This window comes from Heterodontus francisci, unplaced genomic scaffold (genome assembly GCF_036365525.1).
Source record: "Heterodontus francisci isolate sHetFra1 unplaced genomic scaffold, sHetFra1.hap1 HAP1_SCAFFOLD_57, whole genome shotgun sequence".
Taxonomy (NCBI): Eukaryota; Metazoa; Chordata; class Chondrichthyes; order Heterodontiformes; family Heterodontidae; genus Heterodontus; species Heterodontus francisci.
Genome location: NW_027142024.1, coordinates 10868215 through 11156572, shown reverse-complemented (window position 1 = coordinate 11156572; position 288358 = coordinate 10868215).

Here is a 288358-nt window from a genome sequence, read left to right as displayed (position 1 = left end):
CACAGACACACACGGACACCAATTAAAAAAGACACACACTTACACCAAGTAACACAGACACACACTGACACCCAGTAACACAGACAATCACTTACACCAAGTAACACAGACATACACTGATAGCCAGTAACACAGACACGCACTTACACCAAGTAACACAGACATACACTGACACCAAGTAACAAAGGCATGCAATGATACCCAGGAACACAGACACACACTGACACCAAGTAACACAGACACACACTTACACCAAGTAACAAAGACATACAATTACACCAAGTAACACAGACATACACTGACACCAAGTAACAAAGACAGACACTGACACTCAGTAACACAGACACAAACTTACACCAAGTAACAAAGACATACACCGACACCCAGTAACACAGACAAACACACACTGACACCCAGTAACAGAGAGAAACACTAATAAACAGTAACAAAGACATACACAGACACCAAGTAACACAGACACACACGGACACCCAGTAACAAAGACATACACTGACACTAAGTCACAAAGACACACACTGACACCCAGTAACAAACACTTACACTGACACCAAGTCACAAAGACATACACTGATACCCATTAACACAGACACACACTTACACCAAGTAACACAGACATACACTGACACCAAGTAACAAATACATACACCGATACCCAGTAACACAGACACACTCTTACACGAAGTAACAAAGCAAGACACTGATACCCAGTAACACAGACACACACTTACACCAAGTAACAAAGACATACACTGACACCCAGTAACAAAGACATACACTGACACCAAGTAACAAAGACATACACTGATACCCATTAACACAGACACACACTTATACCAAGTAACAAAGACATACACTGACACTAAGTCACAAAGACACACACTGACACACAGTCACAAAGACATACACTGACACCAAGTCACAAAGACATACACTGATACCCAGTAACACAGACACACACTTACACCAAGTAACACAGACAGACACTGACACCAAGTAACAAAGACATACACCGATACCCAGTAACACAGACACACTCTTACACCAAGTAACAAAGAAAGACACTGATACCCAGTAACACAGACACACACTTACACCAAGTAACAAAGACATACACTGACACAAAGTAACAAAGACATACACTGACAACCAGTAACACAGACACACACGGATACCAAATAACGAAGACACACACTTACACCAAGTAACACAGACACACACTGACACCCAGTAACACAGACACACACTTACACCAAGTAACACAGACATACACTGACACCAAGTAACAAAGACAAACACTGATACCCAGTAACACAGACACACACTTAGATCAAGTAACACAGACATAGACTGACACCAAGTAACAAAGACATACACTGATAACCAGGAACACAGACACACACTTACACCAAGTAACACAGTCACACACTTACACCAAGTAACAAAGACATACACTTACACCAAGTAACACAGACATACACTGACACCAAGTAACAAAGACATACAATTACACCAAGTCACAAAGACATTCACTGATAACCAGTAAAACAGACACAAACTTAATCTAAGTAACACAGACTTACACTGACACCAAGTAACAAAGACATACACTGATACCCAGTAACACAGACACACACTTACACCAAGTAACAAAGACAGACACTGATACCCTGTAACACAGACACACACTTACACCAAGTAACAAAGACACACACTGACACCCAGTAACACAGACACACATTTACACCAAGTAACACAGACATACACTGACACCCAGTAACGCTGACACACATGGACACCAAGTAACAAAGACACACACTTACACCAAGTAGCACAGACACACACTGACACCCAGTAACACAGACACACATTTACACCAAGTAACACAGACATACACTGACACCAAGTAACAAAGACATACATTGATACCCAGTAACACAGACACACACTTACACCAAGTAACACAGGCATGCACTGATACCCAGGAATACAGACACACACTTACACCAAGTAGCAAAGACATACACTTACACCAAGTAACACAGACATACACTGACACCAAGTAACAAAGACATACAATTACACCAAGTAACAAAGACACACACTTACACCAAGTAACACAGTTATACACTGGCACCAAGTAACAAAGACATGCAATGACACCCAGTAACACAGACACACACGGACACCAAGTAACCAAGACACACACTTACACCAAGTAACACAGACACACACTGACACCAAGTAACACAGACATTCACTGACACCAAGTAACAAATACATACACTGATACCAAGTCACAAAGACATACACTGACACCAAGTAACAAAGACATACACTTACACCAAGTCACAAAGACATGCACTTGCACCAAGTTAAGAAAGACACACACTTACACCAAGTAACAGAGTCCTACACTGACACCAAGTAACAAAGACATACACTGATACCCTGCAACACAGACACACTCTTACACCAAGTAACAAAGACAGACACTGATACCCAGTAACACAGACACACACTTACACCAAGTATCAAAGACATACACTGACAGCAAGTAACAAAGACATGCACTGATACCAACTCACAAAGACATACACTTACACCAAGTAACAAAGACATACACTGACACCAAGTAACAAAGACATACACTGATATCCAGTAACACAGACACACACTTACACCAAGTAACAAAGACATACACTGACACCAAGTAGCAAAGACATACACCGACAAAAAGTAACAAAGACATACACTGATACCCAGTAACACAGGCACGCACCTACACCAAGTAACAAAGGCACACACTTACACCAAGTAACACAGACATACACTGACACCAACTAACAAAGATATATACTGACACCCAGGAACACAGATACACACTGACACCCAGTAACAAAGAGAAACACTGACACCAAGTAACAAAGACACACACTGAAACCAAGTAACACAGACATACACTGACACCAATTAACAAAGACATACACTTACACCAAGTACAAAGACATACACTGACACCAAGTAACAAAGACATGCACTTACACCAAGTAACAAAGACATACACTGATACCAAGTAACACAGAAACACACTTTCAACAAGTAACAAAGACAGACACTGATGCCCAGTAACACAGACACACACTTACCCCAAGTATCAAAGACGTACACTGACACCAAGTAACAAAGACATACACTTACACCAAGTCACAAAGACATGCACTGACACCAAGGAACAAAGACATACACTTACACCAAGTAACACAGACATACACTTACACCAAGTAACAAAGACACACACTTACATCAAGAAACACAGACATACACTGACACCAAGTAACAAAGACATACATTGAAAACCAGTAACACAGACACACACTTCCACCAAGTAACAAAGACAGAAACTGATTGCCAGTAACACAGACACACACTTACACCAAGTAACACAGACATACACTGACACCAAGTAACAATGACATACACTGATACACAGGAACACAGACACACACTTACACCAAGTAACACAGACACACACTTACACCAAGTAACAAAGACATACACTTACACCAAGTAACACAGACACACACTGACACCAAGTAACAAAGACATACAATTACACCAAGTAACAAAGACAAACACTTACACCAAGTAACACAGATATACACTGGCAACAAGTAACAAAGACATGCACTGACACCCAGTAACACAGACACACACGGACACCAATTAAAAAAGACACACACTTACACCAAGTAACACAGACACACACTGACACCCAGTAACACAGACAATCACTTACACCAAGTAACACAGACATACACTGATAGCCAGTAACACAGACACGCACTTACACCAAGTAACACAGACATACACTGACACCAAGTAACAAAGGCATGCAATGATACCCAGGAACACAGACACACACTGACACCAAGTAACACAGACACACACTTACACCAAGTAACAAAGACATACAATTACACCAAGTAACACAGACATACACTGACACCAAGTAACAAAGACAGACACTGACACTCAGTAACACAGACACAAACTTACACCAAGTAACAAAGACATACACCGACACCCAGTAACACAGACAAACACACACTGACACCCAGTAACAGAGAGAAACACTAATAAACAGTAACAAAGACATACACAGACACCAAGTAACACAGACACACACGGACACCCAGTAACAAAGACATACACTGACACTAAGTCACAAAGACACACACTGACACCCAGTAACAAACACTTACACAGACACCAAGTCACAAAGACATACACTGATACCCATTAACACAGACACACACTTACACCAAGTAACACAGACATACACTGACACCAAGTAACAAATACATACACCGATACCCAGTAACACAGACACACTCTTACACGAAGTAACAAAGCAAGACACTGATACCCAGTAACACAGACACACACTTACACCAAGTAACAAAGACATACACTGACACCCAGTAACAAAGACATACACTGACACCAAGTAACAAAGACATACACTGATACCCATTAACACAGACACACACTTATACCAAGTAACAAAGACATACACTGACACTAAGTCACAAAGACATACACTGACACCAAGTCACAAAGACATACACTGATACCCAGTAACACAGACACACACTTACACCAAGTAACACAGACAGACACTGACACCAAGTAACAAAGACATACACTGATACCCAGTAACACAGACACACTCTTACACCAAGTAACAAAGAAAGACACTGATACCCAGTAACACAGACACACACTTACACCAAGTAACAAAGACATACACTGACACAAAGTAACAAAGACATACACTGACAACCAGTAACACAGACACACACGGATACCAAATAACGAAGACACACACTTACACCAAGTAACACAGACACACACTGACATCCAGTAACACAGACACACACTTACACCAAGTAACACAGACATACACTGACACCAAGTAACAAAGACAAACACTGATACCCAGTAACACAGACACACACTTAGATCAAGTAACACAGACATAGACTGACACCAAGTAACAAAGACATACACTGATAACCAGGAACACAGACACACACTTACACCAAGTAACACAGTCACACACTTACACCAAGTAACAAAGACATACACTTACACCAAGTAACACAGACATACACTGACACCAAGTAACAAAGACATACAATTACACCAAGTCACAAAGACATTCACTGATAACCAGTAAAACAGACAAAAACTTAATCTAAGTAACACAGACTTACACTGACACCAAGTAACAAAGACATACACTGATACCCAGTAACACAGACACACACTTACACCAAGTAACAAAGACAGACACTGACACCCAGTAACACAGACACACATTTACACCAAGTAACACAGACATACACTGACACCCAGTAACGCTGACACACATGGACACCAAGTAACAAAGACACACACTTACACCAAGTAGCACAGACACACACTGACACCCAGTAACACAGACACACATTTACACCAAGTAACACAGACATACACTGACACCAAGAAACAAAGACATACATTGATACCCAGTAACACAGACACACACTTACACCAAGTAACACAGGCATGCACTGATACCCAGGAATACAGACACACACTTACACCAAGTAGCAAAGACATACACTTACACCAAGTAACACAGACATACACTGACACCAAGTAACAAAGACATACAATTACACCAAGTAACAAAGACACACACTTACACCAAGTAACACAGTTATACACTGGCACCAAGTAACAAAGACATGCAATGACACCCAGTAACACAGACACACACGGACACCAAGTAACCAAGACACACACTTACACCAAGTAACACAGACACACACTGACACCCAGTAACACAGACACACACTTACACCAAGTAACACAGACATACACTGACACCAAGTAACAAAGACATACACTGATACCCAGTAACACAGACACACACTTACACCAAGTAACACAGACATACACTGACACCAAGTCACAAAGACATACACTGATACCCAGTAACACAGACACACACTTACACCAAGTAACACAGACATACACTGACACCAAGTAACAAAGACATACACTGATACCCAGTATCACAGACACACACTTACACCAAGTAACAAAGACATACAGTGACACCAAGTCACAAAGACACACACTGACACCATTCACAAATACATACACTGATACCCAGGAACACAGACACACACTGACAACCAGTAACAAAGACATACACTGATACCAAGTCACCAAGACATACACTGATACCCAGTAACACAGACACACACTGACACCCAGTAACACAGACACACACTGACACCAAGTAACAAAGACACGCACTGACACCAAGTAACAAAGACATAAACTTACACCAAGTAACAAAGACACACACTTACACCAAGTAACACAGACATACACTGACACCAAGTCACAAAGACATACACTGACACCAAGTAACAAAGTCAAACACTTACACCAAGTAACAAAGACAGACAATTACACCAAGTAACAAAGATATACACTTACACCAAGTATTTTGACATACACTGACACCAAGTAACAAAGACATACACTGATACCCAGTAACACAGACACACACTTACACCAAGTAACACAGACATACACTGACACCAAGACACAAAGACATACACTGATACCCAGGAATACAGACACACACTTACACCAAGTAACACAGACACACACTTACACCAAGTAACAAAGACATACACTTACACCAGGTAACACAGACATACACTGACACCAAGTAACAAAGACATACAATTACACCAAGTAACAAAGACACGCACTTTAACCAAGTAACACAGATATACACTGGCAACAAGTAACAAAGACATGCACTGACACCCAGTAACACAGACACACAAGGACACCAAGTAACAAAGACACACACTTACACCAAGTAACACAGACACACACTGACACCCAGTAACACAGACACACACTTACACCAAGTAAGACAGACATACACTGACACCATGTAACAAAGACATACACTGATACCCAGTTACACAGACACACACGTACACCAAGTAACACAGACATGCACTGACACCAAGTAACTAAGACATACAATGATACCCAGGAACACAGACACACACTTACACCAAGTAACAAAGACATACACTGACACCAAGTAACGACGACATACAATTACACCAAGTAACAAAGACTCACACTTACACCAAGGAACAAAGGCATACACTTACACCAAGTAACACAGACATACACTGACACCAAGTAACGACGACATACAATTACACCAAGTAACAAAGACTCACACTTACACCAAGGAACAAAGGCAGACACTGATACCCAGTAAAACAGACACAAACTTACACCAAGTAACAAAGACATACACTGACACCCAGTAACACAAACAAACACACACTGACACGCAGTAACACAGAGAAACACTAATAAACAGTAACAAAGACATGCACAGACACCAAGTAACAAAGACACACACTGACACCCAGTAACAAAGACATACACTAACACAAAGTAACAAAGACATACACTGATAACCAGGAACACAGACACACACTTACACCAAGTAACAAAGACACACACTGACACCCAGTAACACAGACACACATTTACACCAAGTAACACAGACATACACTGACACCCAGTAACGCTGACACACATGGACACCAAGTAACAAAGACACACACTTACACCAAGTAGCACAGACACACACTGACACCCAGTAACACAGACACACATTTACACCAAGTAACACAGACATACACTGACACCAAGTAACAAAGACATACATTGATACCCAGTAACACAGACACACACTTACACCAAGTAACACAGGCATGCACTGATACCCAGGAATACAGACACACACTTACACCAAGTAGCAAAGACATACACTTACACCAAGTAACACAGACATACACTGACACCAAGTAACAAAGACATACAATTACACCAAGTAACAAAGACACACACTTACTCCAAGTAACACAGTTATACAATGGCACCAAGTAACAAAGACATGCAATGACACCCAGTAACACAGACACACACGGACACCAAGTAACCAAGACACACACTTACACCAAGTAACACAGACACACACTGACACCCAGTAACACAGACACACACTTACACCAAGTAACACAGACATACACTGACACCAAGTAACAAAGACATACACTGATACCCAGTAACACAGACACACACTTACACCAAGTAACACAGACATACACTGACACCAAGTCACAAAGACATACACTGATACCCAGTAACACAGACACACACTTACACCAAGTAACACAGACATACACTGACACCAAGTAACAAAGACATACACTGATACCCAGTATCACAGACACACACTTACACCAAGTAACAAAGACATACAGTGACACCAAGTCACAAAGACACACACTGACACCATTCACAAATACATACACTGATACCCAGGAACACAGACACACACTGACAACCAGTAACAAAGACATACACTGATACCAAGTCACCAAGACATACACTGATACCCAGTAACACAGACACACACTGACACCCAGTAACACAGACACACACTGACACCAAGTAACAAAGACACGCACTGACACCAAGTAACAAAGACATAAACTTACACCAAGTAACAAAGACACACACTTACACCAAGTAACACAGACATACACTGACACCAAGTCACAAAGCCATACACTGACACCAAGTAACAAAGACAAACACTTACACCAAGTAACAAAGACAGACAATTACACCAAGTAACAAAGATATACACTTACACCAAGTATTTTGACATACACTGACACCAAGTAACAAAGACATACACTGATACCCAGTAACACAGACACACACTTACACCAAGTAACACAGACATACACTGACACCAAGTCACAAAGACATACACTGATACCCAGGAATACAGACACACACTTACACCAAGTAACACAGACACACACTTACACCAAGTAACAAAGACATACACTTACACCAGGTAACACAGACATACACTGACACCAAGTAACAAAGACATACAATTACACCAAGTAACAAAGACACGCACTTTAACCAAGTAACACAGATATACACTGGCAACAAGTAACAAAGACATGCACTGACACCCAGTAACACAGACACACAAGGACACCAAGTAACAAAGACACACACTTACACCAAGTAACACAGACACACACTGACACCCAGTAACACAGACACACACTTACACCAAGTAAGACAGACATACACTGACACCATGTAACAAAGACATACACTGATACGCAGTTACACAGACACACACTTACACCAAGTAACACAGACATGCACTGACACCAAGTAACTAAGACATACAATGATACCCAGGAACAAAGACACACACTTACACCAAGTAACAAAGACATACACTGACACCAAGTAACGACGACATACAATTACACCAAGTAACAAAGACTCACACTTACACCAAGGAACAAAGGCATACACTTACACCAAGTAACACAGACATACACTGACACCAAGTAACGACGACATACAATTACACCAAGTAACAAAGACTCACACTTACACCAAGGAACAAAGGCAGACACTGATACCCAGTAAAACAGACACAAACTTACACCAAGTAACAAAGACATACACTGACACCCAGTAACACAAACAAACACACACTGACACGCAGTAACACAGAGAAACACTAATAAACAGTAACAAAGACATGCACAGACACCAAGTAACACAGACACACACTGACACCCAGTAACAAAGACATATAATGACACCAAGTCGCAAAGACATACACTGATACCCAGGAACACAGACACACACTGACACCAAGTCTCAAAGACATACACTGATACCAAGTCACAAAGACATACACTGATACCCAGTAACACAGACACACACTGACACCAAGTAACAAAGATATACACTGACACCAAGTAAAAAAGACATACACTTGCACCAAGTAACAAAGACAGACAATTACACCAAGTAACAAAGACATACACTTACACCAAGTATTTTGACATACACTGACACCAAGTAACAAAGACATACACCGACACCAAGTCACAAAGACATACACTGATAAGCAGTAACACAGACAGACACTTACTCCAAGTAACACAGACACACACTTACAACAAGTAACAAAGACATACACTGACACCCAGTAACAAAGACATACACTGACACCAAGTAACAAAGACATACACTGATACCCAGTAACACAGACACACACTTACACCAAGTAACAAAGAAACACTGATACCCAGTAACATAGACACACACATACACCAAGTAACATAGACACACACTGACCCCCAGTAACAAAGACATTCACTGACACCAAGTAACAAAGACACACACTTACACCAAGTAACACAGACATACACTAACACAAAGTAACAAAGACATACACTGATAACCAGGAACACAGACACACACTTACACCAAGTAACACAGACACACACTTACACCAAGTAACAAAGACATACACTTACACCAAGTAACACAGACAAACACTGACACCAAGTAACGACGACATGCAATTACACCAAGTAACAAAGACTCACACTTACACCAAGGAACAAAGGCATACACTTACACCAAGTAACACAGACATACACTGACACCAAGTAACGACGAAATACAATTACACCAAGTAACAAAGACTCACACTTACACCAAGGAACAAAGGCAGGCACTGATACCCAGTAAAACAGACACAAACTTACACCAAGTAACAAAGACATACACTGACACCCAGTAACACAAGCAAACACACACTGACACGCAGTAACACAGAGAAACACTAATAAACAGTAACAAAGACATGCACAGACACCAAGTAACACAGACACACACTGACATCCAGTAACAAAGACATATAATGACACCAAGTCGCAAAGACATACACTGATACCCAGGAACACAGACACACACTGACAGCAAGTCTCAAAGACATACACTGATACCAAGTCACAAAGACATACACTGGTACCCAGTAACACAGACACACACTGACACCAAGTAGCAAAGATATACACTGACACCAAGTAAAAAAGACATACACTTGCACCAAGTAACAAAGACAGACAATTACACCAAGTAACAAAGACATACACTTACACCAAGTATTTTGACATACACTGACACCAAGTAACAAAGACATACACCGACACCAAGTCACAAAGACATACACTGATAAGCAGCAACACAGACAGACACTTCCTCCAAGTAACACAGACACACACTTACAACAAGTAACAAAGACATACACTGACACCCAGTAACAAAGACATACACTGACACCAAGTAACAAAGACATACACTGATACCCAGTAACACAGACACACACTTACACCAAGTAACAAAGAAACACTGATACCCAGTAACATAGACACACACATACACCAAGTAACATAGACACACACTGACACCCAGTAACAAAGACATTCACTGACACCAAGTCACAAAGACATACACTGATACCCTGTAACACAGACACACACTTACACCAAGTAACACAGACATGCACTGACACCAAGTAACAAAGACATACACTGATACCCAGTAACACAGACACTCTCTTACACCAAGTAACAAAGAAAGACACTGATACCCAGTAGCACAGACACACACTTACACCAAGTAACAAAGACATACACTGACACCCAGTAACAAAGACATACACTGACAACCAGTAACACAGACACACATGGACACCAAGTAACGAAGACACACACTTACACCAAGTAACACAGACACACACTGACACCCAGTAACAAAGGCACACACTTACACCAAGTGACACAGACATACACTGACACCAAGTAACAAAGACAAACAATGATACCCAGTGACACAGACACACACTGACATCAAGTAACAAAGACATACACTGACACAAATTAACAAAGACATACACTGATAACCAGGAACACAGACACACACTTACACCAAGTAACACAGACACACACTTACACCAAGTAACAAAGACATACACTTACACCAAGTAACACAGACAAACACTGATACCAAGTAACAAAGACATACAATTACACCAAGTCACAAAGACATACACTGATACCCAGTAACACAGACACACACTTACACCAAGTAACAAAGACAGACACTGATACCCTGTAACACAGACACACACTTACACCAAGTAACAAAGACATACACTGACACCCAGTAACAAAGACATACACTGACACCCAGTAACGCAGACACACATGGACACCAGGTAACAAAGACACACACTAACACCAAGTAACACAGACACACACTGACACCCAGTAACACAGACACACATTTACACCAAGTAACACAGACATACAATGACACCAAGTAACACAGACATACACTGATACCCAGGAATACAGACACACACTTACACCAAGTAACAAAGACATACAATTACACCAAGTAACAAAGACACACACTTACACCAAGTAACACAGTTATACACTGGCACCAAGTAACAAAGACATGCACTGACAACCAGTAACACAGACACACAGGGACACCAAGTAACCAAGACACACAATTACACCAAGTAACAAAGACATACACTGACACCAAGTAACGACGACATACAATTACACCAAGTAACAAAGACTCACACTTACACCAAGGAACAAAGGCATACACTTACACCAAGTAACACAGACATACACTGACACCAAGTAACGACGACATACAATTACACCAAGTAACAAAGACTCACACTTACACCAAGGAACAAAGGCAGACACTGATACCCAGTAAAACAGACACAAACTTACACCAAGTAACAAAGACATACACTGACACCCAGTAACACAAACAAACACACACTGACACGCAGTAACACAGAGAAACACTAATAAACAGTAACAAAGACATGCACAGACACCAAGTAACACAGACACACACTGACACCCAGTAACAAAGACATATAATGACACCAAGTCGCAAAGACATACACTGATACCCAGGAACACAGACACACACTGACACCAAGTCTCAAAGACATACACTGATACCAAGTCACAAAGACATACACTGATACCCAGTAACACAGACACACACTGACACCAAGTAACAAAGATATACACTGACACCAAGTAAAAAAGACATACACTTGCACCAAGTAACAAAGACAGACAATTACACCAAGTAACAAAGACATACACTTACACCAAGTATTTTGACATACACTGACACCAAGTAACAAAGACATACACCGACACCAAGTCACAAAGACATACACTGATAAGCAGTAACACAGACAGACACTTACTCCAAGTAACACAGACACACACTTACAACAAGTAACAAAGACATACACTGACACCCAGTAACAAAGACATACACTGACACCAAGTAACAAAGACATACACTGATACCCAGTAACACAGACACACACTTACACCAAGTAACAAAGAAACACTGATACCCAGTAACATAGACACACACATACACCAAGTAACATAGACACACACTGACCCCCAGTAACAAAGACATTCACTGACACCAAGTAACAAAGACACACACTTACACCAAGTAACACAGACATACACTAACACAAAGTAACAAAGACATACACTGATAACCAGGAACACAGACACACACTTACACCAAGTAACACAGACACACACTTACACCAAGTAACAAAGACATACACTTACACCAAGTAACACAGACAAACACTGACACCAAGTAACGACGACATGCAATTACACCAAGTAACAAAGACTCACACTTACACCAAGGAACAAAGGCATACACTTACACCAAGTAACACAGACATACACTGACACCAAGTAACGACGAAATACAATTACACCAAGTAACAAAGACTCACACTTACACCAAGGAACAAAGGCAGGCACTGATACCCAGTAAAACAGACACAAACTTACACCAAGTAACAAAGACATACACTGACACCCAGTAACACAAGCAAACACACACTGACACGCAGTAACACAGAGAAACACTAATAAACAGTAACAAAGACATGCACAGACACCAAGTAACACAGACACACACTGACATCCAGTAACAAAGACATATAATGACACCAAGTCGCAAAGACATACACTGATACCCAGGAACACAGACACACACTGACAGCAAGTCTCAAAGACATACACTGATACCAAGTCACAAAGACATACACTGGTACCCAGTAACACAGACACACACTGACACCAAGTAGCAAAGATATACACTGACACCAAGTAAAAAAGACATACACTTGCACCAAGTAACAAAGACAGACAATTACACCAAGTAACAAAGACATACACTTACACCAAGTATTTTGACATACACTGACACCAAGTAACAAAGACATACACCGACACCAAGTCACAAAGACATACACTGATAAGCAGCAACACAGACAGACACTTCCTCCAAGTAACACAGACACACACTTACAACAAGTAACAAAGACATACACTGACACCCAGTAACAAAGACATACACTGACACCAAGTAACAAAGACATACACTGATACCCAGTAACACAGACACACACTTACACCAAGTAACAAAGAAACACTGATACCCAGTAACATAGACACACACATACACCAAGTAACATAGACACACACTGACACCCAGTAACAAAGACATTCACTGACACCAAGTCACAAAGACATACACTGATACCCTGTAACACAGACACACACTTACACCAAGTAACACAGACATGCACTGACACCAAGTAACAAAGACATACACTGATACCCAGTAACACAGACACTCTCTTACACCAAGTAACAAAGAAAGACACTGATACCCAGTAGCACAGACACACACTTACACCAAGTAACAAAGACATACACTGACACCCAGTAACAAAGACATACACTGACAACCAGTAACACAGACACACATGGACACCAAGTAACGAAGACACACACTTACACCAAGTAACACAGACACACACTGACACCCAGTAACAAAGGCACACACTTACACCAAGTGACACAGACATACACTGACACCAAGTAACAAAGACAAACAATGATACCCAGTGACACAGACACACACTGACATCAAGTAACAAAGACATACACTGACACAAATTAACAAAGACATACACTGATAACCAGGAACACAGACACACACTTACACCAAGTAACACAGACACACACTTACACCAAGTAACAAAGACATACACTTACACCAAGTAACACAGACAAACACTGATACCAAGTAACAAAGACATACAATTACACCAAGTCACAAAGACATACACTGATACCCAGTAACACAGACACACACTTACACCAAGTAACAAAGACAGACACTGATACCCTGTAACACAGACACACACTTACACCAAGTAACAAAGACATACACTGACACCCAGTAACAAAGACATACACTGACACCCAGTAACGCAGACACACATGGACACCAGGTAACAAAGACACACACTAACACCAAGTAACACAGACACACACTGACACCCAGTAACACAGACACACATTTACACCAAGTAACACAGACATACAATGACACCAAGTAACACAGACATACACTGATACCCAGGAATACAGACACACACTTACACCAAGTAACAAAGACATACAATTACACCAAGTAACAAAGACACACACTTACACCAAGTAACACAGTTATACACTGGCACCAAGTAACAAAGACATGCACTGACAACCAGTAACACAGACACACAGGGACACCAAGTAACCAAGACACACAATTACACCAAGTAACACAGACACACATTGACACCCAGTAACACAGACACACACTTACACCAAGTAACACAGACATACACTGACACCAAGTGACAAAGATATACACTGATACCCAGTAACACAGACACACACTTACACCAAGTAACACAGACATACACTGACACCAAGTAACAAAGACATACACTGATACCCAGTATCACAGACACACACTTACACCAAGTAACAAAGACATACAGTGACACCAAGTCACAAAGACACACACTGACACCCAGTAACAAAGACATACACTGACACCAAGTCACCAAGACATACACTGATACCCAGTAACACAGAGACACACTGACACCCAGTAACAAAGGCATACACTGATAACAAGTCACAAAGACATACACTGATACCCAGTAACACAGACACACACTGGCAACAAGTAACAAAGACATGCACTGACACCCAGTAACACAGACACACACGGACACCAAGTAACAAAGACACACACTTACACCAAGTAACACAGACACACACTGACACCCAGTAACACAGACACTCACTTACACCAAGTAAGACATACATACACTGACTCCAAGTAACAAAGACATACACTGATACCCAGTAACACAGACACACACTTACACCAAGTAACACAGACATGCACTGACACCAAGTAACAAAGACAAACAATGATACCCATGAACACAGACACACAGTTACACCAAGTAACACAGACACACACTTACACCAAGTAACAAAGACATACACTTACACCAAGTAACACAGACATAGACTGACACCAAGTAACGAAGACATACAATTACACCAAGTAACAAAGACTCACACTTACACCAAGTAACAAAGACAGACACTGATACCCAGTAACACAGACACAAACTTACACCAAGTAACTAAGACATACACTGACACCCAGTAACACAAACAAACACACACTGACACGCAGTAACACAGAGAAACACTAATAATCAGTAACAAAGACATACACTGACACCAAGTAACACAGACACACACTGACACACAGTAACAAAGACATACAGTGACACCAAGTCACAAAGACGTACACTGATACCAAGTCACAAAGACATACACTGTTACCCAGTAACACAGACACTCACTGACACCTAGTAACAAAGACAGACAATTACACCAAGTCACAAAGACAGACACTTACACCAAGTATTTTGACATACACTGACACCAAGTAACAAAGACATACACTGATACCCAGTAACACAGACACGCACTTACACCAAGTAACAAAGACATACACTGACACCCAGTAACAAAGACATACACTGACACCCAGTAACGCAGACACACATGGACACCAAGTAACAAAGACACACACTTACACCAAGTAACACAGACACACACTGACACCCAGTAACACAGACACACATTTACACCAAGTAACGCAGACATACACTGACACCAAGTAACAAAGACATACACTGATACCCAGTAACACAGACACACACTTACACCAAGTAACACAGACATACACTGATACCCAGGAATACAGACACACACTTACACCAAGTAACAAAGACATACAATTACACCAAGTAACAAAGACACACACTGACACCAAGTAACACAGTTATACACTGGCACCAAGTAACAAAGACATAGACTGACACCAAGTAACGAAGACATACAATTACACCAAGTAACACAGTTATACACTGGCACCAAGTAACAAAGACATAGACTGACACCCAGTAACACAGACACACACGGACACCAAGTAACCAAGACACACACTTACACCAAATAACAAAGACACACACTGACACCCAGTAACACAGACACACACTTACACCAAGTAACACAGACATACACTGACACCAAGTAACAAAGACACACACTTACACCAAGTAACACAGACACACACTGACACCCAGTAACACAGACACACATTTACACCAAGTAACGCAGACATACACTGACACCAAGTAACAAAGACATACACTGATACCCAGTAACACAGACACACACTTACACCAAGTCACACAGACATACACTGATACCCAGGAATACAGACACACACTTACACCTAGTAACAAAGACAGACAATTACACCAAGTAACAAAGACATACACTTACAACAAGTATTTTGACATACACTGACACCAAGTAACAAAGACATACACTGATACCCAGTAACACAGACACGCACTTACACCAAGTAACAAAGACATACACTGACACCCAGTAATAAAGACATACACTGACACCCAGTAACGCAGACACACATGGACACCAAGTAACAAAGACACACACTTACACCAAGTAACACAGACACACACTGACACCCAGTAACACAGACACACATTTACACCAAGTAACGCAGACATACACTGACACCAAGTAACAAAGGCATACACTGATACCCAGTAACACAGACACACACTTACACCAAGTAACACAGACATACACTGATACCCAGGAATACAGACACACACTTACACCAAGTAACAAAGACATACAATTACACCAAGTAACAAAGACACACACTGACACCAAGTAACACAGTTATACACTGGCACCAAGTAACAAAGACATAGACTGACACCAAGTAACGAAGACATACAATTACACCAAGTAACACAGTTATACACTGGCACCAAGTAACAAAGACATAGACTGACACCCAGTAACACAGACACACACGGACACCAAGTAACCAAGACACACACTTACACCAAGTAACACAGACACACACTGACACCCAGTAACACAGACACACACTTACACTAAGTAACTCAGACACACACTGACACCAAGTAACAAAGACACACACTTACACCAAGTAACACAGACACACACTGACACCCAGTAACACAGACACACATTTACACCAAGTAACGCAGACATACACTGACACCAAGTAACAAAGACATACACTGATACCCAGTAACACAGAAACACACTTACACCAAGTCACACAGACATACACTGATACCCAGGAATACAGACACACACTTACACCTAGTAACAAAGACAGACAATTACACCAAGTAACAAAGACATACACTTACACCAAGTATTTTGACATACACTGACACCAAGTAACAAAGACATACACTGATACCCAGTAACACAGACACGCACTTACACCAAGTAACAAAGACATACACTGACACCCAGTAACAAAGACATACACTGACACCCAGTAACGCAGACACACATGGACACCAAGTAACAAAGACACACACTTACACCAAGTAACACAGACACACACTGACACCCAGTAACACAGACACACATTTACACCAAGTAACAAAGACATACACTGACACCAAGTAACAAAGACATACACTGATACGCAGTAACACAGACACACACTTACACCAAGTAACACAGACATACACTGATACCCAGGAATACAGACACACACTTACACCAAGTAACAAAGACATACAATTACACCAAGTAACAAAGACACACACTGACACCAAGTAACACAGTTATACACTGGCACCAAGTAACAAAGACATAGACTGACACCAAGTAACGAAGACATACAATTACACCAAGTAACACAGTTATACACTGGCACCAAGTAACAAAGACATAGACTGACACCCAGTAACACAGACACACACGGACACCAAGTAACCAAGACACACACTTACACCAAGTAACACAGACACACACTGACACCCAGTAACACAGACACACACTTACACCAAGTAACACAGACATACACTGACACCAAGTAACAACGACACACACTTACACCAAGTAACACAGACACACACTGACACCCAGTAACACAGACACACATTTACACCAAGTAACGCAGACATACACTGACACCAAGTAACAAAGACATACACTGATACCCAGTAACACAGACACACACTTACACCAAGTCACACAGACATACACTGATACCCAGGAATACAGACACACACTTACACCAAGTAACAAAGACATACAATTACACCAAGTAACAAAGACACACACTGACACCAAGTAACACAGTTATACACTGGCACCAAGTAACAAAGACATAGACTGACACCAAGTAACGAAGACATACAATTACACCAAGTAACACAGTTATACACTGGCACCAAGTAACAAAGACATAGACTGACACCCAGTAACACAGACACACACGGACACCAAGTAACCAAGACACACACTTACACCAAGTAACACAGACACACACTGACACCCAGTAACACAGACACACACTTACACCAAGTAAAACAGACATACACTGACACCAAGTAACAAAGACATACACTGATACCCAGTAACACAGACACACACTTACACCAAGTAACACAGAAATACACTGAAACCAAGTGACAAAGATATACACTGATACCCAGTAACATAGACACACACTTACACCAAGTAACACAGACATACACTGACACCAAGTAACAAAGACATACACTGATACCCTGTGTCACAGACACACACTTACACCAAGTAACAAAGACATACAGTGACACCAAGTCACAAAGACACACACTGACACCCAGTAACAAAGTCATACACTGACACCAAATCACAAAGACATACACTGATACCCAGGAACACAGACACACACTGACAACCAGTAACAAAGACATACACTGATACCAAGTCACAAAGACATACACTGATACCCAGTAACACAGACACACACTGACACCGAGTAACAAAGGCATACACTGATAACAAGTCACAAAGACATACACTGATACCCAGTAACACAGACACACACAGACACCAAGAAACAAAGACACGCACTGACACCAAGTAACAACGACATACACTTACACCAAGTAACAAAGACACACACTTACACCAAGTAATACAGACATACACTGACACCAAGTAACAAAGACATGCACTGACACCAAGTAACAAAGACATACACTTGCACCTGGTAACAAAGACAGACAATTACACCAAGTAACAAAGACATACACTTACACCAAGTATTTTGACATACACTGACACCAAGTAACAAAGACATACACTGATACCCAGTAACACAGACACACAATTACACCAAGTAACACAGACATACACTGACACCAAGTAACAAAGACATACACTGATACCCAGGCATACAGACACACACTTACACTAAGTAACACAGACACACACTTACACCAGGTAACAAAGACATACACTTACACCAAGTAACACAGACATACACTGACACCAAGTAACAAAGACATACAATTACACCAAGTAACAAAGACACACAATTAAACCAAGTAACACAGATATACACTGGCAACAATTAACAAAGACATGCACTGACACCCAGTAACACAGACACACACGGACACCAAGTAACAAAGACACACACTTACACCAAGTAACACAGACACACACTGACACCCAGTAACACAGACACACACTTACACCAAGTAAGACAGACATACACTGACACCAAGTAACAAAGACATACCCGGATACCCAGTAACACAGACACACACTTACACCAAGTAACACAGACATGCACTGACACCAAGTAACAAAGACATACAATGATACCCAGGAACACAGACACACACTTACTCCAAGTAACAAAGACATACACTTACACCAAGTAACACAGACATAGACTGACACCAAGTAACGAAGACATACAATTACACCAAATAACAAAGACTCACACTTACACCAAGTAACAAAGACAGACACTGATACCCAGTAACACAGACACAAACTTACACCAAGTAACAAAGACATACACTGACAGACAGTAACACAAACAAACACACACTGACACGCAGTAACACATTGAAACACAAATAATCAGTAACAAAGACATACACTGACACGACGTAACACAGTCACACACTGACACACAGTAACAAAGACATACACTGACACCAATTCACAAAGACGTACACTGATACCAAGTCACAAAGACATACACTGATACCCAGTAACACAGACACACACTGACACCAAGTAACAAACACAGACAATTACACCAAGTAACAAAGACATACACTTACACCAAGTATTTTGACATACACTGACACCAAGTAACAAAGACATACACTGACACCAAGTCACAAAGACACACACTGACACCCTGTAACAAAGACATACACTGACACCAAGTCACAAAGACATACACTGATAAGCAGTAACACAGACAGACTCTTACTGCAAGTAACACAGACACACACTTACAACAAGTAACAAAGACATACACTGACACCCAGTAACAAAGACATACACTGACACCAAGTAACAAAGACATACACTGATACCCAGTAACACAGACACACACTTACACCAAGTAACTCAGACATACACTGACACCAAGTCACAAAGACATACACTGATACCCAGGAATACAGACACACACTTACACCAAGTAACACAGACACACACTTACACCAAGTAACAAAGACATACACTTACACCAGGTAACAAAGACATACACTGACACCAAGTAACAAAGACATACAATTACACCAAGTAACAAAGACACGCACTTTAACCAAGTAACACAGATATACACTGGCAACAAGTAACAAAGACATGCACTGACACCCAGTAACACAGACACACAAGGACACCAAGTAACAAAGACACACACTTACACCAAGTAACACAGACACACACTGACTCCCAGTAACACAGACACACACTTACACCAAGTAAGACAGACATACAATGACACCATGTAACAAAGACATACACTGATACCCAGTTACACAGACACACACTTACACCAAGTAACACAGACATGCACTGACACCAAGTAACTAATACATACAATGATACCCAGGAACACAGACACACACTTACACCAAGTAACACAGACACACATTTACACCAAGTAACAAAGACATACACTTACACCAAGTAACACAGACATACACTGACACCAAGTAACGACGACATACAATTACACCAAGTAACAAAGACTCACACTTACACCAAGGAACAAAGGCAGGCACTGATACCCAGTAACACAAACAAACACACACTGACACGCAGTAACACAGAGAAACACTAATAAACAGTAACAAAGACATGCACAGACACCAAGTAACACAGACACACACTGACACCCATTAACAAAGACATATAATGACACCAAGTCGCATAGACATACACTGATACCCAGGAACACAGACACACACTGACACCAAGTCTCAAAGACATACACTGATACCAAGTCACAAAGACATACACTGATACCCAGTAACACAGACACACACTGACACCAAGTAACAAAGATATACACTGACACCAAGTAAAAAAGACATACACTTGCACCAAGTAACAAAGACAGACAATTACACCAAGTAACAAAGACATACACCTACACCAAGTATTTTGACATACACTGACACCAAGTAAAAAAGACATACACCGACACCAAGTCACAAAGACATACACTGATAAGCAGTAACACAGACAGACACTTACTCCAAGTAACACAGACACACACTTACAACAAGTAACAAAGACATACACTGACACCCAGTAACAAAGACATACACTGACACCAAGTAACAAAGACATACACTGATACCCAGTAACACAGACACATACTTACACCAAGTAACAAAGAAGCACTGATACCCAGTAACATAGACACACACATACACCAAGTAACATAGACACACACTGACACCCAGTAACAAAGACATTCACTGACACCAAGTCACAAAGACATACACTGATACCCTGTAACACAGACACACACCTACACCAAGTAACACAGACATACACTGACACCAAGTAACAAAGACATACACTGATACCCAGTAACACAGACACTCTCTTACACCAAGTAACAAAGAAAGACACTGATCCCCAGTAACACAGACACACACTTACACCAAGTAACAAAGACATACACTGACACCCAGTAACAAAGGCATACAATGACAACCAGTAACACAGACACACATGGACACCAAGTAACGAAGACACACACTTACACCAAGTAACACAGACACACACTGACACCCAGTAACACAGGCACACACTTACACCAAGTGACACAGACATACACTGACACCAAGTAACAAAGACAAACACATATACCCAGTGACACAGACACACACTTACATCAAGTAACACAGACATACACTGACACAAAGTAACAAAGACATACACTGATAACCAGGAACACAGACACACACTTACACCAAGTAACACAGACACACACTTACACCAAGTAACAAAGACATACACTTACACCAAGTAACACAGACAAACACTGACACCAAGTAACAAAGACATACAATTAAACCAAGTCACAAAGACATACACTGACACCCAGTAACGCAGACACACACTTACACCAAGTAACAAAGACAGACCCTGATACCCTGTAACAGACACACACTTACACCAAGTAACAAAGACACACACTGACACCCAGTAACAAAGACATACACTGACACCCAGTAACGCAGACACACATGGAGACCAAGTAACAAAGACACACACTAACACCAAGTAACACAGACACACACTGACACCCAGTAACACAGACACACATTTACACCAAGTAACACAGACATACACTGACACCAAGTAACACAGACATACACTGATACCCAGGAATACAGACACACACTTACACCAAGTAACAAAGACATACAATTACACCAAGTAACAAAGACACACACTTACACCAAGTAACACAGTTATACACTGGCACCAAGTATCAAAGACATGCACTGACACCCAGTAACACAGAAACACACGGACACCAAGTAACCAAGACACACAATTACACCAAGTAACACAGACACACACTGACACCCAGTAACACAGACACACACTTACACCAAGTAACACAGACATACATTGACACCAAGTGACAAAGATATACACTGATACCCAGTAACACAGACACACACTTACACCAAGTAACACAGACATACACTGACACCAAGTAACAAAGACATACACTGATACCCAGTATCACAGACACACACTTACACCAAGTAACAAAGACATACAGTCACACCAAGTCACAAAGACACACACTGACACCCAGTAACAAAGACATACACTGATAACAAGTCACAAACACATACACTGATACCCAGTAACACAGACACACACTGGCAACAAGTAACAAAGACATGCACTGACACCCAGTAACACAAACACACACGGACACCAAGTAACAAAGACACACACTTACACCAAGTAACACAGACATTCACTGACACCCAGTAACACAGACACTCACTTACACCAAGTAAGACATACATACACTGACACCAAGTAACAAAGACATACCCTGATACCCAGTAACACAGACACACACTTACACCAAGTAACACAGACATGCACTGACACCAAGTAAGAAAGACACACAATGATACCCATGAACACAGACACACAGTTACACCAAGTAACACAGACACACACTTACACCAAGTAACAAAGACATACACTTACACCAAGTAACACAGACATAGACTGACACCAAGTAACGAAGACATACAATTACACCAAGTAACAAAGACTCACACTTACACCAAGTAACAAAGACAGACACTGATACCCAGTAACACAGACACAAACTTACACCAATTAACAAAGACATACACTGACACCCAGTAACACAAACAAACACACACTGACACGCAGTAACACAGAGAAACACTAATAATCAGTCACAAAGACATACACTGACACCAAGTAACACAGACACACACTGACACACAGCAACAAAGACATTCAGTGACACCAAGTCACAAAGACGTACACTGATACCAAGTCACAAAGACATACACTGTTACCCAGTAACACAGACACTCACTGACACCAAGTAACAAAGACAGACAATTACACCAAGTAACAAAGACATACACTTACACCAAGTATTTTGACATACACTGACACCAAGTAACAAAGACATACACTGATACCCAGTAACACAGACACGCACTTACACCAAGTAACAAAGACATACACTGACACCCAGTAACAAAGACATACACTGCCACCCAGTAACGCAGACACACATGGACACCAAGTAACAAAGACACACACTTACACCAAGTAACACAGACACACACTGACACCCAGTAACACAGACACACATTTACACCAAGTAACGCAGACATACACTGACACCAAGTAACAAAGACATACACTGATACCCAGTAACACAGACACACACTTACACCAAGTAACACAGACATACACTGATACCCATGGAATACAGACACACACTGACACCAAGTAACAAAGACATACAATTACACCAAGTAACAAAGACACACACTGACACCAAGTAACACAGTTATACACTGGCACCAAGTAACAAAGACATAGACTGACACCAAGTAAGGAAGACATACAATTACACCAAGTAACACAGTTATACACTGGCACGAAGTAACAAAGACATAGACTGACACCCAGTAACACAGACACACACGGACACCAAGTAACCAAGACACACACTTACACCAAGTAACACAGACACACACTGACACCCAGTAACACAGACACACATTTACACCAAGTAACACAGACATACACTGACACCAAGTAACAAAGACACACACTTACACAAAGTAACACAGACACACACTGACACCCAGTAACACAGACACACATTTACACCAAGTAACGCAGACATACACTGACACCAAGTAACAAAGACATACACTGATACCCAGTAACACAGACACACACTTACACCAAGTAACACAGACATACACTGATACCCAGGAATACAGACACACACTTACACCAAGTAACAAAGACATACAATTACACCAAGTAACAAAGACACACACTGACACCAAGTAACACAGTTATACACTGGCACCAAGTAACAAAGACATAGACTGACACCAAGTAACGAAGACATACAATTACACCAAGTAACACAGTTATACACTGGCACCAAGTAACAAAGACATAGACTGACACCCAGTAACACAGACACACACGGACACCAAGTAACCATGACACACACTTACACCAAGTAACACAGACACACACTGACACCCAGTAACACAGACACACACTTACACCAAGTAACACAGACATACACTGACACCAAGTAACAAAGACATACACTGATACCCAGTAACACAGACACACACTTACACCAAGTAACACAAACATACACTGAAACCAAGTGACAAAGATATACACTGATACCCAGTAACACAGACACACACTTACACCAAGTAACACAGACATACACTGACACCAAGTAACAAAGACATACACTGATACCCAGTGTCACAGACACACACTTACACCAAGTAACAAAGACATACAGTGACACCAAGTCACAAAGACACACACTGACACCCAGTAACAAAGACATACACTGACACCAAGTCACAAAGACATACACTGATACCCAGGAACACAGACACACACTGACAACCAGTAACAAAGACATACACTGATACCAAGTCTCAAAGACATACACTGATACCCAGTAACACAGAAACACACTGACACCCAGTAACAAAGACATACACTGATACCAAGTCACCAAGACATACACTGATACCCAGTAACACAGACACACACTGACACCGAGTAACAAAGGCATACACTGATAACAAGTCACAAAGACATACACTGATACCCAGTAACACAGACACAAACAGACACCAAGAAACAAAGACACGCACTGACACCAAGTAACAACGACATACACTTACACCAAGTAACAAAGACACACACTTACACCAAGTAATACAGACATACACTGACACCAAGTAACAAAGACATGCACTGACACCAAGTAACAAAGACATACACTTGCACCTGGTAACAAAGACAGACAATTACACCAAGTAACAAAGACTTACACTTACACCAAGTATTTTGACATACACTGACACCAAGTAACAAAGACATACACTGATACCCAGTAACACAGACACACAATTACACCAAGTAACACAGACATACACTGACACCAAGTAACAAAGACATACACTGATACCCAGGCATACAGACACACACTTGCACCAAGTAACGCAGACACACATTTACACCAGGTAACAAAGACATACACTTACACCAAGTAACACAGACATACACTGACACCAAGTAACAAAGACATACAATTACACCAAGTAACAAAGACATACACTGATACCCAGGAATACAGACACACAATGACACCAAGTAACAAAGACATACAATTACACCAAGTAACAAAGACACACACTGACACCAAGTAACACAGTTATACACTGGCACCAAGTAACAAAGACATAGACTGACACCAAGTAACGAAGACATACAATTACACCAAGTAACACAGTTATACACTGGCACGAAGTAACAAAGACATAGACTGACACCCAGTAACACAGACACACACGGACACCAAGTAACCAAGACACACACTTACACCAAGTAACACAGACACACACTGACACCCAGTAACACAGACACACACTTACACCAAGTAACACAGACATACACTGACACCAAGTAACAAAGACACACACTTACACCAAGTAACACAGACACACACTGACACCCAGTAACACAGACACACTTTTACACCAAGTAACAAAGACATACACTGATACCCAGTAACACAGACACACACTTAGACCAAGTAACACAGACATACACTGATACCCAGGAATACAGACACACACTTACACCAAGTAACAAAGACATACAATTACACCAAGTAACAAAGACACACACTGACACCAAGTAAAACAGTTATACACTGGCACCAAGTAACAAAGACATAGACTGACACCAAGTAACGAAGACATACAATTACACCAAGTAACACAGTTATACACTGGCACCAAGTAACAAAGACATAGACTGACACCCAGTAACACAGACACACACGGACACCAAGTAACCAAGACACACACTTACACCAAGTAACACAGACACACACTGACACCCAGTAACACAGACACACACTTACACCAAGTAACACAGACATACACTGACACCAAGTAACAAAGACATACACTGATACCCAGTAACACAGACACACACTTACACCAAGTAACACAGACATACACTGAAACCAAGTGACAAAGATATACACTGATACCCAGTTACACAGACACACACTTACACCAATTAACACAGACATACACTGACACCAAGTAACAAAGACATACACTGATACCCAGTGTCACAGACACACACTTACACCAAGTAACAAAGACATACAGTGACACCAAGTCACAAAGACACACACTGACACCCAGTAACAAAGACATACACTGACACCAAGTCACAAAGACATACACTCATACCCAGGAACACAGACACACACTGACAACCAGTAACAAAGACATACACTGATACCAAGTCACAAAGACATACACTGATACCCAGTAACACAGAAACACACTGACACCCAGTAACAAAGACATACACTGATACCAAGTCACCAAGACATACACTGATACCCAGTAACACAGACACACACTGACACCGAGTAACAAAGGCATACACTGATAACAAGTCACAAAGACATACACTGATACCCAGTAACACAGACACACACAGACACCAAGAAACAAAGACACGCACTGACACCAAGTAACAACGACATACACTTGCACCAAGTAACAAAGACACACACTTACACCAAGTAATACAGACATACACTGACACCAAGTAACAAAGACATGCAGTGACACCAAGTAACAAAGACATACACTTGCACCTGGTAACAAAGACAGACAATTACACCAAGTAACAAAGACATACACTTACACCAAGTATTTTGACATACACTGACACCTAGTAACAAAGACATACACTGATACCCAGTAACACAGACACACAATTACACCAAGTAACACAGACATACACTGACACCAAGTAACAAAGACATACACTGATACCCAGGCATACAGACACACACTTACACCAAGTAACGCAGACACATATTTACACCAGGTAACAAAGACATACACTTACACCAAGTAACACAGACATACACTGACACCAAGTAACAAAGACATACAATTACACCAAGTAACAAAGACACACACTTAAACCAAGTAACACAGATATACACTGGCAACAAGTAACAAAGACATGCACTGACACCCAGTAACACAGACACACACGGACACCAAGTAACAAAGACACACACTTACACCAAGTAACACAGACACACACTGACACCCAGTAACACAGACACACACTTACACCAAGTAACACAGACATGCACTGACACCAAGTAACAAAGACATACAATGATACCCAGGAACACAGACACACACTTACACCAAGTAACAAAGACATACACTTACACCAAGTAACACAGACACAGACTGACACCAAGTAACGAAGACATACAATTACACCAAGTAACAAAGACTCACACTTACACCAAGTAACAAAGACAGACACTGATACCCAGTAACACAGACACAAACTTACACCAAGTAACAAAGACATACACTGACAGACAGTAACACAAACAAACACACACTGACACGCAGTAACACAGAGAAACACTAATAATCAGTAACAAAGACATACACTGACACGACGTAACGCAGACACACACTGACACACAGTAACAAAGACATACAATGACACCAATTCACAAAGACGTACACTGACACCAAGTCACAAAGACATACACTGATACCCAGTAACACAGACACACACTGACACCAAGTAACAAACACAGACAATTACACCAAGTAACAAAGACATACACTTACACCAAGTATTTTGACATACACTGACACCAAGTAACAAAGACATACACTGACACCAAGTCACAAAGACACACACTGACACCCTGTAACAAAGACATACACTGACACCAAGTCACAAAGACATACACTGATAAGCAGTAACACAGACAGACTCTTACTGCAAGTAACACAGACACACACTTACAACAAGTAACAAAGACATACACTGACACCCAGTAACAAAGACATACACTGACACCAAGTAACAAAGACATACACTGATACCCAGTAACGCAGACACACACTTACACCAAGTAACAAAGACATATACTGACACTATGTCACATAGACACACACTGACACCCAGTAACAAAGACATACACTGATACCCAGTAACACAGACACACACTTCCACCAAGTAACACAGACATACACTGACACCAAGTAACAAAGACATACACTGATAGCCAGTCACACAGACACTCTCTTACACCAAGTAACAAAGAAAGACACTGATACCCAGTAACACAGACACACACTAACACCAAGCAACACAGACATACACTGACACCCAGTAACAAAGACATACACTGACAACCAGTAACACAGACACACATGGACACCAAGTAACAAAGACACACACTTACACCAAGAAACACAGACACACACTGACACCCAGTAACAAAGACATACGCTGATACCCAGTAACACAGACACACACTTACACCAAGTAACACAGACACACAATTACACCAGGTAACAAAGACATACACTTACACCAAGTAACACAGACATACACTGACACCAAGTAACAAAGACATACAATTACACCAAGTAACAAAGACACACACTTAAACCAAGCAACACAGATGTACACTGGCAACAAGTAACAAAGACATGCACTGACACCCAGTAACACAGACACACACGGACACCAAGTAACAAAGACACACACTTACACCAAGTAACACAGACACACACTGACACCCAGTAACTCAGACACACACATACACCAAGTAAGACAGACATACACTGACACCAAGTAACAAAGACATACCCGGTTACCCAGTAACACAGACACACACTTACACCAAGTAACACAGACATGCACTGACACCAAGTGACAAAGACATACAATGATACCCAGTAACACAGACACACACTTACACCAAGTAACAAAGACATACACTTACACCAAGTAACACAGACATAGACTGACACCAAGTAACGAAGACATACAATTACACCAAGTAACAAGGACTCACACTTACACCAAGTAACAAAGGATGACCCTGATACCCAGTAACACAGACACACACTTACACCAAGTAATACAGACATACACTGACACCAAGTAACAAAGACATGCACTGACACCAAGTAACAAAGACATACACTTGCACCTGGTAACAAAGACAGACAATTACACCAAGTAACAAAGACATACACTTACACCAAGTATTTTGACATACACTGACACCAAGTAACAAAGACAGACACTGATACCCAGTAACGCAGACACACATGGACATCAAGTAACAAAGACACACACTTACACCAAGTAACACAGACACACACTGACACCCAATAACACAGACACACATTTACCCCAAGTAACGCAGACATACACTGACACCAAGTAACAAAGACATACACTGATACCCAGTAACACAGACACACACTTACACCAAGTAACACAGACATACACTGATACCCAGGAATACAGACACACACTTACACCAAGTAACAAAGACATACAATTACACCAAGTAACAAAGACACACACTGACACCAAGTAACACAGTTATACACTGGCACCAAGTAACAAAGACATACACTGACACCAAGTAACGAAGACATACAATTACACCAAGTAACACAGTTATACACTGGCACCAAGTAACAAAGACATGGACTGACACCCAGTAACACAGACACACACGGACACCAAGTAACCAAGACACACACTTACACCAAGTAACACAGACACACACTGACACCCAGTAACACAGACACACACTTACACCAAGTAACACAGACATACACTGACACCAAGTAACAAAGACACACACTGACACCAAGTAACACAGACACACACTTACTCCAAGTAACACAGACACACATTTACACCAAGTAACGCAGACATACACTGACACCAAGTAACAAAGACATACACTGATACCCAGTAACACAGACACACACTTACACCAAGTAACACAGACATACACTGATACCCAGTAACACAGACACACACTTACACCAAGTAACACAGACATACACTGACACCAAGTAACAAAGACATACACTGATACCCAGTAACACAGACACACACTTACACCAAGTAACACAGACATACACTGAAACCAAGCGACAAAGATATACACTGATACCCAGTAACACAGACACACACTTACACCAAGTAACACAGACATACACTGACACCAAGTAACAAAGACATACACTGATACCCAGTGTCACAGACAAACACTTACACCAAGTAACAAAGACATACAGTGACACCAAGTCACAAAGACACACACTGACACCCAGTAACAAAGACATACACTGACACCAAGTCACAAAGACATACACTGATACCCAGGAACACAGACACACACTGACAACCAGTAACAAAGACATACACTGATACCAAGTCACAAAGACATACACTGATACCCAGTAACACAGAAACACACTGACACCAAGTAACAAAGACATACACTGATACCAAGTCACCAAGACATACACTGATACCCAGTAACACAGACACACACTGACACCGAGTAACAAAGGCATACACTGATAACAAGTCACAAAGACATACACTGATACCCAGTAACACAGACACACACAGACACCAAGAAACAAAGACACGCACTGACACCAAGTAACAACGACATACACTTACACCAAGTAACAAAGACACACACTTACACCAAGTAATACAGACATACACTGACACCAAGTAACAAAGACATGCACTGACACCAAGTAACAAAGACATACACTTGCACCTGGTAACAAAGACAGACAATTACACCAAGTAACAAAGACATACACTTACACCAAGTATTTTGACATACACTGACACCAAGTAACAAAGACATACACTGATACCCAGTAACACAGACACACAATTACACCAAGTAACACAGACATACACTGACACCAAGTAACAAAGACATACACTGATACCCAGGCATACAGACACACACTTACACCAAGTAACACAGACACACATTTACACCAGGTAACAAAGACATACACTTACACCAAGTAACACAGACATACACTGACACCAAGTAACAAAGACATACAATTACACCAAGTAACAAAGACACACACTTAAACCAAGTAACACAGATATACACTGGCAACAAGTAACAAAGACATGCACTGACACCCAGTAACACAGACACACACGGACACCAAGTAACAAAGACACACACTTACACCAAGTAACACAGACACACACTGACACCCAGTAACACAGACACACACTTACACCAAGTAACACAGACATACACTGACACCAAGTAACAAAGACATACCCGGATACCCAGTAACACAGACACACACTTACACCAAGTAACACAGACATGCAATGACACCAAGTAACAAAGACATACAATGATACCCAGGAACACAGACACACACTTACACCAAGTAACAAAGACATACACTTACACCAAGTAACACAGACATAGACTGACACCAAGTAACGAAGACATACAATTACACCAAGTAACAAAGACTCACACTTACACCAAGTAACAAAGACAGACACTGATACCCAGTAACACAGACACAAACTTACACCAAGTAACAAAGACATACACTGACAGACAGTAACACAAACAAACACACACTGACACGCAGTAACACAGAGAAACACTAATAATCAGTAACAAAGACATACACTGACACGGCGTAACGCAGACACACATTGACACACAGTAACAAAGACAGACATTGACACCAATTCACAAAGACGTACACTGATACCAAGTCACAAAGACATACACTGATAACCAGTAACACAGACACACACTGACACCAAGTAACAAACACAGACAATTACACCAAGTCACAAAGACATACACTTACACCAAGTATTTTGACATACACTTGCACCAAGTAACAAAGACATACACTTACACCCAGTAACAAAGACATACACTGATACCCAGTAACACAGACACACACTTCCACCAAGTAACACAGACATACACTGACACCAAGTAACAAAGACATACACTGATAGCCAGTCACACAGACACTCTCTTACACCAAGTAACAAAGAAAGACACTGATACCCAGTAACACAGACACACACTAACACCAAGTAACACAGACATACACTGACACCCAGTAACAAAGACATACACTGACAACCAGTAACACAGACACACATGGACACCAAGTAACAAAGACACACACTTACACCAAGTAACACAGACACACACTGACACCCAGTAACAAAGACATACACTGATACCCAGTAACACAGACACACACTTACACCAAGTAACACAGACACACAATTACACCAGGTAACAAAGACATACACTTACACCAAGTAACACAGACATACACTGACACCAAGTAACAAAGACATACAATTACACCAAGTAACAAAGACACACACTTAAACCAAGTAACACAGATATACACTGGCAACAAGTAACAAAGACATGCACTGACACCCAGTAACACAGACACACACGGACACCAAGTAACAAAGACACACACTTACACCAAGTAACACAGACACACACTGACACCCAGTAACACAGACACACACTTACACCAAGTAAGACAGACATACACTGACACCAAGTAACAAAGACATACCCGGATACCCAGTAACACAGACACACACTTACACCAAGTAACACAGACATGCACTGACACCAAGTAACAAAGACATACAATGATACCCAGTAACACAGACACACACTTACACCAAGTAACGAAGACATACAATTACACCAAGTAACAAAGACTCACACTTACACCAAGTAACAAAGGCAGACACTGATACCCAGTAACACAGACACAAACTTACACCAAGTAACAAAGACATACACTGACAGACAGTAACACAAACAAACACACACTGACACGCAGTAACAAAGAGAAACTTTAATAATCAGTAACAAAGACATACACTGACACGACGTAACACAGACACACACTGACACACAGTAACAAAGACATACACTGACACCATTCACAAAGACGTACACTGATACCAAGTCACAAAGTCATACACTGATACCCAGTAACACAGACACACACTGACACCAAGTAACAAACACAGACAATTACACGAAGTAACAAAGACATACACTGACACCAAGTATTTTGACATACACTGACACCAAGTAACAAAGACATACACTGACACCAAGTCACAAAGACACACACTGACACCCAGTAACAAAGACATACACTGACACCAAGTCACAAAGACATACACTGATAAGCAGTAACACAGACACTCACTTACACCAAGTAACAAAGACATATACTGACACTATGTCACATAGACACACACTGACACCCAGTAACAAAGACATACACTGATACCCAGTAACACAGACACACACTTCCACCAAGTAACACAGACATACACTGACACCAAGTAACAAAGACATACACTGATAGCCAGTAACACAGACACTCTCTTACACCAAGTAACAAAGAAAGACACTGATACCCAGTAACACAGACACACACTTACACCAGGTAACACAGACATACACTGACACCCAGTAACAAAGACATACACTGACAACCAGGAACACAGACACACATGGACACCAAGTAACAAAGACACACACTTACACCAAGTAACACAGACACACACTGACACCCAGTAACAAAGACATACACTGATACCCAGTAACACAGACACACACTTACACCAAGTAACAAATACATACACTTACACCAAGTAACAAATACATACACTTACACCAAGTAACACAGACATACACTGACACCAAGTAACAAAGACATACAATTACACCAAGTCACAAAGACATACACTGACAACCAGTAACACAGACACATGCTTACTCCAAGTAACACAGACATACACTGACACCAAGTAACAAAGACATACACTGATACCCAGTAACACAGACACACACTTACACCAAGTAACAAAGACAGACACTGATACCCAGTAACACAGACACACACTTACACCATGTAACAAAGACATACACTGACACCCAGTAACAATGACATACACTGACACCCAGTAACACAGACACACATGGACACCAAGTAACAAAGACACACACTTACACCAAGTAACACAGACACACACTGACACCCAGTAACACAGACACACATTTACCCCAAGTAACACAGACATACACTGACACCAAGTAACAAAGACATACACTGATACCCAGTCACACAGACACACGCTTACACCAGGTAACACAGACATACACTGATACCCAGGAATACAGACACACGCTTACACCAAGTAACAAAGATATACACTTACATCAAGTAACACAGACATACACTGACACCAAGTAACATAGACATACAATTACACCAAGTAACAAAGACACACACTTACACCAAGTAACACAGTAATACACTGGCACAAAGTAACAAAGACATGCACTGACACCCAGTAACACAGACACACAGGGACACCAAGTAACAAAGACACACACTTACACCAAGTAACCCAGACACACACAGACACCCAGTAACACAGACACACAATTACACCAAGTAACACAGACATACACTGACACAAAGTAACAAAGACATACACTGATACCCAGTAACACAGACACACACTTACACCAAGTCACACAGACATACACTGACACCAAGTAACAAAGACATACAATGATACCCAGGAACACAGACACACAATTACACCAAGTAACACAGACACACACTTACACCAAGTAACACAGACATACACTGACACCAAGTAACAAAGACATACAATTGCACCAAGTAACAAAGACACACACTTACACCAAGTAACACAGTTATACACTGGCACCAAGTAACAAAGACATGCACTGACACCCAGTCACACATACACACACGGACACCAAGTAACAAAGACACACACTTACACCAAGTAACACAGACACACACTGACACCCAGTAACACAGACACACACTTACACCAAGTAACACAGACATACACTGACACCAAGTAACAAAGACATACACTGATACCCAGTAACACAGACACACACTTACACCAAGTAACACAGACATACACTGACACCAAGTAACAAAGACATACAATGATACCCAGGAACACAGACGCACACTTACACCAAGTAACACAGACATACACTGACACCAAGTAACAAAGACATACACTGATACCCAGTAACACAGACAGTCTCTTACACCAAGTAACAAAGAAAGACACTGATACCCAGTAACACAGACACACACTTACACCAAGTAACAAAGACTTACACTGACACCCAGTAACAAAGACATACACTGACAACCAGTAACACAGACACACATGGACACCAAGTAACGAAGACACACACTTACACCAAGTAACACAGACACACACTGACACCCAGTAACACAGGCACACACTTACACCAAGTGACACAGACATACACTGACACCAAGTAACAAAGACAAACACATATACCCAGTGACACAGACACACACTTACATCAAGTAACACAGACATACACTGACACAAAGTAACAAAGAGATACACTGATAACCAGGAACACAGAATCACACTTACACCAAGTAACACAGACACACACTTACACCAAGTAACAAAGACATACACTTCACCAAGTAACACAGACAAACACTGACACCAAGTAACAAAGACATACAATTACACCAAGTCACAAAGACATACACTGATACCCAGTAACACAGACACACACTTACACCAAGTAACAAAGACAGACCCTGATACCCTGTAACACAGACACACACTTACACCAAGTAACAAAGACATACACTGACACCCAGTAACAAAGACATACACTGACACCCAGTAACGCAGACACACATGGACACCAAGTAACAAAGACACACACTAACACCAAGTAACACAGACACACACTGACACCCAGTAACACAGACACACATTTACACCAAGTAACACAGACATACACTGACACCAAGTAACACAGACATACACTGATACCCAGGAATACAGACACACACTTACACCAAGTAACAAAGACATACAATTACACCAAGTAACAAAGACACACACTTACACCAAGTAACACAGTTATACACTGGCACCAAGTAACAAAGACATGCACTGACACCCAGTAACACAGACACACACGGACACCAAGTAACCAAGACACACAATTACACCAAGTAACACAGACACACACTGACACCCAGTAACACAGACATACACTGACACCAAGTGACAAAGATATACACTGATACCCAGTAACACAGACACACACTTACACCAAGTAACACAGACATACACTGACACCAAGTAACAAAGACATACACTGATACCCAGTATCACAGACACACACTTACACCAAGTAACAAAGACATACAGTGACACCAAGTCACAAAGACACACACTAACACCCAGTAACAAAGACATACACTGACACCAAGTCACCAAGACATACACTGATACCCAGTAACACAGAGACACACTGACACCCAGTAACAAAGGCATACACTGATAACAAGTCACAAAGACATACACTGATACCCAGTAACACAGACACACACGGACACCAAGTAACAAAGACACACACTTACACCAAGTAACACAGACACACACTGACACCCAGTAACACAGACACTCACTTACACCAAGTAAGACATACATACACTGACACCAAGTAACAAAGACATACACTGATACCCAGTAACACAGACACACACTTACACCAAGTAACACAGACATGCACTGACACAAAGTAACAAAGACACACAATGATACCCATGAACACAGACACACAGTTACACCAAGTAACACAGACACACACTTACACCAAGTAACAAAGACATACACTTACACCAAGTAACACAGACATAGACTGACACCAAGTAACGAAGACATACAATTACACCAAGTAACAAAGACTCACACTTACACCAAGTAACAAAGACAGACACTGATACCCAGTAACACAGACACAAACTAACACCAAGTAACAAAGACATACACTGACACCCAGTAACACAAACAAACACACACTGACACGCAGTAACACAGAGAAACACTAATAATCAGTAACAAAGACATACACTGACACCAAGTAACACAGACACACACTGACACACAGTAACAAAGACATACAGTGACACCAAGTCACAAAGACGTACACTGATACCAAGTCACAAAGACATACACTGTTACCCAGTAACACAGACACTCACTGACACCAAGTAACAAAGACAGATAATTACACCAAGTAACAAAGACATACACTTACACCAAGTATTTTGACATACACTGACACCAAGTAACAAAGACATACACTGACACCCAGTAACAAAGACATACACTGACACCCAGTAACGCAGACACACATGGACACCAAGTAACAAAGACACACACTTACACCAAGTAACACAGACACACACTGACACCCAGTAACACAGACACACATTTACACCAAGTAACGCAGACATACACTGACACCAAGTAACAAAGACATACACTGATACCCAGTAACACAGACACACACTTACACCAAGTAACACAGACATACACTGATACCCAGGAATACAGACACACACTTACACCAAGTAACAAAGACATACAATTACACCAAGTAACAAAGACACACACTGACACCAAGTAACACAGTTATACACTGGCACCAAGTAACAAAGACATAGACTGACACCAAGTAACGAAGACATACAATTACACCAAGTAACACAGTTATACACTGGCACCAAGTAACAAAGACATAGACTGACACCCAGTAACACAGACACACACGGACACCAAGTAACCAAGACACACACTTACACCAAGTAACACAGACACACACTGACACCCAGTAACACAGACACACACTTACACCAAGTAACACAGACATACACTGACACCAAGTAACAAAGACATACACTGATACCCAGTAACACAGACACACACTTACACCAAGTAACACAGACATACACTGAAACCAAGTGACAAAGATATACACTGATACCCAGTAACACAGACACACACTTACACCAAGTAACACAGACATACACTGACACCAAGTAACAAAGACATACACTGATACCCAGTGTCACAGACACACACTTACACCAAGTAACAAAGACATACAGTGACACCAAGTCACAAAGACACACACTGACACCCAGAAACAAAGACATACACTGACACCAAGTCACAAAGACATACACTGATACCCAGGAACACAGACACACACTGACAACCAGTAACAAAGACATACACTGACACCAAGTCACAAAGACATACACTGATACCCAGTGTCACAGACACACACTTACACCAAGTAACACAGACATACACTGACACCAAGTAACAAAGACATACACTGATACCCAGTGTCACAGACACACACTTACACCAAGTAACAAAGACATACAGTGACACCAAGTCACAAAGACACACACTGACACCCAGTAACAAAGACATACACTGACACCAAGTCACAAAGACATACACTGATACCCAGGAACACAGACACACACTGACAACCAGCAACAAAGACATACACTGATACCAAGTCACAATGACATACACTGATACCCAGTAACACAGACACACACTGACACCGTGTAACAAAGGCATACACTGATAACAAGTCACAAAGACATACACTGATACCCAGTAACACAGACACACACAAACACCAAGAAACAAAGACACGCACTGACACCAAGTAACAACGACATACACTTACACCAAGTAACAAAGACACACACTTACACCAAGTAATACAGACATACACTGACACCAAGTAACAAAGACATGCACTGACACCAAGTAACAAAGACATACACTTGCACCTGGTAACAAAGACAGACAATTACACCAAGTAACAAAGACATACACTTACACCAAGTATTTTGACATACACTGACACCAAGTAACAAAGACATACACTGATACCCAGTAACACAGACACACACTTACACCAAGTAACAAAGACTTACACTGACACCCAGTAACAAAGACATACACTGACAACCAGTAACACAGACACACATGGACACCAAGTAACGAAGACACACACTTACACCAAGTAACACAGACACACACTGACACCCAGTAACACAGGCACACACTTACACCAAGTGACACAGACATACACTGACACCAAGTAACAAAGACAAACACATATACCCAGTGACACAGACACACACTTACATCAAGTAACACAGGCATACACTGACACAAAGTAACAAAGACATACACTGATAACCAGGAACACAGACACACACTTACACCAAGTAACACAGACACACACTTACACCAAGTAACAAAGACATACACTTACACCAAGTAACACAGACAAACACTGACACCAAGTAACAAAGACATACAATTACACCAAGTCACAAAGACATACACTGATACCCAGTAACACAGACACACACTTACACCAATTAACAAAGACAGACCCTGATACCCTGTAACACAGACACACACTTACACCAAGTAACAAAGACATACACTGACACCCAGTAACAAAGACATACACTGACACCCAGTAACGCAGACACACATGGACACCAAGTAACAAAGACACACACTAACACCAAGTAACACAGACACACACTGACACCCAGTAACACAGACACACATTTACACCAAGTAACACAGACATACACTGACACCAAGTAACACAGACATACACTGATACCCAGGAATACAGACACACACTTACACCAAGTAACAAAGACATACAATTACACCAAGTAACAAAGACACACACTTACACCAAGTAACACAGTTATACATTGGCACCAAGTAACAAAGACATGCACTGACACCCAGTAACACAGACACACACGGACACCAAGTAACCAAGACACACAATTACACCAAGTAACACAGACACACACTGACACCCAGTAACACAGACATACACTGACACCAAGTGACAAAGACATACACTGATACCCAGTATCACAGACACACACTTACACCAAGTAACAAAGACATACAGTGACACCAAGTCACAAAGACACACACTGACACCCAGTAACAAAGACATACACTGACACCAAGTCACCAAGACATACACTGATACCCAGTAACACAGAGACACACTGACACCCAGTAACAAAGGCATACACTGATAACAAGTCACAAAGACATACACTGATACCCAGTAACACAGACACACACGGACACCAAGTAACAAAGACACACACTTACACCAAGTAACACAGACACACACTGACACCCAGTAACACAGACACTCACTTACACCAAGTAAGACATACATACACTGACACCAAGTAACAAAGACATACACTGATACCCAGTAACACAGACACACACTTACACCAAGTAACACAGACATGCACTGACACAAAGTAACAAAGACACACAATGATACCCATGAACACAGACACACAGTTACACCAAGTAACACAGACACACACTTACACCAAGTAACAAAGACATACACTTACACCAAGTAACACAGACATAGACTGACACCAAGTAACGAAGACATACAATTACACCAAGTAACAAAGACTCACAGTTACACCAAGTAACAAAGACAGACACTGATACCCAGTAACACAGACACAAACTTACACCAAGTAACAAAGACATACGCTGACACCCAGTAACACAAACAAACACACACTGACACGCAGTAACACAGAGAAACACTAATAATCAGTAACAAAGACATACACTGACACCAAGTAACACAGACACACACTGACACACAGTAACAAAGACATACAGTGACACCAAGTCACAAAGACGTACACTGATACCAAGTCACAAAGACATACACTGTTACCCAGTAACACAGACACTCACTGACACCAAGTAACAAAGACAGACAATTACACCAAGTAACAAAGACATACACTTACACCAAGTATTTTGACATACACTGACACGAAGTAACAAAGACATACACTGACACCCAGTAACAAAGACATACACTGACACCCAGTAACGCAGACACACATGGACACCAAGTAACAAAGACACACACTTACACCAAGTAACACAGACACACACTGACACCCAGTAACACAGACAAACATTTACACCAAGTAACGCAGACATACACTGACACCAAGTAACAAAGACATACACTGATACCCAGTAACACAGACACACACTTACACCAAGTAACACAGACATACACTGATACCCAGGAATACAGACACACACTTACACCAAGTAACAAAGACATACAATTACACCAAGTAACAAAAACACACACTGACACCAAGTAACACAGTTATACACTGGCACCAAGTAACAAAGACATAGACTGACACCAAGTAACGAAGACATACAATTACACCAAGTAACACAGTTATACACTGGCACCAAGTAACAAAGAAATAGACTGACACCCAGTAACACAGACACACACGGACACCAAGTAACCAAGACACACACTTACACCAAGTAACACAGACACACACTGACACCCAGTAACACAGACACACACTTACACCAAGTAACACAGACATACACTGACACCAAGTAACAAAGACATACACTGATACCCAGTAACACAGACACACATTTACACCAAGTAACACAGACATACACTGAAACCAAGTGACAAAGATATACACTGATACCCAGTAACACAGACACACACTTACACCAAGTAACACAGACATACACTGACACCAAGTAACAAAGACATACACTGATACCCAGTGTCACAGACACACACTTACACCAAGTAACAAAGACATACAGTGACACCAAGTCACAAAGACACACACTGACACCCAGAAACAAAGACATACACTGACACCAAGTCACAAAGACATACACTGATACCCAGGAACACAGACACACACTGACAACCAGTAACAAAGACATACACTGACACCAAGTCACAAAGACATACACTGATACCCAGTGTCACAGACACACACTTACACCAAGTAACACAGACATACACTGACACCAAGTAACAAAGACATACACTGATACCCAGTGTCACAGACACACACTTACACCAAGTAACAAGACATACAGTGACACCAAGTCACAAAGACACACACTGACACCCAGTAACAAAGACATACACTGACACCAAGTCACAAAGACATACACTGATACCCAGGAACACAGACACACACTGACAACCAGCAACAAAGACATACACTGATACCAAGTCACAATGACATACACTGATACCCAGTAACACAGACACACACTGACACCGTGTAACAAAGGCATACACTGATAACAAGTCACAAAGACATACACTGATACCCAGTAACACAGACACACACACACACCAAGAAACAAAGACACGCACTGACACCAAGTAACAACGACATACACTTACACCAAGTAACAAAGACAGACACTTACACCAAGTAATACAGACATACACTGACACCAAGTAACAAAGACATGCACTGACACCAAGTAACAAAGACATACACTTGCACCTGGTAACAAAGACAGACAATTACACCAAGTAACAAAGACATACACTTACACCAAGTATTTTGACATACACTGACACCAAGTAACAAAGACATACACTGATACCCAGTAACACAGACACACAATTACACCAAGTAACACAGACATACACTGACACCAAGTAACAAAGAAATACACTGATACCCAGGCATACAGACACACACTTACACCAAGTAACACAGACACACACTTACACCAGGTAACAAAGACATACACTTACACCAAGTAACACAGACATACACTGACACCAAGTAACAAAGACATACAATTACACCAAGTAACAAAGACACACACTTAAACCAAGTAACACAGATATACACTGGCAACAAGTAACAAAGACATGCACTGACACCCAGTAACACAGACACACACGGACACCAAGTAACAAAGACACACACTTACACCAAGTAACACAGACACACACTGACACCCAGTAACACAGACACACACTTACACCAAGTAAGACAGACATACACTGACACCAAGTAACAAAGACATTCCCGGATACCCAGTAACACAGACACACACTTACACCAAGTAACACAGACATGCACTGACACCAAGTAACAAAGACATACAATGATACCCAGGAACACAGACACACACTTACAACAAGTAACAAAGACATACACTTACACCAAGGAACACAGACATAGACTGACACCAAGTAACGAAGACATACAATTACACCAAGTAACAAAGACTCACACTTACACCAAGTAACAAAGACAGACACTGATACCCAGTAACACAGACACAAACTTACACCAAGTAACAAAGACATACACTGACAGACAGTAACACAAACAAACACACACTGACACGCAGTAACACAGAGAAACACTAATAATCAGTAACAAAGACATACACTGACACGACGTAACACAGACACACACTGACACACAGTAACAAAGACATACAATGACACCAATTCACAAAGACGAACACTGATACCAAGTTACAAAGACATACACTGATACCCAGTAACACAGACACACACTGACACCAAGTAACAAACCCAGACAATTACACCAAGTAACAAAGACATACACTTACACCAAGTATTTTGACATACACTGACACCAAGTAACAAAGACATACACTGACACCAAGTCACAAAGACACACACAGACACCCTGTAACAAAGACATACACTGACACCAAGTCACAAAGACATACACTGATAAGCAGTAACACAGACAGACTCTTACTGCAAGTAACACAGACACACACTTACAACAAGTAACAAAGACATACACTGACACCCAGTAACAAAGACATACACTGACACCAAGTAACAAAGACATACACTGATACCCAGTAACACAGACACACACTTACACCAAGTAACAAAGACATATACTGACACTATGTCACATAGACACACACTGACACCCAGTAACAAAGACATACACTGATACCCAGTAACACAGACACACACTTCCACCAAGTAACACAGACATACACTGACACCAAGTAACAAAGACATACACTGATAGCCAGTCACACAGACACTCTCTTACACCAAGTAACAAAGAAAGACACTGATACCCAGTAACACAGACACACACTTACACCAAGTAACACAGACATACACTGACACCCAGTAACAAAGACATACACTGACAACCAGTAACACAGACACACATGGACACCAAGTAACAAAGACACACACTTACACCAAGTAACACAGACACACACTGACACCCAGTAACAAAGACATACACTGATACCCAGTAACACAGACACACACTTACACCAAGTAACACAGACACACAATTACACCAGGTAACAAAGCCATACACTTACACCAAGTAACACAGACATACACTGACAACAAGTAACAAAGACATACAATTACACCAAGTAACAAAGACACACACTTAAACCAAGTAACACAGATATACACTGGCAACAAGTAACAAAGACATGCACTGACACCCAGTAACACAGACACACACGGACACCAAGTAACAAAGGCACACACTTACACCAAGTAACACAGACACACACTGACACCCAGTAACACAGACACACACTTACACCAAGTAAGACAGACATACACTGACACCAAGTAACAAAGACATACCCGGATACCCAGTAACACAGACACACACTTACACCAAGTAACACAGACATGCACTGACACCAAGTAACAAAGACATACAATGATACCCAGTAACACAGACACACACTTACACCATGTAACAAAGACATACACTTACACCAAGTAACACAGACATAGACTGACACCAAGAAACGAAGACATACAATTACACCAAGTAACAAAGACTCACACTTACAACAAGTAACAAAGACAGACACTGATACCCAGTAACACAGACACAAACTTACACCAAATAACAAACACAGACAATTACACGAACTAACAAAGGCATACACTTACACCAAGTATTTTGACATACACTGACACCAAGTAACAAAGACATATACTGACACCAAGTCACAAAGACACACACTGACACCCTGTAACAAAGACATACACTGACACCAAGTCACAAAGACATACACTGATAAGCAGTAACACAGACAGACTCTTACTCCAAGTAACACAGACACACACTTACAACAAGTAACAAAGACATACACTGACACCCAGTAACAAAGACATACACTGACACCAAGTAACAAAGACATACACTGATACCCAGTAACACAGACACACACTTACACCAAGTAACAAAGACATATACTGACACTATGTCACATAGACACACACTGACACCCAGTAACAAAGACATACACTGATACCCAGTAACACAGACACACACTTCCACCAAGTAACACAGACATACACTGACACCAAGTAACAAAGACATACACTGATAGCCAGTAACACAGACACTCTCTTACACCAAGTAACAAAGAAAGACACTGATACCCAGTAACACAGACACACACTTACACCAAGTAACACAGACATACACTGACACACAGTAACAAAGACATACACTGACAACCAGGAACACAGACACACATGGACACCAAGTAACAAAGACACACACTTACACCAAGTAACACAGACACACACTGACACCCAGTAACAAAGACATACACTGATACCCAGTAACACAGACACACACTTACACCAAGTAACAAAGACATACACTTACACCAAGTAACAAATACATACACTTACACCAAGTAACACAGACATACACTGACACCAAGTAACAAAGACATACAATTACACCAAGTCACAAAGACATACACTGACAACCAGTAACACAGACACATGCTTACACCAAGTAACACAGACATACACTGACACCAAGTAACAAAGACATACACTGATACCCAGTAACACAGACACACACTTACACCAAGTAACAAAGACAGACACTGATACCCAGTAACACAGACACACACTTACACCAAGTAACAAAGATATACACTGACACCCAGTAACAATGACAATCACTGACACCCAGTAACACAGACACACATGGACACCAAGTAACAAAGACACACACTTACACCAAGTAACACAGACACACACTGACACCCAGTAACACAGACACACATTTACCCCAAGTAACACAGACATACACTGACACCAAGTAACAAAGACATACACTGATACCCAGTAACACAGACACACGCTTACACCAAGTAACACAGACATACACTGATACCCAGGAATACACACACACGCTTACACCAAGTAACAAAGACATACACTTACATCAAGTAACACAGACATACACTGACACCAAGTAACATAGACATACAATTACACCAAGTAACAAAGACACACACTTACACCAAGTAACACAGTTATACACTGGCACAAAGTAACAAAGACATGCACTGACACCCAGTAAGACAGACACACAGGGACACCAAGTAACAAAGACACACACTTACACCAAGTAACACAGACACACACTGACACCCAGTAACACAGACACACAATTACACCAAGTAACACAGACATACACTGACACAAAGTAACAAAGACATACACTGATACCCAGTAACACAGACACACACTTACACCAAGTCACACAGACATACACTGACACCCAGTAACAAAGACATACACTGATACCCAGTAACACAGAAACACACTTACACCAAGTAACAAAGACATACACTTACACCAAGTAACAAATACATACACTTACACCAAGTAACACAGACATACAATGACACCAAGTAACAAAGACAAACAATTACACCAAGTCACAAAGACATACACTGACAACCAGTAACACAGACACATGCTTACTCCAAGTAACACAGACATACACTGACACCAAGTAACAAAGACATACACTGATACCCAGTAACACAGACACACACTTACAGCAAGTAACAAAGACAGACACTGATACCCAGTAACACAGACACACACTTACACCAAGTAACAAAGACATACACTGACTCCCAGTAACAATGACAATCACTGACACCCAGTAACACAGACACACATGGACACCAAGTAACAAAGACACACACTTACACCAAGTAACACAGACACACACTGACACCCAGTAACACAGACACACATTTACCCCAAGTAACACAGACATACACTGACACCAAGTAACAAAGACATACACTGATACCCAGTAACACAGACACACGCTTACACCAAGTAACACAGACATACACTGATACCCAGGAATACAGACAAACGCTTACACCAAGTAACAAAGACATACACTGACACCAAGTAACATAGACATACAATTACACCAAGTGACAAAGACACACACTTACACCAAGTAACACAGTTATACACTGGCACAAAGTAACAAAGACATGCACTGACACCCAGTAACACAGACACACAGGGACACCAAGTAACAAAGACACATACTTACACCAAGTAACACAGACACACACTGACACCCAGTAACACAGACACACAATTACACCAAGTAACACAGACATACACTGACACAAAGTAACAAAGACATACACTGATACCCAGTAACACAGACACACACTTACACCAAGTCACACAGACATACACTGACACCAAGTAACAAAGACATACAATGATACCCAGGAACACAGACAAACAATTACACCAAGTAACACAGACACACACTTACACCAAGTAACACAGACATACACTGACACCAAGTAACAAATACATACAATTGCACCAAGTAACAAAGACACACACTTACACCAAGTAACACAGTTATACACTGGCACCAAGTAACAAAGACAAGCACTGACACCCAGTCACACAGACACACACGGACACCAAGTAACAAAGACACACACTTACACCAAGTAACACAGACACACACTGACACCCAGTAACACAGACACACACTTACACCATGTAACACAGACATACACTGACACCAAGTAACAAAGACATACACTGATACCCAGTAACGCAGACACACACTTACACCAAGTAACACAGACATACACTGACACCAAGTAACAAAGACATACAATGATACCCCGGAACACAGACGCACACTTACACCAAGTAACAGAGACAAACACTTACACCAAGTAACACAGACATACACTGACACCAAGTAACACAGACACACACTGACACCCAGTTCGAAATATACTCTGTACCCCCGTAACACAGACACACACTGACCCCCAGTAACACCGCAGACACTGACACCAAGTCACAAAGACACACACTGACACCCAGTAACAATGACATACACTGAAATCAAGTCACAAAGACATACACTGATACACAGACACACACTTACACCAAGTAACACAGACATACACTGACACCAAGTAACAAAGACATACACTGATACCCAGTATCACAGACACACACTTACACCAAGTAACAAAGACATACACTGACACCAAGTCACAAAGACACATCCTGACACCCAGAAACAAAGACATACACTGACACCAAGTCACAAAGACATACACTGATACCCAGGAACACAGACACACACTGACACCCAGTAACAAAGACATACACTGATACCAAGTCACAAAGACATACACTGACACCCAGTAACACAGAAACACACTGACACCCAGTAACAAAGACATGCACTGATACCAAGTCACAAAGACATACAATGATACCAAGTAACACAGACACACACTGACACCCAGTAACAAAGGCACACTCAGATACCAAGTCACAAAGACATACACTGATACCCAGTAACACAGACATACACTGACACCAAGTAACAAAGACACGCACTGACACCAAGTAACAAAGACACACACTTACACCAAGTAACAAAGACACACACATACACCAAGTAACACAGAAATACACTGACACCAAGTAACAAAGACATACACTGACACCAAGTAACAAAGACATACACTTACACCAAGTAACACAGACAGACAATTACACCAAGTAACAAAGACATACACTTACACCAAGTATTTTGTCATACACTGACACCAGGTAACAAAGACATACTCTGATACCCAGTAACACAGACACACACTTACAACAAGTAACAAAGACATACACTGACACTAAGTCACAAAGACACAAACTGACACCCAGTAACAAAGACATACACTGACACCAAGTCACAAAGACATACACTGATACCCAGTAACACAGACACACACTTACACCAAGTAACACAGACATACACTGACACCAAGTAACAAAGACATACACTGATACCCAGTAACACAGACACACTCTTACACCAAGTCACAAAGAAAGACACTGATACCCAGTAACACAGACACACACGGACACCAAGTAACAAAGACACACACTTACACCAAGTAACACAGACACACACTGACACCCAGTAACACAGACACACAATTACACCAAGTAACACAGACATACACTGACACAAAGTAACAAAGACATACACTGATACCCAGTAACACAGACACACACTTACACCAAGTCACACAGACATACACTGACACCCAGTAACAAAGACATACACTGATACCCAGTAACACAGAAACACACTTACACCAAGTAACAAAGACATACACTTACACCAAGTAACAAATACATACACTTACACCAAGTAACACAGACATACACTGACACCAAGTAACAAAGACATACAATTACACCAAGTCACAAAGACATACACTGACAACCAGTAACACAGACACATGCTTACTCCAAGTAACACAGACATACACTGACACCAAGTAACAAAGACATACACTGATACCCAGTAACACAGACACACACTTACAGCAAGTAACAAAGACAGACACTGATACCCAGTAACACAGACACACACTTACACCAAGTAACAAAGACATACACTGACACCCAGTAACAATGACAATCACTGACACCCAGTAACACAGACACACATGGACACCAAGTAACAAAGACACACACTTACACCAAGTAACACAGACACACACTGACACCCAGTAACACAGACACACATTTACCCCAAGTAACACAGACATACACTGACACCAAGTAACAAAGACATACACTGATACCCAGTAACACAGACACACGCTTACACCAAGTAACACAGACATACACTGATACCCAGGAATACAGACAAACGCTTACACCAAGTAACAAAGACATACACTTACATCAAGTAACACAGACATACACTGACACCAAGTAACATAGACATACAATTACACCAAGTAACAAAGACACACACTTACACCAAGTAACACAGTTATACACTGGCACAAAGTAACAAAGACATGCACTGACACCCAGTAACACAGACACACAGGGACACCAAGTAACAAAGACACATACTTACACCAAGTAACACAGACACACACTGACACCCAGTAACACAGACACACAATTACACCAAGTAACACAGACATACACTGACACAAAGTAACAAAGACATACACTGATACCCAGTAACACAGACACACACTTACACCAAGTCACACAGACATACACTGACACCAAGTAACAAAGACATACAATGATACCCAGGAACACAGACAAACAATTACACCAAGTAACACAGACACACACTTACACCAAGTAACACAGACATACACTGACACCAAGTAACAAAGACATACAATTGCACCAAGTAACAAAGACACACACTTACACCAAGTAACACAGTTATACACTGGCACCAAGTAACAAAGACAAGCACTGACACCCAGTCACACAGACACACACGGACACCAAGTAACAAAGACACACACTTACACCAAGTAACACAGACACACACTGACACCCAGTAACACAGACACACACTTACACCATGTAACACAGACATACACTGACACCAAGTAACAAAGACATACACTGATACCCAGTAACACAGACACACACTTACACCAAGTAACACAGACATACACTGACACCAAGTAACAAAGACATACAATGATACCCCGGAACACAGACGCACACTTACACCAAGTAACAGAGACAAACACTTACACCAAGTAACACAGACATACACTGACACCAAGTAACACAGACACACACTGACACCCAGTTCGAAATATACTCTGTACCCCCGTAACACAGACACACACTGACCCCCAGTAACACAGACAGACACTGACACCAAGTCACAAAGACACACACTGACACCCAGTAACAATGACATACACTGAAATCAAGTCACAAAGACATACACTGATACACAGACACACACTTACACCAAGTAACACAGACATACACTGACACCAAGTAACAAAGACATACACTGATACCCAGTATCACAGACACACACTTACACCAAGTAACAAAGACATACACTGACACCAAGTCACAAAGACACATCCTGACACCCAGAAACAAAGACATACACTGACACCAAGTCACAAAGACATACACTGATACCCAGGAACACAGACACACACTGACACCCAGTAACAAAGACATACACTGATACCAAGTCACAAAGACATACACTGACACCCAGTAACACAGAAACACACTGACACCCAGTAACAAAGACATGCACTGATACCAAGTCACAAAGACATACAATGATACCAAGTAACACAGACACACACTGACACCCAGTAACAAAGGCACACTCAGATACCAAGTCACAAAGACATACACTGATACCCAGTAACACAGACATACACTGACACCAAGTAACAAAGACACGCACTGACACCAAGTAACAAAGACACACACTTACACCAAGTAACAAAGACACACACATACACCAAGTAACACAGAAATACACTGACACCAAGTAACAAAGACATACACTGACACCAAGTAACAAAGACATACACTTACACCAAGTAACACAGACAGACAATTACACCAAGTAACAAAGACATACACTTACACCAAGTATTTTGTCATACACTGACACCAGGTAACAAAGACATACTCTGATACCCAGTAACACAGACACACACTTACAACAAGTAACAAAGACATACACTGACACTAAGTCACAAAGACACAAACTGACACCCAGTAACAAAGACATACACTGACACCAAGTCACAAAGACATACACTGATACCCAGTAACACAGACACACACTTACACCAAGTAACACAGACATACACTGACACCAAGTAACAAAGACATACACTGATACCCAGTAACACAGACACACTCTTACACCAAGTCACAAAGAAAGACACTGATACCCAGTAACACAGACACACACTTACACCAAGTAACAAAGACATGCAATGACACCCGGTTACAAAGACATACACTGACACCCAGTAACACAGACACACACGGACACCAAGTAACAAAGACACACACTGACACCCAGGAACACAGACATACACTGACACCAAGTAACAAAGACATACACTGATACCCAGTAAGACAGACACACACTGACACCAAGTGACAAAGAAATACACTGACACCAAGTAACAAAGACATACACTTACACCAAGTAACAAAGACAGACAATTACACCAAGTAACAAAGACATACACTTAAACCAAGTATTTGGACACACACTGACACCAAGTAACAAAGACATACACTGATAACCAGTAACACAGACACACACTTACATCAAGTAACAAAGACATACATTGACACCAAGTCACAAAGACACACACTGACACCCAGTAACAAAGACATAGACTGACACCAAGTCACAAAGACATGCACTGATAACCAGTAACACAGACAGACACTTACTCCAAGTAACACAGACATACACTGACACCAAGTAACAAAGACATACACTGATACCCTGTAACACAGACACACACTTCCACCAAGTAACAAAGAAAGATACTGATACCCAGTAACACAGACACACACTTACACCAAGTAACAAAGACATACACTGACACCCAGTAACAAAGACATACACTGACACCCAGTAACACAGACACACATGGACACCAAGTAACAAAGACACACACTTACACCAAGTAACACAGACACACACTGACACCCAGTAACACAGACACACACTTACACCAAGTAACACAGACATACACTGACACCAAGAAACAAAGACATACACTGACACCCAGTAACACAGACACACACTTCCACCAAGTAACACAGACATACACTGATACCCAGGAACACAGACACACACTTACACCAAGTAACACAGACACACACTGACACCCAGTAACACAGACACACACTGACACCAAGTAACACAGACATACACTGACACCAAGTAACAAAGACAGACACTGATACCCAGTAACACAGACACACATGGACACCAAGTAACATAGACACACACTGACACCCAGTAACAAAGACATACACTGACACCAAGTCACAAAGACATACACTGATAACCAGTAACACAGACAGACACTTACTCCAAGTAACACAGACATACACTGACACCAAGTAACAAAGACATACACTGATACCCTGTAACACAGACACACACTTACACCAAGTAACAAAGAAAGATACTGATACCCAGTAACACAGACACACACTTACACCAAGTAACAAAGACATACACTGACACCGAGTAACAAAGACATACACTGACACCCAGTAACACAGACACACATGGACACCAAGTAACAAAGACACACACTTACACCAAGTAACACAGACACACACTGACACCCAGTAACACAGACACACACTTACACCAAATAACACAGACATACACTGACACCAAGTAACAAAGACATACACTGACACCCAGTAACACAGACACACACTTCCACCAAGTAACACAGACATACACTGATACCCAGGAACACAGACACACACTTACACCAAGTAACACAGACACACACTGACACCCAGTAACACAGACACACACTGACACCAAGTAACACAGACATACACTGACACCAAGTAACAAAGACAGACACTGATACCCAGTAACACAGACACACATGGACGCCAGGTAACATAGACACACACTGACACCCAGTAACAAAGACATACACTGACACCAAGTCACAAAGTCATACACTGATACCCAGTAACACAGACACACACTTACACCAAGTAACACAGACATACACTGACACCAAGTAACAAAGACATACACTGATACCCAGTAACACAGACATTCTCTTACACCAATTAACAAAGAAAGACACTGTTACCCAGTAACACAGACGCACACTTACACCAAGTAACAAAGACATACACTGAAAACCAGTAACACAGACACACATGGACAACAAGAAACAAAGACACACACTTACACCAAGTAACACAGACACACACTGACACCCAGTAACACAGACACACACTTACACCAAGTAACACAGACATACACTGACACCAAGTAACAAAGAAAAACACTGATACCCAGTAACACAGACACACACTTACATCAAGTAACTCAGACATACACTGACACCAAGTAACAAAGACTTACACTGATAACCAGGGACACAGACACACACTTACACCACGTATCACAGACACACACTTACACCAAGTAACAAAGACATACACTTACACCAAGTAACACAGACATACACTGACACCAAGTAACAAAGACAAACAATTACACCAAGTCACAAAGACATTCACTGATAACCAGTAAAACAGACACACACTTAATCTAAGTAACACAGACATACACTGACACCAAGTAACAAAGACATACACTGACACCAAGTCACACAGACACACACTGACACCCAGTAACAAAGACATACACTGACACCAAGTCACAAAGACATACACTGATAACCAGTAAACACAGACAGACACTTACTTCAAGTAACACAGACATACACTGACACCAAGTAACAAAGACATACACTGATACCCTGTAACACAGACACACACTTACACCAAGTAACAAAGAAAGATACTGATACCCAGTAACACAGAGACACACTTACACCAAGTAACAAAGACAGACACTGATACCCAGTAACACAGACACACATGGACACCAAGTAACATAGACACACACTGACACCCAGTAACAAAGACATACACTGACACCAAGTCACAAAGACATACACTGATACCCAGTAACACAGACACACACTTACACCAAGTAACACAGACATACACTGACACCAAGTAACAAAGTCATACACTGATACCCAGTAACACAGACACACACTTACACCAAGTAACAAAGACATACAATTACACCAAGTCACAAAGACATTCACTGATAACCAGTAAAACAGACACACACTTAATCTAAGTAACACAGACATACACTGACACCAAGTAACAAAGACATACACTGATACCCAGTAACACAGACACACACTTACACCAAGTAACAAAGACAGACACTGATACCCTGTAACAAAGACACACACTTACACCAAGTAACAAAGACATACACTGACACCCAGTAACACAAACAAACACCCACCGACACTCAGTAACATAGAGAAACACTAATAAACAGTAACAAAGACATACACTGACACCAAGTCACACTGACACACACTGACACCAACTAACAAAGACATACACTGACACCAAGTCACAAAGACATACACTGATAACCAGTAACACAGACAGACACTTCCTTCAAGTAACACAGACATACAACGACACCAAGTAACAAAGACATACACTGATACCCTGTAACACAGACACACACTTACATCAAGTAACAAAGAAAGATACTGATACCCAGTAACACAGACACACACTTACACCAAGTAACAGAGACATACACTGACACCCAGTAACAAAGACATACACTGACACCCAGTAACACAGACACACATGGACACCAAGTAACAAAGACACACACTGACACCAAGTAACAAAGACATACACTGACACCCAGTAACACAGACACACACTGACACCAAGTAACACAGACATACACTGACACCAAGTAACAAAGACAGACACTGATACCCAGTAACACAGAAACACACTTACACCAAGTAACATAGACACACACTGACACCCAGTAACAAAGACATACACTGACACCAAGTCACAAAGACATACACTGATACCCAGTAACACAGACACACACTTACACCAAGTAACACAGACATACACTGACACCAAGTTACAAAGACATACCCTGATACCCAGTAACACAGACACTCTCGTACACCAATTAACAAAGAAAGACACTGATACCCAGTAACACAGACACACACTTAGACCAAGTAACAAAGACATACACTGACACCCAGTAACAAATACATACACTGACAACCAGTAACACAGACATACATGGACACCAAGTAACAAAGACACACACTTACACCAAGTAACACAGACACACACTTACACCAAGTAACACAGACATACACTGACACCAAGTAACAAAGTCAAACACTGATACCCAGTAACACAGACACACACTTACATCATGTAACACAGACATAAACTGACACCAAGTAACAAAGACATACACTGATAACCAGGGACACAGACACACACTTACACCAAGTAACACAGACACACACTTACACCAAGTAACAAAGACATACACTGACACCAAGTAACACAGAAGTACACTGACACCAAGTAACAAATACATACAATTACACCAAGTCACAAAGACATTCACTGATAACCAGTAAAACAGACACACACTTAATCTAAGTAACAGAGACATACACTGACACCAAGTAACAAAGAAATACACTGATACCCAGTAACACAGACACACACTTACAACAAGTAACAAAGACAGACACTGTTACCCTGTAACACAGACACACACTTACACCAAGTAACAAAGACATACACTGACACCCAGTAACACAGACACACACTGACACCCAGTAACAAAGACATACACTGACACCAAGTCACAAAGACATACACTGATACCAAGTAACAAAGACACACACTTACACCAAGTAACACAGACACACACTGACACCCAGTAACACAGACAGACATTTACACCAAGTAACACAGACATACACTGACACCAAGTAACACAGACACACACTGACACCCAGTAACAAAGACATACACTGACACCAAGTCACATAGACATACACTGATACCAAGTCACAAAGACACACACTGATACCCAGTAACACAGACACACACTGACACCAAGTAACAAAGACAGACAATTACACCAAGTAACAAAGACATACACTTACACCAAGTATTTTGACATACACTGACACCAAGTAACAAAGTCATACACTGATACCCAGTAACACAGACACACACTTACACCAAGTAACAAAGACATACACTGACACCAAGTCACAAAGACACTCACTGACACCCAGTAATAAAGACATACACTGACACCAAGTCACAAAGACATACACTGATAAGCAGTAACACAGACAGACACTTACTCCAAGTAACACAGACACACACTTACAACAAGTAACAAAGACATACACTGACACCCAGTAACACAGACATACACTGACACCCAGTAACACAGACACACATGGACACCAAGTAACAAAAACACACTTACACCAAGTAACACAGACACACACTGTCACCCAGTAACACAGACAGACATTTACACCAAGTAACACAGACATACACTGACACCAAGTAACAAAGACATACACTGATACCCAGTAACACAGACACACACGTACACCAAGTAACACAGACATACACTGATACCCAGGAATAAATACACACACTTACACCAAGTAACAAAGACATACAATTACACCAAGTAACAAAGACACACACTTACACCAAGTAATACAGTTATACACTGGCACCAAGTAACAAAGACATGCACTGACACCCAGTAACACAGACACACACGGACATCAAGTAACACAGACACACACTGACACCAAGTAACACAGACATACACTGACACCAAGTAACAAAGACATACACTGATACCCAGTAACACAGACACACACTTACACCAAGTCACACATACATACACTGACACCAAGAAACAAAGACATACAATGATACCCAGGAACACAGACACACACTTACACCAAGTAACACAGACACACACTTACACCAAGTAACACAGACATACACTGACACCAAGTAACAAAGACATACAATTACACCAAGTAACAAAGGCACACACTTACACCATGTAACACAGTTATACACTGGCACCAAGTAACAAAGACATGCACTGACACCCAGTAACACAGACACACACGGACACCAAGTAACAAAGACACACACTTGCACCAAGTAACACAGACACACACTGACACCCAGTAACACAGACACACACTTAAACCAATTAACACAGACATACACTGACACCAAGTAACAAAGACATACGCTGATACCCAGTAACACAGACACACACTTACACCAAGTAACACAGACATACACTGACACCAAGTAACAAAGACATACAATTACACCAAGTCACAAAGACATTCACTGATAACCAGTAAAACAGACACACACTTAATCTAAGTAACACAGACACACACTTACACCAAGTAACAAAGAAAGACACTGATACCCTGTAACACAGACACACAATTACACCAAGTAACAAAGACGTACACTGACACCCAGTAACACAAACAAACACACACTGACACGCAGTAACACAGAGAAACACTAATAAACAGTAACAAAGACATACACTGACACCAAGTAACACAGACACACACTGACACCCAGTAACAAAGACATACACTGACACCAAGTCACAAAGACATACACTGATACCAAGTCACCAAGACATACACTGATACCCAGTAACACAGACACACACTGACACCAAGTAACAAAGACATACACTGACACCAAGTAAAAAAGACATACACTTACACCAAGTAACGCAGACACTCTCTTACACCAATTACCAAAGTAAGACACTGATACCCAGTAACACAGACACACACTTAGACCAAGTAACAAAGACATACACTGACACCCAGTAACAAAGACATACACTGACAACCAGTAACACAGACACACATGGACACCAAGTAACAAAGACACACACTTACACCAAGTAACACAGACACACACTGACACCCAGTAATACAGACACACACTTACACCAAGTAACACAGACATACACTGACACCAAGTAACAAAGACAAACACTGATACCCAGTAACACAGACACACACTTACATCAAGTAACACAGACATACACTGACACCAAGTAACAAAGACATACACTGATAACCAGGGACACAGACACACACTTACACCAAGTAACACAGACACATACTTACACCAAGTAACAAAGACATACACTGACACCAAGTAACACAGAAGTACACTGACACCAAGTAACAAAGACATACAATTACACCAAGTCACAAAGACATTCACTGATAACCAGTAAAACAGACACACACTTAATCTAAGTAACACAGACATACACTGACACCAAGTAACAAAGACATACACTGATACCCAGTAACACAGACACACACTTACACCAAGTAACAAAGACAGACACTGTTACCCTGTAGCACAGACACACACTTACACCAAGTAACAAAGACATACACTGACACCCAGTAACACAGACACACACTGACACCCAGTAACAAAGACATACACTGACACCAAGTCACAAAGACATACACTGATACCAAGTAACAAAGACACACACTTACACCAAGTAACACAGACACACACTGACACCCAGTAACACAGACAGACAATTACACCAAGTAACACAGACATACACTGACACCAAGTAACACAGACACACACTGACACCCAGTAACAAAGACATACACTGACACCAAGTCACAAAGACATGCACTGATACCCAGTAACACAGACACACACTGACACCAAGTAACAAAGACAGACAATTACACCAAGTAACAAAGACATACACTTACACCAAGTATTTTGACATACACTGACACCAAGTAACAAAGACATACACTGATACCCAGTAACACAGACAAACACTTACACCAAGTAACAAAGACATACACTGACACCAAGTCACAAAGACACACACTGACACCCAGTAATAAAGACATACACTGACACCAAGTCACAAAGACATACACTGATAAGCAGTAACACAGACAGACACTTACTCCAAGTAACACAGACACACACTTACAACAAGTAACAAAGACACACACTGACACCCAGTAACAAAGACATACACTGACACCCAGTAACACAGACACACATGGACACCAAGTAACAAAGACACACACTTACACCAAGTGACACAGACACACACTGACACCCAGTAACACAGACAGACATTTACACCAAGTAACACAGACATACACTGACACCAAGTAACAAAGACATACACTGATACCCAGTAACACAGACACACACGTACACCAAGTAACACAGACATACACTGATACCCAGGAATACATACACACACTTACACCAAGTAACAAAGACATACAATTACACCAAGTAACAAAGACACACACTTACACCAAGTAACACAGTTATACACTGGCACCAAGTAACAAAGACATGCACTGACACCCAGTAACACAGACACACACGGACACCAAGTAACACAGACACACACTGACACCCAGTAACACAGACACACACTTACACCAAGTAACACAGACATACACTGACACCAAGTAACAAAGACATGCACTGATACACAGTAACACAGACACACACTTACACCAAGTCACACAGACATACACTGACACCAAGTAACAAAGACATACAATGATACCCAGGAACACAGACACACACTTACACCAAGTAACACAGACACACACTGACACCAAGTAACAAAGACATACAATTACACCAAGTAACACAGACACACAATTACACCAAGTAACACAGACACACACTTAAACCAATTAACACAGACATACACTGACACCAAGTAACAAAGACATACGCTGATACCCAGTAACGCAGACACACACTTACACCAAGTAACACAGACATACACTGACACCAAGTAACAAAGACATACAATTACACCAAGTCACAAAGACATTCACTGATAACCAGTAAAACAGACGCACACTTAATCTAAGTAACACAGACATACACTGACACCAAGTAACAAAGACATACACTGATACCCAGTAACACAGACACACACTTACACCAAGTAACAAAGAAAGGCACTGATACCATGTAACACAGACACACACTTACACCAAGTAACAAAGACATACACTGACACCCAGTAATACAAACAAACACACACTGACACGCAGTAACAAAGACATACACTGACAACAAGTCACAAAGACATACACTGATACCAAGTCACCAAGACATACACTGATACCCAGTAACACAGACACACACTGACACCAAGTAACAAAGACATACACTGACACCAAGTAAAAAAGACATACACTGACACCCAGTAACAAAGACATACACTGACACCAAGTCACAAAGACATACACTGATACCAAGTCACCAAGACATACACTGATACCCAGTAACACAGACACACACTGACACCAAGTAACAAAGACATACACTGACACCAAGTAAAAAAGACATACACTTTCACCAAGTAACAAAGACAGACAATTACACCAAGTAACAAAGACATACACTTCCACCAAGTATTTTGACATACACTGACACCAAGAAACAAAGACATACACTGACACCCAGTAACACAGACACACACTTACACCAAGTAACAAAGACATACACTGACACCAAGTCACAAAGACACATACTGACACCCAGTAACAAAGACATACACTGACACCAAGTCACAAAGACATACACTGATAAGCAGTAACACAGACAGACACTTACTCCAAGTAACACAGACACACACTTACAACAAGAAACAAAGACATACACTGACACCCAGTAACAAAGACATACACTGACACCAAGTAACAAAGACATGCACTGATACCCAGTAACACAGACACACACTTACACCAAGTAACAAAGACATACACTGACACTATGTCACATAGACACACACTGACACCCAGTAACAAAGACATACACTGACACCAAGTCACAAAGACATACACTGATACCCAGTAACACAGACACAAACTTACACCATGTAGCACAGACACACACTTACACCAAGTAACACAGACATACACTTGCACCAAGTAACACAGACATACACTGACACCAAGTAACAAAGACATACAATTACACCAAGTAACAAAGTCATACACTGATACCCAGTAACACAAACACACACTTACACCAAGTAACAAAGACAGACACTGATACCCTGTAACACAGACACACACTTACACCAAGTAACAAAGACATACACTGATACCCAGTAACACAGACACTCTCTTACACCAATTAGCAAAGAAAGACACTAATACCCAGTAACACAGACACACACTTACACCAAGTAACAAAGACATACACTGACACCCAGTAACAAAGACATACACTGACAACCAGTAACACAGACACACATGTACACCAAGTAACAAAGACACACACTTACACCAAGTAACACAGACACACACTGACACCCAGTAACACAGACACACACTTACACCAAGTAACACAGACATACACTGACACCATGTAACAAAGAAAAAAACTGATACCCAGTAACACAGACACACACTTACATCAAGTAACACAGACATACACTGACACCAAGTAACAAAGACATACACTGAGAACCAGGGACACAGACACACACTTACACCAAGTAACACAGACACACACTTACACCAAGTAACAAAGACATACACTTACACCAAGTAACACAGAAGTACACTGACACCAAGTAACAAAGACATACAATTACACCAAGTCACAAAGACATTCACTGATAACCAGTAAAACAGACACACACTTAATCTAAGTAACACAGACATACACTGACACCAAGTAACAAAGACATACACTGATACCCAGTAACACAGACACACACTTACACCAAGTAACAAAGACAGACACTGTTACCCTGTAACACAGACACACACTTACACCAAGTAACAAAGACATACACTGACACCCAGTAACACAAACAAACACACACTGACACGCAGTAACACAGAGGAACACTAATAAACAGTAACAAAGACATACACTGATACCCAGTAACACAGACACACACTGACACCAAGTAACAAAGACATACACTGACACCAAGTAAAAAAGACATACACTTACACCAAGTAACAAAGACAGACAATTACACCAAGTAACAAAGACACACACTTACACCAATTATTTTGACATACACTGACACCAATTAACAAAGACATACACTGATACCCAGTAACACAGACACACACTTACACCAAGTAACAAAGACATACACTGACACCAAGTCACAAAGACACACACTGACACCCAGTAATAAAGACATACACTGACACCAAGTCACAAAGACATACACTGATAAGCAGTAACACAGACAGACACTTACTCCAAAAACACAGACACACACTTACAACAAGTAACAAAGACATACACTAACACCCAGTAACAAAGACATACACTGACACCCAGTAACACAGACACACATGGACACCAAGTAACAAAGACACACACTTACACCAAGTAACACAGACACACACTGACACCCAGTAACACAGACAGACATTTCCACCAAGTAACACAGACATACACTGACACCAAGTAACAAAGACATACACTGATACCCAGTAACACAGACACACACGTACACCAAGTAACACAGACATACACTGATACCCAGGAATACATACACACACTTACACCAAGTAACAAAGACATACACTTACACCAAGTAACACAGACATAAACTGACACCAAGTAACAAAGACACACACTTACACCAAGTAACACAGTTATACACTGGCACCAAGTAACAAAGACATGCACTGAAACCCAGTAACACAGACACACACGGACACCAAGTGACACAGACACACACTGACACCCAGTAACACAGACACACACTTACACCAAGTAACACAGACATACACTGACACCAAGTAACAAAGACATACACTGATACCCAGTAACACAGACACACACTTACACCAAGTCACACAGACATACACTGACACCAAGTAACAAAGACATACAATGATACCCAGGAACACAGACACACACTTACACCAAGTAACACAGACACACACTTACACCAAGTAACACAGACATACACTGACACCAAGAAACAAAGACATACAATTACACCAAGTAACAAAGGCACACACTTACACCAAGTAACACAGTTATACACTGGCACCAAGAAACAAAGACATGCACTGACACCCAGTAACACAGACACACACGGACACCAAGTAACAAAGACACACACTTCCACCAGTTAACACAGACACACACTGACACCCAGTAACACAGACACACACTTACACCAAGTAACACAGACATACACTGACACCAAGTAACAAAGACAAACACTGATACCCAGTAACACAGACACACACTTACATCAAGTAACACAGACATACACTGACACCAAGTAACAAAGACATACAATGAGAACCAGGGACACAGACACACACTTACACCAAGTAACACAGACACACACTTACACCAATTAACAAAGACATACACTTACACCAAGTAACACAGAAGTACACTGACACCAAGTAACAAAGACATACAATTACACCAAGTCACAAAGACATTAACTGATAACCAGTAAAACAGACACACACTTAATCTAAGTAACACAGACATACACTGACACCAAGTAACAAAGACATACACTGATACCCAGTAACACAGACACACACTTACACCAAGTAACAAAGACAGACACTGTTACCCTGTAACACAGACACACACTTACTCCAAGTAACAAAGACATACACTGACACCCAGTAACACAAACAAACACACACTGACACGCAGTAACACAGAGAAACACTAATAAACAGTAACAAAGACATACACTGACATCAAGTAACACAGACACACACTGACACCCAGGAACAAAGTCATACACTGACACCAAGTCACAAAGACATACACTGATACCAAGTCACAAAGACATACACTGATACCCAGTAACACAGACACACACGGACACCAAATAACAAAGACATACACTGACACCAAGTTAAAAAGACATACACTTACACCAAGTAACAAAGACAGACAATTACACCAAGTAACAAAGACATACACTTACACCAAGTATTTTGACATACACTGACACCAATTAACAAAGACATACACTGATACCCAGTAACACAGACACACACTTACACCAAGTAACAAAGACATACACTGACACCAAGTCACAAAGACACACACTGACACCCAGTAATAAAGACATACACTGACACCAAGTCACAAAGACATACACTGATAAGCAGTAACACAGACAGACACTTACTCCAAGTAACACAGACACACACTTACAACAAGTAACAAAGACATACACTGACACCCAGTAACAAAGACATACACTGACACCCAGTAACACAGACACACATGGACACCAAGTAACAAAGACACACACTTACACCAAGTAACACAGACACACACTGACACCCAGTAACACAGACAGACATTTACACCAAGTAACACAGACATACACTGACACCAAGTAACAAAGACATACACTGATACCCAGTAACACAGACATACACTTACACCAAGTAACAAAGACATACACTTACACCAAGTAACAAAGACATACAATTACACCAAGTAACAAAGTCACACACTTACACCAAGTAACACAGTTATACACTGGCACCAAGTAACAAAGACATGCACTGACACCCAGTAACACAGACACACACGGACACCAAGTAACACAGACACACACTGACACCCAGTAACACAGACACACACTTACACCAAGTAACACAGACATACACTGACACCAAGTAACAAAGACATACACTGATACCCAGTAACACAGACACACACTTACACCAAGTCACACAGACATACACTGACACCAAGTAACAAAGACATACAATGATACCCAGGAACACAGACACACACTTACACCAAGTAACACAGACACACACTTACACCAAGTAACACAGACATACACTGACACCAAGTAACAAAGACATACAATTACACCAAGTAACAAAGGCACACACTTACACCAAGTAACACAGTTATACACTGGCACCAGGAAACAAAGACATGCACTGACACCCAGTAACACAGACACACACGGACACCAAGTAACAAAGACACACACTTACACCAAGTAACACAGACACACACTGACACCCAGTAACACAGACACACACTTAAACCAATTAACACAGACATACACTGACACCAAGTAACAAAGACATACGCTGATACCCAGTAACACAGACACACACTTACACCAAGTAACACAGACATACACTGACACCAAGTAACAAAGACATACAATTACACCAAGTCACAAAGACATTCACTGATAACCAGTAAAACAGACACACACTTAATCTAAGTAACACAGACATACACTGACACCAAGTAACAAAGACATACACTGATCCCCAGTAACACAGACACACACTTACACCAAGTAACAAAGACAGACACTGTTACCCTGTAACACAGACACACACTTACACCAAGTAACAAAGACATACACTGACTCCCAGTAACACAAACAAACACACACTGACACGCAGTAACACAGAGAAACACTAATAAACAGTAACAAAGACATACACTGACATCAAGTAACACAGACACACACTGACACCCAGTAACAAAGACATACACTGACACCAAGTCACAAAGACATACACTGATACCAAGTCACAAAGACATACACTGATACCCAGTAACACAGACACACACTGACACCAAGTAACAAAGACATACACTGACACCAAGTAAAAAAGACATACACTTACACCAAGTAACAAAGACAGACAATTACACCAAGTAACAAAGACATACACTTACACCAAGTATTTTGACATACACTGACACCAATTAACAAAGACATACACTGATACCAAGTAACACAGACACACACTTACACCAAGTAACAAAGACATACACTGACACCAAGTCACAAAGACACACACTGACACCCAGTAATAAAGACATACACTGACACCAAGTCACAAAGCCATACACTGATAAGCAGTAACACAGACAGACACTTACTCCAAGTAACACAGACACTCACTTACAACAAGTAACAAAGACATACACTGACACCCAATAACAAAGACATACACTGACACCCAGTAACACAGACACACATGGACACCAAGTAACAAAGACACACACTTACACCAAGTAACACAGACACACACTGACACCCAGTAACAAAGACAGACATTTACACCAAGTAACACAGACATACACTGACACCAAGTAACAAAGACATACACTGATACCCAGTAACACAGACACACACTTACACCAAGTAACAAAGACATACACTTACACCAAGTAACAAAGACATACAATTACAACAAGTAACAAAGACACACACTTACACCAAGTCACAAAGACGTACACTGATAAGCAGTAACACAGACAGACACTTACTCCAAGTAACACAGACACACACTTACAACAAGTAACAAAGACATACACTGACACCCAGTAACAAAGACATACACTGACACCCAGTAACACAGACACACAAGGACACCCAGTAACACAGACACACACGGACACCAAGTAACGCAGACACACACTGACACCAAGTAACACAGACACACACTTACACCAAGTAACACAGACATACACTGACACCAAGTAACAAAGACATACACTGATACCAGGTAACACAGACACACACTTACACCAAGTCACACAGACATACACTGACACCAAGTAACAAAGACATACAATGATACCCAGGAACACAGACACACACTTACACCAAGTAACACAGACACACACATACACCAAGTAACACAGACATACACTGACACCAAGTAACAAAGACATACAATTACACGAAGTAACAAAGGCACACACTTACACCAAGTAACACAGTTATACACTGGCACCAAGAAACAAAGACATGCACTGACACCCAGTAACACAGACACACACGGACACCAAGTAACAAAGACACACACTTACACCAAGTAACAAAGACATACGCTGATACCCAGTAACACAGACACACACTTACACCAATTAACACAGACATACACTGACACCAAGTAACAAAGACATACAATTACACCAAGTCACAAAGACATTCACTGATAACCAGTAAAACAGACACACACTTAATCTAAGTAACACAGACATACACTGACACCAAGTAACAAAGACATACACTGATACCCAGTAACACAGACACACACTTACACCAAGTAACAAAGAAAGACACTGATACCCTGTAACACAGACACACACTTATACCAAGTAACAAAGACATACACTAACACCCAGTAACACAAACAAACACACTCTGACTCGCAGTAACACAGAGAAACACTAATAAACAGTAACAAAGACATACACTGACACCAAGTAACACAGACACACACTGACGCCCAGTAACAAAGACATACACTGACACCAAGTCACAAAGACATACACTGATACCAAGTCACCAAGACATACACTGATACCCAGTAACACAGACACACACTGACACCAAGTAACAAAGACATACACTGACACCAAGTAAAAAAGACATACACTTACACCAAGTAACAAAGACAGACAATTACACCAAGTAACAAAGACATACACTTCCACCAAGTATTTTGACATACACTGACACCAAGTAACAAAGACTTACACTGATACCCAGTAACACAGACACACACTTACACCAAGTAACAAAGACATACACTGACACCAAGTCACAAAGACATACACTGATAAGCAGTAACACAGACAGACACTTACTCCAAGTAACACAGACAGACACTTACAACAAGAAACAAAGACATACACTGACACCCAGTAACAAAGACATACACTGACACCAAGTAACAAAGACATGCACTGATACCAAGTAACACAGACACACACTTAATCTAAGTAACACATACACACACTGACACCAAGTAACAAAGACATACACTGATACCCAGTAACACAAACACACACTTACACCAAGTAACAAAGACAGACACTGATACCCTGTAACACAGACACACAATTACACCAAGTAACAAAGACATACACTGACACCCAGTAACACAAACAAACACACACTGACACGCAGTAACACAGAGAAACACTAATGAACAGTAACAAAGACATACACTGACACCAAGTAACACAGACACACACTGACACCCAGTAACAAAGACATACACTGACACCAAGTCACAAAGACATACACTGATACCAAGTCACAAAGACATACACTGATACCCAGGAACACAGACACACACTGACACCAAGTAACAAAGACATGCACTGACACCAAGTAAAAAAGACATACACTTACACCAAGTAACAAAGACAGACAATTACACCAAGTAACAAAGACATACACTGACACCCAGTAACAAAGACATACACTGACACCAAGTCACAAAGACATACACTGATAAGCAGTAACACAGACAGACACTTACTCCAAGTAACACAGACACACACTTGCAACAAGAAACAAAGACATACACTGACACCCAGTAACAAAGACATACACTGACACCAAGTAACAAAGACATGCACTGATACCCAGTAACACAGACACACACTTACACCAAGTAACAAAGACATACACTGACACTATGTCACATAGACACACACTGACACCCAGTAACAAAGACATACACTGACACCAAGTCACAAAGACATACACTGATACCCAGTAACACAGACACAAACTTACACCATGTAGCACAGACACACACTTACACCAAGTAACACAGACATACACTTGCACCAAGTAACACAGACATACACTGACACCAAGTAACAAAGACATACAATTACACCAAGTAACAAAGTCATACACTGATACCCACTAACACAAACACACACTTACACCAAGTAACAAAGACAGACACTGATATCCTGTAACACAGACACACACTTACACCAAGTAACAAAGACATACACTGATACCCAGTAACACAGACACTCTCTTACAAAAATTAACAAAGAAAGACACTAATACCCAGTAACACAGACACACACTTACACCAAGTAACAAAGACATACACTGACACCCAGTAACAAAGACATACACTGACAACCAGTAACACAGACACACATGGACACCAAGTAACAAAGACACACACTTACACCAAGTAACACAGACACACACTGACACCCAGTAACACAGACACACACTTACACCAAGTAACACAGACATACACTGACACCATGTAACAAAGACAAACACTGATACCCAGTAACACAGACACACACTTACATCAAGTAACACAGACATACACTGACACCAAGTAACAAAGACATACACTGAGAACCAGGGACACAGACACACACTTACACCAAGTAACACAGACACACACTTACACCAAGTAACAAAGACATACACTTACACCAAGTAACACAGAAGTACACTGACACCAAGTAACAAAGACATACAATTACACCAAGTCACAAAGACATTCACTGATAACCAGTAAAACAGACACACACTTAATCTAAGTAACACAGACATACACTGACACCAAGTAACAAAGACATACACTGATACCCAGTAACACAGACACACACTTACACCAAGTAACAAAGACAGACACTGTTACCCTGTAACACAGTCACACACTTACACCAAGTAACAAAGACAGACACTGACACCCAGTAACACAAACAAACACACACTGACACGCAGTAACACAGAGGAACACTAATAAACAGTAACAAAGACATACACTGATACCCAGTAACACAGACACACACTGACACCAAGTAACAAAGACATACACTGACACCAAGTAAAAAAGACATACACTTACACCAAGTAACAAAGACAGACAATTACACCAAGTAACAAAGACATACACTTACACCAAGTATTTTGACATACACTGACACCAATTAACAAAGACATACACTGATACCCAGTAACACAGACACACACTTACACCAAGTAACAAAGACATACACTGACACCAAGTCACAAAGACACACACTGACACCCAGTAATAAAGACATACACTGACACCAAGTCACAAAGACATACACTGATAAGCAGTAACACAGACAGACACTTACTCCAAAAACACAGACACACACTTACAACAAGTAACAAAGACATACACTAACACCCAGTAACAAAGACATACACTGACACCCAGTAACACAGACACACATGGACACCAGGTAACAAAGACACACACTTACACCAAGTAACACAGACACACACTGACACCCAGTAACACAGACAGACATTTCCAACAAGTAACACAGACATACACTGACACCAAGTAACAAAGACATACACTGATACCCAGTAACACAGACACACACGTACACCAAGTAACACAGACATACACTGATACCCAGGAATACATACACACACTTACACCAAGTAACAAAGACATACACTTACACCAAGTAACACAGACATACACTGACACCAAGTAACAAAGACACACACTTACACCAAGTAACACAGTTATACACTGGCACCAAGTAACAAAGACATGCACTGAAACCCAGTAACACAGACACACACGGACACCAAGTAACACAGACACACACTGACACCCAGTAACACAGACACACACTTACACCAAGTAACACAGACATACACTGACACCAAGTAACAAAGACATACACTGATACCCAGTAACACAGACACACACTTACACCAAGTCACACAGACATACACTGACACCAAGTAACAAAGACATACAATGATACCCAGGAACACAGACACACACTTACACCAAGTAACACAGACACACACTTACACCAAGTAACACAGACATACACTGACACCAAGTAACAAAGACATACAATTACACCAAGTAACAAAGGCACACACTTACACCAAGTAACACAGTTATACACTGGCACCAAGAAACAAAGACATGCACTGACACCCAGTAACACAGACACACACGGACACCAAGTAACAAAGACACACACTTCCACCAGTTAACACAGACACACACTGACACCCAGTAACACAGACACACACTTACACCAAGTAACACAGACATACACTGACACCAAGTAACAAAGACAAACACTGATACCCAGTAACACAGACACACACTTGCATCAAGTAACACAGACATACACTGACACCAAGTAACAAAGACATACAATGAGAACCAGGGACACAGACACACACTTACACCAAGTAACACAGACACACACTTACACCAATTAACAAAGACATACACTTACACCAAGTAACACAGAAGTACACTGACACCAAGTAACAAAGACGTACACTGATACCCAGTAACACAGACACACACTTACACCAAGTAACAAAGACAGACACTGTTACCCTGTAACACAGACACACACTTACTCCAAGTAACAAAGACATACACTGACACCCAGTAACACAAACAAACACACACTGACACGCAGTAACACAGAGAAACACTAATAAACAGTAACAAAGACATACACTGACATCAAGTAACACAGACACACACTGACACCCAGTAACAAAGTCATACACTGACACCAAGTCACAAAGACATACACTGATACCAAGTCACAAAGACATACACTGATACCCAGTAACACAGACACACACTGACACCAAGTAACAAAGACATACACTGACACCAAGTAAAAAAGACATACACTTACACCAAGTAACAAAGACAGACAATTACACCAAGTAACAAAGACATACACTTACACCAAGTATTTTGACATACACTGACACCAATTAACAAAGACATACACTGATACCCAGTAACACAGACACACACTTACACCAAGTAACAAAGACATACACTGACACCAAGTCACAAAGACACACACTGACACCCAGTAATAAAGACATACACTGACACCAAGTCACAAAGACATACACTGATAAGCAGTAACACAGACAGACACTTACTCCAAGTAACACAGACACACACTTACAACAAGTAACAAAGACATACACTGACACCCAGTAACAAAGACATACACTGACACCCAGTAACACAGACACACATGGACACCAAGTAACAAAGACACACACTTACACCAAGTAACACAGACACACACTGACACCCAGTAACACAGACAGACATTTACACCAAGTAACACAGACATACACTGACACCAAGTAACAAAGACATACACTGATACCCAGTAACACAGACACACACTTACACCAAGTAACAAAGACATACACTTACACCAAGTAACAAAGACATACACTTACACCAAGTAACAAAGTCACACACTTACACCAAGTAACACAGTTATACACTGGCACCAAGTAACAAAGACATGCACTGACACCCAGTAACACAGACACACACGGACACCAAGTAACACAGACACACACTGACACCCAGTAACACAGACACACACTTACACCAAGTAACACAGACATACACTGACACCAAGTAACAAAGACATACACTGATACCCAGTAACACAGACGCACACTTACACCAAGTCACACAGACATACACTGACACCAAGTAACAAAGACATACAATGATAACAAGGAACACAGACACGCACTTACACCAAGTAACACAGACACACACTTACACCAAGTAACACAGACATACACTGACACCAAGTAACAAAGACATACAATTACACCAAGTAACAAAGGCACACACTTACACCAAGTAACACAGTTATACACTGGCACCAGGAAACAAAGACATGCACTGACACCCAGTAACACAGACACACACGGACACCAAGTAACAAAGACACACACTAACACCAAGTAACACAGACACACACTGACACCCAGTAACACAGACACACACTTAAACCAATTAACACAGACATACACTGACACCAAGTAACAAAGACATACGCTGATACCCAGTAACACAGACACACACTTACACCAAGTAACACAGACATACACTGACACCAAGTAACAAAGACATACAATTACACCAAGTCACAAAGACATTCACTGATAACCAGTAAAACAGACACACACTTAATCTAAGTAACACAGACATACACTGACACCAAGTAACAAAGACATAAACTGATCCCCAGTAACACAGACACACACTTACACCAAGTAACAAAGACAGACACTGTTACCCTGTAACACAGACACACACTTACACCAAGTAACAAAGACATACACTGACTCCCAGTAACACAAACAAACACACACTGACACGCAGTAACACAGAGAAACACTAATAAACAGTAACAAAGACATACACTGACATCAAGTAACACAGACACACACTGACACCCAGTAACAAAGACATACACTGACACCAAGTCACAAAGACATACACTGATACCAAGTCACAAAGACATACACTGATACCCAGTAACACAGACACACACTGACACCAAGTAACAAAGACATACACTGACACCAAGTAAAAAAGACATACACTTACACCAAGTAACAAAGACAGACAATTACACCAAGTAACAAAGACATACACTTACACCAAGTATTTTGACATACACTGACACCAATTAACAAAGACATACACTGATACCAAGTAACACAGACACACACTTACACCAAGTAACAAAGACATACACTGACACAAAGTCACAAAGACACACACTGACACCCAGTAATAAAGACATACACTGACACCAAGTCACAAAGCCATACACTGATAAGCAGTAACACAGACAGACACTTACTCCAAGTAACACAGACACACACTTACAACAAGTAACAAAGACATACACTGACACCCAGTAACAAAGACATACACTGACACCCAGTAACACAGACACACATGGACACCAAGTAACAAAGACACACACTTACACCAAGTAACACAGACACACACTGACACCCAGTAACACAGACAGACATTTACACCAAGTAACACAGACATACACTGACACCAAGTAACAAAGACATACACTGATACCCAGTAACACAGACACACACTTACACCAAGTAACAAAGACATACACTTACACCAAGTAACAAAGACATACAATTACACCAAGTAACAAAGACACATACTTACACCAAGTCACAAAGACATACACTGATAAGCAGTAACACAGACAGACACTTACTCCAAGTAACACAGACACACACTTACAACAAGTAACAAAGACATACACTGACACCCAGTAACAAAGACATACACTGACACCCAGTAACACAGACACACAAGGACACCCAGTAACACAGACACACACGGACACCAAGTAACACAGACACACACTGACACCAAGTAACACAGACACACACTTACACCAAGTAACACAGACATACACTGACACCAAGTAACAAAGACATACACTGATACCCAGTAACACAGACACACACTTACACCAAGTCACACAGACATACACTGACACCAAGTAACAAAGACATACAATGATACCCAGGAACACAGACACACACTTACACCAAGTAACACAGACACACACATACACCAAGTAACACAGACATACACTGACACCAAGTAACAAAGACATACAATTACACGAAGTAACAAAGGCACACACTTACACCAAGTAACACAGTTATACACTGGCACCAAGAAACAAAGACATGCACTGACACCCAGTAACACAGACACACACGGACACCAAGTAACAAAGACACACACTTACACCAAGTAACAAAGACATACGCTGATACCCAGTAACACAGACACACACTTACACCAATTAACACAGACATACACTGACACCAAGTAACAAAGACATACAATTACACCAAGTCACAAAGACATTCACTGATAACCAGTAAAACAGACACACACTTAATCTAAGTAACACAGACATACACTGACACCAAGTAACAAAGACATACACTGATACCCAGTAACACAGACACACACTTACACCAAGTAACAAAGAAAGACACTGATACCCTGTAACACAGACACACACTTATACCAAGTAACAAAGACATACACTAACACCCAGTAACACAAACAAACACACACTGACTCGCAGTAACACAGAGAAACACTAATAAACAGTAACAAAGACATACACTGACACCAAGTAACACAGACACACACTGACGCCCAGTAACAAAGACATACACTGACACCAAGTCACAAAGACATACACTGATACCAAGTCACCAAGACATACACTGATACCCAGTAACACAGACACACACTGACACCAAGTAACAAAGACATACACTGACACCAAGTAAAAAAGACATACACTTACACCAAGTAACAAAGACAGACAATTACACCAAGTAACAAAGACATACACTTCCACCAAGTATTTTGACATACACTGACACCAAGTAACAAAGACTTAGACTGATACCCAGTAACACAGACACACACTTACACCAAGTAACAAAGACATACACTGACACCAAGTCACAAAGACATACACTGATAAGCAGTAACACAGACAGACACTTACTCCAAGTAACACAGACACACACTTACAACAAGAAACAAAGACATACACTGACACCCAGTAACAAAGACATACACTGACACCAAGTAACAAAGACATGCACTGATACCAAGTAACACAGACACTCACTTAATCTAAGTAACACATACACACACTGACACCAAGTAACAAAGACATACACTGATACCCAGTAACACAAACACACACTTACACCAAGTAACAAAGACAGACACTGATACACTGTAACACAGACACACAATTACACCAAGTAACAAAGACATACACTGACACCCAGTAACACAAACAAACACACACTGACACGCAGTAACACAGAGAAACACTAATGAACAATAACAAAGACATACACTGACACCAAGTAACACAGACACACACTGACAACCAGTAACAAAGACATACACTGACACCAAGTCACAAAGACATACACTGATACCAAGTCACAAAGACATACACTGATACCCAGGAACACAGACACACACTGACACCAAGTAACAAAGACATGCACTGACACCAAGTAAAAAAGACATACACTTACACCAAGTAACAAAGACAGACAATTACACCAAGTAACAAAGACATACACTTACACCAAGTATTTTGACATGCACTGACACCAAGTAACAAAGACATACACTGATACCCAGTAACACAGACACACACTTACACCAAGTAACAAAGACATACACTGACACCAAGTCACAAAGACACACACTGACACCCAGTAACAAAGACATACACTGACACCAAGTAACAAAGACATACACTGATACTCAGTAACACAGACACACACTTACACCAAGTAACAAAGACATACACTGACACGATGTCACATAGACACACACTGACACCCAGTAACAAAGACATACACTGACACCAAGTCACAAAGACATACACTGATACCCAGTAACACAGACACACACTTACACCAAGTAACACAGACATACACTGACAGCAAGTAACAAAGACATACACTGATACCCAGTAACACAGACACTCTCTTACTCCAAGTAACAAAGAAAGACACTGATACCCAGTAACACAGACACACACTTACACCAAGTAACAAAGACATACACTGACACCCAGTAACAAAGACATACACTGACAACCAGTAACACAGACACACATGGACACCAAGTAACAAAGACACAAACTTACACCAAGTAACACAGACACACACTCACACCCAGTAACACAGACACACACTTACACCAAGTAACACAGACATACACTGACACCAAGTAACAAAGACATACACTGATACCCAGTAACAAAGACACACACTTACACCAAGTAACACAGACATACACTGACACCAAGTAACAAAGACATACACTGATACCCAGGAACACAGACACACACTTACACCAAGTAACACAGACACACACTTACACCAAGTAACAAAGACATACACTTACACCAAGTAACACAGACATACACTGACACCAAGTAACAAAGACATACAATTACACCAAGTCACAAAGACATACACTGATAACCAGTAACACAGACACACACTTACTCCAAGTAACACAGACATACACTGACACCAAGTAACAAAGACATACACTGATACCCAGTAACACAGACACACACTTACACCAAGTAACAAAGAGAGACACTGATACCCAGTAACACAGACCACACACTTACAACAAGTAGCAAAGACATACACTGACACCCAGTAACAAAGACATACACTGACACCCAGTAACACAGACACACATGGACACCAAGTAACAAAGACACACACTTACACCAAGTAACACAGACACACACTGACACCCAGTAACACAGACAGACCTTTACACCAAGTAACACAGACATACACTGACACCAAGTAACAAAGACATACACTGATACCCAGTAACACAGACACACACTTACACCAAGTAACACAGACATACACTGCTACCCAGGAATACATACACACACATACACCAAGTAACAAAGACATACACTTACACCAAGTAACACAGACGTACACTGAAACCAAGCAACAAAGACATACAATTACACCAAGTGACAAAGACACACACTTACACCAAGTAACACAGTTATACACTGGCACCAAGTAACAAAGACATGCTCTGACACCCAGTAACACAGACACACACGGACACCAAGTAACACAGACACACACTGACACCCAGTAACACAGACACACACTTACACCAAGTCACACAGACATACACTGACACCAAGTAACAAAGACATACAATGATACCCAGGAACACAGACACACACTTACACCAAGTAACACAGACACACACTTACACCAAGTAACACAGACATACACTGACACCAAGTAACAAAGACAGACAATTACACCAAGTAACAAAGACACACACTTACACCAAGTAACACAGTTATACACTGGCACCAAGGAACAAAGACATGCACTGACACCCAGTAACACAGACACACACGGACACCAAGTAACAAAGACAAACACTTACACCAAGTAACACAGACACACACTGAGACCCAGTAACACAGACACACACTTACACCAAGTAACACAGACATACACTGACACCAAGTAACAAAGACATACGCTGATACCCAGTAACACAGACATACACTTACACCAAGTAACACAGACATACACTGACACCAAGTAACAAAGACATACAATGATACCCAGGAACACAGACTCACACTTACACAAAGTAACACAGACATACACTTACACCAAGTAACACAGACATACATTGACACCAAGTAACACAGACGCACACTGACACCCAGTTCGAAACACACACTGACCCCCAGTAACACAGACACACACTGACCCCCAGTAACACAGACAGACACTGACACCAAGTCACAAAGACACACACTGACACCCAGTAACAAAGACATACACTGACACCAAGTCACAAAGATATACACTGATACACAGACACACACTTACACCAAGTAACACAGACATACACTGACACCAAGTAACAAAGACATACACTGATACCCAGTAGCACAGACACACATTTACACCAAGTAACAAAGACATACATTGACACCAAGTCACAAAGACACATCCTGACACCCAGAAACAAAGACATACACTGATACCCAGGAACACAGACACACACTGACACCCAGTAACAAAGACATACACTGATACCAAGTCACAAAGACATACACTGATACCCAGTAACACAGAAACACACTGACACCCAGTCACAAAGACATACTCTGATACCCAGTAACACAGACACACACTGACACCAAGTAACAAAGACACGCACTGACACCAAGTAACAAAGACATACACTAACACCAAGTAACAAAGACACACACATACACCAAGTAACACAGACATACACTGACACGAAGTAACAAAGACACGCACTGACACCAAGTAACAAAGACATACACTGACACCAAGTAACAAAGACATACACTTACACCAAGTATTTTGACATACACTGACACCAAGTAACAAAGACATACTCTGATACCCAGTAACACAGACACAGACTTACACCAAGTAACAAAGACATACACTGACACTAAGTCACAAAGACACAAACTGACACCCAGTAACAAAGACATACACTGACACCAAGTCACAAAGACATACACTGATACCCAGTAACACAGACACACACTTACACCAAGTAACACAGACATACACCGACACCAAGTAACAAAGACATACACTGATACCCAGTAACACAGACACACTCTTACACCAAGTAACAAAGAAAGACACTGATACCCAGTAACACAGACACACACTTACACCAAGTAACAATGACATGCAATGACACCCGGTAACAAAGAGATACACTGACACACAGTAACACAGACACGCACGGACACCAAGTAACAAAGGCACACACTTACACCAATTAACACAGACACACACTGACACGCAGTAACACAGACACACACTTACACCAAGTAACACAGACATACACTGACACCAAGTAACAAGGACACACACTGATACCCAGGAATACAGACACACACTTACACCAAGTAACACAGACACACACTTACACCAACGAACAAAGACATACACTGACACCAAGTAACAAAGACATACAATTACACCAAGTGACAAAGACACACACTTACACCAAGTAACACAGATATACACTGGCAACAAGTAACAAAGACACACACTTACAACAAGAAACAAAGACAGACAGCGACACCTAGTAACAAAAACATACAATTACACCAAGTAACAAAGACACACACTTAAACCAAGTAACAAAGACATACACTGATACCAAGTCACAAAGACATACACTGATACCCAGTAACACAGACATACACTGATACCAAGTCACAAAGACATACACTGATACCCAGTAACACAGACACACACTGACACCAAGTGACAAAGAAATACACTGACACCAAGTAACAAAGACATACACTTACACCAAGTAACAAAGACAGACAATTACACCAAGTAACAAAGACATACACTTACACCAAGTATTTTGACAGACACTGACACCAAGTAACAAACACATACACTGATACCGAGCAACACAGACACACACTTACACCAAGTAACACAGACACACATGGACACCAAGTAACAAAGACACACACTTACACCAAGTAACACAGACACACACTGACACCCAGTAACACAGACAGACCTTTACACCAAGTAACACAGACATACACTGACACCAAGTAACAAAGACATACACTGATACCCAGTAACAAAGACACACACTTACACCAAGTAACACAGACATACACTGCTACCCAGGAATACATACACACACATACACCAAGTAACAAAGACATACACTTACACCAAGTAACACAGACGTACACTGAAACCAAGCAACAAAGACATACAATTACACCAAGTGACAAAGACACACACTTACACCAAGTAACACAATTATACACTGGCACCAAGTAACAAAGACATGCTCTGACACCCAGTAACACAGACACACACGGACACCAAGTAACACAGACACACACTGACACCCAGTAACACAGACACACACTTACACCAAGTCACACAGACATACACTGACACCAAGTAACAAAGACATACAATGATACCCAGGAACACAGACACACACTTACACCAAGTAACACAGACACACACTTACACCAAGTAACACAGACATACACTGACACCAAGTAACAAAGACAGACAATTACACCAAGTAACAAAGACACACACTTACACCAAGTAACACAGTTATACACTGGCACCAAGGAACAAAGACATGCACTGACACCCAGTAACACAGACACACACGGACACCAAGTAACAAAGACAAACAGTTACACCAAGTAACACAGACACACACTGAGACCCAGTAACACAGACACACACTTACACCAAGTAACACAGACATACACTGACACCAAGTAACAAAGACATACGCTGATACCCAGTAACACAGACATACACTTACACCAAGTAACACAGACATACACTGACACCAAGTAACAAAGACATACAATGATACCCAGGAACACAGACACACACTTACACAAAGTAACACAGACATACACTTACACCAAGTAACACAGACATACATTGACACCAAGTAACACAGACGCACACTGACACCCAGTTCGAAACACACACTGACCCCCAGTAACACAGACACACACTGACCCCCAGTAACACAGACAGACACTGACACCAAGTCACAAAGACACACACTGACACCCAGTAACAAAGACATACACTGACACCAAGTCACAAAGATATACACTGATACACAGACACACACTTACACCAAGTAACACAGACATACACTGACACCAAGTAACAAAGACATACACTGATACCCAGTAGCACAGACACACATTTACACCAAGTAACAAAGACATACATTGACACCAAGTCACAAAGACACATCCTGACACCCAGAAACAAAGACATACACTGATACCCAGGAACACAGACACACACTGACTCCCAGTAACAAAGACATACACTGATACCAAGTCACAAAGACATACACTGATACCCAGTAACACAGAAACACACTGACACCCAGTCACAAAGACATACTCTGATACCCAGTAACACAGACACACACTGACACCAAGTAACAAAGACACGCACTGACACCAAGTAACAAAGACATACACTAACACCAAGTAACAAAGACACACACATACACCAAGTAACACAGACATACACTGACACGAAGTAACAAAGACACGCACTGACACCAAGTAACAAAGACATACACTGACACCAAGTAACAAAGACATACACTTACACCAAGTATTTTGACATACACTGACACCAAGTAACAAAGACATACTCTGATACCCAGTAACACAGACACAGACTTACACCAAGTAACAAAGACATACACTGACACTAAGTCACAAAGACACAAACTGACACCCAGTAACAAAGACATACACTGACACCAAGTCACAAAGACATACACTGATACCCAGTAACACAGACACACACTTACACCAAGTAACACAGACATACACCGACACCAAGTAACAAAGACATACACTGATACCCAGTAACACAGACACACTCTTACACCAAGTAACAAAGAAAGACACTGATACCCAGTAACACAGACACACACTTACACCAAGTAACAATGACATGCAATGACACCCGGTAACAAAGAGATACACTGACACACAGTAACACAGACACGCACGGACACCAAGTAACAAAGGCACACACTTACACCAATTAACACAGACACACACTGACACGCAGTAACACAGACACACACTTACACCAAGTAACACAGACATACACTGACACCAAGTAACAAGGACACACACTGATACCCAGGAATACAGACACACACTTACACCAAGTAACACAGACACACACTTACACCAACGAACAAAGACATACACTGACACCAAGTAACAAAGACATACAATTACACCAAGTGACAAAGACACACACTTACACCAAGTAACACAGATATACACTGGCAACAAGTAACAAAGACACACACTTACAACAAGAAACAAAGACAGACAGCGACACCTAGTAACAAAAACATACAATTACACCAAGTAACAAAGACACACACTTAAACCAAGTAACAAAGACATACACTGATACCAAGTCACAAAGACATACACTGATACCCAGTAACACAGACATACACTGATACCAAGTCACAAAGACATACACTGATACCCAGTAACACAGACACACACTGACACCAAGTGACAAAGAAATACACTGACACCAAGTAACAAAGACATACACTTACACCAAGTAACAAAGACAGACAATTACACCAAGTAACAAAGACATACACTTACACCAAGTATTTTGACATACACTGACACCAAGTAACAAACACATACACTGATACCGAGCAACACAGACACACACTTACACCAAGTAACACAGACATACACTGACACCAAGTAACAAAGACATACAATGATACCCAGGAACACAGACATACACTTACACCAAGTAACACAGACACACACTTACACCAAGTAACAAAGACATACACTTACACCAAGTAACACAGACATACACTGACACCAAGTAACACAGACACACACTGACACCCAGTTCGAAACACACACTGACCCCAGTAACACAGACACACACTGACCCCCAGTAACACAGACAGACACTGACACCAAGTCACAAAGACACACACTGACACCCAGTAACAAAGACATACACTGACACCAAGTCACAAAGACATGCACTGATACACAGACACACACTGACACCAAGTAACACAGACATACACTGACACCAAGTAACAAAGACATACACTGATACCCAGTATCACAGACACACACTTACACCAAGTAACAGAGACATACACTGACACCAAGTCACAAAGACACATCCTGACACCCAGAAACAAAGACATACACTGACACCAAGTCACAAAGACATACACTGATACTCAGGAACACAGACACACACTGACACCCAGTAAAAAAGACATACACTGATACCAAGTCACAAAGACATACACTGATACCCAGTAACACAGAAACACACTGACACCCAGTAACAAAGACAAACACTGATACCAAGTCACAAAGACATACACTGATACCCAGTAACACAGAAACAAACTGACACCCAATAACAAAGACATACACTGACACCAAGTCACAAAGACATACACTGATACTCAGGAACACAGACACACATGGACACCAAGTAACAAAGACACACACTTACACCAAGTAACACAGACACACACTGACACCCAGTAACACAGACAGACCTTTACACCAAGTAACACAGACATACACTGACACCAAGTAACAAAGACATACACTGATACCCAGGAATACATACACACACATACACCAAGTAACAAAGACGTACACTTACACCAAGTAACACAGACATACACTGACACCAAGTAACAAAGACATACACTGATACCCAGGAATACATACACACACATACACCAAGTAACAAAGACATACAATTACACCAAGTGACAAAGACACACACTTACACCAAGTAACACAGTTATACACTGGCACCAAGTAACAAAGACATGCACTGACACCCAGTAACACAGACACACACGGACACCAAGTAACACAGACACACACTGACACCCAGTAACACAGACACACACTTACACCAAGTCACACAGACATACACTGACACCAAGTAACAAAGACATACAATGATACCCAGGAACACAGACACACACTTACACCAAGTAACACAGACACACACTTACACCAAGTAACAAAGACATACAATTACACGAAGTAACAAAGGCACACACTTACACCAAGTAACACAGTTATACACTGGCACCAAGAAACAAAGACATGCACTGACACCCAGTAACACAGACACACACGGACACCAAGTAACAAAGACACACACTTACACCAAGTAACAAAGACATACGCTGATACCCAGTAACACAGACACACACTTACACCAATTAACACAGACATACACTGACACCAAGTAACAAAGACATACAATTACACCAAGTCACAAAGACATTCACTGATAACCAGTAAAACAGACACACACTTAATCTAAGTAACACAGACATACACTGACACCAAGTAACAAAGACATACACTGATACCCAGTAACACAGACACACACTTACACCAAGTAACAAAGAAAGACACTGATACCCTGTAACACAGACACACACTTATACCAAGTAACAAAGACATACACTAACACCCAGTAACACAAACAAACACACACTGACTCGCAGTAACACAGAGAAACACTAATAAACAGTAACAAAGACATACACTGACACCAAGTAACACAGACACACACTGACGCCCAGTAACAAAGACATACACTGACACCAAGTCACAAAGACATACACTGATACCAAGTCACCAAGACATACACTGATACCCAGTAACACAGACACACACTGACACCAAGTAACAAAGACATACACTGACACCAAGTAAAAAAGACATACACTTACACCAAGTAACAAAGACAGACAATTACACCAAGTAACAAAGACATACACTTCCACCAAGTATTTTGACATACACTGACACCAAGTAACAAAGACTTAGACTGATACCCAGTAACACAGACACACACTTACACCAAGTAACAAAGACATACACTGACACCAAGTCACAAAGACATACACTGATAAGCAGTAACACAGACAGACACTTACTCCAAGTAACACAGACACACACTTACAACAAGAAACAAAGACATACACTGACACCCAGTAACAAAGACATACACTGACACCAAGTAACAAAGACATGCACTGATACCAAGTAACACAGACACACACTTAATCTAAGTAACACATACACACACTGACACCAAGTAACAAAGACATACACTGATACCCAGTAACACAAACACACACTTACACCAAGTAACAAAGACAGACACTGATACCCTGTAACACAGACACACAATTACACCAAGTAACAAAGACATACACTGACACCCAGTAACACAAACAAACACACACTGACACGCAGTAACACAGAGAAACACTAATGAACAATAACAAAGACATACACTGACACCAAGTAACACAGACACACACTGACAACCAGTAACAAAGACATACACTGACACCAAGTCACAAAGACATACACTGATACCAGGTCACAAAGACATACACTGATACCCAGGAACACAGACACACACTGACACCAAGTAACAAAGACATGCACTGACACCAAGTAAAAAAGACATACACTTACACCAAGTAACAAAGACAGACAATTACACCAAGTAACAAAGACATACACTTACACCAAGTATTTTGACATGCACTGATACCAAGTAACAAAGACATACACTGATACCCAGTAACACAGACACACACTTACACCAAGTAACAAAGACACGCACTGCACCCAGTAACACAGACACACATGGACACCAAGTAACAAAGACACACACTTACACCAAGTAACACAGACACACACTGACACCCAGTAACACAGACAGACCTTTACACCAAGTAACACAGACACACACTTACACCAAGTAACAAAGGCACACACTTACATCAATTAACACAGACACACACTGACACGCAGTAACACAGACACACACTTACACCAAGTAACACAGACATACACTGACACCAAGTAACAAGGACACACACTGATACCCAGGAATACAGACACACACTTACACCAAGTAACACAGACACACACTTACACCAACGAACAAAGACATACACTGACACCAAGTAACAAAGACATACAATTACACCAAGTGACAAAGACACACACTTACACCAAGTAACACAGATATACACTGGCAACAAGTAACAAAGACACACACTTACAACAAGAAACAAAGACAGACAGCGACACCTAGTAACAAAAACATACAATTACACCAAGTAACAAAGACACACACTTAAACCAAGTAACAAAGACATACACTGATACCAAGTCACAAAGACATACACTGATACCCAGTAACACAGACATACACTGATACCAAGTCACAAAGACATACACTGATACCCAGTAACACAGACACACACTGACACCAAGTGACAAAGAAATACACTGACACCAAGTAACAAAGACATACACTTACACCAAGTAACAAAGACAGACAATTACACCAAGTAACAAAGACATACACTTACACCAAGTATTTTGACATACACTGACACCAAGTAACAAACACATACACTGATACCGAGCAACACAGACACACACTTACACCAAGTAACACAGACATACACTGACACCAAGTAACAAAGACATACAATGATACCCAGGAACACAGACATACACTTACACCAAGTAACACAGACACACACTTACACCAAGTAACAAAGACATACACTTACACCAAGTAACACAGACATACACTGACACCAAGTAACACAGACACACCCTGACACCCAGTTCGAAACACACACTGACCCCAGTAACACAGACACACACTGACCCCCAGTAACACAGACAGACACTGACACCAAGTCACAAAGACACACACTGACACCCAGTAACAAAGACATACACTGACACCAAGTCACAAAGACATGCACTGATACACAGACACACACTGACACCAAGTAACACAGACATACACTGACACCAAGTAACAAAGACATACACTGATACCCAGTATCACAGACACACACTTACACCAAGTAACAGAGACATACACTGACACCAAGTCACAAAGACACATCCTGACACCCAGAAACAAAGACATACACTGACACCAAGTCACAAAGACATACACTGATACTCAGGAACACAGACACACACTGACACCCAGTAAAAAAGACATACACTGATACCAAGTCACAAAGACATACACTGATACCCAGTAACACAGAAACACACTGACACCCAGTAACAAAGACAAACACTGATACCAAGTCACAAAGACATACACTGATACCCAGTAACACAGAAACAAACTGACACCCAATAACAAAGACATACACTGACACCAAGTCACAAAGACATACACTGATACTCAGGAACACAGACACACATGGACACCAAGTAACAAAGACACACACTTACACCAAGTAACACAGACACACACTGACACCCAGTAACACAGACAGACCTTTACACCAAGTAACACAGACATACACTGACACCAAGTAACAAAGACATACACTGATACCCAGGAATACATACACACACATACACCAAGTAACAAAGACGTACACTTACACCAAGTAACACAGACATACACTGACACCAAGTAACAAAGACATACACTGATACCCAGGAATACATACACACACATACACCAAGTAACAAAGACATACAATTACACCAAGTGACAAAGACACACACTTACACCAAGTAACACAGTTATACACTGGCACCAAGTAACAAAGACATGCACTGACACCCAGTAACACAGACACACACGGACACCAAGTAACACAGACACACACTGACACCCAGTAACACAGACACACACTTACACCAAGTCACACAGACATACACTGACACCAAGTAACAAAGACATACAATGATACCCAGGAACACAGACACACACTTACACCAAGTAACACAGACACACACTTACACCAAGTAACAAAGACATACAATTACACGAAGTAACAAAGGCACACACTTACACCAAGTAACACAGTTATACACTGGCACCAAGAAACAAAGACATGCACTGACACCCAGTAACACAGACACACACGGACACCAAGTAACAAAGACACACACTTACACCAAGTAACAAAGACATACGCTGATACCCAGTAACACAGACACACACTTACACCAATTAACACAGACATACACTGACACCAAGTAACAAAGACATACAATTACACCAAGTCACAAAGACATTCACTGATAACCAGTAAAACAGACACACACTTAATCTAAGTAACACAGACATACACTGACACCAAGTAACAAAGACATACACTGATACCCAGTAACACAGACACACACTTACACCAAGTAACAAAGAAAGACACTGATACCCTGTAACACAGACACACACTTATACCAAGTAACAAAGACATACACTAACACCCAGTAACACAAACAAACACACACTGACTCGCAGTAACACAGAGAAACACTAATAAACAGTAACAAAGACATACACTGACACCAAGTAACACAGACACACACTGACGCCCAGTAACAAAGACATACACTGACACCAAGTCACAAAGACATACACTGATACCAAGTCACCAAGACATACACTGATACCCAGTAACACAGACACACACTGACACCAAGTAACAAAGACATACACTGACACCAAGTAAAAAAGACATACACTTACACCAAGTAACAAAGACAGACAATTACACCAAGTAACAAAGACATACACTTCCACCAAGTATTTTGACATACACTGACACCAAGTAACAAAGACTTAGACTGATACCCAGTAACACAGACACACACTTACACCAAGTAACAAAGACATACACTGACACCAAGTCACAAAGACATACACTGATAAGCAGTAACACAGACAGACACTTACTCCAAGTAACACAGACACACACTTACAACAAGAAACAAAGACATACACTGACACCCAGTAACAAAGACATACACTGACACCAAGTAACAAAGACATGCACTGATACCAAGTAACACAGACACACACTTAATCTAAGTAACACATACACACACTGACACCAAGTAACAAAGACATACACTGATACCCAGTAACACAAACACACACTTACACCAAGTAACAAAGACAGACACTGATACCCTGTAACACAGACACACAATTACACCAAGTAACAAAGACATACACTGACACCCAGTAACACAAACAAACACACACTGACACGCAGTAACACAGAGAAACACTAATGAACAATAACAAAGACATACACTGACACCAAGTAACACAGACACACACTGACAACCAGTAACAAAGACATACACTGACACCAAGTCACAAAGACATACACTGATACCAAGTCACAAAGACATACACTGATACCCAGGAACACAGACACACACTGACACCAAGTAACAAAGACATGCACTGACACCAAGTAAAAAAGACATACACTTACACCAAGTAACAAAGACAGACAATTACACCAAGTAACAAAGACATACACTTACACCAAGTATTTTGACATGCACTGATACCAAGTAACAAAGACATACACTGATACCCAGTAACACAGACACACACTTACACCAAGTAACAAAGACACGCACTGCACCCAGTAACACAGACACACATGGACACCAAGTAACAAAGACACACACTTACACCAAGTAACACAGACACACACTGACACCCAGTAACACAGACAGACCTTTACACCAAGTAACACAGACACACACTTACACCAAGTAACAAAGGCACACACTTACATCAATTAACACAGACACACACTGACACGCAGTAACACAGACACACACTTACACCAAGTAACACAGACATACACTGACACCAAGTAACAAGGACACACACTGATACCCAGGAATACAGACACACACTTACACCAAGTAACACAGACACACACTTACACCAACGAACAAAGACATACACTGACACCAAGTAACAAAGACATACAATTACACCAAGTGACAAAGACACACACTTACACCAAGTAACACAGATATACACTGGCAACAAGTAACAAAGACACACACTTACAACAAGAAACAAAGACAGACAGCGACACCTAGTAACAAAAACATACAATTACACCAAGTAACAAAGACACACACTTAAACCAAGTAACAAAGACATACACTGATACCAAGTCACAAAGACATACACTGATACCCAGTAACACAGACATACACTGATACCAAGTCACAAAGACATACACTGATACCCAGTAACACAGACACACACTGACACCAAGTGACAAAGAAATACACTGACACCAAGTAACAAAGACATACACTTACACCAAGTAACAAAGACAGACAATTACACCAAGTAACAAAGACATACACTTACACCAAGTATTTTGACATACACTGACACCAAGTAACAAACACATACACTGATACCGAGCAACACAGACACACACTTACACCAAGTAACACAGACATACACTGACACCAAGTAACAAAGACATACAATGATACCCAGGAACACAGACATACACTTACACCAAGTAACACAGACACACACTTACACCAAGTAACAAAGACATACACTTACACCAAGTAACACAGACATACACTGACACCAAGTAACACAGACACACACTGACACCCAGTTCGAAACACACACTGACCCCAGTAACACAGACACACACTGACCCCCAGTAACACAGACAGACACTGACACCAAGTCACAAAGACACACACTGACACCCAGTAACAAAGACATACACTGACACCAAGTCACAAAGACATGCACTGATACACAGACACACACTGACACCAAGTAACACAGACATACACTGACACCAAGTAACAAAGACATACACTGATACCCAGTATCACAGACACACACTTACACCAAGTAACAGAGACATACACTGACACCAAGTCACAAAGACACATCCTGACACCCAGAAACAAAGACATACACTGACACCAAGTCACAAAGACATACACTGATACTCAGGAACACAGACACACACTGACACCCAGTAAAAAAGACATACACTGATACCAAGTCACAAAGACATACACTGATACCCAGTAACACAGAAACACACTGACACCCAGTAACAAAGACAAACACTGATACCAAGTCACAAAGACATACACTGATACCCAGTAACACAGAAACAAACTGACACCCAATAACAAAGGCATACACTGATACCAAGTCACAAAGACATACACTGATACCCAGTAACACAGACACACACTGACACCAAGTAACAAAGACACGCACTGCACCCAGTAACACAGACACACATGGACACCAAGTAACAAAGACACACACTTACACCAAGTAACACAGACACACACTGACACCCAGTAACACAGACAGACCTTTACACCAAGTAACACAGACATACACTGACACCAAGTAACAAAGACATACACTGATACCCAGGAATACATACACACACATACACCAAGTAACAAAGACATACACTTACACCAAGTAACACAGACATACACTGACACCAAGTAACAAAGACATACACTGATACCCAGGAATACATACACACACATACACCAAGTAACAAAGACATACAATTACACCAAGTGACAAAGACACACACTTACACCAAGTAACACAGTTATACACTGGCACCAAGTAACAAAGACATGCACTGACACCCAGTAACACAGACACACACGGACACCAAGTAACACAGACACACACTGACACCCAGTAACACAGACACACACTTACACCAAGTCACACAGACATACACTGACACCAAGTAACAAAGACATACAATGATACCCAGGAACACAGACACACACTTACACCAAGTAACACAGACACACACTTACACCAAGTAACACAGACATACACTGACACCAAGTAACAAAGACAGACAATTACACCAAGTAACAAAGACACACACTTACACCAAGTAACACAGTTATACACTGGCACCAAGGAACAAAGACATGCACTGACACCCAGTAACACAGACACACACCGACACCAAGTAACAAAGTCAAACACTTACACCAAGTAACACAGACACACACTGACACCCAGTAACACAGACACACACATACACCAAGTAACACAGACATACACTGACACCAAGTAACAAAGACATACGCTGATACCCAGTAACACAGACATACACTTACACCAAGTAACACAGACATACACTGACACCAAGTAACAAAGACATACAATGATACCCAGGAACACAGCCACACACTTACACAAAGTAACACAGACATACACTTACACCAAGTAACACAGACATACATTGACACCAAGTAACACAGACGCACACTGACACCCAGTTCGAAACACACACTGACCCCCAGTAACACAGACACACACTGACCCCCAGTAACACAGACAGACACTGACACCAAGTCACAAAGACACACACTGACACCCAGTAACAAAGACATACACTGACACCAAGTCACAAAGATATACACTGATACACAGACACACACTTACACCAAGTAACACAGACATACACTGACACCAAGTAACAAAGACATACACTGATACCCAGTAGCACAGACACACATTTACACCAAGTAACAAAGACATACATTGACACCAAGTCACAAAGACACATCCTGACACCCAGAAACAAAGACATACACTGATACCCAGGAACACAGACACACACTGACACCCAGTAACAAAGACATACACTGATACCAAGTCACAAAGACATACACTGATACCCAGTAACACAGAAACACACTGACACCCAGTCACAAAGACATACTCTGATACCCAGTAACACAGACACACACTGACACCAAGTAACAAAGACACGCACTGACACCAAGTAACAAAGACATACACTTACACCAAGTAACAAAGACACACACATACACCAAGTAACACAGACATACACTGACACCAAGTAACAAAGACACGCACTGACACCAAGTAACAAAGACATACACTGACACCAAGTAACAAAGACATACACTTACACCAAGTATTTTGACATACACTGACACCAAGTAACAAAGACATACTCTGATACCCAGTAACACAGACACAGACTTACACCAAGTAACAAAGACATACACTGACACTAAGTCACAAAGACACAAACTGACACCCAGTAACAAAGACATACACTGACACCAAGTCACAAAGACATACACTGATACCCAGTAACACAGATACACATTTACACCAAGTAACACAGACATACACCGACACCAAGTAACAAAGACATACACTGATACCCAGTAACACAGACACACTCTTACACCAAGTAACAAAGAAAGACACTGATACCCAGTAACACAGACACACACTTACACCAAGTAACAATGACATGCAATGACACCCGGTAACAAAGAGATACACTGACACCCAGTAACACAGACACGCACGGACACCAAGTAACAAAGGCACACACTTACACCAATTAACACAGACACACACTGACACGCAGTAACACAGACACACACTTACACCAAGTAACACAGACATACACTGACACCAAGTAACAAGGACACACACTGATACCCAGGAATACAGACACACACTTACACCAAGTAACACAGACACACACTTACACCAACGAACAAAGACATACACTGACACCAAGTAACAAAGACATACAATTACACCAAGTGACAAAGACACACACTTACACCAAGTAACACAGATATACACTGGCAACAAGTAACAAAGACACACACTTACAACAAGTAACAAAGACAGATAGCGACACCTAGTAACAAAAACATACAATTACACCAAGTAACAAAGACACACACTTAAACCAAGTAACAAAGACATACACTGATACCAAGTCACAAAGACATAAACTGATACCCAGTAACACAGACATACACTGATACCAAGTCACAAAGACATACACTGATACCCAGTAACACAGACACACACTGACACCAAGTAACACAGACATACACTTACACCAAGTAACACAGACATACACTGACACCAAGTAACACAGACACACACTGACACCCAGTTCGAAACACACACTGACCCCAGTAACACAGACACACACTGACCCCCAGTAACACAGACAGACACTGACACCAAGTCACAAAGACACACACTGACACCCAGTAACAAAGACATACACTGACACCAAGTATTTTGACATACACTGACACCAAGTAACAAAGACATACACTGATACCGAGCAACACAGACACACACTTACACCAAGTAACACAGACATACACTGACACCAAGTAACAAAGACATACAATGATACCCAGGAACACAGACATACACTAACACCAAGTAACACAGACACACACTTACACCAAGTAACAAAGACATACACTTACACCAAGTAAAACAGACATACACTGACACCAAGTAACACAGACACACTCTGACACCCAGTTCGAAACACACACTGACCCCAGTAACACAGACACACACTGACCCCCAGTAACACAGACAGACACTGACACCAAGTCACAAAGACACACACTGACACCCAGTAACAAAGACATACACTGACACCAAGTCACAAAGACATGCACTGATACACAGACACACACTGACACCAAGTAACACAGACATACACTGACACCAAGTAACAAAGACATACACTGATACCCAGTATCACAGACACACACTTACACCAAGTAACAAAGACATACACTGACACCAAGTCACAAAGACACATCCTGACACCCAGAAACAAAGACATACACTGACACCAAGTCACAAAGACATACACTGATACTCAGGAACACAGACACACACTGACACCCAGTAAAAAAGACATACACTGATACCAAGTCACAAAGACATACACTGATACCCAGTAACACAGAAACACACTGACACCCAGTAACAAAGACATACACTGATACCAAGTCACAAAGACATACACTGATACCCAGTAACACAGAAACACACTGACACCCAATAACAAAGGCATACACTGATACCAAGTCACAAAGACATACACTGATACCCAGTAACACGGACACACACTGACACCAAGTAACAAAGACACGCACTGACACCAAGTAACAAAGACATACACTTACACCAAGTAACAAAGACACACACTTACACCAAGAAACACAGACAGACACTGACACCAAGTAACAAAGACGTACACTGACACCAAGTAACAAAGACATACACTTACACCAAGTATTTTGACATACACTGACACCAAGTAACAAAGACAGACACTGATACCCAGTAACACAGACACACACTTACACCAAGTAACAAAGACATACACTGACACTAAGTCACAAAGACACAAACTGACACCCAGTAACAAAGACATACACTGACACCAAGTAACAAAGACATACACTGATACCCAGTAACACAGATACACACGTACACCAAGTAACACAGACATACACTGACACCAAGTAACAAAGACATACACTGATAACCAGTAACACAGACACACTCTTACACCAAGTAACAAAGAAAGACACTGATACCCAGTAACACAGACACACAGTTACACCAAGTAACAAAGACATGCAATGTCACCCGGTAACAAAGACATACACTGACACCCAGTAACACAGACACACACTGACACGCAGTAACACAGACACACACTTACACCAAGTAACACAGACATACACTGACACCAAGTAACAAAGACATACACTGATACCCAGTAACACAGACACACACTTACACCAAGTAACACAGACATACACTGACACCAAGTAACAAGGACACACACTGATACCCAGGAATACAGACACACACTTACACCAAGTAACACAGACACACACTTACACCAACGAACAAAGACATACACTGACACCAAGTAACAAAGACATACAATTACATCAAGTAACAAATACACACACTTACACCAAGTAACACAGATATACACTGGCAACAAGTAGCAAAGAGATGCACTGACACCCAGTAACACAGACACACACGGACACCAAGTAACAAAGACACACACTTACACCAAGTAACAAAGACAGACACTGACACCAAGTAACAAAGACATACAATTACACCAAGTAACAAAGACACACACTTATACCAAGTAACAAAGACAGACACTGATACCCAGTAACACAGACAATAACTTACACCAAGTAACAAAGACATACACTGACACCCAGTAACACAAACAAACACCCACTGACACCCAGTAACACAGAGAAACACGAATAAACAGTAACAAAGACATACATTGACACCAAGTAACACAGACAAACACTGAAACCCAGTAACAAAGACATACACTGACACCAAGTCACAAAGACATACACTGATAACAAGTCACAAAGACATACACTGATACCCAGTAACACAGACACACACTGACACCAAGTGACAAAGAAATACACTGACACCAAGTAACAAAGACATACACTTACACCAAGTAACAAAGACAGACAATTACACCAAGTAACAAAGAAATACACTTACACCAAGTATTTTGACATACACTGACACCAAGTAACACAGACACACACTTACACCAAGTAACAAAGACATAGATTGACACCAAGTCACAAAGACACACACTGACACCCAGTAACAAAGACATAAACTGACACCAAGTCACAAAGACATACACTGATAACCAGTAACACAGACAGACACTTACTCCAAGTAACACAGACATACACTGACACCAAGTAACAAAGACATACACTGATACCCTGTAACACAGACACACACTTACACCAAGAAACAAAGAAAGACACTGATACCCAGTAACACAGACACACACTTACACCAAGTAACAAAGACATACACTGACACCCAGTAACAAAGACATACACTGACACCCAGTAACACAGACACACATGGACACCAAGTAACAAAGACATACACTGACACCAAGTAACACAGACACACACTGACACCCAGTAACACAGACACACACTTACACCAAGTAACACATACATACACTGACAACAAGTAACAAAGACATACACTGATACCCAGTAACACAGACACACACTTCCACCAAGTAACACAGACATACACTGATACCCAGGAACACAGACACACACTTACACCAAGTAACACAGACACACACTGACACCCAGTTAGAAACACACACTGATCCCCAGTAACACAGACACACACTGACCGCCAGTAACACAGACATACACTGACACCAAGTCACAAAGACACACATCGACTCCCAGTAACAAAGACATACACTGACACCAAGTCACAAAGACATGCACTGATACCCAGGAACGCAGACACACACTGACACCCAGTAACAACGACATACACTGATCCCAAGTCACAAAGACATACACTGATACCCAGTAACACAGAAACACACTAACGAACAGTAACAAAGACATACACTGATACCAAGTCACAAAGACATATACTGATACCCAGTAACACAGACACACACTGACACCCAGTAATAAAGACATACACTGATCCCAAGTCACAAAGACATACACTGATACCCAGTAACACAGAAACACACTAACATCCAGTAACAAAGACAGACACTGATACCAAGTCACAAAGACATACACTGATACCCAGTAACACAGACACACACTGACACCAAGGAACAAAGACATGCTCTGACACCAAGTAACAAATACTTACACTTACACCAAGTAACAAAGACACACACTTACACCAAGAAACACAGACATACACTGACACCAAGTAACAAAGACATACACTGACACCAAGTAACAAAGACATACACTGACACCAAGAAACAAAGACAGACAATTACACCAAGTAACAAAGACATACACTGACACCAAGTATTTTGACATACATTGACACCAAGTAACAAAGACATACACTGATACCCAGTAACACAGACACACACTTACACCAAGTAACAAAGACATACACTGATACCAAGTCACAAAGACATACACTGATACCAAGTAACAAAGACATACACTGATACCCAGTAACACAGACACACTCTTACACCAAGTAACAAAGACATACACTGACACCGAGTAACAAAGACATACACTGACACCCAGTAACACAGAAACACATGGACACCAAGTAACAAAGACACACTCTTACACCAAGTAACAAAGACACACACTGACACCCAGTAACACAGACATATACTGATACCCAGTAACACAGACACACACTTACACCAAGTAACACAGACATACACTTGCACAAAGTAACAAAGACATACACTTACACCAAGTAACACAGACATACACTGACACCAAGTAACAAAGACATACAATTACTCCAAGTAACAAAAACACACACTTACACCAAGTAACACAGATATACACTGGCAATAAGTAACAAAGACATGCACTGACACCCAGTAACACAGACACACACGGACACCAAGTAACACAGACACACACTTACACCAAGTAAGACAGACATGCACTGACACCAAGTAACAAAGACACACACTTACACCAAGTAACAAAGTCAGACACTGATACCCAGTAACACAGATACATCTTAAACCAAGTAACAAAGACATACACTGACACCCAGTAACACAAACAAACACATACTGACACCCAGTAACACAGCGAAACACTAATAAACAGTAACAAAGACATACACTGACACCAAGTAACACAGACAAACACTGACACACAGTAACAAAGACATACACTGACACCAAGTCACAAAGACATACACTGACACCAAGTGACAAAGAAATACACTGACACCAGGTAACAAAGACATACACTTACACCAAGTAACAAAGACAGAAAATTACACCAAGTAACAAAGACATACACTTACACCAAGTAACAAAGAGATACACTGATACCCAGTAACACAGGCACACTCTTACAACAATTAACAAAGAAAGACACTGATACCCAGTAACACAGACACACACTTACACCAAGTAACAAAGACATGCAATGACACCAGGTAACAAAGACATACACTGACACCCAGTAACACAGACACACACGGACACCAAGTAACAAAGACACACACTTACACCAAGTAACACAGACACACACTGACACGCAGTAACACAGACACACACTTACACCAAGTAACACAGACATACACTGACACCAAGTAACAAAGACATACACTGATACCCAGTAACACAGACACACACTTACACCAAGTAACACAGACATACACTGACACCAAGTAACAAGGACACACACTGATACCCAGGAATACAGACACACACTTACACCAAGTAACACAGACACACACTTACACCAACGAACAAAGACATACACTGACACCAAGTAACAAAGACATACAATTGCACCAAGTAACAAAGACACACACTTACACCAAGTAACACAGATATACACTGGCAACAAGTAACAAAGAGATGCTCTGACACCCAGTAACACAGACACACATGGACACCAACTAACAAAGACACACACTTACACCAAGTAACACAGACACACACTGACACCCAGTAACACAGACACACACTTACACCAAGTAATACAGACATACACTGACATCAAGTAACAAAGACATACACTGATACCCAGTAACACAGACACACACTTCCACCAAGTAACACAGACAAACACTTACACCAAGTAACAAAGACATACACTTACACCAAGTAACAAAGACATGCACTGATACCCAGTAACACAGACACACACTGACACCCAGTTAGAAACACACACTGATCCCCAGTAACACAGACACACACTGAACCCCAGTAACACAGACATCCACTGACACCAAGTCACAAAGACACACACTGTCTCCCAGTAACAAAGACATACACTGACACCAAGTCACAAAGACATACACTGATACACAGACACATACTTACACCAAGTAACACAGACATACACTGACACCAAGGAACAAAGACATACACTGATACCCAGTATCACAGACACACACTTACACCAAGTAACAAAGACATACACTGTCACCAAGTCACAAAGACACACGCTGACACCCAGTAACAAAGACATACACTGATACCAAGTCACAAAGACATGCACTGATACCCAGTAACACAGACACACACTGACACCAAGTAACAAAGACATGCTCTGACACCAAGTAACAAAGACATGCACTTACACCAAGTAACAAAGACACACACTTGCACCAAGTAACACAGACATACACTGACACCAAGTAACAAAGACATACACTGACACCAAGTAACAAAGACATACACTTACACCAAGTAACAAAGACAGACAATTACACCAAGTAACAAGGACATACACTTACACCAAGTATTTTGAAATACACTGACACCAAATAACAAAGACATACACTGATACCCAGTAACACAGACACACACTTACAGCAAGTAACAAAGACATACACTGATACCAAGTAACAAAGACATACACTGATAACCAGTAACACAGACAGACACTTACTCCAAGTAACACAGACATACACTGACACCAAGTAACAAAGACATACACTGATACCCTGTAACACAGACACACACTTACACCAAGTAACAAAGACATACACTGACACCCAGTAACAAAGACATACACTGACACCCAGTAACACAGACACACATGGACACCAAGTAACAAAGACACACACTTACACCAAGTAACACAGACACACACTGACACCCAGTAACACAGACACACACTTACACCAAGTAATACAGACATACACTGACATCAAGTAACAAAGACATACACTGATACCCAGTAACACAGACACACACTTACACCAAGTAACAAAGACATACACTGACACCCAGTAACAAAGACATACACTGACACCCAGTAACACAGACACACATGGACACCAAGTAACAAAGACACACACTTACACCAAGTAACACAGACACACACTGACACCCAGTAACACAGACACACACTTACACCAAGTAATACAGACATACACTGAGATCAAGTAACAATGACACACACTGACCCCCAGTAACACAGACCTCCACTGACACCAAGTCACAAAGACATACACTGTCTCCCAGTAACAAAGACATACACTGACACCAAGTCACAAAGACATACACTGATACACAGACACACACTTACACCAAGTAACACAGACATACACTGACACCAAGGAACAAAGACATACACTGATACCCAGTATCACAGACACACACTTACACCAAGTAACAAAGACATACACTGACACCAAGTCACAAAGACACACGCTGACACCCAGTAACAAAGACATACACTGACACCAAGTCACAAAGACATGCACTGATACCCAGGAACGCAGACACACACTGACACCCAGTAACAAAGACATACACTGATCCCAAGTCACAAAGACATACACTGATACCCAGTAACACAGAAACACACTAAAACACAGTAACAAAGACATACACTGATACCAAATCACAAAGACATACACTGATACGCAGTAACACAGACACACACTGACACCCAGTAACAAAGACATACACTGATCCCAAGTCACAAAGACATACACTGATACCCAGTAACACAGAAACACACTAACACCCAGTAACAAAGACATACACTGATACCAAGTCACAAAGACATGCACTGATACCCAGTAACACAGACACACACTGACACCAAGTAACAAAGACATGCTCTGACACCAAGTAACGAAGACATGCACTTACACCAAGTAACAAAGACACACACTTGCACCAAGTAACACAGACATACACTGACACCAAGTATTTTGACATACACTGACACCAAATAACAAAGACATACACTGATACCCAGTAACACAGACACACACTTACACCAAGTAACAAAGACATACACTGATACCAAGTAACAAAGACATACACTGATAACCAGTAACACAGACAGACACTTACTCCAAGTAACACAGACATACACTGACACCAAGTAACAAAGACATACACTGATACCCTGTAACACAGACACACACTTACACCAAGTAACAAAGACATACACTGACACCCAGTAACAAAGACATACACTGACACCCAGTAACACAGACACACATGGACACCAAGTAACAAAGACACACACTTACACCAAGTAACAAAGACACACACTTACACCCAGTAACACAGACACACACTTTCACCAAGTAATACAGACATACACTGACATCAAGTAACACAGACACACACTTCCACCAAGTAACACAGACACACACTTACACCAAGTAACAAAGACATACACTTACACCAAGTAACACAGGCATACACTTACACCAAGTAACAAAGACATGCACTGATACCCAGTAACACAGACACACACTGACACCCAGTTAGAAACACACACTGATCCCCAGTAACACAGACACACACTGACCCCCAGTAACACAGACATCCACTGACACCAAGTCACAAAGACACACACTGTCTCCCAGTAACAAAGACATACACTGACACCAAGTCACAAAGACATACACTGATACACAGACACACACTTACACCAAGTAACACAGACATACACTGACACCAAGGAACAAAGACATACACTGATACCCAGTATCACAGACACACACTTACACCAAGTAACAAAGACATACACTGACACCAAGTCACAAAGACACACGCTGACACCCAGTAACAAAGACATACACTGACACCAAGTCACAAAGACATGCACTGATACCCAGGAACGCAGACACACACTGACACCCAGTAACAAAGACATACACTGATCCCAAGTCACAAAGATATACACTGATACCCAGTAACACAGAAACACACTAACACACAGTAACAAAGACATACACTGATACCAAATCACAAAGACATACACTGATACCCAGTAACACAGACACACACTTACACCAAGTAACAAAGACATACACTGATACCAAGTAACAAAGATATACACTTACACTAAGTCACAAAGAAACACACTGACACCCAGTAACAAAGACATACACTGACACCAAGTCACAAAGACATACACTGATACCCAGTAACACAGACACACACTTACACCAAGTAACAAAGACATACACTGACACCAAGTAACAAAGACATACACTGATACCCAGTAACAAAGACACACTCTTACACCAAGGAACAAAGAAAGACACTGATACCCAGTAATACAGACACACACTTACACCAAGTAACAAAGACATACACTGACACCGAGTAACAAAGACATACACTGACACCCAATAACACAGACACACATGGACACCAAGTAACAAAGGCACACACTTACACCAAGTAACACAGACACACACTGACACCCAGTAACACAGACATATACTGATACCCAGTAACACAGACACACACTTACACCAAGTAACACAGACATACACTGACACCAAGTAACAAAGACATGCAATTACACCAAGTAACAAAGACACACACTTACACCAAGTAACACAGATATACACTGGCAACAAGTAACAAAGACATACACTGACACCCAGTAACATAGACACACACGGACACCAAGTAACAAAGACACACACTTACACCAGGTAACACAGACACACACTGACACCCAGTAACACAGACACACACTTACACCAAGTAAGTCAGACATACACTGACACCAAGTAACAAAGATATACAATCACACCAAGTAACAAATACACACACTTACACCAAGTAACAAAGACAGACACTGATACCCAGTAACACAGACACACACTTACACCAAGTAACAAAGACATACACTGACACCCAGTAACACAAACAACCACACACTGACACCCAGTGACACAGAGAAACACTGATAAACAGTAACAAAGACATACACTGACACCAAGTAACACAGACAAAGACTGACACCCAGTAACAAAGAAATACACTGACACCAAGTCACAAAGACATACACTGATACCAAGTCAGAAAGACATACACTGATACCCAGTAACACAGACACACACTGACACCAAGTAACAAAGACATACACTGACACCAAGTAACAAAGACATACACGTACACCAAGTAACAAAGGCAGACAATTACACCAAGTAACAAAGACATACACTTACACCAAGTATTTTGACATACACTGACACCAAGTAACAAAGGCATACACTGATACCCAGTAACACAGACACACACTTACCCCAAGTAAAAAAGACATACACTGACACCAAGTCACAAAGACACACACTGACACCCAGAAACAAAGACATACACTGACACCAAGTCACAAAGACATACAGTGATAAACAGTAACACAGACAGACACTTACTCCAAGTAACACAGACATACACTGGCACCAAGTAACAAAGACATACACTGATACCCTGTAACACAGACACACACTTACACCAACTAACAAAGACAGACCCTGATACCCAGTAACACAGACACACTCTTACACCAAGTAACAAAGACATACACTGACACCCATTAAGAAAGACATACACTGACACCCAGTAACACAGACACACATGGACACCAAGTAACAAAGACACACACTTACACCAAGTAACACAGACACGCACTGACACCCAGAAACACAGACACACACTTACACCAAGTAACACAGACATACACTGACACCAAGTAACAAACACATACACTGATACCCAGTAACACAGACACACACTTACACCAAGTAACACAGACATACACTGATGCCAAGGAACACAGACACACACTTACACCAAGTAACACAGACACACACTTACACCAAGTAACAAAGACATACACTTACACCAAGTAACACAGACATACACTGACACCAAGTAACAAAGATATACAATTACACCAAGTAACAAAGACACGCACTTACACCAAGTAACACAGATATACACTGGCAGCAAGTAACAAAGACATGCACTGACACCCAGTAACACAGACACAAACTGACACCCAGGAACACAGACACACACTTACACCAAGTAACACAGACATACACTGACACCAATTAACAAAGGCACACACTTACACCAAGTAACAGAGACAAAAACTGACACCCAGTCACACAGACACACACTGACACCCAGTAACACAGACACACACTTACACCAAGTAACACAGACATACACTGACACCAAGTAACAAAGACATGTACTGATACCCAGTAACACAGACACACACTTACACCAAGTTAGACAGACATACACTTGCACAAAGTAACAAAGACATACACTGATACCCAGTAGCACAGACACACATTTACACCAAGTAACAAAGACATACACTGACACCAAGTCACAAAGACACATCCTGACACCCAGAAACAAAGACATACACTGATACCCAGGAACACAGACACACACTGACACCCAGTAACAAAGACATACACTGATACCAAGTCACAAAGACATGCACTGATACCCAGTAACACAGAAATACATTGACACCAAGTAACAAAGACATACAATTACACCAAGTAACAAAGACACACACTTACACCAAGTAACACAGATATACACTGGCACCAAGTAACAAAGACATGCACTTACACCCAGTAACACAGACACACACGGACACCAAGTCACAAAGACACACACTGACACCCAGTAACAAAGACATACACTGACACCAAGTCACAAAGGCATACACTGATACCCACTTTCACAGACACACACTTACACCAAGTAACAAAGACATGCACTGACACCAAGTCACAAAGACACACACTGACACGCAGGAACAAAGACATACACTGACACCAAGTCACAAAGACTTACACTGATACCCAGTAACACAGAAAAACACTGACACCCAGTAACAAAGACTTACACTGACACCAAGTAACAAAGACATACACTGATACCCAGTAACAAAGACACACTCTTACACCAAGTAACAAAGAAAGACACTGATACCCAGTAACACAGACACACACTTACACCAAGTAACAAAGACATACACTGACACCGAGTAACAAAGACATACACTGACACCCAGTAACACAGACACACACGGACACCAAGTAAGAAAGACACACACTTACACCAAGTAACACAGACACACACTGACACCCAGTAGCACAGACACACACTGCACCAAGTAACACAGACATACACTGACACCAAGTAACAAAGACATGTACTGATGCCCAGTAACACAGACACACACTTACACCAAGTTAGACAGACATACACGTGTACCAAGTAACAAAGACCTGCACTTACACCAAGTAACACAGACATACACTGACACCAAGTAACAAAGACATACAATTACACCAAGTAACAAAGACACACACTTACACCAAGTATCACAGATATACACTGGCACCAAGTACAAAGACATGCACTTACACCCAGTAACACAGACACACACGGACACCAAGTCACAAAGACACACACTGACACCCAGTAACAAAGACATACACTTACACCAAGTAACAAAGACAGACACTGATACCCAGTAACACAGACACACACTTACACCAAGTAACAAAGACATACACTGACACCCATTAAGAAAGACATACACTGACACCCAGTAACACAGACACACATGGACACCAAGTAACAAAGACACACACTTACACCAAGTAACACAGACACACACTGACACCCAGTAACACAGACACACACTTACACCAAGTAACACAGACATACACTGACACCAAGGAACAAAGACATACACTGATACCCAGTATCACAGACACACACTTACACCAAGTAACAAAGACATACACTGACACCAAGTCACAAAGACACACGCTGACACCCAGTAACAAAGACATACACTGACAGCAAGTCACAAAGTCATGCACTGATACCCAGGACCGCAGACACACACTGACACCCAGTAACAAAGACATACACTGATCCCAAGTCACAAAGACATACACTGATACCCAGTAACACAGAAACACATTAACACACAGTAACAAAGACATGCACTGATACCAAATCACAAAGACATACACTGATACCCAGTAACACAGACACACACTGACACCCAGTAACAAAGACATACACTGATCCCAAGTCACAAAGACATACACTGATACCCAGTAACACAGAAACACACTAACACCCAGTAACAAAGACATACACTGATACCAAGTCACAAAGACATGCACTGATACCCAGTAACACAGACACACACTGACACCAAGTAACGAAGACATGCTCTGACACCAAGTAACAAAGACATACACTTACACCAAGTAACAAAGACACACACTTGCACCAAGTAACACAGACATACACTAACACCAAGTAACAAAGACATACACTGACACCAAGTAACAAAGACATACACTTACACCAAGTAACAAAGACAGACAATTACACCAAGTAACAAAGACATACACTTACACCTAGTATTTTGACATACACTGACACCAAATAACAAAGACATACACTGATACCCAGTAACACAGACACACACTTACACCAAGTAACAAAGACATACACTGATACCAAGTAACAAAGTTATACACTTACACTAAGTCACAAAGACACACACTGACACCCAGTAACAAAGACATACACTGACACCAAGTCACAAAGACATACACTGATACCCAGTAACACAGACACACACTTACACCAAGTAACAAAGACATACACTGACACCAAGTAACAAAGACATACACTGATACCCAGTAACAAAGACACACTCTTACACCAAGGAACAAAGAAAGACACTGATACCCAGTAACACAGACACACACTTACACCAAGAAACAAAGACATACACTGACACCGAGTAACAAAGACATACACTGACACCCAATAACACAGACACACATGGACACCAAGTAACAAAGGCACACACTTACACCAAGTACCACAGACACACACTGACACCCAGTAACACAGACATATACTGATACCCAGTAACACAGACACACACTTACACCAAGTAACACAGACATACACTGACACCAAGTAACAAAGACATGCAATTACACCAAGTAACAAAGACACACACTGACACCAAGTAACACAGATATACACTGGCAACAAGTAACAAAGACATACAATGACACCCAGTAACATAGACACACACGGACACCAAATAACAAAGACACACACTTACACCAGGTAACACAGACACACACTGACACCCAGTAACACAGACACACACTTACACCAAGTAAGTCAGACATACACTGACACCAAGTAACAAAGACATGCAATTACACCAAGTCACAAAGACACACACTGACACCAAGTAACACAGATATACACTGGCAACAAGTAACAAAGACATACACTGACACCCGGTAACATAGACAGACACGGACACCAAGTAACAAAGACACACACTTACACCAAGTAACAAAGACAGACACTGATACCCAGTAACACAGACACACACTTACACCAAGTAACAAAGACATACACTGACACCCAGTAACACAAACAACCACACACTGACACCCAGTGACACAGAGAAACACTAATAAACAGTAACAAAGACATACACTGACACCAAGTAACACAGACAAACACTGACACCCAGTAACAAAGAGATACACTGACACCAAGTCACAAAGACATACACTGATACCAAGTCACAAAGACATACACTGATACCCAGTAACACAGACACACACTGACACCAAGTAACAAAGACATACACTGACACCAAGTAACAAAGACATACACGTACACCAAGTAACAAAGGCAGACAATTACACCAAGTAACAAAGACATACACTTACACCAAGTATTTTGACATACACTGACACCAAGTAACAAAGACATACACTGATACCCAGTAACACAGACACACACTTACACCAAGTAACAAAGACATACACTGACACCAAGTCACAAAGACACACACTGACACCCAGAAACAAAGACATACACTGACACCAAGTCACAAAGACATACAGTGATAAACAGTAACACAGACAGACACTTACTCCAAGTAACACAGACATACACTGGCACCAAGTAACAAAGACATACACTGATACCCTGTAACACAGACACACACTTCCACCAAGTAACAAAGACAGACACTGATACCCAGTAACACAGACACACACTTACACCAAGTAACAAAGACATACACTGACACCCATTAAGAAAGACATACACTGACACCCAGTAACACAGACACACATGGACACCAAGTAACAAAGACACACACTTACACCAAGTAACACAGACACACACTGACACCCAGAGACAAAGACACACACTTACACCAAGTAACACAGACATACACTGACACCAAGTAACAAACACATACACTGATACCCAGTAACACAGACACACACTTACACCAAGTAACACAGACATACACTGATGCCAAGGAACACAGACACACACTTACACCAAGTAACACAGACACACACTTACAACAAGTAACAAAGACATACACTTACACCAAGTAACACAGACATACACTGACACCAAGTAACAAAGATATACAATTACACCAAGTAACAAAGACACGCACTTACACCAAGTAACACAGATATACACTGGCACCAAGTAACAAAGACATGCACTGACACCCAGTAACACAGACACACACGGACACCAAGTAACAAAGACACACACTTACACCAAGTAACACAGACACAAACTGACACCCAGGAACACAGACACACACTTACACCAAGTAACACAGACATACACTGACACCAATTAACAAAGGCACACACTTACACCAAGTAACAGAGACAAAAACTGACACCCAGTAACACAGACACACACTGACACCCAGTAACACAGACACACACTTACACCAAGTAACACAGACATACACTGACACCAAGTAACAAAGACATACTCTGACACCAAGTCACAAAGACACACGCTGACACCCAGTAACAAAGACATACACTGACACCAAGTCACAAAGACATGCACTGATACCCAGGAACGCAGACACACACTGACACCCAGTAACAAAGACATACACTGATCCCAAGTCACATAGACATACACTGATACCCAGTAACACAGAAACACACTAACACACAGTAACAAAGACATACACTGATACCAAGTCAGAAAGACATACAATGATACCCAGTAACACAGACACACACTGACACCCAGTAACAAAGACATACACTGATCCCAAGTCACAAAGACATACACTGATACCCAGTAACACAGAAATACACTATCACCCAGTAACAAAGACATACACTGATACCAAGTCACAAAGACATACACTGATACCCAGTAACACAGACACACACTGACACCAAGTAACAAAGACATGCTCTGACACCAAGTAACAAAGACATACACTTACACCAAGTAACAACGACACACACTTACACCAAAAAACACAGACATACACTGACACCAAGTAACAAAGACATACACTGACACCAAGTAACAAAGACAGACAATTACACCAAGTATCAAAGACATACACTTACACCAAGTATTTTGACATACACTGACACCAAGTAACAAAGACATACACTGATACCCAGTAACACAGACACACACTTACACCAAGTAACAAAGACATACACTGATATCAAGTCACAAAGACATACACTGATACCAAGTAACAAAGACATACACTGATACCCAGTAACACAGACACACACTTACACCAAGTAACAAAGGCATACACTGACACCAAGTAACAAAGACATACACTGATACCCAGTAACACAGACACACTCTTACACCAAGTAACAAAGAAAGACACTGATACCCATTAACACAGAAACACACTTACACCAAGTAACAAAGACATACACTGACACCGAGTAACAAAGACATACACTGACACCCAGTAACACAGACACACATGGACACCAAGTAACAAAGACACTCACTTACACCAAGTAACACAGACACACACTGACACCCAGTAACACAGACATATACTGATACCCAGTAACACAGACACACACTTACACCAAGTAACACAGACATACACCTGCACAAAGTAACAAAGACATACACTTACACCAAGTAACACAGACATACACTGACACCAAGTAACAAAGACATACAATTACACCAAGTAACAAAAACACACACTTACACCAAGTAACAGAGATATACACTGGCAACAAGTAACAAAGACATGCACTGACACCCAGTAACACAGACACACACGGACACCAAGTAACAAAGACACACACTTACACCAGGTAACACAGACACACACTGACACCCAGTAACACAGACACACACTTACACCAAGTAAGACAGACATACACTGACACCAAGTAACAAAGACATACAATTACACCAAGTAACAAAGACACACACTTACACCAAGTAACAAAGACAGACTCTGATACCCAGTAACACAGATACATCTTAAACCAAGTAACAAAGACATACACTGACACCCAGTAACACAAACAAACACACACTGACACCCAGTAACACAGAGAAACACTAATAAACACTAACAAAGACATACACTTACACCAAGTAACACAGACACAAACTGACACCCAGTAACAAAGACATACACTGACACCAATTCACAAAGACATACACTGATACCCAGTCACAAAGACATACACTGATACCCAGTAACTCAGACACACACTGACACCAAGTAACAAAGACATACACTGACACCAAGTAACAAAGACATACACTGATACCCAGTAACACAGGCACACTCTTACACCAAATAACAAAGAAAGACACTGATACACAGTAACACAGACACACACTTACACCAAGTAACAAAGACATGCAATGACACCCGGTAACAAAGACATACACTGACACCCAGTAACACAGACACACACGGACACCAAGTAACAAAGACACACACTTACACCAAGTAACACAGACACACACTGACACGCAGTAACACAGACACACACTTACACCAAGTAACAAAGACAGACAATTACACCAAGTAACAAAGACATACACTTACACCAAGTATATTGAAATACACTGACACCAAGTAACAAAGACATACACTGATACCCAGTAACACAGACACACACTTACACCAAGTAACAAAGACATATATTGACACCAAGTCACAAAGACACACACTGAAGCCCAGTAACAAAGACATGCACTGACACCAAGTCACAAAGACATACACTGACACGCAGTAACACAGACACACACTTACACAAAGTAACACAGACATACACTGACACCAAGTAACAAAGACATACACTGATACCCAGTAACACAGACACACACTTACACCAAGTAACACAGACATACACTGACACCAAGTAACAGGGACACACACTGATACCCAGGAATACAGACACACACTTACACCAAGTAACAAAGACACACACTTACACCAACGAACAAAGACATACACTGACACCAAGTAACAAAGACATACAATTACACCAAGTAACAAAGACACACACTTACACCAAGTAACACAGATATACACTGGCAACAAGTAACAAAGAGATGCACTGACACCCAGTAACACAGACACACACGGACACCAAGTAACAAAGACACACACTTACACCAAGTAACAAAGACACACACTTAAACCAAGTAACAAAGACAGACACTGATAACCAGTAACACAGACACAAACTTACACCAAGTAACAAAGACATACACTGACACCAAGTAACACAAACAAACCCCCACTGACACCCAGTAACACAGAGAAACACTAATAAACAGTAACAAAGTCATACACCGACACCAAGTAACACAGACATACACTGACAACCAGTAACAAAGACATACACTGACACCAAGTCACAAAGACATACACTGATACCAAGTCACAAAGACATACAATGATACCCAGTAACACAGACACACACTGACACCAAGTGACAAAGAAATACACTGACACCAAGTAACAAAGACATACACTTACACCAAGTAACAAAGACAGACAATTACACCAAGTAACAAAGACATACACTTACACCAAGTATATTGAAATACACTGACACCAAGTAACAAAGACATACACTGATACCCAGTAACACAGACACACACTTACACCAAGGAACAAAGAAAGACACTGATAACCAGTAACACAGACACACACTTACTCCAAGTAACACAGACATACACTGACACCAAGTAACACAGACATACACTGACACCAAGTAACAAAGACATACACTGATACCCTGTAACACAGACACACACTTACACCAAGTAACAAAGACATACACTGACACCCAGTAACAAAGACATACACTGACACCCAGTAACACAGACACACATGGACACCAAGTAACAAAGACACACACTTACACCAAGTAACACAGACACACACTGACACCCAGTAACACAGACGCACACTTACACCAAGTAACACAGACATACACTGATCCCAAGTAACAAAGATATACACTTACACTAAGTCACAAAGACACACACTGACACCCAGTAATAAAGACATACACTGACACCAAGTCACAAAGACATACACTGATACCCAGTAACACAGACACACACTTACAACAAGTAACAAAGACATACACTGACACCAAGTAACAAAGACATACACTGATACCCAGTAACAAAGACACACTCTTACACCAAGTAACAAAGAAAGACACTGATACCCAGTAACACAGACACACACTTACACCAAGTAACAAAGACATACACTGACACCGAGTAACAAAGACTTACACTGACACCCAGTAACACAGACACACATGGACACCAAGTAACAAAGACACACACTTACACCAAGTAACACAGACACACACTGACACCAAGTAACACAGACATATACTGATACCCAGTAACACAGACATATACTGATACCCAGCAACACAGACACACACTTACACCAAGTAACACAGACATACACTGACACCAAGTAACAAAGACATACAATTTCACCAAGTAACAAAGACACACACTTACACCAAGTAACACAGACAAAAACTGACACCCAGTAACACAGACACACACTGACACCCAGTAACACAGACACACACTTACACCTAGTAACACAGACATACACTGACACCAAGTAACAAAGACATGTACTGATACCCAGTAACACAGACACACACTTACACCAAGTCACAAAAGCATACACTGATACCCAGTTTCACAGACACACACTTACACCAAGTAACAAAGACATACACTGACACCAAGTCACAAAGACACACACTGACACCCAGTAACAAAGACATACACTGACACCAAGTAACACAGACATGCACTGACACCGAGTAACAAAGACGTACACTGACACCCAGTAACACAGACACACATGGACACCAAGTAACAAAGACACACACTTACACCAAGTAACACAGACACACACTGACACCCAGTAACACAGACATATACTGATACCCAGCAACACAGACACACACTTACACCAAGTAACACAGACAAACACTGACACCAAGTAACAAAGACATACAATTACACCAAGTAACAAAGACACACACTTACACCAAGTAACACAGATATACACTGGCAACAAGTAACAAAGACATACACTGACACCCAAAAACATAGACACACACGGACACCAAGTAACAAAGACACACACTTACACCAGGTAACACAGACTCACACTGACACCCAGTAACACAGACACACACTTACACCAAGTAAGTCAGACATACACTGACACCAAGTCACAAAGACAAACACTGACACCCAGTAACAAAGACATACACTGACACCAAGTCACAAAGACAGACACTGATAAACAGTAACACAGACAGACACTTACTCCAAGTAACACAGACATACACTGGCACCAAGTAACAAAGACATACACTGATACCCTGTAACACAGACACACACTTACACCAAGTAACAAAGACAGACACTGATACCCAGTAACACAGACACACGCTTACACCAAGTAACAAAGACATACACTGACACCCATTAAGAAAGACATACACTGACACCCAGTAACACAGACACACATGGACACCAAGTAACAAAGACACACACTTACACCAAGTAACACAGACACACACTGACACCCAGAAACACAGACACACACTTACATCAAGTAACACAGACATACACTGACACCAAGTAACAAACACATACACTGATACCCAGTAACACAGACACACACTTACACCAAGTAACACAGACATACACTGATGCCAAGGAACACAGACACACACTTACACCAAGTAACACAGACACACACTTACACCAAGTAACAAAGACATACACTTACACCAAGTAACACAGACATACACTGACACAAAGTAACAAATATATACAATTACACCAAGTAACAAAGACATGCACTTACACCAAGTAACACAGATATACACTGGCACCAAGTAACAAAGACATGCACTGACACCCAGTAACACAGACACACACGGACACCAAGTAACAAAGACACACACTTACACCAAGTAACACAGACACAAACTGACACCCAGGAACACAGACACACACTTACACCAAGTAACACAGACATACACTGACACCAAGTAACAAAGGCACACACTTACACCAAGTAACACAGACAAAAACTGACACCCAGTAACACAGACACACACTGACACCCAGTAACACAGACACACACTTACACCAAGTAACACAGACATACACTGACACCAAGTAACAAAGACATGTACTGATACCCAGTAACACAGACACACACTTACACCAAGTTATACAGACATACACTTGCACAAAGTAACAAAGACATACACTTACACCAAGTAACACAGACATACACTGACACCAAGTAACAAAGACATACAATTACACCAAGTAACAAAGACACACACTTACACCAAGTAACACAGATATACACTGGCACCAAGTAACAAAGACATGCACTTACACCCAGTAACACAGACACACACGGACACCAAGTCACAAAGACACACACTGACACCCAGTAACAAAGACATACACTGACACCAAGTCACAAAGGCATACACTGATACCCAGTTTCACAGACACACACTTACACCAAGTAACAAAGTCATACACTGGCACCAAGTCACAAAGACACACACTGACACCCAGTAACAAAGACATACACTGACACCAAGTCACAAAGACATACACTGATACCCAGTAACACAGAAAAACACTGACACCCAGTAACAAAGACATACACTGACACCAAGTAACAAAGACATACACTGATACCCAGTAACAAAGACACACTCTTACACCAAGTAACAAAGAATGACACTGATACCCAGTAACACAGACACACACTTACACCAAGTAACACAGACTTACACTGACACCAAGTAACAAAGACACACACTTACACCAAGTAACACAGACACACACTGACACCCAGTAACACAGACACACACTGCACCAAGTAACACAGACATACACTGACACCAAGTAACAAAGACATGTACTGATACCCAGTAACACAGACACACACTGACACCAAGTTAGAAAGACATACACGTGCACCAAGTAACAAAGACATACACTTACACCAAGTAACACAGACATACACTGACACCAAGTAACAAAGACATACAATTACACCAAGTAACAAAGACACACACTTACACCAAGTAACACAGATATACACTGGCACCAAGTAACAAAGACATGCACTTGCACCCAGTAACACAGACACACACGGACACCAAATCACAAAGACACACACTGACACCCAGTAACAAAGACATACACTGACACCAAGTCACAAAGACATACATTGATACCCTGGAACACAGACACACACTTACACCAAGTAACAAAGATAGACACTGATACCCAGTAACACAGACACACACTTACACCAAGTAACAAAGATATACACTGACACCCATTAAGAAAGACATACACTGACACCCAGTAACACAGACACACATGGACACCAAGTAACAAAGACACACACTTACACCAAGTAACACAGACACACACTGACACCCAGAAACACAGACACACACTTACATCAAGTAACACAGACATACACTGACACCAAGTAACAAACACATACACTGATACCCAGTAACACAGACACACACTTACACCAAGTAACACAGACATACACTGATGCCAAGGAACACAGACACACACTTACACCAAGTAACACAGACACACACTTACACCAAGTAACACAGACATACACTGATGCCAAGGAACACAGACACACACTTACACCAGGTAACACAGACACACACTGACACCCAGTAACACAGACAGACACTTACACCAAGTAAGTCAGACATACACTGACACCAAGTCACAAAGACAAACACTGACACCCAGTAACAAAGACATACACTGACACCAAGTCACAAAGACAGACACTGATAAACAGTAACACAGACAGACACTTACTCCAAGTAACACAGACATACACTGGCATCAAGTAACAAAGACATACACTGATACCCTGTAACACAGACACACACTTACACCAAGTAACAAAGACAGACACTGATACCCAGTAACACAGACACACGCTTACACCAAGTAACAAAGACATACACTGACACCCATTAAGAAAGACATACACTGACACCCAGTAACACAGACACACATGGACACCAAGTAACAAAGACACACACTTACACCAAGTAACACAGACACACACTGACACCCAGAAACACAGACACACACTTACATCAAGTAACACAGACATACACTGACACCAAGTTACAAACACATACACTGATACCCAGTAACACAGACACACACTTACACCAAGTAACACAGACATACACTGATGCCAAGGAACACAGACACACACTTACACCAAGTAACACAGACACAGACTTACACCAAGTAACAAAGACATACACTAACACCAAGTAACACAGACATACACTGACACAAAGTAACAAATATATACAATTACACCAAGTAACAAAGACACGCACTTACACCAAGTAACACAGATATACACTGGCACCAAGTAACAAAGACATGCACTGACACCCAGTAACACAGACACACACGGACACCAAGTAACAAAGACACACACTTACACCAAGTAACACAGACACAAACTGACACCCAGGAACACAGACACACACTTACACCAAGTAACACAGACATACACTGACACCAAGTAACAAAGGCACACACTTACACCAAGTAATTCAGACAAAAACTGACACCCAGTAACACAGACACACACTGACACCCAGTAACACAGACACACACTTACACCAAGTAACACAGACATACACTGACACCAAGTAACAAAGACATGTACTGATACCCAGTAACACAGACACACACTTACACCAAGTTATACAGACATACACTTGCACAAAGTAACAAAGACATACACTTACACCAAGTAACACTGACATACACTGACACCAAGTAACAAAGAAATACAATTACACCAAGTAACAAAGAAACACACTTACACCAAGTAACACAGATATACACTGGCACCAAGTAACAAAGACATGCACTTACACCCAGTAACACAGACACACACGGACACCAAGTCACAAAGACACACACTGACACCCAGTAACAAAGACATACACTGACACCAAGTCACAAAGGCATACACTGATACCCAGTTTCACAGACAGACACTTACACCAAGTAACAATGTCATACACTGACACCCAGTCACAAAGACACACACTGACACCCAGTAACAAAGACATACACTGACACCAAGTCACAAAGACATACACTGATACCCAGTAACACAGAAAAACACTGACACCCAGTAACAAAGACATACACTGACACCAAGTAACAAAGACATACACTGATACCCAGTAACAAAGACACACTCTTACACCAAGTAACAAAGAAAGACACTGATACCCAGTAACACAGACACACACTTACACCAAGTAACAAACACTTACACTGACACCGAGTAACAAAGACATACACTGACACCCAGTAACACAGACACACACGGACACCAAGTAACAAAGACACACACTTACACCAAGTAACACAGACACACACTGACACCCAGTAACACAGACACACACTGCACCAAGTAACACAGACATACACTGACACCAAGTAACAAAGACATGTACTGATACCCAGTAACACAGACACACACTGACACCAAGTTAGACAGACATACACGTGCACCAAGTAACAAAGACATACACTTACACCAAGTTACACAGACATACACTGACACCAAGTAACAAAGACATACAATTACACCAAGTAACAAAGACACACAATTACACCAAGTAACACAGATATACACTGGCACCAAGTAACAAAGACATGCAGTTACACCCAGTAAGACAGACACACACGGACACCAAATCACAAAGACACACACTGACACCCAGTAACAAAGACATACACTGACACCAAGTCACAAAGACATACACTGATACCCTGGAACACAGACACACACTTACACCAAGTAACAAAGACAGACACTGATACCCAGTAACACAGACACACACTTACACCAAGTAACAAAGATATACACTGACACACATTAAGAAAGACATACACTGACACCCAGTAACACAGACACACATGGACACCAAGTAACAAAGACACACACTTACACCAAGTAACACAGACACACACTGACACCCAGAAACACAGACACACACTTACATCAAGTAACACAGACATACACTGACACCAAGTAACAAACACATACACTGATACCCAGTAACACAGACACACACTTACACCAAGTAACACAGACATACACTGATGCCAAGGAACACAGACACACGCTTACACCAAGTAACAAAGACATACACTGACACCCATTAAGAAAGACATACACTGACACCCAGTAACACAGACACACATGGACACCAAGTAAAAAAGACACACACTTACACCAAGTAACACAGACACACACTGACACCCAGAAACACAGACACACACTTACATCAAGTAACACAGACATACACTGACACCAAGTAACAAACACATACACTGATACCCAGTAACACAGACACACACTTACACCAAGTAACACAGACATACACTGATGCCAAGGAACACAGACACACACTTACACCAAGTAACACAGACACACACTTACACCAAGTAACAAAGACATACACTTACACCAAGTAACACAGACATACACTGACACAAAGTAACAAAGATATACAATTACACCAAGTAACAAAGACACGCACTTACACCAAGTAACACAGATATACACTGGCACCAAGTAACAATGACATGCACTGACACCCAGTAACACAGACACACACGGACACCAAGTAACAAAGACACACACTTACACCAAGTAACACAGACACAAACTGACACCCAGGAACACAGACACACACTTACACCAAGTAACACAGACATACACAGACACCAAGTAACAAAGGCACACACTTACACCAAGTAACACAGACAAAAACTGACACCCAGGAACACAGACACACACTGACACCCAGTAACACAGACACACACTTACACCAAGTAACACAGACATACACTGACACCAAGTAACAAAGACATGTACTGATACCCAGTAACACAGACACACACTTACACCAAGTTATACAGACATACACTTGCACAAAGTAACAAAGACATACACTTACACCAAGTAACACAGAGATACACGGACACCAAGTAACAAAGACATACAATTACACCAAGTAACAAAGACACACACTTACACCAAGTAACACAGATATACACTGGCACCAAGTAACAAAGACATGCACTTACACCCAGTAACACAGACACACACTGACAACAAGTCACAAAGGCATACACTGATACCCAGTTTCATAGACACACACTTACACCAATTAACAAAGACATACACTGACACCAAGTCACTAAGACACACACTGACACCCAGTAACAAAGACATACACTGACACCAAGTCACAAAGACATACACTGATACCCAGTAACACAGAAAAACACTGACACCCAGTAACAAAGACATACACTGACACCAAGTAACAAAGACATACACTGATACCCAGTAACAAAGACACACTCTTACACCAAGTAACAAAGAAAGACACTGATACCCAGTAACACAGACACACACTTACACCAAGTAACAAACACATACACTGACACCGAGTAACAAAGACACACACTGACACCCAGTAACACAGACACACACTTACACCAAGTAACACAGACATACACTGACACCAAGTAACAAAGACATATACTGATACCCAGTAACAAAGACACACTCTTACACCAAGTAACAAAGAAAGACACTGATAACCAGTAACACAGACACACACTTACACCAAGTAACAAAGACATACACTGGCATCAAGTAACACAGACATGCACTGACACGCAGTAACACAGACACACACGGACACCAAGTAACAAAGACACACAATTACACCAAGTAACACAGACACAAACTGACACCCAGGAACACAGACACACACTTACACCAAGTAACACAGACATACACTGACACCAAGTATCAAAGGCACACACTTACACCAAGTAACACAGACAAAAACTGACACCCAGTAACACAGACACACACTTACACCAAGTAACACAGACACACACTGACACCAAGTAACAAAGACATATACTGATACCCAGTAACACAGACACACACTTACACCAAATTAGACAGACATACACTTGCACCAAGTAACAAAGACATACACTTACACCAAGTAACACAGACATACACTGACACCAAGTAGCAAAGACATACAATTACACCAAGTAACAAAGACACACACTTACAGCCAGTAACACAGATATACACTGGCACCAAGTAACAAAGACATGCACTTACACCCAGTAACACAGGCAAACACGGACACCAAGTCACAAAGACACACAATGACACCCAGTAACAAAGACATACACTGACACCAATCACAAAGGCATACACTGATACACAGACACACACTTACACCAAGTGACACAGACATACACTGACACCAAGGAACAAAGACATACACTGATACCCAGTTTCACAGACACACACTGACACCAAGTAACAAAGACATACACTGACACCAAGTCACAAAGACACACACTGACACCCAGTAACAAAGACATACACTGATACAAAGTAACAAAGACATACACTGACCCCCAGTAACACAGAAACACACTGACCCCCAGTAACACAGACATACACTGACACCCAGTAACAAAGACATGCACTGACACCAAGTCACAAAGACATACACTGATGCACAGACACACACTTATACCAAGAAACACAGACATACACTGACACCAAGTAACACAGACATACACTGACACCAAGTCACAAAGACACACACTGACACCCAGGAACACAGACACACATTGAAAACCAGCAACAAAGACATACACTGAGAGCAAGTCACAAAGACATACACTGAAACCCAGTAACACAGACACACACTGACACCCAGTAACAAAGACGGTCACTGATACCAAGTCACAATGACATACACTGAAACCCAGTAACACAGACACACACTGACACCCAGTAACAAAGACATACACTGATACCAAGTCATAAAGACATACACTGATACCCAGTAACACAGACACACACTTACACCAAGTAACAAAGACATACCCTGACAGCAAGTCACAAAGTCATACACTGATCCCCAGTAACAAAGACAGACATTTACACCAAGTATTTTGACATACACTGACACCAAGTAACAAAGACATACACTGATACCCAGTAACACAGACACACACTTACACCAAGTAACAAAGACAAACACTGATACCCAGTAACACAGACACACACTTACACCAAGTAACAAAGACATACACTGACACCCAGTAACACAGACACACAAGGACACCAAGTAACAAAGACAGACACTTACACCAAGTAACACAGACACACAATGACACCCAGTAACACAGACACGCACTTACACCAAGTAACACAGACATAAACTGACACCAAGTAACAAAGACACACACTTACACGAAGTAACAAAGACATACACTTACACCAAGTAACACAGACATACACTTACACCAAGTATTTTGACATACACTTACACCAAGTAACAAAGACATACAGTGACACCAAGTAACAAAGACACACACTTACACGAAGTAACAAAGACATACACTTACACCAAGTAACAAAGACATACACTTACACCAAGTATTTTGACATACACTTACACCAAGTAACAAAGACATACAGTGACACCAAGTCACAAACACATACAATGACACCAAGTAACAAAGACATACACTCACACCAAGTAACAAAGACATACACTGACACCAAGTAACAAAGACATACACTGACACCCAGTAACACAGACACACACTGGGCGGCACAGTGGCGCAGAGGTTAGCACTGCAGCCTCAGAGCTCCAAGGAACCGGGTTCGATGCTGGGTACTGCCTGTGCGGAGTTTGCAAGTTCTCCCTGTGTCTGCGTGGGTTTCCTCCGGGTGCTCCGGTTTCCTCCCACATGCCAAAGACTTGCAGGTTGATAGGTTAATTGGCCATCATATATTGCCCCTAGTATAGGTAGGTGGCAGGGAAATATATAGGGACCGGTGGGGATGTGATAGGTGTACGGGATTAGTGTAGGATTGGGATAAATGGGTGGTTGACGGTCGGCACAGACTCGGTGGGCCGAGGGGCCTGTTTCAGTGCTGTTTCCCGAAACTAAACTAAACTAAATAGTGACACCTAGTGTCACAGACACACACTGACACCCAGTAACACACACTGATGCGCAGTAACACTGACACACACTGACACCAAGTAACAAAGTCATACACTGATACCCAGTAACACAGAGACACACTTACACCAAGTAACACAGACACACACTTACACCAAGTAACAAAGACAGACACTGACACCCAGTAACACAGACACACACTTACACCGGGTGCTCCGGATTCCTCCCACATGCCAAAGACTTGCAGGTTGATAGGTTAATTGGCCATCATAAATTGCCCCTAGTATGGGTCGGTGGCAGGGAAATATATAGGGACAGGTGCGGATGTGATAGGAATACGGAATTGGTGTAGGATGAGTAGAAATTGGTGGTTGATGGTCGGCACAGACTCGGTGGGCAGAAGGGCCTGTTGAAGTGCTGTATCTCTAAACTAAACTAAATACTGACACCTAGTGTCACAGACACAGACTGACACCCAGTAACACAAACAAACACACTCTGACACCCAGTAAACATAGAGAAACACTGATACACAGTAACAAAGACACACACTGACACCCAGTAAAAAAGACATACACTGACACCAAGTAACAGAGACATACACTGACACCAAGTAACAAAGACACACACTTACACCAAGTAACACAGACATACACTGACAACAAGTAACAAAGACACACACTGACACCCTGTAACAAAGACATACACTGACACCAAGTCACAAAGACATACACTGATACCCAGTAACACAGACACACACTTACACCAAGTAACACAGACATACACTGACACCAAGTAACAAAGACATACACTGATACCCAGGAACACAGACACACACTTGCACCAAGTAACACAGACACACACTTCGACCAAGTAACAAAGACATACACTTACACCAAGTAACACAGACATACACTGACACCAAGTAACAAATACATACAATTACACCAAGTAACAAAGACACACACTTACACCAGGTAACACAGATATACACTGGCACCAAGTAACAAAGACATGCACTGACACCCAGTAACACAGACACACACGGAAACCAAGTAACAAAGACACACACTTACGCCAAGTAACACAGACATACACTTACACCAATTAGCAAAGTCAGACACTGATACCCAGTAACACAGGGACACACTTACACCAAGTAACAAAGACATACACTGACACCCAGTAACGCAGATAAACACTAATAAACAGTAACAAAGACATACACCGACACCAAGTAACAAAGACATACAATGACACCCAGTAACACAGACACACACGGACACCATGTAACAAAGACACACACTTACACCAAGTAATACAGACATACACTGAAACCAAGTAACAAAGACATACATTGATACCCAGGAACACAGACATACACTGACACGAAGTAACAAAGACAGACAATTACACCAAGTAACAAAGACACACACTTACACCAAGTAACACAGATATACAATGGCAACAAGTAACAAAGACATGCACTAACACCCAGTAACACAGACACACACGGACACCAAGTAACACAGACATACACTGACACCAAGTAAAAAAGACATACAATGACACCCAGGAACACAGACACACACTTACACCAAGTAACACAGACATACACTGACACCAAGTAACAAAGACGTACAATTACACCAAGTAACAAAGACACACACTTACACCAAGTAACACAGATATACAATGGTAACATGTAACAAAGACATGCACTAACACCCAGTACCACAGACACACACGGACACCAAGTAACAAAGACACACACTTACACAAAGTAACACAGACACACACTGCCACCCAGTAACACAGACACACACTTACACCAATTAACACAGACATACACTGACACCAAGTAACAAAGACATACACTGATACCCAGTAACACAGACACACACTTACACCAAGTAACACAGACATACACTGACACCAAGTAACAAAGACATACACTGATACCCAGTAACACAGACACACACTTACACCAAGTAACACAGACACACACGGACACCAAGTAACAAATACACACACTTACACAAAGTAACACAGACACACACTGCCACCCAGTAACACAGACACACACTTACACCAAGTAACACAGACATACACTGACACGAAGTAACAAAGACAGACAATGATACCCATGAACACAGACACACACTTACACCAAGTAACACAGACACACACTGACACCAAGTAACAAAGACATACACTTACACCAAGTAACACAGACATACACTGACACCAAGTAACAAAGACATGCACTGATATCCAGTAACACAGACACACACTGACACCCAGTTAGAAACACACACTTTCCCCCTGTAACACAGACACACACTGACCCCCAGTAACACAGACATACACTGACACCAAGTCACAAAGACACACACTGACACCCAGTAACAAAGACATACACTGACACCAAGTCACAAAGTCATACACTGATTCACAGACACACAGTTACACCAAGTAACACAGACAGACACTGACACCAAGTAACAAAGACATGCACTGATACCCAGTATCACAGACACACACTTACATCAAGTAACAAAGACATACACTGACACCAAGTCACAAAGACACACACTGACACACAGGAACAAAGACATACACTGACACCAAGTCACAAAGACATGCACTGATACCCAGGAACACAGACACACACTGACACCCAGAAACAAAGACATACACTGATACCAAGTCACAAAGACATACACTGATACCCAGTAACACAGAAACACACTGACACCCAGTAACAAAGACATACACTGATACAAAGTCACAAAGACATACACTGATACCCAGTAACACAGACACACACTGACACCCAGTAATAAAGACACACACTGATACCAAGATACAAAGACATACACTGATACCGAGTAACACAGATCCACACTGACAGCAAGTAACAAAGACATGCACTGACACCAAGTAACAAAGACATGCACTGACAACAAGTAACACAGACACACACGGACACCAAGTAACAAAGACACACACTTACACCAAGTAACACAGACACACACTTACACCAAGTAACAAAGACATACAATTACAACAAGTAACACAGACATACACTTACACCAAGTAACACAGACATACAATTGCACCAAGTAACAAAGACTCACACTTCCACCAATTAAAAAAGACAGACACTGATACCCAGGAACACAGACACAAACTTACACCAAGTAACAAAGACATACACTGACACCCAGTAACACAGAGAAACACTAATAAACAGTAACAAAGACATACACAGAGACCAAGTAACAAAGACATACAATGACACCCAGTAACACAGACACACACGGAAACCAAGTAGCAAAGACACACACTTACACCCAGTAACACAGACACACTTTTGACCAAGTAACACAGACAAACACTGACACCAAGTAACAAAGACATACATTGATACCCAGTAACACAGACACACACTTACACCAAGTAACAAAGACATACACTGACACCAAGTAACAAAGACATGCACTGATACCCAGGAACACAGACACACACTTGCACCAAGTAACACAGACACACACTTAGACCAAGTAACAAAGACATACACTTACACCAAGTAACACAGACATAAATTTAAGGTGAAGGGTGGGAGATATAAGGGGGATGTCAGGGGAAGGTTCTTTACCCAGAGAGTGGTCGAGGCATGGAATGCCTTGCCCGGGGAAGTTGTTGAGTCAGAAACTTTAGGGACTTTCAAAAGGCTTTTGGATAGGTATATGGATAAAGGAAAATGATGGGGTATAGATTAAATTGTCCTTGACAGAGGACAAAGGATCGGCACAACATTGTGGGCCGAAGGGCCTGTTCTGTGCTGTATGTTCTATGTTCTATGTTCTATACACTGACACCAAGTAACAAATACATACAAATACACCAAGTAACAAAGACACACACTTACACCAAGGAACACAGATATACACTGGCACCAAGTAACAAAGACATGCACTTACACCAAGGAACACAGATATACACTGGCACCCAGTAACACAGACACACACGGACACCAAGTAACAAAGACATACACTGACACCCAGTAACACAGAGCAACACTAATAAACAGTAACAAAGACATACACAGACACCAAGTAAGAAAGACATACAATGACACCCAGTAACACAGACACACACGGACACCATGTAACAAAGACACACACTTACACCAAGTAACACAGACACACACTGACACCCAGTAACACAGACACACACTTGACCAAGTAACACAGACATACACTGACACCAAGTAACAAAGACATACACTGATACCCAGTAACACAGACACACACTTACACCAAGTAACACAGACATACACAGACACCAAGTAACAAAGACATGCACTGATACCCAGGAACACAGACACACACTTACTCCAAGTAACACAGACACACACTTAGACCAAGTAACAAAGACATACACTTACACCAAGTAACACAGACATACACTGACACCAAGTAACAAATACATACAATTACACCAAGTAACAAAGACACACACTTACACCAAGTAACACAGACATACACTGAAACCAAGTAACAAAGACATACATTGATACCCAGGAACACAGACATACACTGACACGAAGTAACAAAGACAGACAATTACACCAAGTAACAAAGACACACACTTACACCAAGTAACACAGATATACAATGGCAACAAGTAACAAAGACATGCACTAACACCCAGTAACACAGACACACACGGACACCAAGTAACACAGACATACACTTACACCAAGTAACACAGACATACACTGACACCAAGTAACAAAGACATACACTGATACCCAGTAACACAGACACACACTTACACCAGGTAACACAGACACACACGGACACCAAGTAACAAATACACACACTTACACAAAGTAACACAGACACACACTGCCACCAAGTAACACAGACAAACACTGACACCAAGTAACAAAGACATGCACTGATACCCAGTATCACAGACACACACTTACATCAAGTAACAAAGACATACACTGACACCAAGTCACAAAGACACACACTGACACACAGTAACAAAGACATACACTGACACCAAGTCACAAAGACATGCACTGATACCCAGGAACACAGACACACACTGACACCCAGAAACAAAGACATACACTGATACCAAGTCACAAAGACATACAATTACACCAAGTAACAAAGACACACACTTACACCAAGTAACACAGACATACACTGAAACCAAGTAACAAAGACATACATTGATACCCAGGAACACAGACATACACTGACACGAAGTAACAAAGACAGACAATTACACCAAGTAACAAAGACACACACTTACACCAAGTAACACAGATATACAATGGCAACAAGTAACAAAGACATGCACTAACACCCAGTAACACAGACACACACGGACACCAAGTAACACAGACATACACTTACACCATATAACACAGACATACACTGAAACCAAGTAACAAAGACATACATTGATACCCAGGAACACAGACATACACTGACACGAAGTAACAAAGACAGACAATTACACCAAGTAACAAAGACACACACTTACACCAAGTAACACAGATATACAATGGCAACAAGTAACAAAGACATGCACTAACACCCAGTAACACAGACACACACGGACACCAAGTAACACAGACATACACTGACACCAAGTAACAAAGACATACAATGATACCCAGGAACACAGACACACACTTACACCAAGTAACACAGACATACACTGACACCAAGTAACAAAGACGTACAATTACACCAAGTAACAAAGACACACACTTACACCAAGTAACACAGATATACAATGGTAACAAGTAACAAAGACATGCACTAACACCCAGTACCACAGACACACACGTACACCAAGTAACAAAGACACACACTTACACAAAGTAACACAGACACACACTGCCACCCAGCAACACAGACACACACTTACACCAAGTAACACAGATATACAATGGTAACAAGTAACAAAGACATGCACTAACACCCAGTACCACAGACACACACGGACACCAAGTAACAAAGACACACACTTACACAAAGTAACACAGACACACACTGCCACCCAGTAACACAGACACACACTTACACCAAGTAACACAGACATACACTGACACCAAGTAACAAAGACATACACTGATACCCAGTAACACAGACACACACTTACACCAAGTAACACAGACATACACTGACAGCAAGTAACAAAGACATACACTGATACCCAGTAACACAGACACACACTTACATCAAGTAACACAGACACACACGGACACCAAGTAACAAATACACACACTTACACAAAGTAACACAGACACACACTGCCACCCAGTAACACAGACACACACTTACACCAAGTAACACAGACATACACTGACACGAAGTAACAAAGACAGACAATGATACCCATGAACACAGACACACACTTACACCAAGTAACACAGACACACACTTACACCAAGTAACAAAGACATACACTTACACCAAGTAACACAGACATACACTGACACCAAGTAACAAAGACATGCACTGATCCCCAGTAACACAGACACACACTGACACCCAGTTAGAAACACACACTTTCCCCCAGTAACACAGACACACACTGACCCCCAGTAACACAGACATACACTGACACCAAGTCACAAAGACACACACTGACACCCAGTACAAAGACATACACTGACACCAAGTCACAAAGTCATACACTGATTCACAGACACACAGTTACACCAAGTAACACAGACAAACACTGACACCAAGTAACAAAGACATGCACTGATACCCAGTATCACAGACACACACTTACATCAAGTAACAAAGACATACACTGACACCAAGTCACAAAGACACACATTGACACACAGTAACAAAGACATACACTGACACCAAGTCACAAATACATGCACTGATACCCAGGAACACAGACACACACTGACACCCAGAAACAAAGACATACACTGATACCAAGTCACAAAGACATACACTGATACCCAGTAACACAGAAACACACTGACACCCAGTAACAAAGACATACACTGATACAAAGTCACAAAGACATACACTGATACCCAGTAACACAGACACACACTGACACCCAGTAATAAAGACACACACTGATACCAAGATACAAAGACATACACTGATACCGAGTAACATAGATCCACACTGACAGCAAGTAACAAAGACATGCACTGACACCAAGTAACAAAGACATGCACTGACAACAAGTAACACAGACACACACGGACACCAAGTAACAAAGACACACACTTACACCAAGTAACACAGACACACACTTACACCAAGTAACAAAGACATACAATTACAACAAGTAACACAGACATACACTTACACCAAGTAACACAGACATACTATTGCACCAAGTAACAAAGACTCACACTTACACCAATTAAAAAAGACAGACACTGATACCCAGGAACACAGACACAAACTTACACCAAGTAACAAAGACATACACTGACACCCAGTAACACAGAGAAACACTAATAAACAGTAACAAAGACATACACAGACACCAAGTAACAAAGACATACAATGACACCCAGTAACACAGACACACACGGAAACCAAGTAACAAAGACACACACTTACACCAAGTAACACAGACACACACTGACACCCAGTAACACAGACACACTTTTGACCAAGTAACACAGACAAACACTGACACCAAGTAACAAAGACATACACTGATACCCAGTAACACAGACACACACTTACACCAAGTAACAAAGACATACACTGACACCAAGTAACAAAGACATACACTGATACCCAGGAACACAGACACACACTTGCACCAAGTAACACAGACACACACTTAGACCAAGTAACAAAGACATACACTTACACCAAGTAACACAGACATACACTGACACCAAGTAACAAATACATACAAATACACCAAGTAACAAAGACACACACTTACACCAAGGAACACAGATATACACTGGCACCAAGTAACAAAGACATGCACTGACACCCAGTAACACAGACACACATGGACACCAAGTAACAAAGACATACACTGACACCCAGTAACACAGAGCAACACTAATAAACAGTAACAAAGACATACACAGACACCAAGTAACAAAGACATACAATGACATCCAGTAACACAGACACACACGGACACCATGTAACAAAGACACACACTTACACCAAGTAACACAGACACACACTGACACCCAGTAACACAGACACACAATTGACCAAGTAACACAGACATACACTGACACCAAGTAACAAAGACATACACTGATACCCAGTAACACAGACACACACTTACACCAAGTAACACAGACATTCACTGACACCAAGTAACAAAGACATGCACTGATACCCAGGAACACAGACACACACTTACACCAAGTAACACAGACACACACTTACAACAAGTAACAAAGACATACAATGACACCAAGTAACACAGATATACACTGGCACCAAGCAACAAAGACACACACTTACACCAAGTAACACAGACACACACTGACACCAAGTAACAAAGACATACACTGATACCCTGTGACACAGACACACACTTACACCAAGTAACACAGACATACACTTACACCAATTAACAAAGTCAGACACTGATACCCAGTAACACAGAGACACACTGACCCCCAGTAACACAGACATACACTGACACCAAATCACAAAGACACACACTGACACCCAGTAACAAACACATACACTGACACCAAGTCACAAAGACATACACTGATACACAGGCACGCACTTACACCAAGTAACACAGACATACACTGACACCAAGAAACAAAGACATACACTTATACCCAGTATCACAGGCACACACTTACATCAAGTAACAATGACATACACTGACACCAAGTCACAAAGGCACACACTGACACCCAGTAACAAAGACATACACTGACACCAAGTCACAAAGACATACACTGATACCCAGGAACACAGACACACACTGACACCCAGTAACAATGACATACATTGATACCAAGTCACAAAGACATAAACTGATACCCAGTAACACAGAAACACACTGACAAACATTAACAAAGACATACACTGATACCAAGTCACAAAGACATACACTGATACCTCGTAAAACAAGCACACACTGACACCCAGGAACAAAGACATACACTGATACCAAGTCACAAAGACATACACTGATACCCAGTAACACAGACACACACTGACACCAAGAAACAAAGACATGCACTGACACCAAGTAACAAAGACATACACTTACACCAAGTAACAAAGACACACACTTACACCAAGTAACACAGACATTCACTGACACCAAATAACAAAGGCATACACTGACATCAAGTATCAAAGACATACACTTACACCAAGTAACAAAGACAGACAATTACACCAAGTAACAAAGACATACACTTTCACCAAGTATTTTGACATACACTGACACCAAGTAACAAAGACAAACAATGAATCCCAGTAACACAGACACACACTTACACCAAGTAACAAAGACATACACTGACACCAAGTCACAAAGACAGACACTGATACCCGGTATCACAGACACACACTTACACCAAGTAACAAAGACATACACTGACACCCAGTAACAAAGACATACACTGGCACGCAGTAACACAGACACACACGGACACCAATTAACAAAGACACACACTTACACCAAGTAACACAGACATACACTGACACCAAGTAACAAAGAATACATTGATACCCAGGAACACAGACACACACTTACACCAAGTAACACAGACACACACTTACACCAAGTAACAAAGACATACACTTACACCAAGTAACACAGATATACACTGACACCAAGTAACAAAGACATACACTGATACCCAGTAACAAAGACATACACTGACACCAAGTCACTAAGACATACACTGATACACAGACACACACTTACACCAAGTAACACAGACATACACTGACACCAAGTAACAAAGACATACACTGATACCCAGTAACACAGACACACACATACACCCAGTAACAAAGGCATACACTGACACCCAGTAACACAGACACACACTGACATCCAGTTAGAAACACACACTGACCCCCAGTATCACAGACACACACAGACCCCCAGTAACACAGACATACACTGACACCAATCACAAAGACACACGCGGACACCCAGTAACAAAGACATACACTGACACCAAGTCACAAAGACATACACTGATACCAAGGAACACAGACACACACTGACACCTAGTAACAAAGACATACACTGACACCAAGTCACAATGACATACACTGATACCCAGTAACACAGACACACACTGACACCCAGTTACAAAGACATACACTGTTACCAAGTAACAAAGACATACACTGATACCCAGTAACACAGACACACACTGACACCCAGTAACAAAGACATACACGGATACCAAGTCACAAAGACATACGCTGATACCCAGTAACACAGACACACCCTGTCACCAAGTAACAAAGACACACACAGACACCAAGTAACAAAGACATACACGTTCACCAAGTAACAAAGACACACACTTACACCAAGTAACACAGACACACACTTACACCAAGTAACAAAGACAGACACTGACACCCAGTAACACAGGCACACGCGGACACCAAGTGACAAAGACACACACTTACACCAAGTAACACAGACACACACTGATACCCAGTAACACAGACACACACTTACACCAAGTAACACAGACATACACTGACACCAAGTAACAAAGACATACAGTGATACCCAGGAACACAGACATAAACTTACAACAAGTAACACAGACATACACTGACACCAAGTAACAAAGACATACCATTACACCAAGTAAGAAAGACACACACTTACACCAAGTAACACAGATATACAATGGCAACAAGTAACAAAGACATGCACTAACACCCAGTACCACAGACACACAGGGACACCAAGTAACAAAGACATACATTTACACAAAGTAACACAGACACACACTGCCACCCAGTAACACAGACACACACTTACACCAAGTAACACAGACATACACTGCCACCAAGTAACAAAAACATACACTGATGCCCAGTAACACAGACACACACTGACACCAAGTAACACAGACATACACTGACATCAAGTAACAAAGACATACACTGATACCCAGTATCACAGACACACACTTACACCAAGTAACAAAGACACACATTTACACAAAGTAACACAGACACACACTGCCACCCAGTAACACAGAAACACACACACACCAAGTAACAAAGACACACACTTACACCAAGTAACACAGACACACACTGACACCAAGTAACAAAGACATACACTGATATCCAGTAACACAGACACACACTTACACCAAGTAACACAGACATACACTGAAACCAAGTAACAAAGACATACACTGATACCCAGGAACACAGACATACACTGACACCAAGTAACAAAGACATACAATTGCACCAAGTAACAAAGACACACAGTTACTCCAAGTAACACAGATATACAATGGCAACAGGTAACAAAGACATGCACTAACACCCAGTTACACAGACACACACGGACACCAAGTAACACAGACATACACTGACACCAAGTAACAAAGACATACAATGATACCCAGGAACACAGACACACACTTACACCAAGTAACACAGACACACACTTACATCAAGTAACAAAGACATACACTTACACCAAGTAACACAGACATACACTGACACCAAGTAACAAAGACATACACTGATACCCAGTAACACAGACACACACTGACACCCAGTTAGAAACACACACTGACCCCCAGTAACACAGACACTCACTGACCCCCAGTAACACAGACATACACTGACACCAAATCACAAAGACACACACTGACACCCAGTAACAAACACATACACTGACACCAAGTCACAAAGACATACACTGATACACAGACACGCACTTACACCAAGTAACACAGACATACACTGACACCAAGAAACAAAGACATACACTTATACCCAGTATCACAAGCACACACTTACATCAAGTAACGATGACATACACTGACACCAAGTCACAAAGGCACACACTGACAGCCAGTAACAAAGACATACACTGACACCAATTCACAAAGACATACACTGATACCCAGGAACACAGACACACACTGACACCCAGTAACAATGACATACATTGATACCAAGTCACAAAGACATACACTGATACCCAGTAACACAGAAACACACTGACAACCATTAACAAAGACATACACTGATACCAAGTCACAAAGACATACACTGATACCTAGTAAAACAAGCACACACTGACACCCAGGAACAAAGACATACACTGATACCAAGTCACAAAGACATACACTGATACCCAGTAACACAGACACACACTGACACCAAGTAACAAAGACATGCACTGACACCAAGTAACAAAGACATACACTTACACCAAGTAACAAAGACACACACTTACACCAAGTAACACAGACATTCACTGACACCAAATAACAAAGGCATACACTGACATCAAGTAACAAAGACATACACTTACACCAAGTAACAAAGACAGACAATTACACCAAGTAACAAAGACATACACTTTCACCATGTATTTTGACATACACTGACACCAAGTAACAAAGACAAACACTGAATCCAAGTAACACAGACACACACTTACACCAAGTTACAAAGACATACACTGACACCAAGTCACAAAGACAGACACTGATACCCGGTATCACAGACACACACTTGCACCAAGTAACAAAGACATACACTGACACCCAGTAACAAAGACATACACTGGCACCCAGTAACACAGACACACACGGACACCAATTAACAAAGACAAACACTTACACCAAGTAACACAGACATACACTGACACCAAGTAACAAAGAAATACATTGATACCCAGGAACACAGACACACACCTACACCAAGTAACACAGACACACACTTACACCAAGTAACAAAGACATACACTTACACCAAGTAACGCAGATATACACTGACACCAAGTAACAAAGACATACACTGATACCCAGTAACAAAGACATACACTGACACCAAGTCACTAAGACATACACTGATACACAGACACACACTTACACCAAGTAACACAGACATACACTGACACCAAGTAACAAAGACATACACTGATACCCAGTAACACAGACACACACATACACCCAGTAACAAAGAAATACACTGACACCCAGTAACACAGACACACACTGACATCCAGTTAGAAACTCACACTGACCCCCAGTATCACAGACACACACAGACCCCCAGTAACACAGACATAGACTTACACCAAGTAACACAGACACACACTGACACCCAGTAACACAGACACATACATACCCCAAGTAACGCAGACATACACTGACACCAAGTAACAAAGACATACACTGACACCCAGTAACACAGACACACACTTACACAAAGTAACACAGACATACACTGACACCAATCACAAAGACACACGCGGACACCCAGTAACAAAGACATACACTGACACCAAGTCACAAAGACATACACTGATACCCAGGAACACAGACACACACTGACACCTAGTAACAAAGACATACACTGATACCAAGTCACAATGACATACACTGATACCCAGTAACACAGACACACACTGACACCCAGTTACAAAGACATACACTGTTACCAAGTAACAAAGACATACACTGATACCCAGTAACACAGACACACACTGACACCCAGTAACAAAGACATACACTGATACCAAGTCACAAAGACATACGCTGATACCCAGTAACACAGACACACCCTGTCACCAAGTAACAAAGACACACACTTTCACCAAGTAACAAAGACACACACTTACACCAAGTAACACAGACACACACTTACACCAAGTAACAAAGACAGACACTGATACCCAGTAACACAGACACACACTTACACCAAGTAACAAAGACATACACTGACACCCAGTAACAAAAACATACACTGACACCCAGTAACACAGGCACACACGGACACCAAGTAACAAAGACATACACTTACACCAAGTAACAAAGACACACACTTACACCAAGTAACACAGACACACACTTACACCAAGTAACAAAGACAGACACTGATACCCAGTAACACAGACACACACTTACACCAAGTAACAAAGACATACACTGAAACCCAGTAACAAAAACATACACTGACACCCAGTAACACAGGCACACGCGGACACCAAGTGACAAAGACACACACTTACACCAAGTAACACAGACACACACTGACACCCAGTAACACAGACACACACTTACACCAAGTAACACAGACATACACTGACACCAACTAACAAAGACATACACTGATACCCAGTAACACAGACACACACTTACACCAAGCAACACAGACATACACTGACACCAAGTAACAAAGACATACACTTATACCCAGGAACACAGACATAAACTTACAACAAGTAACACAGACATACACTGACACCAAGTAACAAAGACATACCATTACACCAAGTAAGAAAGACACACACTTACACCAAGTAACACAGATATACAATGGCAACAAGTAACAAAGACATGCACTAACACCCAGTACCACAGACACACAGGGACACCAAGTAACAAAGACACACATTTACACAAAGTAACACAGACACACACTGCCACCCAGTAACACAGACACACACTTACACCAAGTAACACAGACATACACTGCCACCAAGTAACAAAAACATACACTGATGCCCAGTAACACAGACACACACTGACACCAAGTAACACAGACATACACTGACATCAAGTAACAAAGACATACACTGATACCCAGTATCACAGACACACACTTACACCAAGTAACAAAGACACACATTTACACCAAGTAACACAGACACACACTGCCACCCAGTAACACAGACACACACTTACACCAAGTAACACACACATACACTGCCACCAAGTAACAAAAACATACACTGATGCCCAGTAACACAGACACACACTGACACCAAGTAACACAGACATACACTGATACCAAGTCACAAAGACACACACTGACTCCCAGTAACAAAGACATACACTGATTCCCAGGAACACAGACACCCACTGACACCCAGTAACAATGACATACACTGATACCAAGTCACAAAGACATACACTGATACCCAGTAACACAGAAACACACTGACACCCAGTAACAAAGACATACACTGACACCCAGTAACACAGACACACACGGACACCAAGTAACAAAGACATAGACTTACACCAAGTAACACAGACACACACTGACACGCAGTAACACAGACACATACTTACCCCAAGTAACGCAGACATACACTGACACCAAGTAACTAAGACATACACTGACACCCAGTAACACAGACACACACGGACACCCAGTAACACAGACACACACTGACACCCAGTAACAAAGACATACACTGATACCAAGTCACAAAGACATACACTGATACCCAGTAACAGAGACACACCCTGTCAGTAAGTAACAAAGACATGCACAGACACCAAGTAACAAAGTCATACACTTACACCAAGTAACAAAGACACACACTTACACCAAGTAACACAGACACACACTGACACCTAGTAACAAAGACATGCACTGATACCAAGTCACACAGACATACACTGATACCCAGTAACACAGACACACACTGACACCCAGTAACAAAGACATACACTGTTACCAAGTCACAAAGACATACACTGACACCAAGTAACAAAGACATACACTGATACCCAATAACACAGGCACACACCTACACCATGTAACAAATACATACACTGATACCCAGTAACACAGACACACACTTACACCAAGTAACACAGACATACACTGACCCCAAGCAACAAAGACATATACTGACACCCAGGAACACAGATACACACTGACACCCAGTAACACAGAGAAACACTGACACCAAGTAACAAAGACACACACTGACACCAAGTAACACAGACATACACTGACACCAAGTAACAAAGATATCCACTTACACCAAGTACAAAGACATATACTGACACCAAGTAACAAAGACATACACTTACACCAAGTATTTTGACATACTCTGACACCAAGTAACAAAGACATACAATGATACCCAGTAGCACAGACACACACTTAGACCAAGTAATGAAGACATACACTGACACCAAGTAACAAAGACACAAACTGACACCCTGTAACAAAGACATACAATGACACCAAGTCACAAAGACATACACTGATACCCAGTAACACAGACACACACTTACACCAAGTAACACAGACAAACACCGACACCCAGTAACACAGACACACACTTTGACCAAGTAACAAAGACAGACACTGATACCCAGTAACACAGACACACACTTACACCAAGTAACACAGACATACACTGACATCAAGTAACAAAGACATCCACTTTCACCAAGTAACAAAGACATACACTGATACCCAGTAACACAGACACACACATTCACCAAGTAACAAAGACAGACACTGATACCCAGTAACACAGACACACACTTACACCAAGTATCAAAGACATTCACTGACACCAAGTAACAAAGACATACACTTACACCAAGTCACAAAGACATGCACTTACACCAAGTAAGAAAGACACACACTTACACCAAGTAACACAGACCTACACTGACACCAAGTAACAAAGACATACAATGATACCCAGCAACACAGACACAATCTTACACCAAGTAACAAAGACGGACACTGATACCCAGTAACACAGACACACACTTACATCAAGTAACAAAGACATACACTGACACCTGGTAACAAAGACATAAACTTACACCAAGTAGCAAAGACATACACTGACACCAAGTATCAAAAACATACACTGACACCATGTAACAAACACATACACTGAAACCAAGTAACAAAGACATACACTTACACCAAGTAACAAAGACATACACTGACACCAAGTAACAAAGACATACACTGATACCCAGTAACACAGACACACACTTACACCAAGTAACACAGACATACACTGACACCAAGTAACAAAGACATATACTGACACCCAGGAACTCAGATACACACTGACACCCACTAACACAGAGAAACACTGACACCAAGTAACAAAGACACACACTGACACCAAGTAACACAGACATACACTGACACCAAGTTACAAAGATATCCACTTACACCAAGTACAAAGACACACACTGACACCAAGTAACAAAGACATACACTTACACCAATTATTTTGACATACTCTGACACCAAGTAACAAAGACATACAATGATACCCAGTAACACAGACACACACTTACACCAAGTAATAAAGACATACAATGACACCAAGTCACAAAGACACACACTGACACCCTGTAACAAAGACATACACTGACACCAAGTCACAAAGACATACACTGATACCCAGTAACACAGACACACATTTACACCAAGTAACACAGACATACACTGACACCAAGTAACAAAGACATACACTAATACCCAGTAACACAGACACACACTTTGACCAAATAACAGCGACAGACACTGATACCCAGTAACACAGACACACACTTACACCAAGTAACACAGACAGGCACTGACATCAAGTAACAAAGACATACACTGATACCCACTAACACAGACATACACTGACACCAAGCAACAAAGACATCCACTTTCACCAAGTACAAAGACATACACTGACACCAAGTAACAAAGACATGCACTTACACCAAGTAACAAAGACATACACTGATACCCAGTAACACAGACACACACTTTCACCAAGTAACAAAGACAGACACTGATACCCAGTAACACAGACACACACTTACACCAAGTATCAAAGACATACACTGACACCAAGAAAAAAAGACATACACTTACACCAAGTAACAAAGACAGACACTGACACCAAGTAACAAAGACATACACGTACACCAAGTCACAAAGACAGGCACTTACACCAAGTAAGAAAGACACACAATTACAAAAGGTAACACAGACCTCCACTGACACCAAGTAACAAAGACATACACTGATACCCAGCAACACAGACACACTCTTGCACAAAGTAACAAAGACATACACTGACACCAAGTAACAAAGACATACACTTACACCAAGTAACACAGACATACACTGACACCAAGTAACAAAGACATACATTGACACCAAGTAACAAAGACATACACCGATACGCAGTAACACACGCACACACCTGCACCAAGTAACAAAGACATACACTGACACCAAGTAACAAAGACATGCACTGATACCCAGTAACACAGGCACACACCTACACCAAGTAACAAAGACATACACTGATACCCAGTAACAAATACATACACTGACACCAAGTAACAAAGACATACACTTACACCAAGTCACAAAGACATACACTGATACCCAGTAACAAATACATACACTGACACCAAGTAACAAAGACATACACTTACACCAAGTCACAAAGACATACACTGACACCACGTAACAAAGGCATGCACTTACACCAAGTAACACAGAAATACACTTACACCAAGTAACAAAGACACACACTTACACCAAGTAACACGGACATACTCTGACACCAAGTAACAAAGACATACACTGATACCCAGTAACACAACACACACTTACACCAAGTAACCAGGACATACACTGACACCCAGTAACACAGACACACACGTAAGCCAGCTCACAAAGACACACACTGACACCCAGTAACAAAGACAGACACTGATACCCAGTAACACAGACACACACTTACACCAAGTAACAAAGACAGACACTGATACCCAGTAACACAGACACACACTTACACGAAGTCACAAAGGCATACACTGACACCCAGTAACAAAGACATCCACTAACACCAAGTACAAAGACATACACTGACACAAAGTAACAAAGACATGCACTTACACCAAGTAACAAAGACATACACTGATACCCAGTAACACAGACACACACTTTCACCAAGTAACAAAGACAGACACAGATACCCAGTAACACAGACACACACTTACACCAAGTATCAAAGACATACACTGACACCAAGTAACAAAGACATACACTTACACCAAGTAACAAAGACATACACTGATACCCAGTAACACAGGCACACACCTGCACCAAGGAACACAGACACACACTTACACCAAGTATCAAAGACATACACTGACACCAAGTAACAAAGACATACACTGACACCAAGTAACAAAGACATACACTTACACCAAGTAACAGAGACATACATTGACACAAAGTAACAAATACATACACTGACACCAAGTAACAAAGACATACACTTACACCAAGTAACAAAGGCATACACTGACACCAAGTATCAAAGACATACACTGATACCCAGTAACAAAGACACACACTTACACCAAGTAACAAAGACATACACTGACACCAAGTAACAAAGACATACAATGATACCCAGTAACAGAGGCACACACCTACACCAAATAACAAAGACATATACTGACACCCAGGAACACAGATACACACTTACACCAAGTAACACAGACATACACTGACACCAAGTAACAAAGACACACACTGACACCAAGTATCACAGACATACACTGACACCAAGTAACAAAGACATCCACTTACACCAAGTACAAAGACACACTGACACCAAGTAACAAATACATGCACTTACACCAAGTAACAAAGACATACACTTACACCAAGTAGCACAGACATACACTGACACCAAGTAACAAAGACACACACTGTCACCAAGTAACAAAGACATCCACTTACAGCAAGTACAAAGACATACACTGACACAAAGTAACAAATACATGCACTTACACCAAGTAACAAAGACATACACTGATACCCAGTAACACGGACGCACACCTTCACCAAGTAACAAAGACAGACACTGATACCCAGTAACACAGACTCACACTTACACCAAGTATCAAAGACATACACTGACACCAAGTAAAAAAGACACACACCAACACCAAGTAACACAGACCTACACTGACACCAAGTAACAGAGACATACACAGATACCCAGCAACACTGATACACTCTTACACCAAGTAACAAAGACAGACACTGATACCAAGTAACAAACACATACTCTTACACCAAGTCACAAAGACATGCACTTACACCAACTAAGAAAGACATACACTGATAACCAGTATCACAGACACACACTTACATCAAGTAACAAAGACATACACTGACACCAAGTCACAAAGACACACACTGACACCCAGTAACAAAGACATTCACTGACACCAAGTCACAAAGACATACACTGATTCCCAGGAACACAGACACACACTGCCACCCAGTAACAATGACATACACTGATACAAAGTAACAAAGACATACACTGATACCCAGTAACACAGACACACACTGACACCCAGGAACAAAGACATACACTGATACCAAGTCACAAAGACATACACTGATACCCAGTAACAAAGACACACACTGACACCAAGTAACAAAGACATGCACTGACACCAATTAACAAAGACACACACTTACACCAAGTAACAAAGACACACACTTACAACAAGTAACACAGACATACACTGACACCAAGTAACAAAGGCATACACTGACATCAAGTAACAAAGACATACACTTACACCAAGTAACAAAGACAGACAATTACACCAAGTAACAAAGACATACACTTACACCAAGTATTTTGACATACACTGACACCAAGTAACAGAGACATACACAGATACCCAGTAACGCAGACACACACTTACACCAAGTAACAAAGACATACACTGACACCAAGTCACAAAGACACACACTGACACCCAGTAACAAAGACATAATCTGACACCAAGTCACAAAGACATACACTGATACCCAGTAACACAGACACACACTTACACCAAGTAACACAGACATACACTGACACCAAGTCACAAAGACATACACTGATACCCAGTAACACAGACACACACTTACACCAAGTACAAAGACAGGCACTGCTACCCAGTAACACAGACACACACTTACACAAAGTAACAAAGACATACACTGACACCCAGTAACAAATACTTACACTGACAACCAGTAACACAGACACACACGGACACCAAATAACAAAGACATACTTTGACACCAAGTAACAAAAACATACACTTACACCAAGTAACAAAGACATGCACTGAAACCAAGCAACAAAGACATACACTTACACCAAGTAACAAAGACATACACTGACACCAAGTAACAAAGACATACACTGATACCCAGTAACACAGACACACACTTACACCAAGTAACACAGACATACACTGACACCAAGCAACAAAGACATATACTGACACCCAGGAACACAGATACACACTGACACCCAGTAACACAGAGAAACACTGACACCAAGTAACAAAGACACACACTGACACCAAGTAACACAGACATACACTGACACCAAGTAACAAAGATATCCACTTACACCAAGTACAAAGACATATACTGACACCAAGTAACAAAGACATACACTTACACCAAGTATTTTGACATACTCTGACACCAAGTAACAAAGACATACAATGATACCCAGTAGCACAGACACACACTTAGACCAAGTAATGAAGACATACACTGACACCAAGTCACAAAGACACACACTGACACCCTGTAACAAAGACATACACTGACACAAAGTCACAAAGACATACACTGATACCCAGTAACACAGACACACACTTACACCAAGTAACACAGACAAACACCGACACCCAGTAACACAGACACACACTTTGACCAAGTAACAAAGACAGACTCTGATACCCAGTAACACAGACACACACTTACACCAAGTAACACAGACATACACTGACATCAAGTAACAAAGACATCCACTTTCACCAAGTAACAAAGACATACACTGATACCCAGTAACACAGACACACACTTTCACCAAGTAACAAAGACAGACACTGATACCCAGTAACACAGACACACACTTACACCAAGTATCAAAGACATGCACTTACACCAAGTAAGAAAGACACGCATTTACACCAAGTAACACAGACCTACACTGACACCAAGTAACAAAGACATACAATGACACCCAGCAACACAGACACAATCTTTCACCAAGTCACAAAGATATACACTGATACCCAGTAACACAGACACACACTTACACCAAGTAACACAGACATACACTGACACCAAGTAACAAAGACATACACTAATACCCCTTAACACAGACACACACTTTGACCAAGTAACAGAGACAGACACTGATACCCAGTAACACAGACACACACTTACACCAAGTAACACAGACAGACACTGACATCAAGTAACAAAGACATACACTGATACCCACTAACACAGACATACACTGACACCAAGCAACAAAGACATCCACTTTCACCAAGTACAAAGACATACACTGACACCAAGTAACAAAGACATGCACTTACACCAAGTAACAAAGACATACACTGATAACCAGTAACACAGACACACAATTTCACCAAGTAACAAAGACAGACACTGATACCCAGTAACACAGACACACACTTACACCAAGTATCAAAGACATACACTGACACCAAGTAAAAAAGACATACACTTACACCAAGTAACAAAGACTGACACTGACACCAAGTAACAAAGACATACACGTACACCAAGTCACAAAGACAGGCACTTACACCAAGTAAGAAAGACACACACTTACACCAAGTAACACAGACCTCCATTGACACCAAGTAACAAAGACATACACTGATACCCAGCAACACAGACACACTCTTGCACAAAGTAACAAAGACATACACTGACACCAAGTAACAAAGACATACACTTACACCAAGTAACACAGACATACACTGACACCAAGTAACAAAGACATACACTGACACCAAGTAACAAAGACATACACCGATACGCAGTAACACACGCACACACCTGCACCAAGTAACAAAGACATACACTGACACCAAGTAACAAAGACATGCACTGATACCCAGTAACACAGGCACACACCTACACCAAGTAACAAAGACATACACTGATACCCAGTAACAAATACATACACTGAGACCAAGTAACAAAGACATAAACTTACACCAAGTCACAAAGACATACACTGATACCCAGTAACAAATACATACACTGACACCAAGTAACAAAGACATACACTTACACCAAGTCACAAAGACATACACTGACACCAAGTAACAAAGGCATGCACTTACACCAAGTAACACAGACATACACTTACACCAAGTAACAAAGACACACACTTACACCAAGTAACACGGACATACTCTGACACCAAGTAACAAAGACATACGCTGATACCCAGTAACACAACACACACTTACACCAAGTAACCAGGACAGACACTGACACGCAGTAACACAGACACACACGTAAGCCAGCTCACAAAGACACACACTGACACCCAGTAACAAAGACAGACACTGATACCCAGTAACACAGACACACACTTACACCAAGTAACAAAGACAGACACTGATACCCAGTAACACAGACACACACTTACACGAAGTCACAAAGACATGCACAGACACCCAGTAACAAAGACATCCACTTACACCAAGTACAAAGACATACACTGACACAAAGTAACAAAGACACGCACTTACACCAAGTACCAAAGACATACACTGATACCCAGTAACACAGACACACACATTCACCAAGTAACAAAGACAGACACAGATACCCAGTAACACAGACACACACTTACACCAAGTAACAGAGACATACACTGACACCAAGTAACAAAGACATACACTTACACCAAGTAACAAAGACATACACTGACACCAAGTAACAAAGACATACACTGATACCCAGTAACACAGGCACACACCTGCACCAAGGAACACAGACACACACTTACACCAAGTATCAAAGACATACACTGACACCAAGTAACAAAGACATACACTGACACCAAGTAACAAAGACATACACTTACACCAAGTAACAGAGACATACACTGACACCAAGTAACAAATACATACACTGACACCAAGTAACAAAGACATACACTTACACCAAGTAACAAAGACATACACTGACACCAAGTATCAAAGACATACACTGATACCCAGTAACAAAGACACACACTTACACCAAGTAACAAAGACATACACTGACACCAAGTAACAAAGACATACAATGATACCCAGTAACACAGGCACACACCTACACCAAGTAACAAAGACATATACTGACACCCAGGAACACAGATACACACTTACACCAAGTAACACAGACATACACTGACAACAAGTAACAAAGACACACACTGACACCAAGTAACACAGACATACACTGACACCAAGTAACAAAGAGACACACTGACACCAAATAACACAGACATACACTGACACCAAGTAACAAAGACATCCACTAACACCAAGTACAAAGACACACTGACACCAAGTAACAAATACATGCACTTACACCAAGTAACAAAGACATACACTTACACCAAGTAACACAGACATACACTGACACCAAGTAACAAAGACACACACTGACACCAAGTAACACAGACATACACTGACACCAAGTAACAAAGACATCCACTTACACCAAGTACAAAGACATACACTGACACAAAGTAACAAATACATGCACTTACACCAAGTAACAAAGACATACACTGATACCCAGTAACACGGACGCACACTTTCAACAAGTAACAAAGACAGACACTGATACCCAGTAACACAGACTCACACTTACACCAAGTATCAAAGACATACACTGATACCAAGTAAGAAAGACACACACCAACACCAAGTAACACCGACCTACACTGACACCAAGTAACAAAGACATACACTGATACCCAGCAACACAGATACACTCTTACACCAAGTAACAAAGACAGACACTGATACCAAGTAACAAAGACATACTCTTACACCAAGTCACAAAGACATGCACTTACACCAAGTAAGAAAGACACACACTTACACCAAGTAACACAGACCTACACTGACACCAAGTAACAAAGACATACACTTACACCAAGTAACAAAGACATACACTGACACCAAGTAACAAAGACATACACTGATACCCAGTAACACAGACACACTCTTACACCAAGTAACAAAGACAGACACTAATGCCCAGTAACACAGATTCACAGTTACACCAAGTATCAAAGACATACACTGATACCCAGTAACACAGACACACACTTACACCAAGTAACAAAGCCATACACTGACACCAAGTAACAAAGACATACACTTACACCAAGTAACAAAGAAATACACTGACACCAAGTAACAAAGACATACACTGATACCCAGCAACACAGATACACTCCTACACCAAGTAACAAAGACAGAAACTGATACCAAGTAACAAAGACATACTCTTACACCAAGTCACAAAGACATGCACTTACACCAAGTAAGAAAGACACACACTTACACCAAGTAACGCAGACCTACACTGACACCAAGTAACAAAGACATACACTGATACCCAACAACACAGACACACTCTTACACCAAGTAACAAAGACAGACACTGATACCCAGTAACACAGACACACACTTACACCAAGTAACAAAGCCATACACTGACACCAAGTAACACAGACACACACTTACACCAAGTAACACAGACCTACACTGACACCAAGTAACAAAGACATACACTGATACCCAGCAACACAGATACACTCCTACACCAAGTAACAAAGACAGAAACTGATACCAAGTAACAAAGACATACTCTTACACCAAGTCACAAAGACATGCACTTACACCAAGTAAGAAAGACACACACTTACACCAAGTAACGCAGACCTACACTGACACCAAGTAACAAAGACATACACTGATACCCAGCAACACAGACACACTCTTACACCAAGTAACAAAGACAGACACTGATACCCAGTAACACAGACACACACTTACAACAAGTATCAAAGACATACACGATACCCAGTAACACAGACACACACTTACACCAAGTAACAAAGACATACACTGACACCAAGTAACAAAGACATACACCTACACCAAGTAACAAAGACATACACTGACACCAAGTAACAAAGACATACACTGATACCCAGTAACACAGGCACACACCTACACCAAGTAACAAAGACATACACTGACACCCAGTAACACAGACACACACTTACACCAAGTAACACAGACATACACTGACACCAAGTCACAAAGACATATACTGACACCCAGGAACTCAGATTCACACTGACAGCCAGTAACACAGAGAAACACTGACACCAAGTAACAAAGACACACACTGACACCAAGTAACACAGACATGCACTGACACGAAGTAACAAAGACATCCACTTACACCAAGTACAAAGACATACACTGACACCAAGTAACAAAGGCATGCACTTACACCAAGTAACAAAGACATACACTGATACCCAGTAACACAGACACACATTTCACCATGTAACAAAGACAGACACAGATACCCAGTAACACAGACACACACTTACACCAAGTATCAAAGACATACACTAACAACAAGTAACAAAGACATACACTTACACCAAGTAACAAAGACATACACTGACACCAATTAGCAAAGACATACACTTGCACCAAGTCACAAAGACATGCACTTACACCAAGTAAGCAAGACACACATTTACACCAAGTAACATAGACCTACACTGACATCAAGTTACAAAGACATACACTGATACCCAGCAACACCGACACACTCTTGCACAAAGTATCAAAGACTGACACTGATACCCAGTAACACAGACACACACTTACACCAAGTATCAAAGACATACACTGACACCAATTAACAAAGACATACACTTACACCAAGTAACAAATACATACACTGACACCAAGTAACAAAGACATACACTTACACCAAGTCACAAAGACATCCACTGACACTAAGTAACAAAGACATGCACTTACACCAAGTAACAAAGACATACACTTACACCAAGTAACAAAGACACACACTTACACCAAGTAACACGGACATACTCTGACACCAAGTAACAAAGACATACACTGATATCCAGTAACACAACACACACTTACACCAAGTAACCAGGACAGACACTGACACCCAGTAACACATACACACACGTAAGCCAGCTCACAAAGACACACACTGACACCCAGTAACAAAGAGAGACACTGATACCCAGTAACACAGACTTACACCAAGTAACAAAGACAGACACTGATACCCACTAACACAGACACACACTTACACGAAGCCACAAAGACATACACTGACACCCAGTAACAAAGACATCCACTTACACCAAGTACAAAGACATACACTGACACCAAGTAAAAAAGACATGCACTTACACCAAGTAACAAAGACATACACTGATACCCAGTAACAAAGACACACACTTACACCAAGTAACAAAGACATACACTGCCACCAAGTAACAAGGACATACACTTATACCAAGTACAAAGACATACACTGACACAAAGTAACAAATACATGCACTTACAACAAGTAACAAAGACATACACTGATACCCAGTAACACGGACGCACACTTTCACCAAGTAACAAAGACAGACACTGATACCCAGTAACACAGACTCACACTTACACCAAGTATCAAAGACATACACTGACACCAAGTCACAAAGACATACACTGACACCAAGTAAGAAAGACACACACCAACACCAAGTAACACAGACCTACACAGACACCAAGTAACAAAGACATACACTGATACCCAGCAACACAGATACACTCTTACACAAAGTAACAAAGACAGACACTGATACCAAGTAACAAAGACATACTCTTACACCAAGTCACAAAGACATGCACTTACACCAAGTAAGAAAGACACACGCTTACACCAAGTAACACAGACCTACACTGACACCAAGTAACAAAGACATACAGTGACACCAAGTAACAAAGACATACACTTACTCCAAGTAACAAAGACATACACTGACACCAAGTAACAAAGACATACACTGATACCCAGTAACACAGGCACACTCTTACACCAAGTAACAAAGACAGACACTAATGCCCAGTAACACAGACACACAGTTACACCAAGTATCAAAGACATACACTGATACCCAGTAACACAGACACACACTTACACCAAGTAACAAAGACATACACTGACACCAAGTAACAAAGACATACACTTACACCAAGTAACAAAGACATACACTGATGCACAGTAACAAAGACACACACTTACACCAAGTAACAAAGAGAGACACTGATACCCAGTAACACAGACTTACACCAAGTAACAAAGACAGACACTGATACCCAGTAACACAGACACACACTTACACGAAGTCACAAAGACATACACTGACACCCAGTAACAAAGACATCCACTTACACCAAGTACAAAGGCATACACTGACACCAAGTAACAAAGACATGCACTTACAAGAAGTAACAAAGACATACACTGATGCCCAGTAACAAAGACACACACTTACACCAAGTAACAAAGACATACACTGCCACCAAGTAATAAGGACATACACTTACACCAAGTACAAAGACATACACTGACACAAAGTAACAAATACATGCACTTATTCCAAGTAACAAAGACATACACTGATACCCAGTAACACGGACGCACACTTTCACCAAGTAACAAAGACAGACACTGATACCCAGTAACACAGACTCACACTTACACCAAGTATCAAAGACATACACTGACACCAAGTCACAAAGACATACACTGACACCAAGTAAGAAAGACACACACCAACACCAAGTTACACAGACCTACACTGACACCAAGTAACAAAGACATACACTGATACCCAGCAACACAGATACACTCTTACACCAAGTAACAAAGACAGACACTGATACCAAGTAACAAAGACATACTCTGACACCAAGTCACAGAGACATGCACTTACACCAAGTAAGAAAGACACACACTTACAAAAAGTAACACAGACCTACACTGACACCAAGTAACACAGACACACACTTACACCAAGTAACAAAGACATACACTGACAACAAGTAACAAAGACATACACTTACACCAAGTAACAAAGACATACACTGACACCAAGTAACAAAGACATACACTGATACCCAGTAACACAGACACACTCTTACACCAAGTAACAAAGACAGACACTAATGCCCAGTAACACAGACACACAGTTACACCAAGTATCAAAGACATACACTGATACCCAGTAACACAGACACACACTTACACCAAGTAACAAAGACAGACACTGACACCAAGTAACAAAGACATACACTTACACCAAGTAACAAAGAAATACACTGTCACCAAGTTACAAAGACATACACTGATACCCAGTAACACAGGCACACACCTACACCAAGTAACAAAGACATACACTGACACCCAGTAACACAGACACACACTTACACCAAGTAACACAGACCTACACTGACACCAAGTAACAAAGACATACACTGATACCCAGCAACACAGACACACTCTTACACCAAGTAACAAAGACAGACACTGATACCCAGTAACACAGACACACACTTACAACAAGTATCAAAGACATACACTGATACCCAGTAACACAGACACACACTTACACCAAGTAACAAAGACATACACTGACACCAAGTAACAAAGACATACACCGACACCAAGTAACAAAGACATACACTGACACCAAGTAACAAAGACATACACTGATACCCAGTAACACAGGCACACACCTACACCAAGTAACAAAGACATGCACTGACACCAAGTCACAAAGACATGCACTTACACCAAGTAAGAAAGACACACACTTACACCAAGTAACGCAGACCTACACTGACACCAAGTAACAAAGACATACACTGATACCCAGCAACACAGACACACTCTTACACCAAGTAACAAAGACAGACACTGATACCCAGTAACACAGTCACACATTTCACCAAGTAACAAAGACAGACACAGATACCCAGTAACACAGACACACACTTACACCAAGTATCAAAGACATACACTAACACCAAGTAACAAAGACATACACTTACACCAAGTAACAAAGACATACACTGACACCAAGTAACAAAGACATACACTTGCACCAAGTCACAAAGACATGCACTTACACCAAGTAAGCAAGACACACACTTACACCAAGTAACATAGACCTACACTGACATCAAGTTACAAAGACATACACTGATACCCAGCAACACCGACACACTCTTGCACAAAGTATCAAAGACAGACACTGATACCCAGTAACACAGACACACACTTACACCAAGTATCAAAGACATACACTGACACCAATTAACAAAGACATACACTTACACCAAGTAACAAATACATACACTGACACCAAGTAACAAAGACATACACTTACACCAAGTCACAAAGACATCCACTGACACCAAGTAACAAAGACATGCACTTACACCAAGTAACACAGACATACACTTACACCAAGTAACAAAGACACACACTTACACCAAGTAACACGGACATACTCAGACACCAAGTAACAAAGACATACACTGATACCCAGTAACACAACACACACTTACACCAAGTAACCAGGACAGACACTGACACCCAGTAACACAGACACACACGTAAGCCAGCTCACAAAGACACACACTGACACCCAGTAACAAAGAGAGACACTGATACCGAGTAACACAGATTTACACCAAGTAACAAAGACAGACACTGATACCCAGTAACACAGACACACACTTACACGAAGTCACAAAGACATACACTGACACCCAGTAACAAAGACATCCACTTACACCAAGTACAAAGACATACACTGACACCAAGTAACAAAGACATGCACTTACACCAAGTAACAAAGACATACACTGATACCCAGTAACAAAGACACACACTTACACCAAGTAACAAAGACATACACTGCCACCAAGTAACAAGGACATACACTTACACCAAGTACAAAGACATACACTGACACCAAGTAACAAAGACATGCACTTACACCAAGTAACAAAGACATACACTGATACCCAGTAACAAAGACACACAGTTACACCAAGTAACAAAGACATACACTTACACCAAGTACAAAGACATGCACTGACACCAAGTAACAAAGACATGCACTTACACCAAGTAACAAAGACATACACTGATACCCAGTAACAAAGACACACACTTACACCAAGTAACAAAGACATACACTGCCACCAAGTAACAAGGACATACACTTACACCAAGTACAAAGACATACACTGACACAAAGTAACAAATACATGCACTTACACCAAGTAACAAAGACATACACTGATACCCAGTAACACGGACGCACACTTTCACCAAGTAACAAAGACAGACACTGATACCCAGTAACACAGACTCACACTTACACCAAGTATCAAAGACATACACTGACACCAAGTCACAAAGACATACACTGACACCAAGTAAGAAAGAAACACACCAACACCAAGTAACACAGACCTACACTGACACCAAGTAACAAAGACATACACTGATACCCAGCAACACAGATACACTCTTACACCAAGTAACAAAGACAGACAATGATACCAAGTAACAAAGACATACTCTTACACCAAGTCACAGAGACATGCACTTACACCAAGTAAGAAAGACACACACTTACACCAAGTAACACAGACCTACACTGACACCAAGTAACACAGACACACACTTACACCAAGTAACAAAGACATACACTGACACCAAGTAACAAAGACATACACTTACACCAAGTAACAAAGACATACACTGACACCAAGTAACAAAGACATACACTGATACCCAGTAACACAGGCACACTCTTACACCAAGTAACAAAGACAGACACTAATGCCCAGTAACACAGACACACAGTTACACCAAGTATCAAAGACATACACTGATACCCAGTAACACTGACACACACTTACACCAAGTAACAAAGACATACACTGACACCAAGTAACAAAGACATACACTTACACCAAGTAACAAAGAAATACACTGACACCAAGTAACAAAGACATACACTGATACCCAGTAACACAGGCACACACCTACACCAAGTAACAAAGACATACACTGATACCCAGTAACACAGACACACACTTACACCAAGTAACACAGACCTACACTGACACCAAGTAACAAAGACATACACTGATACCCAGCAACACAGATACACTCTTACACCAAGTAACAAAGACAGAAACTGATACCAAGTAACAAAGACATACTCTTACACCAAGTCACAAAGACATGCACTTAAACCAAGTAAGAAAGACACACACTTACACCAAGTAACGCAGACCTACACTGACACCAAGCAACAAAGACATACACTGATACCCAGCAACACAGACACACTCTTACAACAAGTATCAAAGACATACACTGATACCCAGTAACACAGACACACACTTACACCAAGTAACAAAGACATACACTGACACCAAGTAACAAAGACATACACCTACGCCAAGTAACAAAGACATACACTGACACCAAGTAACAAAGACATACACTGATACCCAGTAACACAGGCACACACCTACACCAAGTCACAAAGACATATACTGACACCCAGGAACACAGATTCACACTGACAGCCAGTAACACAGAGAAACACTGACACCAAGTAACAAAGACACACACTGACACCAAGTAACACAGACATGCACTGACACGAAGTAACAAAGACATCCACTTACACCAAGTACAAAGACATACACTGACACCAAGTAACAAAGGCATGCACTTACACCAAGTAACAAAGACATACACTGATACCCAGTAACACAGACACACATTTCACCAAGTAACAAAGACAGACACAGATACCCAGTAACACAGACACACACTTACACCAAGTATCAAAGACATACACTAACACCAAGTAACAAAGACATACACTTACACCAAGTAACAAAGACATACACTGACACCAAGTAACAAAGACATACACTTGCACCAAGTCACAAAGACATAAACTGACATCAAGTTACAAAGACATAAACTGATACCCAGCAACACCGACACACTCTTGCACCAAGTATCAAAGACAGACACTGATACCCAGTAACATAGACCTACACTTACACCAAGTATCAAAGACATACACTGACAACAATTAACAAAGACATACACTTACACCAAGTAAAAAATACATACACTGACACCAAGTAACAAAGACATACACTTACACCAAGTCACAAAGACATCCACTGACACCAAGTAACAAAGACATGCACTTACACCAAGTAACACAGACATACACTTACACCAAGTAAAACGGACATACTCTGACACCAAGTAACAAAGACATACACTGATACCCAGGAACACAACACACACTTACACCAAGTAACCAGGACAGACACTGACACCCAGTAACACAGACACACACGTAAGCCAGCTCACAAAGACACACACTGACACCCAGTAACGAAGAGAGACACTGATACCCAGCAACACCGACACACTCTTGCACAAAGTAACAAAGACAGACACTGATACCCAGTAAAACATACACACACTTACACGAAGTCACAAAGACATACACTGACACCCAGTAACAAAGACATCCACTTACACCAAGTAACAAAGACATACACTGATACCCAGTAACACAGACACACATTTCACCAAGTAACAAAGACAGACACAGATACCCAGTAACAGAGACACACACTTACACCAAGTATCAAAGACATACACTAACACCAAGTAACAAAGACATACACTTACACCAAGTAACAAAGACATACACTGACACCAAGTAACAAAGACATACACTTGCACCAAGTCACAAAGACATAAACTGACATCAAGTTACAAAGACATAAACTGATACCCAGCAACACCGACACACTCTTGCACAAAGTATCAAAGACAGACACTGATACCCAGTAACATAGACCTACACTTACACCAAGTATCAAAGACATACACTGACAACAATTAACAAAGACATACACTTACACCAAGTAAAAAATACATACACTGACACCAAGTAACAAAGACATACACTTACACCAAGTCACAAAGACATCCACTGACACCAAGTAACTAAGACATGCACTTACACCAAGTAACACAGACATACACTTACACCAAGTAAAACGGACATACTCTGACACCAAGTAACAAAGACATACACTGATACCCAGTAACACAACACACACTTACACCAAGTAACCAGGACAGACACTGACACCCAGTAACACAGACACACACGTAAGCCAGCTCACAAAGACACACACTGACACCCAGGAACGAAGAGAGACACTGATACCCAGCAACACCGACACACTCTTGCACAAAGTAACAAAGACAGACACTGATACCCAGTAACACAGACACACACTTACCCGAAGTCACAAAGACATACACTGACACCCAGTAACAAAGACATCCACTTACACCAAGTAACAAAGACATACACTGATACCCAGTAACAAAGACACACACTTACACCAAGTAACAAAGACATACACTGCCACCAAGTAACAAGGACATACACTTACACCAAGTAACAAACACATACACTGACACCAAGTAACAAAGACATACAATGATACCCAGTAACACAGGCACACACCTACACCACGTAACAAAGACATATACTGACACCCAGGAACACAGATACACACTTACACCAAGTAACACAGACATACACTGACACCAAGTAACAAAGACATCCACTTACACCAAGTACAAAGACATACACTGACACCAAATAACAAATACATGCACTTACACCAAGTAACAAAGACATACACTTGCACCAAGTAACACAGACATACACTGACACCAAGTAACAAAGACATCCACTTACAACAAGAACAAAGACATACACTGACAACAAGTAACAAATACATGCACTTACACCAAGTAACAAAGACATACACTGATACCCATTAACACGGACGCACACTTTCACCAAGTAACAAAGACAGACACTGATACCAAGTAACACAGACTCACACTTACACCAAGTATCAAAGACATACACTGACACCAAGTAACAAAGACATACACTTACACCAAGTAACAAAGACATACACTGACACCAAGTAACAAAGACATACACTTGCACCAAGTCACAAAGACATGCACTTACACCAAGTAAGCAAGACACACACTTACACCAAGTAACACAGACCTACACTGACATCAAGTAACAAAGACATACACTGATACCCAGCAACACCGACACACTCTTACACAAAGTAACAAAGACAGACACTGATACCCAGTAACACAGACACACTTACACCAAGTATCAAAGACATACACTGACACCAATTAACAAAGACAGACACTTACACCAAGTAACAAAGACATACACTGTCACCAAGTAAGAAAGACACACACCAACACCAAGTAACACAGACCTAGAACTGACACCAAGTAACAAAGACATACACTGATACCCAGCAACACAGTTACACTCTTACACCAAGTAACAAAGACAGACACTGATACCAAGTAACAAAGACATACTCTTACACCAAGTAACAAAGGCATGCACTTACACCAAGTAACAAAGACATACACTGATACCCAGTAACACAGACACAAATTTCACCAAGTAACAAAGACAGACACAGATACCCAGTAACACAGACACACACTTACACCAAGTATCAAAGACATACACTAACACCAAGTAACAAAGACATACACTTACACCAAGTAACAAAGACATACACTGACACCAAGTAACAAAGACATACACTTGCACCAAGTCACAAAGACATGCACTTACACCAAGTAAGCAAGACACACACTTACACCAAGTAACACAGACCTACACTGACATCAAGTAACAAAGACATACACTGATACCCAGCAACACCGACACACTCTTACACAAAGTAACAAAGACAGACACTGATACCCAGTAACACAGACACACTTACACCAAGTATCAAAGACATACACTGACACCAATTAACAAAGACAGACACTTACACCAAGTAACAAAGACATACACTGACACCAAGTAACAAAGACATACACTTACACCAAGTCACAAAGACATACACTGACACCAAGTAACAAAGACAGGCACTTACACCAAGTAACACAGACATACAGTTACACCAAGTAACAAAGACACACACTTACACCAAGTAACACGGACATACTCTGACACCAAGTAACAAAGACATACACTGATACCCAGTAACACAACACACACTTACACCAAGTAACCAGGACAGACACTGACACCCAGTCACACAGACACACACGTAAGCCAGCTCACAAAGACACACACTGACACCCAGTAATAAAGACAGACACTGATTCCCAGTAACACAGACACACACTTACACCAAGTAACAAAGACAGACTCTGATACCCAGTAACACAGACACTCACTTACACCAAGTATCAATGACATACACTGACACCAAGTAACAAAGACATACACTGATGCCCAGTAACACAGGCACACACCTACACCAAGGAACAAAGACATACACTGATACCTAGTAACACAGACACACACTTACACCAAGTAACACAGACACACACTTACACCAGGTATCAAAGACATACACTGACACCAAGTAACAAAGACATACACTGACACCAAGTAACAAAGACATACACTTAAACCAAGTAACACAGACATACATTGACACCAAGTAACAAATACATACACTGACACCAAGTAACAAAGACATACACTTACACCAAGTAACAAAGACATACACTGACACCAAGTATCAAAGACATACACTGATACCCAGTTACAAAGCCACACACTTACACCAAGTAACAAAGACATACACTGACACCAAGTAACAAGGACATACACTTACACCAAGTAACAAAGACATACACTGACACCAAGTAACAAAGACATACAATGATACACAGTAACACAGGCACACACCTACACCAAGTAACAAAGACATAGACTGACACCAAGTAACAAAGACACACACTGACACCAAGTAACACAGACATACACTGACACCAAGTAACAAAGACATCCACTTACACCAAGTACAAAGACATACACTGACACCAAGTAACAAATACATGCACTTACACCAAGTAACAAAGACATACACTTACACCAAGTAACACAGACATACACTGACACCAAGTAACAAAGACACACACTGACACCAAGTAACACAGACATACACTGACACCAAGTAACAAAGACATCCACTTACACCAAGTACAAAGACATACACTGACACCAAGTAACAAATACATGCACTTACACCAAGTAACAAAGACATACACTTACACCAAGTAACACAGACATACACTGACACCAAGTAACAAAGACACACACTGACACCAAGTAACACAGACATACACTGACACCAAGTAACAAAGACATCCACTTACGCCAAGTACAAAGACATACACTGACACCAAGTAACAAATACATGCACTTACACCAAGTAACAAAGAAATACACTGATACCCAGTAACACGGACGCACACTTTCACCAAGGAACAAAGACAGACACTGATACCCAGTAACACAGACTCACACTTACACCAAGTATCAAAGACATACACTGACACCAAGTAACAAAGACATACTCTGACACCAAGTAACAAAGACATACACTTACACCAAGTCACAAAGACATGCACTTACACCAAGTAAGAAAGACACACACCAACACCAAGTAACACAGACCGACACTGACACCAAGTAACAAAGACATGCACTGATACCCAGCAACACAGACACACTCTTACACCAAGTAACAAAGACAGACACTGATACCCAGTAGCACAGACACACACTTACACCAAGTATCAAAGACATACACTGATACCCAGTAACACAGACACACAGTTACACCAAGTAGCAAAGACATACACTGACTCCAAGTAAAAAAGACATACACTTACACCAAGTAACAAAGACATAAACTGACACCAAGTAACAAAGACATACACTGATACCCAGTAACACAGGCACACACCTACACCAAGTAACCAGGACAGACACTGACACCCAGTAACACAGACACACACGTAAGCCAGCTCACAAAGACACACACTGACACCCAGTAACAAAGACAGAAACTGATACCCAGTAAAACAGACACACATTTACACTAAGTAACAAAGACAGACACTGATACCCAGTAACACAGACACACACTTACACCAAGTCACAAAGACATACACTGACACCCAGTAACAAAGACATCCACTAACACCAGGTACAAAGACATACACTGACACCAAGTAACAAAGACATGCACTTACACCAAGTAACACAGACCTACACTGACACCAAGTAACAAAGACATACACTGATACCCAGCAACACAGATACACTCTTACACCAAGGAACAAAGACATACACTGATACCCAGTAACAAAGACATGCACTTACACCAAGTAACACAGACCTACACTGACACCAAGTAACAAAGACATACACTGATACCCAGCAACACAGATACACACTTACACCAAGTAACACAGACACACACTTACACCAGGTATCAAAGACATACACTGACACCAAGTAACAAAGACATACACTGACACCAAGTAACAAAGACAGACACAGATACCCAGTAACACAGACACACACGTACACCAAGTATCAAAGACATACACTAACACCAAGTAACAAAGACATACACTTACACCAAGTAACAAAGACATACACTGACACCAAGTAACAAAGACATACACTTGCACCAAGTCACAAAGACATAAACTGACATCAAGTTACAAAGACATAAACTGATACCCAGCAACACCGACACACTCTTGCACCAAGTATCAAAGACAGACACTGATACCCAGTAACATAGACCTACACTTACACCAAGTATCAAAGACATACACTGACAACAATTAACAAAGACATACACTTACACCAAGTAAAAAATACATACACTGACACCAAGTAACAAAGACATACACTTACACCAAGTCACAAAGACATCCACTGACACCAAGTAACAAAGACATGCACTTACACCAAGTAACACAGACATACACTTACACCAAGTAAAACGGACATACTCTGACACCAAGTAACAAAGACATACACTGATACCCAGGAACACAACACACACTTACACCAAGTAACCAGGACAGACACTGACACCCAGTAACACAGACACACACGTAAGCCAGCTCACAAAGACACACACTGACACCCAGTAACGAAGAGAGACACTGATACCCAGCAACACCGACACACTCTTGCACAAAGTAACAAAGACAGACACTGATACCCAGTAAAACATACACACACTTACACGAAGTCACAAAGACATACACTGACACCCAGTAACAAAGACATCCACTTACACCAAGTAACAAAGACATACACTGATACCCAGTAACACAGACACACATTTCACCAAGTAACAAAGACAGACACAGATACCCAGTAACAGAGACACACACTTACACCAAGTATCAAAGACATACACTAACACCAAGTAACAAAGACATACACTTACACCAAGTAACAAAGACATACACTGACACCAATTAACAAAGACATACACTTGCACCAAGTCACAAAGACATAAACTGACATCAAGTTACAAAGACATAAACTGATACCCAGCAACACCGACACACTCTTGCACAAAGTATCAAAGACAGACACTGATATCCAGTAACATAGACCTACACTTACACCAAGTATCAAAGACATACACTGACAACAATTAACAAAGACATACACTTACACCAAGTAAAAAATACATACACTGACACCAAGTAACAAAGACATACACTTACACCAAGTCACAAAGACATCCACTGACACCAAGTAACAAAGACATGCACTTACACCAAGTAACACAGACATACACTTACACCAAGTAAAACGGACATACTCTGACACCAAGTAACAAAGACATACACTGATACCCAGTAACACAACACACACTTACACCAAGTAACCAGGACAGACACTGACACCCAGTAACACAGACACACACGTAAGCCAGCTCACAAAGACACACACTGACACCCAGGAACGAAGAGAGACACTGATACCCAGCAACACCGACACACTCTTGCACAAAGTAACAAAGACAGACACTGATACCCAGTAACACAGACACACACTTACACGAAGTCACAAAGACATACACTGACACCCAGTAACAAAGACATCCACTTACACCAAGTAACAAAGACATACACTGATACCCAGTAACAAATACACACACTTACACCAAGTAACAAAGACATACACTGCCACCAAGTAACAAGGACATACACTTACACCAAGTAACAAACACATACACTGACACCAAGTAACAAAGACATACAATGATACCCAGTAACACAGGCACACACCTACACCACGTAACAAAGACATATACTGTCACCCAGGAACACAGATACACACTTACACCAAGTAACACAGACATACACTGACACCAAGTAACAAAGACATCCACTTACACCAAGTACAAAGACATACACTGACACCAAATAACAAATACATGCACTTACACCAAGTAACAAAGACATACACTTGCACCAAGTAACACAGACATACACTGACACCAAGTAACAAAGACATCCACTTACAACAAGAACAAAGACATACACTGACACCAAGTAACAAATACATGCACTTACACCAAGTAACAAAGACATACACTGATACCCATTAACACGGACGCACACTTTCACCAAGTAACAAATACAGACACTGATACCAAGTAACACAGACTCACACTTACACCAAGTATCAAAGACATACACTGACACCAAGTAACAAAGACATACACTTACACCAAGTAACAAAGACATACACTGACACCAAGTAACAAAGACATACACTTGCACCAAGTCACAAAGACATGCACTTACACCAAGTAAGCAAGACACACACTTACACCAAGTAACACAGACCTACACTGACATCAAGTAACAAAGACATACACTGATACCCAGCAACACCGACACACTCTTACACAAAGTAACAAAGACAGACACTGATACCCAGTAACACAGACACACTTACACCAAGTATCAAAGACATACACTGACACCAATTAACAAAGACAGACACTTACACCAAGTAACAAAGACATACACTGACACCAAGTAAGAAAGACACACACCAACACCAAGTAACACAGACCTTGAACTGACACCAAGTAACAAAGACATACACTGATACCCAGCAACACAGTTACACTCTTACACCAAGTAACAAAGACAGACACTGATACCAAGTAACAAAGACATACTCTTATACCAAGTAACAAAGGCATGCACTTACACCAAGTAACAAAGACATACACTGATACCCAGTAACACAGACACAAATTTCACCAAGTAACAAAGACAGACACAGATACCCAGTAACACAGACACACACTTACACCAAGTATCAAAGACATACACTAACACCAAGTAACAAAGACATACACTTACACCAAGTAACAAAGACATGCACTTACACCAAGTAAGCAAGACACACACTTACACCAAGTAACACAGACCTACACTGACATCAAGTAACAAAGACATACACTGATACCCAGCAACACCGACACACTCTTACACAAAGTAACAAAGACAGACACTGATACCCAGTAACACAGACACACTTACACCAAGTATCAAAGACATACACTGACACCAATTAACAAAGACAGACACTTACACCAAGTAACAAAGACATACACTGACACCAAGTAACAAAGACATACACTTACACCAAGTCACAAAGACATACACTGACACCAAGTAACAAAGACAGGCACTTACACCAAGTAACACAGACATACAGTTACACCAAGTAACAAAGACACACACTTACACCAAGTAACACGGACATACTCTGACACCAAGTAACAAAGACATACACTGATACCCAGTAACACAACACACACTTACACCAAGTAACCAGGACAGACACTGACACCCAGTCACACAGACACACACGTAAGCCAGCTCACAAAGACACACACTGACACCCAGTAATAAAGACAGACACTGATTCCCAGTAACACAGACACACACTTACACCAAGTAACAAAGACAGACACTGATACCCAGTAACACAGACACACACTTACACCAAGTATCAATGACATACACTGACACCAAGTAACAAAGACATACACTGACACCAAGTAACAAAGACATACACTGATGCCCAGTAACACAGGCACACACCTACACCAAGGAACAAAGACATACACTGATACCCAGTAACACAGACACACACTTACACCAAGTAACACAGACACACACTTACACCAGGTATCAAAGACATACACTGACACCAAGTAACAAAGACATACACTGACACCAAGTAACAAAGACATACACTTAAACCAAGTAACACAGACATACATTGACACCAAGTAACAAATACATACACTGACACCAAGTAACAAAGACATACACTTACACCAAGTAACAAAGACATACACTGACACCAAGTATCAAAGACATACACTGATACCCAGTTACAAAGCCACACACTTACACCAAGTAACAAAGACATACACTGACACCAAGTAACAAGGACATACACTTACACCAAGTAACAAAGACATACACTGACACCAAGTAACAAAGACATACAATGATACACAGTAACACAGGCACACACCTACACCAAGTAACAAAGACATAGACTGACACCCAGGAACACAGATACACACTTACACCAAGTAAAACAGACATACACTGACACCAAGTAACAAAGACACACACTGACACCAAGTAACACAGACATACACTGACACCAAGTAACAAAGACATACTCTGACACCAAGTAACAAAGACATACACTTACACCAAGTCACAAAGACATGCACTTACACCAAGTAAGAAAGACACACACCAACACCAAGTAACACAGACCGACACTGACACCAAGTAACAAAGACATGCACTGATACCCAGCAACACAGACACACTCTTACACCAAGTAACAAAGACAGACACTGATACCCAGTAGCACAGACACACACTTACACCAAGTATCAAAGACATACACTGATACCCAGTAACACAGACACACAGTTACACCAAGTAGCAAAGACATACACTGACTCCAAGTAAAAAAGACATACACTTACACCAAGTAACAAAGACATACAGTTACACCAAGTAACAAAGACACACACTTACACCAAGTAACACGGACATACTCTGACACCAAGTAACAAAGACATACACTGATACCCAGTAACACAACACACACTTACACCAAGTAACCAGGACAGACACTGACACCCAGTCACACAGACACACACGTAAGCCAGCTCACAAAGACACACACTGACACCCAGTAATAAAGACAGACACTGATTCCCAGTAACACAGACACACACTTACACCAAGTAACAAAGACAGACACTGATACCCAGTAACACAGACACACACTTACACCAAGTATCAATGACATACACTGACACCAAGTAACAAAGACATACACTGACACCAAGTAACAAAGACATACACTGATGCCCAGTAACACAGGCACACACCTACACCAAGGAACAAAGACATACACTGATACCCAGTAACACAGACACACACTTACACCAAGTAACACAGACACACACTTACACCAGGTATCAAAGACATACACTGACACCAAGTAACAAAGACATACACTGACACCAAGTAACAAAGACATACACTTAAACCAAGTAACACAGACATACATTGACACCAAGTAACAAATACATACACTGACACCAAGTAACAAAGACATACACTTACACCAAGTAACAAAGACATACACTGACACCAAGTATCAAAGACATACACTGATACCCAGTTACAAAGCCACACACTTACACCAAGTAACAAAGACATACACTGACACCAAGTAACAAGGACATACACTTACACCAAGTAACAAAGACATACACTGACACCAAGTAACAAAGACATACAATGATACACAGTAACACAGGCACACACCTACACCAAGTAACAAAGACATAGACTGACACCCAGGAACACAGATACACACTTACACCAAGTAAAACAGACATACACTGACACCAAGTAACAAAGACACACACTGACACCAAGTAACACAGACATACACTGACACCAAGTAACAAAGACATACTCTGACACCAAGTAACAAAGACATACACTTACACCAAGTCACAAAGACATGCACTTACACCAAGTAAGAAAGACACACACCAACACCAAGTAACACAGACCGACACTGACACCAAGTAACAAAGACATGCACTGATACCCAGCAACACAGACACACTCTTACACCAAGTAACAAAGACAGACACTGATACCCAGTAGCACAGACACACACTTACACCAAGTATCAAAGACATACACTGATACCCAGTAACACAGACACACAGTTACACCAAGTAGCAAAGACATACACTGACTCCAAGTAAAAAAGACATACACTTACACCAAGTAACAAAGACATAAACTGACACCAAGTAACAAAGACATACACTGATACCCAGTAACACAGGCACACACCTACACCAAGTAACCAGGACAGACACTGACACCCAGTAACACAGACACACACGTAAGCCAGCTCACAAAGACACACACTGACACCCAGTAACAAAGACAGAAACTGATACCCAGTAAAACAGACACACATTTACACTAAGTAACAAAGACAGACACTGATACCCAGTAACACAGACACACACTTACAACAAGTCACAAAGACATACACTGACACCAAGTAACAAAGACATCCACTAACACCAAGTACAAAGACATACACTAACACCAAGTAACAAATACATGCACTTACACCAAGTAACACAGACCTACACTGACACCAAGTAACAAAGACATACACTGATACCCAGCAACACAGATACACTCTTACACCAAGTAACAAAGACAGAAACTGATTCCAAGTAACAAAGACATACTCTTACACCAAGTCACAAAGACATGCACTTACACCAAGTAAGAAAGACACACACTTACACCAAGTAACGCAGACCTACACTGACACCAAGCAACAAAGACATACACTGATACCCAGCAACACAGACACACTCTTACAACAAGTATCAAAGACATACACTGATACCCAGTAACACAGACACACACTTACACCAAGTAACAAAGACATACACTGACACCAAGTAACAAAGACATACACCTACGCCAAGTAACAAAGACATACACTGACACCAAGTAACAAAGACATACACTGATACCCAGTAACACAGGCACACACCTACACCAAGTAACAAAGACATACACTGACACCCAGTAACACAGACACAAACTTACACCAAGTAACACAGACATAGACTGACACCAAGTCACAAAGACATATACTGACACCCAGGAACACAGATTCACACTGACAGCCAGTAACACAGAGAAACACTGACACCAAGTAAAAAAGACACACACTGACACCAAGTAACACAGACATGCACTGACACGAAGTAACAAAGACATCCACTTACACCAAGTACAAAGACATACACTGACACCAAGTAACAAAGGCATGCACTTACACCAAGTAACAAAGACATACACTGGTACCCAGTAACACAGACACACATTTCACCAAGTAACAAAGACAGACACAGATACCCAGTAACACAGACACACACTTACACCAAGTATCAAAGACATACACTAACACCAAGTAACAAAGACATACACTTACACCAAGTAACAAAGACATACACTGACAACAAGTAACAAAGACATACACTTGCACCAAGTCACAAAGACATAAACTGACATCAAGTTACAAAGACATAAACTGATACCCAGCAACACCGACACACTCTTGCACCAAGTATCAAAGACAGACACTGATACCCAGTAACATAGACCTACACTTACACCAAGTATCAAAGACATACACTGACAACAATTAACAAAGACATACACTTACACCAAGTAAAAAATACATACACTGACACCAAGTAACAAAGACATACACTTTCACCAAGTCACAAAGACATCCACTGACACCAAGTAACAAAGACATGCACTTACACCAAGTAACACAGACATACACTTACACCAAGTAAAACGGACATACTCTGACACCAAGTAACAAAGACATACACTGATACCCAGGAACACAACACACACTTACACCAAGTAACCAGGACAGACACTGACACCCAGTAACACAGACACACACGTAAGCCAGCTCACAAAGACACACACTGACACCCAGCAACGAAGAGAGACACTGATACCCAGCAACACCGACTCACTCTTGCACAAAGTAACAAAGACAGACACTGATACCCAGTAACACAGACACACACTTACACGAAGTCACAAAGACATACACTGACACCCAGTAACAAAGACATCCACTTACACCAAGTAACAAAGACATACACTGATACCCAGTAACACAGACACACATTTCACCAAGTAACAAAGACAGACACAGATACCCAGTAACACAGACACACACTTACACCAAGTATCAAAGACATACACTAACACCAAGTAACAAAGACATACACTTACACCAAGTAACAAAGACATACACTGACACCAAGTAACAAAGACATACACTTGCACCAAGTCACAAATACATAAACTGACATCAAGTTACAAAGACATAAACTGATACCCAGCAACACCGACACACTCTTGCACAAAGTATCAAAGACATACACTGACAACAATTAACAAAGACATACACTTACACCAAGTAAAAAATACATACACTGACACCAGGTAACAAAGACATACACTTACACCAAGTCACAAAGACATCCACTGACACCAAGTAACAAAGACATGCACTTACACCAAGTAACACAGACATACACTTACACCAAGTAAAACGGACATACTCTGACACCAAGTAACAAAGACATACACTGATACCCAGTAACACAACACACACTTACACCAAGTAACCAGGACAGACACTGACACCCAGTAACACAGACACACACGTAAGCCAGCTCACAAAGACACACACTGACACCCAGTAACGAAGAGAGACACTGATACCCAGCAACACCGACACACTCTTGCACAAAGTAACAAAGACAGACACTGATACCCAGTAACAAAGACATCCACTTACACCAAGTAACAAAGACATACACTGATACCCAGTAACAAAGACACACACTTACACCAAGTAACAAAGACATACACTGCCACCAAGTAACAAGGACTACACTTACACCAAGTAACAAACACATACACTGACACCAAGTAACAAAGACATACAATGATACCCAGTAACACAGGCACACAACTACACCACGTAACAAAGACATATACTGACACCCAGGAACACAGATACACACTTACACCAAGTAACACAGACATACACTGACACCAAGTAACAAAGAGACACACTGACACCAAGTAACACAGACATACACTGACACCAAGTAACAAAGACATCCACTTACACCAAGTACAAAGACATACACTGACACCAAATAACAAATACATGCACTTACACCAAGTAACAAAGACATACACTTGCACCAAGTAACACAGACATACACTGACACCAAGTAACAAAGACATCCACTTACAACAAGAACAAAGACATACACTGACACCAAGTAACAAATACATGCACTTACACCAAGTAACAAAGACATACACAGATACCCAGTAACACGGACGCACACTTTCACCAAGTAACAAAGACAGACACTGATACCCAGTAACACAGACTCACACTTACACCAAGTATCAAAGACATACACTGACACCAAGTAACAAAGACATACACTTACACCAAGTAACAAAGACATACACTGACACCAAGTAACAAAGACATACACTTGCACCAAGTCACAAAGACATGCACTTACACCAAGTAAGCAAGACACACACTTACACCAAGTAACACTGACCTACACTGACATCAAGTAACAAAGACATACACTGATACCCAGCAACACCGACACACTCTTACACAAAGTAACAAAGACAGACACTGATACCCAGTAACACAGACACACTTACACCAAGTATCAAAGACATACACTGACATCAATTAACAAAGACAGACACTTACACCAAGTAACAAAGACATACAATGACACCAAGTAAGAAAGACACACACCAACACCAAGTAACACAGACCTAGAACTGACACCAAGTAACAAAGACATACACTGATACCCAGCAACACAGTTACACTCTTACACCAAGTAACAAAGACAGACACTGATACCAAGTAACAAAGACATACTCTTACACCAAGTCACAAAGACATGCACTTACACCAAGTAAGAAAGACACACACTTACACCAAGTAACACAGACCTACACTGACACCAAGTAACAAAGACATACACTTGCACCAAGTAACAAAGACATACACTGACACCAAGAAACAAAGACATACACTGATACCAAGTAACACAGACACACACTTACACCAAGTAACACAGACATACACTGACACCAAGTAACAAAGACACACACTGACACCAAGTAACACAGACATGCACTGACACGAAGTAACAAAGACATCCACTTACACCAAGTACAAAGACATACACTGACACCAAGTAACAAAGGCATGCACTTACACCAAGTAACAAAGACATACACTGATACCCAGTAACACAGACACAAATTTCACCAAGTAACAAAGACAGACACAGATACCCAGTAACACAGACACACACTTACACCTAGTATCAAAGACATACACTGACACCAAGTAACAAAGACATACACTTACACCAAGTAACAAAGACATACACTGACACCAAGTAACAAAGACATACACTTGCACCAAGTCACAAAGACATGCACTTACACCAAGTAAGCAAGACACACACTTACACCAAGTAACACAGACCTACACTCACATCAAGTAACAAAGACATACACTGATACCCAGCAACACCGACACACTCTTACACAAAGTAACAAAGACAGACACTGATACCCAGTAACACAGACACACTTACACCAAGTATCAAAGACATACACTGACACCAATTAACAAAGACAGACACTTACACCAAGTAACAAAGACATACACTGACACCAAGTAACAAAGACATACACTTACACCAAGTCACAAAGACATACATTGACACCAAGTAACAAAGACATGCACTTACACCAAGTAACAAAGACACACACTTACACCAAGTAACACGGACATACTCTGACACCAAGTAACAAAGACATACACTGATACCCAGTAACACAACACACACTTACACCAAGTAACCAGGACAGACACTGACACCCAGTAACACAGACACACACGTAAGCCAGCTCACAAAGACACACACTGACACCCAGTAACAAAGACAGACACTGATTCCCAGTAACACAGACACACACTTACACCAAGTAACAAAGACAGACACTGATACCCAGTAACACAGACACACAGTTACACCAAGTATCAATGACATACACTGACACCAAGTAAAAAAGACATACACTGACACCAAGTAACAAAGACATACACTGATGCCCAGTAACACAGGCACACACCTACACCAAGGAACAAAGACATACACTGATACCCAGTAACACAGACACACACTTACACCAGGTATCAAAGACATACACTGACACCAAGTAACAAAGACATATACTGACACCAAGTAACAAAGACATACACTTACACCAAGTAACACAGACATACATTGACACCAAGAAACAAATACATACACTGACACCAAGTAACAAAGACATACACTTACACCAAGTAACAAAGACATACACTGACACCAAGTATCAAAGACATACACTGATACCCAGTTACAAAGCCACACACTTACACCAAGTAACAAAGACATACACTGACACCAAGTAACAAGGACATACACTTACACCAAGTAACAAAGACATACACTGACACCAAGTAACAAAGACATACAATGATACACAGTAACACAGGCACACACCTACACCAAGTAACAAAGACATAGACTGACACCCAGGAACACAGATACACACTTACACCAAGTAACACAGACATACACTGACACCAAGTAACAAAGACACACACTGACACCAAGTAACACAGACATACACTGACACCAAGTAACAAAGACATCCACTTACACCAAGTACAAAGACATACACTGACACCAAGTAACAAATACATGCACTTACACCAAGTAACAAAGACATACACTTACACCAAGTAACACAGACATACACTGACACCAAGTAACAAAGACACACACTGAAACCAAGTAACACAGACATACACTGACACCAAGTAACAAAGACATCCACTTACGCCAAGTACAAAGACATACACTGACACCAAGTACCAAATACATGCACTTACACCAAGTAACAAAGACATACACTGATACCCAGTAACACGGACGCACACTTTCACCAAGTAACAAAGACAGACACTGATACCCAGTAACACAGACTCACACTTACACCAAGTATCAAAGGCATACACTGACACCAAGTAACAAAGACATACTCTGACACCAAGTAACAAAGACATACACTTACACCAAGTCACAAAGACATGCACTTACACCAAGTAAGAAAGACACACACCAACACCAAGTAACACAGACCGACACTGACACCAAGTAACAAAGACATGCACTGATACCCAGCAACACAGACACACTCTTACACCAAGTAACAAAGACAGACACTGATACCCAGTAGCACAGACACACACTTACACCAAGTATCAAAGACATACACTGATACCCAGTAACACAGACACACAGTTGCACCAAGTAGCAAAGACATACACTGACTCCAAGTAAAAAAGACATACACTTACACCAAGTAACAAAGACATAAACTGACACCAAGTAACAAAGACATACACTGATACCCAGTAACACAGGCACACACCTACACCAAGTAACCAGGACAGACACTGACACCCAGTAACACAGACACACACGTAAGCCAGCTCACAAAGACACACACTGACACCCAGTAACAAAGACAGAAACTGATACCCAGTAAAACAGACACACATTTACACTAAGTAACAAAGACAGACACTGATACCCAGTAACACAGACACACACTTACACCAAGTCACAAAGACATACACTGACACCCAGTAACAAAGACATCCACTAACACCAAGTACAAAGACATACACTGACACCAAGTAACAAAGACATGCACTTACACCAAGTAACAAAGACATACACTGATACCCAGTAACACAGACACACACTTTCACCAAGTAACAAAGACAGACACAGATACCCAGTAACACAGACACACACTTACACCAAGTATCTAAGACATACACTGACACCAAGTAACAAAGACATACACTTACACCAAGTAACAAAGACATACACTGACACCAAGTAACAAAAACATACACTTGCACCAAGTCACAAAGACATGCACTTACACCAAGTAAGCAAGACACACACTTACACCAAGTAACACAGACCTGCACTGACATCAAGTAACAAAGACATACACTGATACCCAGCAACACCGACACACTCTTACACAAAGTAACAAAGACAGACACTGATACCCAGTAACACAGACACACACTTACACCAAGTATCAAAGACATACACTGACACCAATTAACAAAGACATACACTTACACCAAGTAACAAAGACATACACTGACACCAAGTAACAAAGACATATACTTACACCAAGTCACAAAGACATACACTGACACCAAGTAACAAAGACATGCACTTACACCAAGTAACACAGACATACACTTACAACAAGTAACAAAGGCACACACTTACACCAAGTAACACGGACATACTCTGACATCAAGTAACAAAGACATACACTGATACCCAGTAACACAACACACACTTACACCAAGTAAACAGGACAGACACTGACACCCATTAACACAGACACACACGTAAGCCAGCTCACAAAGACACACACTGACACCCAGTAACAAAGACAGACACTGATACCCAGTAACGCAGACACACACTTACACCAAGTAACAAAGACAGACACTGATACCCAGTAACACAGACACACACTTACACCAAGTATCAAAGACATACACTGACACCAAGTAACAAAGACATACACTTACACCAAGTAACAAAGACATACACTGACACCAAGTAACAAAGACATACACTGATACCCAGTAACACAGGCACACACCTACACCAAGGAACAAAGACATACACTGATACCCAGTAACACAGACACACACTTACACCAAGTAACACAGACACACACTTACACCAAGTATCAAAGACATACACTGACACCAAGTAACAAAGACATACTCTGATACCAAGTAACAAAGACATACTCTTACACCAAGTCACAAAGACATGCACTTACACCAAGTAAGAAAGACACACACTTACACCAAGTAACACAGACCTACACTGACACCAAGTAACAAAGACATACACTGATACCCAGCAACACAGACACACTCTTACACCAAGTAACAAAGACAGACACTGAAACCAAGTAACACAGACACACACTTACACCAAGGATCAAAGACATACACTGATACCCAGTAACACAGACACACACTTACACCAAGTAGCAAAGACATACACTGACACCAAGTAACAAAGACATACACTTACACCAAGTAACAAAGACATAAACTGACACCAAGTAACAAAGACATACACTGATACCCAGTAACACAGGCACACACCTACACCAAGTAACCAGGACAGACACTGACACCCAGCAACACAGACACACACGTAAGCCAGCTCACAAAGACACACACTGACACCCAGTAACAAAGACAGACACTGATACCCAGTAACACAGACATACATTTACACTAAGTAACAAAGACAGACACTGATACCCAGTAACACAGACACACACTTACACCAAGTCACAAAGACATACACTGACACCCAGTAACAAAGACATCCACTTACACCAAATACAAAGACATACACTGACACCAAGTAACAAAGACATACACTTACACCAAGTAACAAAGACAAACACTGACACCAAGTAACAAAGACATACATTTGCACCAAGTGACAAAGACATGCACTTACACCAAGTAAGCAAGACACACACTTACACCAAGTAACACAGACCTGCACTGACATCAAGTAACAAAGACATACACTGATACCCAGCAACACCGACACACTCTTACACAAAGTAACAAAGACAGACACTGATACCCAGTAACACAGACACACACTTACACCAAGTATCAAAGACATACACTGACACCAATTAACAAAGACATACACTTACACCAAGTAACAAAGACATACACTGACACCAAGTAACAAAGACATACACTTACACCAAGTCACAAAGACATACACTGACACCAAGTAACAAAGACATGCACTTACACCAAGTAACACAGACATACACTTACACCCAGTAACAAAGACACACACTTACACCAAGTAACACGGACATACTCTGACATCAAATAACAAAGACATACACTGATACCCAGTAACACAACACACACTTACACCAAGTAACCAGGACAGACACTGACACCCATTAACACAGACACACACGTAAGCCAGCTCACAAAGACACACTCTGACACCCAGTAACAAAGACAGACACTGATACCCGGTAACACAGGCACACACTTACACCAAGTAACAAAGACAGACACTGATACCCAGTAACACAGACACACACTTACACCAAGTATCAAAGACATACACTGACACCAAGTAACAAAGACATACACTTACACCAAGTAACAAAGACATACACTGACACCAAGTAACAAAGACATACACTGATACCGAGTAACACAGGCACACACCTACACCAAGGAACAAAGACATACACTGATACCCAGTAACACAGACACACACTTACACCAAGTAACACAGAAACACACTTACACCAAGTATCAAAGACATACACTGACACCAAGTAACAAAGACATACTCTGACACCAAGTAACAAAGACATACACTTACACCAAGTCACAAAGACATGCACTTACACCAAGTAAGAAAGACACACACCAACACCAAGGAACACAGACCGACACTGACACCAAGTAACAAAGACATACACTGATACCCAGCAACACAGATACACTCTTACACCAAGTCACAAAGACATGCACTTACACGAAGTTAGAAAGACACACACTTACACCAAGTAACACAGACCGACACTGATACCAAGTAACAAAGACATACTCTTACACCAAGTCACAAAGACATGCACTTGCACCAAGTAAGAAAGACGCACACTTACACCAAGTAACACAGACCTGCACTGACACCAAGTAACAAAGACATACACTGATACCCAGCAACACAGACACACTCTTACACCAAGTAGCAAAGACAGACAATGATACCCAGTAACACAGACACACATTTACACCAAGTATCAAAGACATACACTGATACCCACTAACAGAGACACACACACACAGCAAGTAGCAAAGACATACACTGACACCAAGTAACAAAGACATACACTTACACCAAGTAACAAAGACATAAACTGACACCAAGTAACAAAGACATACTCTGATACCCAGTAACACAGGCACACACCTACTCCAAGTAACCAGGACAGACACTGACACCCAGTAACACAGACACACACGTAAGCCAGCTCACAAAGACACACACTGACACCCAGTAACAAAGACAGACACTGATACCAGTAACACAGACACACATTTATACTAAGTAACAAAGACAGACACTGATACCCAGTAACACAGACACACACTTACACCAAGTCACAAAGACATACACTGACACCCAGTAACAAAGACATCCACTTACACCAAGTACAAAGACATACACTGACACCAAGTAACAAAGACATGCACTTACACCAAGTAACAAAGACATACACTGATACCCAGTAACACAGACACACACTTTCACCAAGTAACAAAGACAGACACAGATACCCAGTAACACAGACACACACTTACACCAAGTACAAAGACATACACTGACACCAAGTAACAAAGACATACACTTACACCAAGTAACAAAGACATACACTGACACCAAGTAACAAAGACATACACTTGCACCAAGTCACAAAGACATGCACTTACACCAAGTAAGCAAGACACACACTTACACCAAGTAACACAGACCTGCACTGACATCAAGTAACAAAGACATACACTGATACCCAGCAACACCGACACACTCTTACACAAAGTAACAAAGACAGACACTGATACCCAGTAACACAGACACACACTTACACCAAGTATCAAAGACATACACTGACACCAATTAACAAAGACATACACTTACACCAAGTAACAAAGACATACACTGACACTAAGTAACAAAGACATATACTTACACCAAGTCACAAAGACATACACTGACACCAAGTAACAAAGACATGCACTTAAACCAAGTAACACAGACATACACTTACACCAAGTAACAAAGACACACACTTACACCAAGTAACACGGACATACTCTGACATCAAGTAACAAAGACATACACTGATACCCAGTAACACAACACACACTTACACCAAGTAACCAGGACAGACACTGACACCCATTAACACAGACACACACGTAAGCCAGCTCACAAAGTCACACACTGACACCCAGTAACAAAGACAGACACTGATACCCAGTAACACAGACACACACTTACACCAAGTAACAAAGACAGACACTGATACCCAGTAACACAGACACACACTTACACCAAGTATCAAAGACATACACTGACACCAAGTAACAAAGACATACACTTACACCAAGTAACAAAGACATACACTGACACCAAGTAACAAAGACATACACTGATACCCAGTAACACAGGCACACACCTTCACCAAGGAACAAAGACATACACTGATACCCAGTAACACAGAAACACACTTACACCAAGTAACACAGACACACACTTACACCAAGTATCAAAGACATACATTGACACCAAGTAACAAAGACATACACTGACACCAAGTAACAAAGACATACACTTACACCAAGTAACACAGACATACATTGACACCAAGTAACAAATACATACACTGACACCAAGTAACAAAGACATACACTTACACCAAGTAACAAAGACATACACTGACACCAAGTGTCAAAGACATACACTGATACCCAGTTACAAAGATACACACTTACACCAAGTAACAAAGACATACAATGATACCCAGTAACACAGGCACACACCTACACCAAGTAACAAAGACATAGACTGACACCCAGGAACACAGATACACACTTACACCAAGTAACACAGACAATCACTGACACCAAGTAACAAAGACACAAACTGACACCAAGTAACACAGACATACACTGACACCAAGTAACAAAGACATCCACTTACACCAAGTACAAAGACATACACTGACACCAAGTAACAAATACATGCACTTACTACAAGTAACAAAGACATACACTTACACCAAGTAATACAGACATACACTGACACCAAGTAACAAAGACACACACTCACACGAAGTAACACAGACATACACTGACACCAAGTAACAATGACATCCACTTACGCCAAGTACAAAGACATACACCGACACCAAGTAACAAAGACATACTCTTACACCAAGTCACAAAGACACACACTTACACCAAGTAACACAGTCCTACACTGACACCAAGTAACAAAGACATACACTGATACCCAGCAACACAGACACACTCTTACACCAAGTAACAAAGACAGACACTGATACCCAGTAACACAGACACACACTTACACCAAGTATGAAAGACATACACTGATACCCAGTAACACAGACACACACTTACACCAAGTAACAAAGACATACACTGACACCAAGTAACAATGACATACACTTACACCAAGTAACAAAGACATAAACTGACACCAAGTAACAAAGACATACACTGATACCCAGTAACACAGGCACACACCTACACCAAGTAACCAGGACAGACACTGACACCCAGTAACACAGACACACACGTAAGCAAGCTCACAAAGACACACACTGACACCCAGTAACAAAGACAGACATTGATACCCAGTAACACAGACACACACTTACACCAAGTAACACAGACAATCACTGACACCAAGTAACAAAGACACAAACTGACACCAAGTAACACAGACATACACTGACACCAAGTAACAAAGACATCCACTTACACCAAGTACAAAGACATACACTGACACCAAGTAACAAATACATGCACTTACTACAAGTAACAAAGACATACACTTACACCAAGTAATACAGACATACACTGACACCAAGTAACAAAGACACACACTCACACGAAGTAACACAGACATACACTGACACCAAGTAACAAAGACATCCACTTACACCAAGTACAAAGACATACACCGACACCAAGTAACAAATACATGCACTTACACCAAGTAACAAAGACATACACTGATACCCAGTAACACGGACGCACACTTTCACCAAGTAACAAAGACAGACACTGATACCCAGTAACACAGACTCACACTTACACCAAGTATCAAAGACATACACTGACACCAAGTAACAAAGACATACACTGACACCAAGTAACAAAGACATACACTTACACCAAGTCACAAAGACATGCACTTACACCAAGTAAGAAAGACACACACCAACACCAAGTAACACAGACCTACACTGACACCAAGTAACAAAGACATACACTGATACCCAGCAACACAGATACACTCTTACACCAAGTAACAAAGACAGACACTGATAACAAGTAACAAAGACATACTCTTACACCAAGTCACAAAGACACACACTTGCACCAAGTAACACAGTCCTACACTGACACCAAGTAACAAAGACATACACTGATACCCAGCAACACAGACACACTCTTACAAAAAGTAACAAAGACAGACACTGATACCCAGTAACACAGACACACACTTACACCAAGTATGAAAGACATACACTGATACCCAGTAACACAGACACACACTTACACCAAGTAACAAAGACATACACTGACACCAAGTAACAAAGACATACACTTACACCAAGTAACAAAGACATAAACTGACACCAAGTAACAAAGACATACACTGATACCCTGTAACACAGGCACACACCTACACCAAGTAACCAGGACAGACACTGACACCCAGTAACACAGACACACACGTAAGCCAGCTCACAAAGACACACACTGACACCCAGTAACAAAGACAGATACTGATACCCAGTAACACAGACACACACTTACACCAAGTAACAAAGACAGACACTGATACCCAGTAACACAGACACACACTTACACCAAGTCACAAAGACATACACTGACACCCAGTAACAAAGACATCCACTTACACCAAGTACAAAGACATACACTGACACCAAGTAACAAAGACATACACTTCCAACAAGTAACACAGACATACACTGATACCCAGTAACAAAGACACACACTTACACCAAGTAACAAAGACATACACTGACACCAAGTAACAAGGACATACACTTCCACCAAGTAACAAAGACATACACTGACACCAAGTAACAAAGACATACAATGATACCCAGTAACACAGGCACACACCTACACCAAGTAACAAAGACATATCCTGACACCCAGGAACACAGATACACACTTACACCAAGTAACACAGACATACACTGACACCAAGTAACAAAGACACACACTGACACCAAGTAACACAGACATACACTGACACCAAGTAACAAAGACATTCACTTACACCAAGTACAAAGACATACACTGACACCAAGTAACAAATACATGCACTTACACCAAGTTACAAAGACATACACTGATACCCAGTAACACAGACGCACACTTTCACCAAGTAACAAAGACAGACATTGATACCCAGTAACACAGACTCACACTTACACCAAGTATCAAAGACATACACTTACACAAAGTTACAAAGACATGCACTTACACCAAGTAAGAAAGACACACACCAACACCAAGTAACACAGACCTACACTGACACCAAGTAACAAAGACATACACTGATACCCAGAAACACAGATACACTCTTTCACCAAGTAACAAAGACAGACACTGATACCAAGTAAGAAAGACACACACTTACACCAAGTAACACAGACCTACACTGACATCAAGTAACAAAGACATACACTGATACCCAGCAACACAGACACACTCTGACACCAAGTAACAAAGACAGACACTGATACCCAGTAACACAGACACACACTTACACCAAGTATCAAAGACATACACTGATACCCAGTAACACAGACACACACTTACACCAAGTAACAAAGACATGCACTGACACCAAGTAACAAAGACATACACTTACACCAAGTAACAAAGACATACACTGACACCAAGTAACAAAGACATACACTGATACCCAGTAACACAGGCACACACCTACACCAAGTAACAAAGACATACACTGATACCCAGTAACACAGACACACACTTACACCAAGTAACGCAGACATACACTGACTCCAAGTAACAAAGACATATACTGACACCCAGGAACACAGATTCACACTGAAAGCCAGTAACACAGAGAAACACTGACACCAAGTAACAAAGACACACACTGACACCAAGTAACAAATACATCCAATTACACCAAGTGCAAAGACCTACACTGACACCAAGTAACAAAGGCATGCACTTACACCAAGTAACAAAGACATACACTGATACCCAGTAACACAGACACACACTTTTGCCAAGTAACAAAGACAGACACAGATACCCAGTAACACAGACACACACTTACACCAAGTATCAAAGACATGCACTGACACCAAGTAACAAAGACATACACTTACACCAAGTAACAAAGACATACACTGACACCAAGTAACAAAGACATACACTTGCACCAAGTCACAAAGACATGCACTTACACCAAGTAAGAAAGACACACACTTACACCAAGTAACACAGACCTACAATGACACCAATTAACAAAGACGTACACTTGCACCAAGTAACACAGACATACACTGACACCAAGTAACAAATACATACACTGACACCAAGTAACAAAGACACAAACTTACACCAAGTAACACAGACATACACTGACACCAAGTATCAAAGACATACACTGACACCAAGTAACAAATACATACACTGATACCCAGAAACACAGACACACACTTACACCCATTAAGACAGACACACACTGACACCCAGTAACACAGACATACACTGACACCAAGTAACACAGACATACACTGACACCAAGTAACAAATACATACACTGATACCAAGTCACAAAGACATACACTGACACCAAGTAACAAAGACATACACTTACACCAAGTCACAAAGACATGCACTTACACCAAGTTAAGTAAGACACACACTTACACCAAGTAACAGAGTCCTACACTGACACCAAGTAACAAAGACATACACTGATACCCTGCAACACAGACACACTCTTACACCAAGTAACAAAGACAGACACTGATACCCAGTAACACAGACACACACTTACACCAAGTATCAAAGACATACACTGACACCAAGTAACAAAGACATACTCTGATACCAACTCACAAAGACATACACTTACACCAAGTAACAAAGACATACACTGACACCAAGTAACAAAGACATACACTGATATCCAGTAACACAGACACACACTTACACCAAGTAACAAAGACATACACAGACACCAAGTAGCAAAGACATCCACTGACACCAAGTAACAAAGACATACACTGATACCAACTTTCAAAGGCATACACTTACACCAAGTAACAAAGACATACACTGACACCAAGTAACAAAGACATACACTGATATCCAGTAACACAGACACACACTTACACCAAGTAACAAAGACATACACTGACACCAAGTAACAAAGACATACACTTACACCAAGTAACAAAGACATACACTGACAAAAAGTAACAAAGACATACACTGATACCCAGAAACACAGGCACAAACCTACACCAAGTAACAAAGACATACACTGATACCGAGTAACACAGACACACACTTACACCAAGTAACACAGACATACACTGACACCAACTAACAAAGATATATACTGACACCCAGGAACACAGATACACACTGACACCCAGTAACACAGACATACACTGACACCAATTAACAAAGACATCCACATACACCAAGTACAAAGACATACACTGACACCAAGTAACAAAGACATGCACTTACACCAAGTAACAAAGACATACACTGATACCCTGTAACACAGACACACACTTTCACCAAGTAACAAAGACAGACACTGATGCCCAGTAACACAGACACACACTTACCCCAAGTATCAAAGACATACACTGACACCAAGTAACAAAGACATACACTTACATCAAGCAACAAAGGCATACACTGACACCAAGTAACAAAGACATACATGTACACCAAGTCACAAAGACATGCACTTACACCAAGTAAGAAAGACACATACTTACACCAAGTAACACAGACCTACACTGACACCAAGTAACAAAGACATACACTGATACCCAGCAAGACAGACACACTATTACACCAAGTAACAAAGACAGACACTGATACCCAGTAACACAGACTCACAATTACACCAAGTATCAAAGACATACACTGACACCAAGTAACAAAGACATACACTTACACCAAGTCACAAAGACATGCACTGACACCAAGTAACAAAGACATACACTTACACCAAGTAACACAGACATACACTTACAACAAGTAACAAAGACACACACTTACAACAAGTAACAAAGACACACACTTACACCAAGTAACAAAGACATACATTGAAAACCAGTAACACAGACACACACTTACACCAAGTAACAAAGACAGACACTGATTGCCAGTAACACAGACACACACTTACTCCAGCTCACAAAGACATACACTGACACCAAGTAACAATGACATACACTTACACCAAGTCACAAAGACATGCACTGACACCAAGTAACAAAGACATACACTTACACCAAGTAACACAGACATACACTTGCACCAAGTAACAAAGACACACACTTACACCAAGTAACAAAGACATACACTGACACCAATTAACAAAGACGTACACTTACACCAAGTAACACAGACATACACAGACACCAAGTAACAAATACATACACTGACACCAAGTAACAAAGACACAAACTTACACCAAGTAACACAGACATACACTGACACCAAGTAACAAATACATACACTGACACCAAGTATCAAAGACATACACTGACACCAAGTAACAAATACATACACTGATACCCAGTAACACAGATACACACTTACACCCAGTAAGACAGACACACACTGACACCCAGTAACACAGACATTCACTGACACCAAGTAACAAATACATACACTGATACCAAGTCACAAAGACATACACTGACACCAAGTAACAAAGACATACACTTACACCAAGTCACAAAGACATGCACTTGCACCAAGTTAAGAAAGACACACACTTACACCAAGTAACAGAGTCCTACACTGACACCAAGTAACAAAGACATACACTGATACCCTGCAACACAGACACACTCTTACACCAAGTAACAAAGACAGACACTGATACCCAGTAACACAGACACACACTTACACCAAGTATCAAAGACATACACTGACACCAAGTAACAAAGACATACACTGATACCAACTCACAAAGACATACACTTACACCAAGTAACAAAGACATACACTGACACCAAGTAACAAAGACATACACTGATATCCAGTAACACAGACACACACATACACCAAGTAACAAAGACACACACTGACACCAAGTAGCAAAGACATACACCGACAAAAAGTAACAAAGACATGCACTGATACCCAGTAACACAGGCACACACCTACACCAAGTAACAAAGACATACACTGATACCCAGTAACAAAGACACACACTTACACCAAGTAACACAGACATACACTGACACCAATTAACAAAGACATACACTTACACCAAGTACAAAGACATACACTGACACCAAGTAACAAAGACATACTCTGATACCCAGTAACACAGACACACACTTACACCAAGTAACAAAGACAGACACTGATGCCCAGTAACACAGACACACACTTACCCCAAGTATCAAAGACATACACTGACACCAAGTAACAAAGACATACACTTACATCAAGCAACAAAGGCATACACTGACACGAAGTAACAAAGACATACACGTACAGCAAGTCACAAAGACATGCACTTACAACAAGTAAGAAAGACACACACTTACACCAAGTAAGACAGACACACACTTACACCAAGTAACAAAGACAGACACTGATACCCAGTAACACAGACACACAATTACACCAAGTATCAAAGACATACACTGACACCAAGTAACAAAGACATGCACTTACACCAAGTCACAAAGACATGCACTTACACCAAGTAACAAAGACATACACTTACACCAAGTAACACAGACATACACTTACACCAAGTATCAAAGACACACACTTACACCAAGTAACACAGACATACACTGACACCAAGTAACAAAGACATACATTGAAAACCAGTAACACAGACTCACACTTTCACCCAGTAACTAAGACAGACACTGATACCCAGTAACACAGACACACACTTACACAAAGTCACAAAGACATGCACTGACGCCCAGTAACAATGACATACACTTACACCAAGTAACAAAGACACACACTTACACCAAGTAACAAAGACATACACTGACACCAATTAACAAAGTCGTACTCTGTACCCAGTAACACAGACACACACTTTCACCAAGTAACAAAGACAGACACTGATGCCCAGTAACACAGACACACACTTACCCCAAGTATCAAAGACATACAGTGACACCAAGTAACAAAGAAATACACTTACATCAAGCAACAAAGGCATACACTGACACCAAGTAACAAAGACATACACGTACACCAAGTCACAAAGACATGCACTTACACCAAGTAAGAAAGACACACACTTACACCAAGTAACACAGACCTACACTGACACCAAGTAACAAAGACATACACTGATACCCAGTAACACAGACACACACTGAAACCAAGTAACACAGACATACACTGACACCAAGTAACAAATACATACACTGATACCAAGTCACAAAGACATACAGTGACACCAAGTAACAAAGACATACACTTACACCAAGTCAGAAAGACATGCACTTACACCAAGTTACGAAAGACACACACTTGCACCAAGTAACAGAGTCCTACACTGACACCAAGTAACAAAGACATACACTGATACCCAGTAACACAGACACACACTTACACCAAGTATCAAAGACATACACTGACACCAAGTAACAAAGACATACACTGATACCAACTCACAAAAACATACACTTACACCAAGTAACAAAGACATAAACTGACATTAAGTAACAAAGACATACACTGATATCCAGTAACACAGACACACACTTACACCAAGTAACAAAGACATACACTGACACCAAGTAGCAAAGACATACATTGACACCAAGTAACAAAGACATACACTGATACCAACTCACAAATACATACACTTACACCAAGTAACAAAGACATACACTGACACCAAGTAACAAAGACATACACTGATATCCAGTAACACAGACACACACTTACACCAAGTAACAAAGACATGCACTGACACCAAGTAACAAAGACATACACTTACACCAAGTAGCAAAGACATACACTGACAAAAAGTAACTAAGACATACACTGATACCCAGTAACACAGGCACACACCTACACCAAGTAACAAAGACTTACACTGATACCCAGTAACACAGACACACACTTACACCAAGTAACACAGACATACACTGACACCAACTAACAAAGATATATACTGACACCCAGGAACACAGATACACACTGACACCCAGTAACACAGACATACACTGACACCAATTAACAAAGACATCCACTTACACCAAGTACAAAGACATACACTGACACCAAGTAACAAAGACATGCACTTACACCAAGTAACAAAGACATAAACTGATACCCAGTAACACAGACACACACTTACCCCAATATCAAAGACATACACTGACACCAAGTAACAAAGACATACACTTACATCAAGCAACAAAGGCATACACTGACACCAAGTAACAAAGACATACACGTACACCAAGTCACAAAGACATACACTGATACCCAGCAGGACAGACACACTCTTACACCAAGTAACAAAGACAGACACTGATACCCAGTAACACAGACACACAATTACACCAAGTATCAAAGACATACACTGACACCAAGTAACAAAGACATACACTGACACCAAGTAACAAAGACATACACTTACACCAAGTCACAAAGACATGCACTTACACCAAGTTAAGAAAGACACACACTTGCACCAAGTAACAGAGTCCGACACTGACACCAAGTAACAAAGACATACACTGATACCCAGTAACACAGACACACACTTACACCAAGTATCAAAGACATACACTGACACCAAGTATCAAAGACATACACTGACACCAAGTAACAAAGACATACACTGATACCCAGTAACACAGACACACACTTACACCATGTAACAAAGACATACACTGACGCCAAGTAACAAAGACATTACCTGATATCCAGTAACACAGACACACACTTACACCAAGTAACAAAGACATACACTGACACCAAGTAGCAAAGACATACATTGACACCAAGTAACAAAGACATACACTGATACCAACTCACAAAGACATACACTTACACCAAGTAACAAAGACATACACTGACACCAAGTAACAAAGACGTACACTGATATCCAGTAACACAGACACACACTTACACCAAGTAACAAAGACATACAATGATACCCAGTAACACAGACACACACTTTCACCAAGTAACAAAGACAGACTCTGATGCCCAGTAACACAGACACACACTTACCTCAATATCAAAGACATACACTGACACCAAGTAACAAAGACATACACTGATACCCAGTAACACAGACACACACTTACACCATGTAACAAAGACATACACTGACGCCAAGTAACAAAGACATTACCTGATATCCAGTAACACAGACACACACTTACACCAAGTAACAAAGACATACACTGACACCAAGTAGCAAAGACATACATTGACACCAAGTAACAAAGACATACACTGATACCAACTCACAAAGACATACACTTACACCAAGTAACAAAGACATACACTGACACCAAGTAACAAAGTCGTACACTGATATCCAGTAACACAGACACACACTTACACCAAGTAACAAAGACATACAATGATACCCAGTAACACAGACACACACTTTCACCAAGTAACAAAGACAGACTCTGATGCCCAGTAACACAGACACACACTTACCTCAATATCAAAGACATACACTGACACCAAGTAACAAAGACATACACTGACACCAATTAACAAAGTCGTACTCTGTACCCAGTAACACAGACACACACTTTCACCAAGTAACAAAGACAGACACTGATGCCCAGTAACACAGACACACACTTACCCCAAGTATCAAAGACATACAGTGACACCAAGTAACAAAGAAATACACTTACATCAAGCAACAAAGGCATACACTGACACCAAGTAACAAAGACATACACGTACACCAAGTCACAAAGACATGCACTTACACCAAGTAAGAAAGACACACACTTACACCAAGTAACACAGACCTACACTGACACCAAGTAACAAAGACATACACTGATACCCAGTAACACAGACACACACTGAAACTAAGTAACACAGACATACACTGACACCAAGTAACAAATACATACACTGATACCAAGTCACAAAGACATACAGTGACACCAAGTAACAAAGACATACACTTACACCAAGTCAGAAAGACATGCACTTACACCAAGTTACGAAAGACACACACTTGCACCAAGTAACAGAGTCCTACACTGACACCAAGTAACAAAGACATACACTGATACCCAGTAACACAGACACACACTTACACCAAGTATCAAAGACATACACTGACACCAAGTAACAAAGACATACACTGATACCAACTCACAAAAACATACACTTACACCAAGTAACAAAGACATAAACTGACATTAAGTAACAAAGACATACACTGATATCCAGTAACACAGACACACACTTACACCAAGTAACAAAGACATACACTGACACCAAGTAGCAAAGACATACATTGACACCAAGTAACAAAGACATACACTGATACCAACTCACAAATACATACACTTACACCAAGTAACAAAGACATACACTGACACCAAGTAACAAAGACATACACTGATATCCAGTAACACAGACACACACTTACACCAAGTAACAAAGACATGCACTGACACCAAGTAACAAAGACTTACACTTACACCAAGTAGCAAAGACATACACTGACAAAAAGTAACTAAGACATACACTGATACCCAGTAACACAGGCACACACCTACACTAAGTAACAAAGACTTACACTGATACCCAGTAACACAGACACACACTTACACAAAGTAACACAGACATACACTGACACCAACTAACAAAGATATATACTGACACCCAGGAACACAGATACACACTGACACCCAGTAACACAGACATACACTGACACCAATTAACAAAGACATCCACTTACACCAAGTACAAAGACATACACTGACACCAAGTAACAAAGACATGCACTTACACCAAGTAACAAAGACATAAACTGATACCCAGTAACACAGACACACACTTACCCCAATATCAAAGACATACACTGACACCAAGTAACAAAGACATACACTTACATCAAGCAACAAAGGCATACACTGACACCAAGTAACAAAGACATACACGTACACCAAGTCACAAAGACATACACTGATACCCAGCAGGACAGACACACTCTTACACCAAGTAACAAAGACAGACACTGATACCCAGTAACACAGACACACAATTACACCAAGTATCAAAGACATACACTGACACCAAGTAACAAAGACATACACTGACACCAAGTAACAAAGACATACACTTACACCAAGTCACAAAGACATGCACTTACACCAAGTTAAGAAAGACACACACTTGCACCAAGTAACAGAGTCCGACACTGACACCAAGTAACAAAGACATACACTGATACCCAGTAACACAGACACACACTTACACCAAGTATCAAAGACATACACTGACACCAAGTATCAAAGACATACACTGACACCAAGTAACAAAGACATACACTGATACCCAGTAACACAGACACACACTTACACCATGTAACAAAGACATACACTGACGCCAAGTAACAAAGACATTACCTGATATCCAGTAACACAGACACACACTTACACCAAGTAACAAAGACATACACTGACACCAAGTAGCAAAGACATACATTGACACCAAGTAACAAAGACGTACACTGATATCCAGTAACACAGACACACACTTACACCAAGTAACAAAGACATACAATGATACCCAGTAACACAGACACACACTTTCACCAAGTAACAAAGACAGACTCTGATGCCCAGTAACACAGACACACACTTACCTCAATATCAAAGACATACACTGACACCAAGTAACAAAGACATACACTTACATCAAGCAACAAAGGCATACACTGACACCAAGTAACAAAGACATACACGTACACCAAGTCACAAAGACATACACTGATACCCAGCAAGACAGACACACTCTTACACCAAGTAACAAAGACAGACACTGATACCCAGTAACACAGACACACAATTACACCAAGTATCAAAGACATACACTGACACCAAGTAAGAAAGACACACACTTACACCAAGTAACACAGACCTACACTGACACCAAGTCACAAAGACATACACTGATACCCAGCAAGACAGACACACTCTTACACCAAGTAACAAAGACAGACACTGATACCCAGTAACACAGACACACAATTACACCAAGTATCAAAGACATACACTGACACCTAGTAACAAAGACATACACTTACACCAAGTCACAAAGACATGCACTGACATAAGTAACAAACTTATACACTGACACCAAGTAACACAGACATACACTTACACCAAGTAACAAAGACACACACTTACACCAAGTAACAAAGACACACACTTACACCAAGTAACACAGACATACACTGACACCAAGTAACAAAGACATACATTGAAAACCAGTAACACAGACACACACTTACACCATGTAACAAAGACAGACACTGATTGCCAGTAACACAGACACACACTTACACCAGCTCACAAAGACTCACACTTTCACCCAGTAACTAAGACAGAAACTGATACCCAGTAACACAGACACACACTTACACAAAGTCACAAAGACATGCACTGACACCCAGTAACAAAGACATACACTTACACCAAGTAACAAAGACACACACTTACACCAAGTAACAAAGACATACACTGACACCAAGTAACAAATACATACACTGACACCAAGTCACAAAGACACAAACTTACACCAAGTAACACAGACATACACTGACACCAAGTATCAAAGACATACACTGACACCAAGTAACAAATACATACACTGATACCCAGTAACAAAGATACACACTTACACCCAATAAGACAGACACACACTGACACCCAGTAACACAGACGCACACTGACACCAAGTAACACAGACATACACTGACACCAAGTAACACAGACATTCACTGACACCAAGTAACAAATACATACACTGATACCAAGTCACAAAGACATACACTGACACCAAGTAACAAAGACATACACTTACACCAAGTCACAAAGACATGCACTTGCACCAAGTTAAGAAAGACACACACTTACACCAAGTAACAGAGTCCGACACTGACACCAAGTAACAAAGACATACACTGATACCCTGCAACACAGACACACTCTTACACCAAGTAACAAAGACAGACTCTGATACCCAGTAACACAGACACACACTTACACCAAGTATCAAAGACATACACTGACAGCAAGTAACAAAGACATGCACTGATACCAACTCACAAAGACATACACTTACACCAAGTAACAAAGACATACACTGACACCAAGTAACAAAGACATACACTGATATCCAGTAACACAGACACACACTTACAGCAAGTAACAAAGACATACACTGACACCAAGTAGCAAAGACATACACCGACAAAAAATAACCAAGACATGCACTGATACCCAGTAACACAGGCACGCACCTACACCAAGTAACAAAGACATACACTGATACCCAGTAACAAAGACACACACTTACACCAAGTAACACAGACATACACTGACACCAACTAACAAAGATATATACTGACACCCAGGAACACAGATACACACTGACACCCAGTAACAAAGAGAAACACTGACACCAAGTAACAAAGACACACACTGAAACCAAGTAACACAGACATACACTGACACCAAGTAACAAAAACATGCACTTACACCAAGTAACAAAGACATACACTGATACCAAGTAACACAGAAACACACTTTCACCAAGTAACAAAGACAGACACTGATGCCCAGTAACACAGACATACACTTACCCCAAGTATCAAAGACGTACACTGACACCAAGTAACAAAGACATACACTTACACCAAGTCACAAAGACATGCACTGACACCAAGGAACAAAGACATACACTTACACCAAGTAACACAGACATACACTTACACCAAGTAACAAAGACACAGACTTACACCAAGTAACACAGACATACACTGACACCAAGTAACAAAGACATACAATGAAAACCAGTAACACAGACACACACTTCCACCAAGTAACAAAGACAGAAACTGATTGCCAGTAACACAGACACACACTTACACCAAGTAACACAGACATACACTGACACCAAGTAACAAAGACAGACACTGATACACAGGAACACAGACACACACTTACACCAAGTAACACAGACACACACTTACACCAAGTAACAAAGACAGACACTTACACCAAGTAACACAGACACACACTGACACCAAGTAACAAAGACATACAATTACACCAAGTAACAAAGACACACACTTACACCAAGTAACACAGATATACACTGGCAACAAGTCACAAAGACAGACACTGACACCCAGTAACACAGACACAAACTTACACCAAGTAACAAAGACATACACCGACACCCAGTAACACAGACAAACACACACTGACACCCAGTAACAGAGAGAAACACTAATAAACAGTAACAAAGACATACACTGACACCAAGTAACACAGACACACACGGACACCCAGTAACAAAGACATACACTGACACTAAGTCACAAAGACACACACTGACACCCAGTAACAAAGACTTACACTGACACCAAGTCACAAAGACATACACTGATACCCATTAACACAGACACACACTTACACCAGGTAACACAGACATACACTGACACCAAGTAACAAATACATACACCGATACCCAGTAACACAGACACACTCTTACACCAAGTAACAAAGCAAGACACTGATACCCAGTAACACAGACACACACTTACACCAAGTAACAAAGACATACACAGACACCCAGTCACAAAGACATACACTGACACCAAGTAACAAAGACATACACTGATACCCATTAACACAGACACACACTTATACCAAGTAACAAAGACACACACTGACACCCAGTAACACAGACACACACTTACACCAAGTAACACAGACAGACACTGATACCAAGTAACAAAGACATACACTGATACCCAGTAACACAGACACACTCTTACACCAAGTAACAAAGAAAGACACTGATACCCAGTAACACAGACACACACTTACACCAAGTAACAAAGACATACACTGACACAAAGTAACAAAGACATACACTGACAACCAGTAACACAGACACACACGGACACCAAGTAACGAAGACACACACTTACACCAAGTAACACAGACACACACTGACACCCAGTAACACAGACACACACTTACACCAAGTAACTCAGACATACACTGACACCAAGTAACAAAGACAAACACTGATACCCAGTAACACAGACACACACTTAGATCAAGTAACACAGACATAGACTGACACCAAGTAACAAAGACATACACTGATAACCAGGAACACAGACACACACTTACACCAAGTAACACAGACACACACTTACACCAAGTAACAAAGACATACACTTACACCAAGTAACACAGACATACACTGACACCAAGTAACAAAGACATACAATTACACCAAGTCACAAAGACATTCACTGATAACCAGTAAAAGAGACACAAACTTAATCTAAGTAACACAGACATACACTGACACCAAGTAACAAAGACATACACTGATACCCAGTAACACAGACACACACTTACACCAAGTAACAAAGACAGACACTGATACCCTGTAACACAGACACACACTTACACCAAGTAACAAAGACACACACTGACTCCCAGTAACACAGACACACATTTACACCAAGTAACACAGACATACACTGACACCCAGTAACGCTGACACACATGGACACCAAGTAACAAAGACACACACTTACACCAGGTAGCACAGACACACACTGACACCCAGTAACACAGACACACATTTACACCAAGTAACACAGACATACACTGACACCAAGTAACAAAGACATACATTGATACCCAGTAACAAAGACACACACTTACACCAAGTAACACAGGCATGCACTGATACCCAGGAATACAGACACCCTCTTACACCAAGTAGCAAAGACATACACTTACACCAAGTAACACAGACATACACTGACACCAAGTAACAAAGACATACAATTACACCAAGTAACAAAGACACACACTTACACCAAGTAACACAGTTATACACTGGCACCAAGTAACAAAGACATGCAATGACACCCAGTAACACAGACACACACGGACACCAAGTAACCAAGACACACACTTACACCAAGTAACACAGACACACACTGACACCCAGTAACACAGACACACACTTACACCAAGTAACACAGACATACACTGACACCAAGTCACAAAGACATACACTGATACCCAGTAACACAGACACACACTTACACCAAGTAACACAGACATACACTGACACCAAGTCACAAAGACATACACTGATACCCAGTAACACAGACACACACTTACACCAAGTAACACAGACATACACTGACACCAAGTAACAAAGACATACACTGATACCCAGTATCACAGACACACACTTACACCAAGTAACAAAGACATACAGTGACACCAAGTCACAAAGACACACACTGACACCCAGTAACAAAGTCATACACTGACACCATTCACAAATACATACACTGATACCCAGGAACACAGACACACACTGACAACCAGTAACAAAGACATACACTGATACCAAGTCACCAAGACATACACTGATACCCAGTAACACAGACACACACTGACACCCAGTAACACAGACACACACTGACACCAAGTAACAAAGACACGCACTGACACCAAGTAACAAAGACATAAACTTACACCAAGTAACAAAGACACACACTTAAACCAAGTAACAAAGACATACACTGACACCAAGTCACAAAGACATACACTGACACCAAGTAACAAAGACATACACTTACACCAAGTAACAAAGACAGACAATTACACCAAGTAACAAAGATATACACTTACACCAAGTATTTTGACATACACTGACACCAAGTAACAAAGACATACACTGATACCCAATAACACAGACACACACTTACACCAAGTAACACAGACATACACTGACACCAAGTCACAAAGACATACACTGATACCCAGGAATACAGACACACACTTACACCAAGTAACACAGACACACACTTACACCAAGTAACAAAGACATACACTTACACCAGGTAACACAGACATACACTGACACCAAGTAACAAAGACATACAATTACACCAAGTAACACAGACACACACTGACACCCAGTAACACAGACACACACTGACACCCAGTAACACAGACATACACTGACACCATGTAACAAAGACATACACTGATACCCAGTTACACAGACACACACTTACACCAAGTAACACAGAAATGCACTGACACCAAGTAACTAAGACATACAATGATACCCAGGAACACAGACACACACTTACACCAAGTAACACAGACACACATTTACACCAAGTAACAAAGACATACTCTTACACCAAGTAACACAGACATACACTGACACCAAGTAACGACGACATACAATTACACCAAGTAACAAAGACTCACACTTACACCAAGGAACAAAGGCAGACACTGATACCCAGTAAAAGAGACACAAACTTACACCAAGTAACAAAGACATACACTGATACCCAGTAACACAAACAAACACACACTGACACGCAGTAACACAGAGAAACACTAATAAACAGTAACAAAGACATGCACAGACACCAAGTAACACAGACACACACTGACACCCAGTAACAAAGAAATACACTGACACCAAGTCTCAAAGACATACACTGATACCAAGTCACAAAGACATACACTGATACCCAGTAACACAGACACACACTGACACCAAGTAACAAAGATATACACTGACACCAAGTAAAAAAGACATACACATGCACCAAGTAACAAAGACAGACAATTACACCAAGTAACAAAGACATACAGTTACACCAAGTATTTTGACATACACTGACACCAAGTAACAAAGACATACACCGACACCAAGTCACAAAGACATACACTGATAAGCAGTAACACAGACAGACACTTACTCCAAGTAACACAGACACACACTTACAACAAGTAACAAAGACATACACTGACACCCAGTAACAAAGACATACACTGACACCAAGTAACAAAGACATACACTGATACCCAGTAACACAGACACACACTTACAACAAGTAACAAAGAAACACTGATACCCAGTAACATAGACACACACATACACCAAGTAACATAGACACACACTGACACCCAGTAACAAAGACATTCACTGACACCAAGTCACAAAGACATACACTGATACCCTGTAACACAGACACACACTTACACCAAGTAACACAGACATACACTGACACCAAGTAACAAAGACATACACTGATACCCAGTAACACAGACACTCTCTTACACCAAGTAACAAAGAAAGACACTGATACCCAGTAACACAGACACACACTTACACCAAGTAACAAAGACATACACTGACACCCAGTAACAAAGACATACACTGACAACCAGTAACACAGACACACATGGACACCAAGTAACGAAGACACACACTTACACCAAGTAACACAGACACACACTGACACCCAGTAACACAGGCACACACTTACACCAAGTGACACAGACATACACTGACACCAAGTAACAAAGACAAACACTGATAACCAGTGACACAGACACACACTTACATCAAGTAACACAGACATACACTGACACAAAGTAACAAAGACATACACTGATAACCAGGAACACAGACACACACTTACACCAAGTAACACAGACACACACTTACACCAAGTAACAAAGACATACACTTACACCAAGTAACACAGACAAACACTGACACCAAGTAGCAAAGACATACCATTACACAAAGTCAGAAAGACATACACTGATACCCAGGAACACAGACACACACTTACACCAAGTAACAAAGACAGACCCTGATACCCTGTAACACAGACACACGCTTACACCAAGTAACAAAGACATACACTGACACCCAGTAACAAAGACATACACTGACACCCAGTAACGCAGACACACATGGACACCAAGTAACAAAGACACACACTAACACCAAGTAACAAAGACACACACTGACACCCAGTAACACAGACACACATTTACACCAAGTAACACAGACATACACTGACACCAAGTAACACAGACATACACTGATACCCAGGAATACAGACACACACTTACACCAAGTAACAAAGACATACAATTACACCAAGTAACAAAGACACACACTTACACCAAGTAACACAGTTATACACTGGCACCAAGTAACAAAGCCATGCACTGACACCCAGTAACACAGACACACACGGACACCAAGTAACCAAGACACACAATTACACAAAGTAACACAGACACACACTGACACCCAGTAACACAGACACACACTTACACCAAGTAACACAGACATACACTGACACCAAGTGACAAAGATATACACTGATACCCAGTAACACAGACACACACTTACACCAAGTAACACAGACATACACTGACACCAAGTAACAAAGACATACACTGATACCCAGTATCACAGACACACACTTACACCAAGTAACAAAGACATACAGTGACACCAAGTCACAAAGACACACACTGACACCCAGTAACAAAGACATACACTGACACCAAGTCACCAAGACATACACTGATACCCAGTAACACAGAGACACACTGACACCCAGTAACAAAGGCATACACTGATAACAAGTCACAAAGACATACACTGATACCCAGTAGCACAGACACACACTGGCAACAAGTAACAAAGACATGCACTGACACCCAGTAACACAGACACACACGGACACCAAGTAACAACGACACGCACTTACACCAAGTAACACAGACACACACTGACACCCAGTAACACAGACACTCACTTACACCAAGTAAGACATACATACACTGACACCAAGTAACAAAGACATACACTGATACCCAGTAACACAGACACACACTTACACCAAGTAACACAGACATGCACTGACACCAAGTAACAAAGACACACAATGATAACCATGAACACAGACACACAGTTACACCAAGTAACACAGACACACACTTACACCAAGTAACAAAGACATACACTTACACCAAGTAACACAGACATAGACTGACACCAAGTAACGAAGACATACAATTACACCAAGTAACAAAGACTCACACTTACACCAAGTAACAAAGACAGACACTGATACCCAGTAACGCAGACACAAACTTACACCAAGTAACAAAGACATACACTGACACCCAGTAACACAAACAAACACACACTGACACGCAGTAACACAGAGAAACACTAATAATCAGTAACAAAGACATACACTGACACCAAGTCACAAAGACGTACACTGATACCAAGTCACAAAGACATACACTGTTACCCAGTAACACAGACACTCACTGACACCAAGTAACAAAGACAGACAAGTACACCAAGTAACAAAGACATACACTTACACCAAGTATTTTGACATACACTGACACCAAGTAACAAAGACATACACTGATACCCAGTAACACAGACACGCACTTACACCAAGTAACAAAGACTTACACTGACACCCAGTAACAAAGACATACACTGACACCCAGTAACGCAGACACACATGGACACCAAGTAACAAAGACACACACTTACACCAAGTAACACAGACACAGACTGACACCCAGTAACACAGACACACATTTACACCAAGTAACGCAGACATACACTGACACCAAGTAACAAAGACATACACTGATACCCAGTAACACAGACTCACACTTACACCAAGTAACACAGACATACACTGATACCCAGGAATACAGACACACACTTACACCAAGTAACAAAGACATACAATTACACCAAGTAACAAAGACACACACTGACACCAAGTGACACAGTTATACACTGGCACCAAGTAACAAAGACATAGACTGACACCAAGTAACGAAGACATACAATTACACCAAGTAACACAGTTATACACTGGCACCAAGTAACAAAGACATAGACTGACACCCAGTAACACAGACACACACGGACACCAAGTAACCAAGACACACACTTACACCAAGTAACACAGACACACACTGACACCCAGTAACACAGACACACACTTACACCAAGTAACACAGACATACATTGACACCAAGTAACAAAGACACACACTTACACCAAGTAACACAGACACACACTGACACCCAGTAACACAGACACACATTTACACCAAGTAACGCAGACATACACTGACACCAAGTAACAAAGACATACACTGATACCCAGTAACACAGACACACACTTACACCAAGTAACACAGACATACACTGATACCCAGGAATACAGACACACACTTACACCAAGTAACAAAGACATACAATTACACCAAGTAACAAAGACACACACTGACACCAAGTAACACAGTTATACACTGGCACTAAGTAACAAAGACATAGACTGACACCAAGTAACGAAGACATACAATAACACCAAGTAACACAGTTATACACTGGCACCAAGTAACAAAGACATAGACTGACACCCAGTAACACAGACACACACGGACACCAAGTAACCAAGACACACACTTACACCAAGTAACGCAGACACACACTGACACCCAGTAACACAGACACACACTTACACCAAGTAACACAGACATACACTGACACCAAGTAACAAAGACATACACTGATACCCAGTAACACTGACACACACTTACACCAAGTAACACAGACATACACTGAAACCAAGTGACAAAGATATACACTGATACCCAGTAACACAGACACACACTTACACCAAGTAACACAGACATACACTGACACCAAGTAACAAAGACATACACTGATACCCAGTGTCACAGACACACACTTACACCAAGTAACAAAGACATACAGTGACACCAAGTCTCAAAGACACACACTGACACCCAGTAACAAAGACATACACTGACACCAAGACACAAAGACATACACTGATACCCAGGAACACAGACACACACTGACAACCAGTAACAAAGACATACACTGATACCAAGTCACAAAGACATACACTGATACCCAGTAACACAGAAACACACTGACACCCAGTAACAAAGACATACACTGATACCAAGTCACCAAGACATACACTGATACCCAGTAACACAGACACACACTGACACCGAGTAACAAAGGCATACACTGATAACAAGTCACAAAGACATACACTGATACCCAGTAACACAGACACACACAGACACCAAGAAACAAAGACACGCACTGACACCAAGTAACAACGACATACACTTACACCAAGTAACAAAGACACACACTTACACCAAGTAATACAGACATACACTGACACCAAGTAACAAAGACATGCACTGACACCAAGTAACAAAGACATACACTTGCACCTGGTAACAAAGACAGACAATTACACCAAGTAACAAAGACATACACTTACAACAAGTATTTTGACATACACTGACACCAAGTAACAAAGACATACACTGATACCCAGTAACACAGACACACAATTACACCAAGTAACACAGACATACACTGACACCAAGTAACAAAGACATACACTGATACCCAGGCATACAGACACACACTTACACCAAGTAACACAGACACACACTTACACCAGGTAACAAAGACATACACTTACACCAAGTAACACAGACATACACTGACACCAAGTAACAAAGACATACAATTACACCAAGTAACAAAGACACACACTTAAACCAAGTAACACAGATATACACTGGCAACAAGAAACAAAGACATGCACTGACACCCAGTAACACAGACACACACGGACACCAAGTAACAAAGACACACACTTACACCAAGTAACACAGACACACACTGACACCCAGTAACACAGACACACACTTACACCAAGTAAGACAGACATACACTGACACCAAGTAACAAAGACATACCCGGATACCCAGTAACAAAGACAGACACTTACACCAAGTACCACAGGCATGCACTGACACCAAGTAACAAAGACATACAATGATACCCAGGAACACAGACACACACTTACACCAAGTAACAAAGACATACACTTACACCAAGTAACACAGACATAGACTGACACCAAGTAACGAAGACATACAATTACACCAAGTAACAAAGACTCACACTTACACCAAGTCACAAAGGCAGACACTGATACCCAGTAACACAGACACACACTTACACCAAGTAACAAAGACATACACTGACAGACAGTAACACAAACAAACACACACTGACACGCAGTAACACAGAGAAACACTAATAATCAGTAACAAAGACATACACTGATAGCCAGTCACACAGACACTCTCTTACACCAAGTAACAAAGAAAGACACTGATACCCAGTAACACAGACACACACTTACACCAAGTAACACAGACATACACTGACACCCAGTAACAAAGACATACACTGACAACCAGTAACACAGACACACATGGACACCAAGTAACAAAGACACACACTTACACCAAGTAACACAGACACACACTGACACCCAGTAACAAAGACATACACTGATACCCAGTAACACAGACACACACTTACACCAAGTAACACAGACACACACTTACACCAGGTAACAAAGACATACACTTACACCAAGTAACACAGACATACACTGACACCTAGTAACAAAGACATACAATTACACCAAGTAACAAAGACACACACTTAAACCAAGTAACACAGATATACACTGGCAACAAGTAACAAAGACATGCACTGACACGCAGTAACACAGACACACACGGACACCAAGTAACAAAGACACACACTTACACCAAGTAACACAGACACACACTGACACCCAGTAACACAGACACACACTTACACCAAGTAAGACAGACATACACTGACACCAAGTAACAAAGACATACCCGGATACCCAGTAACACAGACACACACTTACACCAAGTAACACAGACATGCACTGACACCAAGTAACAAAGACATACAATGATACCCAGGAACACAGACACACACTTCCACCAAGTAACAAAGACATACACTTACACCAAGTAACACAGACATAGACTGACACGAAGTAACGAAGACATACAATTACACCAAGTAACAAAGACTCACACTTACACCAAGTAACAAAGACAGACACTGATACCCAGTAACACAGACACAAACTTACACCAAGTAACAAAGACATACACTGACAGACAGTAACACAAACAAACACACACTGACACGCAGTAACACAGAGAAACTTTAATAATCAGTAACAAAGACATACACTGACACGACGTAACACAGACACACACTGACACACAGTAACAAAGACATACACTGACACCAATTCACAAAGACGTACACTGATACCAAGTCACAAAGACATACACTGATACCCAGTAACACAGACACACACTGACACAAAGTAACAATCACTGACAATTACACGAAGTAACAAAGACATACACTTACACCAAGTATTTTGACATACACTGACACCAAGTAACAAAGACATACACTGACACCAAGTCACAAAGACACACACTGCACCCAGTAACAAAGACATACACTGACATCAAGTCACAAAGACATACACTGATAAGCAGTAACACAGACAGACTCTTACTCCAAGTAACACAGACACACACTTACAACAAGTAACAAAGACATACACTGACACCCAGTAACAAAGACATACACTGACACCAAGTAACAAAGACATACACTGATACCCAGTAACACAGACACACACTTACACCAAGTAACAAAGACATATACTGACACTATGTCACATAGACACACACTGACACCCAGTAACAAAGACATACACTGATACCCAGTAACACAGACACACACTTCCACCAAGTAACACAGACATACACTGACACCAAGTAACAAAGACATACACTGATAGCCAGTAACACAGACACTCTCTTACACCAAGTAACAAAGAAAGACACTGATACCCAGTAACACAGACACACACTTACACCAAGTAACACAGACATACACTGACACCCAGTAACAAAGACATACACTGACAACCAGTAACACAGACACACATGGACACCAAGTAACAAAGACACACACTTACACCAAGTAACACAGACACACACTGACACCCAGTAACAAAGACATACACTGATACCCAGTAACACAGACACACACTTACACCAAGTAACAAAGACATACACTTACACCAAGTAACAAATACATACACTTACACCAAGTAACACAGACATACACTGACACCAAGTAACAAAGACATACAATTACACCATGTCACAAAGACATACACTGACAACCAGTAACACAGACACATGCTTACTCCAAGTAACACAGACATACACTGACACCAAGTAACAAAGAAATACACTGATACCCAGTAACACAGACACACACTTACACCAAGTAACAAAGACAGACACTGATACCCAGTAACACAGACACACACTTACACCAAGTAACAAAGACATACACTGACACCCAGTAACAATGACATACACTGACACCCAGTAACACAGACACACATGGACACCAAGTAACAAAGACACACACTTACACCAAGTAACACAGACACACACTGACACCCAGTAACACAGACACACATTTACCCCAAGTAACACAGACATACACTGACACCAAGTAACAAAGACATACACTGATACCCAGGAATACAGACACACGCTTACACCAAGTAACAAAGACATACACTTACATCAAGTAACACAGACATACACTGACACCAAGTAACATAGACATACAATTACACCAAGTAACAAAGACACACACTTACACCAAGTAACACAGTTATACACTGGCACAAAGTAACAAAGACATGCACTGACACCCAGTGACACAGACACACAGGGACACCAAGTAACAAAGACACACACTTGCACCAAGTAACACAGACACACACTGACACCCAGTAACACAGACACACAATTACACCAAGTAACACAGACATACACTGACACAAAGTAACAAAGACATACACTGATACCCAGTAACACAGACACACACTTACACCAAGTCACACAGACATACACTGACACCAAGTAACAAAGACATACAATGATACCCAGGAACACAGACACACAATTACACCAAGTAACACAGACACACACTTACACCAAGTAACACAGACATACACTGACACCAAGTAACAAAGACATACAATTGCACCAAGTAACAAAGACACACACTTACACCAAGTAACACAGTTATACACTGGCACCAAATAACAAAGACATGCACTGACACCCAGTCACACAGACACACACGGACACCAAGTAACAAAGACACACACTTACACCAAGTAACACAGACACACACTGACACCCAGTTCGAAATATACTCTGAACCCCCGTAACACAGACACACACTGACCCCCAGTAACACAGACAGACACTGACACCAAGTCACAAAGACACACACTGACACCCAGTAACAATGACATACACTGAAACCAAGTCACAAAGACATACACTGATACACAGACACACACTTACACCAAGTAACACAGACATACACTGACACCAAGTAACAAAGACATACAATGATACCCAGGAACACAGACACACAATTACACCAAGTAACATAGACACACACTTACACCAAGTAACACAGACATACACTGACACCAAGTAACAAAGACATACAATTGCACCAAGTAACAAAGACACACACTTACACCAAGTAACACAGTTATACACTGGCACCAAATAACAAAGACATGCACTGACACCCAGTCACACAGACACACACGGACACCAAGTAACAAAGACACACACTTACACCAAGTAACACAGACACACACTGACACCCAGTTCGAAATATACTCTGAACCCCCGTAACACAGACACACACTGACCCCCAGTAACACAGACAGACACTGACACCAAGTCACAAAGACACACACTGACACCCAGTAACAATGACATACACTGAAACCAAGTCACAAAGACATACACTGATACACAGACACACACTTACACCAAGTAACACAGACATACACTGACACCAAGTAACAAAGACATACACTGATACCCAGTATCACAGACACACACTTACACCAAGTAACAAAGACATACACTGACACCAAGTCACAAAGACACATCCTGACACCCAGAAACAAAGACATACACTGACACCATTTCACAAAGACATACACTGATACCCAGGAACACAGACACACACTGACACCCAGTAACAAAGACATACACTGATACCAAGTCACAAAGACATACACTGACACCCAGTAACACAGAAACACACTGACACCCAGTAACAAAGACATGCACTGATACCAAGTCACAAAGACATACAATGATACGAAGTAACACAGACACACACTGACACCCAGTAACAAAGGCACACTCAGATACCAAGTCACAAAGACATACACTGATACCCAGTAACACAGACACACACTGACACCAAGTAACAAAGACACACACTGACACCAAGTAACAAAGACACACACTTACACCAAGTAATAAAGACACACACCTACACCAAGTAACACAGACATACACTGACACCAAGTAACAAAGACATACACTGACACCAAGTAACAAAGACATACACTTACACCAAGTAACACAGACAGACAATTACACCAAGTAACAAAGACATACACTTACACCAAGTATTTTGTCATACACTGACACCAAGTAACAAAGACATACACTGATACCCAGTAACACAGACACACACTTACACCAAGTAACAAAGACATACACTGACACTAAGTCACAAAGACAGACACTGATACCCAGTAACACAGACACACACTTACACCAAGTAACACAGACATACACTGACACCAAGTAACAAAGACATACACTGATACCCAGTAACACAGACACACTCTTACACCAAGTCACAAAGAAAGAGACTGATACCCAGTAACACAGACTCACACTTACACCAAGTCACAAAGACATGCAATGACACCCGGTTACAAAGACATACACTGACACCCAGTAACACAGACACACACGGACACCAAGTAACAAAGACACACACTGACACCCAGTAAGACAGACACACACTGACACCAAGTGACAAAGAAATACACTGACACCAAGTAACAAAGACATACACTTACACCAAGTAACAAAGACAGACAATTACACCAAGTAACAAAGACATACACTTACACCAAGTATTTTGACACACACTGACACCAAGTAACAAAGACATACACTGATACCCAGTAACACAGACACACACTTACATCAAGTAACAAAGACATACATTGACACCAAGTCACAAAGACACACACTGACACCCAGTAACAAAGACATACACTGACACCAAGTCACAAAGACATACACTGATACCCTGTAACACAGACACACACTTCCACCAAGTAACAAAGAAAGATACTGATACCCAGTAACACAGACACACACTTACACCAAGTAACAAAGACATACACTGACACCCAGTAACAAAGACATACACTGACACCCAGTAACACAGACACACATGGACACCAAGTAACAAAGACACACACTTACACCAAGTAACACAGACACACACTGACACCCAGTAACACAGACACACACTTACACCAAGTAACACAGACATACACTGACACCAAGTAACAAAGACATACACTGACACCCAGTAACACAGACACACACTTCCACCAAGTAACACAGACATACACTGATACCCAGGAACACAGACACACACATACACCAAGTAACACAGACACGCACTGACACCCAGTAACACAGACACAAACTGACACCAAGTAACACAGACATACACTGACACCAAGTAACAAAGACAGACACTGATACCCAGTAACACAGACACACATGGACACCAAGTAACATAGACACACACTGACACCCAGTAACAAAGACATACACTGACACCAAGTCACAAAGACATACACTGATAACCAGTAACACAGACAGACACTTGCTCCAAGTAACACAGACATACACTGACACCAAGTAACAAAGACATACACTGATACCCTGTAACACAGACACACACTTACACCAAGTAACAAAGAAAGATACTGATACCAAGTAACACAGACACACACTTACACCAAGTAACAAAGACATACACTGACACCCAGTAACAAAGACACATCCTGACACCCAGTAACACAGACACACATGGACACCAAGTAACAAAGACACACACTTACACCAAGTAACAAAGACATACACTGACACCCAGTAACACAGACACACACTTCCACCAAGTAACACAGACATACACTGATACCCAGGAACACAGACACACACTTACACCAAGTAACACAGACACACACTGACACCCAGTAACACAGACACACACTGACACCAAGTAACACAGACATACACTGACACCAAGTAACAAAGACAGACACTGATACCCAGTAACACAGACACACATGGACACCAAGTAACATAGACACATACTGACACCCAGTAACAAAGACATACACTGACACCAAGTCACAAAGTCATACACTGATACCCAGTAACACAGACACACACTTACACCAAGTAACACAGACATACACTGACACCAAGTAACAAAGACATACACTGATACCCAGTAACACAGACATTCTCTTACACCAATTAACAAAGAAAGACACTGATACCCAGTAACACAGACACACACTTACACCAAGTAACAAAGACATACACTGAAAACCAGTAACACAGACACACATGGACACCAAGTAACAAAGACACACACTTACACCAAGTAACACAGACACACACTGACACCCAGTAACACAGACACACACTTACACCAAGTAACACAGACATACACTGACACCAAGTAACAAAGAAAAACACTGATACCCAGTAACACAGACACACACTTACATCCAGTAACTCAGACATACACTGACACCAAGTAACAAAGACATACACTGATAACCAGGGACACAGGCACACACTTACACCAAGTATCACAGACACACACTTACACCAAGTAACAAAGACATACACTTACACCAAGTAACACAGACATACACTGACACCAAGTAACAAAGACAGACACTGATACCCAGTAACACAGACACACATGGACACCAAGTAACATAGACACACACTGACACCCAGTAACAAAGACATGCACTGACACCAAGTCACAAAGACATACACTGATACCCAGTAACACAGACACACACTTACACCAAGTAACAGAGACATACACTGACACCAAGTAACAAAGACATACACTGACAACCAGTAACACAGACACACATGGACACCAAGTAACAAAGACACACACTTACACCAAGTAACACAGACACACACTGACACCCAGTAACACAGACACACACTGACACCAAGTAACAAATAAAAACACTGATACACAGTAACACAGGCACACACTTACATCAAGTAACTCAGACATACACTGACACCAAGTAACAAAGACATACACTGATAACCAGGGACACAGACACACACTTACACCAAGTATCACAGACACACACTTACACCAAGTAACAAAGAAATACACTTACACCAAGTAACACAGACATATACACTGACACCAAGTAACAAAGACATACAATTACACCAAGTCACAAAGACATTCACTGATAACCAGTAAAACAGACACACACTTAATCTAAGTAACACAGACATACACTGACACCAAGTAACAAAGACATACACTGATACCCAGTAACACAGACACACACTTACACCAAGTAACACAGACATACTCTGACACCAAGTAACAAAGAAAAACACTGATACCCAGTAACACAGACACACACTTACATCAAGTAACTCAGACATACACTGACACCAAGTAACAAAGACATACACTGATACCCAGTAACACAGGCACACACTTACACCAAGTAACAAAGACAGACACTGATACCCTGTAACACAGACACACACTTACACCAAGTAACAAAGACATACACTGACACCCAGTAACACAAACAAACACCCACCGACACTCAGTAACATAGAGAAACACTAATAAACAGTAACAAAGACATACACTGACACCAAGTCACACTGACACACACTGACACCAACTAACAAAGACATACACTGACACCAAGTCACAAAGACATACACTGATAACCAGTAACACAGACAGACACTTACTTCAAGTAACACAGACATACACCGACACCAAGTAACAAAGACATACACTGACACCCAGTAACACAAACACACATGGACACCAAGTAACAAAGACACAGACTTACACCAAGTAACACAGACACACACTGACACCCAGTAACACAGACGCACACTTACACCAAGTAACACAGACATACACTGACACCAAGTAACAAAGACATACACTGACACCCAGTAACACAGACACACACTTCCACCAAGTAACACAGACATACACTGATACCCAGGAACACAGACACACAATTACACCAAGTAACACAGACACACACTGACACCCAGTAACACAGACACACACTGACACCAAGTAACACAGACATACACTGACACCAAGTAACAAAGACAGACACTGATACCCAGTAACACAGACACACACTTACACCAAGTAACATAGACACACACTGACACCCAGTAACAAAGACATACACTGACACCAAGTCACAAAGACATACACTGATACCCAGTAACACAGACACACACTTACACCAAGTAACACAGACATACACTTACACCAAGTTACAAAGACATACACTGATACCCAGTAACACAGACACTCTCTTACACCAATTAACAAAGAAAGACACTGATACCCAGTAACACAGACACACACTTAGACCAAGTAACAAAGACATACACTGACACCCAGTAACAAAGACATACACTGACAACCAGTAACACAGACACACATGGACACCAAGTAACAAAGACACACACTTACACCAAGTAACACAGACACACACTGACACCCAGTAACACAGACACACACTTACATCAAGTAACACAGACATACACTGACACCAAGTAACAAAGACATACACTGATAACCAGGGACACAGACACACACTTACACCAAGTAACACAGACACACACTTACACCAAGTAACAAAGACATACACTGACACCAAGTAACACAGAAGTACACTGACACCAAGTAACAAAGACATACAATTACACCAATTCACAAAGACATTCACTGATAACCAGTAAAACAGACACACACTTAATCTAAGTAACACAGACATACACTGACACCAAGTAACAAAGACATACACTGATACCCAGTAACACAGACACACACTTACACCAAGTAACAAAGACAGACACTGTTACCCTGTAACACAGACACACACTGACACCAAGTAACAAAGACATACACTGACACCCAGTAACACAGACACACACTGACACCCAGTAACAAAGACATACACTGACACCAAGTCACAAGGACATACACTGATACCAAGTAACAAAGACACACACTTACACCAAGTAACACAGACACACACTGACACCCAGTAACAAAGACAGACATTTACACCAAGTAACACAGACATACACTGACACCAAGTAACACAGACACACACTGACACCCAGTAACAAAGACATACACTGACACCAAGTCACAAAGACATACACTGATACCAAGTCACAAAGACATACACTGATACCCAGTAACACAGACACACACTGACACCAAGTAACAAAGACAGACAATTACACCAAGTAACAAAGACATACACTTACACCAAGTATTTTGACATACACTGACACCAAGTAACAAAGACATACACTGATACCCAGTAACACAGACACACACTTACACCAAGTAACAAAGACATACACTGACACCAAGTCACAAAGACACACACTGACACCCAGTAATAAAGACATACACTGACACCAAGTCACAAAGACATACACTGATAAGCAGTAACACAGACAGACACTTACTCCAAGTAACACAGACACACACTTACAACAAGTAACAAAGACATACACTGACACCCAGTAACAAAGACATACACTGACACCCAGTAACACAGACACACATGGACACCAAGTAACAAAAACACACTTACACCAAGTAACACAGACACACACTGACACCCAGTAACACAGACAGACATTTACACCAAGTAACACAGACATACACTGACACCAAGTAACAAAGACATACACTGATACCCAGTAACACAGACACACACGTACACCAAGTAACACAGACATACACTGATCCCCAGGAATACATACACACACTTACACCAAGTAACAAAGACATACTATTACACCAAGTAACAAAGACACACACTTACACCAAGTAACACAGTTATACACTGGCACCAAGTAACAAAGACATGCACTGACACCCAGTAACACAGACACACACGGACACCAAGTAACACAGACACACACTGACACCCAGTAACACAGACAAACACTTACACCAAGTAACACAGACATACACTGACACCAAGTAACAAAGACATACACTGATACCCAGTAACACAGACACACACTTACACCAAGTCACACAGACATACACTGACACCAAGTAACAAAGACATACAATGATACCCAGGAACACAGACACACACTTACACCAAGTAACACAGACACACACTTACACCAAGTAAAACAGACATACACTGACACCAAGTAACAAAGACATACAATTACACCAAGTAACAAAGGCACACACTTACACCAAGTAACACAGTTATACACTGGCACCAAGTAACAAAGACATGCACTGACACCCAGTAACACAGACACACACGGACACCAAGTAACAAAGACACACACTTGCACCAAGTAACACAGACACACACTGACACCCAGTAACACAGACACACACTTAAACCAATTAACACAGACATACACTGACACCAAGTAACAAAGACATAGGCTGATACCCAGTAACACAGACACACACTTACACCAAGTAACACAGACATACACTGACACCAAGTAACAAAGACATACAATTACACCAAGTCACAAAGACATTCACTGATAACCAGTAAAACAGACACACATTTAATCTAAGTAACACAGACATACACTGACACCAAGTAACAAAGACATACACTGATACCAAGTAACACAGACACACACTTACACCAAGTAACAAAGAAAGACACTGATACCCTGTAACACAGACACACACTTACACCAAGTAACAAAGACGTACACTCACACCCAGTAACACAAACAAACACACACTGACACGCAGTAACACAGAGAAACACTAATAAACAGTAACAAAGACATACACTGACACCAAGTAACACAGACACACACTGACACCCAGTAACAAAGACATACACTGACACCAAGTCACAAAGACATACACTGATACCAAGTCACCAAGACATACGCTGATACCCAGTAACACAGACACACACTGACACCAAGTAACAAAGACATACACTGACACCAAGTAAAAAAGACATACACTTACACCAAGTAACACAGACACTCTCTTACACCAATTAACAAAGAAAGACACTGATACCCAGTAACACAGACACACACTTAGACCAAGTAACAAAGACAAACACTGACACCCAGTAACAAAGACATACACTGACAACCAGTAACACAGACACACATGGACACCAAGTAACAAAGACACACACTTACACCAAGTAACACGGACACACACTGACACCCAGTAAAACGGACACACACTTACACCAAGTAACACAGACATACACTGACACCAAGTAACAAAGACAAACACTGATACCCAGTAACACAGACACACACTTACATCAAGTAACACAGACATACACAGACACCAAGTAACAAAGACATACACTGATAACCAGGGACACAGACACACACTTACACCAAGTAACAAAGACATACACTGACACCAAGTAACACAGAAGTACACTGACACCAAGTAACAAAGACATACAATTACACCAAGTCACAAAGACATTCACTGATAACCAGTAAAACAGACACACACTTAATCTAAGAAACACAGACATACACTGACACCAAGTAACAAAGACATACACTGATATCCAGTAACACAGACACACACTTACACCAAGTAACAAAGACAGACACTGTTACCCTGTAACACAGACACACACTTACACCAAGTAACAAAGACATACACTGACACCCAGTAACACAGACACACACTGACACCCAGTAACAAAGACATAAACTGACACCAAGTCACAAAGACACACACTGATACCAAGTAACAAAGACACACACTTACACCAAGTAACACAGACACACACTGACAACCAGTAACACAGACAGACATTTACACCAAGTAACACAGACATACACTGACACCAAGTAACACAGACACACACTGACACCCAGTAACAAAGACATACACTGACACCAAGTCACAAAGACATACACTGATACCAAGTCACAAAGACATACACTGATACCCAGTAACACAGACACACACTGACACCAAGTAACAAAGACAGACAATTACACCAAGTAACAAAGACATACACTTACACCAAGTATTTTGACATACACTGACACCAATTAACAAAGACATACACTGATACCCAGTAACACAGACACACACTTACACCAAGTAACAAAGACATACACTGACACCAAGTCACAAAGACACACACTGACACCCAGTAATAAAGACATACACTGACACCAAGTCACAAAGACATACACTGATAAGCAGTAACACAGACAGACACTTACAACAAGTAACAAAGACATACACTGACACCCAGTAACAAAGACATACACTGACACCCAGTAACACAGACACACATGGACACCAAGTAACAAAAACACACTTACACCAAGTGACACAGACACACACTGACACCCAGTAACACAGACAGACATTTACACCAAGTAACACAGACATACACTGACACCAAGTAACAAAGACATACACTGATACCCAGTAACACAGACACACACATACACCAAGTAACACAGACATACACTGATACCCAGGAATACATAGACACACTTACACCAAGTAACAAAGGCATACAATTACACCAAGTAACAAAGACACACACTTACACCAAGTAACACAGTTATACACTGGCACAAGTAACAAAGACATGCACTGACACCCAGTAACACAGACACACACGGACACCAAGTAACACAGACACACACTGACACCCAGTAACACAGACACACACTTACACCAAGTAACACAGCCATACACTGACACCAAGTAACAAAGACATACACTGATACACAGTAACACAGACACACACTTACACCAAGTCACACAGACATACACTGACACCAAGTAACAAAGACATACAATGATACCCAGGAACACAGACACACACTTACACCAAGTAACACAGACACACACTGACACCAAGTAACAAAGACATACAATTACACCAAGTAACAAAGGCAGACACTTACACCAAGTAACACAGTTATACACTGGCACCAAGTAACAAAGACATGCACTGACACCCAGTAACACAGACACACACGGACACCAAGTAACAAAGACACACACTTACACCAAGTAACACAGGCACACACTGACACCCAGTAACACAGACACACACTTAAACCAATTAACACAGACATACACTGACACCAAGTAACAAAGACATACGCTGATACCCAGTAACGCAGACACACACTTACACCAAGTAACACAGACATACACTGACACCAAGTAACAAAGACATACAATTACACCAAGTCACAAAGACATTCACTGATAACCAGTAAAACAGACACACACTTAATCTAAGTAACACAGACATACACTGACACCAAGTAACAAAGACATACACTGATACCCAGTAACACAAACAAACACACACTGACACGCAGTAACCCAGAGAAACACTAATAAACAGTAACAAAGACATACACTGACATCAAGTAACACAGACACACACTGACACCCAGTAACAAAGACATACACTGACACAAAGTCACAAAGACATACACTGATACCAAGTCACAAAGACATACACTGATACCCAGTAACACAGACACACACTGATACCAAGTAACAAAGACATACACTGACACCAAGTAAAAAAGACATACACTTACACCAAGTATTTTGACATACACTGACACCAATTAACAAAGACATACACTGATACCCAGTAACACAGACACACACTTACACCAAGTAACAAAGACATACACTGACACCAAGTCACAAAGACACACACTGACACCCAGTAATAAAGACATACACTGACACCAAGTCACAAAGACATACACTGATAAGCAGTAACAAAGACAGACACTTACTCCAAGTAACACAGACACACACTTACAACAAGTAACAAAGACATACACTGACACCCAGTAACAAAGACATACACTGACACCCAGTAACACAGACACACATGGACACCAAGTAACAAAGACACGCACTTACACCAAGTAACACAGACACACACTGAAACCCAGTAACACAGACAGTCATTTACACCAAGTAACACAGACATACACTGACACCAAGTAACAAAGACATACACTGATACCCAGTAACACAGACACACACTTACACCAAGTAACACAGACATACACTGACACCAAGTAACAAAGACATACAATTACACCAAGTCACAAAGACATTCACTGATAACCAGTAAAACAGACACACACTTAATCTAAGTAACACAGACATACACTGACACAAAGTAACAAAGACATACACTGATACCCAGTAACACAGACACACACTTACACCAAGTATCAAAGAAAGACACTGATACCCTGTAACACAGACACACACTTATACCAAGTAACAAAGACATACACTGACACCCAGTAACACAAACAAACACACACTGACACGCAGTAACACAGAGAAACACTAATAAACAGTAACAAAGACATACACTGACACCAAGTAACACAGACACACACTGACACCCAGTAACAAAGACATACACTGACACCAAGTCACAAAGACATACACTGTTACCAAGTCACCAAGACATACACTGATACCCAGTAACACAGACACACACTGACACCAAGTAACAAAGACATACACTGACACCAAGTAAAAAAGACATACACTTACACCAAGTAACAAAGACAGACAATTACACCAAGTAACAAAGACATACACTTCCACCAAGTATTTTGACATACACTGACACCAAGTAACAAAGACATACACTGATACCCAGTAACACAGACACACACTTACACCAAGTAACAAAGACATACACTGACACCAAGTCACAAAGACAAACACTGATAAGCAGTAACACAGACAGACACTTACTCCAAGTAACACAGACACACACTTACAACAAGAAACAAAGACATACACTGACACCCAGTAACAAAGACATACACTGACACCAAGTAACAAAGACATGCACTGATACCCAGTAACACAGACACACACTTACACCAAGTAACAAAGACATACACTGACACTATGTCACATAGACACACACTGACACCCAGTAACAAAGACATACACTGACACCAAGTCACAAAGACATACACTGATACCCAGTAACACAGACACACATACACCAAGTAACACAGACACACACTTACACCAAGTAACAAAGACATACACTTGCACCAAGTAACACAGACATACACTGACACCAAGTAACAAAGACATACAATTACACCAAGTCACAAAGACATTCACTGATAACCAGTAAAACAGACACACACTTAATCTAAGTAACACATACACACACTGACACCAAGTAACAAAGACATACACTGATACCCAGTAACACAAACACACACTTACACCAAGTAACAAAGACAGACACTGATACCCTGTAACACAGACACACTATTACACCAAGTAACAAAGACATACACTGACACCCAGTAACACAAACAAACACACACTGACACGCAGTAACACAGAGAAACACTAATGAACAGTAACAAAGACATACACTGACACCAAGTAACACAGACACACACTGACACCCAGTAACAAAGACATACACTGACACCAAGTCACAAAGACATACACTGATACCAAGTCACAAAGACATACACTGATACCCAGGAACACAGACACACACTGACACCAAGTAACAAAGACATACACTGACACCAAGTAAAAAAGACATACACTTACACCAAGTAACAAAGACAGACAATTACACCAAGTAACAAAGACATACACTTACACCAAGTATTTTGACATACACTGACACCAAGTAACAAAGACATACACAGATACCCAGTAACACAGACACACACTGACACCAAGTAACAAAGACATACACTGACACCAAGTCACAAAGACACACACTGACACCCAGTAACAAAGACATACACTGACACCAAGTAACAAAGACATACACTGATACCCAGTAACACAGACACACACTTACACCAAGTAACAAAGACATACACTGACACTATGTCACATAGACACACACTGACACCCAGTAACAAAGACATACACTGACACCAAGTCACAAAGACATACACTGATACCCAGTAACACAGAGACACACTTACACCAAGTAACACAGACATACACTGACACCAAGTAACAAAGACATACACTGATACCCAGTAACACAGACACTCTCTTACTCCAAGTAACAAAGAAAGACACTGATACCCAGTAACACAGACACACACTTACACAAAATAACAAAGACATGCACTGACACCCAGTAACAAAGACATACACTGACAACCAGTAACACAGACACACATGGACACCAAGTAACAAAGACACAAACTTACACCAAGTAACACAGACACACACTGACACCCAGTAACACAGACACACACTTACACCAAGTAACACAGACATACACTGACACCAAGTAACAAAGACATACACTGATACCCAGTAACACAGACACACACTTACACCAAGTAACACAGACATACACTGATACCCAGGAATACATACACACACATACACCAAGTAACAAAGACATACACTTACACCAAGTAACACAGACATACACTGACACCAAGTAACAAAGACATACAATTACACCAAGTGACAAAGACACACACTTACACCAAGTCACACAGACATACACTGACACCAAGTAACAAAGACATACACTGATACCCAGGAACACAGACACACACATACACCAAGTAACACAGACACACACTTACACCAAGTAACACAGACATACACTGACACCAAGTAACAAAGACATACAATTACACCAAGTAACAAAGACACACACTTACACCAAGTAACACAGTTATACACTGGCACCAAGGAACAAAGACATGCACTGACACCCAGTAACACAGACACACATGGACACCAAGTAACAAAGACCAACACTTACACCAAGTAACACAGACACACAATGACACCCAGTAACACAGACACACACTTACACCAAGTAACACAGACATACACTGACACCAAGTAACAAAGTCATACGCTGATACCCAGTAACACAGACATACACTTACACCAAGTAACACAGACATACACTGACACCAAGTAACAAAGACATACAATGATACCCAGGAACACAGACACACACTTACACAAAGTAACACAGACATACACTTACACCAAGTAACACAGACATACATTGACACCAAGTAACACAGACGCACACTGACACCCAGTTCGAAACACACACTGACCCCCAGTAACACAGACACACACTGACCCCCAGTAACACAGACACACACTTACACCAAGTAACAAAGACATACACTGACACCAAGTAACAAAGACAGATACTGATACCCAGTAACACAGACACACACTCACACCAAGTAACAAAGACATACACTGACACCAAGTAACAAAGACTTACACTGATACCCAGTAACACAGACACACACTTACACCAAGTAACAAAGACATACACTGACACCAAGTAACTAAGACACACACTTACACCAAGTAACACAGACATACACTGACAACAAGTAACAAAGACATACACTTACACCAAGTAACAAAGACATACACTGACACCAAGTTACAAAGACATATACTGATACCCAGTAACACAGACACACACTTACACCAAGTAACAAGGACATACACTGACACCAAATAACAAAGAAATTCACTGATACCCAGTAACACAGACAGACACTCACACCAAGTAACAAAGACATACACTGACACCAAGTAACAAAGACTTACACTGATACCCAGTAACACAGACACACACTTACACCAAGTAACAAAGACATACACTAATACTCAGTTACACAGACACACACGGATAGCAAGTAACAAAGGCATACACTGACACACAGTAACAAAGACATACACTGACACCCAGTAACACAGACACACGGATACCAAGTAACAAAGACATACACTGACACCCATTAACAAAAACATACAATGACACCCAGTAACAAAGACATACACTGACATCAAGTAACAAAGACATACACTGACAGCAAGTAACAAAGACATACACTGATACCCAGTCACACAGACACACACTTACACCATGGAACAAAGACATACACTGATACTCAGTAACACAGACACACACTTACACCAAGTAACAAAGACATACACTGACACCAAGTAACAAAGACATACACTGACAGCAAGTTACAAAGACATACACTGATACACAGTCACACAGACACACACTTACACCATGGAACAAAGACATACACTGATACTCAGTAACACAGACACACACTTACACCAAGTAACACAGACATACACTGACACCAAGTAACAAAGACATACACTGATACCCAGTAACACAGACACACACTTACACCAAGTAACACAGACATACAGTGACACCAATTAACAAAGACATGCACTGATACCCAGTAACGCAGACACACACAAACACCAAGTTAAAAAGACAGACACTGTTTTCGGGCGGCACAGTGGCGCAGTGGTTAGCACCGCAGCCTCACAGCTCCAGGGACCCGGGTTCGATTCTGGGTACTGCCTGTGCGGAGTTTGCAAGTTCTCCCTGTGTCTGCGTGGGTTTTCTCCGGGTGCTCCGGTTTCCTCCCACAAGCCAAAAGACTTGCAGGTTGGTAGGTAAATTGGCCATTATAAATTGTCACTAGTATAGGTTGGTGGTAGGGAAATATAAGGTCAGGTGGGGATGTGGTCGGAATATGGGATTAGTGTAGGATTAGTATAAATGGGTGGTTGATGTTGGGCACAGACTCGGTGGGCCGAAGGGCCTGTTTCAGTGCTGTATCTCTAATCTAATCTAATCACTGATACCCAGTAACACAGAGACACACTTCCACCAACCAATAAAGACATACACTGACACCCAGTAACAAAGACACACACATACACCAAGTAACACAGACACACACTAACACACAGTAACACACACTGACACCAAGTGACACAGACATACACTGACACCAAGGAACAAAGACATACACTGACACCCAGTAACAAAGACACACACTTACACCAAGTAACACAGACACACACTGACACACAGTAACACAAACTAACACACTGACACCAAGTGACACAGACACACACCTACACCAAGTAACAAAGACATACACCGACACCAACTAACAAAGGCATACACTGACACCCAGTAACAAAGACATACACTGACACCCAGTAAGATAGACACACACGGACACCAAGTAACAAAGACATACACCGACACCAACTAACAAAGACATACACTTACACCAAGTAACAAAGACATACACAGACACCAAGTAACAAAGACAGATACTGATACCCAGTAACACAGACATACACTTACACCAAGTGTCAAAGACATACACTGACACCAAGTATCAAAGACATACACTTACACCAAGTAACAAAGACATACACTGACACCAAGTAACTAAGACACACACTTACACCAAGTAACACAGACATACACTGACAACAAGTAACAAAGACATACACTTACACCAAGTAACAAAGACATAAACTGACACCAAGTTACAAAGACATACACTGACACCAAGTCACAAAGACACACACTGACACCCAGTAACAAAGACATACACTGACACCAAGTAACAAAGACATACACTGATACCCAGTAACACAGACACACACTTACACCAAGTAACAAAGACATACACTGACACTATGTCACATAGACACACACTGACACCCAGTAACAAAGACATACACTGACACCAAGTCACAAAGACATACACTGATACCCAGTAACACAGAGACACACTTACACCAAGTAACACAGACATACACTGACACCAAGTAACAAAGACATACACTGATACCCAGTAACACAGACACTCTCTTACTCCAAGTAACAAAGAAAGACACTGATACCCAGTAACACAGACACACACTTACACAAAATAACAAAGACATGCACTGACACCCAGTAACAAAGACATACACTGACAACCAGTAACACAGACACACATGGACACCAAGTAACAAAGACACAAACTTACACCAAGTAACACAGACACACACTGACACCCAGTAACACAGACACACACTTACACCAAGTAACACAGACATACACTGACACCAAGTAACAAAGACATACACTGATACCCAGTAACAAAGACATACACTTACACCAAGTAACACAGACATACACTGATACCCAGGAATACATACACACACATACACCAAGTAACAAAGACATACACTTACACCAAGTAACACAGACATACACTGACACCAAGTAACAAAGACATACAATTACACCAAGTGACAAAGACACACACTTACACCAAGTCACACAGACATACACTGACACCAAGTAACAAAGACATACAATGATACCCAGGAACACAGACACACACATACACCAAGTAACACAGACACACACTTACACCAAGTAACACAGACATACACTGACACCAAGTAACAAAGACATACAATTACACCAAGTAACAAAGACACACACTTACACCAAGTAACACAGTTATACACTGGCACCAAGGAACAAAGACATGCACTGACACCCAGTAACACAGACACACATGGACACCAAGTAACAAAGACCAACACTTACACCAAGTAACACAGACACACACTGACACCCAGTAACACAGACACACACTTACACCAAGTAACACAGACATACACTGACACCAAGTAACAAAGTCATACGCTGATACCCAGTAACACAGACATACACTTACACCAAGTAACACAGACATACACTGACACCAAGTAACAAAGACATACAATGATACCCAGGAACACAGACACACACTTACACAAAGTAACACAGACATACACTTACACCAAGTAACACAGACATACATTGACACCAAGTAACACAGACGCACACTGACACCCAGTTCGAAACACACACTGACCCCCAGTAACACAGACACACACTGACCCCCCAGTAACACAGACACACACTTACACCAAGTAACAAAGACATACACTGACACCAAGTAACAAGGACATACACTGATACCCAGTGACACAGACACACACTTACACCAAGTAACAAAGACATACACTGACACCAAGTAACAAAGACATACACTGACACCAAGTAACAAATACATACACTTACACCAAGTAACAAAGACATACACTGACACCAAGTAACAAAGACATACACTTACACCAAGTAACACAGACATACACTGACACCAAGTAACAAAGACATACACTTACACCAAGTAACAAAGACATACACAGACACCAAGTAACAAAGACAGATACTGATACCCAGTAACACAGACATACACTTACACCAAGTGTCAAAGACATACACTGACACCAAGTATCAAAGACATACACTTACACCAAGTAACAAAGACATACACTGACACCAAGTAACTAAGACACACACTTACACCAAGTAACACAGACATACACTGACAACAAGTAACAAAGACATACACTTACACCAAGTAACAAAGACATAAACTGACACCAAGTTACAAAGACATACACTGATTCCCAGTAACACAGACACACACTTACACCAAGTAACAAGGACATACACTGACACCAAATAACAAAGAAATTCACTGATACCCAGTAACACAGACACACACTCACACCAAGTAACAAAGACATACACTGACACCAAGTAACAAAGACTTACACTGATACCCAGTAACACAGACACACACTTACACCAAGTAACAAAGACATACACTAATACTCAGTTACACAGACACACACGGATAGCAAGTAACAAAGGCATACACTGACACACAGTAACAAAGACATACACTGACACCCAGTAACACAGACACACGGATACCAAGTAACAAAGACATACACTGACACCCATTAACAAAAACATACAATGACACCCAGTAACAAAGACATACACTGACATCAAGTAACAAAGACATACACTGACAGCAAGTAACAAAGACATACACTGATACCCAGTAACAAAGACATACACTTACACCAAGTAACACAGACATACACTGATACCCAGGAATACATACACACACATACACCAAGTAACAAAGACATACACTTACACCAAGTAACACAGACATACACTGACACCAAGTAACAAAGACATACAATTACACCAAGTGACAAAGACACACACTTACACCAAGTCACACAGACATACACTGACACCAAGTAACAAAGACATACAATGATACCCAGGAACACAGACACACACATACACCAAGTAACACAGACACACACTTACACCAAGTAACACAGACATACACTGACACCAAGTAACAAAGACATACAATTACACCAAGTAACAAAGACACACACTTACACCAAGTAACACGGTTATACACTGGCACCAAGGAACAAAGACATGCACTGACACCCAGTAACACAGACACACATGGACACCAAGTAACAAAGACCAACACTTACACCAAGTAACACAGACACACACTGACACCCAGTAACACAGACACACACTTACACCAAGTAACACAGACATACACTGACACCAAGTAACAAAGTCATACGCTGATACCCAGTAACACAGACATACACTTACACCAAGTAACACAGACATACACTGACACCAAGTAACAAAGACATACAATGATACCCAGGAACACAGACACACACTTACACAAAGTAACACAGACATACACTTACACCAAGTAACACAGACATACATTGACACCAAGTAACACAGACGCACACTGACACCCAGTTCGAAACACACACTGACCCCCAGTAACACAGACACACACTGACCCCCAGTAACACAGACACACACTTACACCAAGTAACAAAGACATACACTGACACCAAGTAACAAGGACATACACTGATACCCAGTGACACAGACACACACTTACACCAAGTAACAAAGACATACACTGACACCAAGTAACAAAGACATACACTGACACCAAGTAACAAATACATACACTTACACCAAGTAACAAAGACATACACTGACACCAAGTAACAAAGACATACACTGACACCAAGTAACAAATACATACACTTACACCAAGTAACAAAGACATACACTGACACCAAGTAACAAAGACATACACTTACACCAAGTAACACAGACATACACTGACACCAAGTAACAAAGACATACACTTACACCAAGTAACAAAGACATACACAGACACCAAGTAACAAAGACAGATACTGATACCCAGTAACACAGACATACACTTACACCAAGTGTCAAAGACATACACTGACACCAAGTATCAAAGACATACACTTACACCAAGTAACAAAGACATACACTGACACCAAGTAACTAAGACACACACTTACACCAAGTAACACAGACATACACTGACAACAAGTAACAAAGACATACACTTACACCAAGTAACAAAGACATAAACTGACACCAAGTTACAAAGACATACACTGATTCCCAGTAACACAGACACACACTTACACCAAGTAACAAGGACATACACTGACACCAAATAACAAAGAAATTCACTGATACCCAGTAACACAGACACACACTCACACCAAGTAACAAAGACATACACTGACACCAAGTAACAAAGACTTACACTGATACCCAGTAACACAGACACACACTTACACCAAGTAACAAAGACATACACTAATACTCAGTTACACAGACACACACGGATAGCAAGTAACAAAGGCATACACTGACACACAGTAACAAAGACATACACTGACACCCAGTAACACAGACACACGGATACCAAGTAACAAAGACATACACTGACACCCATTAACAAAAACATACAATGACACCCAGTAACAAAGACATACACTGACATCAAGTAACAAAGACATACACTGACAGCAAGTAACAAAGACATACACTGATACCCAGTCACACAGACACACACTTACACCATGGAACAAAGACATACACTGATACTCAGTAACACAGACACACACTTACACCAAGTAACAAAGACATACACTGATACCCAGCAACACAGGCACACACTTACACCAAGTAACAAAGACATACACTTACACCAAGTAACAAAGACATACACTGACACCAAGTAACAAAGACAGATACTGATACCCAGTAACACAGACACACACTCACAGCAAGTAACAAAGACATACACTGACACCAAGTAACAAAGACTTACACTGATACCCAGTAACACAGACACACACTTACACCAAGTAACAAAGACATACACTGACACCAAGTAACTAAGACACACACTTACACCAAGTAACACAGACATACACTGACAACAAGTAACAAAGACATACACTTACACCAAGTAACAAAGACATACACTGACACCAAGTAACAAATACATACACTTACACCAAGTAACAAAGACATACACTGACACCAAGTAACAAAGACATACACTTACACCAAGTAACACAGACATACACTGACACCAAGTAACAAAGACATACACTTACACCAAGTAACAAAGACATACACTGACACCAAGTAACAAAGACAGATACTGATACCCAGTAACACAGACACACACTCACACCAAGTAACAAAGACATACACTGACACCAAGTAACAAAGACTTACACTGATACCCAGTAACACAGACACACACTTACACCAAGTAACAAAGACATACACTGACACCAAGTAACTAAGACACACACTTACACCAAGTAACACAGACATACACTGACAACAAGTAACAAAGACATACACTTACACCAAGTAACAAAGACATACACTGACACCAAGTTACAAAGACATATACTGATACCCAGTAACACAGACACACACTTACACCAAGTAACAAGGACATACACTGACACCAAATAACAAAGAAATTCACTGATACCCAGTAACACAGACAGACACTCACACCAAGTAACAAAGACATACACTGACACCAAGTAACAAAGACTTACACTGATACCCAGTAACACAGACACACACTTACACCAAGTAACAAAGACATACACTGACACCAAGTAACTAAGACACACACTTACACCAAGTAACACAGACATACACTGACAACAAGTAACAAAGACATACACTTACACCAAGTAACAAAGACATACACTGACACCAAGTTACAAAGACATATACTGATACCCAGTAACACAGACACACACTTACACCAAGTAACAAGGACATACACTGACACCAAATAACAAAGAAATTCACTGATACCCAGTAACACAGACAGACACTCACACCAAGTAACAAAGACATACACTGACACCAAGTAACAAAGACTTACACTGATACCCAGTAACACAGACACACACTTACACCAAGTAACAAAGACATACACTAATACTCAGTTACACAGACACACACGGATAGCAAGTAACAAAGGCATACACTGACACACAGTAACAAAGACATACACTGACACCCAGTAACACAGACACACGGATACCAAGTAACAAAGACATACACTGACACCCATTAACAAAAACATACAATGACACCCAGTAACAAAGACATACACTGACATCAAGTAACAAAGACATACACTGACAGCAAGTAACAAAGACATACACTGATACCCAGTCACACAGACACACACTTACACCAAGTAACACAGACATACACTGACACCAAGTAACAAAGTCATACGCTGATACCCAGTAACACAGACATACACTTACACCAAGTAACACAGACATACACTGACACCAAGTAACAAAGACATACAATGATACCCAGGAACACAGACACACACTTACACAAAGTAACACAGACATACACTTACACCAAGTAACACAGACATACATTGACACCAAGTAACACAGACGCACACTGACACCCAGTTCGAAACACACACTGACCCCCAGTAACACAGACACACACTGACCCCCAGTAACACAGACACACACTTACACCAAGTAACAAAGACATACACTGACACCAAGTAACAAAGACAGATACTGATACCCAGTAACACAGACACACACTCACACCAAGTAACAAAGACATACACTGACACCAAGTAACAAAGACTTACACTGATACCCAGTAACACAGACACACACTTACACCAAGTAACAAAGACATACACTGACACCAAGTAACTAAGACACACACTTACACCAAGTAACACAGACATACACTGACAACAAGTAACAAAGACATACACTTACACCAAGTAACAAAGACATACACTGACACCAAGTTACAAAGACATATACTGATACCCAGTAACACAGACACACACTTACACCAAGTAACAAGGACATACACTGACACCAAATAACAAAGAAATTCACTGATACCCAGTAACACAGACAGACACTCACACCAAGTAACAAAGACATACACTGACACCAAGTAACAAAGACTTACACTGATACCCAGTAACACAGACACACACTTACACCAAGTAACAAAGACATACACTAATACTCAGTTACACAGACACACACGGATAGCAAGTAACAAAGGCATACACTGACACACAGTAACAAAGACATACACTGACACCCAGTAACACAGACACACGGATACCAAGTAACAAAGACATACACTGACACCCATTAACAAAAACATACAATGACACCCAGTAACAAAGACATACACTGACATCAAGTAACAAAGACATACACTGACAGCAAGTAACAAAGACATACACTGATACCCAGTCACACAGACACACACTTACACCATGGAACAAAGACATACACTGATACTCAGTAACACAGACACACACTTACACCAAGTAACAAAGACATACACTGACACCAAGTAACAAAGACATACACTGACAGCAAGTTACAAAGACATACACTGATACACAGTCACACAGACACACACTTACACCATGGAACAAAGACATACACTGATACTCAGTAACACAGACACACACTTACACCAAGTAACACAGACATACACTGACACCAAGTAACAAAGACATACACTGATACCCAGTAACACAGACACACACTTACACCAAGTAACACAGACATACAGTGACACCAATTAACAAAGACATGCACTGATACCCAGTAACGCAGACACACACAAACACCAAGTTAAAAAGACAGACACTGTTTTCGGGCGGCACAGTGGCGCAGTGGTTAGCACCGCAGCCTCACAGCTCCAGGGACCCGGGTTCGATTCTGGGTACTGCCTGTGCGGAGTTTGCAAGTTCTCCCTGTGTCTGCGTGGGTTTTCTCCGGGTGCTCCGGTTTCCTCCCACAAGCCAAAAGACTTGCAGGTTGGTAGGTAAATTGGCCATTATAAATTGTCACTAGTATAGGTTGGTGGTAGGGAAATATAAGGTCAGGTGGGGATGTGGTCGGAATATGGGATTAGTGTAGGATTAGTATAAATGGGTGGTTGATGTTGGGCACAGACTCGGTGGGCCGAAGGTCCTGTTTCAGTGCTGTATCTCTAATCTAATCTAATCACTGATACCCAGTAACACAGAGACACACTTCCACCAACCAATAAAGACATACACTGACACCCAGTAACAAAGACACACACATACACCAAGTAACACAGACACACACTAACACAAACTAACACACTGACACCAAGTGACACAGACATACACTGACACCAAGGAACAAAGACATACACTGACACCCAGTAACAAAGACACACACTTACACACAGTAACACAAACTAACACACTGACACCAAGTGACACAGACACACACCTACACCAAGTAACAAAGACATACACCGACACCAACTAACAAAGGCATACACTGACACCCAGTAACAAAGACATACACTGACACCCAGTAAGATAGACACACACGGACACCAAGTAACAAAGACATACACCGACACCAACTAACAAAGACATACACTTACACCAAGTAACAAAGACATACACAGACACCAAGTAACAAAGACAGATACTGATACCCAGTAACACAGACATACACTTACACCAAGTGTCAAAGACATACACTGACACCAAGTATCAAAGACATACACTTACACCAAGTAACAAAGACATACACTGACACCAAGTAACTAAGACACACACTTACACCAAGTAACACAGACATACACTGACAACAAGTAACAAAGACATACACTTACACCAAGTAACAAAGACACACACTTACACCAAGTAACACAGACATACACTGACAACAAGTAACAAAGACATACACTTACACCAAGTAACAAAGACATAAACTGACACCAAGTTACAAAGACATACACTGATACCCAGTAACACAGACACACACTTACACCAAGTAACAAGGACATACACTGACACCAAATAACAAAGAAATTCACTGATACCCAGTAACACAGACACACACTCACACCAAGTAACAAAGACATACACTGACACCAAGTAACAAAGACTTACACTGATACCCAGTAACACAGACACACACTTACACCAAGTAACAAAGACATACACTAATACTCAGTTACACAGACACACACGGATAGCAAGTAACAAAGACATACACTGACACCAAGTAACAAAGACATGCACAGACACCAAGTAACACAGACACACACTTCCACCAAGGAAGAAAGACATACACTGATACTCAGTAACACAGACACACACGTACACCAAGTAACAAAGACATACACTGAAACCAAGTAACAAAGACTTACACTTACACCAGGTAACAAAGACATACACTGATACCCAGTAACACAGACACACACTTACACCAAGTAACACAGACATACACTGACACCAAGTAACAAAGACATACACTGACACCAAGCAACAAAGACATACACAGACACCAAGAGAAAAAGATTGAAACTGATACCCAGTAACACAGACACACACTTACACCAAGTAACAAAGACATACACTGACACCAAGTAACAAGGACATACACTGATACCCAGTGACACAGACACACACTTACACCAAGTAACAAAGACATACACTGACACCAGGTAACAAAGACATACACTGACACCAAGTAACAAATACATACACTTACACCAAGTAACAAAGACATACACTGACACCAAGTAACAAAGACATACACTTACACCAAGTAACACAGACATACACTGACACCAAGTAACAAAGACATACACTTACACCAAGTAACAAAGACATACACAGACACCAAGTAACAAAGACAGATACTGATACCCAGTAACACAGACATACACTTACACCAAGTGTCAAAGACATACACTGACACCAAGTATCAAAGACATACACTTACACCAAGTAACAAAGACATACACTGACACCAAGTAACTAAGACACACACTTACACCAAGTAACACAGACATACACTGACAACAAGTAACAAAGACATACACTTACACCAAGTAACAAAGACATACACTGACACCAAGTTACAAAGACATACACTGATACCCAGTAACACAGACACACACTTACACCAAGTAACAAGGACATACACTGACACCAAATAACAAAGAAATTCACTGATACCCAGTAACACAGACAGACACTCACACCAAGTAACAAAGACATACACTGACACCAAGTAACAAAGACTTACACTGATACCCAGTAACACAGACACACACTTACACCAAGTAACAAAGACATACACTAATACTCAGTTACACAGACACACACGGATAGCAAGTAACAAAGGCATACACTGACACACAGTAACAAAGACATACACTGACACCCAGTAACACAGACACACGGATACCAAGTAACAAAGACATACACTGACACCCATTAACAAAAACATACAATGACACCCAGTAACAAAGACATACACTGACATCAAGTAACAAAGACATACACTGACAGCAAGTAACAAAGACATACACTGATACCCAGTCACACAGACACACACTTACACCATGGAACAAAGACATACACTGATACTCAGTAACACAGACACACACTTACACCAAGTAACAAAGACATACACTGACACCAAGTAACAAAGACATACACTGACAGCAAGTTACAAAGACATACACTGATACACAGTCACACAGACACACACTTACACCATGGAACAAAGACATACACTGATACTCAGTAACACAGACACACACTTACACCAAGTAACACAGACATACACTGACACCAAGTAACAAAGACATACACTGATACCCAGTAACACAGACACACACTTACACCAAGTAACACAGACATACAGTGACACCAATTAACAAAGACATGCACTGATACCCAGTAACGCAGACACACACAAACACCAAGTTAAAAAGACAGACACTGTTTTCGGGCGGCACAGTGGCGCAGTGGTTAGCACCGCAGCCTCACAGCTCCAGGGACCCGGGTTCGATTCTGGGTACTGCCTGTGCGGAGTTTGCAAGTTCTCCCTGTGTCTGCGTGGGTTTTCTCCGGGTGCTCCGGTTTCCTCCCACAAGCCAAAAGACTTGCAGGTTGGTAGGTAAATTGGCCATTATAAATTGTCACTAGTATAGGTTGGTGGTAGGGAAATATAAGGTCAGGTGGGGATGTGGTCGGAATATGGGATTAGTGTAGGATTAGTATAAATGGGTGGTTGATGTTGGGCACAGACTCGGTGGGCCGAAGGGCCTGTTTCAGTGCTGTATCTCTAATCTAATCTAATCACTGATACCCAGTAACACAGAGACACACTTCCACCAACCAATAAAGACATACACTGACACCCAGTAACAAAGACACACACATACACCAAGTAACACAGACACACACTAACACACAGTCACACAAACTAACACACTGACACAAAGTGACACAGACATACACTGACACCAAGGAACAAAGACATACACTGACACCCAGTAACAAAGACACACACTTACACCAAGTAACACAGACACACACTGACACACAGTAACACAAACTAACACACTGACACCAAGTGACACAGACACACACCTACACCAAGTAACAAAGACATACACCGACACCAACTAACAAAGGCATACACTGACACCCAGTAACAAAGACATACACTGACACCCAGTAAGATAGACACACACGGACACCAAGTAACAAATACATATACTGACACCCATGAACAAAAACATACACTGACATGCAGTATCAAAGACATACACTGACACCAAGTAACAAAGACATACACTGACACCAAGCAACAAAGACATACACAGACACCAAGAGAAAAAGATTGAAACTGATACCCAGTAACACAGACACACACTTACACCAAGTAACAAAGACATACACTGACAACAAGTAACAAAGACATACACTGACACCAAGTAACTAAGACACACACTTACACCAAGTAACACAGACATACACTGACAACAAGTAACAAAGACATACACTTACACCAAGTAACAAAGACATACACTGACACCAAGTTACAAAGACATACACTGATACCCAGTAACACAGACACACACTTACACCAAGTAACAAGGACATACACTGACACCAAATAACAAAGAAATTCACTGATACCCAGTAACACAGACAGACACTCACACCAAGTAACAAAGACATACACTGACACCAAGTAACAAAGACTTACACTGATACCCAGTAACACAGACACACACTTACACCAAGTAACAAAGACATACACTAATACTCAGTTACACAGACACACACGGATAGCAAGTAACAAAGGCATACACTGACACACAGTAACAAAGACATACACTGACACCCAGTAACACAGACACACGGATACCAAGTAACAAAGACATACACTGACACCCATTAACAAAAACATACAATGACACCCAGTAACAAAGACATACACTGACATCAAGTAACAAAGACATACACTGACAGCAAGTAACAAAGACATACACTGATACCCAGTCACACAGACACACACTTACACCATGGAACAAAGACATACACTGATACTCAGTAACACAGACACACACTTACACCAAGTAACAAAGACATACACTGACACCAAGTAACAAAGACATACACTGACAGCAAGTTACAAAGACATACACTGATACACAGTCACACAGACACACACTTACACCATGGAACAAAGACATACACTGATACTCAGTAACACAGACACACACTTACACCAAGTAACACAGACATACACTGACACCAAGTAACAAAGACATACACTGATACCCAGTAACACAGACACACACTTACACCAAGTAACACAGACATACAGTGACACCAATTAACAAAGACATGCACTGATACCCAGTAACGCAGACACACACAAACACCAAGTTAAAAAGACAGACACTGTTTTCGGGCGGCACAGTGGCGCAGTGGTTAGCACCGCAGCCTCACAGCTCCAGGGACCCGGGTTCGATTCTGGGTACTGCCTGTGCGGAGTTTGCAAGTTCTCCCTGTGTCTGCGTGGGTTTTCTCCGGGTGCTCCGGTTTCCTCCCACAAGCCAAAAGACTTGCAGGTTGGTAGGTAAATTGGCCATTATAAATTGTCACTAGTATAGGTTGGTGGTAGGGAAATATAAGGTCAGGTGGGGATGTGGTCGGAATATGGGATTAGTGTAGGATTAGTATAAATGGGTGGTTGATGTTGGGCACAGACTCGGTGGGCCGAAGGGCCTGTTTCAGTGCTGTATCTCTAATCTAATCTAATCACTGATACCCAGTAACACAGAGACACACTTCCACCAACCAATAAAGACATACACTGACACCCAGTAACAAAGACACACACATACACCAAGTAACACAGACACACACTAACACACAGTAACACAAACTAACACACTGACACAAAGTGACACAGACATACACTGACACCAAGGAACAAAGACATACACTGACACCCAGTAACAAAGACACACACTTACACCAAGTAACACAGACACACACTGACACACAGTAACACAAACTAACACACTGACACCAAGTGACACAGACACACACCTACACCAAGTAACAAAGACATACACCGACACCAACTAACAAAGGCATACACTGACACCCAGTAACAAAGACATACACTGACACCCAGTAAGATAGACACACACGGACACCAAGTAACAAAGACATATACTGACACCCATGAACAAAAACATACACTGACATGCAGTATCAAAGACATACACTGACACCAAGTAACAAAGACATACACTGACACCAAGCAACAAAGACATACACAGACACCAAGAGAAAAAGATTGAAACTGATACCCAGTAACACAGACACACACTTACACCAAGTAACAAAGACATACACTGATACCCAGCAACACAGGCACACACTTACACCAAGTAACAAAGACATACACTGACAACAAGTAACAAATACATACACTTACACCAAGTAACAAAGACATACACTGACATCAAGTAACAAAGACATACACTTACACCAAGTAACAAAGACATACACAGACACCAAGTAACAAAGACAGATACTGATACCCAGTAACACAGACATACACTTACACCAAGTGTCAAAGACATATACTGACACCAAGAATCAAAGACATACACTTACACCAAGTAACAAAGACATACACTGACACCAAGTAACTAAGACACACACTTACACCAAGTAACACAGACATACACTGACAACAAGTAACAAAGACATACACTTACACCAAGTAACAAAGACATACACTGACACCAAGTTACAAAGACATACACTGATACCCAGTAACACAGACACACACTTACACCAAGTAACAAGGACATACACTGACACCAAATAACAAAGAAATTCACTGATACCCAGTAACACAGACACACACTCACACCAAGTAACAAAGACATACACTGATACCCAGCAACACAGGCACACACTTACACCAATTAACAAAGACATACACTGACACCAAGTAACAAATACATACACTTACACCAAGTAACAAAGACATACACTGACACCAAGTAACAAAGACATACACTTACACCAAGTAACACAGACATACACTGACACCAAGTAACAAAGACATACACTTACACCAAGTAACAAAGACATACACTGACACCAAGTAACAAAGACAGATACTGATACCCAGTAACACAGACACACACTCACACCAAGTAACAAAGACATACACTGACACCAAGTAACAAAGACTTACACTGATACCCAGTAACACAGACACACACTTACACCAAGTAACAAAGACATACACTGACACCAAGTAACTAAGACACACACTTACACCAAGTAACACAGACATACACTGACAACAAGTAACAAAGACATACACTTACACCAAGTAACAAAGACATACACTGACACCAAGTTACAAAGACATATACTGATACCCAGTAACACAGACACACACTTACACCAAGTAACAAGGACATACACTGACACCAAATAACAAAGAAATTCACTGATACCCAGTAACACAGACAGACACTCACACCAAGTAACAAAGACATACACTGACACCAAGTAACAAAGACTTACACTGATACCCAGTAACACAGACACACACTTACACCAAGTAACAAAGACATACACTAATACTCAGTTACACAGACACACACGGATAGCAAGTAACAAAGGCATACACTGACACACAGTAACAAAGACATACACTGACACCCAGTAACACAGACACACGGATACCAAGTAACAAAGACATACACTGACACCCATTAACAAAAACATACAATGACACCCAGTAACAAAGACATACACTGACATCAAGTAACAAAGACATACACTGACAGCAAGTAACAAAGACATACACTGATACCCAGTCACACAGACACACACTTACACCATGGAACAAAGACATACACTGATACTCAGTAACACAGACACACACTTACACCAAGTAACAAAGACATACACTGACACCAAGTAACAAAGACATACACTGACAGCAAGTTACAAAGACATACACTGATACACAGTCACACAGACACACACTTACACCATGGAACAAAGACATACACTGATACTCAGTAACACAGCCACACACTTACACCAAGTAACACAGACATACACTGACACCAAGTAACAAAGACATACACTGATACCCAGTAACACAGACACACACTTACACCAAGTAACACAGACATACAGTGACACCAATTAACAAAGACATGCACTGATACCCAGTAACACAGACACACACAAACACCAAGTTAAAAAGACAGACACTGTTTTCGGGCGGCACAGTGGCGCAGTGGTTAGCACCGCAGCCTCACAGCTCCAGGGACCCGGGTTCGATTCTGGGTACTGCCTGTGCGGAGTTTGCAAGTTCTCCCTGTGTCTGCGTGGGTTTTCTCCGGGTGCTCCGGTTTCCTCCCACAAGCCAAAAGACTTGCAGGTTGGTAGGTAAATTGGCCATTATAAATTGTCACTAGTATAGGTTGGTGGTAGGGAAATACAAGGTCAGGTGGGGATGTGGTCGGAATATGGGATTAGTGTAGGATTAGTATAAATGGGTGGTTGATGTTGGGCACAGACTCGGTGGGCCGAAGGGCCTGTTTCAGTGCTGTATCTCTAATCTAATCTAATCACTGATACCCAGTAACACAGAGACACATTTCCACCAACCAATAAAGACATACACTGACACCCAGTAACAAAGACACACACATACACCAAGTAACACAGACACACACTAACACACAGTAACACAAACTAACACACTGACACCAAGTAACAAATACATACACTTACACCAAGTAACAAAGACATACACTGACACCAAGTAACAAAGACATACACTTACACCAAGTAACACAGACATACACTGACACCAAGTAACAAAGACATACACTTACACACAGTAACACAGACACACGCTTACACCAAGTAACAAAGACAGACACTGACACCAAGTAACAAAGACATACACTGACACCAAGTAACAAGGACACACACTGATACCCAGTGACACAGACACACACTTGCACCAAGTAACAAAGACATACACTGACACCAAGTAACTAAGACACACACTTACACCAAGTAACACAGACATACACTGACAACAAGTAACAAAGACATACACTTACACCAAGTAACAAAGACATACACTGACACCCAGTTACAAAGACATACACTGATACCCAGTAACACAGACACGCACTTACACCAAGTAACACAGACATACACTGACACCATGTAACAAAGACATACACTGACACCAAGTAACAAAGACATACACTGATACCCAGTAACACAGACACACACTTACACCAAGTAACAAAGACATACACTGACACCAAGTAACAAAGACATACACTTACACCAAGTAACAAAGACATGCACTGACACCAAGTAACAAAGACATACACTTTCAGCCAGTAACAAAGACATACACTGACACCAAGTATCAAAGACATACACTTACACCAAGTAACACAGACATACACTGACACCAAGTAACAAAGACACACAATTACACCAAGTACACAGACATACACAGACACCAAGTAACAAAGACATACACTGATACCCAATAGCACAGACACACACTTACTCCAAGTAACAAAGACAGACACTGATACCCAGTACCACAGACACACACTAACACCAAGTCACAAAGACATACACTGACTCCCAGTAACAAAGACAAACACTGACACCTAGTAACAAAGACACACACTGACAAGAAGTAACAAAGACACAAACTGACACCAAGTTTCAAAGACATACACAGTCACCAAGTAACAACGAAATACACTGATACCCAATAACACAGACACACACTTACTCCAAGTAACAAAGACAGACACTGATACCCAGTACCACAGAGACACACTAACACCAAGTCACAAAGACATACAATGACACCAAGTAACAAAGACATACACTGACACCAAGTAACAAAGACACACACTTACACCAAGTAACAAAGACATACACTGACACCAAGTAACAAAGACACACACTAACACCAAGTAACACAGACATACACTGACACCAAGTAACAAAGACACACACTAACACCAGGTAACTCAGACATACACTGAAACCAAGTAACAAAGACATACACTGATACCCAGTAACACAGACACACGCTTACACCAAGTAACAAAGACAGACACTGACACCAAGTAACAAAGACATACACTGACACCAAGTAACAAGGACACACACTGATACCCAGTGACACAGACACACACTTACACCAAGTAACAAAGACATACACTGACACCAAGTAACACAGACACACACTTACACCAAGTAACAAAGACATACACTGATATTCAGTTACACAGACACACACTTACACCAAGTAACACAGACATACACTGACACCAAGAAACAAAGACATGCACTGATACCCAGCAACACAGACACACACTTACACCAAGTAACAATGACTGACACTGATACCCAGTAACACAAACGAACACTTACACCAAGTAACACAGACATACACTGACACCAAGTAACAAAGACATACACTGATGCCCAGAAACACAGACACACACTTACACCAAGTAACAAAGACATGCACTGATACTCAGTTACACAGACACACACTTACACCAAGTAACACAGACACACACTTACACCAAGTCACAAAGGCACACACTTACACCAAGTACGCAGACATACACTGACACCAAGTAACTAAGACATACACTGATACCCAGTAACACAGACATACACTTACACCAAGTAACAAAGACATACACTGATTCTAAGTAACACAGACACACGCGGATACCAAGTAACAAAGGCATACACTGACACACAGTAACAAAGACATACACTGACACCCAGTAACACAGACACACACGGATACCAAGTAACAAAGACATACACTGACACCCATTAACAAAAACGTACACTGACACCCAGTAACAAAGACATACACTGACACGAAGTAACAAAGACATTCACTGATACCCAGTAACACAAACACACACTTACACCAAGTAACAAAGACATACACTGACACCAAGTAACAAAGACATACACTGACAGCAAGTAACACAGGCATACACTGATAGCCAGCAACACAGACACACACTTACACCATGTAACAAAGACATACAATGACACCAAGTAACAAAGACATACACTGACACCAAGTAACAAAGACACACACTTACACCAAGTAACACAGACATACACTGACACCAAGTAACAAAGACACACACTTACACCAAGTAGCACAGACATACACTGACTCCAAGTAACAAAGACATACACTGATACCCTGTAACAAAGACACACACTTACACCAAGTCACAAAGACATACACTGACACCCAGTAAAAAAGGCATACACTGACACCCAGTAACAAAGACACACAATGACACCAAGTAACAAAGGCACACACTGACACCAAGTGACATAGACATACACTGATACCCAGTAACACAGACACACACTTACACCAACTGACAAGGACAGACACTGACACCAAGTATCAAAGAAATTAACTGATACCCAGTAACACAGACACACGCTTACACCAAGTAACAAAGACATACACTGACACACAGTAACAAAGACATACACTGACACCCAGTAACACAGACACACACGGATACCAAGTAACAAAGACATACACTGGCACCCATTAACAAAAACGTACACTGACACCCAGTAACAAAGACATACACTGACACCAAGTAACAAAGACATTCACTGCTACCCAGTAACACAGACACACACTTACACCAAGTAACAAAGACATACACTGACACCAAGTAACAAAGACATACACTGACACCCAGTAACAAAGACACACATGGATACCAAGTAACAAAGACATACACTGACACCCATTAACAAAAACGTACACTGACACCCAGTAACAAAGACATACACTGACACCAAGTAACAAAGACATTCACTGATACCCAGTAACACAGACACACACTTACTCCAAGGAACAAAGACATACACTGATACTCAGTAGCACAGACACACACTTACACCAAGTAACAAAGACATACACTGACACCAAGTAACAAAGACATACACTTACACCAAGTAACAAAGACATACACTGACACCAAGTAACAAATACATACACTGACACCAAGTAACAAAGACATACACTGATACCCAGTAACACAGACACACACTTACACCAAGTAACAAAGACAGACAAAGACACCAATTAACAAAGACATACACTTACACCAAGTAACACAGACATACACTGAAACAAGTAACAAAGACACACACTTACACCAAGTACACAGACATACACTGACACCAAGTAACAAAGACATACACTGACACCCAGTAACACAGACACACACTTACACCAAGTAACAAAGACATGCACTGATACTCAGTTACACAGACACACACTTACACCAAGTAACACAGACATACACTGACACCAAGTCACAAAGACATGCACTGATACCCAGTAACACAGACACACACTTACACCAAGTAACAATGACTCACACTGATACCCAGTAACATATACGAACACTTACACCAAGTAACACAGACATACACTGACACCAAGTAACAAAGACATGCACTGATACTCAGTTACACAGACACACACTTACACCAAGTAACACAGACACACACTTACACCAAGTCACAAAGGCACACACTTACACCAAGTACGCAGACATACACTGACACCAAGTAACTAAGACATACACTGATACCCAGTAACACAGACATACACTTACACCAAGTAACAAAGACATACACTGATACTCAGTAACACAGACACACACGGATACCAAGTAACAAAGGCAGACACTGACACACAGTAACAAAGACATACACTGACACCCAGTAACAAAGACATACACTTACACCAAGTAACAAAGACATACACTGATACCCAGTAACACAGACATACACTTACACCAAGTAACAAAGACATACACTGATACTCAGTAACACAGACACACACGGATACCAAGTAACAAAGGCAGACTCTGACACACAGTAACAAAGACATACACTGACACCCAGTAACACAGACACACACGGATACCAAGTAACAAAGACATACACTGACACCCATTAACAAAAACGTGCACTGACACCCTGTAACAAAGACATACACTGACACGAAGTAACAAAGACATTCACTGATACCCAGTAACACAGACACACACTTACACCAAGTAACAAAGACATACACTGACACCAAGTAACAAAGACATACACTGACAGCAAGTAACAAAGACATACACTGATACCCAGCAACACAGACACACACTTACACCATGTAACAAAGACATACAATGACACCAAAGAACAAAGACATACACTGACACCAAGTAACAAAGACACACACTTACACCAAGTAACACAGAGACACACTTCCACCAACCAATAAAGACATACACTGACACCCAGTAACAAAGACACACACATACACCAAGTAACACAGACACACACTAACACACAGTAACACAAACTAACACACTGACACCAAGTGACACAGACATACACTGACACCAAGGAACAAAGACATACACTGACACCCAGTAACAAAGACACACACTTACACCAAGTAACACAGACACACACTGACACACAGTAACACAAACTAACACACTGACACCAAGTGACACAGACACACACCTACACCAAGTAACAAAGACATACACCGACACCAACTAACAAAGGCATACACTGACACCCAGTAACAAAGACATACACTGACACCCAGTAAGATAGACACACACGGACACCAAGTAACAAAGACATATACTGACACCCATGAACAAAAACATACACTGACATGCAGTATCAAAGACATACACTGACACCAAGTAACAAAGACATACACTGACACCAAGCAACAAAGACATACACAGACACCAAGAGAAAAAGATTGAAACTGATACCCAGTAACACAGACACACACTTACACCAAGTAACAAAGACATGCACTGATACCCAGCAACACAGGCACACACTTACACCAAGTAACAAAGACATACACTGACACCAAGTAACAAATACATACACTTACACCAAGTAACAAAGACATACACTGACACCAAGTAACAAAGACATACACTTACACCAAGTAACAAAGACATACACAGTCACCAAGTAACAAAGACAGATACTGATACCCAGTAACACAGACATACACTTACACCAAGTGTCAAAGACATACACTGACACCAAGTATCAAAGACATACACTTACACCAAGTAACAAAGACATACACTGACACCAAGTAACTAAGACACACACTTACACCAAGTAACACAGACATACACTGACAACAAGTAACAAAGACATACACTTACACCAAGTAACAAAGACATACACTGACACCAAGTTACAAAGACATACACTGATACCCAGTAACACAGACACACACTTACACCAAGTAACAAGGACATACACTGACACCAAATAACAAAGAAATTCACTGATACCCAGTAACACAGACACACACTCACACCAAGTAACAAAGACATACACTGATACCCAGCAACACAGGCACACACTTACACCAAGTAACAAAGACATACACTGACACCAAGTAACAAATACATACACTTACACCAAGTAACAAAGACATACACTGACACCAAGTAACAAAGACATACACTTACACCAAGTAACACAGACATACACTGACACCAAGTAACAAAGACATACACTTACACCAAGTAACAAAGACATACACTGACACCAAGTAACAAAGACAGATACTGATACCCAGTAACACAGACACACACTCACACCAAGTAACAAAGACATACACTGACACCAAGTAACAAAGACTTACACTGATACCCAGTAACACAGACACACACTTACACCAAGTAACAAAGACATACACTGACACCAAGTAACTAAGACACACACTTACACCAAGTAACACAGACATACACTGACAACAAGTAACAAAGACATACACTTACACCAAGTAACAAAGACATACACTGACACCAAGTTACAAAGACATACACTGATACCCAGTAACACAGACACACACTTACACCAAGTAACACAGACATACACTGACACCAAATAACAAAGAAATTCACTGATACCCAGTAACACAGACAGACACTCACACCAAGTAACAAAGACATACACTGACACCAAGTAACAATGACTTACACTGATACCCAGTAACACAGACACACACTTACACCAAGTAACAAAGACATACACTAATACTCAGTTACACAGACACACACGGATAGCAAGTAACAAAGGCATACACTGACACACAGTAACAAAGACATACACTGACACCCAGTAACACAGACACACGGATACCAAGTAACAAAGACATACACTGACACCCATTAACAAAAACATACAATGACACCCAGTAACAAAGACATACACTGACATCAAGTAACAAAGACATACACTGACAGCAAGTAACAAAGACATACACTGATACCCAGTCACACAGACACACACTTACACCATGGAACAAAGACATACACTGATACTCAGTAACACAGACACACACTTACACCAAGTAACAAAGACATACACTGACACCAAGTAACAAAGACATACACTGACAGCAAGTTACAAAGACATACACTGATACACAGTCACACAGACACACACTTACACCATGGAACAAAGACATACACTGATACTCAGTAACACAGACACACACTTACACCAAGTAACACAGACATACACTGACACCAAGTAACAAAGACATACACTGATACCCAGTAACACAGACACACACTTACACCAAGTAACACAGACATACAGTGACACCAATTAACAAAGACATGCACTGATACCCAGTAACACAGACACACACAAACACCAAGTTAAAAAGACAGACACTGTTTTCGGGCGGCACAGTGGCGCAGTGGGTAGCACCGCAGCCTCACAGCTCCAGGGACCCGGGTTCGATTCTGGGTACTGCCTGTGCGGAGTTTGCAAGTTCTCCCTGTGTCTGCGTGGGTTTTCTCCGGGTGCTCCGGTTTCCTCCCACAAGCCAAAAGACTTGCAGGTTGGTAGGTAAATTGGCCATTATAAATTGTCACTAGTATAGGTTGGTGGTAGGGAAATATAAGGTCAGGTGGGGATGTGGTCGGAATATGGGATTAGTGTAGGATTAGTATAAATGGGTGGTTGATGTTGGGCACAGACTCGGTGGGCCGAAGGGCCTGTTTCAGTGCTGTATCTCTAATCTAATCTAATCACTGATACCCAGTAACACAGAGACACACTTCCACCAACCAATAAAGACATACACTGACACCCAGTAACAAAGACACACACATACACCAAGTAACACAGACACACACTAACACACAGTAACACAAACTAACACACTGACACCAAGTAACAAATACATACACTTACACCAAGTAACAAAGACATACACTGACACCAAGTAACAAAGACATACACTTACACCAAGTAACACAGACATACACTGACACCAAGTAACAAAGACATACACTTACACCCAGTAACACAGACACACGCTTGTAACAAAGACAGACACTGACACCAAGTAACAAAGACATACACTGACACCAAGTAACAAGGACATACACTGATACCCAGTGACACAGACACACACTTGCACCAAGTAACAAAGACATACACTGACACCAAGTAACTAAGACACACACTTACACCAAGTAACACAGACATACACTGACAACAAGTAACAAAGACATACACTTACACCAAGTAACAAAGACATACACTGACACCAAGTTACAAAGACATACACTGATACCCAGTAACACAGACACGCACTTACACCAAGTAACACAGACATACACTGACACCATGTAACAAAGACATACACTGACACCAAGTAACAAAGACATACACTGATACCCAGTAACACAGACACACACTGACACCAAGTAACAAAGACATACACTGACACCAAGTAACAAAGACATACACTTACACCAAGTAACAAAGACATGCACTGACACCAAGTAACAAAGACATACACTTTCAGCCAGTAACAAAGACATACACTGACACCAAGTATCAAAGACATACACTTACACCAAGTAACACAGACATACACTGACACCAAGTAACAAAGACACACAATTACACCAAGTACACAGACATACACAGACACCAAGTAACAAAGACATACACTGATACCCAATAGCACAGACACACACTTACTCCAAGTAACAAAGACAGACACTGATACCCAGTACCACAGACACACACTAACACCAAGTCACAAAGACATACACTGACTCCCAGTAACAAAGACAAACACTGACACCTAGTAACAAAGACACACACTGACAAGAAGTAACAAAGACACACACTGACACCAAGTTTCAAAGACATACACAGTCACCAAGTAACAACGACATACACTGATACCCAATAACACAGACACACACTTACACCAAGTAACAAAGACATACACTGATACCCAGTAGCACAGACACACACTTACTCCAAGTAACAAAGACAGACACTGATACCCAGTACCACAGAGACACACTAACACCAAGTCACAAAGACATACAATGACACCAAGTAACAAAGACATACACTGACACAGAGTAACAAAGACACACACTTACACCAAGTAACAAAGACATACACTGACACCAAGTAACAAAGACACACAGTAACACCAAGTAACACAGACATACACTGACACCAAGTAACAAAGACACACACTAAAACCAGGTAACTCAGACATACACTGAAACTAAGTAACAAAGACATACACTGATACCCAGTAACACAGACACACGCTTACACCAAGTAACAAAGACAGACACTGACACCAAGTAACAAAGACATACACTGACACCAAGTAACAAGGACACACACTGATACCCAGTGACACAGACACACACTTACACCAAGTAACAAAGACATACACTGACACCAAGTAACACAGACACACACTTACACCAAGTAACAAAGACATACACTGATATTCAGTTACACAGACACACACTTACACCAAGTAACACAGACATACACTGACACCAAGAAACAAAGACATGCACTGATACCCAGCAACACAGACACACACTTACACCAAGTAACAATGACTGACACTGATACCCAGTAACACAAACGAACACTTACACCAAGTAACACAGACATACACTGACACCAAGTAACAAAGACATACACTGATACCCAGAAACACAGACACACACTTACACCAAGTAACAAAGACATGCACTGATACTCAGTTACACAGACACACACTTACACCAAGTAACACAGACACACACTTACACCAAGTCACAAAGGCACACACTTACACCAAGTACGCAGACATACACTGACACCAAGTAACTAAGACATACACTGACACCAAGTAACAAAGACACACACTTACACCAAGTCACACAGACATCCACTGACACCAAGTAACAAAGACACACACTTACACCAAGTAACACAGACATACACTGACACCAAGTAACAACGACATACACTGATACCCAGTAACAAAGACACACACTTACAACAAGTAACAATGACAGACACTGATACACAGTAACTCATACACACACTTACACCAAGTCACAAAGACATACACTGACACCCAGTAACAAAGGCATACACTGACACCCAGTAACAAAGACACACAATGGCACCAAGTAACAAAGGCACACACTGACACCAAGTAACCTAGACATAAACTGATACCCAGTAAAACAGACACACACTTTCAGCAACTGACAAGGACATACACTGACACCAAGTATCAAAGAAATTAACTGATACCCAGTAACACAGACACACACTTACACCAAGTAACTAAGACATACACTGACACACAGTAACAAAGACATACACTGACACCCAGTAACACAGACACACACGGATACCAAGTAACAAAGACATACAGGGACACCCATTAACAAAAACGTACACTGACACCCAGTAACAAAGACATACACTGACACCAAGTAACTAAGACATTCACTGATACCCAGTAACACAGACACACACTTACACCAAGTAACAAAGACATACACTGACACCAAGTAACAAAGACATACTCTGACAGCAAGTAACAAAGACATACACTGATACTCAGTAACACAGACACACACTTACAGCAAGTAACAAAGACAGACAAAGACACCAATTAACAAAGACATACACTTACACCAAGTAACACAGACATACACTGAAACAAGTAACAAAGACACACACTTACACCAAGTACACAGACATACACTGACACCAAGTAACAAAGACATACACTGACACCCAGTAACACAGACACACACTTACACCATGTAACAAAGACATGCACTGATACTCAGTTACACAGACACACACTTACACCAAGTAACACAGACATACACTGACACCAAGTAACAAAGTCATGCACTGATACCCAGTAACACAGACACAAACTTACACCAAGTAACAATGACTGACACTGATACCCAGCAACACATACGAACACTTACACCAAGTAACACAGACATACACTGACACCAAGTAACAAAGACATACACTGATACCCAGTAACACAGTCACACACTTACACCAAGTAACAAAGACATGCACTGATACTCAGTTACACAGACACGCACTTACACCAAGTAACACAGACATACACTGACACCAAGTCACAAAGACATGCACTGACACCCAGTAACAAAGACAGACACTGATACCCAGTAACAAAGAGACACAATGACACCAGGTAACAAAGGCACACTCTGACACCAAGTAACAAAAACATACACTGACACCAAGTAACAACGACATACACTTACACCCAGTAACAAAGACATACACTGACACCAAGTATCAAAGACATACACTTACACCAAGTAACACAGACATACACTGACACCAAGTAACAAAGACACACACTTACACCAAGTACACAGACATACACTGACACCAAGTAACAAAGACATACACTGATACCCAGTTGCACAGACACACACTTACTCAAAGTAACAAAGACAGACACTGATACCCAGTACCACAGACACACACTAACACCAAGTCACAAAGACATACACTGACACCCAGTAACAAAGACAAACACTGACACCCAGTAACAAAGACACACACTGACACGAAGTAACAAAGACACACACTGACACCAAGTAACAAAGACATACACAGTCACCAAGTAACAACGACATACACTGATACCCAATAACACAGACACACACTTACACCAAGTAACAAAGACATACATTGATACCCAGCAACACAGACACACACTTACGCCATGTAACAAAGACATACAATGACACCAAGTAACAAAGACATACACTGACACCAAGTAACAAAGCCACACACTTACACCAAGTAACAAAGACATACACTGACACCAAGTAACAAGGACACACACTGACACCAAGTAACACAGACATACACTTTCAGCAAGTAACAAAGACACACACTTACACCAAGTAACACAGACATACACTGACACCAAGTAACAAAGACATACACTGATACCCAGTAACACAGACACACACTTACAACAAGTAACAATGACATACACTGATACACAGTAACTCATACACACACTTACACCAAGTCACAAAGACATAAACTGATACCCAGTAACACAGACACACACTTACAACAAGTAACAATGACAGACACTGATACACAGTAACTCATACACACACTTACACCAAGTCACAAAGACATACACTGACACCCAGTAACAAAGGCATACACTGACACCCAGTAACAAAGACACACAATGACACCAAGTAACAAAGGCACTCACTGACACCAAGAAACATAGACAAACACTGATACCCAGTAACACAGACACACACTTACACCAAGTCACAAAGGCACACACTTACACCAAGTACGCAGACATACACTGACACCAAGTAACACAGACATACACTGATACCCAGCAACACAGACACACACTTACACCATGTAACAAAGACATACAATGACACCAAGTAACAAAGACATACACTGACACCAAGTAACAAAGACACACACTTACACCAAGTAACACAGACATCCACTGACACCAAGTAACAAAGACACGCACTTACACCAAGTAACACAGACATACACTGACACCAAGTAACAAAGACATACAGTGATACCCAGTAACAAAGACACACACTTACAACAAGTAACAATGACAGACACTGATACACAGTAACTCATACACACACTTACACCAAGTCACAAAGACATACACTGACACCCAGTAACAAAGGCATACACTGACACCCAGTAACAAAGACACACAATGACACCAAGTAACAAAGGCACACACTGACACCAAGTAACCTAGACATACACTGATACCCAGTAAAACAGACACACACTTTCAGCAACTGACAAGGACATACACTGACACCAAGTATCAAAGAAATTAACTGATACCCAGTAACACAGACACACACTTACACCAAGTAACAAAGACATACACTGACACACAGTAACAAAGACATACACTGACACCCAGTAACACAGACACACACGGATACCAAGTAACAAAGACATACAATGACACCCATTAACAAAAACGTACACTGACACCCAGTAACAAAGACATACACTGACACCAAGTAACTAAGACATTCACTGAAACCAAGTAACACAGACACACACTTACACCAAGTAACAAAGACATACACTGACACCAAGTAACAAAGACATACTCTGACAGCAAGTAACAAAGACATACACTGATACCCAGTAACACAGACACACATTTACTCCAAGGAACAAAGACATACACTGATACTCAGTAACACAGACACACACTTACAGCAAGTAACAAAGACAGACAAAGACACCAATTAACAAAGACATACACTTACACCAAGTAACACAGACATACACTGAAACAAGTAACAAAGACACACACTTACACCAAGTACACAGACATACACTGACACCAAGTAACAAAGACATACACTGACACCCAGTAGCACAGACAAACACTTACACCATGTAACAAAGACATGCACTGATACTCAGTTACACAGACACACACTTACACCAAGTAACACAGACATACACTGACACCCAGTAACAAAGTCATGCACTGATACCCAGTAACACAGACACAAACTTACACCAAGTAACAATGACTGACACTGATACCCAGCAACACATACGAACACTTACACCAAGTAACACAGACATACACTGACACCAAGTAACAAAGACATACACTGATACCCAATAACACAGACACACACTTACACCAAGTAACAAAGACATGCACTGATACTCAGTTACACAGACACACACTTACACCAAGTAACACAGACATACACTGACACCAAGTCACAAAGACATGCACTGACACCCAGTAACAAAGACAGACACTGATACCCAGTAACAAAGAGACACAATGACACCAGGTAACAAAAACATACACTGACACCAAGTAACAACGACATACACTTACACCCAGTAACAAAGACATACACTGACACCAAGTATCAAAGACATACACTTACACCAAGTAACACAGACATACACTGACACCAAGTAACAAAGACACACACTTACACCAAGTACACAGACATACACTGACACCAAGTAACAAAGACATACACTGATACCCAGTTGCACAGACACACACTTACTCAAAGTAACAAAGACAGACACTGATACCCAGTACCACAGACACACACTAACACCAAGTCACAAAGACATACACTGACACCCAGTAACAAAGACAAACACTGACACCCAGTAACAAAGACACACACTGACACGAAGTAACAAAGACACACACTGACACCAAGTAACAAAGACATACACAGTCACCAAGTAACAACGACATACACTGATACCCAATAACACAGACACACACTTACACCAAGTAACAAAGACATACATTGATACCCAGCAACACAGACACACACTTACACCATGTAACAAAGACATACAATGACACCAAGTAACAAAGACATACACTGACACCAAGTAACAAAGCCACACACTTACACCAAGTAACAAAGACATACACTGACACCAAGTAACAAAGACACACACTGACACCAAGTAACACAGACATACACTGTCACCAAGTAACAAAGACACACACTTACACCAAGTAACAGAGACATACACTGACACCAAGTAACAAAGACATACACTGATACCCAGTAACACAGACACACACTTACAACAAGTAACAATGACATACACTGATACACAGTAACTCATACACACACTTACACCAAGTCACAAAGACATAAACTGATACCCAGTAACACAGACACACACTTACAACAAGTAAGAATGACAGACACTGATACACAGTAACTCATACACACACTTACACCAAGTCACAAAGACATACACTGACACCCAGTAACAAAGGCATACATTGACACCCAGTAACAAAGACACACAATGACACCAAGTAACAAAGGCACTCACTGACACCAAGTAACATAGACAAACACTGATACCCAGTAACACAGACACACACTTACACCAAGTCACAAAGGCACACACTTACACCAAGTACGCAGACATACACTGACACCAAGTAACTAAGACATACACTGATACCCAGTAACACAGACACACACGGATACCAAGTAACAAAGGCAGACACTGACACACAGTAACAAAGACATACACTGACACCCAGTAACACAGACACACACGGATACCAAGTAACAAAGACATACACTGACACCCATTAACAAAAACCTACACTGACACCCAGTAACAAAGACATACACTGACACGAAGTAACAAAGATATTCACTGATACCCAGTAACACAGACACACACTTACACCAAGTAACAAAGACATACACTGACACCAAGTAACAAAGACATACACTGACAGCAAGTAACAAAGACATACACTGATACCCAGCAACACAGACACACACTTACACCATGTAACAAAGACAGACAATGACACCAAGTAACAAGGACATACACTGACACCAAGTAACAAAGACACACACTTACACCAAGTAACACAGACATACACTGACACCAAGTAACAAAGACACACACTTACACCAAGTAACACAGACATACACTGACACCAAGTATCAAAAACATACACTGATACCCAGTAACACAGACACACACTGACAACAAGTAACAATGACAGACTCTGATACACAGTAACTCATACACACACTTACACCAAGTCACAAAGACATACACTGACACCCAGTAACAAAGGCATACACTGACACCCAGTAACAAAGACACACACTGACACCAAGTAACAAAGGCACACACTGACACCAAGTAACATAGACATACACTGATACCCAGTAACACAGACACACACTTACAGCAACTGACAAGGACATACACTGACACCAAGTATCAAAGAAATTAACTGATACCCAGTAACACAGACACACACTTACACCAAGTAACAAAGACATACACTGACACACAGTAACAAAGACATACACTGACACCCAGTAACACAGACACACACGGATACCAAGTAACAAAGACATACACTGACACCCATTAACAAAAACGTACACTGACACCCAGTAACAAAGACATACACTGACACCAAGTAACAAAGACATTCACTGATACCCAGTAACACAGACACACACTTACACCAAGTAACAAATACATCCACTGACACCAAGTAACACAGACACACACTTACTCCAAGGAACAAAGACATACACTGATACTCAGTAGCACAGACACACACTTACACCAATAACAAAGACATACACTGACACCAAGTAACAAAGACATACACTTACACCAAGTAACAAAGACATACACTGACACCAAGTAACACAGACATGCACTGAAACAAGTAACAGAGACACACACTTAAACCAAGTACACAGACATACACTGACACCAAGTAACAAAGACATACACTGACACCCAGTATCACAGACACACACTTACACCAAGTAACAAAGACATGCACTGATACTCAGTTACGCAGACACACACTTACACCAAGTAACACAGACATACACTGACACCAAGTAACAAAGACATTCACTGATACCCAGTAACACAGACACACACTTACACCAAGTAACAATGACTGACACTGATACCCAGTAACACATACGAACACTTACAGCAAGTAACACAGACATACATTGACACCAAGTCACAAAGATATACACTGACACCCAGTAACAATGACATACACTGATACCCAGTAACAAAGAGACACAATGACACCAGGTAACAAAGGCACACTCTGACACCAAGTAACAAAGACATACACTGATACCCAGTAACACAAACAGACACTTACACCAAGTAACAAAGACATACACTGACACCAAGTAACAAAGACATACACTGATACCCAGTAACACAGACACACGCTTACACCAAGTAACAAAGACATACACTGATAATCAGTTACACAGACACAAACTTACACCAAGTAACAAAGGCATACACTGACACCCAGTAACAAGGACATACACTGACACCCAGTAACACAGGCACACGTGGACACCAAGTAACAAAGACATACACTGACACCCATTAACAAAAACATACACTGACACCCAGTAACACAGGCACACGCTTACACCAAGTAACAAAGACATACACTGACACCAAGTAACAAAGACATACACTGACACCAAGTAACGAAGACATACACTGATACCCAGTAACACAGACACACACTTACACCAAGTAACAAAGACATCCACTGATACTCAGTAACACAGACACACACTTACACCATGTAACAAAGACATACACTGACACCAAGTGACAAAGACATACACTTACACCAAGGAACAAAGACATACACTGACACCACGTAACAAAGACATACACTGATACCCAGTAACACAGACACACAATTACACCAAGTAACACAGACATACACTGACACCAAGCAAGAAAGACATACATGATACCCAGTAACACAGACACACACTTACACCAAGTAAAAAAGACAGACAATGACACCAAGTAACAAAGACATACAATGATAACCAGTAACAAAGACACACACTTACACCAAGTAACACAGACACACACTGACACCAAGTAACAAAGACATACACTGACACCAAGTAACAAAGACATACACTGATACCCAGTAACACAGACACACGCTTACACCATGTAACAAAGACATACACTGATACTCAGTTACACAGACACAAACTTACACCAAGTAACAAAGACATACACTGACACCAAGTAACAAAGGCATACACTGACACCCAGTAACAAGGACATACACTGACACCCAGTAACACAGGCACACGCGGACACCAAGTAACAAAGACATACACTGACACCCATTAACAAAAACATACACTGACACCCAGTAACACAGACACACGCTTACACCAAGTAACAAAGACATACACTGACACCAAGTAACAAAGACATACACTGACACCAAGTAACGAAGACATACACTGATACCCAGTAACACAGACACACACTTACACCAAGTAACAAAGACATACACTGATACTCAGTAACACAGACACACACTTGCACCATGTAACAAAGACATACACTGACACCAAGTGACAAAGACATACACTTACACCAAGGAACAAAGACATACACTGACACCACGTAACAAAGACATACACTGATACCCAGTAACACAGATACACAATTACACCAAGTAACACAGACATACACTGACACCAAGCAAGAAAGACATACATGATACCCAGTAACACAGACACACACTGACACCAAGTAAAAAAGACAGACAATGACACCAAGGAACAAAGACATACACTGATAACCAGTAACAAAGACACACACTTACACCAAGTAACACAGACACACACTGACACCCAGTAACACAGACACACACTGACAGCAAGCAACACAGACATACACTGACACCAAGTAAAAATGACATACACTGACCCCCAGTAACACAGACACATACGGACACCAGGTAACAAATACACAGACTTACACCAAGTAACACAGACACACACTGACACCCAGCAACACACACAAACACTTATACCAAGTAACACAGTCATACACTGACACCAAGTAACAAAGACATACACTGATACCCAGTAACACAGACACACTCTTACAACAAGTAACACAGACATACACTGACACCAAGTCACAAAGACACACACTGACACCCAGTAACAAAGACATATAATGACACCAAGTCGCAAAGACATACACTGATACCCAGGAACACAGACACACACTGACACCCAGTAACAAAGACATACACTGATACCAAGTCACAAAGACATACACTGATACCCAGGAACACAGACACACACTGACACCCAGTAACAAAGACATACACTGATACCAAGTCACAAAGACATACACTGATACCCAGTAACACAGACACACACTGACACCAAGTAACAAAGACACACACTTACACCAAGTAACAAAGACTTACACTGACACCAAGTAACAAAGACATACACTGACACCACGTTACAAAGACATACACTTACACCAAGTAACAAAGACAGACAATTACACCAAGTCACAAAGACATACACTTACACCAAGTATTTTGACATACACTGACACCAAGTAACAAAGACATACACTGATACCCAGTAACACAGACACACACTTACACCAGGTAACAAAGACATACACTGACAACAATTCACAAAGACACACACTGACACCAAGTATTTTGACATACACTGATACCAAGTCACAAAGACATACACTGATACCCAGTAACACAGACGCACACTTACACCAAGTAACACAGACATACACTGACACCAAGTAACAAAGACATACACTGATATCCAGTAACGAAGACATACACTGATACCCAGTAACAAAGAGACACAATGACACCAGGTAACAAAGGCACACTCTGACACCAAGTAACAAAGACTTACACTGATACCCAGTAACACAGACAGACACTTACACCAAGTAACAAAACATACACTGACACCAAGTAACAAAGACATACACTGATACCCAGTAACACAAACAGACACTTACACCAAGTAACAAAGACATACACTGACACCAAGTAACAAAGACATACACTGATACCCAGTAACACAGACACACGCTTACACCAAGTAACAAAGACATACACTGATACTCAGTTACACAGACACAAACTTACACCAAGTAACAAAGACATACACTGACACCAAGTAACAAAGGCATACACTTACACCAAGTAACAAAGACATACACTGACACCAAGTAACACAGACATACACTGACACCAAGTAACACAGACACACACTTACTCCAAGGAACAAAGACATACACTGATACTCAGTAGCACAGGCACACACTTACACCAATAACAAAGACATACACTGACACCAAGTAACAAAGACATACACTTACACCAAGTAACAAAGACATACATTGACACCAAGTAACACAGACATGCACTGAAACAAGTAACAGAGACACACACTTAAACCAAGTACACAGACATACACTGACACCAAGTAACAAAGACATACACTGACACCCAGTATCACAGACACACACTTACACCAAGTAACAAAGACATGCACTGATACTCAGTTACGCAGACACACACTTACACCAAGTAACACAGACATACACTGACACCAAGTAACAAAGACATGCACTGATACCCAGTAACACAGACACACACTTACACCAAGTAACAATGACTGACACTGATACCCAGTAACACATACGAACACTTACAGCAAGTAACACAGACATACATTGACACCAAGTCACAAAGACATACACTGACACCCAGTAACAATGACATACACTGATACCCAGTAACAAAGAGACACAATGACACCAGGTAACAAAGGCACACTCTGACACCAAGTAACAAAGACATACACTGATACCCAGTAACACAAACAGACACTTACACCAAGTAACAAAGACATACACTGACACCAAGTAACAAAGACATACACTGATACCCAGTAACACAGACACACGCTTACACCAAGTAACAAAGACATACACTGATAATCAGTTACACAGACACAAACTTACACCAAGTAACAAAGGCATACACTGACACCCAGTAACAAGGACATACACTGACACCCAGTAACACAGGCACACGTGGACACCAAGTAACAAAGACATACACTGACACCCATTAACAAAAACATACACTGACACCCAGTAACACAGGCACACGCTTACACCAAGTAACAAAGACATACACTGACACCAAGTAACAAAGACATACACTGACACCAAGTAACGAAGACATACACTGATACCCAGTAACACAGACACACACTTACACCAAGTAACAAAGACATCCACTGATACTCAGTAACACAGACACACACTTACACCATGTAACAAAGACATACACTGACACCAAGTGACAAAGACATACACTTACACCAAGGAACAAAGACATACACTGACACCACGTAACAAAGACATACACTGATACCCAGTAACACAGACACACAATTACACCAAGTAACACAGACATACACTGACACCAAGCAAGAAAGACATACATGATACCCAGTAACACAGACACACACTTACACCAAGTAAAAAAGACAGACAATGACACCAAGTAACAAAGACATACAATGATAACCAGTAACAAAGACACACACTTACACCAAGTAACACAGACACACACTGACACCAAGTAACAAAGACATACACTGACACCAAGTAACAAAGACATACACTGATACCCAGTAACACAGACACACGCTTACACCATGTACAAAGACATACACTGATACTCAGTTACACAGACACAAACTTACACCAAGTAACAAAGACATACACTGACACCAAGTAACAAAGGCATACACTGACACCCAGTAACAAGGACATACACTGACACCCAGTAACACAGGCACACGCGGACACCAAGTAACAAAGACATACACTGACACCCATTAACAAAAACATACACTGACACCCAGTAACACAGACACACGCTTACACCAAGTAACAAAGACATACACTGACACCAAGTAACAAAGACATACACTGACACCAAGTAACGAAGACATACACTGATACCCAGTAACACAGACACACACTTACACCAAGTAACAAAGACATACACTGATACTCAGTAACACAGACACACACTTACACCATGTAACAAAGACATACACTGACACCAAGTGACAAAGACATACACTTACACCAAGGAACAAAGACATACACTGACACCACGTAACAAAGACATACACTGATACCCAGTAACACAGACACACAATTACACCAAGTAACACAGACATACACTGACACCAAGCAAGAAAGACATACATGATACCCAGTAACACAGACACACACTGACACCAAGTAAAAAAGACAGACAATGACACCAAGTAACAAAGACATACACCGATAACCAGTAACAAAGACACACACTTACACCAAGTAACACAGACACACACTGACACCCAGTAACACAGACACACACTGACAGCAAGCAACACAGACATACACTGACACCAAGTAAAAATAACATACACTGACCCCCAGTAACACAGACACATACGGACACCAGGTAACAAATACACAGACTTACACCAAGTAACACAGACACACACTGACACCCAGCAACACAGACAAACACTTATACCAAGTAACACAGTCATACACTGACACCAAGTAACAAAGACATACACTGATACCCAGTAACACAGACACACTCTTACAACAAGTAACACAGACATACACTGACACCAAGTCACAAAGACACACACTGACACCCAGTAACAAAGACATATAATGACACCAAGTCGCAAAGACATACACTGATACCCAGGAACACAGACACACACTGACACCCAGTAACAAAGACATACACTGATACCAAGTCACAAAGACATACACTGATACCCAGTAACACAGACACACACTGACACCCAGTAACAAAGACATATACAGATACCAAGTCACAAAGACATACACTGATACCCAGTAACACAGACACACACTGACACCCAGTAACAAAGACATACACTGATACCAAGTCACAAAGACAAACACTGATACCCAGTAACACAGACACACACTGACACCAAGTAACAAAGACTTACACTGACACCAAGTAACAAAGACATACACTGACACCAAGTTACAAAGACATACACTTACACCAAGTAACAAAGACAGACAATTACACCAAGTCACAAAGACATACACTTACACCAAGTATTTTGACATACACTGACACCAAGTAACAAAGACATACACTGATACCCAGTAACACAGACACACACTTACACCAGGTAACAAAGACATACACTGACAACAATTCACAAAGACACACACTGACACCAAGTATTTTGACATACACTGATACCAAGTCACAAAGACATACACTGATACCCAGTAACACAGACGCACACTTACACCAAGTAACACAGACATACACTGACACCAAGTAACAAAGACATACACTGATATCCAGTAACGAAGACATACACTGATACCCAGTAACAAAGAGACACAATGACACCAGGTAACAAAGGCACACTCTGACACCAAGTAACAAAGACTTACACTGATACCCAGTAACACAGACAGACACTTACACCAAGTAACAAAGACATACACTGACACCAAGTAACAAAGACATACACTGATACCCAGTAACACAAACAGACACTTACACCAAGTAACAAAGACATACACTGACACCAAGTAACAAAGACATACACTGATACCCAGTAACACAGACACACGCTTACACCAAGTAACAAAGACATACACTGATACTCAGTTACACAGACACAAACTTACACCAAATAACAAAGACATACACTGACACCAAGTAACAAAGGCATACACTGACACCAAGTAACAAAGGCATACACTGACACCCAGTAACAAGGACATACACTGACACCCAGTAACACAGGCACACGTGGACACCAAGTAACAAAGACATACACTGACACCCATTAACAAAAACATACACTGACACCCAGTAACACAGACACACGCTTACACCAAGTAACAAAGACATACACTGACACCAAGTAACAAAGACATACACTGACACCAAGTAACGAAGACATACACTGATACCCAGTAACACAGACACACACTTACACCAAGTAACAAAGACATACACTGATACTCAGTAACACAGACACACACTTACACCATGTAACAAAGACATACACTGACACCAAGTGACAAAGACATACACTTACACCAAGGAACAAAGACATACACTGACACCACGTAACAAAGACATACACTGATACCCAGTAACACAGACACACAATTACACCAAGTAACACAGACATACACTGACACCAAGCAAGAAAGACATACATGATACCCAGTAACACAGACACACACTTACACCAAGTAAAAAAGACAGACAATGACACCAAGTAACAAAGACATACACTGATAACCAGTAACAAAGACACACACTTACACCAAGTAACACAGACACACACTGACACCAAGTAACAAAGACATACACTGACACCAAGTAACAAAGACATACACTGATACCCAGTAACACAGACACACACTTACACCAAGTAACAAAGACAAGGACTGATACCCAGTAACACAGACACACACTTACACCAAGTAAAAAAGACAGACACTGATACCCAGTAACACAGACACACACTTACACCAAGTAACAAAGACATACTCTGACACCCAGTAACACAGACACACACGGACACCAAGTAACAAAGACACACACTTACACCAAGTAACACAGACACACACTGACACCCAGTAACACAGACACACACTGACAGCAAGCAACACAGACATACACTGACACCAAGTAAAAATGACATACACTGACCCCCAGTAACACAGACACATACGGACACCAGGTAACAAATACACAGACTTACACCAAGTAACACAGACACACACTGACACCCAGCAACACAGACAAACACTTATACCAAGTAACACAGTCATACACTGACACCAAGTAACAAAGACATACACTGATACCCAGTAACACAGACACACTCTTACAACAAGTAACACAGACATACACTGACACCAAGTCACAAAGACACACACTGACACCCAGTAACAAAGACATATAATGACACCAAGTCGCAAAGACATACACTGATACCCAGGAACACAGACACACACTGACACCCAGTAACAAAGACATACACTGATACCAAGTCACAAAGACATACACTGATACCCAGTAACACAGACACACACTGACACCCAGTAACGAAGACATATACAGATACCAAGTCACAAAGACATACACTGATACCCAGTAACACAGACACACACTGACACCCAGTAACAAAGACATACACTGATACCAAGTCACAAAGACAAACACTGATACCCAGTAACACAGACACACACTGACACCAAGTAACAAAGACACACACTTACACCAAGTAACAAAGACTTACACTGACACCAAGTAACAAAGACATACACTGACACCAAGTTACAAAGACATACACTTACACCAAGTAACAAAGACAGACAATTACACCAAGTCACAAAGACATACACTTACACCAAGTATTTTGACATACACTGACACCAAGTAACAAAGACATACACTGATACCCAGTAACACAGACACACACTTACACCAGGTAACAAAGACATACACTGACAACAATTCACAAAGACACACACTGACACCAAGTATTTTGACATACACTGATACCAAGTCACAAAGACATACACTGATACCCAGTAACACAGACGCACACTTACACCAAGTAACACAGACATACACTGACACCAAGTAACAAAGACATACACTGATATCCAGTAACGAAGACATACACTGATTCCCAGTAACAAAGAGACACAATGACACCAGGTAACAAAGGCACACTCTGACACCAAGTAACAAAGACTTACACTGATACCCAGTAACACAGACAGACACTTACACCAAGTAACAAAGACATACACTGACACCAAGTAACAAAGACATACACTGATACCCAGTAACACAGACACACGCTTACACCAAGTAACAAAGACATACACTGATACTCAGTTAACAGGCACAAACTTACACCAAGTAACAAAGACATACACTGACACCAAGTAACAAAGGCATACACTGACACCCAGTAACAAGGGCATACACTGACACCCAGTAACACAGGCACACGCGGACACCAAGTAACAAAGACATACACTGACACCCATTAACAAAAACATACACTGACACCCAGTAACACAGACACACGCTTACACCAAGTAACAAAGACATACACTGACACCAAGTAACAAAGACGTACACTGACACCAAGTAACAAAGACATACACTGATACCCAGTAACACAGACACACACTTACACCAAGTAACAAAGACATACACTGATACTCAGTAACACAGACACACACTTACACCAAGTAACAAAGACATACACTGACACCAAGTGACAAAGACATACACTTACACCAAGTAACAAAGACATACACTGACACCACGTAACAAAGACATACACTGATACCCACTAACACAGACACACAATTACACCAAGTAACACAGACATACACTGACACCAAGTAAGAAAGACATACATGATACCCAGTAACACAGACACACACTTACACCAAGTAAAAAAGACAGACAATGACACCAAGTAACAAAGACATACACTGATAACCAGTAGCACAGACACACACTTACACCAAGTAACAGAGACATACACTGACACCAAGTAACAAAGACATACACTTACACCAATTAACAAAGACATGCACTGACACCAAGTAACAAAGACATACACTTACACCACGTAACAAAAACATACACTGACACCAAGTAACAAAGACATACACTTACACCAAGTAACACAAACATACACTGACACCAAGTCACAAAGACACACAGTTACACCAAGTACACTGACATACACTGACACCAAGTAACTAAGACATACACTGACACCCAGTAACACAGACACACATTTACACCAAGTAACAAAGACAGAAACTGATACCCAGGAACACAGACACAAACTTACACCAAGTAACAAAGACATACACTGATACTCAGTTACACAGACACACACCTACACCAAGTAACAAAGACATACACAGACACCAACTAACAAAGGCATTCACTGACACCCAGTAACAAAGACATACACTGACACCCAGTAACATAGACACACACGGACACCAAGTAACAAAGACATATACTGACACCCATTAACAAAACAAAGTAATTCATGACAACGCTACTTCATCGGACACGTCATCAGGATGCGCCGCGGTGCGCACATGCGCAGACTGTCTCATGCCCCCTGCGCATGCGCTGCGTTCCGAATGATCTGATCCGCATAGCGCATGCGCAGATGACGCTGTACGCGCATGCGCACACTGTCTCCTCATCTCTGCGCATGCGATGCGGTCCGACCTGCGAGGATCGTTGTGCGCATGCGCAGATGACGTCATCGCGTGATCTCGTCTTCCTCGCCGATGCGCCAGTTTGGCCTGTGCGCATGCGTCAAAGCTTCGGCGCGACTTTTTGAAAGTGGCAGGAGGGGAGGTTTCGTCGGGCATTTTCTCGCATTTTATCTGAATTATTTATTCGTTTTGGAGACTTGCTTCATTTTTATTTGACACAGGAGATTGTTCCAAGGTAAGTTGCTCTGCATTTGTGAGTTGCTCTGAAAACATTTCCATTGTCTGGGCCACCGCCTGTTCTCCAGTCCCTGTTGTGAGTTGTTCTGAAAACATTTCTATTGTCTGGGCCACCGCATGTTCTCCAGCCCCTGTTGTGAGTTGCTCTGAAAACATTTCCATTGTCTGGGCCACTGCATGTTCTCCAGTCCCTGTTGTGAGTTGCTCTGAAAACATTTCCATTGTCTGAGCCACCGCATGTAGCAGGATGAAGGCACAGTGACTGTGATTTCTGGCGCCAAACAGTACACACTGCAGATACATGATGGCCAGGCTACCTGCAGCTGCATCTTCTCCATTCAGCCTTTGTTGCACTGCAAACATGCTGTTGTTGTGCAGAGGCATCTGGGTCTGCCTCTGGACAGGCTCGCCCCCAATTGTCGCTGGCGTGCATCTCAGACACCAACGACGACAGGCATGGCTGCTGCCATTGTGATTACAGAGGAACAGCCAAGGCCCCTCAGCCACAATGAAAAATACCGCTTGCTTTCAGATCAATTGTACCAGCTACAACAGGCCGTTCTGCAGAGTGGAACGGCAGCATTCATGAGGAGATTGGACTGGCTGCGGCAACAGACTCTCTGCTGGCAGCAAGGACTGGCTGATGAGATGGAGCCATTTACTATGCCCAACAATTGCCCGGAAGCACCTTCGGATGGAGGTGGCCACGTGCTGGACATCAGTCACGTGTCACAAACCCTGGATCCTGAGCGTCTCACCCCCTGGCCTAATGATCTGATGGACCATACATATGCCTGCCTGTTCAAATCTCCACTTCCCCTACCTGCGGTACCCTCTTCTTGCTGCTCAGTTACACAGTCACCTGCTCCTACACCCATCAGGGCAGTGCACATGGACACACAGTTACCTGCTCCTACACCCATCAGGGCAGTGCTCATGGGCACACAGTTACCTGCTCCTACACCCATCAGGGCAGTGCACTTGGACACACAGTTACCTGCTCCTACACCCATCAGGGCAGTGCTCATGGGCACACAGTTACCTGCTCCTACACCCATCAGGGCAGTGCTCATGGACACACAGCCACCTGTTTCCCCATCCGACGTTGAAACAACCATGCAGAGCCTTGTGAGACTCCGCAATTGCCAGTTGCTGCCTGTCAAGCAGAGAGGGCGTCCAAAGGGGTCAAGCACTTGGGGAACATTCAGCAAGAAGAGACTGAGCACTAAAAGAAACAAGCATGCCGTGTCCAGTGGTAGCAGAAATGTGAATGCTCTTGCTGTGAACACAACTGGTGATAGTAGTAGGCAGGATTAAATGGGAATGGATGGAAAGACGCACGAGTAACATAACCACTGGCAGGGAACTGCTGGGCTAAATTGCCAGCTTTATGTTCATAGCCCAAAAGAAATGTGTTTCTTTTCCAGCACCCTCACATCATTCATGTTTTCCCTGAGAGCAGCATTGAACCATCACGAGATAGGGGCAGTAACATCATCCTGCCTCCTGCAGCTGAGGTGGGTACTAAGTGATTCATTGGCGGTGTTATCAGGACATGCCTTTACCGCAGAACACAAAGCATGCTCAACAGTAATTTCATTGGAGGGAGGGAAGCTCTGACACTGATGTTCTTTCCTTATTTTCTTTCATGTAAAACGTGCCCTTGAGAAAACAATCCTTGAGACTTAAGGACGGCATTCAAGCAAAGGAGGCAGTGCGGGAGAGGACGCAAGGATGTGCTGATTCCTGCATCTGAGGTGGATAATAAGTGCTTCATTGGCGACGTTATCAATTGGTGCCTTCACTGCAGAACTTAAAAAGGTGCGCACAACAGTAATTTCAGTGGATGGAGGGAGGCAAGCTCTGACTCTGATTTGCTTTATTTCTTTTCATGTAAAACATGCCGTCGAGAAAACAATCCTTGAGACTTAAGGTCAGCATTCAAGCAACGAAGGCAACTAGATCATGCTGCGGAGCTCATCACGATGTGGAAAGGAACATTGCATTTTTGGATGAATTGGGAATGCACATTGGGATGCGCTTGGGGAACATTCACCAAGAATAGACTGAGCTCAGACTCTTGTGACTTTGCCTTCTTCACATGGACAATACAGTAGTGGAATAGAGAGCCAAGCGTTTATTCACCACAAGGCTCTCCAGGAACAATCTCTTTAGCTGTGCATAGCAGAGACTCGGCCTGTCTGTCTAACGGGAATGCTGGACACAACACTCATGTATCCATGCACAGCAGTTCCTCGGATACTTAATGAACTTAATAAAACTTTTCAATAATTAAACCCAGAATTGTTGAGGTTTTGTTTTGCATGCTATTTCCCCGACTTTGCAACTGCACTTCAGATATTCAACTATGGTGGGGGGGGTAGAGGGAGGGGTGGGTGAAGAGGGGGAGGGGTGGGGAGAGCGGGGAGGGGTGGGGAGAGGGAGCATGCAAAATGCAGGGACCAAACTGTTGCAATGCCTGAAGTACTGTGGAGAAGTAGAGAAAGCAACTGGGTAGGGGAGAAAGCAACTGGATTGGGCATCCGCAGCTGGAGGGAACGACTGAATGGAGAGGGCCGGAAGCGAGAGGCCGTAGAGAGCCGCGGGGAGCGAGCGTGCGAAGACCTTGGTGTCACCGGGTCCAGGGACTGGCCAGTAAGTCTTTTGCTGTTGTGTTTACGGCGCATGCACAGAAAAAGGCGCTCCTCTTCCATTCCGCTGCTCCCCCCCCACTCTCTCCCCTTCCTCCCTCTCCCCCAGCTCTCTCCCTCCCCCCTTCCTTACCCCTCCCTCTCCCTCTTTCTCTCTCCCTCCCCACTTCCTTACCCCTCCCTCTCCCTCTTTCTCCCCCTTCCTTACCCCTCTTTCTCCCCCTCTCCCTCTTTCTCGCCCCTCCCTCTTTCTCCCCCCTCCCTCTTTCTCCTCCCTCTCCCTCCCCCCCCCCCTCGCCCCCCGGCACCGCTACCGCTGCTCTCCCCGGCCCCCACGCTGCTCAACACCGGCCCCCGCGCTGCTGTCCCCGGCCCCCGCGCTTATCTCCCCGGCCCCCGCGCTGGTCTCCCCGGCCCCCGCGCTGCTCTCCCCGGCCCGCGCGCAGATCTCCGCGGCCCCCGCGCTGATCTCCCCGGCCCCCGCGCTGCTTTCCCCGGCCCCCGCGCTGATCTCCCCGGCCCCCGCGCTGATCTCCCACCCCCCCCCCCCGGCCCCCGCGCTGATCTCCCCCCCCCCCCCCGCGCTGCTTTCCCCGGCCCGCTCCACTCTCTCACTCCGGCCATTGAATTCTGCCATGTGTTTGTCAGGTTTCATCTCTGTGATTCTTTGAGCAGCGCCATCTTTAGTCCTGGCAGCTGCGACAGTCGCAAGCTGTGACGTTTTCGTGGCACATGCTGTATTTGCGCATGTGCCAAAACAGCGCCACCTACCGATCGCGTTGTCAACAATTGCGGTCAACAAAAACATATACTGACACCCAGTATCAAAGACATACACTGACACCAAGTAACAAAGACATGCACAGACACCAAGTAACAAAGACATACACTGATACCCAGTAACACAGACACACACTTACACCAAGGAACAAAGACATACACTGATACACAGTAACACAGACACACACTTACACCAAGTAACAAAGACATACACTGACACCAAGTAACAAAGACATACACTGACACCAAGTAACAAAGACATACACTGATACCCACTAACACAGACACACTCTTACACCAAGTAACAAAGACAGACAATGACACAAAGTAACAAAGACATACACTTACACCAAGTAACACAGACATACACTGGCACCAAGTAACAAAGACACAAACTTACACCAAGTAACAAAGACATACACTTACACCAAGTAACAAAGACAAACACTTACACCAAGTAACACAGACATACACTGACACCAAGTAACAAAGACATACACTGACACTAAGTTACAAAGACATACACTTACACCAAGTAACAAAGACAGACAATTACACCAAGTAACAAAGACATACACTTACACCAAGTATTTTGACATACACTGACACCAAGTAACAAGGACATACACTGATACCCAGTCACACATACACACACTTACACCAAGTATTTTGACATACACTTACACCAAGTCACAAAGACACACACTGACACCCAGTAACAAAGACATACACTGATACCAAGTCACAAAGACATACACTGATACCCAGTAACACAGACACACACTTGCACCTAGTAACAAAGACAGACACTGATACCCAGTAACACAGACACTCACTTACACCAAGTAACAAAGACATGCACTTACACCAAGTAACAAAGACATACACAGACACCCAGTAACAAAGACATACACTGACACCCGGTAACACAGAAACACTCGGACACCAAGTAACAAAGACACACACTTACACCAAGTAACACAGACACACACTGACACCCAGTAACACAGACACACACTGACAGCAAGCAACACAGACATACACTGACACCAAGTAAAAAAGACATACACTGACCCCCAGTAACACAGACACATACGGACACCAAGTAACAAAGACACAGACTTACACCAAGTAACACAGACACACACTGACACCCAGCAACACAGACAAACACTTACACCAAGTAACACAGTCATACACTGACACCAAGTAACAAAGACATACACTGATACCCAGTAACACAGACACACTCTTACAACAAGTAACACAGACATACACTGACACCAAGTCACAAAGACACACACTGACACCCAGTAACAAAGACATATAATGACACCAAGTCGCAAAGACATACACTGATACCCAGGAACACAGACACACACACTGACACCCAGTAACAAAGACATACACTGATACCAAGTCACAAAGACATACACTGATACCCAGTAACACAGACACACACTGACACCCAGTAACAAAGACATACACAGATACCAAGTCACAAAGACATACACTGATACCCAGTAACACAGACACACACTGACACCAAGTAACAAAGACATACACTGACACCAAGTAACAAAGACATACACTGACACCAAGTTACAAAGACATACACTTACACCAAGTAACAAAGACAGACAATTACACCAAGTCACAAAGACATACACTTACACCAAGTATTTTGACATACACTGACACCAAGTAACAAAGACATACACTGATACCCAGTAACACAGACACACACTTACACCAGGTAACAAAGACATACACTGACAACAATTCACAAAGACACACACTGACACCAAGTATTTTGACATACACTGATACCAAGTCACAAAGACATACACTGATACCCAGTAACACAGACGCACACTTACACCAAGTAACACAGACATACACTGACACCAAGTAACAAAGACATACACTGATATCCAGTAACGAAGACATACACTGATACCCAGTAACAAAGAGACACAATGACACCAGGTAACAAAGGCACACTCTGACACCAAGTAACAAAGACTTACACTGATACCCAGTAACACAGACAGACACTTACACCAAGTAACAAAGACATACACTGACACCAAGTAACAAAGACATACACTGATACCCAGTAACACAGACACACGCTTACACCAAGTAACAAAGACATACACTGATACTCAGTTAACAGGCACAAACTTACACCAAGTAACAAAGACATACACTGACACCAAGTAACAAAGGCATACACTGACACCCAGTAACAAGGGCATACACTGACACCCAGTAACACAGGCACACGCGGACACCAAGTAACAAAGACATACACTGACACCCATTAACAAAAACATACACTGACACCCAGTAACACAGACACACGCTTACACCAAGTAACAAAGACATACACTGACACCAAGTAACAAAGACGTACACTGACACCAAGTAACAAAGACATACACTGATACCCAGTAACACAGACACACACTTACACCAAGTAACAAAGACATACACTGATACTCAGTAACACAGACACACACTTACACCAAGTAACAAAGACATACACTGACACCAAGTGACAAAGACATACACTTACACCAAGTAACAAAGACATACACTGACACCACGTAACAAAGACATACACTGATACCCACTAACACAGACACACAATTACACCAAGTAACACAGACATATACTGACACCAAGTAAGAAAGACATACATGATACCCAGTATCACAGACACACACTTACACCAAGTAAAAAAGACAGACAATGACACCAAGTAACAAAGACATACACTGATAACCAGTAGCACAGACACACACTTACACCAAGTAACAGAGACATACACTGACACCAAGTAACAAAGACATACACTTACACCAATTAACAAAGACATGCACTGACACCAAGTAACAAAGACATACACTTACACCACGTAACAAAAACATACACTGACACCAAGTCACAAAGACACACAGTTACACCAAGTACACTGACATACACTGACACCAAGTAACTAAGACATACACTGACACCCAGTAACACAGACACACATTTACACCAAGTAACAAAGACAGAAACTGATACCCAGGAACACAGACACAAACTTACACCAAGTAACAAAGACATGCACAGACACCAAGTAACAAAGACATACACTGATACCCAGTAACACAGACACACACTTACACCAAGGAACAAAGACATACACTGATACACAGTAACACAGACACACACTTACACCAAGTAACAAAGACATACACTGACACCAAGTAACAAAGACATACACTGACACCAAGTAACAAAGACATACACTGATACCCACTAACACAGACACACTCTTACACCAAGTAACAAAGACAGACAATGACACAAAGTAACAAAGACATACACTTACACCAAGTAACACAGACATACACTGACACCAAGTAACAAAGACACAAACTTACACCAAGTAACAAAGACATACACTTACACCAAGTAACAAAGACAAACACTTACACCAAGTAACACAGACATACACTGACACCAAGTAACAAAGACATACACTGACACTAAGTTACAAAGACATACACTTACACCAAGTAACAAAGACAGACAATTACACCAAGTAACAAAGACATACACTTACACCAAGTATTTTGACATACACTGACACCAAGTAACAAGGACATACACTGATACCCAGTCACACATACACACACTTACACCAAGTATTTTGACATACACTTACACCAAGTCACAAAGACACACACTGACACCCAGTAACAAAGACATACACTGATACCAAGTCACAAAGACATACACTGATACCCAGTAACACAGACACACACTTGCACCTAGTAACAAAGACAGACACTGATACCCAGTAACACAGACACACACTTACACCAAGTAACAAAGACATGCACTTACACCAAGTAACAAATACATACACAGACACCCAGTAACAAAGACATACACTGACACCCGGTAACACAGAAACACTCGGACACCAAGTAACAAAGACACACACTTACACCAAGTAACACAGACACACACTGACACCCAGTAACACAGACACACACTGACAGCAAGCAACACAGACATACACTGACACCAAGTAAAAAAGACATACACTGACCCCCAGTAACACAGACACATACGGACACCAAGTAACAAAGACACAGACTTACACCAAGTAACACAGACACACACTGACACCCAGCAACACAGACAAACACTTACACCAAGTAACACAGTCATACACTGACACCAAGAAACAAAGACATACACTGATACCCAGTAACACAGACACACTCTTACAACAAGTAACACAGACATACACTGACACCAAGTCACAAAGACACACACTGACACCCAGTAACAAAGACATATAATGACACCAAGTCGCAAAGACATACACTGATACCCAGGAACACAGACACACACACTGACACCCAGTAACAAAGACATACACTGATACCAAGTCACAAAGACATACACTGATACCCAGTAACACAGACACACACTGACACCCAGTAACAAAGACATACACAGATACCAAGTCACAAAGACATACACTGATACCCAGTAACACAGACACACACTGACACCAAGTAACAAAGACATACACTGACACCAAGTAACAAAGACATACACTGACACCAAGTTACAAAGACATACACTTACACCAAGTAACAAAGACAGACAATTACACCAAGTCACAAAGACATACACTTACACCAAGTATTTTGACATACACTGACACCAAGTAACAAAGACATACACTGATTTTCAGTAACACAGACACACACTTACACCAGGTAACAAAGACATACACTGACAACAATTCACAAAGACACACACTGACACCAAGTATTTTGACATACACTGATACCAAGTCACAAAGACATACACTGATACCCAGTAACACAGACGCACACTTACACCAAGTAACACAGACATACACTGACACCAAGTAACAAAGACATACACTGATATCCAGTAACGAAGACATACACTGATACCCAGTAACAAAGAGACACAATGACACCAGGTAACAAAGGCACACTCTGACACCAAGTAACAAAGACTTACACTGATACCCAGTAACACAGACAGACACTTACACCAAGTAACAAAGACATACACTGACACCAAGTAACAAAGACATACACTGATACCCAGTAACACAGACACACGCTTACACCAAGTAACAAAGACATACACTGATACTCAGTTAACAGGCACAAACTTACACCAAGTAACAAAGACATACACTGACACCAAGTAACAAAGGCATACACTGACACCCAGTAACAAGGGCATACACTGACACCCAGTAACACAGGCACACGCGGACACCAAGTAACAAAGACATACACTGACACCCATTAACAAAAACATACACTGACACCCAGTAACACAGACACACGCTTACACCAAGTAACAAAGACATACACTGACACCAAGTAACAAAGACGTACACTGACACCAAGTAACAAAGACATACACTGATACCCAGTAACACAGACACACACTTACACCAAGTAACAAAGACATACACTGATACTCAGTAACACAGACACACACTTACACCAAGTAACAAAGACATACACTGACACCAAGTGACAAAGACATACACTTACACCAAGTAACAAAGACATACACTGACACCACGTAACAAAGACATACACTGATACCCACTAACACAGACACACAATTACACCAAGTAACACAGACATACACTGACACCAAGTAAGAAAGACATACATGATACCCAGTATCACAGACACACACTTACACCAAGTAAAAAAGACAGACAATGACACCAAGTAACAAAGACATACACTGATAACCAGTAGCACAGACACACACTTACACCAAGTAACAGAGACATACACTGACACCAAGTAACAAAGACATACACTTACACCAATTAACAAAGACATGCACTGACACCAAGTAACAAAGACATACACTGACACCACGTAACAAAGACATACACTGATACCCACTAACACAGACACACAATTACACCAAGTAACACAGACATACACTGACACCAAGTAAGAAAGACATACATGATACCCAGTAACACAGACACACACTTACACCAAGTAAAAAAGACAGACAATGACACCAAGTAACAAAGACATACACTGATAACCAGTAGCACAGACACACACTTACACCAAGTAACAGAGACATACACTGACACCAAGTAACAAAGACATACACTTACACCAATTAACAAAGACATGCACTGACACCAAGTAACAAAGACATACACTTACACCACGTAACAAAAACATACACTGACACCAAGTAACAAAGACATACACTTACACCAAGTAACACAAACATACACTGACACCAAGTCACAAAGACACACAGTTACACCAAGTACACTGACATACACTGACACCAAGTAACTAAGACATACACTGACACACAGTAACACAGACACACATTTACACCAAGTAACAAAGACAGAAACTGATACCCAGGAACACAGACACAAACTTACACCAAGTAACAAAGACATGCACAGACACCAAGTAACAAAGACATACACTGATACCCAGTAACACAGACACACACTTGCACCAAGGAACAAAGACATACACTGATACACAGTAACACAGACACACATTTACACCAAGTAACAAAGACAGAAACTGATACCCAGGAACACAGACACAAACTTACACCAAGTAACAAAGACATACACTGATACTCAGTTACACAGACACACACCTACACCAAGTAACAAAGACATACACAGACACCAACTAACAAAGGCATTCACTGACACCCAGTAACAAAGACATACACTGACACCCAGTAACATAGACACACACGGACACCAAGTAACAAAGACATATACTGACACCATTAACAAAACAAAGTAATTCATGACAACGCTACTTCATCGGACACGTCATCAGGATGCGCCGCGGTGCGCACATGCGCAGACTGTCTCATGCCCCCTGCGCATGCGCTGCGTTCCGAATGATCTGATCCGCATAGCGCATGCGCAGATGACGCTGTACGCGCATGCGCACACTGTCTCCTCATCTCTGCGCATGCGATGCGGTCCGACCTGCGAGGATCGTTGTGCGCATGCGCAGATGACGTCATCGCGTGATCTCGTCTTCCTCGCCGATGCGCCAGTTTGGCCTGTGCGCATGCGTCAAAGCTTCGGCGCGACTTTTTGAAAGTGTCAGGAGGGGAGGTTTCGTCGGGCATTTTCTCGCATTTTATCTGAATTATTTATTCGTTTTGGAGACTTGCTTCATTTTTATTTGACACAGGAGATTGTTCCAAGGTAAGTTGCTCTGCATTTGTGAGTTGCTCTGAAAACATTTCCATTGTCTGGGCCACCGCCTGTTCTCCAGTCCCTGTTGTGAGTTGTTCTGAAAACATTTCTATTGTCTGGGCCACCGCATGTTCTCCAGCCCCTGTTGTGAGTTGCTCTGAAAACATTTCCATTGTCTGGGCCACTGCATGTTCTCCAGTCCCTGTTGTGAGTTGCTCTGAAAACATTTCCATTGTCTGAGCCACCGCATGTAGCAGGATGAAGGCACAGTGACTGTGATTTCTGGCGCCAAACAGTACACACTGCAGATACATGATGGCCAGGCTACCTGCAGCTGCATCTTCTCCATTCAGCCTTTGTTGCACTGCAAACATGCTGTTGTTGTGCAGAGGCATCTGGGTCTGCCTCTGGACAGGCTCGCCCCCAATTGTCGCTGGCGTGCATCTCAGACACCAACGACGACAGGCATGGCTGCTGCCATTGTGATTACAGAGGAACAGCCAAGGCCCCTCAGCCACAATGAAAAATACCGCTTGCTTTCAGATCAATTGTACCAGCTACAACAGGCCGTTCTGCAGAGTGGAACGGCAGCATTCATGAGGAGATTGGACTGGCTGCGGCAACAGACTCTCTGCTGGCAGCAAGGACTGGCTGATGAGATGGAGCCATTTACTATGCCCAACAATTGCCCGGAAGCACCTTCGGATGGAGGTGGCCACGTGCTGGACATCAGTCACGTGTCACAAACCCTGGATCCTGAGCGTCTCACCCCCTGGCCTAATGATCTGATGGACCATACATATGCCTGCCTGTTCAAATCTCCACTTCCCCTACCTGCGGTACCCTCTTCTTGCTGCTCAGTTACACAGTCACCTGCTCCTACACCCATCAGGGCAGTGCACATGGACACACAGTTACCTGCTCCTACACCCATCAGGGCAGTGCTCATGGGCACACAGTTACCTGCTCCTACACCCATCAGGGCAGTGCTCATGGGCACACAGTTACCTGCTCCTACACCCATCAGGGCAGTGCTCATGGACACACAGCCACCTGTTTCCCCATCCGACGTTGAAACAACCATGCAGAGCCTTGTGAGACTCCGCAATTGCCAGTTGCTGCCTGTCAAGCAGAGAGGGCGTCCAAAGGGGTCAAGCACTTGGGGAACATTCAGCAAGAAGAGACTGAGCACTAAAAGAAACAAGCATGCCGTGTCCAGTGGTAGCAGAAATGTGAATGCTCTTGCTGTGAACACAACTGGTGATAGTAGTAGGCAGGATTAAATGGGAATGGATGGAAAGACGCACGAGTAACATAACCACTGGCAGGGAACTGCTGGGCTAAATTGCCAGCTTTATGTTCATAGCCCAAAAGAAATGTGTTTCTTTTCCAGCACCCTCACATCATTCATGTTTTCCCTGAGAGCAGCATTGAACCATCACGAGATAGGGGCAGTAACATCATCCTGCCTCCTGCAGCTGAGGTGGGTACTAAGTGATTCATTGGCGGTGTTATCAGGACATGCCTTTACCGCAGAACACAAAGCATGCTCAACAGTAATTTCATTGGAGGGAGGGAAGCTCTGACACTGATGTTCTTTCCTTATTTTCTTTCATGTAAAACGTGCCCTTGAGAAAACAATCCTTGAGACTTAAGGACGGCATTCAAGCAAAGGAGGCAGTGCGGGAGAGGACGCAAGGATGTGCTGATTCCTGCATCTGAGGTGGATAATAAGTGCTTCATTGGCGACGTTATCAATTGGTGCCTTCACTGCAGAACTTAAAAAGGTGCGCACAACAGTAATTTCAGTGGATGGAGGGAGGCAAGCTCTGACTCTGATTTGCTTTATTTCTTTTCATGTAAAACATGCCGTCGAGAAAACAATCCTTGAGACTTAAGGTCAGCATTCAAGCAACGAAGGCAACTAGATCATGCTGCGGAGCTCATCACGATGTGGAAAGGAACATTGCATTTTTGGATGAATTGGGAATGCACATTGGGATGCGCTTGGGGAACATTCACCAAGAATAGACTGAGCTCAGACTCTTGTGACTTTGCCTTCTTCACATGGACAATACAGTAGTGGAATAGAGAGCCAAGCGTTTATTCACCACAAGGCTCTCCAGGAACAATCTCTTTAGCTGTGCATAGCAGAGACTCGGCCTGTCTGTCTAACGGGAATGCTGGACACAACACTCATGTATCCATGCACAGCAGTTCCTCGGATACTTAATGAACTTAATAAAACTTTTCAATAATTAAACCCAGAATTGTTGAGGTTTTGTTTTGCATGCTATTTCCCCGACTTTGCAACTGCACTTCAGATATTCAACTATGGTGGGGGGGTAGAGGGAGGGGTGGGTGAAGAGGGGGAGGGGTGGGGAGAGCGGGGAGGGGTGGGGAGAGGGAGCATGCAAAATGCAGGGACCAAACTGTTGCAATGCCTGAAGTACTGTGGAGAAGTAGAGAAAGCAACTGGGTAGGGGAGAAAGCAACTGGATTGGGCATCCGCAGCTGGAGGGAACGACTGAATGGAGAGGGCCGGAAGCGAGAGGCCGTAGAGAGCCGCGGGGAGCGAGCGTGCGAAGACCTTGGTGTCACCGGGTCCAGGGACTGGCCAGTAAGTCTTTTGCTGTTGTGTTTACGGCGCATGCACAGAAAAAGGCGCTCCTCTTCCATTCCGCTGCTCCCCCCCCACTCTCTCCCCTTCCTCCCTCTCCCCCAGCTCTCTCCCTCCCCCCTTCCTTACCCCTCCCTCTCCCTCTTTCTCTCTCCCTCCCCACTTCCTTACCCCTCCCTCTCCCTCTTTCTCCCCCTTCCTTACCCCTCTTTCTCCCCCTCTCCCTCTTTCTCGCCCCTCCCTCTTTCTCCCCCCTCCCTCTTTCTCCTCCCTCTCCCTCCCCCCCCCCCCTCGCCCCCCGGCACCGCTACCGCTGCTCTCCCCGGCCCCCGCGCTGCTCAACCCCGGCCCCCGCGCTGCTGTCCCCGGCCCCCGCGCTTATCTCCCCGGCCCCCGCGCTGGTCTCCCCGGCCCCCGCGCTGCTCTCCCCGGCCCGCGCGCAGATCTCCGCGGCCCCCGCGCTGATCTCCCCGGCCCCCGCGCTGCTTTCCCCGGCCCCCGCGCTGATCTCCCCGGCCCCCGCGCTGATCTCCCACCCCCCCCCCCGGCCCCCGCGCTGATCTCCCCCCCCCCCCCCGCGCTGCTTTCCCCGGCCCGCTCCACTCTCTCACTCCGGCCATTGAATTCTGCCATGTGTTTGTCAGGTTTCATCTCTGTGATTCTTTGAGCAGCGCCATCTTTAGTCCTGGCAGCTGCGACAGTCGCAAGCTGTGACGTTTTCGTGGCACATGCTGTATTTGCGCATGTGCCAAAACAGCGCCACCTACCGATCGCGTTGTCAACAATTGCGGTCAACAAAAACATATACTGACACCCAGTATCAAAGACATACACTGACACCAAGTAACAAAGACATGCACAGACACCAAGTAACAAAGACATACACTGATACCCAGTAACACAGACACACACTTACACCAAGGAACAAAGACATACACTGATACACAGTAACACAGACACACACTTACACCAAGTAACAAAGACATACACTGACACCAAGTAACAAAGACATACACTGACACCAAGTAACAAAGACATACACTGATACCCACTAACACAGACACACTCTTACACCAAGTAACAAAGACAGACAATGACACAAAGTAACAAAGACATACACTTACACCAAGTAACACAGACATACACTGACACCAAGTAACAAAGACACAAACTTACACCAAGTAACAAAGACATACACTTACACCAAGTAACAAAGACAAACACTTACACCAAGTAACACAGACATACACTGACACCAAGTAACAAAGACATACACTGACACTAAGTTACAAAGACATACACTTACACCAAGTAACAAAGACAGACAATTACACCAAGTAACAAAGACATACACTTACACCAAGTATTTTGACATACACTGACACCAAGTAACAAGGACATACACTGATACCCAGTCACACATACACACACTTACACCAAGTATTTTGACATACACTTACACCAAGTCACAAAGACACACACTGACACCCAGTAACAAAGACATACACTGATACCAAGTCACAAAGACATACACTGATACCCAGTAACACAGACACACACTTGCACCTAGTAACAAAGACAGACACTGATACCCAGTAACACAGACACACACTTACACCAAGTAACAAAGACATGCACTTACACCAAGTAACAAAGACATACACAGACACCCAGTAACAAAGACATACACTGACACCCGGTAACACAGAAACACTCGGACACCAAGTAACAAAGACACACACTTACACCAAGTAACACAGACACACACTGACACCCAGTAACACAGACACACACTGACAGCAAGCAACACAGACATACACTGACACCAAGTAAAAAAGACATACACTGACCCCCAGTAACACAGACACATACGGACACCAAGTAACAAAGACACAGACTTACACCAAGTAACACAGACACACACTGACACCCAGCAACACAGACAAACACTTACACCAAGTAACACAGTCATACACTGACACCAAGTAACAAAGACATACACTGATACCCAGTAACACAGACACACTCTTACAACAAGTAACACAGACATACACTGACACCAAGTCACAAAGACACACACTGACACCCAGTAACAAAGACATATAATGACACCAAGTCGCAAAGACATACACTGATACCCAGGAACACAGACACACACACTGACACCCAGTAACAAAGACATACACTGATACCAAGTCACAAAGACATACACTGATACCCAGTAACACAGACACACACTGACACCCAGTAACAAAGACATACACAGATACCAAGTCACAAAGACATACACTGATACCCAGTAACACAGACACACACTGACACCAAGTAACAAAGACATACACTGACACCAAGTAACAAAGACATACACTGACACCAAGTTACAAAGACATACACTTACACCAAGTAACAAAGACAGACAATTACACCAAGTCACAAAGACATACACTTACACCAAGTATTTTGACATACACTGACACCAAGTAACAAAGACATACACTGATACCCAGTAACACAGACACACACTTACACCAGGTAACAAAGACATACACTGACAACAATTCACAAAGACACACACTGACACCAAGTATTTTGACATACACTGATACCAAGTCACAAAGACATACACTGATACCCAGTAACACAGACGCACACTTACACCAAGTAACACAGACATACACTGACACCAAGTAACAAAGACATACACTGATATCCAGTAACGAAGACATACACTGATACCCAGTAACAAAGAGACACAATGACACCAGGTAACAAAGGCACACTCTGACACCAAGTAACAAAGACTTACACTGATACCCAGTAACACAGACAGACACTTACACCAAGTAACAAAGACATACACTGACACCAAGTAACAAAGACATACACTGATACCCAGTAACACAGACACACGCTTACACCAAGTAACAAAGACATACACTGATACTCAGTTAACAGGCACAAACTTACACCAAGTAACAAAGACATACACTGACACCAAGTAACAAAGGCATACACTGACACCCAGTAACAAGGGCATACACTGACACCCAGTAACACAGGCACACGCGGACACCAAGTAACAAAGACATACACTGACACCCATTAACAAAAACATACACTGACACCCAGTAACACAGACACACGCTTACACCAAGTAACAAAGACATACACTGACACCAAGTAACAAAGACGTACACTGACACCAAGTAACAAAGACATACACTGATACCCAGTAACACAGACACACACTTACACCAAGTAACAAAGACATACACTGATACTCAGTAACACAGACACACACTTACACCAAGTAACAAAGACATACACTGACACCAAGTGACAAAGACATACACTTACACCAAGTAACAAAGACATACACTGACACCACGTAACAAAGACATACACTGATACCCACTAACACAGACACACAATTACACCAAGTAACACAGACATACACTGACACCAAGTAAGAAAGACATACATGATACCCAGTATCACAGACACACACTTACACCAAGTAAAAAAGACAGACAATGACACCAAGTAACAAAGACATACACTGATAACCAGTAGCAGACACACACTTACACCAAGTAACAGAGACATACACTGACACCAAGTAACAAAGACATACACTTACACCAATTAACAAAGACATGCACTGACACCAAGTAACAAAGACATACACTTACACCACGTAACAAAAACATACACTGACACCAAGTCACAAAGACACACAGTTACACCAAGTACACTGACATACACTGACACCAAGTAACTAAGACATACACTGACACCCAGTAACACAGACACACATTTACACCAAGTAACAAAGACAGAAACTGATACCCAGGAACACAGACACAAACTTACACCAAGTAACAAAGACATGCACAGACACCAAGTAACAAAGACATACACTGATACCCAGTAACACAGACACACACTTACACCAAGGAACAAAGACATACACTGATACACAGTAACACAGACACACACTTACACCAAGTAACAAAGACATAGACTGACACCAAGTAACAAAGACATACACTGACACCAAGTAACAAAGACATACACTGATACCCACTAACACAGACACACTCTTACACCAAGTAACAAAGACAGACAATGACACAAAGTAACAAAGACATACACTTACACCAAGTAACACAGACATACACTGACACCAAGTAACAAAGACACAAACTTACACCAAGTAACAAAGACATACACTTACACCAAGTAACAAAGACAAACACTTACACCAAGTAACACAGACATACACTGACACCAAGTAACAAAGACATACACTGACACTAAGTTACAAAGACATACACTTACACCAAGTAACAAAGACAGACAATTACACCAAGTAACAAAGACATACACTTACACCAAGTATTTTGACATACACTGACACCAAGTAACAAGGACATACACTGATACCCAGTCACACATACACACACTTACACCAAGTATTTTGACATACACTTACACCAAGTCACAAAGACACACACTGACACCCAGTAACAAAGACATACACTGATACCAAGTCACAAAGACATACACTGATACCCAGTAACACAGACACACACTTGCACCTAGTAACAAAGACAGACACTGATACCCAGTAACACAGACACACACTTACACCAAGTAACAAAGACATGCACTTACACCAAGTAACAAAGACATACACAGACACCCAGTAACAAAGACATACACTGACACCCGGTAACACAGAAACACTCGGACACCAAGTAACAAAGACACACACTTACACCAAGTAACACAGACACACACTGACACCCAGTAACACAGACACACACTGACAGCAAGCAACACGGACATACACTGACACCAAGTAAAAAAGACATACACTGACCCCCAGTAACACAGACACATACGGACACCAAGTAACAAAGACACAGACTTACACCAAGTAACACAGACACACACTGACACCCAGCAACACAGACAAACACTTACACCAAGTAACACAGTCATACACTGACACCAAGTAACAAAGACATACACTGATACCCAGTAACACAGACACACTCTTACAACAAGTAACACAGACATACACTGACACCAAGTCACAAAGACACACACTGACACCCAGTAACAAAGACATATAATGACACCAAGTCGCAAAGACATACACTGATACCCAGGAACACAGACACACACACTGACACCCAGTAACAAAGACATACACTGATACCAAGTCACAAAGACATACACTGATACCCAGTAACACAGACACACACTGACACCCAGTAACAAAGACATACACAGATACCAAGTCACAAAGACATACACTGATACCCAGTAACACAGACACACACTGACACCAAGTAACAAAGACATACACTGACACCAAGTAACAAAGACATACACTGACACCAAGTTACAAAGACATACACTTACACCAAGTAACAAAGACAGACAATTACACCAAGTCACAAAGACATACACTTACACCAAGTATTTTGACATACACTGACACCAAGTAACAAAGACATACACTGATTTTCAGTAACACAGACACACACTTACACCAGGTAACAAAGACATACACTGACAACAATTCACAAAGACACACACTGACACCAAGTATTTTGACATACACTGATACCAAGTCACAAAGACATACACTGATACCCAGTAACACAGACGCACACTTACACCAAGTAACACAGACATACACTGACACCAAGTAACAAAGACATACACTGATATCCAGTAACGAAGACATACACTGATACCCAGTAACAAAGAGACACAATGACACCAGGTAACAAAGGCACACTCTGACACCAAGTAACAAAGACTTACACTGATACCCAGTAACACAGACAGACACTTACACCAAGTAACAAAGACATACACTGACACCAAGTAACAAAGACATACACTGATACCCAGTAACACAGACACACGCTTACACCAAGTAACAAAGACATACACTGATACTCAGTTAACAGGCACAAACTTACACCAAGTAACAAAGACATACACTGACACCAAGTAACAAAGGCATACACTGACACCCAGTAACAAGGGCATACACTGACACCCAGTAACACAGGCACACGCGGACACCAAGTAACAAAGACATACACTGACACCCATTAACAAAAACATACACTGACACCCAGTAACACAGACACACGCTTACACCAAGTAACAAAGACATACACTGACACCAAGTAACAAAGACGTACACTGACACCAAGTAACAAAGACATACACTGATACCCAGTAACA